The sequence below is a fragment of the Cygnus atratus genome, chromosome 1 (assembly GCF_013377495.2).
Source record: "Cygnus atratus isolate AKBS03 ecotype Queensland, Australia chromosome 1, CAtr_DNAZoo_HiC_assembly, whole genome shotgun sequence".
Classification (NCBI taxonomy): domain Eukaryota; kingdom Metazoa; phylum Chordata; class Aves; order Anseriformes; family Anatidae; genus Cygnus; species Cygnus atratus.
In genome coordinates this window covers 91233330-91477122 of record NC_066362.1, presented here as the reverse complement: position 1 = coordinate 91477122, position 243793 = coordinate 91233330, and the positions used below count along the sequence as shown (strand labels likewise).

The window sequence follows — 243793 nt, the reverse complement described above, 5'->3', positions numbered from 1 at the left end:
GAAGCTTTTGGCTGTTCTGCTAGCACCAAAAAACATTATGAGCACAGTGCTACTTCACACTTCCCTCTGCTGCTAAGACCCTGGCAACCTGTTCCGAAATAACATGAACGCAGAACATCTTGGAGAAGGACACGGTAATTGAAGACTGAAGTAATCTTCCCAAATACTTCATTTGAACTAGACACTCTGGAGATTCAAAACAGCTAAATCTTGTACTCCAAAAAGATAGAGGGACTTGGACTGTTGGAGCAGAATTATCTTCCGCGCAGTTATCTGCTCCTTCTCCATTCTGCTGGCATCCATGGCAATTACTGCAGTAAAGAAAAGCTGACTTTTTTCAAAAAAATATAGTTAGGCATACATTTTGGTATCAAAGTAACACAAAGTGTTTTAAAATCCATATTTAATCTTCCTGATGGAGACTCATTGCAACTGATAAATGGAGGAAGGTAGCTTGCGCAGAATTAGATGACTAGGTCTATCAGAAAAACTAAAAACAAACAAAAAAAAAACCTCATTGAAACATTCTTAAGGCACCCAGCTGCTAAAATGTATCTGTGACACAATGAAGTGACAGCTGACTTTCACACCAGAAGAGGAGAAATGAAAGAAATAGGCAGCTGTAGGACTAAGGATGAGTATACCAAACAGTTACCTTCTCTATTTAGTAATATGTCTATAAGCAACCAATATAATGGACAATAATTTAATATGGATGGAAGAAAGTAGCAGGAAAATCCGATCACTGATTGTCTAATCCCATCTTCAGGTAATGTGGTTGGGCTTTAAGTAGTAATAGTTCTATTTTAATTCATCATACTGACATCAGATTTTCTAAACTTTTTCAGAATGCTGGAATACAATAACAGGAAAGAAAAAAAGTGTTTTACACTCCTAAAATATTTTTAACATTAAGAATATAATGGTTGAGAATGCAAATGCACAGAATGTCAAAGCAGTATCTGTGCAAGTCTGTTGTCATTTTCATCAGCAAAAAATCCTGTAAATTAATGTACAGTTGGACTATATAGTTGTTACTTTTGATTCTAAATATTTGATGATTTTTCTGCTATACGATTAAGACATGCACATTCTGAAGTTACTGCTAATTTTCACCACTGAAATTTAGAAGTGAAGTAACGTATGGGGATGCAAAGCAAATGTCTGAATGCAATGATTAGCCTTATTTTACAGTGAGGCCTTTTTTGTGGCTTACAAACCGATGGCTTGTAAGACCTGTACCGATGGTAGTGTATGCTTCTAAAGCAGCATATGAAAAGGGTTAATATTCAACAACAGAGAGACAGAGTCTTGAAAAATCACGGAGCAACCCAACATTCTGTTAACATTAATTTTATAAAATACCTTACAAGAACAGATAAAGAACTTGAGCTTACATAATAACCAAAAAAAAAAAAAAAGTTGAATAAAATATAAATTAATTGAACACGTCACTAAGTTTGCCACATGTTAGACAAGTTTATAAAAGGCATTTCTCATATAAAATAGCTATTTGGAAGAAAATCCTTCAAAATGGAAACTAATTAAGTCTTTTTCAAGAAGTCATTCCTACACGCACTAAATTCCAGGTCAGCAGGTAGTAACTGAATCTGCTTAGAATACACCGTTCGTTCATCTGCTTCAAAATTTGTCAAGCTTTAAGACGCAAATTTAAATGCTTTTAGGTCAGAGTCATCAGTGCAAAGAAAAGCTTCAAGCTGAAAATGAAACATATAACAGAAGAAATGATCCTGGTACCAACTTCCTAAATTCACATTATGAAAAAATCTGTGCCAGATGCACTCTTCAGATATTGAACATTAAAAATTTTTAACAGTGGCCATTTTAGGGTTCCAGCCAAGCCATTAACACAGCTAATTATGTTCAATTCATTTATTTTAGCACAATTTCAAATTTTTCCTAGAGTCTTTAGAAAAGATCCATGCTACTGGTGTCCACTTACTTTGCTTAACTTCTGATTCAGCCAATTTGCTTGAAATTTAGCCAGAAGGAGATAAAGTTTACCTACAGACAACAGAATGGTAGTCTAATGCCTGCAATGACATTTAGTTGGAGGAAATATGCCTGTAGCCTTAATCACGACAGCACACATTTCTAAGTTTAACCAACTTTGTTCATTCTGTTCATTCAAGCAGTCTCACTAGTCAGTCTTGCTTAAAGTTATATACGTGCACAACACTGCCAGACTTGAACCCTTGAGTCTTTAAAAGGTTAAGATGTTTAGAGAATTAGACGGTAGCCAAATTATTTAAGCCTATTAATTCCTGCATAGTAAGCATCAACATTCTAACAAAGCAATTTTACTCTATTTGACTTTAAACTACTAACCTAAACGGGTTTGAAACAGTCTTTACGTTTGGCTATTTAGAAGTGGTAACAGCACACTCATTTAAAGATTAATGGAACTCTTTTTCAAGTCACCATTAAGAATATTGTTCATCAAGCATTTTCAACACATTCAACAAATACTTAAAAAAAAAAAGTTATTGCTGGTCACAACCAGAAAGGAGAAGGAAAAATACATTAAAACCTTAATTCATCAGGCAGCAGTTCCCACCTCTAATTAAAACAAAAGGTTGTCATTTACACTAAGATGTTGCATAAAAATGAGAAAATGAGAGGGTTCTCCATTACAATTCAGAATTCAATCTGCAGATTGTTTTCTCATCCCTGCAAAATTCTTTTCTTCACTGTCATCATTGCTATGCTGGCAGTTATGCTAGAACCACACTTAAGTAATTCCAGTAAAACTGCACTAGTTTAATTTAATTTTTTAAACGTTTAATTCAACTGCATGTGTAATCTTCCATTTATAGTTAGTGGAAATGCTAGAGTGATGCTGTAAACAAACCAAATAAATAACAGGGCTCAAGACTGCATAAAACTTTCCCCCAGAACAAGGGAGAGACTAAAAGCACAGAATATAACTTCAACCAAAACTTTTCATAAGCTGTATGCAACAAGTGAACATTTAAAGGAAGCTGTAAATGCCCTTTTGTAGAACATAAACTCAAGAATTATTTACTTAATATGGAACAGAAACACTTATCTCTTCCCTATACCCTGAATTCCTCTAATCATCTCTTATCACTGAAACAAAGCAGATTAATGATAGACATACTATGCTTTGTGATACTGTAAAATAGTTTATTTAATTAGTTTTAAGAATAAGTTATTTGATGAAATGGTGGACTTTGAGATGTCACAGCAATTTCCACTGGATATTTCCAGTTACTTTGAATCTTGCAATTCAGGCATTTGCCATATTCAAAAATTTTAAGAACAAACGCATTGGCTGCTGAGATCTGATCCTGTAAGTGGTGCAGCTTTTATCACTTGCTATGAGTGAAGGAGAAAACTGACAGCTGAAAGGGAACAATAAATATGTAACTCACACCCAGCTTAGCACAATGTGAAAATTCTCATTTACTGGTCACATCTCAAAATGTGAAAAATCTAACTACCGCATGGTTTTATCTTTTCAACAGTAACAGAAGAAAAGAAGACTTGAAGTTTCCTACAAAAACGGGGAAGCAGCAATCAAAAACTATTCTGGAAATATTTGGACTCTTAACTTTCAGTGTACTAAGAACACAACCAACTTCTCTCTGTCTTTTCTAAAGTTAGAAGGATTTTCAATTTGGCTTGCATCATTTGGGGCTTAAAAATAACATGTCAAAGTCTGTAGTATCACTAGCCATCTAAAGCAATGTATTTCCAACTAAGTAGCTGGAAAGTGAATGAATGAATTTGGATATTAAACACATACTGGAGAATAATAAAGTGTACGGAGGAGATACTAAAGAACTTTGCAAAAAAATATTGCTACAGTAGCATTAGGAATTAACAGTGCATCAAAATTTTGAAGTTTCCATGTTAATACAAACTGATCCAAGCCACAATGAACCACAGGATAATCACTCAAAAAATTAACCGCATTCTACTTTGCAGAAGCTAGAACTGGAATTTACCTGAATACCATCGATGTGATTCAAAAAGATTCCTTCTAGTCTGGCATGCCTTGGTATACATACGTCACAGAGAAGTGGTGTAATTAGTGTGTAATCAAAATGCAGTACATTATCATGTGCATTTGTTTTGTCGTTTGTTTGTTTTGAACACTTGCAATCAAATAGTCAATTATTAAAGAGCTTTTACATGTCAGAACTCAGTATCACTGCATGAAGTATTGTAATTCTTGGTTGGGATATTTTTTGCTCTTAATTGTAGAAGCTGTGTATAAAAAAACCTTGAAGATTACAGGTCATGAAATTCATGTTAAACAGAAAGCTGCCCAACATTACTGTCAAAATACCTTTAAAAAGGCAGTTCATAGACATAATAATGTATTTTACATTCAGATATTTCCTCTCTCAAAAACAAAGGAATCTCAGAAGAAAAAAATAATCAGTAGTGAAGGCCACATACTTTTGCATTTGATGAGCTGAAATGCAAAAAAACAATTAAACCATCTTGTAAGAGAAAAAAACAAAACGACAAAAACAGAATTTCTGGAAAGTGATGATTTAGTTGATGGGGTGGTCAGCATGGAAACTGTTGGGAATGCTACAGCAGAACTGACCAAAAGTACAAGGGATATGAACATAGTACAGGCATCAACTAGAAAACTGTAACTTGCCAACTTGTAAACAAGAAAAAGCATTTCACAGATTAAAAGTTCTAGGGAAGTAAACTTCTTTAAATTATTTTGTCAGTTCAACCCTGATTTAAAAAAGTATGGCTAGCAAAAATACATAAGCCTCAGCATATTTATAAGTCTTGATCAGAGCAGCCATGAGCCTTTGATAAACGGCTGGAAACAGACACCCTCCTATTAAAGATGAAAGAAAAATATTCTGTTCTCTTCTTTCTCTCATTCCCCAATCCACACATGTATATGTAGAATTCACATGCTCCAAGAAAATCTTCATGCTACTATAGATTGAGACGTGGAGAGACTGGTGGAGGAAAACAGACAAACTCTCTTAAAATACTACGGGCCACGTCAACATTATTCTGGGCAATTTCAAGTGCCCTCTTGACTTCTTCAAAGGAATAACCTTCTCCCATAAGTTTTGCAATTTTTGCATCCACATTTTCCGTGGAACTGTCAGAGCTGTATGCTTTCCTGTGGTGTATTTCTGGTGCAGTCCTCCGAGGAAGTGGTTTAGGGGGCCTGGCTGGTGCTTGTGAACCATCTGTTTCAAATAAAGCAGATAGAAATCATTACAAATTGCCTTAAAAATTGTATTATAGGTAGGTCAAGCCTCAAGTTATTTAGCCTCATGAAGCAGTTTAAAAAGGGAAATTCTGAAGAAATGGGAAGAGAGATTTTAATTCACTGATATATCTCATTTTAAAGTTTGGATAGAAGCTGGAATCTTCAAGAACATCCAAAATAGAAATAATGTAGTGAAATACCATTTTAATAATATGGTAAGAATGTGCAAGTTATGTTCTGAATTATCCAAAGCTGGAAGAAAAGTAAAGTATGACAAAACAGCAAAAATGGTGACAATAGCCGGTCACAATTTGAAAGGCTATCTACTCTCAACCTTCAGTTCTAGAACTTTTTCTTAGTCTCCTTAAGAAATTCAAAAAATGAATTATCACTATTTTATTCAGGTCAATAAGCTGTGCTGAAGAGGAATCCAGCCAAATATGTTTGAAGGAGAAAAATCCTTTGCTTATTGCTACATCTTGCAGATCCTGTTCAGTCAATTGGAGGTCATTTCATGCACAGCAGCAATGCAAAAATCAAATAACTACATTTAAAATATATATATATATATTTAGTTCAGTTAATTTCAGTGTCAAGAACAGAACACGATCCTTCCTCCTCAGTCCCTCTTTGGAAATCTCTCTCTTTTCCTTCTCTTCTATAGAAAGGTTACCTTCACAGTTAATGCTGGTGCTAAGAATCATGATGTACTGATGAAAAGAGATAATATTCAAACTTACTAATCTTCTGAGTCAAGAGTTTCATGCTCAAGTAAATTTGGCACTTTACTGAAACCTCTTTATCCTCACTGATTCCACAATAAGAAGCTTAAATACAAGTAGGCACAGCACAGAAAACACTTTCAAGAGCAAAGTATTCTAAAAAAATATTTAATCCTTCAAAAAGGGTTCTGAAAAGTTCCATCAGTGACTTTCACAGATAAATTAGAGGAATTTTTGACTGTGACACTTCCTGTTTACTTAGACTGACAGCAATGGCATTTTGCAGTGTTAAGTACTCCAGAGCTACTGTTTTTTTATTGATGAAAGAACATGGTATCTTCTAGCATTTCTGTTACAATATGGTAATTACAACACTGGATGAAGAGAACTGTAATTCAACAGGCTGCATTAAATATTTCAGATGAATAAAAATAGTTCATATTATTGCATGTCTAACCAAGGTGTATTTCTCCCTCAACTTAGTTTCCATGTATTTAGATGGAAGTGTTGCTATAAATTTAATTCAGTTTCTTAATTCAGAGAAGATAAGCAAATAGTACTTTAAGCAAAACTGTGATATTCATGTAACAAATGGATGAGAGTAGTTTGATTAAGAATTAACATTAAAGGGTCAAGGTTAATTTTGTTCCAATTGCATTGCTTATTTCCTGTGCAAATAGTTATGACAACCTGCAGATGGTAAGGACTGTTTCATAATTGTTATGAATTTTTATCTCTGAATCATCTCAGAAGATGTGAAGCATTATATAAACACTAATCATTCTACTAAACACACCTCAAGACAGATCCAAACCTGTTATGAAGATGTGGAACATCTACGAAATCCACTGAATAGAGAAATTAATTATAGCTCAGGAAATGTGGTTAATAACTAAAAACTAAACTAAATCAGAAACAAGTTCAAATTTCTCATTTCACTTATTCTAGAAAAGTCAAGACTAACAGAAGAACGTTCTTCATATTTAAAATAATGATATATCATGTTAAAAACAATCTGCTTTCTTTCACATTTTAAACCGTTTTAATATGAACATTTTGTTATGGACTTACCTAGAGAGAATGAAAAAATCACTTTGCAAACTTTATATTTTCCCTTGCTTGAAGTACAGAAGAAATTACTTATACATAGGCCAGATCCTTCTTTGTGTGTATGCACTACATGAGATATTTTTGTTCTAGTCAGTCTAACAGAGGTTTGAAACTTAAGTTATTTCTCATATGATGCCTTCGCTTTACTGAAGCTTCCTAAGAAACTTTTTTGAGCAATCACATCATTTAGAAAGGTCATTTTTAATTATGTGAGCAGATTTGCAGCATACATATTTTATTCTCACTCCAGTGACATCTCTCTATAGCACAGAGATCTTCAGCCCTCTCTGTAAGTCAATTCCCATTATTATTATTTTTTTAAGTGCTGACATCTCTTTCAGTATCTTCACATCCATATAAAATTTTAGCTGAAGGTGGGTATCACATTGGATCCTGAGCTTAGAGATACTAAGCCTAAGCTGCACGTCCATCTGGACACTGAGATAGAAGTATTTAAGCAAAACTTCCCTTCCAACCTTCCATCCTTTGATGTTTCAGCCACTGTGAATGCTTAACTAAAAATTCAAACAGATTTTCTAATTGTGTAATTCAATTAACAGTTACCACAGCAAAGAGTATCTTCTATCACCCACGTTTCTGTAATTCAGCACTACATTTAACCCTTAGGAAATTGGTAAGTATAAAGGCAAAGACAGGCTCATTTAATAAATGTTTAAAAAGTGTGGAAAAAACTGTGAGGTGTGAAAGCTCTGTGACACCATGGGAGGAGAGTATTTGTAATGATGCCAGCTGTGCTTTTCCTTTCTGCATTGAAATGACCCTTGCTGCTTCTCCAGTATGTGACACGGTCTTTCACCAACAGACCGAGAAGCACTGGGGAAAGAGGCAAAGAGAGAAGCTGAAGGGTGACGAGGGCTTGTTGTGCAAGGCCCCCTGTGGAGCAGTGGCAAGCAGCCACATGTAACTGGGGTACAGGAACAAAGCACACTGAGGGGACATCTATACTAAGGAACAGGCAGAGCAGGGAGAAAGGAGTAACTGTATCTACTGTTTCATCATGCTGCTGGGTATGATCTTCATATTTTACATTACTGAGGCAGATGATTCTCCTTAGGCTTAATGGAAATCTACCCTGAAACAGTATATGACACCACTCCATACCCTTGAACCCAAACATTCATGGTAAAGGAATTTAAATTTGCATGCAAGTGCTATAACGAGGCCAGATGAGTGAATAGGAATATACGATACTTAACTGGTCATAATGTTTTTAACTAGCCATTTGAATCAATTTCTTACAGAGTACCTAAACTCATTAAAATACATCAGACATCCATATTAGAGGCCTAATTTTCTTCTACCCTTCCCACATGTCATTGGCTGTGCTTAGGTAAAATATCAGTTGAAAAAGCAATCTCATTTGTTTTGCTTTTATGGCAGTAATTTAAAAATGATGTATTTAAGATGTTTGAAAAATTATGCCTTTGGGATAGTTAGGTGCATAGCTGAGAACCGTTTCTTGTGTTCAATACTAAATACATGGCTGAAGTAGAATGAATTTGTCATAACATATTAATAATTCGGTTAAACATCAGGACAGCAATCTTATAAACAGTCAAAATGAAGCACAGAAGTCAAAGAACTCCCAGTGCTACTCTAGGGAGCCAGTGGCAAAATTGTAATTAGATTTTAGAGCGAACTACATTTCCTTTCCAGCTAGTTCAAAGAATCACCCTACAAAAAGGCTGAAATGAAGAAAAATTTTCTAAATGAACTGATTAGTTCAGAATAAATGTAAAAACTAAAGTTTTAAGTAGAGGTACAATCTCTAGACTGTATTTTTTAAATCATAGAGTGAGGCCCATCAGTTAACCGTGAAGCTTATCAGTTCCATTCTATAGAAGTAATGCCACTGTAAAAACAACTTTCCATATAAGACTATGACGTGATCTATCACACAGCTTTCAATTAATTGAAATTGAATTGAATATCTTGCTGTATTATCATACTGATTTAGAATTATATTTATAGTAAAAGTAAACACATTTAGATGTTTCAGAAGGCAGCTGTGGGAAACATACAGATAGAATAGTATTTATTAAGTGACATCAAAAAGCTCTGAGAACTTAACCAGCAAAGAACTTGCAGTAATTTAAGACAATTTTAAAAATTGTTCTACCAAAAACCACAGGGGAAAAAACAATTTAAAAGGTAATCATAATTTATATTGCAAAAGAATTTAAAACTTCCTCAAATACATCAGGCTAACGTTGTAAGGCAAATAGACCCCTCACAGTGTCATGTATAAAACATGTATTACAAAGCCAGTTTTTTTCTAACAATGAGAAAAAATGAGCAACAGTATTATATTAATAGAGACATCCTCCCAAGAGTGCTACTATTTACCAAAGGCATCCCACTCATTCTCAGATGTGCTATTCATTGAAGATTCTATAGCATTCCTCAGGCTTACTTAATCTCTCCTGTACTTTAAGTTGGAAAAAGATATTCATTCTTTCCTACACCCAGCAGAGTAGAACTATGCATTCCTAAGGAGGAGATATATAATTACTATTAAAAACTGTAGCATTTTTCCACTTGTGATTGTTGCAATTAAACACTGATGACAATTAAAATTGAAAGACTAGATAGCAAGTCCCCTCATTTCTTTATGCATTAGAAACTACTTTTCACATACAATTCACAATATCTGGAGAATGAATAGTGTTTAATGGTTCAAATCACCACTTGTTTTTTAATTTGTGGTATCTCTCCACACAGCAAAATGCTGCAGGTGGGACAATCCTCCCCCTACTCCATATACCATGCACATCTAATGAAAAGAAAATTTGTCTACAAATTGGTGAAAATACTTTGGAATACAGGCAATACTGTTATTATTTTATTTAAATGAATTTAAATATCTCCTTTAAATAGCATTTGTGTTGTCTGAAAACAATAAGCAAAATTTCTTTGACAGAGGAATTGATTCTCGTGTACCTGTTCCACTGCAACCAGAAGACTGAATTTTAATAGTTTCTGGTTCTTGCAAGTTTTATTTAGAAGTATTTTAAAATTTTCTTAGAACCTCACACAGACATACTAGCAAAAAAAGACTGGAAATTAATAATACTGTAGACAGTGAAGCTACTTTTTTTTGAGGAGCAATAAAACATAAAGCTGGAAGTGAGAGGCATGTGATCCCTGAAGGACTTCTGATCTCCTGTGAAATTCAAAGGCAGCAGCCAACTCCCTGTTTTTCTCAAAAAATAAGGAAAACTAGAACTCACAAAAGCATTCTGCTTGTCAGCTAGTGAAATTAATGCCATAATTTCTACATAACCCCACAAAGGTAGGTAGTTTCTTCTACCTATACTGCAGAACTTTAATCTCTATCATCCTTTGAGGATTTTGTGTTTTTGTAAAGCAATATCACCACTGCCAATTGTTGCCCTGAATGACAAAAACCTCATTCAACTTTACAGATGAAAGTTACTTGCTTCGTGAAGCTGTAATTTTCTACAGAAACAGTCTTCTACCTTACCTGAAGAGGCAGGAAGTTGATCATAGTCTTGAGATGTCCTATTTGTTTTTACATTTTCTCCAGTTACTCTACGAGCAGGTGGCAAAGGAACATGACCGGTTATCGGATCAAAATGGGGATCTGCAATAATAAAGCAATAAAGTGTCTTAGAATAATTAGAATTATTATCTGGGGAAGAGGGAGGGCTGATGCACAGAATCTAGGTTTAAAGTAGCCTCCTTTCAAAAAAGCTATGAATCCAAAGAGGCATTCCCCCATAGTGTGTGCATATGCATGCATCCATCCAAGTCTTGAAGTGACCAAAACCGGAGCACAACTCAAAGGTGGTCTATCCTGCAGTGACAATGGCTACTCTGTTGACATTCATGAAGTACCTTTCAATTACTCAGGCATGACACTGCTAGGACTGTGGCTGGCAAAGCATGAAAGAGGCTGCAAGGCCCGATGCAGCAAAATTAGAAGTATCGCTGCTAGTCTGTTTGATTAGAGCTTGGTTAACGCTTCAATATTCTGCCACCAAGACTGCAGGGCAGATTTCCTGTTCGCATAGTCCCAGCTGCTGGGTGAACATTACAGGGACTGCTGAAGGCTTTTCATTTTTTTCTGCTGATTATAGGAACAGAATTTAAAAAATGAGAGAACTACACAGGCCTGGCATATTGTGGCCTCCTTTAAAGTATTTTCAGTCTACTAAAGAGGCAGCTGACCGAGGTTTTAACATCCTCCTGGACCTGACTTCTGCTCTTGACTCGAAATAGTGTTTGTATGTGTGTGCAACTTTTTATTGTTATTAATGGTGAGAATACTATTCTAATCTCACAGTCTTTAATGGATAGATAAGGTATCACCCCAAAAATTTGTATGGAAACCAATCCTCGAAACCTAATCATAAATCATTTGCAGTGGTTTCTTTGAAACAATGCGGTGTCAAATACGTCAATATGGCTTTAGAAATACCGTAAGATAAAAGAAGACCAATTCACAAAAGAATCTATGCCCAAGTAGATGTGTACACTTACAAGATCAATGAAAATTAATTGTTGTGATAAGATTGTATTCACTATGCAAACATGGAGAATAAATTGCCTTAAATACATTTCCAGATTTTTAATTCAAAGCCATATTTTTTTTTTTTAAACACTGTCATTGATTTTTTTTAGATTATTTGGAAATAACATTAGATAATTCAAAACTCTCCATATTTCTGGGAACTGCACACAGATCAACAGAGCTTGTATGCTTCTGGAGGTGGGGGCTTTCATCTTCCCCTCTCCATTCCCATTAGAACTGAATGGTGCACTTTGGGTTTCTGCCTCAGATTATACAATTGAGGCACCCATTCAGACTGGACTGCTATAGGTTACATTATTTTTATTTTGAAGCGTAGAAGATAAATTAATCCCTGGTCCTATATTTATGATCAACCTTTACATCCTGTGATGTGTTTAGTCTTTTTACCTGGATGCATGCAGAGGCTTATATGAGAAGGTAATGCACCAACCTGAGTTCTGCATTATAAACACACACAGTTTTGGTGAATTACTCGATGTTCAGGTCTTGACTGATGGTAAAATATATATATAATAAAAACATTTCAAAAAGGGTCATTCTGGTTCAACCTAAATTAGCTCACTTTCATCCCACAGCTAGTATTATTCACAAGAATCAGCCAAACACCCTACAACCAGGCAGACTATTATGCAGTTGCACATAATTGCTCATCATCTATAGTCCTGCACTCCTGTAATACTACCGCCAAAACATTTCAACTTAAGCCTCTCCATACAGCCTCTCATTAAGAACAGATAGGAAGGGGAAGACATCTAATCACACTTCAAGGTAGATAATCACTGAAAATATTCTTGGGACCCGTAAACTTAGACACCATCATTTTTTGGAAGCTTCTGCAGAGGAAAATAACGTCACTTCAAAGACATGTACTATAACCCACAAAAACCCTGTTGCAATTGTATTGTCAGCAACAAAGGTATTCAACGTAATTAACCTGACACTTGTCAACCCAAAGTTATAAATGTTGAACATAACTTTTATGCCCTTTACAAGCAAAATACTGAACAAAAAATGTGACAGCAATTTGTGGGAAAAGATAGGTGAAAATTTGACTTATTAACCACAAAGTAATGAACCACAGGGTTCTGCAGCTGTGTTCACAATTAATATAGTTTTGCCACAAAATTTCACAGCAACAATTCTAACAAAACAGGATGTTGTTTTCCTTCTTTTCTAGTTTTTCCTCAAGTACCAACTTGGAAACAAACAAAAACATGAATTACACTGAACTAGAAAAAACAATGGAGTTGACAAAAGGATACAAACTACTATCACAGATTACAACAAAAAACTTTACACTTCAGAAGTAGCAATTCTTACTAGAAAAGCACAATTTTCCAAAATGTCATGCCTGGTAAAAAATATTGACTTTATTTCATTAATTTGTGATAATGAAAAGGTGAGCCTTTTTATATTCTGACTTGTTTCATCTCCATCATTTAAAAAACACACACACACACACAAAAAAACACCAGAACTATTTCTGATATTTTCGTATATTGAGGTGTAGACAAAACAGACTTCTAAAGCCTGATGACATTATCACAGAACAGATATGCCTCTGGAGTACATAATAGTGAAATATAATATGTTTTTTCCTTTTGTATTCCTACCAGGATGAAGGAACAGTTCATGTCCTGAAGGAGGTCGGCTTCCTGAGCCAGCAGGTTTTGTGTGCTCAGTGATGCTATGCCGAGCAGGTGGTGGTGGTGGTGGTAGTGAAGGGGGTGAGCTATCAAACGTATCTTCACCTGCATTTAGGAAAAATTTATTAGATGAGCAAAACTTCATTAAGCATCATAGAATAAAGAGCGAAGTTCAAAACTGATTTTTCTCTGGCTGCTGAGGCCCTTACTCCTAGGGTTCATCTAGCAGTTCAGTGACTGTACTAATGAAATTGTAAGTCTGACTCTTTCTATGCACAATCCTCTTCTAAAACATGCTCTGAATGACCTTCGTATTGCTCAATTTCTTTTCTGGGATGGGGGGAAAAGATTTCTCTTAAGTGGATCAGTTGCAAAGAGTAATGAAAGCCTCACTAATTATCAGTGCAGAGTAACAGCTATGTTTCAGCAGCTAAGAAAATATATTTATATTCAAACACCAACGGTGATTACACCCAATCTGCTACACTTATACAATGTGTATCTTTATCTGCTATCTAAAGCTCTGACCCAAGGCGTAAACTGAATCTTCTATGCTTGGCAAAATAATTTTCCCTTACATAAAGGTAGAGCAGACAGAACCAGGGTTAACAAGAAGTACCAAGTATTTTTTTTCTGCTCTTTCACCTTCAATTCTATATATTCTTACAACTCAGAACACTTCAGAGATCAGAAAGAGAATAGTGCAGGAACATGGCAAATGTTCAAAAGGTTTTATGAACCAGAAAATTGGATGATGGCACGTATAGTACAGTCTCGCAATGATACAACTGAATTTGTCAATGATGATGTGGGTGATGGTCAAGCCCGGCCCCATTATATAGGCAGAGCGGCTTTTTTAATGCTTCTGACCTCAAAATTTTAAGCTTGTTGGTTTTTGGGTGCGAGAGCAGAAATCAGGGTTGGGAAAGATAGCTATTGGAAACTATAGGCAGCGCTGAGCTTTGAACTGCCCCTTGGCAGTAGACAAGAATCAGAAATAAATTTACTAATGTAACTCAATTTAGTTTTCTTTGATTTAAATACCAGCTCCCTGTCATTTACCTTTCTATATGATAAAAAGAATGCAATTATTAAATCTACAATTGGAAAAACCCTCCATGCTTGCATTAAATTGCAATGCTCAAACTTCACATTAAAGGACAATAATTTTTAATCTGTTTTAGGCAAAACAATTTTGCTTTTCTTTGCAGCTTGAATACAAATGTTGTTTGCCTTTTCATCTGTCTTGCATGAGGGCTTACAGACAGACGCCACACATGGATCACTGGTAAATATTGATGTACAGCTGTAATATTTAGCCCATAGCTTGTTTGGTACTCTTAGCATACTCAACATGGTTTTTTTTCAATAAACGTGGCATTTGGTTAATCTAGGCTATGTTAACCATTAAATGTAATCATCAAAAAGTCTGCAACCTAAAGGGGGCACCAGAAGATCATAATCGGAGGGTGTCCTGTTGAGCAAAGAGCTGTGTTTTGGGTTGTCTCTGGTAGGAGGTCGTGCAGGTGGCAAAGGTACCGGAACAGTAGGTGCATCATAGACATCTCCTGAATGACACAATCACAAGAAGTGAATGTTTTCTTGCTGTACCCCTAGAACAGCACAGAGCAATTTTTCTTGCTAAGGTGGGGAAATAAAAACGCACCTAACTCTGGATGTTTTGGTTTCTTCATCTCAGAAGTAGCACTGTGTGTTCCATTCGTTACTCCAGCACATTGACCATTCTCACACACCCTGGAGACAGACATCAAAAAGGAAGTAATCAACCAGTTACCCAAGTATTAATTCCCAGAATTAAATGCCTGAGCTGGCAGTCCATTATACGGAAACAAATGAAAGACGACAAGCTGCATCAATTCTAAACTTTGTGGGTTTTATATTGACAGCAGGTACTGGTTAGCTCTCAATAAACTCTGAAGAATTATACTGCTTTCTTAGTGGGATAGTGACATGATTTAAGTAACTTACTCAAGGCTGCACTACAAGACAGAGGAAGAATTAACATTAAATATAGCCCTCACTTCAGAGGTCAAGTCAATGGTTTATTCACATATTTAAGTCACAAACTCAATCCTACTTCCCCTTCCCAGCTGTTAAGGTTTCCCCAGCAGAAATATTAAGAGGGGAAATGGGAATTTTGGTAGTTATCCACATTGAAACAAGCAGAAAATAATAATAATAATAAAAAAAACACAACAGAAAAAAACAACAAGCAAACAAACAAACAAACCCAACAGAATACTACAAAACACCACTGGAAATAACAAATTTCAACTAAAATCTTAAGCCAAACATTTAAAATGAAAAAGTCAAAGCAGTTTTGCAGGCATCTGAATCTGCATAGAAAAACTAAGACTTCCTGATACCTTACTAGAATTTACTATTTTTTTTTAAATGGAAACTTATCATTCTCTTAAAATTAAATAACAGTATAAAATTCAATATGAAAATTGTTTAAACTTAGAGATTCATGAAACAAAGTACAAAGATACCTATAACCTTGTCAGAAAAATACAATATCTCTTGGAGATTATTTTTGTAAAAAGATTCTGCTCAAAGACAGGGGGGAAAATTATAGAACAAAAACCTCATAATACTAAATATTGTTTAAAAAAATTGCAAAGAACGGGAAAATTACTCCTGTCATTGGAGCTGCAGACCCTGCATGTTCAGAAAGAACCAGAGAGCTTCTCTGGAAAAAGGCCAGCATGATAAACAATTCCAGTTTAAAAATTAAAAACCACAACCGCCCACCATGCATTGTTATTATCAAACATTGGCAAATCTGCTAGAGCTATCTATATACAGCTAAAATTTCACATCTTGGGTTTTTACCAATAGAGTGAACATTAATAAACTTATCTCCTTTGGCCATATGGAAAGAAGGGATGAATAAAGGTCTGGAATCATTTAAAATATATAAACAGGAAAGAGGAAGTGAAATTGTTTCTGTGGTCCCAAGAGTTTTAACTAGGAGTAATGAAATAAATGTAAGAATAATTACAATACTTAAAACAAAAAACTAATGGTAAGAGATATTTTGTTGTGAATTAATTTCCCCAGGGAAGTGGTAGAGGAAGTGTTGCTTCTATCTTTGAAATTACATTGGTTCAATCTCTCAAATACAGTGGATGCAACACTTCCTTTGACGCCTCAGCATATATCCTAAACAACTAAGAATCTTTTCTAGTTTAATTTAAATCTACTTTGCATTTTCAATAAATTAATCAGCCCTAGGTAGTATGATAACCTAACGTGGTATGACTTTAAAAATCTTCATAATGAGTCCAGTTATCAGTTTAAAAATCTTGCAGAAATACCTGCTTATATTGACAGACAACACCAGAAAGAATAGCAGCAAATTAGTACTAACAAGCAAGTCTAGTCTTTTCCTTTCAGAAACTGCTTTATTAGGAAAAGATACTGATTGCAAAAATGTATCATTCTCCTAATAGTAGCCTAGTTAGACTAATGCTGAAATTCTTTCCCTCCATTTCTTATTGCTGAAACTTGTCTACATGAGAGATCAGCTGTAACAAACCAGACAATTAACTGATCTCCCATAATGCTGTGAATCATTTTCTGTATTTTTCTTGTACTCTTTTTAGAATTGACATATCTGCTGGCAAAAGAGCAAGAAATCTTAGAGGTGATATTTGGGGGTATAATGTGGAAGAATTACATAGTTTGTAAATTTCAAAACACCAAAAAAAATATAAATTTGTAGGCTCTTGTGTTTACCAAAATCTCTAAGTACTATCCAAGACCTGAGGAAGCAACACTAAGGAAAAAGTGGCAAAAGAGTGACCCTGGGGGACAGAACTGAAAGGTGCTAAACATTTATGAAAATTAAAATAAATAAATCACCTTTAATAGTATTGCTAGACAACACTTAAAAGTTTTTCATTGCACCCCCCATGAGTTTAAAAAGAAGTGGGGATGGGGAAGCATTTTTTTTATTAATTTTCAGTACCTAAGCATAAAGCATCAACTAGAATCAAAATTGATTTTGAAAGGTTTATCTCAGCTTTCACACCTAAACAGTAACATTAGCTAAAAGGAGACATTTTAAGTATATGGAACATCATATATAGACAAATACGGATATAGGATTCAAAAAGATTTTTCTTTTTTTTTTTTTTTTTTTTTTAATGATACTTAGAAGAGTGGCTTGGTTTTAGGTAAAAGTCTTGTGAGAGAATATAATAAGAGTTGTTTGTTTTAATCACCAGAGCAATGTGAATAGCAAACAATTATTTTGTGCAGCAAATCCTGGATTACTGCCAAAAAGCACCGTAAGTGAAAGAGCAACTAGGCTAGCTAAATAATAAACTAAAAGCTACAGAAGCTTGGAAATCAGATTTCCATGTATAGCCTCTATTAATAATTCTAATGGTCTGGTGAAATACCATCATAGCCAATTGACACCAATCAATTCTTTTTCTGCAAATGAAGGATACCAGAAAAGTTTCTAGTTTTCCAGTTGGTTATCTTCTCAAGAATCTTTCAGCTTGCATCTAGATTATCTAGATTAGGTTTTTGGTTCAGATCAGAAGTATGAATTAAAATAAATCTCCTAGTCATCCCCGCTTAGGTTTATATTTTAGAGAGGTCTCAGAGCATATAGCCTTGATTGCTTCTGGACAATGTTAACACAAAAGTTGTCCTGCAGGAGCTCATCCAATGTGCTGCAGTTACAGAAGAGTACTCCAGGCACAGGACCATGCTAGGACTAGTCTTCCCAAAACTAAAACTTCCCAAAACATACACTGTAGATGTGTGGTCCTTGGAGTTAATTGTTTCACTCTACAGACTCACTCCTATTGCAGTACAGCACTTAGTACCAGACAGTCCTTGGCAGCTGTTAAACCAAGGTTATCCGTCCACATAATGCTCTCTTCCATTGCAAATGACTGTCTAAGAAAGGTTGCATGCTGTGTAACTCTAGTCATACATGCAACTAAGCCTCTATTAGGTAACTTTGCATGGTACAGAAAGACATTCCCACAAAAAAAAACACAACACTCTCCAATAAAAAATTGTATAGGTAAGGTCAACTCAAATCTTGTTTTTTTTTTTTTCTTTGCTTGGCCAACATAAACAGTTTTATTCATCAGCTTTTTTGTTTGTTTGTTTGTTTGTTTTTCCCTTAAACAAAAAAGAACATCTGGTAGGGCAGACAGGAATTTAAGTGTTCAGTATCATAGACCTAAGACAACTGTGTAACATCCACATCTATGCAATGAAAGCTGGATCACCAGTTCTAACAGTGAGTCTGCTTCTTAGCATTTTTAACCTGCATGCAAAGAGTGATCAGACTATGAACTTTTATCCATCTGTTGGAAACGTCTGATTGAACAGGTCTAAAAAAAAAATGTATTTAGCAATTTTTGGGATAAGAGAGATTTTGAACTTTACTGATAGTGGGTTGTTGACATCATCTTATGACAGAGGGAAATAATGGCAATATATCGCTGCATTCTTCAACCGCAGAAAAGCCTGAACTTTGTAGATCAAAAATCGGTTTTAATATTATACTTTTGTCCTACAGGACCAATAGGGAATTGGCCCTTTTTTTCCCCCAGACTTATGCTCTTCACTCCTGACATTCAGATTTTCTTTATGATTCAAAGACCAAAAAGTTCACCATGAATGAGACAGCCTTTAATTGCCATGTCTCTTGGCTCCAAATTTTGCCATAATCAATTATCAATTCATAAGTGTGACAATTTGGAGATAATACTCTAGAACATGTTTAAAACAAAAGAGATTTATTCCATCCGAGTAACAAAAAGGTTCTCCTCCGAGAAGTGGTGTTCAAAGGCAAAAAATACCACACCACAAAGATATGATACAGTGAACTTCACAGGTTTATGATTGTGGTGGTGGTGGTCAAATGAAACAGAGGCATAAATAACCCAAGCTTGAAAAGATAAGACATTTTAGAAAGCAGTCAAGTTTAACCATCATTGTAAATTGTGAATCCAAATAAATTTTGGAAAAGGCAGACTTTTGTAAGTAAGTTGCCTTCAATATTACTAAATGACCTTACCGAGCAACAGGCTTTATATTATGACAATGAGGTGGTTGTGAGCTTAGTATTGCAGGATGTGAAGAAGGAACTTTGTATTCATCATCATCATCTGTGTGATCCCTTGATTTATCAGACAGAGAATTTGCTGAGGGAAGAGAGCACCTATGGAAATGAGAAAAAGATCAGTTCTGTTTTAACTGTTACATAATTGTCCTTGGTATAGTACAGAAAACACTCTTCTTTAGCCTAAACACCCTTAATAGATGCCTGCTACGTGTAGGTTAAAAAAAATGCCATGATAAACTAAAACTTACAAGGTTACTGGCTTTTTTGTCTCTGAGAATACACAGCGAATCAAGCAGCTCACCTTTTAAACATTAAACAGATACTTTAAGCAAGCATAACATAGCAGAGAATTGCAAAGAATTAGAGTCCTAAATACGCACTTACAAGGCTTAAGCTGTTTGCACTTAACAAGAGAACTAAACAGAAGTTAATTCAGGGCAAATAGTATTTATCAGGGCTCAGTAAAACAGAGAACTTTCAAACTTTCAGTCTTTTTCAAGCCATAGTATTATTGAAATCCCAGAATCTGTTTGTATTTTAAATTATTTTTACTTTAAACTGCAATTGTCCTTTTAGACATCCACTTACATTACTTCTTGAAAGCAGTGGAAGTCCAGGAAAGAGGTGGACTTTACCGTCTCCATTTATAGGTAACAAGTTTTATATGAAGAATACTGCTGGATGGGAGTTTTATTTTAGAACAAAAACTAACTCCTACCACCTGGTTCTGTGTTATATGAATGTAAACAAAACAATGGGCAAACATTTCACTTTAGTGAGCACTGGCTGGGGACAGAGATTTTGTTAGATATTAAAAAATGCAACTTATCTTTTGGCCTTCATAAGACATACCAAACTAGGCTAATTAACTAGAAATCAACATCATCATCTTTTATATATATAGCTCCTCTGCTTATAGTGAATACACTGATATACAAAATCAATAAATCAAGTCATCTGGAACACAAAACGTTACATTAAAGACTTAATTTAACTTCAGTTTGATCATACATGAAAACCATGAATATGTGTTTGATTCTTAAACTAGCTGAACACTAAGAAGTATGTAACTTCAAAAATCATCTGGATATTATGTTATGCAGTAAATAGTACCTTCATTCTTTACCACAAAAAGGGTCAACAGATGGAGGACTTCAAATAAAGATGTTTGATGCATTCATGGCCACTTTGATTTGTGGCTTGAAAGCATGGTTAATGGCTCCTGAGCTGAACTACATGCCACATTACAAGACACATCTACTTAATCATTTAGGGAAGTTCTTAAGAACCATAGGAAACATGAGAAGGAAGGGGACATAATTTCTCTTCCGATGGCTTAATTAGATTTATTTTATCATAAAGGCAAGAGATGAAACAACAGGCTAAGCTCATCTCATTTTTTTCCAACACAAGCAGCATCTGACACACACACAGCACACTTCACAAAGGAAGAATATATGCCCTGCATGATTTCTTTTAGGTGATGCCACATGACTCCACAACATCCAGGTACTCTGTGAACAAAAATGAAAAGCTAACTGTCATGACTACCAGACAGTCACTAAATAAACAAATAAGGGAGAAAGAAAAGAACAGAGAAAGACGGGGGTAGGTGTGCTGCTTTTGTTTGAATATATTCAAAGCCTACAGGTCCTGAGCTACTTCTAACCTGTCAGACACTCTTTCCTTCAGTCAGTAATACACTCTTGAATTCATAAGCAAACTCATGAAGGATGAGAACCCAACTTCTTTTGCAAATACATTCCAGCTAAAGGAATGAAAAGGTGCAGGGTGAAAGAAGGTTGATGACACTAAACTGCAAAGTCTATATTGCAGTTTTCTACCACCTTCTGTAGAGGGAGCAAAAGGTCTTTGTAAATACAACAATGCAGTGTGAAATGCTTTCTCCATTTTTGATTTCCTAGTTGAACGGTCAATTTGTGTCACTGCTGTATGGCCATTTAAAGCAAGGAGAAATGTAACAGGGCAAGGAGAATTCTGTAGTATTCTCAGGTAACAGTTCAAAGGCCAACAAAAAATAACTTCTCTCATTTCTTGGACATCATCCTTACATGGTTATCCAGAACGTTCTGCAGATGTTATACATGTAAAGTACATGTCTGTGCTTTTTGTTTGTTTGTTTGTTTTTAAATAATCACAAATTGAATTGATGGCTTCTGCAGATATCAATATTAGTATCCAGAAATATCCAACACCAACTGATATGGAAGCCAGACTGGTGGTAGTGTTTGAAGCCCACTTCAAAGGTTACAACTGGGAAACAAACAAACAAAAACCTCTCTGAAGGCTCTATATGAAATCAGTTCTAGGAGAGATTTTGATTCCTGTGAATTAATTTTTTAAGGAAATCTACAGAGAGGCTGACCATCACCTGAACTAAGTACAGTATTATAGCTGTACTTAGACAGTATAGCTAGTCTTATCAGCTTCCTTACAAAAACACTTCTTAGACGGGAAAGTGGGAAGACTCATTTACTGACAATCAGGATACCCGAGGAGTACCAAAAAAAAATTTTTTCCCCTCTTCACCTAGTTCATGCCCCTGATTTTCTTCTTGTTTATTTAGTAGACACAAGAACCTAACATATGTTTAGCAAAGCAATGCCTTTGTTCCACAGGATACTAGCATATTTATGATAAAATCAATTTCCAACATTACTGCACTGATGAGAAATCATTACTGGTTGGGAGTTGAGGGAGTTGATCATTACTGGTTGAGAGAGACACATGTTCTGCATCTCCTGCTTCTGAGTACAGTGTAGCCTTAGACAAGCCCTTCACACTAGTAAAGTCTCTCTTTTGCTGTCTTTAAAGTAAGGAAAATATTTGCTGGGTTGTATATATTATGTGTTTAATATTTGAAAGGTGCTTTTGATTTGTAAAGTAGCAAAAAGTTTAAGAGTACTAACACATAACTAATATACTCTCCACTAGAGTCCTAAAATTGTCTTATACTTGCATTGTGTTTTATGAACTTTTCACAATTCAGTTCAAAAAAAATGTATTGCTCTTCCAATTTACAATCCAGTTGTAATACTTGACTCCAAACCTCTTTGCATTGTTTTATTAGTATATCCCATTTTCTCCATCATTACTGAAATTTCTTCAAGATCAAATTGTTTTGTTAAATCTCTTTTGTTCTACTGTAAGATTACTACTCTACACAAAACCATCTAATAAGCAGGCAAATCTGTTTATGAACAGATTTCATAATCTGGTGAAGTTTTCTATAATTACACTTCAAAAAACTTTATTACTTTTATGTCTTTAGAAGGTTTGTATACCTTCACACTGACCAGCACGCTGTATTACAATATTTTCTAGTTCCCTTCCCCTACTCCTTAAGCGGAAATATTTTTAAATTGAAAGTCAGAATTGCATTCTGATAAGCAATGACTTTGTATTTTCTGGTTTGTCGAACAGAAGGCTAGATGTCAATCTCTCTTATCCTACTGAGCACCAAAGGCAAAACAGGAAAAGACATGCAAAGCCATTTTTGTCAAATCACTTCAAGTCCAGCTCAGCTGTAATCTAGCAGAGCTTCAGGGAAACCAACAACATACTCATTTAAAAATATTTCAGGGAAAGATTCCCCTTCCTTCATTTACTGGTAAACCTACTCACAGAGCTTAGACACAATGAACTTGCAGTCCCTGTATTTCAGTCTGGATCAGACTGTACTTTTGAAAGGAATCTCTTTAATCTCCCCACTCACCATACTTTGATTTGCACTGAGGAGTGCACAAATTGAACACCTTTCAAATTAAACAAAAAGACAAGACACATTCCAAGCATGCCTCTTGTATATTCTGATTGCTGAAGGCTGTTCCAATTCACAGGACAAGACTGTAGCTAGACGAACTACTGACCCATAACACGTACAGTACAGACATCAGGTCCTTGCTATCAATTCATCTTGTACAAACCCTCCCCTATACACAGTATTAGTTGCTAGTGTACACAAAAGCTTTAATTGATGGCTTCTGCAGATATCAATATTAGTAAAAATTAGTATCAAGCAAGGCCTCAAGCTAACTGTTTTTCAACAAAAGAGACGTTGAGTTATATGGATCACATGAGCAAATCAACACCACCTTCTCCACAACAACTACCCTTGTGTGTGCTTTACCCTTAAAACCAAAGTGTTTATTAAAGCAGTTTGCCCTCATTCACAGAGTACTGAATTTTGCACAGCGTGAGCCAACACACAAGGAGAATTATTTGAGAATGAACGCTGCAACCAAACTCACTGACTTATCAAGCTTAGCACACATTGTGTCCTGCAGAGCATCCTCTCTTGAGTACCTGGAACCCTTTTGTCGGCACTGCTCCTTCTACAAGCCCCTGGAGAAGCACCGCAGCAAAGACCAATTTCAAGGAAGCCACGACTGCCAACCCCACTTTCCTTAATGGAATGATGACTTCACCTTCAAAGTTTGCTAGCAAGGATAAAAGGGATAGCAGGGGGAGAAATACTTTTCTATGCACTTTTCCTCAACCAGCTCAAATGAACTAGATACTCCTAACACAAATATAGGATACAACAGGTACATGGAATTGAATGTCTCATTACATACTCAGAAATAGAGGCTCTCAGGTAAAATACCACTGCAGTATAAAGCACTTTTGAAACAAGGAGACCAATTTAAACTGATGAAGAAAAATGGGGCCTACTGGGAATAAAACAAACATTGTTTGCCTTGAAAACTTCTAAGTTTGGGGGAAGAACTGTTCTGTAACATTGATGTTGAAGTTTTACTTTTTATTTTTTGAGAATAAAACAGCAATTTGATCAAAATTGCTAAAAAACAATTTATCTGACATAATTAAAGCAATCTGATAAAAAATAACTTCACATGTAGGCACAGCAGCTGAGTGGAAAATAAAAATCAAATGCTTAGTTAACATGAGCCCAGCATTTCATTACTAATGTATAAGAAATAATAACCAATTTAGTAAAATGAAAATAAATCAGCACTGTTTCCAGAAAAAGACACTAGTGATTTTACCTTAATGTAATTTATTTTTTAAAAGTCATATTTGTAATCTCATATTTATTCAGAAAAAAATTATCAAATAAGTAAGTACGGATGTCTTAGAGCTTCAACTGAGGATCATTTTACCTCATTATTATTTACACTATGGCATTTCATACCTGCTCAATGTACCCTTTGGTTAAACCTTTGAAATTACGGACTGACTTATGAAAATAACTAGAAAAAATAGTATGCCTTTGAGCTGTATGAAACAAACTAGCTCTCAAGCCACAATTCTGCAGAGATTAGAAAGCAGGAAAAAAAATGAGAAACTTGCACCAGATTGATTGCAGTAGCACAATTATGGAAAATAAGAGTATTTCGGACCAAATACAGTTCAACATATTTATGAAGGCTTAATGCAGTCAATTTTATAGGAGGAAAAAGACTCCGTAAAAATATCCTGTCTACCATTTCACATTAAATAATGCTAAATATTACTCAGGTTGCTTTTTGAAAGCATTTTACTGTAGTTGGTGGAAATATTAAACTCATTAAATATGCTATTTTTGAAGAAAGATTGCTTTTTTATTATTTTTCTGCCAATATTTTGCTACTTATAGATTAACAGAGGTATTTTCTAGTGGTAACAAAAACTTAATTTGAAATCAATTTAGAATGGGCATATTAGTGTTTCAAGAAGCAACACACAACATTCACTTTTTTATTTTAACAGACATTAAATGTGACAGTTTAGTAGCTGTTAATTAGATATTTTGAACTTCCTACCCCTAAGATATATTTTGATACTTTTTTACATTTTAAAAATCAAAATTTGAAATGTGCCTTTTTTTTTTTTTAAAGGTACAAGTAAAAACATAAAACAGAAATGGAAGTGAATTTCTTCCTGAAAAAATGCATGAAGCTTTATTTTAGTAACTGAACATTTTCTTTCTGCTGGCATATGTCAGTTTTCTATTCAGAAGACTTCAGTTAGTGAACTTATTTCTTTTATTAAGTTAAATTTTATTTTCGGATTGGCTTGTGATGTATCACTGTTGTAATATATTGTGGAAATTCCAATGAACATTGCATGACACTGTACTTTGATTCGAGGCTACATTTGTGAAAAAATTCGCATAAAAAATGAGATTTTCATGAAACAATGTTTTCTTATTTTAACACTACAAAAATAAAAATCTTCCCCTCTTCAGAATTGAGCAATTTCCTTTGGAATATTAAAGTATGGAGAGTGTCCATCAGAGTCATTGCTTGCTTTTTCTGACCATCAGGGTATAGAACGTCCCAGGAGCTACATGTATCATGGAAGATGCAGTCAGTCCAAGGAGATTAATCTATACAGGGGATCAATTACATGAGATATCCATACTCCTGTGATACTCTACAGCAATCAGGTTACAACTCAACATTCAACTATCAAAAATATTTGGTCTAATTTGCTTCTGAATGGAAAGCAAACATGTAGAACTTCAATTCAGCAACTGTTTTCCCAAGCACATGATTCTAAATAAAAAAGCCAAAGCTTCATCTTTATTCTAAAGCTCAGGAAGAGAAAAATCAGCATATTATTGGAATGCTGAAATATATTTGTCTTTAATGCTACCTCTACCTGAGCAACAATGGAATGGGTGCTAAAGATATGGCAAAATTAAATTCCAGTGAGAAAATTCTCAGTATTAGTAGGTACTGACTGCACAGTCATTTTTACTTAGCAGCAAGCATCACATGGAGGACACTGAAAAGAAACTGTAGGATAATATCATCTGTTGTGGTTTGTATACTCTTATTTCCTTACAAAAATACAGTCAACATATGATTTTCTAGCACTCCCAAGTTTTTTTTTTCTTTTTTTTCTCAAAATTTCTGTTGAAAATGTTGTGTGATTTGGAGTCCAAAGAGAACTGCTATGCATGGCAACATCTGATAAACTGTCATATTACTGGAAGACTAAGAGTAGTCTACAACTTGAAATGACAAGACTTCCTAAACCACATTCTGGAATTCAGGCAGATAGACTCCATTTAAAATGGATATAAGGTTATTTAGTTTGTTTTTAACCACCACAAAGAAAAGATACTGGCATGAAAAAAGCCTCCATGTGTAGAAAGTCCAGAAAGCATGACTACATTAGAGATAGAATGCATACACCCACACATATGTCATGATCTTTACCCACAGCACTTTTCCTAGAATCTCTCATCTGTGATAAATAGCTCTTACCATACTTCTTCAATAGGAGTAGAAAGAAAAATGGACAGGGTCTGCTCCCACTGCCAAATTCCTATGAGAAAGATCTGGCACGAGTAATTCTTTTGACATAAAATGTCTTATGTTAAATTAACATGAAAACTGCTCCTACTTAATCAATAAAATTTACATTTCCTTTGTAAAAACACTTAAAAGTGTCATGGAAAATGTAACAACAAGTGTTCAACATTAGTTCATTTTCTTTCTTTCTTTTTTTCTGTTTTCCTTTTAGCACCAGAGAATCAGTGTTATTGTCTAACATTAATTAACATATTTCTTTTACAGATAAAGTTAACTTACTTTATACTAGGGATGGGGGAAGCAGCTGGAAGAGGAGGTGAAAGCCGTGGAGGGACATCATATTCTTCGTTTATCAGATGACCATTTGAAAATACCTAAAAATCACATAAGTGTTACAATGGGTCTTCTCCTCCCATTTATCACCACAGATGAACTAAGATATTAACAGATATAACACAGATAAACTAGATATTACAAATAGACTTTTCAAAGGCTATGCATAAAGGCTTTCCTAGAAGTTCACACAACAGAGCTGTATTCTGAAGTGACTCTTTTCATACCTGTTTCAGATCACTCTCTTTAGGAGTTGTAGAACATACTAAAGTTTTAAACTTCGCCAAAACAGGAAATTTCATGTCCCAGTTAGTAGATGGACTACTCAGTTACCATTGAATCACTTCGGGGAAAATTAAGATTTCAAGATTGCAACTTTTGAAACTTTTGGAAGTGAGAGGGATGAAGTACAGAGGGAAAACAACAGGTACAGCATGATAAGCACAGTTTTTTAAAACTCCGTAGTGCAGTACCTGTCAGAATTCACCCCGTACCTGCATGATTGTCTTCCTGATTCTTGGCTTTAACTAATAGCAAATAGCTTATATTATGATAAATGAATAAGGGATGAAAAGTCATGAAATGTTACCCTTGTGAATGTGCATACAGCCTCAAATGGTAATTCAGAGTTGTCAGTTTTTCCATGTAACCAAGTCACTTAGGCTTATTACCTGAAGACGACTTTCAAACAGCATTTGGTTAAAGAAATACCTATATAAGTTCTCAGCAGTACGATAGCACTTCCACACTTAGTGGTTATTCTGATTTGAGAAGCATTCATTCTATCACAACTCAAATGCTATACGGCTCTATTAAGGTATAAACCCAGTATCCTTTTAAAAGCAGATAAAAAAACTATAGCATTTTAAACAACAGTCTAGCTCTAAGTAAAATTTTGGTCTTTTGCCTTAATTCTGAAAAAAAGAACATTCTAATTATATATGCTACCATAAAATTCTTAAGCACCTTTCATCACATACATCAATGGCCTTTACCAATACTAACTGAATTTCAGTAGCATGCTTTCAAAATGACCACAATATCTATTTAAAAAAATGAGATAAAGTTAAATAGCTTGTGACCTTGGGAAAAAGAAGCAAACAGAGAAAAACTGATTTCTATCTGCTGTGATCAGAACTTCAAATCCAACCTACTTAGCACAACCTATATAGTCTTCAAGTAAAAAAAGAGCAGCAAAAAAATAAAGAGAGTTAATAACCTGCACTATGAATAAATTACTGAGCTGCTTTGATAAAACCGATTAGAGCAGAACCATGAATTTTTTCTTAGGCCACCACCATTTGGTTTCTTTTCAACTCCAGGCTTCTCCAACACTACAAAGTTTTGCAAGTTATCTGAAACTGACTAATACTATGACTACCCCTCCACACTCTTCTCTCCAAGATATCTTCAATCAATGAATGGAAACAATCCTCCTCATTTTGTCGTTGTTTTGTTTTTTGAAAGAATAAACACCATAGTTACAGACATACACACTATTCAGTGCAGCTAAGGACAGGCAATCATACTTCTTATGTGACAAGCAGATGCCTCCTAGCCAAACAAAGTTAGGGAATCAGTGGAAAGATTGCAAGTGACAACTCCAAACACCCTCAGCACTGAAAATGGATTATTGGACGTTGCACTGGACATTTGTCCAAGAGAAATCAAAAACTGACACAGAGAAATTACAGCAACATTCAACTCGAGCAGTTGGAGCTCTGACTTAACTCCAAAGAAAGAAGAATCCAGTTAATGATATGTGCTTTACTGTAAATAACTGAAAAATAAAAATGTAGCCACAACGCCAATTATCCTGAATAAGGTTGAAAGTACTGATGATAATACCAAATCAAACAATGCAATACGGGAGTTGTGCCACTGCACACTTTTAAGGATGCTGCCCATATTGCCAGTTGTAAAGAGAAAATAAATGGTTCTACATTTAGCTTGGCTTTGGATGTATTTGTTTCTTCTTTTTTTATGATCAAGGCAGGTTAGATCATTTCCATTACTGAACATCATCGCAAATTTAATGCTCTTTTGAAAATAATGTTTTACTGGTGAACAAGACCACCTTACCATTAACATATTAAGCTTATGTTAATGCATACAATATAGCCAACAATTTAAGTATATTTATATATATCATGTGTACATACTATATATCTTACAGATTGAAGAGGTTACCAAGTCCTTATCTCACCTATCATAGAAGTAACCAGAACATTTATTTCCCATCATCACATGTATAAATCGTTTTGGCATAAAACACTTTCAAAGTATACCTGAGATGCTGCATAACTAAAGTTAGATTATGCACCAACTGTATGAATCCTTTGCTAAAAGAATATAGCAAAACTAGAATTCTGTCTTCAAGCCATTTTTAGAATGTTCTATGTTAAAACTGAATTCTAACTTAGACCCTCGTACTGTTGCTTTGCAAATTGCATTACTTAACAAGCCATTTATTTCATACCTTGGCACCTTCCACAGGCAGCTCGTGACGTCTGTGTTTCCTCATAAATCCTGGCTCAGAAGTTACGCGGTTGTGCCTTCCATTTATGTTGGAAACTGCAGTCAGTCCTGGTTTGGGAGAAGCATCACTCCCTATTCGACATCCTACTAACTGACTTGTCCCAAACACATCTCTGGGACACCAGCCTTCAAGGGGCATTGGCTGGTCTCTGGAAGGCACGCTTTCCGGATGATGCAGGTGTCTGCTTATTCTGTTGTCTGGTGGAATTGGAGGGGGTCGTTCTGGTGGAGGTGGTGGAGGATCACGCAAGGGAGGTGGTGGTGCTGGCAAAGGTTTGTCTTGTTTCCTCACCATACAAGGAGAAGACTAAACAAAACCAGAATTAACAAAAAAAGTTACATATAGGCATTCATGTTCCTTTCATGATCAAATACAGTTTTAGCATTCCTAACTGAGATATTTTCAATGCATCAGAAGAGAACTTGCCAGTAGGTTAAATGTTAGTCTTGTCTTTTCACTATGCGGACTACCTGGTCTCTCTTCAGAAAGCATAACGCCATTTCTACTGTTGCATGACTTCCCAAGGAAGGAGCAGGAGGAGAAAAAAGACAATTGGCTGAGGTAGATTTATATGGCTGATAGCATTTTTCCAGAATCCTTTGCTCTGGTTTCCATAATGCTTCCTTTGAATCACTTTTTACGCTGCTGAAATGGATTCTAAGGAATGCTAGGAAAAACAGACCTTCTGATGCAGGAAAAAAACAAAAGGGGGGGGGGATCACATCCAAAGGCAAATGACTTAGCGACATGGAATGAGCACAAAAAAAGAAATGATCAGGACACAAGTGGAAGGAGAAAACAAATATTATGCAAAGAGACAGGTATTTCCAAAGTCAATCGAAGGAGATAAGAATCTTTAGGTGACTTAATCAATGTGGATCTAATCTAAAGCTTTTCTAAGCTATGGGGAATTAAAAGTCTATTGGACAAATTCCTGCAAAAGAATATATGCAGTAAATTTCCTAATATTTCCTAATATTCAGTATTCCAAAACAAGCAAGCTCACCTTGAAAACAATCATACAGAATTTCTCAATACTCATAAATACAGAAATAATGGTCAATAAGACTTACTTTTGGTGACCCAGTTGGGCTTGCACATGGTGACCGTGCTACTCCCTTCTGAATGAGATCCAGACGAGGAGGTACAGGTGGAAGACTAAGATGTGGGATTTGCAGGGGGTCTGGAAGTGGTTTTCTTCTTTGTGCAAGAGGGGAAGATCCCGGGGAAGTCACTGGTGAATTCTGCCTCTCATTGCACTTCCAAGACAGGAAAAAGAAAAATTAGAATTTATCTGATGATCACATGTACAACTTTCATTCCATGACTTGACATTTGATATCTGAAAAGTATTTACTAATAGTAATTTAACATAATGGACACCCTCACTACTATTAGTTAACAGCAGCATAGGCACTCAGCTCTTGATAACTGAAACAAGTCTAAAAGTCATTCTACCTCAAAACCACATTAACTTGTGATTAAAATTCCAATCATTTCCCCACAAAAAGAAACAATCACAAATATAAAGAGAGATTTTATGGCAGTACTGTTGCTCTTGATAACCTTTTCATTAATACAGAGTACTTCATTATCAAAATTCTGTGTGTGATTTTTTAAAGCTGGATGCCCATGATATTGTCTGCTAACTGCGAGGCATATTCACATTATACCTCCACAGAAAAAGGAATGCATGTTTTCTGAAAACTCAGGAAAAAAAAGCAAAATCATCAGCAAGCCAGTAGATGAAGCAGTTATTTCCTTCCTCATTTATTTGCTGACTTAGAAAAATCATTTTAGGACACTTCAGCTCACCATTTTAACAAATACTAAGCTATTGATATGCAGACTGAATATCTTCCTCAAGTGACAAATCATGATTTTTTTCTTGACTTTTTTTCAAATTCATATGCACAGTGGAAGATAAGTAGTGTTCCTTTAAGATACATTTTTTAACTATTTAAAAATAAGAAAGTATGCTGTAAAACAATGAGAACCAAAGATTTCAACCCCTCATTCTAGGCTCCACCCATTTTTGCAACCAGTTTTGTAACTGCTCATCTGGGTGAGTTCTAACACACAATTTATTTTTTTGCATAAATAAGTTAAAGGCACATCTGTGAACCCCCTTGCAATTGTATCAGTGTACTGTAAGTAAACCTGGATGTTTATGATGTTCTGCATTTTCCCTGACAGGGTAGCTGGAAGACATTCACAGCAGGCATCGGACTCCGGTCATTTGTGCACTGAGGCATCCTGGTATTATCACTACATATCTGGCTTATAGAGGCTTTAAGAAGACGTTCTTAAACAAAGCACATAAAATTGCTCACAAAAATGCACCCATCTCTAAGCTAAATCACTCTGATCAAAACTTTTCCCTTCTGATCATAAGCTTCTTATCACCAACACTGTACAACCCATACTGATGACGGGGACGGGACTAGGCAGTTCTTGAACAAGGCAAAAAAGTCATCATTATCTTTCTTTACATATACTGACTATATTAAAGAATCTGACAACTTCATAAATTCGAAAGCAGATCCAGGAAAACGATCTGGTATCCTAACTCCTTACTCAACACTCTGTGTACTACATCTTGGCGCAATATGCTATTCTAAACAAAATTGGGATTACTGACAGATTTCCATCAGAAATAGAAGCCACCATGGTATTACTGGATAACATGGTGAGAAAAAAAATGAGAGGGAGGAGTGAAGAGGCGTTGAAGAGCTAGAAGGCTGAGGTTCAATTCCATTGCTAGAATGATTTTTTGGTGACACTACAGTCTTATTATTTGGTCTAAAGGTATAAGGTCAGTGTTGCAACTAAACATTCAATTTCAAAAGACAGAGCAATTTAAAATTCATGCTCTTCATGGCTACCAGAAGCTTCCAAGCTTCTCTTCGGTGAAGAAGTAGTCACAATGTTCATATTAAACGCTTGAATACAGCATTTAATTTGTCTTTGTTTCCTTTAATTGGTGAATGTCCTTGACCTTGACTGGAAGGCCATGAGGGTAAACACATGACTGACAGAGAGGTGCTCAGCCTCACTGAACACTGTGAAAAAGGGAACTAGTTGAATAACTAAGCTAGATACATGTCTCACAAGCATGCCTGAGCAACCAGAATTATAAATTGACTATAAACTGAATGTCAATTCATTTTCCTTAACAGAAAGCATCCATCAGTTAAATAGCACAATAAACACTGCGTCGCTGAATAGCATTAGTTCTCAAAGTTCAGTTACACCTCCACCAAGCATTCCTAAAAGCCAAGAGCCATGTAATATAACATATTCAATCCTTTGGCTTCAGCATCAGACAGAACATGAATTTATTTCCCAAATCATTTGAAATAGAACCAAAAAAGCAGGTCTCACGTCTCCAAAAAAATACAATTATTTAACATAAAAGGAAGTGCTGTAGCGAGTCTCTACATTTATGGTGTTGCATAACATATTGTTCCTCAGACAGCTGGGAATTGCAGCAGAAGAACTAAAACAATCTTAAATGTAATAGGAGTTGGAAACAAAGAATAAGTAAACAGTAAATACTGAAAACAGAGCACTGGACTGGTAACATTTGTTTGGAATTTCAGGCGTTCAAATTGTTGTGTGATCACATTAACTAACTTGACTTCCAATGAGAGCAACCTAACAAAGTCTCAGCTCTCACACTAGTTACATGAACCCACAACTAAAAGAACAAAATTTTACTGAGAGCATTTTAAGAATATCCACCACTGTTTCTCTACTAAAACCTTCTCTTACACAGTTCTGCTCTAAGGAATCAACGGAGAAAATGATACACACTTCCCTCAAAGAGCCAGCCCAGCCCACCAGTCTCACGTGTTTTTGCAATAACAACAGTGCAGCTCCAGCAGGGACAGAAACACATTTAAAACCTGCTAGGGGTTGATGTTCTTCTGAGATTTATGGAAACAAGTAGCTGAATGACAGACTTAATATGTAATGGCAAATTAGAAAAACTAGAGCGATATGCAAATTCATTTAAAATTCAAAATCGTTAAAAGTTATCATGTTGTTAACTCTGTTGAAACAGGACATTCATCTATGTGATAAACTTTCTGGTCCATATTTATTTGGTATTTAGTTACTTCTACCCTCCGTATTCCACAGATGGTAAATCACAATTGCCAAAATGAAAAGGAAATTTTTCAAAGCATTAACTGTGCGAAAGGCCTTCATTTCAAGCTTACATCAATTCCTTGTTTCAGAGGAGCAAAATAATCTTTAAGTCCTATGAAATACCACTGCCTACTGATGCAAGGGAACTGATGTCGGCCAACAGGTTAATAACTTATGAGTTATGTTAAGAAAAAAGAAAGAAAACAGCTGATAAAAATAACAGCTACTCTGCCCTACAAGGAAGCTTAATCCACGTAACTGCTTGGGTGCTGAAGTATGAGAGAATGCTTTGCTGGGAGAAACTAAAAATTATGTTTCCTTGTTTAGATTTATGCTTACTAACAATAAATCAAACACATAATATCCCCCAGCAACAAACAGATCTTTGTCAGCGTTCAGCATCAGATTTCCTTCATATTCCCATTATAAAACAAAACATATTTTTATGTCCTCCACCCAACCTGCCTAGCTGCATCGTTGTTTGATGGTCATTGACAGCTTGGCCAAGACGACAGCTGCGTTTCATGTGGATGCTGGGGCATCAATAGAGGTATATAATAACTACATCTTTCAGCACAGAATACAACCTCTCCCAACAACAAAACCAAACAAAAACCACCACAACAAAAACACTCCCTAAGCAGAAAATATTTAAATTAGTCCTTGTCACCTATTGGAGATTTCTGTGCATTTTCTTTTCAGTGGAAATAAAGGAGCAATGAGAGTAACACAGTGAGAAAAAGATAAGCAAGCAATTAAGACACAAACTAATACAAATGAACTGGCAGTGACAGAAGACAGAAATTCAGCATGCAAAGGGGCTCTGCTGCAACACAGACCTGTGCAATAAAGATGTAATTAAGGAAAAGAACACAGACTCCTTTCTAAGGAGATGGATTTCATCTGGTAGGCATGACTGCTGCCAAGGGACAAGCAGCTGTGACTTACTTCACTATTGGGCTGCAGAATGGTGCACAGTTGCATCATTCAATCAGATGCATCTATTACTGGGAAATACTGGTATCAGTTTGCCCCAGTGGTTATGAATTTAAGCCTCTTCTGACATTGATTACAATTTCTAGTGAAGCTTTGTCTAATGGAATTATTAACAGTCGGGCTAATGAATCTAGAGTTTTAGTTTCAAACATCTTTCTGCCAGAGAGGCACATGCTCAAAGTACGCTCAACACAACCCCACCAACTGCCTGACTCAGGAATATTATCCTGATTGCTAGTGTGCTGCTGGAACTAACTCACTAATTTACAGATTGCATAATGAGACGTCTGAGAAGGTCCAATCAGTCGTATACCAAATATGGACTTTTCATTTTTCACATTGTCCCCTAAAGCTTCTTCATTTATACTCGGATGAGAGTAACTCACATTTCTGTTACTTCTCATTAGGACATGTTGTGACCTAGGTAGATTAGTATAATCAGGATTTGAACATTTGTACAAGGATATAAAGTTACATCACTTAGCACTGATGGCTATAAACAAGTTTTACATAGATAGGCTTGTTCCTTATTTGATCTCTCCTGTGCTGACCCAACAAAATGCATGCAAAGCAGGGAGATGGAGTTAAAGCTGTGAGAAGTCAGCACCACACTGACTGCCCAAGGGAATTGGTAAGAAATATTTTAATGAAGGGAGGCACGCTGCCCCTCAGCATTTATTCCTCTTTCAAATACTATGAAGTAAGCAGATAAGGACTATCTTGTTGTGTGGTATGAGTTCACTAAGTTCCTATAAACCATTCAGGCTGGGTGTTATGGAAAAGTTCTTCACTAAGAGGGTGGTCAGGCAGTGGGACTGGCTGCCCAGGGCAGTGGTCATGGCACCGGCTTGATGGAGTTCAAGAAGCATTTGGACAACCATCTCAGACACATGGTCTGATTTTTTGGGTGTTTTTTGGGGGGGACCCAGGAGTTGGACTCAATGATCCTTGGGGTTCCCTTCCAAGTTGGGATATTCCATGATTCTATGAATTCACATGTATGTATAGGTTAAGAGCATGCAGCTGAAGGGAAAGCCTGGATACATATTTGAAGTCTTTTTTTTTTTTTAAAAAAAAAAAGTCAAAACATTATTATTTAATACGTGCCCCTTTTTTTCCTCAGAACAATCATTACCACAGAAGTTACCTTAATAATATGGGAAATGGGTGTGTGTGTCTCAAAACAGTCTTTTCCCATATTTTGAGAGCCAAGTTCTTTTGACATGATTTAAGTCTGAACTTCTTACTCTGTAAGAAGCCTAGTAATGACAAACAGTGGTTTTCTGCTTTGACAACTTCTTATAATGTTTTTAAGTAATGGTCTGAATCAAAGTCAATTTTTGGGACACTCAGACAGCTAGGAAATTAATTTCAGGGAAGCTGTCAACTTCCCAGACAAGGTAACTTCAACTAGTTTTAGAAGAAATTGCTCTTACTGAATGTTAATTCACCTTAAGCTGTTGAAAACCTCAGTCACCTATACTGATAGGGCCTTCCTCTTTGTTTTCATGTAGTATCAATATGTTATTTGGATCAAATAATTATCACTTATAAATTCAAAATTATTATCTCTTAACAAGGACTTCTACACTATGCATTTTCCTTGTTTTCTTTCTTTCCAAAGAAGCGTATAAAGTCAGGTCTTGTACAAGGTAAAGTGACAAATAATTAATGCTTAATTTATCAGGACAATTGAATATTACAGAGTATGGAATAATAAAAATAGTCTGACATTCAAATGCCCTCTTTAAAATTAGAAACACCGTTTTTAAACATTTATCTGAACCTGTAATCTGCAGATTTTTGATGTGCGTTTCCTAACACGTGAGGCTAGCAAAGCTTTGTTAGGAAAAATGGTACAGAACTGAGAAAAAGAACACTTCAAGCAATAACTGCATTAGCTAATCTGATACCATAGTGTTGGAAATTTCTCAGTGATGAGACAATTAGCAGAGGTTTTGGCACCACTCTTTGTCTTTGTTTCATAACGAATTATCTGAAGACAATTTGGAAATTAAAAAAATAAGCTGCTTGATGAGGCAGATAAACAGACTAATTGCAGTGGATTTCCTTGAAGCCTCTGATACAGCTGATCTGCTACTGTGTACACCTAGCAAGAATGATTCATTTTTCTTAAAGTAGATACATTTACTCATTCCATTAAAGGATAGATATGTAGCTTTGTGATTATTTTTTTCCTTAAAGCAGTTTCAAGTCTGAGGTCCCCCAGGGATTTAATTCAGGCACCCCTTTTTGTTTATGAGTATGCTTCAGAGATACAGTGATAAAGTGCACAGCTGGTAGTTTTGTGATATCTGACTTAAATCCATAATTCATAGAGGTACAGCAGGTGATAAAGTTATAATCTTCTTTACACATTAATGACAATTTCAAAAAGCAGTTTTTTTTTTGTTTGTTTAACTTTTCAGTTTGTCTAAAGAGCTCACTTATAAAAATCCAGCCAGGCCCTTTAATCAGTGATGAACATGACTGTGCGTGCTTCCGAAAGGTAGGCTAAAATGAGCTTACTGCAACTACTCTTTGCATTGTGAATATATTTCTAAGTAAACGTCTCTAAGGCAGCAAAAATTAGAAGTAAAAGCTTAGAAACGTTTCAACAATGCCTCTCCTTTGAGGCTTTCAAGACAATAAGGAATGATTTGCAAATTCCTGCAATACATCTTGAAGCCCTACAGTCATTTTCAGCAGAGAGCTGGTGTCCCTGGAACTCTGCTCATCTATCAGGTTTAACATGGCAACTTGGTATTAGCCAGATACGCTGCAACAAGGTTTTCTCAGCAATACCACGTGGTCTAGAAAGGTGATTTGAGACAAAATCAGCCCATTTGATTTTCAAAGGTTAACAGTTTTATGTTGAGAAAGCATATAACAATTGTTGAATTAAAATAAGAATCGACCTATATGTTCACTAGATTACAAAGTAACAACAGTATTAAGTTGGCTACAAGAACTAAATGATTCTCTTTGTCCTCTCATCTCCATTGTTTCAACAAATCAAATGACTCTACAACACAGCCATTATGCAGTACCATGTTTATATTTACAGCATTAACAAGAAACAAGAGAAAAATTCAAAAAGGGTAAAATCCGACAAAATGTCAGAGAGGAAAAAAAGAATTTCTTCTATCAGGCTCTGAGGAAACACTATTTGACAAGAATAACAAATGATGATTAAAAGAAATAGACAAGGCATTATTTACAAAAATTGTATATAAATAATGACATTTCACATTTGGTGGTGAGGTTGAAAGCATAACTGTGCTATGGTAACAGGTTTAAGAAGACAACAGCAGCTGAAAATCACCAGATGACTTGATAATTCAGGATTTTCAAGTAAGGAGTTAAAGCTAACAGAGTGGGAAACAATGTTCCTAAACTTCAGGGATAATTATTAGGTTTCTTCCACTGAACAATGAAACTAATGACAAAAATAGCAAGAACCGAAGCAGTCAAGCAGTTGGTAGATACTGAAAACAAGACTTCTTATATTAAAGCCTACTGTTCCTTCTTTTGATAAAAGCATAATGCATTTTTGCCTTATCGTGGAAGTGATAGTGTTATAAAAGTCCATCAATTCAAGGCTATCTCATGAAGGTCTGGCTGCAGACTGCAATTTAAGTCCAGGCAGGAGGATAAACTGTTCCAAGAGTAGGCCATGTTGTACTAAATACACAACACAAGAATGATTCATATGACTTAAGAGGTTAGCAAGGATATCAGACTTATGTACATTAACTGACAGATACTCTCAGATATGAGGGCAAAACGCTTTTTTTTTTTTAATAACAAATATAATGATAAGGAAATTGAAGAGTCAGGTGTTACAGAATTAATTTCAAGTCAACTATTCAATCTAGATGACCTTAGTAAAAGGTAAAATATAGAAAATGCACTGTAAAATTCAGTGTTGCATGGCCCATGACAGTATTATTGAAACCTAAAATGTAGTGGTGAACTCTGAAAACAATCAACAAAGTACAATTTTGTTGATGAAAGTGCTTATTTATCAGTGATTAAATCTGCAACCAAATATCTAAAGATCCCGGAACAGAATATATATAGCACTTTGAGAACAAAACCATTCCAAAACACAATATTACTATGAATAATTTCAGATACATTTTTACCTCTAAAAGTACCGAATACTAAAATGGATTTTATGTTACAGAAAAAAATATAGACAAACTTACATGAGGCGTGATAAAAAGGCATTTGTGTGCAATACGATTTGGGTTCCAAGTCACCTTTACAAAGCACTAATATTTATTACCAATCAAGAAATTCATGTTTCATCCTAAAACATTTGGTGCATGTGTATACAAGTACACAAGTGCAGAAAATTGATAATAGATTTGTATACATGAAATTTTGTGTTATTTGACAGACTTGTCTATACAGCATATTTTGGTTAAGAATAATTTAGCGCAAACTCATGCTTCCATCATTATAAACAGGTAATTCTGCTCACGTCAGTTGAGAATCTGGATTTTTTTCTCTTACTCAGCATCAGTTTTCTTGTTGCAATATCAAAGCGTTTTGCTTTTTCAGCCTGAGAACTTTTCAGTGAGTTGCTGAAACCTTCAGCATGAAATGCAGCCTATCATTGTTTACAGTCATCCGCAGCTTCATTTAGAAACATATAGCTTTATCTGTTGTACAATATTTGAAATTTTACCTTTCGGACTGAAGCCAAGCGATTCATCATTAAAGACTCTTCCCTATCATCATCGTCATCCAAGTCCAGCATGGGCATACTAAAGCTATCAATAATACTGCAACACCTAGAGTTTTCATCCCTTGGATCAAAGGGATCCACAATGATTGGTTCAGTTCCTTTGATTTCACAGCGGCAGAAAGGACAGCCTTGGCCATCAGATTCCTATAGCAAGACAAAAACACAACAACATATATTATTAAAAATAAAAACAGAAGTACTTTTTAAAGTATATAAAATATAAGGTCACTATCTCTATCTTTCTATATAAAAATGCCCTTTCCAGTGTCTCTAAGAGCTTGTAAAGAAACACTGGAGTAAACAGGAAACAGTTCCATAGATATTTCACTATAGTAAATAGTAAAATGACTGTATTTTTTTAAATGTATTTTTAAAGCTGTCTGTCTTCCACATGTTAAGCTCCATTTAAAAATAACTAATCAAAAAGTAACTGCTATCTCTAAAAAGCATCAAAAATTGTAACTGTCTCAGTATTATAGATCAGGCAATACCACCTTGCCTCTTAGGATCACAATTTTCATATTTCTTCAGGGGAAAGAAGGTGAGGTGTGTAGACAAGGATAATGCATTCTATTATATATCTTCTATATTAAATATGAAATATTTGGTTTTCATTTTAAGTTAGAAAATGCAAAAGAGCTTTAGATCACGCAGTTCGTATTCTCTGGAGAAACTACATATTGTCCATCATGGCTGCAACATTTCCACCATTGGGCAATATACATTCAGAACATCTAAAGCCGAAAGCATTTTTTGACATGTGTAAGTAACAAAACAGAACTTAATTACATTTTCAATAAATTATGTGAAACAAGGAACTACATTCACATAGCATTTAAGAGAAGTCTAGACATGTCACTAAGGGACATGTTTTAGTGATTGGATATAGCAGGTCAGATTGATGGTTGGACTTGATCTTGGAGGTCTTTTCCAATGTAAATGATTCATTCTATAAGTCTACGTTATCAGAAACAAGAATTATTTAAATTTTAATTTCTAAATGGCATAATGTGTGGAATGATTTTTAAGCAGCCATGTTTCTATTCCTTTTGTTCATTTCAGGAATAATTTTGTTTTCATCAGAAGTAATCAAAAGACCTTTAAATTATATTTCAGAGCGTTAATGATTGAGACAATAAAAAAGATCATAGAGAAGTCATACAAGCACCTATAAATGTTTTTTTTCCATTTAAGGCACAATGTTGATTTGAACTATAAAACACACACACACAAAAAAAAAAAGAAACAACACATCCAAAAGGACCCTGAGGGTCTGAGAGATCAAAATAATTCAATCTGAATTCAGAAGTCATGTTGCATCATATTTGGAATCAGGTAGTCAGGTGGCTAAGAAGATACTGGGGGTGGGAACTAGATGGTCTTTAAGGTCCCTACTGAGCTAAACCATTCTACAATTCTATAATGAGCAAAAAAATTAAACTACCTACCAAATGTCTAAAGCAAATTGTCCTGAAATGTCATCAAGCAAGCATAGCTTTTTGATTTCTCAAAGGGCAGATTTTTTTCTACCATTATTTTCTTCTTGATGCTTGATAAGAACACTTGACAGCTCTTACTAAACTGACAGGTGTTTCTATAGTTTTGTGGAAGAACTGTATCCCAAGGCCAGATAAGGATGAATGATGTCTCATGACTACAATCATGTCTATTTACAGGGTTAGCACTGGATTTGTTTTGTATGTAAATATCTAAGTAATCTATTTTTAGCAGTCTTGCATCCTAATTACAAAGAGCCAGTCAATATCACTTACAATTACCTCAAAGCATGTATACAAGTTTTATGGACCTACTGAAGTAATTGCTTGCAAGTGAACGGAAGTCTTCCCTTACTCATACAAATTTTTACAGGCTCATTTTCTAAAACAGCCTTATAGATAAGGCACAGAGCTTTCCATTTGCAAGGCTGTCTTATATCTGTGTTGTCAAATAGTTCTGTACTAGCAGTTTCCCTCCTTTCTCTTCAAAAGCATCACTAAAACATACAGAATATCCAATAACAGCATCAGACTCACATTCAACAGTATGAATAGAAGCAGAAATTAAAACTGAGAGCTGAGATCTGTGTGAATACATATATCTTTGTCCATACCCCCAGAAAGATTATAAAGATTACTTAGAACACTGAGAAACTGGTTATTGTGAACATTACATTGCAGCATATATGTCCATATGTTTTTATAATCAAGTCCAAATCTGTAGTTTTTAGAGAACATATTTCTTTGCAAGAAAATGAATTTTATTCTTGTTGCATAATACAAAAGGAAGATTGTTAAACCAACTCTTATTTGAGAAACTGATCTCCATAAAGATGAACAACTGAATCATCCTTGGTATTCTATGCAGATCTGATGCTGCTTACCAATTTATTAAATAACACACTTTTTCTGCTTAGTGAAAACATCTGTATTGGACCTCTGAGGCATGTCTAATGAGTCATTATGCTGGCAATTAAACACTAGCCCAGAAGATTGCAACAGCTGACGCTGTTACAGTGCAATATGTCTTCATTGTCTCACTAAGTATATGAAAGTTAAATTTGTAATGAAATCTTAAATGTACCTGGCCAATTATAGCTGGTTGCAATGTTCTGATAAAGCTTGATGTTTTCAAAAACGTCAGTTCTCTAAGCCTAAAATGTTTTATCGTCTTCCTCCTGAATCGCTAGCCACTGGCCAAAGTACAGAGGACATTAGACTGAGTCTCCAGAATTGGAGTACATCACTGACTCAGCACTAGAACATGCTGCTACCATGATATGAGACACCCAGCAATCAAAAGTACAAGGATTTTCAATTCTTTTCTACCAAGAAGGTAAGCAAACAAGCAAACAAACAACAAAAATCAAAGAGCTACAGATCTCAGAATTCCAGATTTTTTTTTTTTTTTTTTTTAACTCAAAGATTAACATAGTCAGACCTGTAGGTTTGTCATTCAGATTGAAACTGGTAAGAACGGAAAAAAGGTACTCCTGAAGTGAGAAATATTGCTCCAAGTCGTCAGTTGCTCAGCAATGAAGCAAATATTCTTATCTAGGTATTTCTAAAACATGATTTTATCAGAATTTCTCATCTTTGGGAAATTTGAAGGGTTTGTGTTTGGAGCATCACACCTAAATTTCAGAAAGAAGAAGAAATTGGAAATTGGGAATCCTTTTCAGCCAGCTTTATTGCTGATGGAGGAAAAAAACAAAAGATACTTCTGATTCATCGTGTTGGCTTGCCAATGATAATTCCTTAATAAGGAATCTGAAAAAAAAATTAAATCTATAGTACTTGGGGCCATGTCCCAAACATGAGAATGAAAATTATTAATTGAGAGAAAATGATTTAAAACCAGGTCAAAAATGGACCAGAGCAATGGCTTTTGTTTACTTTTAGAATCACAGAATCATAAAGGTTAGAAAAGACCTCCAAGACCATCTGGTCCAATCATCCCCCTACCACCAATATCACCCACTAAACCTCGTCCAACCTTTCCTTAAACATCCCCAGGGATGGTGACTCCACCACCTCCCCGGGCAACCCATTAAACCTCTTCTCACTACACTTGTATCCAAAGAGCTGTCTAACCATGACAGAACGCTGCCTGCAAATGGGATTACACATATTTCTCCCCATGAACTGGAGATACAAAAGAAGAAGGGTGCATGGAATGGCAGTAAAGCATACTCAGTTTGAGAAGGACCTATTAGGGAAAGTCTGAAGCTACAAAGAGGAATGACCTCTGATTTTAATTTTCAAGTCAAATGTTTAACTGCACTGAACTAAAGGTACCGGTCCTCCCTTTTCTCACAGACTGGTATGTTCATGAACAAGACGGACAAAACACCACAACCTGCGTTACCAGGAAGCCTCTGCGTTTTCTGGGATATTCTGTGAATGACAGTGAGATCACAGTTTCTCTTCACTCCATCTCTTACCCCAACAACCATCTTAACCTACGTGGTTTAGCAATTTACATGTTATCAAAATGAAACATAGGAACCGCAAGCTTATTTTTCACAGGCCACTGCATGATTTGTACAACAGATTAATTCCTTCTCCCACAGAAAGCATTCTGTCTCCTTATAAAACCCTGTCTGTTCAGTTATCCATTCTCAGCTGCTACTTGTCCGCTTATTCCATTTGAACACATCTTGAAGTGATCTGTGGGGCTGAATTGGCACCAGGAGCCCAGCTTTCACTGTCTGAGTAGATACTGTGCTTTGGATATAGTTCCCAATTAGCAGAAGTCAGCAAATGGTCTTGGCAAACCTACACGTCTAGATTTTAATGACTCCTGGAACTTTGTTTTTCACAGATTTTAGTCCACAAAATTAAAAAGTGTATCATTTTAAATAGATATGCACTTGAAGCCTCTTATTGAGTACCTGGAAAGGTAAAACAGAGTACCCCCATTGCAAACAGGGATGTAACAGAGAAATCCATCCTCTTCTCTACTAACTGAGCTATGAGTGTACCTGCCATGCTGTAAGACAAGAAGTGCACATGAGGTGCCCACAAGGCTCAATCTTCACATCCTTGTCATTCTCTGCGCAGATTTTACATAGCTGAAAAGTGGAACCCATTTCACAGTACAATTCATACTGCTCCTGTAACAAAACAAAGACTAGTTATTTCTTTACTGTGATTTGTTCATAGAAAATATACTTAAACACCACAAGTAACAAAAATTTATCAGAATCCCCTGTTTTTCAATCCACTGTATTTATTAGTCAAGGAATTTATTGACATTGATCTACTTAAAAGCCACACCAAGGTTATCCCAACAGCTTACTCTTTCTCTTCTTCAAACCTACAATATGGTAATATATTAAATTATCAAATTATTAATAATGTATAATATATTATATAAATAAATATAAATTAAAATAAACATATAAATATATAAAAAATTACCATAAAAATATATGGTAAAAAAAATAAATAAATAATGAATCCGTGACTATTAGGTTTTCTACAGAGTTATCACATGTAAGTACTATATTAATGCAAGGCATACATCCTGCTTTTCCTTGGTTGCAGTAAGAGAAAGATAATGAAAACTTGGTAAGGGAGAAATTAAGTGCTGAAGGGGAACTGAATGGAGATTTCCTTTTCTAAGTATGAGTTTAGGACTAATAAAATGTACCGGATTGAGAACTGACAAATGAGGGATTTCTACCTACAGCTTGGATATAGTATGGTCCACTGAAATAAATAACCCTTGTATGAAGTACGGTATGAATATCCCCTCAAGGTGACATGGCAACTGTCATGCACAGATCATTCAGCACTTTGTATCCTTACAAGACTGACTGTAAGATACAAGAACTCCTTCAGGTGGAATAAATAGTAGATAAAACTCAAGTCTAGAACAGCTTTCTAGATTTTGGAAGTGTATTGTTGGGGAACTGGTAATCAAACACATTTCTATAAAGCTTTATTAGTCTTGGAAAAACAAATTTTGAAAGGCTGAAGTAAGAAAAATCCAGATCACTGGAAAATAAGCAGCTATTGCCCAGTGAAGGGAGTGGAGAAGAGGCTAGGCAAAAGAGAAAAGCAACACACTGTATTTGTAGCCGTAGCCGGTATGCACTAAAGATGCTTACAGCGGACCTCTTGCAAAGAATCCATCTGCAGCAATCTGGCCCTGGAGCCAGTTTTATAGTATCTTCTAATAGTTTAAGCAGCTCTTAGTGGCAGTGTTAATCTACTGCAGTTAAGATATTGTTTAAGGCAATATTCACATATTTCAGACTCTCTTGAACTACCATCTGCATTAAATAATGATTTCTTCATAACTACAAGTTCAGAATCAACTGGATTCATTTAGTGTATTCAAAATTCAAGATGACTTGCTTGGGGAGAACAGGGTTTTATCACTGAGAATGTCTAAGCTACTTTTCCTTTCTTTGAGAAAAAAAATAAGGATACAAGGCTATAAAAACCTTTTTGTGCAACACATCTGGTATCTCTGTACTACTCTTTCCTTACTATTCTGAATCTGGATAGAAAAGAGGGAAATCAGACTGGTAGACATGCTCACGTTTTCTTTCAGCAACTGTTTTAGGAATTCTCTTAATTAGGAGACATATTTTCATAATGGTACTCCTTGGAATACCATAGATGGCAACAAATACTTCTTTTCTAAAATATTTCTGGAGGTGGGGTGCACAATTACAGCAGATTCAGTAGGTCATCCACTGTGCTCTGAAGAAATGGAAGACCAGCTGAAACAGTATGGCTTTAAAGAGTTGTATCTAGTGTGATTGCTCTCCTTGAACATATCCTCAAGTCTTCTGGATGTTTTTGTCAGGAGAAATGCTCTGCACTGTATACCTACACCCACTAGTATCAGCACCATTTTTAATTAAGCCTACATCTTGTGGTAACTATTTCTTATTCTTTGAATATCAAAGATCTGCACATTACTATATTACATCATCACTTAACAAGACTACAAAAACATCTAGATATTCTAATGTCTAGAAAGTGAGTCCCTTTGGGCACTTACTTATTCCTGTTACTTTTCCCTGATCTCTCTTTTAAATTGGACAACAGACAAAGAGGAAACAAGACAGACCGTGGAACCGGTATTTTTGTGACAAATGAACGACACTTTTCCTCTGGGATCTGTCAGCATAATGTAGTATTCCTACTCAGGCTTAAAAACTATCATCTGATCTTGATTTCATTTCCATATTCTCATCTAATATTAGCAGAAAACTCTAAGCTACATAAACCTATGACATAAATAATGGAAAAAAATTAATAACTATTAATAAATTTCTCATGCAAATGAGCCTTAGAATAAGCAAAACTTTCCAGGGCATGCTGTCTGTATCACCATTAGCTCTAGAGTTTAAATGATTATTAACCTGCTCTTCATCTGAGCTCTTCTATCAACAACATATTTTCATTCTCATTTATTCACTTTCACATTTTAATAAAACTTATTATCACTACTAGTTGAGATGGTAAGAGAAGTGAAGATCACAAAGTAACTGATAAAACGTGCAATATACCTGTGTGACTTTGATGTGATCATGTGGTGTGGGTTCACATAAACCTGTCAGATCAGGATTATAACTTCGTCCATCTGGAAACAGATAGCTGCATCACAAAAATATTAGTATAAATATGCACATATATTTAGCTTTATTAGCTAAATAATACCTATGACTTTTTAAACGGACAGAATACCTATGACTTTTTAAAGGGACAGAATAAGTTACAGCAGACATTAAATAAAATCATCTTTCCTTAGCCATCTTTGCCACCTTTTGGGAGCAACTGAACTGCTACATGCCTATATTGTTACATGCTAAAGTCCATTGTAGTGGGTTTACGTGGCAAGGTTTTGGTAGCAGGGGGCCATAGGGGTGGCTTCTGTGAGAAGGATCTAGAAGCTGCCCCATGTTTGGTAAGTGTCCCACTGCTGACCAGAGCCGAGCCAATAAGTGATGCTGTTTTGCACCTCCATGAGAGCATATTTAAGACAGGGGAAAAAAAAAACACTGCACCACACAGCAGCTGGGAGAGTGAGAGGAGTGAGGAACAGCCTTGCAGGCGCCAAGGTCAGTGAAGAAGGAGGGGGAGAGGTGCTCCAGGCGCCGGAGCAGAAGTCCCATGCGGCCTGTGGTGAGGACCATGGTGAAGCAGGCTGTCCCCCTGCAGCCCATGGAGTACCACGGTGGAGCAGGGTTCCACGCTGCAGCCCGTGGAGGAGACCACGGTGGAGCGGGTGGACCTGCACCGAGGGAGGTTGCAGCCTGTGGAAGACCCCTGCCGGAGCAGATTCCGGGCCGGACCTGTAGCCCGTGGAGAGGAGCCCACGCAGGAGCAGCTGACCTGGCAGGAGCTGCTGCCCGTGGGGGACCCAGGTTGGAGCAGTTCGCTCCTGAGGGATGGACCCCGTGGTACGGAGCCATATCTGGAGCAGTTCTTGAAGAGCTGCTGCCTGTGGGCAGCCCACGCTGGATCAGTTCACCAAGGACTGCATCCCATGGGAGGGACCCCACAGCACAGTGGACGAGAGTGACCGAGAAGGAGCGGCGGCGAAGAAGCGCTATAGACTGACCATAACCCCCATTCCCCCGTTCCCCTGCACCGCTCGGGGGGAGGAGGTGGAAGAGGGTGCATGGGGAAAAAGGTGCTTTTGGTTTCTTTCCTTTGTTTCTCGCTTCTCTAGCTTGTTAGTAATAGGCAATAAATCTTACTATCTTCCTATGCTGAGTCTGTTTTGCCCGTCACGATAATTACTGCGCGATCTCCTCGTCCTTATCTCAACTCTTGAGCCCTTTTCATCTTATTTTCTCCCTGTTCCTCTTTGAAGAGGGGGAGTGAGAGAGCGGTTGTGGTGGAGCTCGGCCGCCCACCCAAGTAAAACCACCACATCCATTTATAAAAGCACTGGAAAGAAGTTGACTTCACACGTGTAACTACCAGCAGAATGCATCTGAGCTTTAGTAGATAACCTTTTTGGGTAGCTTGATAAAATACTATTTTAGATCTCCATTTTACAGTGACCTTATACTTGCATGTGTTCCTAGTGATCTCACCACCCGCAGCACAGTAGAGCTCAGTGACTCTATAGACTATTTCAACCAACAGAGCAGACTAGATGTTGTTTGTGAACATCTGTATATTACGACAAGAATCTACACTGAGAATCTGAGGTGCAGACTGGACTTTAAGCAAGAACAGTTTATTTTAATCTTGTGAGAAATTAATAATAGGTTAATGATATTTTGGAGTTGTTCTATATTGAAATTTATGTTATCTCTAACTTGGAAACAGTTTCATGAAAGTCATGTTGCAAAGTAGCACCATGAGAAAGTTACATTTAAATAGGGTACAAAAACTTCACCTAGCATTAGTATCCTTGGCTTCAGTTTTTGTTCGTCCAGTTTGGGTAAAGAAAATTGTGTAGTAGTAATGCTACCATAATAAGTGTGTGTTATTTTACAGGACAATATCTACAGCACCTTGATATCTTTCAAAATATGAACTTATACCTGAAATAAAATTATTGGACAAAGGCAGACTGAGAAAATTTGGAAGTTTGCAAAAAGAATTCTCAATTTTTTTTTGAGGACTGATTGATTTCCCTGTTTGTTTTTTCCCATTATAATCACGTGGATACATCAAAACATGTAACAGTGAAAAAAGATTCTGACACTGAATACCTTTTCTGTTACATGAGCCAACTGAGTAAAAAACGCACTTCTACCTATAAACTTAGATTCTCTTATAATTATAAATCTTATCAGTAAACTATTAAAACCTGAAAACTTGCTGGCTACATATTATATAAAAAAGCAATTACATAGCTTTTAAATCATTGTCCAGAGTTAGACACACAAGTAACTGTCAGTAGTAATTGCTCAATAAGCTTAAGTGCATTTGTGACTCTTACTGGGAAACAATCAATGTGACAGCTGCCCAATTTTATTTTCTCCTGGAATTTATCTGATATGTCTTTGGCTAACTTTGGTTAATGGAATTACCTGGAAACAAGAATAAAAAGGATGGTCCTTAATCTCCAAAGGAATGCCAAATACTATATATATATTTTTTTTCTCTTTTAAAGATCTTTAATAATTACTCATCTGAAGCATCAGAAGAACAAGGAACCATGATTTAATACCTGTGGTAACTATAAGAATTTGTACTTACAATCCTTCCCGGCTACCATCAATCAAAGCTTGAAACAGAGGCTTATTGTGAGGTATGGTCTGCAATATGTTCCCATCGCCAGTCACATATCCAATGGCCCACTGCCCCAGGCGAGTGCAACTCAGTCTGAAAATATAGCTTGATAAAAAAGGATGAATAAAAAGTCAGTTCTAATCAGTTTGGCAAAATAAGCATATAACTTTAAACAGACCAGCATCTTTTACACTGTCAGTTCCTCATAAGCAGAAATAGGCTAACAGTAGCTCCCTACACCCAACTTTTCATTTGCTTGCTTTTTAGTTCTCAAAGTGAAAGATTCACTTTCACTGTGAATAGTCCTACTACATACATTTAGGCACGCCCATAAACCTTTTCAAGGACACTGTATTACATTAACTCTCCATAGCTACAACATACACCCTTTGTGCACACAGAGGCCAATAATCTGAATGAATGGAAGGTTTGTTGAGGAACTAGAAAACACCTTTAAAAGAAACAGAAATGTGAATGAAACTGTTCTACTACCAGTGTTAATTTTGTAAGTAGCTGAGCTGGTCAACAGGATGGAAGAAATACCACTTTTACTTCAGAAAATACTAGGTAATACCAACCCAATTAGACTTACATTTAAATACTTCTGTGTTTTACAGGTGGTATCTGGAAGTATACATAATGCAGATAGAGAGCACGGTAGGAAGAAAAGGAAGATCATCAACAAGAATGTCGGATATAATTATTTCTTCTAGTAAAGTATTTCTTCCAGTAAATTATTTCTTCTAGTAAAGTATGTTCCAGTATTTCTTTAGTAAAAAAAGCCTAGTCGCTTTAGTGTCACACACCATGTCAAATGCAAAAATCTCATTCAGAAAAGCATCCCACACTGAAATGCCACAAACTGACTTTTATATTACACAGCAGTTTTCCTTAATGTCAATATTTTATTTCCTTCCAAACAATTTTAAATGAGAAATCTTAGCCTCCATGAAGTTTGGCATGGCTCTTGTAAACTTCAACAGCGACAGCATTACATTGAAGAAGTAACTAGTTTCTATTTGAACAGAATTTGTAATTTCCAGGATATTTTAGACTGATTGAAGAAGCAGTTTCAGCTAATGCCTCCGCTTTATCTCCTCTTCACTACAAATTCAGCGTTTCACCTAAGCAACTCAGAAAGTCATCTTCTGATATCTAAACAGAAATGTATCTTAAAACTAACTCTCTATTTACAAAGAACATTAAGACAACTTTCGATAATTTCTCTTTTACTTCCTTGAATAATTTCACTTTTACTTCTTTGGATAATCACAGAATCAGAATTAATACTAGAGAAAATACTAATATAGTGACCACTTGAAAAACCAACCTAGCAATCTAAATTCCATAACATCGCTTATGAGTGCCAAGCTAAAATCATTATTGGACTGGAACCAGGAGATTCTTACACACGCACTTGGAACAGATAGGTGACTTAACATACGGTTTATTTGCTAAAAAAAATAATCAGAAGAAACCAATACAGAATGTATATATAGTATATATATCTCAAGGTATTGCTACACTTCTCTAACAAGTTTCAAAGTAACAAACTCTAATTATGTATACATGTGGTCCTGAAACAAATTTAGAGACGTAGACATTAGGAAACAAAGCTTGAGAACTGAAAGGTAAACCCAGACTACAATTAATTTTGCTTTACTAGTGAGTAACAGTTGTACACATCTTGAAAAGTAAGTTATATTTTCAAACCTGATTTCCAAAAATGCATTGCTTGTCACACGTAATTCAGAAGAAGTGAAAAGCAATGAAAACTCTTTTTTTTTTCCCTGTTTTCTTGTACTTGTTTATATTTACATGTGCTAATAAATATTGCTTTACTTCGTAGAATTGTAGAGGCATTATGATGTAAAAAATACATCATGGTTACTAAACTCCCAAGTCTTAAAATCTATAAATTAACCATTTTCTGAAACTGGCCATTCTGTCCGTTAGTATTAAACTATTTAAAAAAAAAAAAAGAGAGAAGATATAAATACAATCCCAAATAAAAAAAAATGTAAGAAAACAACCTACTACTACTCTGATTCACCATCTAATCAAAAAGTTAAAAAAAGTATTCCTTCAATATCACAATGTAAGAATCACATATTATAGAAATATTGATCTAGAATAACTATGTAGCTCTAGAGACAGCAAGATTATTTGGAAAGCAGTAATCAGCCAATCCTCTCACCTCCCAGGCTTAGTGCTGTATTTCTGCAACCTTGCTTTCACTTCATCATATGTCAGGAATGCCATGTATCCAGGATGTGTCACAGCTAAGAAGTTCCAGTTCCTTAAGATTGAACCCCATGGCTAAAAAGAGAAGATAAACAATTAGATACAGCCAGTTAGCTACATATTTCTAATAAAACTCAAGCCAATTCATTAAAAAGACACAAAATGTTTTGGTTCTGCTGAAAAGTATACACTTTTGGTTAAGGTCTAATAGTACAAAAGACTGTTCTACATATTCAGCTTTGTTGCAAGGATTCCTTCAAAAAAAAAAAAATTCAAGAATCATAGAATCAGCGAGAGTGAAAAAGACCTTCAAGATCTAGTCCAACCATCAACCTGACCTACTAAGTCCCATCACTAAACCATGTCCCTTGGTGCCATGTTCCCATGACCCTTATATACTTCCAAGAATGGAGGTATGAATAATACCTCCACTACTTCCCAGGGCAGCCCATTTGAATGCTTCACCACCTTCTCCATGAAGAAATTCTTCCTGACATCCAATATAAACAACCTCTACAGCAGAACTCAAGGCCGTTTCCTCACATCCTATCACTTGTTGTCTCAGAAAAGAGACCAACACCTTCCTCACTGCAGCCTCCTTTCAGGTAACTGTAAGAGAGCGATGAGGTCTCCCCTCAGCCTCCTTTTCTCCAGACTAGACAAGTTCAGTTCCCTCAGCTTCTCCTCATTTATCTTCGTTTCTATTCCCTTCACCAGCTTCTTCACTCTTCTCTGACTGTATTCCAGCAGCTCACTATCCTTCTTGTAGTGAGGGGCCCAAAACTGAACACAGCACTCGAGGTGCAGTCTCACCAGTGCCAAGTACAGAGGGACAATCGCTTCCCTAGTCATCTGGCCACATGTTTCTGATACAGGCCAGGATGGCATTGGCTTTCTTGGCTGCCTGGGGCACACTGCCAGCTGTCAGCCAGCACCCCCAGATCCTTTACTGCCAGGCAACTTTCCAGCCACTCTTCTGTAGGCCCGTATCACTGCATGGGGTTGTTGTGACCCAACTGCAGCACCCGGCCCTTGGCCTTGTGTTGAATGTCATGGGATTGGACTTGGCCCATCAATCCAGTCTATCCCTGTACAGGGCCTTCCTACCCTCAAGCAGATCGACAACCCTGCCTAACTTGGTGTTACCGGTGACCTTATGATGGTGCACTCGCTCCCCTCATCAAGACTGTTGATAAAAATGTTAAACAAAACTGGCCCCAGTACTGAGCCCTGAGGAATGCCACTGGTGAACATCAAGGATAAATATTTGGATAAAGATCGTGAAGACCCTGAATTTACATGATCTCCTGTTTGTAGCCACATAAAATATTAAGCACAATGTTTAGTGAGAACCTGCATAGTACGGCTCTGGGGTGGTTTAATCAAAACCCAACTAAGCCTATTCTTGAGTGGTTCTGAGGCACTCTCATAGGTAATGATAAGTACCACTAAGACATGAAGCCTAATAAAAACACTTATTGGAGCTGTCATTCCTTTTCTTATTCTCTACTTATTGCTTTCTTCAGTTACCATAAAGATATTAGAGTGCAAAAACAAATAAACATCAACAGCAACTCTATTGACCTGAATAACAAATGCTTCAGAAAACTTGGTGAAACATGCCTGATATGCTATTACTTAAAAGAACATAAAATATTTTTTTACCGTAAAAGAAGAATGATTTTTAAGGAGTGGATTAATACAAACATATTAAGTGTTCATAGCCATCACTGGAAATACAAGAAACTGCCTCTCAATGGTATAGAGTATTTTTGGTTTTAATGTATTTCTCAAAATATCAGGGCAAGAGAAGGTAAGCAACAGCAGAGGAAAAACTTGTGTTCTTGTGTGCCCTGCAAATTCCTTTTAAAGGGACTTCTAAAGACTAGTAATGCAGAGATGAAATACTTTTTTACGTGATGCACTTGAGCAAAATTTTGTAACAGTAATATCATATCAAAATATCAAATAACAAAATCATATTGTAATTATGATACATTCCCTAGGCAAACCCTAACCATTATTTAAGAACATATGAAGGCTTTTATTTCAGAATGAACGCTTCTTCAAACCAGATACATGGAATGGAACAGTAAGGTTTCAGCACAAAGGCCGTAAGAAACTGCAAATATGAAAATTTGTACAAAACAAAGGAGAAAAAATTGCTTTCGTAGATGCAACACCACATCTTACCAGGCACTCTCTACATGTTCACTGAAGATGGATGTGAGGAGGCTTGATCACATGAAAAATGTTTGTTACCCTAACTAAAGAAAAAAGGGAGCTGACTCTTCCCCTTTTGCCAAACCAGCGCTGATACTTCCTCACAAAAACACAACAATCTTCCAATTTTGTGGAATTAAGTCAAAAATGATGATCAAACATTCAGTACTCTGAAGATTTTTTGGACTGTGGTAATATGTGCAATATGGTGTACACTATATGGTTCATAGTGTACGGTAACACTATTATTTCTATATAATTATTTCTGTAAAATAAACATTAAAAAAATACATGCAAATTCCTTGGTTGATTACAACCATCAAGCTTTTAAGCAGATAGTATCTTCCTCTAATGCTTGGACTTTCTACAGAGCATCCCGTTACTGCTATATGAAGATGACGTGACAGTAGGACTGAAAATCAAAGGGCAAGAACTTGAACACATTGCAAAACTGGAAATTTTAAAATGGAAAAGACTGGTACATTTGTTCTCCTAGACAAATAGTTGCATAAAAGGACAACTTCATTGAACATGTTAACAGTGATGGAATGAAATTCCTTTTCTTCAAAGCATCCACATATACTGCCATGCTAACTTATCTCTGCTCAGAGAAACAGCACTTAAGAGTTGTGCATGCATACAAGGAAGAGGCAGGGGGAGCAACTTCACTTTTACAGGATCTCCACAGAAAGTAGACTTGCTTTCTTCTGTGAATAAGCATCATTGTAAATGTAGCTTTTCTGTAACAACCCACAGTTGGCAAAACAGTATTTTGATTACTTCAACAATTGGGATTTTCTCTCTGTGGGTGTATGCACACACAGTTACGGAAGCAGTTTAAAACTCAAGAAGTAAAATGTAACCTCTGGGAGAGATTCTGAGACCAAGTTCAGTGCAAGTTCACTTGAATACTTACACAACTATTGCACAAGTTGGTAATCAGTTTGGCAAAAATTCTCTCTCTGCTTCTTTGTTAAATTTAAAGTTAATCCTAACCAGTTTTCTTTACTTACATCAGTACTGCTGATCCCCTTTTCCTAGCACCAGGCATGGTAACAAATGAAAAGAGCAATGGCCTGACAAAGAAGCTAAGCAATGCAAATTCATTGTCCTACAAATCGAAGAAAAAAAAAAATCTCATTTGAGACTTCTGTCCTGAAGTTTAATGCAGTCTACAGGACTTCACAAAGGGCCAGAAAAAAAACGTTACTTCTCAGATCACTCACTTGTTTAATCTTATGCTTGATGCAGAGATTAAAACAAAAAAAAACAACAACAAAAAAGCAAACACAACAACTTTCTTATCTGTGAGCAGAACGAGAGAGGGAATCAAATCCTATAGAAAAGAACCTTGAATAAACACATTTCATAGTAATATAATGTTGAAGCCAATAGGCCTCTGACATTTTGCAGTGAAATCTTGAGATCAAGATTTGGGCTTGACTAACCTGAAAATCAGATCAGATTGCCAAATAATGAATAAAAGCGAGAAACTTTGACAGAACAGAAATGGACCCAAGGCAGCAAAGTTCAAGCAGGAATGTTTGATCATATCTACACACAAAGAGCAAAGCTTAGGGGGATTTTGCTGAACAGCAACATCAGAGAACCTCCCAAGTTTTATTCAAAGCACTATAACCTGCGTGACTTTGTTTTTAAAAGTGACCAAAATATGTGGTTAAATTTGAGAGATTACTTACACCTTAACATTTGCAACTTTGATACAGTTCTGACTCAGAACAGAGATGAGATGATCAAAACCAAAACTCTAAACTAAAACCGTTAATCACCTTCTACCAGATCTTAATATCAACTTTGTAATAGCCCCCTTTCCCAGAAGAACAAACCCAATAAAGCTAAACAGATTATCACAGAACACCATGGAAGATGGAACAAACATATGGCCAAGGCTTTGGTGTAATATTGGTAATTTGAACATATCTCCAACAAGGTAAAGAACAATACACCAGTTTAGCATTGTAGGGGGTTAAAAAAAAAGACAAACATAAACAACCAATTAAATATTTGGACACTTCACAGATTACTATAAACAAAGTAAGAATCCAAAGTGACAAATTCAGAACCAATGCATTTCATACGGATGCAAACCAGCACAGCCTTCTACATTGATTCAAATACTCAAAGAATGTCTTCCTTAAAGTATGTTCTCTAGAAAGGGCACAAGGTTAACAGAGGCATGTAACATTTATCTGAAATAAGCTTGCATGTATGTTATCTACTGACAATAATACAATCAATGCTATTCCCACAGATAGTCCCTGATTATACATAAACAGTAGAACATTATTAATGGCAAAAATTTGTCCATCTCAAAAAGAAAAAGAATTAGGCCTACACTTCGCCAAAAAAAAAAAAGTCTTATGCAACTTTCTTGTAGAAACAATTTTGTAGAAACAAGTTTGTAGAAACAATTCATCTAAGCATATGTAGCTACAAAAGTACAAAGAAAAAAATATTTCGATAAGTACCTGAAGGTCTACATTTCTAGGAATGCATTTAAGAATAGTGCAACATATGTAAACAGCAAACACAAATATATTATGATCATATGTATGTGCAGGAATGAAGAAGGTGCTGCTGGATGTCTTTTTTCAGATGTCATTTTTTTGGACATGGATAGTGATGCCCCAAAAATCCAAATTCCTGACCCCTAGGTACTAGTGACTCAGGTCACTTAGGTTCTCGAAGTCAAACAAATATCTAAAATTTTCAAGTCTTACCTGAAATAATCTAGTGAAGATATCAAACTCAAAAATTGAAATGTAGTCATTGCAGGTCAAGTCAATAGTAGATTTAAGAGCCATTGCTTCCAAACCAGAGCTTATCTGATGAACTTCATGAAGGCACTGCCTGAACACTTTCCACGGCACTATAGTTCTGTGAGGGGAGAAGTAACAAATTTAATAAAACCCCATATTTAATATTTTATTTAGACAGCAGAGATTGACTTTTGAAGTAGTGGTGCATTCATTCGGTTTCTCAACAGACGGAGAGAATCAAGTTATCTGAAAGGAGCCTAAGGAAATGAAAGAATGGTTTATCTTCCCTTAAACACAGTAGAACAAAGTGACACTTTATTTTGCAATGATAAATATTCAAGCTTCCTTAGGACAACAATAGAAAGAACATTGTGGAAAATGAAATATTCTACCAAGCAGGTACAGCAACCAACCTTGCACCGCCTCAAAGTTAATGTAAAGGACCACCTCTGTACTTGGTAAGGAACTCCCTTCTTCACAGCCTCACTTCTCAGAATGATAAACATCAATTCAGTATCTACTGCAATAACTTAGGCTCACAAACACTGGCCAAGCAACCTTCTGATAACAACCATCCAGATACTACCACCACTAGGCCAAGGTTTGTAATAGCCCATGATAGTTACATAAATATTAGAAGACATCTTCTCAGATCTTCACCTTCACCTGCACAATGGGGAGTATATTCAGAGAGTAGAGAATGTGGGAAAGTGTGGGAAATCCGGATAGAGAGTAAAATTATCTTCCCTAATACAAAGCCACAACCTGTCAAACTCCGTTTCCATTTGCATAGATAATGCAGTTTAGTTATTTTGCCAACCAGGTACTTACATTTGGAATCTGACATGAGGCTGATCACTTGAAAGTACTCTATTTTATCACTCTCAAATCTATGAGAAACTTTTCACTAATAGCAATTCTTTTTCTCATGTCATTGGGATTAAACCCAAATTTTGGAAAAACCACAACATCTTCTCTCGTAAAGGTTCTACCTCGCACTAAGGGCAAATGATATGGTATTAAAACATATTTCAACTAACCAATATATAACCATTAATCAATATATAACTATTTTCAGGACTTAAGTTCTCACACATTGCTAGTAATATTTTTAATGACTGCTAAATGTCAAAAGACAAGAGACACAAGCCTCACATAATCATCAACATTTTCTTGCAATTTTTATTAGTTTACATTGCCTTATTTTTATATGGGTCAAAATACTTTATTGCAGATTTTCTAACTATGTCCTTGTGTGGAAATGCATATTACTGGGTACTACAATATTGTGCAGAAAAAGACCAACTGCGTTAAGTTGGTCTTGTATAATAAATATTTTGGAATTAAACTATGTTAAAACAAATAGCAGTTTGAAGTACAACACCAAAGACATGCTCCTGTATTTCTACTGCATGAAGCATTCATTATATTTGTAAGTGCAAAGAAATCTAAATGTTATTTGGAGGCTTACATTAAGAAAGTCATAAAGGATAAACTGCGAAGTTTAATAGATCTCAGCAGATACTTTCATCTGTGTACGAAAAACAGGAAACCACAAAGAGCTGAAGAGAGATACCACATCAGATGCCATTTAAGAAAGAATGCACATCAAATTTTGATTATGGTAAAGAGAATGAAATGTTGCACTAAGCTCAGAGAACAAAATTGGAAAACTTAAGTGCTTCTGTGGTGTTAAAGTTGTCTTCGTTCAAGTGCCTATTGTTTATTTAGTTCCTGTAACTGTGGCTCTGAAATATCTTCTGAATCTCTCTGTAAACCACCTGAACAGCATTAGGATCACACTGAAATGGGGTCAGAGTTAATTAACCCCCAAATAAAAAATATCCGATAATGTAACGGGAAAGACTTTAGCCATTAGAATTTAACCTTAAGAACTGCTTTTTCATGCCTCGCCTGAGACAAATTCATGAAAACATGTTAATTAGATTTGATCAATAAGAAGAATCTTTCACCATCTCTTCATTAACAACCTGTATCTTCCCCTAGACCCTACCAACACCCTACCAACAATGGAGAAAACACACAAAAGTCTTCATGAGCATATTTTTTTAGAGCTCTGCTTTGGCTAAGATAGAAAACAGATGTTGGCAATGAGTGATTAGCTAATGAAATAACATTTAAAGTTATTTTGTGGGATTTCTCTAAGAGTGTCCAGAAAATGAGGTGCCCCCTATTTAAAATTGAATACGGTCAGCCGAACTGTTTTCTGCTGAACTTTGTAGGTCTTTTATCTTCTGCTTTGTTAAATAATGGTGAGAACTAGTCAAAACACGTTAATTCCTATTTCTCAGCAGCTACTTTTATACAGCTCTCATCCCTAAATACTTTGAGAGAGCACCAGCCAGGGATCATTTCTCCCCCAGTGTCTCTTCAGTTTATATATACAAACTGCTGTGCTCTTTTCTGATCTCACAGACAGCACACGCATGCTCCTATGAGGGTGTCACTGAATCTTCACAAGGTCCAGGATTCTGCAACATCCTCTTATACCTCTGAAGAACTGAAACCAGGTGACCTTTTAGGCACACTGAAAAACACCCTCTGACAGAGAACTAGGAGAGGGTTCACTCAGAATGCTTTCCACAGTGATGAAGGAGTGAAAGAGTCTTTTGTAGATGTTGCATTTTTGTTTGAATGAACATTTCACTGCTGCTATTTTCTTGTGTTTTAGGGAATGTACAACCTTTGAAAGGCACCTTTTCATTATTTAAATCTAGAGTTATTTTAATTGTTTAGGGAGGGAGTGGAGGGTGGCAGGGGCAGCAGAAGGAAGAAAATGGGACCAATCAAATCAAAGTTTGAGATTGGAACCGTCCAAGTTAGGAGCACACTTAGAAAGCTGTTTAAATATATAGAGATTTTTTACAAAGAAAATGCCCTTACAAAAATAAAAAAACACGTGATGAGATACTGCCTGCAGCATTCAACTCCTGAATCACAGAAAGTATCTGACACAAATATTTTCAATTATTTTTGACTTTGTAATATTTTTTGTGCCATGCTGTAACAATACCCTGCACTAGAGGCTGGCAGGTATTCTGCAAAATGCCCGATGCTATTAGGCTGACCTGCGGACACTTGTCTAGGAAGAGATAAGTTAGTCAGCTCTGCTACAGCTTTTCAGAAAGATCTGATACGACAGCCCTGTAACATTAGTTCTCTATAGAATTAGGTTGAGTAAGTGCACTCAGTATTTCGTGTATTTAGTTGTAATTACATAAGCTACCACTTGCAGTAGAACGCACACGACTACAGCTGAGTGATTGCACTTGACTCAGTGTTTGATGTCTAAACTTAATGCATCAATTTAAAGAAAAAATATACAAAATAAAAGAAATGATCCTGATTTTTTTTACTGAAAAGACTTGTGCACACACCTAATCTTTCTTAAATCAACTAAGCTATCTGTATTCTGGCATTCACCTTGGGGTTGCCTTCTTATTTAAGCATCTTGTCAAAAAAAAAGAAAAAAGCTATTTCCTCTCCAAGCCTCTCAAAACACTAAAATACTAACTCTCCACATTTTTCTGCAATAGTAAAATTAGTAAACATATTTAAAGAATAACAATTAATTCACAAGTGCTCTGATCGAAGTACAAACCTTTTAAAAGTACTTTCATATAGGATGGCATCTATTTACTATTATTGACACGTCAAAGAGCAGTGTCAGTCAAAATTCTCAAAATACAGTATCTTAAGCACCAACCACACAACTTCCATATGCCTAAAGGAGAAGGAGTAGAGTCTAGCATGTAATTTTTGAGCACTAGACAGAGGAATTTAGGTCCTTCTTTCCCTCCTGTCCTGACTATGTGTAGATGGGAATTTTTTAAACTCCTTGAAAGTAATTGCATCATTAAAAAGCAAAAGACATTAAAATAAACCTGGAGAGGAAGTAAGTATTTTCTGAGAGCATTCAGAGTAAAGTTTTTCAGTAGAACTACAGAAATGCAACTATTCTGGAAAGTCAAGTGACACTGCGTCCATTTGAACTACAACAGACCACAGGTATGTCTAGGAAGGTAAACACGTACCTGTGTAACTTACAGCGAACATTTCTGTCTCCAAGAGACTGTCTCAAATGTTGCCAGAAAACATAACGTGAAAAGGGCATTACTGTATTCACAGCAAACTCAAAAATATTCAAGTAAATACTGACCCAGATAGAAACAACATTCTTAGCACATCTGCAGTGGCAATGTGGATTTTAGTTTATCATCACTGAACAGAGCATTTTCTTATGTTGCTTCAGTTTTAAGTGAGAGGCCACATATTTTCATTGCTTCTGAGCTGCAGAGCAAACAACTGACACACTTGAGAAGTTCAGTCCTAAGGGAAAAAAGGAATTCCGCCATATCATGCCAGTACATTAGTTAGATAGTGACATCACGCGGAACAAATACAGACAGTTCTAGCGTGAGAGAGGAGAAGGTAAAAGGGAGAAAATGAGCCTTAGGAAATAGGGAATATACACCGCTTAAAATATCCACTTCCAAAGCCACGTAACTGGACATTGCTTGTGAGACAGCAGGTTAGTACTTCCTTAAGGGACACAGGAAGTCTGCATTTCCTGAAGAGTCCCCTAAAGGGATGTATGTATCTATGTATTTCTAGTTCTGATCTCCAACCACAATCCAAAGCTCTTGCAAACTTATTCAGCTTTAAAATATTGCCTCTCCTGCGTATCCACCAAGAATCTGTTCTCCTGTCTCATAATCTTGTGTGTCAACTGTTAAAACTTTCATCCTCTATCCTTTGTATATGCAATTTTACCTTATTCTCAGCCATCCGGAATAGCTGTGAAAATTGCTGTCCTTTTCTGCTTAGTTAATCATATCTTGCATCTTTCCACTGACTAGCTCTTCTCTGTAATATTATCTATCTTGTTCAAACCTGCTGATATATTTGTACGAAAAAGATTTAGGGAGATTTGTGTCTCTCTAGCCCTTAGGGAATGATACCTTCTGCCTCTGGCTCAGTTTTTTAAACAAGGGTACCAACAAGCATATTTCCCATGCTGCTGATTAACCAAGGAAAGAACTGTCCTCTAAAAGCTCCATTCCCTTTTTATTTCCTTCTCTTTATAGTTTTTTCTGTTGCCAAAACACCTATCTTTTTGGTGATAAAGGCTATGGCACTCAGATCAATGTCTCTTCCTCTTTCCTTTGTCTGTATCTTTTGCTTTCTCCTTACATTTTAGCTCACACTCAGATTAGAAGCTCTCTAGGTCAAGACTACCTGCTTCAGTCCATATTTTCAGTGTTCAGGCAACTGGGTGGCTCTTGGGCACTATCAGCAGCATAAACAGGAAACCAAGTAATAAATTAAGGGGATCAACAGGGTGTTAAAACCAAGCTTATCTGAGGTCTCATTTTCTGACAGACGAATGTTTTCAAGTCTTGCATTGTGATCCACGCCTGTTTTACTGCTTCTCTGAGCCCAAGCCACAGAGGCTATGTCAGTTCTACCCTGAGCCAAACAGCACTGACCACAACAGAACCACAACCACTCAAAATTCTAGAGTATCAATCTGAAATACCCTGTTTAACTGCTACTGAGAGATCAATAGCCACATTTTCCCCTAAATTCCAATGCAAACAAAATAAATGTTTGAGGCCCAAGCTGGAAAGAAAAAAAAAAAAAGTACTGGAGCTTTAAAATATTAATGTGTTTGACCCTAGCAGTGAAACAATTTCCATTCCCTTGGAAACTAAGAGGTGGGGGGGGCATCAGTGTATCTGACAACAATAACAAATATGTTTTCAATTTTTTAAGGTTTCACAATGAAGTGTAAAACTTTAGAAGATAAAATAAGCGGTAGAATTTTGGAAAAATGAAAATCTAAGAACATTGACATTTTGATGCTGATTCATTCTGCAACATGAAGACAGCCACAAATCACAAATTTCAATAGTTACAAAGCCCTGCATGACTTCACCATAGCTTACAAAGTCAGGGGCTGGAAAGATCTGTTAGGTCATCTCACCCACTCTCCTTCTCAGTTCAGGATTGCTCCCAGTGGTATTTTGCACGTTTTTACTCAGAACAGAAAATAAGTAAAAGCTGTAAGGTGCTATTAAAATGAGTGAGGAACTGGGGAAAATTAACATCAAGCACTATACAGTGATAAAACGCAGATAATGAAGAAGCGATCGGATTATGTTTTATATGCATATTTACAACCCACTGGGGATTACTAAAATATCTGTAAACGAATGTAACTGCTGATTACATGCCTTCCAATTTCACAGTTCCATTTACCATTGCTGTTTAGCTATATATTTAACTATCGTTTGCCTCAGCACAACTATAATGGTAAACCCCAGATAGAGATTCATTCCACTAAAACCACTTGCTCCAGTAACTGCATTCCAGTAACCAGTACAAAATTAGCTCACACCTTCTCAGTCTGACCACTTTCCTGCGTTTGACACTACCAAGCCCCTTCTCGGTATGGAACTTAACCTAAGATCTTGACCTTGGCTTTGGTGTAAAATTTATCCCTGAATTCTTTTTCAGACAGTCCTTGTATTTTCTTTAAGAGCCTGTCTTCTTCCTCATAGCCAGTGAGCTACGTAGGCTCTTGGCCACTCTGGTCCTTCAGCCTTTGGAAAGTTCTTGCTCATTGCTGGCTTTTGTTTTCACAAAGCTAATCCAAAATTCTCTCAATTCCTTTGTATCCCTGACAGATTTTCTCAGTCAGCTTCCTTGACAAAATCCATACACCAGAACTCTCCTGAGCCTTCTGTTTGGAACCCGTTGATCTCACCCCCTAATTTGGATACATACTTTGCCCTTGCAGAGAAACCAATTCTTCCATTTTTTCCTTCATCATACTGCTCAAGTTCATTTTCTACCTCCATTCCACATTATCAAAATCTCATAATCTCCAATCTTGGTTTATCAGTCAGACCCCTCCCTGAAACAGCTAAAGCCCTTATTAGTGCTTTCAGACCCTTTCTAAACATCTTACCACTTCTGAGGTTTATCCTTCTCCTCTGAAGCATAGAATCATTAAGGCTGGAAAAGACCGCCAAGATCATCTGGTCCATCCATCCACCTACCACTAACGAACCACTTCCCTAAGCACCACGTCCAACCTTTCCTTAAACAACCCCAGGGACAGTGACTCCACCACTTCCCTGGACAACTCGTTCCAATGCCTGACTTCTCTTTCTGAGAAGAAATGTCTCCTCATTGCCAACCTGAACCTCCCCTGCCACAACTTGAGGCCATTCACTCTAGTCCTATCATGAATTACCTGTGAGAAGAGGCTGACGCCCAGCTCCCCACACCTTACTTTCAGGTAGCTGCAGAGAGCAATGAGGTCTCCCCTGAGCCTCCTCTTCTCCAGACTAAACAACCCCAGTTCCCTCAGCCACTCCTCACAGGACTTCTGTTCCAGGCCCTTCACCAGCTTCGTAGCCCTTCTCTGGGCACGTTCCAGGGCCTCAATGTCCTTCTTGTAGTGAGGGGCCCGAAACTGAACAGTACTTGAGGTGCAGCCTCACCAGACCTGATTACAGGGGGACGATCACCTCCCTGGTCCTGCTGGCTAGCTATGCAACACTGGAAAACCTCACCCTGACTATTTAACATTTTATTTCTTTTGCACTCTCAGCCTATGTACGGGCTGTTGATTTCCACTATCAAGTTATCTGCATCTATCTCGAGTACCATAGCATTCTCTAGCTACTGGCATCTAGAAGTTTTGTAAAACTGAATCAGAAATGCAAAAGTTGAGGAGAGATTTGAAAGCCAAGAATTTGTGAAGTCATCTCAGCATACTGTTCTGACGGAGCCATTCAATTTCTTTGCTGAGATCTACTTGTTTTTTCTACAGAAAAGTCAAAGAGCAGCTACATATGCGATCACCAGAGACTTTCAATATGCCTAGCTATTTATTCTGCTAATGAGTTCAAAGTCATGTGAACATATACCTGACTTGTTTTAAACACTAACACAATGACTGCATTCTATGATATTTATTAATAACAAGCTGAATAAACTTGAGTTACAGCAGCAAAATTTTGCAGCAAGTGTCCAGACAGACGAATGTAACGAAGCTAAAAAAACTAGAAGTTCCTCATTCATTGGGGAAGAGTGGTGAAAGAAATCAGATACAGAAAAAAAAACTCTTTAACTACAAATTGGGCTCTCCGAGACTGTATCTTTTGGATTTTATTCCTCAGCAAATTAAAACAAGTTGCTTTTTCTTTTACTACAGTTTATCCATCAGAAGCCAAGATCCGGTGAAACTTCTTATTCATGCTCTATTCTTGAGCAGAATTCCTTACTGACCTCAAAATAACGGCTGCTGTTTTGCAAACAGGTGAGAAGCCCAGGCTTGCCCTGTAAAATAGAGATGCATCCAGGGAACATGTAATAGAGTTCCTCCCAGCACGTCGGCATTTGCAGTATATAACTCACCAGACCTGGAGGTTTAACAAGACCCTAGGGGCCTACCCTTAGGTGGTCAGGTTAAAAACAGATTTTATCATTTGTTTGCAACACCCTAAATCTTGATGTAGGCTTTACTTTTAGGGAAGTGATACTAGCCTATTTGCAAACTAATTTGTCATAACAGGCCCATTGTAAAAGATGTTGCTCAAAGGCATACCTGCCATATATTTCTAAATGGATTAGAAGACAATTAATGTTTTAAAAGCTTCAGGCATTTTGTGTAATGAAGAGATTAAATCTAATGCCAGAAAAAAACTTTTCTCATCTGTTTATTTGTCATACATGCTGTTACATGCTTTACAGTTACTTAAGCACAATTAACTAACCCTGAGATAATGCCAAGGCTGCCAAGCATATATCAACTCCTCACTGCTTAGAAGACAGGTAAATAAAACAACTTCAATTTATTAGAAACCGTTGTTATTTACCTAGTCTGAAAGAGCAGCACTTGACATGGCAGAACTCGAAAAACTTCTAGGCTATACTAGATGACCAGGTTATGTATATAATTAACTGTACATCCTAAAATTGCCTTGATTCCTGGGCATTTTTGGTGCATGGATGCTTTAACACACACACAGACACACACTATAAAAGTACACACACAAAAGGTGTGGGGTAAGGGAGATGGGAACAGTAAGAGGATTAGTACTGAGAATTCACCTTTAAAGTTGCCTTTCATGAAGAAGTTTAGATAAGCAGGAAAAACTGAAGCGTAAAAATAGGCACAGCAAGAGCTCTTGGGGCCCTGAAAAGTATTAGAAAGAAACACTCCAGGAACTGAGTCAGAAAAGAAAAGAGTCAAGCGTGAACAGACAGGCAAAGGTAGAGCTCAGTTGTTAGATAGACCGACAAAGTTGTAAAATCCTTCTTACCAACCTTGTTCTGATAATTTATTTATATGTTACAGTATCCTACTGTCTGACACCTCAGGTACCTGTCTATTGTACCAGTTTCCAAAGGAAACTAGCAGGACCATAAACTTGAAGAGAAGCACTTGAATCTCACATAGAAAGTACAAGATAGCAGAGAAACACAAAGAGGAACATAACAGTGAATAGGGAAGATGATGAAGCTGGTTAAGATCAGACAACCGATAGCCAAAAAGAAACAGCAGCTTGCTGTTCAGATAAGATGTGTAAATCCACATGATAGAAATTGAACTTGTGATCAAGACAGCAGGGAAAAGTCATTCAAGGACAGAGCCCGACAGGAAAAGAGGACCATGAGGAGATGTAGATTCTGAGAGCTGCAAAGAAAAGGGAAGAAAGAGAGGAAGAGAAAACCGAGACATTGAACATACATGACCATGGTCAAATCATTTTTTGAACTACTTTTTTTCACTTACTGATAGATACTTTATTTGATCTTCTAAAGATCAAAATACATAGAAATTCTGAAGATAATCTGAAAATTGACATGGGCAAGACAAAACATGGTTGGATTCCTTCCCTTTAACAAAAATAAGATTGATATATTGACTTGATCATATTGAAATATTATCTACGTGGGCAAGAAATTTGTTAGAAAACTGAAGTTACCAGACTATGCTATTAAACCTAAAAGCTGGAAGCTAGCAGTAGGTGTGTTTAGACTAGCAAAAAAAAAAAAAAAAAAAAAAAAAAAAAAAAAAAAAAAGGAAATGAAACCGTTGTAAATTCACACTGAAACATTACTTCACAAAAGTGCCAACCTACTATGCTGGTATTCTATATAAAGAATGAAAGGCTAAATTTAAAGAGCTGCTTTTGCTCAGAAAGCATAACAGATGGTTATGGATCTGCAATTGGAGAAATTATGTGATTTGCTACGGCATACATCATGCAAAATATCAGACTTGACGACCATAGTGATGTCTCTATTATACTGTAAAATATACAAATCCCTTGCCCCTCCCCTCTTTTGTCACAGTTACACTAATAAACACTCTGTAAGAAAGTGATCAAGCTATACATCTTCTATTCACCTATACCTTAACATAAATTGTTCCCTAGAAACAAACAAAACAAGACAAACTTACAACTGTTTTATTTTATATTTTCAACATTAGATTTACTATAAGGATTTAGTCAGATATCTACAAGTCACGTTTAACATTCATTTTACGACCCATTCTTGAACACTAAGTTTCTCCAAAAACTGTTTTTGATGAAACCTTCCACCATATCTCCACTATTTTACCTCTTTCTGTAACAGAATTTGGACAGAAGAAAACATTAATCACCTGTGACTATACGTAGTAGAGATGTAGAAAGTGTTTCAATAATAACGGAGAAAAACATCATTTACTTTAGTGAATATTCTATTTAGAAAGTAAAAGATGAGATAAGGAAACATACACTGTACATGCACCCAATATCAAACTCCTAATTCGGACTTCAGATTTATCAACTGTAGCATATATATAATATGAAATAACATGATTGGCCATGTACCTCATGAAACAATGTACTTACTCTCTTCACCTTAGAATTAAACCAATAAATTTTATGCAACCTAGTCCAATTTATGATCAATAGTAAGTGCCACTGACAGAACTGCCTGTGTATTTTTAGTCATCTTTTGAGTGAATTACAGCATTGCAACAAAGTTGCTAACAACAAATTCAGCAATTTCAGGTAATTTAAAGACTTGGACAAGAAAAGACCTTTAAAAGAGGCCCACCCACATATTTAGAAACATTATTTGAATTTTTGAAAATATCATTCCTTTTAATGCTAACGACTAGAAACAATTAAAAATTTTGCAAAATGTTAGTACTTACTTGTCTCCAAAGAATTTTCTCCAGAAATCTGCAGCATCTGCTTTGGTGATACGAAAATTATCACCCTGGAATTGGCCATTTGGAAAAATAGCCTTGATTTCTGCCAGCATGTGGCTGAAGATGAGGGACAGCTTTGTTAGATTTCTCCTGTAGATATAATAGGGAAAAAAAAAAAAAGATCAAATCCTTGAACTTGAATAGGTCTTCCAGAATCTCATATATTCTGCATATTTGTGTAATAATCACTGCCTGACACAAGAAAAACATTGTACTTCCAACTGAAAAGACATCATACAAATACAAATTAGTAGTTTGAGTTTGCATGCACTTCTGAGTACATATTTATCATAGGCCTCCATGAATACAAAAAAAGAAAAAGAAAAACCCTTAAAATTTATTTTTATATGTGAGATCAAACCTATTTCAGTCCAGGTTTCTAAGCACATCAGAGGACTGGGTTTTACTCTCCTTTCCTATGGCAATTTAACTATTTTTACTCTTTCCAGCTTTTCCTTACTGGAGCCACTTCCTATTCCCCTTTTACATGCCTTTTCTTTAGTTAAAGCTTGCTTTCAATTTCCACCAGCATTAGAAACAAAATCAAACTTTTTTTTTTTTTTTTGCTATCAGTTCACTTCCATAAGCTTTTCCCACTTTATATCAGTTCATCAAAAAATATTTTTTTGCATAGAAAACCCATTTAGTATAGTAAAAAGAACATTGTATCTTTAAATGCAGATTAATCTTTTCTATGGAAAAACCTGTGGGAGATGGTGGAAAGAGGAGATGGAAGAAGGAAGGGTGAAGCAATCTTTATTAAAGTTTCCTTCTAGAGATTTCTTAGACCTTCCTGGCAGCAGCAAAGGGGCATTTTCCAACCTGATATATACAACAGACACCACCACCCAGGAGACCAGTTTCAGATTAAGAATTTGTATTCTTATGATCTCAGGTATTACTTCACAGTGCTTTAAAAGGTTTAATAGTAAAATAATGCTTATCAATCACATAATGTATAACTGCTTATATACAATATTTTAAATAAATTCAAAATTATTCATAAGTCCCCAGCCATATTAAAAGATTAAAATTCAACTGATGGATTGTTACACACACACATACCAAACATCTTCCAGAATATGTGGAACAGAGTTTTCATGCTCAAAATCATTAAAATAGTATAACAGATATCCTGGAATCTTCCTAAAAGAACTCATCTTAATACTGAAGTAGTAATTATTTCAGCTAAATTTGTGTACAACTTACAATAGAGATTCCTGTGGAAGCTGTGTTGCAAATTTTAATAGAGGTTTTGCTACTAGAAAAGCAATGATGAAAGCAGTTATTTTGAAAATATAAGCAATTAAAAAAAAAAAAGCTTGATGAATACACTCTTCCTCCTCACAAGATTCAGAATGATTGTAGGACTAATTCTTTCAGTCCTTTAATTCCTCCAGTAAAATCAGATGTCTGTAATTACGATGCCCAACTGTTCCTTATTTTCTGGATTTGTTCCTTGCTATCCCCCTTCCTGTTTCCTTTGTACTTTAATTACCCACACATGTTCCTTATTATTTTGCTCCTCAGAAGTCAAGCCTGATGCACAGAAAAAGCAACAGCTATTTTAATGTGGCTTCATCAGCCTGCCCTAGACCCAAGATCAGGCAAAACCCTTTCTGTACTCAGGACAGATGAGCACATGATTTGGCACAAGTTTTCACAGAGCTCTCCCATGGCTGGTACACAATATATATGTCTACGTTGTCTACATTTCCAGTTTACTGTGCTGCAGGGGTTCTTTCTAGGTACAAATCTGCATAGTTAGCTATTACAAAACTTGCTGGATTTGTGAGGCTTCAGCCTTTTAGCAAGCTAAAGGATGAAGTCACATACAAGTTCCACCTGGGGCACCTTCCCCACACTGCCACCAGAAGGCACTTCCTTGCCTGGAGGAGGGTGTGTGACTACTAAACATACCTGCACAGTACGTGACCAAACCAACAACTGGCAGGAACTCGCCAGCAAATGCACTGCACAGACATGCTGGGGTTGTATCTGAATAGCAAACTCTGTTTGCACAACGCCAGTCACGCAGAACATCAACAAACTTCTGTTTTGGTATTCAAGTTGGTTAAAAAAATAAATGTCAAGAGAAAATTATCTTTGGTTTGTGTTTGTATCAACAAGATAAAATGTTTTAATATCAAACTAAGATATCTTTCTTTCATCTGACTGCAAAGCTGAAACTTGACAAAAACGAGAACCTTATCTGTGCTTGGACATAGACCACAGCACGTATAAATAGCAAATTCTTGATCATTTGTATATATGGTGGCAGTTTCTTCCTTAATTTTGATTCTTGATGTACCTGACGATTATCTCATGTTCCTCTAATATCAAATAATTATAAATTGCTGCCTTAACTTTTCACTTAACTGTTTTTCTTCACAATTGTAAAGCACATGCTGCACCATTTTTGCTTATTTATGTTTACATTGCACCAGCTTTCAATAACTTACTGAGACAGGCAAAGCTCGGTGATTTTCAAAAATTATACAAGGTGCAGAGATGAGGCCATCAGGAAGGGCCACTGAGTCTCCTTACCTGTGCATTTCTCTCTTCTGACAGTGCTTATCCGTTCTGGCACAGGCACTCCTGCTGCCCTGCGGAGGGCTCTCCCAGGGCATCTCAGGAAGCACATAGACCTCTAACCACTTGCCTGCTTCTGAAGCTCCATCCTCTAAGTGACTCCTTTTTCTCTCCCCATGTAAAGACGGATCAGTATCAAAAAGTTTCCAGCTTATCTCCCATGCATAAGACAAGGTATTCAAGTTCTATGTATATGGAAAACAACAACTAAACTCATCAGTTTTGGCATCTCAGTGAGCAATCCTAACGGAAGCCAAAGAAATGGTCAATGTGAGCCACCTATTTTGGATCCCTGACACCACAAGACTAAAGAAACCAATCCTGATCAGCTCAGTTGGCATCTCTGACCCTAACACAGGATTTTCTTCTCACAGTCACAGTGTGGACTGTTGCAGTAGCAGAGGGGTGATGCGAACACAACCTCATATTGGCAGTCATGTGGCACAGAAGAGCTCTGATGGCAGATTCATGCTCTGGAGTGACCCTTTTGACTCATTAGATTCTAGCAGGGGAGAAACATCTTAAGGGATCTTATTGGAGCAACACCTTGGGAAAAAAAATATATATATATATATCCATTTTATAGAGAAACAATAGGCTTAATGCCTGAGTAGCCAGCCCTCAGGTTTGCAATTATAATATACTGGCAGGCTGGAGCAGGTTAGAGGGTGATTTCTTCCTCAGCTGTGTTGTGCCTGGTATAGAGTACAAACATCTCCTTGATTTCTGTAGAGAGAATGGATTTCATGCCGAGGAGAAAAACCTTATCTTTCAGAAATCAAAATCAAATAACACTGCCCCTTTATAGCAAATTGAACTGGGATGGTCGTTCTTCACAATATAATGGTTATTTTGGTAAGATTTAAGAATATTTTAACACTAAATAATAGTATATCAACTGAATTTTATGTAACAGATAATGTAGCTCTCTCCCATATTATCTGCAACTTTTTTAACAACCATTATTTGATGTTTTCCCTATTATTCAGGCTTAGCCTTTGCTAACTTACTTTTCCTAACTCAAGCTGATGATACAGTTCAACCCCCTGCTAGAACTTCATTTCTGAAGTACCAATTCTTCAGTCATACTCGGTTATTTGTTGCCAGACAAATGCTTGTACATCACAGAGCTACGGTAAGAACATAAGTTGCATATTTTGAACAGTCTATTTAAAGCCAGCTGAAAACTTTGAAACCACCCCAGATAAGATATAAAAACAAAAGATCAAATTTGCAGTTGGTATAGACTGGGAAAGATCTACTGACTCAGTAAAGATCTGTTGGTTAGTCAGAAGAAAGATCCATTTTCTTAATTTCATAATTACCTGCCTTTTGGAGTAATAAAACAACAGCAAGTTTTCTGAAATAGAGACAGTGAAGCCTGAAAACAAGAATCATGAGTTTGTTCACTTTCCAGTGAACTAATATCTCCTGGGGATCAATTTTCTCTTCAAGTTCAGGGAGGGAGGGCAGGCTAGAGATGGCTGCAACAATCAAGATTTCACAACTGAAGGAATTTTTCAAATACCCATAAATGCCATAAATTTGAAAATAAGACTCAATAATGGAAATATTACAGCAACCTGGCCATAACCAGAGCAGCAGCAGCAAGTAGTGGAAGGTCTAAAGCAGTCCTTACCCTCCTGATCTATAAAACAGCAAAGCGAGGCATGACTGTCATGCAGTAACACAGATAAGTTTTGGCTGTGTCAACTTTCTAACCACTGCATGAAAGCTAATTTTACTTTTGGAAGGCAATACGGTCTAGCAAACAGAACTGGATAGGGAATTAGGGAGTGTCATTTCCTTTCTGCCACTAGCCTGATTGATGAGGTGGGATGAACACCTGTGTCCTGCTTTTTACTGCCTGCATATGAGGAGGAATGGAGTAAAATACTCTGAGAGTTCCTAACTTGGAGACCTTCAAATAAATATGGTTGACAGAATCAACATATACATAAATATGCACAGAAATGCATACACCTGAGCCCTGGATCCTTCGTAGTTACTGGATTTCACAGGCTATAACCAAAACAAATTAATTCTTAGCAATCTGTACTTATATCTCACACACAAAAAATTGAAAATGCATAAATATTGTATGTTCATATCACTTTTACTTTCATGCTTATATCTTACTACCTACCATGAAAGTGATTATTTGTATTTTGCAATTATATATATTTCTAGGGGAAAAAAAAAACTGCACAAGAAAAAAGTCAGTCTGTACAACTTTGCAGTTACGTTATTCCAAAAATAAGATTACTGCTGGGTTCCCTATTTCACTGCATTTAACAACTGTTTAATCTTTCTGCTCCCACTCTTTGTTATATAATAAACAATGCAACAACTTTCCAAGTTCATAATATATCTCAATGGCTGGCACAAAAAAAAAAAAGGCACTCTTCTTTAGAACTAGGATCAGATCTGTTTGGCAGTTAAGAGTATTTTCCGGATAGATCTGACACAAAAGTAGACTCGTCTATTACTAAATAAAAGATTATTCTTCTACAATTCTTACGCAGAATACATGGACAAAGACAGCTCTGTTAGCTGGCAAAACCACAAGTTGTAATTGTTTATGAATCAAGATAAAAGGAAGTTTGAAAAGCCTTCAAAAGGTGAACTGTTGATTTTAACTTAAAAAATCCAACCCCCCCTCAAAATATTAAAGCTTCAAAATCCAAAGCATATGTACAGAGCTCATTTCACCTAATTAGTTGCATTTAAAACGGATTTCTGATCCATATGCTCAAGTTGCAGTAAAATACAGGGATCCTACAAAATACATGCTGCTAATTAGAACTAAGGGAATATAGTCCTGTGATTCAGGCACAAGAGAGGGAAGTCAAGACCAACACACCTAGCTCTTCCACTTTACTGCCTGAGAGATGAGTATTTATGTTTTGTGCTCCAGACTTCCAAAATATTTCCTACTTGTATTTTGCCACCACAAGGAAAATCATGGCTGTCCAAAACTGTTCTCGACAGATTATATTTCTGCCACTAACTAAAGACAGGCAACACAGGCAGGAATGCACTAAGTTCAGGATAAATCACCTCAAAAAAAAAAAAAGATGAAAAAACGTGAATTTCAGATCTACAAAAAGACACAGAGACATGGCTAAAAGGGATACATGCAACTAGCAGGTCAGCCTTGATAAACCAGTATAACCCATACTTATTTATCCCCCTTCCTCTCCCAGAACTTCCCCCTTCTCAGACAGTAAACACAGGAATTAAAAAACAAAAAAGCTACTGATTTAGAAAGTTACAGACATAGAACACAGTCATCTAGTCTTAACAAATGATCTCTCCTTAACACTTCAGAAGTAAAGGAAATTGAAGGTTCCTGTCAATAAGCCTGTGGAGAAAAAGCCTGTCTACCGTCATACTTGGCGATTAGTTCAACTCTGGATCTGTGCAATAATTATTTTTAAAAGCTATAAGGACAGAGTATTGTTCAGAGACCAAAGTATATGGGACTATTCTTGGGACAAAATATTCTTGGGACTAAAAATATACGTGAGCTGTATTTCCTTCTTCTGCCACTGACTCATAGAAGGAATGTAGACAAATGACTGAATTTTGCTATGATTTAGTTTCCTCACCTGCAAAGCCCAGGAAAAAGGAAAAAAAAAAAGGGAAAAAACAAACAAAAAACGCTGTCTTCAATATGGGGAGATTGAGCCAATGGTTAAATTCATCATGTACTAAACATGAAAAACAAGCATAAACTTGTAAGAAATCAGCTGTATGCAACTACTACTTAAATCCTGAAGGAGCTGAGCTTGTCATGCGTAGAAAAACATTACCCTTCCTCATGTCTTTCTCATCAGCTGTTTTCTGACATATGCCAGAGCATTGTGCAAGTCTATTGCAGCTGTGCTGTTCAGGATGTATACCAGAAGTAAAAAATGGCAAACTTTGGGTAAGATTTAGGGAAGGATGTTCCAGAAAACAAAGAAAGCTGATGATAATGTCACCTTTAACTTTCCTCCACCTTTTCATTTGCTTAAAAATCATTTCACACAAATATACCCACTTCAATCAGCATATTTGAAAGACCAGAGAAGGGTGTCAACATGAAAGATAATTCTTGAGAAATTCAATCCATCTTTCAAAACTGCTTATCAGCTTTTGTTGCTTCTGCAGTATGTATTTTCTTCCCCATTTATGCAAAAACAATGACCACAACATAATTTAGTAAAGAAAACTGAATACAAATACAAAGGAAGGAAGATGCACAATGTTTCCCCAAATCTAAGACTCTACAAGCCCACTCATTATTGTCTCTAATCTTTCATTTACGAACTACTGTGGCATTGGGCCTGCCAACATCTCTTAAGGAAAACTCTGTCCAAGGATTACATTTGGGTTTTGCTGAACAAACACTCCATACAACAGCAATCATGAATAGCTCTCCTGAGCTGGGCTTCACAGCCCACATTTAGAATATTTTGCTACTTCCAGATCTGTCCAAAGAGCTGTTATCAGGTGGACACAAATGTCTCAAGGTACTCCTAGGTCTATTTAATCTATTTTCTCACTAGTGCTCAGATATACTGGGTAACAAATATATCCAATGAAATAAGAACACAGAGTGTTAGCACAAATTAAAGTAAGAAAGAAAATGCAGTCTGCATAAAACAGAAGTTGAAAAAAAAAAAAAAGGACAAAGAGTGTGTTGCCATGCTGAAGATCTAATCATTTTCCCGTAAGTAGTTATCATCTTTAATTACTTACACAAAATGACAACAGAGGTAAAAATAAAAAAACTCTAGAGGATGCTACTCATGGAAATAAATTTGAATGAAACTGATCTGAATATTTACAAGAATATATACTTTGTCAAGTATCAATTCTATTGCATTATAGGTAATAACAGGCTCACAGCTAACAGATTTTACTATCAAAACTTTTAATTGAGCTATTATATCATCCTGACAAACTACAGGATTTAACATACCTGATCAGACATGTACAAATATAGGAAATAAAACTGGACACTGGTTGGTTTACTTTTATTTGATACTTTTATCAGCTGCTTTTACACTATTCTTTCACTCATCAATATCAACATGTGATTTAGCACTGTTCTGCTTCCTCCACCTTCCTGTAGAAGGTGTCTACCTTCTGTCCTGTCTTTGTCTACCAAGATCCAGTGTTATTAATTTCACACTGAAAGTGTGAATGCCAGAAAGTGTAATGCAGAAATCCGCATCTCTAAACAAAACTGAGGTTGTTACAGAAACCCCCAGGAACAAAGCTAAGTCCCTTTTTTGAAAAACTGAATTTTCTAACTGGACATATAAATATGAAAAAAACTTTTAAAAGAATGAATTAGTATGAAACACAGAAGTGATAAACATACCATCATCCAGAGCTTTCTTTAAGTGGAAGAAATATTCGAATATTTCAAACACTTTGCAAAACTAGACAGTCTGTTAAAGGCAGTAAACAGAACAGTAAACATTTTGAATTTCTTTGCCATGTGAGGTCACTACTATAATTCAAGTTATCAGTGTACTGGAAGTACAATCAATAGCACCTACAGGTGCTAACATGTTCCCATATAATCATTACCCTGACTATTCTTGTGAGGATTATTTGGTTTGGAGAGCACAAGCACAAATACAGGCTGGGCAGACAATGAATTGAGCCAGCAATGTGCGCTTGCAGCCCAGAAAATGAACCACATCCAGGGCTGCATCAAAAGCAGCGTTGCAAGCAGGGCAAGGGAGGTGATTGTGCCCCTCTGTTCTGCTCTCCTGAAACCCCACCTGGAGCCCTGCATTCAGCTCTGGGGCTCCAGCACAACAGGGACATGGATATATTAGAACAAGTCCAGAGGAGGCCATGAGGATGATAAAGGGGCTGGAGCTCCTCTCCTATGAAGACAGGCTGAGAGCTCCAAATGTTCAGCCTGGAGAGGAGAAGGCTCCAGGGAGACCTTATAGTGACCTTCCAGTACCTAAAGGGGGCCTACAGGAAAGCTGGGGAGGGAGTCTTTGTCAGGGGGTATAGGGATAGGACAAGGGAAAATGGTTTTAAATTTAAAAGGGTAGATCTAGATTAAATGTTAGGAGGAAATTCTTCACTCAGAGGGTGGTGAGGCACTGGCACAGGCTGCCCAGAGAAGCTGTGGATGCCCCATCCCTGGAGGTGCTCAAGGCCAGGCTGGATGGGGCTTTGGGCAGCCTGGGCTGGTGGGAGGTGTCCCTGCCCATGGCAGGGGGTTGGAACTGGGTGGGCTTTAAGGTCCCTGCCAACCCAAACCATTCTACGATTCTATGATTACCCATGCCATAGATAAAGCATTTCCACACCAGTCCAAGCAAAGCTGCATTCAAAAAGGAACACGTGTGCATGTAGAGCAACTTGTGTTATTCTGGAAGGGATACAAGGCTGAGCTTGGCACAAAACCTTATGCAGTCAACAGCAGCAGCCCAAAGGCCAGGGATGTCAAAATGAAGTACTGATAATGACTACACAGTTACCTGCTTGACAGCAATCTAGCATGAGCGAAGGAAAGAGTTTTAGTTCTGTGTTGTGCTTAATCTAGTTTACTGTCATGCAGCACCAGGATATAGCACAGGTTCTGAGGTACTAATACCAACAGAGCAGGCGTGCCCACATAGCACCCTGAATATCTTAGTACACAGGTTTTCCTGTTATCCAGACAGCACATCATTGATTATGTTTTGCTTTTTTGTCTGCAGTATGCTGTTTCCTTACACAGAAATAGTCAAGAACACGTTATATAGGCTTGTTCTTTTGGAACTTTCTATTCATACTTTATTACCTTACCTTAAAAGAATGATGATGTTGATGATGTTATGTTTTCTAAGTGAAATAAATTAAAAAGACACTTCACATAAATGAGCACCCTCAGCAATAAGCAATATGAATTACTTAATTTTACAATCAAAACCTATTCAATTCTGCACCAGTGTAGTTTCTCATGTAGTCAAATCTTTCCGCTTGTTAAGCACTCTTCTAAAACTTTTTCAGGCTTACTGAACTTACTTTTCATCACGATGAATGACTGGAGAAATACTGTTAACACAATCTAGCCATTTCTGAAAGCAAAACTGGTAATACATTTTCCTGACATTGAGAGGTTTTTGCAAACTAATATGCATATATGCATCATTCATATCTATCATTCTTAAGTACCTAAATCCAATTTTGATATTTAACAGGAAATGGTCTTTGGGTCATACATGAATCCCAGTATTCTTGTGAAGATTTACACAAATTTGGCCAAATGATGAAACTGCGGGAAATCTTATCCAGGGCAGCCCAAAACAAAATTCAAAGTTCTCAGCTCCTATGGGTGACTAAACTACATACGAAACATTTGCAGACAGTAACTGAGCATGTACTAACTTGCAGCCTGTGGATGCTTGCTAAGTGAGTATCTACCCTACCTTTAGGCCTACCCTGGCAACAGTCTCACAGAATGATAACCTCTTACACCCCATCTAGAGACTATAACAATGTACAAATACATAGGGGACCAACCATGATCACACAGATAATGTTAGTTCTGGTAATTCTTCTGAGATCCTGACTCTTGTCATTTTACTAGTGAGCTATTCTGATACAGATAAAGGATCTCAATTAAAGTTTTAAAATAACCTAGCATTCCCTTTCATACATTAGGAGTATATAGAAGTATCAAAACTGCTGCATTTGGGGAAGATTTTTTTTTTTTTAAAACAAAAGTTTTCATTACATCCTGTGCCATACATGATTCCCACCGAGTGCAAGTCAAGACCTACAACCCTCCAATTCTATTTCTATTTTTCACAGACCTTCAATAAAATATGTCAAAACAGTAATTTTTACCTTAAGCCCTGAAGTAAGATTTCCTGTAGGCAGACGCTTTCATTAAAGCATTGTAAGAACTGCCTGTTAGAAAGTAATGTGGAAGCTACAGAAATAATGTCCTCTGTTCATGATGCCACTCCTTGATTTGTACGATTTTGAATACAAGTATGCAAGAACACATACACTAATCATCTTCACCACTAATAAGAAGATTGTAGAAAAACAACAATTAACTGGCTTCCAGGAATTCAGCTAAAATTAATTTTGTTCTATTTGTACTCCTATTGCTGTTACTCTGATGGGGATGTTTTGTCATTTTGCTGCTACCTGAAACACTCTTTTAAGATACTCATGAGTTCTCTCACTTACATACAGAAAAGAAAGACAGTATATTACACGGGATGTAGTTTGTTACATGAAACAGAACTGGACGTACATGTATAATTTATGATGTGCAGACAAATGGAGATTACTTAAATCAGTATACACAGATCTTAGAGTATTAATAAATTGCTTCCAAATAATACACAAATAATACAGCTGGCGTAAGATGATCTATTAAGATGACCTATTAGTTACATACTTTCAGAAATCATGATATTAATACATCTGTATTTTAAGTTCTCTCTTTTTTTTTTTTTTTTTACTGGACAGGAAAGATTTGCCAGTAAACTACACACATAAGCTGCCGCAACAGAATGATTCATAGTGGGTTGTTTTTCACATGGTCTAAAATACATGTTATTTACCAGAATGAAAGTCCAAGCAAGAGTAAAATATTGCTAAATTACACACTGAAATATAATAATCATGCTCCAAACTACATTTCAAGTAATTCCTAGAACTAAATGTTATTGAGTTCCTATCAAAATTATAATAAAAATTCCCATTTCCTCAGATGTACTTCAATCAAATCCACTTGAAATCATTCATTGAAAAGGATTTAAACATTATTTAGTGCTGAAATGCAGCCTGTGTGCAAGTTTCAGTTAACAAAAATCTGTTGCATAGCAAAGCAGTGTGATGCTAATGCACATTGCATGGAAATGTACAAAATATGACTGCACTGAAAATACAAAAGTACTGAAACTGTCTTAGAATGGTGACTACATTTCTGCAACTGGGAGAATATAAAGAGATTTTCTCTCAAAGAAGAGTAACTTACAATCTCCGGCCAAAGCCGTAAGCAACACTTATCTGCCCTCTTCACTTTCTTATATACCCTGAACCAATCAATCCTCCTGCACATCAGAAGCATCCTTAAACCATCTAAATCCAGATACACCAGGTTATGTTAGGAGCTCTATCTGTACAGAACAGCAAGGAATGAAAAACCAATCTTGCTATCTTACTAAAACCTTACTATCTGTTTTCCCCTTTCAACCTTAATAAGCTTATTTTATATTAATGACTACGTTTCTAAACATGAGTCACTCCCCAGTGCTTTCAGACAGTGGTGGTATTTTTGTACGTGGCCACTTCAACATGGACCACAGTCAAAGGTTTTAAAGAAAACTACATAGCCATGGCCTAAGAGGGAAGGTCCTTGCATAAATAAATAATTGGGCCATAAAAACTGGAAGCACAGGATAAGCATTAAGGGTCTGTGCTTGAACTGGAGGAAAGTACCAGCAGCTATACACAGATCTGCTCTGTTCAGCACATTCATGGGAAAGCAGTGAGGTGACAAAGTTGGCTGATTACACACAGCTATTCAAAGGCTATCAGGCTGACAGCTAACTTCTAACAGCTGTGGAGTGACTGCGCAACAGTCAGAGAAAGTTGAATCCACGAGAAGGCAAAATGATGTACTGAAAAATAATCTCAACCTGGTAAAAAAAATGGCAGACTGAGCTGACCGTTACCAGTCAGAAGTAAGACTTTGGATTATGACAGGTAATTCCATGACAGTATCAATTCATTGCTTATAAACAATAAAAAAGCAAATCAAACTATCAATTATCAGAGAAGGAACAGAGAACAAAACAGAAAACATAATTATGCCACCACGTAAAATCACAGACACCTCTTATCAAAACAGATGTATTAGAGCTGGAAGAGATGCATCAATACACCACGAAGATTATCAAAGGCTTCAAATTTAGGAGGAACTCGGTGTGCTGGATCTCTTCAGCTTGGACAAGGAACCACAGAGAAAATATGGCAGAGGCCTCCAAACTGACAGTGGCATAAGGAAGATGGATAAAAGCAAGCTCAAAAAGAAACAAAACACCTTGTCCGCAGAAGTTGTTGCTTAAGGACACTGTGGAGGCAAATTTAAACAGGCTTGAGAGATGAGAAAATAACCAGGAAGAGCAGCTTCACAGCAGGTTACTAGAGTAACCAAGCATAGCTGGATCAGGAAATCCCCTGAGCTAAAAATGGCCAGACGCTAGAAGACTGCTGGGGAAACGTGTATGGTACAATGTTTGCCCCATATATTCTTCCTTAGGTGTCTGCTGATGGTCATTGTGTAAATCAAGAATGACCACACTGATTCGGATTAAGGGTCTGTCTAGTACAGTACCCTATGTTCTTAAACTCACTTACTTCACTTCTCGTACAAGGTGATTGCACAAAACTGTTATGCCTGATAATTCAGAATAATTTTGGAAGTCTCGGACAACGGAAACATCTTAAACAATCATTCTTTTACACCCCCAAAATTTACAAATTGCCTAAAACACTGACTATGTCACGAGCGTGACTGCATGCTCCACTAGGAGGGTAGCCTGGCAAGGTTCAGCATAAGGAAAGGGCTGGGAGAGGTGCAACACAGCATTAGGCAGAGATCTGGATAGGTACCAGTGTCACGCAGGAGCAGAGCACTGTGCTGTGCTTTAAAATGGCAGGTGCAACAAGAACCTAGGTGGGCACTTGCTGACACGAGGGAAGCGATTAGTGTTAAGAGAGCTGACGGCCAAGCTGAATCATAGACACCTTCGAAGATAATCAACATCAATGGTGAGAGCCAAGCAAGACAGAGTTCCAAAAACTAAATCAAGAGGCTCTGAGAGGGCACGAGTCCAGAGCGCATGAGAACAGGTTACTGTACCACAGAGTGAAAGCATCAAAACTGACCGGCAACACGAAAACCTGTAAGTGTTACCCATAGCTAAATCTCACCACATGCAAACTATTGAAGCAATACACATGAATGTGATCACAACTGGAAATAAGATAAACTCAAATTCCTTCCACTTAAAATACTTTTTAAAAGCGTGGAAGTTCGAAGAGTCACACCCGATTTTTACTCCCCTAAGACTAAAAACTTGTGCAGTTCTGCCTAGCAATGAAGTTTACTTTGCTACTTGCAAAAGTAAACACTTTCTGTGATTATGGACTCTTGGAACTATCAACCAGCCTCTCAAAACAAATTGCTTTGAAAGAGGAACATAAAACTAAGGACAATAGTATTTTTCCATCAAACACCCAAGCATTCCTGCTCTTGCTAGCAAGGCTAGTAAAAACAAAGAAAACAGCTGACAAATAATTCACATCGCAAGTTGAAATGGAAAAAAAATAATCCTCTGGATACTAAAAAATCCAGCTGTAAGTTTCTAAACAGTCATTTTTCATGAATCATCCTAAAATCACTACACTATATCATCTGACAAATTCTTTATGTCTTCTTTAGTTTGCTTTATTTTGTGGACCCAATGTTTCACTTTCTCTAGTTACTTGAATATTGTAGCTAAATTTAAAAATAATATTAATAATAATTTAAAAACAGAACAAACGAAAAAGAACACCCCCCAGAAAAACTGTCACAAAACAAGCATATATTATAAAGAACCACTGGGCTTAAAAAAAAAAAAAAAAAAAAAAAAAAACTGTCAAAAGCATATCCCCACTTCTGATCCTCAGACAGGCACCTTGGGATAGGAAAGGAACATTAATTTCCAAAGGTTTATATTATGAATAATAGGAAGAGTGTTTAAATTTGAAGTGTAGGGAAAGAGAAATCAAATATAAAAGTACATTCCTTCCATCTTTGGAAAATTCAGACCACTGGCTAGCATGGCAGATGGCCCGCTGAGGTTTGGCAAGGTTCAAAACGTCTGTGACAGAACTCTACTTGATGTGGTACGTTTGGTGTTAGAAACCACTTTCATTCATACGAGCAATTTTAGGCTATATAAGTGGTATCTGACATGAACTGGCTGACAGAAATGCTATCGCAGTTGTAAGTCATATCTGAATTATTATAACAAATACTTGTGATCAACAGCTATTGGTGATCTTGCAGTCAAAGTATAAAGTCTCTATCTGCTAAAGAGACTGAAAAAAAAATCATTAACAAAACAGGAAATATTGCAGCTGTCAGTAAATACACTAAAGAAGCTTGTGCAGTCAACTTTAATATCTCAATCCCTATCAGCAAAAAGGCAATATTCTGGAGAGAGCCCTTTGTGCTCCTCATCCCTGCACGGCCTGTCCTGTCACTGGCCAGCTTTCAAAATTAAAACTTCTTCCCAGAAAAACAGGCAGGCTCTGTACACCAGTTTCCACCAGAAGTCCCACAGTACTTCTTCACTCCTCCTATTCCCTAAAGGCTGAAAGTAAATTCTTCCTACGGCTCCCAGAGAGGAGAGAGGAAAGGTGACAGACAGACAGGAAGGGGGGAACAGAAGAGGCAAAGGCCAAATAGTTTTCCTGGGCTTTCTTGCTTCCCACCCACCAAGCCACATTCCACAGCTCCACAAGGGATAACCCCTTCTTTAGGATAGAAGATAAAATAGTATCTGACATACAGCGTTCTCTTACAAAACGCTCGTCCACGGAAAAGTCTGAAGCAAAACATGAAACATGCAGTGTGTTGCACTCGTGCTCCTTCATACCAGTCTAAATCCTACCAGATCACAGTAAACATTTGGGAAGGGAAAGAACCATACTTCATGTTAATATCCTGAACATACAAAATCCTCAAATACTTCTCTAGAGGGCCAGAGGATTAAAAGGACCGGCTGGTATGTCATAGTGACTCATTACTTAAATCCAGAATATTACAATATTAGCCAACCAGATGAAACTTTTCTTCTGCCATCAGTGATATTAGTTAAAAAGGAAAGAAAAGAGATCTAGAGAAGGTATTGTGAGAAAAACAGCGGAAGATCTAAAACAAGAAGCCATTCAGAATGACAGAAATTATCTGAAGAAGTTAAAAATATTTCTGAAAGGTAGGGAGTAAAGCATGGTGCTATAAAACCCTTTGAAAGGTATTAAAAAGAGAGAGAGAGAGAAAAAAGGATAAAAAGATAAAAATGCAAAGAGGAAAATAAATGCTTCTGATTTTTCCTTAGGAACTTTATAGGTCACATTTTCCTCTAAGTTTAGTCACCTTAATTTCACAACTGGCTCACTTTAGTTGCACAAGACACATGACTAACAAGGCAGGGTAAGTTTTGACTTCAATAGATAAGTATTCAGTCAAAACTTACAAGCATGTAAAGAACAGCTCTCAATTTGATTTTTCCACTTCTTGGTCTTTCTACAGCCGTGCTGCAAGGACTCCAGCAATACTAGCAAAAAATGCGCTGTTAACACTAAGCAGTTGATCAACAGTATCTTAAAGCAGCTGTACATAACCCTCTTGGAGAATATGAAAGTCATTTACTTCCAAAAGCAAGCCCTTAGCATATCTTAGGAACAACGTAAGTAATTTTGAACTGAGACTGTGCCAAGCAGCAGTTTCAATTTGCAGTATTTATTCAAAGAATCACAACTGTGAAAATGAGAAAGTGTTTTCCAAGTGTCTAGTTCCGAACAGTCTACTCCAGCTTTACTTACGTTTGTTTAATAAGAGGTTTAAGCAAAAGGCCACTTGAGCAACATAGCTCCTTTTGGAGTAATGCTAAATAAATCATAGCTAATCTAAACTCCCAGCTCACTTAATGAAAATTTGGAGTGCAGACAAAGTCATAGGAATGTGTTCAAGAGAGCGATTTCTTTTCTTGCAGAAGAAAGTTTAGTCCCCAACTACAAAGTTTCACCAGTCCAAGCAGAGACTATTAACAATGCAGAGGATCTCTCTGGAACAGGTGTGACCCTCTGAGCAGGTGCTGGGAGGTCACAGACATCTCGCTGCAGGCCAGAGATTTAAGTACATAATGTGAGGCTATAGCTTTCCACACTTGCACCTGTGCAAATTAAGCACAAACCAGTGTAAAGCATCACCAATTCCAACTTCGTACAGCTGCAAGCCAGTGCACAGGTGCAGCTTCCCAGTGACTCAGAGCCAACATGTTTAATGCCATGACCACATACCTTCATTTCTTCCTCATGCAGTCCACAGACAAACCTCTACAATGGGTATTTACATACTTACAATGGTTATTTTTAACATCACGGCTGAGGAGGGGGGGAGAGGGGGAGATCCCGGAAGCACTCAATAAAAACATCCCTCCCATTTGTACATGGGAAACTTAAGCCTGTTTTCAAGTTGTCCTGAAGTAATTTCACAGTCAATTCACGGAACTCAATGGATTCTGCTGTAAACAAGCCTTGGCTGAAAACAAAGTTCATCCCACTGTAAATCTGATACTATGCTCAGATGCCCTAAATTCCACCTAGCTCGCTATGTGCTTGTTTTTGAAAGTTTATAAAGCAAGGCCCGCTGAAGAACCCATGACTAACAGAAAAATAGATAAATAAATAAAACACATTTAAGACCAGCAAAGCCATACTAGATTCAAACAAAAACAGAAATCCCCTTCTCATGACTGGCTACAGCCCACAGCATCCAGCACTACCTACTGAAAGCTAGCCCCAGTGTATAAATCTTACAAAACATGGATTAAAAATAAAGGGGTAGCAAGAAGTATTACTCCAGAGTTTATTACCTGTCTTCTGACAACAAATAATAAAGCCTTATCCCAATTACTAATCCTTAAATACTGACTCTTTCAATGATTAGCTTCCGTGAAAATCAACTGATAGAACAGCAAGGTCCCTCTAAACATAGTGACAGAAAAGCCAAAAAACATGTAAGAAGATTTTGATTGTAAGTAGATGTCTCCATACAGATGGCTTGCTCTGGTGTAGTACTGGTAAATAGACAACAAAAGCCAGCAGCAAGATTCAGTGGATTCTTGCAAGGTCCTCTGAAAAGGATGGTTAGAAAATGGCCTGAAAAAATGGCCTGGGGATCAAATCAATCTCCTTGCCATTCCTTATGAACACACACACACACACAAAAAGAAAAAAGAAAAACAAGAAAAAAAAAACCCACTTCCTCAATTTAAGAAGACGTCATCCAACATTTCACTCTTCATACAGGCTTCCTAGGACTAGTTATCACCACAACCTGAAACTTTTCCAGACACGGACAGGGGAGAGGTATGGCTTTCTGAAACTCCATCAGAACTAGGGTGCACATTTGTCTGGGGGTACGCTCAGGGGCCCTTACTGCCCCTTCTGTATTGTCATTTGTCCTCTGGAGACTGCAGCATGGCAGAAAATCTGTTCAACAGAGAACAGAAGACTGCAACGTTGGATATCCTTCCTTACGCAAAGTGAGATCTTTTTATTACCAAATTCATACCAATCTATTCATGTACTAGGAATACATGCAATATATGCTGGGATTTACCTACAACCTGATGTCATAAAAACAGCATGTGCTAAACCGTGTCACATCAACACATTATTTAAAAAATATTTTTAATCATTTCTAGCTTTAGATAATCTTCTGAGCTTACTACATTCACCTTTGTATTTAAGTATTTTCTTCATTTACTTTTTTTTGCATTCATTTTAATATTTATTCACTTGGCTTGAAATATATTTTTCAGCTATAGGTAGGAAGGAGTGAGTTAAGTATCAGCTATCTAGATAACCAAGAAACCAGTTATTTTTGGTAGGCCATTTGGTATCAGAGAGTGTTGATATATATTATAAATACATATCTAATTGGCAGCTCTGCAAAGCCCATTTTCACTGAAGAAGATGATAGTAGACCACTTCCTTTCCAACACCATAAAAAAAAAAAGTGATCAGGGCATTTGTTTGTTCAGAATCAAGGGCCCAAATAGTTTCTGAGCGTTGCCCCACTCCCACACTTTCCTTTCATGTTTGCAGTTGCAATTAAAAATTCTTAGGTTTATGACTTGTTACAGACACCAGTAGCACGTTTACATACCTTGCATCAGATTACACTTTTTACCCTCTCTGGAATGAAAAGCCTTCCCTGCAGTAAAGTAAAGAAATTCTAGTGCTCTGTGCTTCCACAGTATCTCAAAGAGAAGGCAGGATCAGGCACCTGGTTCTACCACTGCCAGAGACTACTAGCAAGTGCTCCACCCACTGGGAGAACAACCAGCTCCACAGAAGCTCTAAAGTTTGCACAAAGAGCCTTTGCTCCTTTTCTTTCACGAAAGGCTATTATTATGTAAATAACCAAGGAGTTAGTGGGCCTCTGTCATACATCATGTCACACTAGGTTGAATGGATTTCGTTTAAGCAAGGTGTTAAAATGAATTGTTTGAACAGAACTTTCGCTATACCCTACAGAGTATGTATGACTAAAGTTTCATTTCTTGATCTTAGGAAAAGGGGGAAAAAGCAATAAAGACACATTTTTAACAAGTGTTCAACAGCCCTGGTCACAATGACTGTATATATTAGGCAACAGGGCCACAGCATGAGCGCCCTAACCTAGAGACCCTACAGATCACTTTCTCCCAGGTGCCTTGGCATGACTCTTGGCCAGGCCAATTAGCCTTCTGCCAAGCAATACCTAGGTGCCACACGAGTGACAGATTCTGTGAAGGACTATCCCCAGCAGGGCATATGGGCCTGACCTCCCTGTCTTGAGAGAACGACATGTTCTGCTAGATATCCGTGTTGTTTCCCCTGAAGATCACACAGTGTTGGCCTATTTTATTCACAGACACTAAAAATGGCCATGAATATAGAAATTACACCTAAGAGGAATTGGTAACAAGGGATCTAACTCAGCAAAGTGCCTAGGCGTTGAACTTAGGGGCTTCATGGATTTAAGCTTTATGGACAGCAGTGAGCCTCAGCATATGTGTATGTCCCCGATTAATTAAAAAGGAAGCCTAGAGACACCCAAGCTACAAAAAAAAAAAAAAAAAAAAAGGTTAGTGGTGATTCAACCTCAATTTCTCTAACTGTTACTGTTAAAAAAAAAAATCACTTCTGAATATCAGCAACTAAAGGCTAGAAGGACTAAGGAAAGAACAGCTCCTATTTTAAACATCACATACCTTTTCTAACAAAAACGTATCAGAAACTTTAGTGGTTAAAAAAAAAGAATATTCACTCTCAAAAGCACAAACCTATTTTAGCATCTGTTGAAAACACTGCATTATCTCAGAATGTAACTATGACACAAATATACAAAACTATAAATACAATTACATCTGTAGTTTTTATCTAATCAGATGTTATGCATGCGAATATCAAAACCAGAAGGAAAACAGCAGGTTTTGATAAAGGTTGAAACATTCTAGGATTTATAAGGCATTAAATCTTGCTCTAAATCAAGACAGTCCAGTTCCTAGCCTAAAAAGGGAGAAGTCTCAAACTTCATGAAGTTCCCTTGAATATCCAATAATCCCATTGTTTCTACAGGAAAGGTGATATATATATATATATATATATATGAATATAAAAACATCATAGATTGCAAGAAAAAAAATATCTCCTTTGCCTATACTTAAAAAGTTGTATGTATTATTTACATCTGAACCTATTATTTAAAATAAATGAACATTACCAAAATATTAATGAACAATGCCACATACTGGAAGATTACATGTAAGAGGTAAGCAACCTTACGAGGAATTGTCATTTTTTATTCTTTTGCTATCCAAAATTTGTAGAGACCACTTGGTGGAAAAAAACAGAAGATACTCCTCCTGTTTTTAGATTGTGGAATTTTTCCTTTACTTTGTTTAACTGAACTCTCTCACATCATAAAATCAGATTTTGGCCCAAATGAAACTAAAAGGGAAAATCTATCTCCTGAAAGTAACAAAAACAAATAACTTCCCAAAGTAAGAGCTGTGTTGAATTTCCTCACACACACCACTCCCTTCTTTTGGCATGTGCTGACAGTCCCCTTCTGCCAGTGCTGTCCCTCCCCGTAGCCATGCTGTCACACAGCTGGACAAGGTGATTCTGCAAAGGGGTCAAGGGAAGTATGGATTAGCTTCTCCATCCAAATCATGACTCTTCTTCTCCTTCCCTTCCTAAACTTCCACCAGCAGAATTTCAGGAGAGGCTAGAGAATGATTTAGTAACCCTACTACAGATCTTACCAGGAATAAAGGTCTGTTTGTTTGTTTGTTTTTGTTTGTTTTAGGTGGTGGTAGTGGTTTTTGTTTAGTCTGTTTTGTTTTCATGTAAGAACATCAGAACATCAGCTTAAATTTTCCCTTTTATACTTGTTTTTTTTCAGCTAAAATATGACCAATTTTTTTTTTGCCTTGCAGTATTAATACCAAGTTGCACAATCTCCCAAAACAGAGGTACCTAATGGAAAATTTTACACATGCTTAGTTAGAGCTACAGGAGTCAGTGCAGGTTTGTGCAAGTTCTCTGCATTTAAAGACATTTTTTTCATACATGAAAGACTTTTCAGTAAAATTCTATATTTGGGATATTTTTTTCCTCTCAATTTAAAGTCACTGATGTGCTCTTGCCTTACAGAACTTATTGAAATACAGATTTTTTTTTTTTCTTTTTAAGGGAAATAATTGAGTGCATTTTCTTGCAGCTAAGTCAGATGTCTGGTGCTTAATTGCTTTGTATCCAGTTCAAGTGAAACACTGCCAAATCAAAGTGGCAAATGAAAATAGCCAGCAGAAACCACTCGGATGTATGCAAACAACTACTTGAAGTAATGGAGACGAAAGGCTTGCAAATGCTAATTGGCCAGTCTAAATGATGTTATGTACTCTGTATAGGTATTTCTTGTGTGTCAAAAGCAGTATTGTGTTTTAAATGTTTTTGGAGAGCTAGAAAGTCACAGAAAGCAAATATCTATCCGCAAATCCTCTAATGAAAAAGAAGGGCATCTCTCTCACTCTTGCACTAGGTTATATAATCTTTGCCTATGATTCACTTTTATAGCTATATAGTGGTCAACTACTGTACTGTATTTTTTACTCTTTGGATTGTTAAAACTGTAGCAAAGAATACCTAGTTGTCTTTTTCTTGATTTCATAAACCAAAACTATTTCCTCTAGCATTATGTATGTATTCTTGTGCATCTGAAGGTGGGTCATTTACATACTGATTCTGGAACGAGTTAGAGCCTATCTTACATAAATAAGTTTGAACAGTTACAGAGCAAACAAAAATTCCAGAGAGTCTGCCTTCACTAAGCAGTGAGATGTTGGGAATAGTTATTGTTTTTATTTTTCATAAAGAGCAGAGAGTGGGGACAAAGTGACTAAGAACACTAATCTAACTGAAAGTATGATGGTTATGAAATTTTGGATAGGATGTAATTCTTCAACTGGAAACAAAGTTTAAAGAAAAAAAACAAACCACACAACAAATGGAAAGCTGCTTGGGGGATTTATTTCACCATTGGAACAGAGGTATTGAAAATGCAGTCCTCATTTGTATATCATTTCCTACTGTCTTCCTCTCCTGGCTGGAAACAAAACAAAAGGAGCAAAGCCAAAAGCTCACCACTCATCTCATTCCTCTTCCTTCACCTGACATGAACGAAAGTTTACAAGCCTCTCTTTCTGATTTTTTCATCCCTGAACAGGAATGAAATCATCATCAGGAACAGAATCATTTTGGAAGGTCGTAAAGGGTTATCATACACCACACAGAAGAAGCCAGTTTTATTCAATTTTACTTTAATAAGCATAATTTTCACCTCCAGAACTGATAATTAGTTAGCAAAGCATTTTGTTTGCAACAGGAGATGGAGCACTTAGAGATGCATGTTTTGTACATCCTCATTCTTGTAATATAAAAAGTAAAGTACTATTGTACATGATTTGTACAAGACGACCTTTTAAGTTCCATCCAACCCTAAAAAGATAAGTCTCGTTTAGCTGCTTTAAAAACATGTAACAATTATTTGTAAATTACAGTATTCTTAAGAAAGCAGCAAGGATGAGTGGAGGAGTGGGGGAGGAAGAGTAGAAGAGTAAAGAAAAAAAAAATCACAACCACCACCAGTGCAGACATTTTTCCACTGCAAATCAGCTTCCTGTTGACTTCTCACAGCTGACATTTTAGTTAGGAAATTCTTTACCTTACAGAAATTGCTTCACATGCTCTTTTGTTTTTTTCTTAATACGAGGTTACCACTTAAAATACTGAATCACTTCTTTTGTCATCATTCCAAGGTTAAGTTTGTTAAAACATAAAATGAAAATCTGAGCCTTAGCATCTATTTCTTACTTAGAGGGCACACAAGTATTTCTGTTAAAAGTAAACCAAGATATTGGACAACTGTACAGAAAACCAAGGAAGTAAAGGTAGGTAAACATCTCTTTTTTTCTACCTATAGACCTAAGTGTATACCACTGAACTTTGACCAACAGCATTTGCAATTTTCTAAATTATTGGCTAAAATTAAAACTTACTGAGGTTGGTCTTAAAAATGAGTGTTTGTTTTTTTAAGTGAAAAAACATTAACCTATCAATCTAATTCTGACCTGACTTTTCAAATAAAGAATCAAAAGGTTAACAGTTACTATTTTTCTACAGTCTAATTTTGCTACACTCAAGATAATTTAGGTAGTTTAACTTATTAACAAAACAGATAGTAAAAACACCTTAAAAAAGTGAAATAAGATCTGTGGATTTCAGAGCACATTTACAAGATTCAGTATATGAGGTTACCTAAAAGTCATGTAAGTTAACATCTTGGGAAAAAAAAATACCCTCAGAAACATTCATGTTCAGAGAGGCTGAAGTCTACCAGGGCTATGGTGATTTTATTCAGTGTATCAGGCAAGACACAAGGGACGTAGGCACCAAAGAACTCTACAGAGAGCCACCAAAGTAGCATCTGCTTTCCTCTTCTTCACGTCATGGCCTTTTCAAAAACCTGATGGAGTAAAGTCTACTGGTTTATCTTTCACACAAACTCTTGCTTCAACATATTTCAGGAATTGGAGGTATGACAGAACAATATGAACAATCAATAAAAAGAGACTTTGCCAAGATGAGATGCAGGAAATAATTTCCTTCCTGTGTTTTGATGAAAATCTCTCATCAGCCTTACAGACTTACAGTCCAAGGCCCTTCGTTCTTAAAATCCTGAAATGCAAAACAGCAGTTTCCCTTCTCTTTTGTAGAACAGTGAAAGGAATCTGTTAGTTCTTAATCATCCTGCAATGCAACACCTGAAAATGTCAAATCTTGAGGAGTCCGAGAAAACACTTCTGAAAGATGGGGATGACCACAGGAAAAGGAAATGCCGTTGGCTAGAGGAAAATTCTCATAGGTTTACAGATTGCCTGTATCTGTTTAAAACTCGTACTCATTATAGCCTTCATTTCAGGAGGCATAAGACAAATACATTTTCAAACAAGTAGGAAGTAACAATATTACAATACAGAACAATTACTCCCACGATAAAGGAGCTTTCAAAAAAGGAATTCAAAGGAAGGATATAGAGAGAATTGCCGTGCTGAAGATAACCACATTGATACCTGCAAAAGATGGAATTTCCCCCAAAAGCCAAGCTACCTCCAAAACAACCTGAGAAAGAAAAATATGGGGGAGTGGGGGTGAGGATCTGGAGCAGGAGCTAATGCAAATTATTGTTGTCCCGTGCACTGTTGATTTGCAAAAAACCTCTCTCTTAACAGAGCTGATCTTTCGCTCTCACATTCAAAGCATGCCTGATGCTCACAAAGACTGAGAAGGGGCCGTAGAAACCCAAATGAAGCATTTAGTTAGTAATACATGAGCTTTCTGAACTGATAAGATACTAAATGATCAAGTTCCAACACTAAAAGTATGCACACATCACTCAAGTAACCTAGATTCTTCCCCACTTACTTGCTTAAACCTCCTCAAATTCTTTAATAAGCTGAACCTGTTCTTCATAGCTTCACCTGTCAATTTAGATGAAATTTTAACTTCCGATTTCAGGTTATTTAAAACGTGTTTTCTGTATTTTCACTTGCCCATTCTACTTATGTTGTAGGCATGTATATTATAGAATGCAATCTGTTTAGCATCCACATCGTTTTCTTTAAATTTAACATTACTAAACTAAAGCCTGAAATGGGCAGACAGCCCAAGCATGGCTTTGTGGCTTGGCTTGAGTTCATATAGAAAGTAGTAAAGAAAACTAAAGACAAGAAAACCCACCTACCCAAGGACCATTACCAAAAGAAGTTTTGAAGCTTTTCTGCCCTACGCATTTACGTTCTCTACAGATGCTGAAAAAATAAGGCCAAGACCCCGTTCCCTCCTCCCCAACGTGGACTGCCATGAAATTGAGAGATGGGAATGACAGACCACAAGATACCCACGCTTTTATGTTCTGCCTTCTACTGTGGCATTAGAGAAAAATTACAAGTCTATTGTATCAGTGCACAGTCGCTCCTGAGCAAGGGAGGTACTAACTGCATTTGTCAACACACAGACGGATCATTTCTCACTCAATTTTAATTGCCGCATAACATATATAAAAAAATTAAAAAATAAAAGTTCAATCAAAATATTATAGAGCTCCCCTTCAGCAGGACAATAATCCTGCCAATTTGCTGAAGTGCAAAGTAGCAGAATCAGAGCCAGATAATTAAAATCCCCATAAGTTACATAGTGATTTTTCGCCACTCTGCTGTGAAGCTTGACAGTCACTAAGTAAGGGGAAAGAGAAAAGAAGGGAAATTATCTGTGTGACAAATTAAAGGCTGTATTTTGCAACCAAGAAGCAGATAATGATGGAATTAGTTTATAGAACCCTCACCCACCAGCACGAGTTGGGATTACACAATCTGACAGAAAGGGCTTGGCAAACAGATAAGGCACTAATATACACCAGGAAGGGCATGGGGAGAAGTTACACATAAGGTAGAACAGTTTATCAGTTTAATTAAATTGTTTTTGTTCAAACTATTTTCTAAGAAGATAATCTCCATCTCTGTGTCAATATTTTGATTTTTTTGTTTTGTGTATTTTTTATTTATTTTTTTTAACATTTTCCATTATTTTATCAGTTGCTAACAATACAGCTGTACAGTTTGGAGAGTAAAATTGCTTTAAGTCTTCCCTTTCTCTATGCGGCTCTGCTGTATTAATTGGTTATCTTTCTTAGCAGTTCAAATCCCTGCCCTAAGGTTATTTCTTCGTTCCAGTGCAGTGACCAAGAAGTCAATGACTACACCGTCACAAATGTCCACAGCTTCAGTCACATAATAACAAAACCTCTGAACACAAGAAGGAACATCCCTCAGTTTCGCTTTTAAAATACTGATTAGTTACCACTGCAAAACAGTAGACAGCACACAATCAGAAAGAGTACATTATATATCATGTAAACAAATATAAGCACATGCAAAGCATATCATTATTTATTTTAATAGCTCTTCAGAGCCCTGAGAATAACAGCTCACTTGAAAAAACATTTGGGACATTCAGCCATACCCCAAGTTTAGGGTGTCTATGAAAAGTCTTACAGCAATGAATTTGCACAGAAGTTGAATATCATTAGATAAAACTTTATATTATAATATATACTATTGACTATAACATACATTATTGATCTAGTATTGCCCACATATTATAGTAAATATAGCATCAAAAGTGACCTTGCAAAGAAGGCCACAGCTGTTTCACATCCAGATATAACAGTTCTCACACAGAACTTCTAAGCCTTATTGATTTGTGCCTAAACAATTTCCAAACATGTTTTTCCTTTTGTGTGCTATTTAAGTGCAAATACATATTTACAAATACATAATAATTTGTCCTAATGAATTTTTAGAAATATTAAGTGCATATGAAATCCTAGCAACATACCATCTCTAAAAATGCAATCCTTATTGCAAGGAAAGATTTAACGATTAAAACTACTTCAACATTTCTAGGTATTTTTCTATGCAAAAGACTCCACATTGAAGGTCTTTGCTCCCATTTTAGCCTAAATAGATGAGAAATTAAATTTGAAAGACTGTACAGAATATATTATTCCACAGTCTACATCTAATTAAATCTGTGAAATAATTAGTCCCAGTTAGGTTAATTAACTCAATTCTGTGACTCAAGTAAAGCTATCAAAGGACTGATGATGCTACTGTTTAAACAAAGACTGACACTGCCGTAGCAATACAAGCCAAATAGTAGCAACTACTGGAATGATACTCTTTTTGCAGAGATGTAACATCAGCTCCTGGCTGGTGCAAGTCTATGAACATAGTAGGAGGTCGGAGCAGCAAGTAGATGAGAGAAGAGAAACAGAGTTAACGAAGTCAGTCACAATTGAGGTAGGCTCACCATTGGAAAGGGTAACTTCTTTCTACTTTATAGCAATATTTCCTTGACATGGCTGAACTTCCTTGTCTACGTTTGTGTGTATTTTGCTGTTTTGCAAAAACAAAACTGACTCATCGATGAACCACACACAAAACATTTATACACACATTTATAAATCCTACCACAAGCGGAGTATTTATTTTCAGCTAGATCACTAAACTATTTTTATTATAATTAGAGAGCTTCCAATACGTGTAAGTGCTTATTTTGAGATTTTTCTGTTTATCCAAAATTTGACTGAAAAAAATGAATGAAGGAAGCTTATGTTAAGAAGGAAGATTTTCAGGACAAGGAGGCTTTTAAGAATACTTCATAAAGTTTGTGCTTGTTTTTTCCTTCCAAATGATATATACAAGCATGAGACTGAAGGAAGACAGATCAACTTAAAAACTGACCTTCATCTGTACAACCATGTTCATAGCTTCCTGAAGCAATGTTCTGAGTATCAGAAATTTCGCCATCCATTGTTACAGGTTTTTAAATGCTCTGCATTTGCCAGTTTTGAGGCATTAAAGATCAAGAAAAAAATTAGTCACAATACTACCATCACTCAACATTTTTTATTATGCATTAACTGTAGTTAATTGATTTAGTCTTTTCCACATCATAGTGCTGAGTCTACTCCTTTTTAAATTAAGTCAAGACAGTAAAAACTTCAGGCTAATGGTGAGAGTTAGCAATAATAATAATCTATCCATGGAAAAAAGAGGAAATCCTGTTGTCTCAATACTTAGCAAGAGATCAGTGAAAACCACCAACACTGAAAGCATAAAATAATTAGATAATTGCACTGAAAATTACTGTAGGATGGTTAAAATTTAATGAATACATAAACATTCAAGAAAAAATGACAAACACTGAAGTGATCATAAAGTATCAATTACAGCAAAACTCTTAAGCTAGTCAAACCTTTTCTGAAAGTTTCTACCAGCTATTTATTTCCTTTGCAACTGTACACCTCAAATGCAACTTACTGATCAACACTGGTTACCGTGTTCAGTTTAGCCCTAAAATGAGCAGGAATTCGACTCACCAAGGCCTTTCCTCACTATGTAGAGAACATATTACCTATTTCATACATATTTATTTCCTCAGAATGTGTAATACTTGCATGTCCCCGTATGTTCTTTGCCTTACATTAGGCACTGGAAGGAAGGACACTGTGAAGGAGGCAACTTTCTGGATCTATGACAAAACATGAGCTCTGTATGCACAGAGCACTGTTTCTGAAGATTACATCCAAAAGACATCTGTTCAGGTTTGCTTTTAAAAGGGGTTGAATTTACATATCCTGCAGGTCATCATCATGAAAACTTTCAGAAATTTCAGATGGATACTTCGGTACTACTCATATACTTTTACACTGCAAGGAGTCACCAAAAGTCTGCCATCTTTGCTGTAAAATCCTGTAAATCAGGCATTTAGCCTGGAGATAAGAGAACTTTCCATTACATGAAGCACGGTACATATCTTCATTCAATCTGAAGTGAGAATGTTATGGGGCAATCAGTACTGTGAGTTGGTCAGAGAAATGTTAAAGCAGCAACTTTTGCCATGACGTGGAAAGTCTGACAAATCCAAAACTATTTTTGTAACTGCTAGCTTATTTCACAATATGTTAAGATCATTATGACATCTCTTGGGTACTTCACACACTCTAATAGATGTCATTTTCTCTCCCACAGGTAACTTGCCTTTTTTTTCCTCCCTTTCATGATTATATAGTTTCAAAGGTCACAGTGGTAGTCAACCAGTCTCTTCCTGGGAACCCCTCAGAAATGTTACCAAATGGCGTGTTCATTCATTAGTTTACTTGCTGCATTCAAAGAAATCTCAATGCATTCAGATTACTTTATTTTCCTAAAATTATCAAATCTATTATTTATGCTAGCAGTAGAAAGCATTTTCCTCCTTGGAACAAATCCAAGATCTGTGATTTTTTTTTTCCCTACTTCTGTTGTGCTTTACATTTTCATACTTTGAGATGGAGCTTAGTTTTCACTCCAAATTATATCTTTAGACATAAAGATGTCAGCTTTGTCTCATTTTTTGCTATGATTAAATTTAAGAAATAATAAAAATATCAAAAGATACTCTTAAACTCTTGTTTAAAAAAATATATTAGTAACTCAAAACTTCAGCTTTATAATATACTAGTTAATAATTTTTTCTGCAAGTCAATGGAGAAGGCAAAGGCTATCCTAATAAACAGGGCTAATCTTTTATTGTTATCATGATTAGTGCTATGTAGCCAGTTTCAGAATTAATCTGGTAGAAGAACGAAAGGCAGGTTGTTTGTTTTTTTGTACAAGACTGTTTTTTTTTAAAGCTACTCTCCAGTTTACAGCACTTGACCAGATTAATATTTCTGCTATTCCTAATAGGAAATATTTTCTCTTTATAACTATTTTCAACTATTATTAATTTTTACTTTCTATAGAAGAATAAACTCTTTTTTTTTTTGTGGCCAGTAAGCTGATACAGAAGATTTCTTTGCCTAGCAAATTAAAAGCCAGCTCATACAAAAATAGAACCTCCTACACAAACATACTTTAAATACATTTCTTAGAAGATAGCCAGTAAGCTATTACAGAAAAGTTAAGATACATGTGAGAAGCTTCACTTCTGTGAAAGACTGAAAACATTCTCTCTGCATGTACTGCATTTGTTTGTAATATCAGAAAAAAAAGCTTTTTTCTGCTTGGCACAGCATTTTATATTAATTTCCCAGACTGATCATCCTCTTTGACTCTAAAAAGAATAGAATACTTCACGATAAAGCCCGTAACACCAATAGAAATTATCTGTAACAATTGTCCATGACCACATAAACATAGTGAACAGTATCAAACAACCATAAAAATTTAACTCTTTAGGGAGTTTAAGTAGTAGAAGTAAAATCAACATTGGAGGACAGTCAGACAGAAAATGCTGCCTGAAACTGGAGGGACATAAGGGAAGACACTCATCAGTAGTCAGCAGCACCAGCAACAGCAAGAAAGATGTCAGTGGCAAATACCGAAAACGCCATTAGCACGCAGACTTCAGGAAAAACAGTTATTATAAAATCAATATTACATCCTCCCACTGTCAACTAGTATAGGTAAAGATCCAGCCTTGTGCTCAGGCAACACAACAGCAATTGAATTTCACAAAATGTTGTACAATTCCTTATGTTTCAGATGACCGTAGTAAAGAATAGCATCTATTAGCAGCTGGAGCAACTGTTTGTCTTGTTTCTTTATCTGGTACTCCCATGGAATCTCCAGAAAGAAAGGCACTGATATTGAGGCTTTCTGCCAATTGGGAAGGCCATTCATGAGACAAAGCTATTCTGGAGACCACGTTAGAGCTCTATAACCACTTCCCCTATTTCAAATCCAAGAAGAACACTAAATATGCTCCTAAAAGCACCTGCCCAGTTCTTTTTAGAATATGACACCACACCACTTGTTAGGGACTTCGATTTTGAATAAGTTTTCATATAAATTGAGGTCTTTTTCCCATTCTAACATGCCTGAATTAGAAATGAAAAATGCACCCTATATTAAAGTGGGGCTCAAAAAAAGATACCATTTCTCAGCCACATTTAAAGTTGTTAAACTGAAACTAAGACCAACGAAGGCATAATTTCTACAAAACATGGAGGCTGTTATGAACTGTGGAGCTTTACAAGGTCTAGCATTCTTGCGAGGATTCTTGCTCACTTACGACACAAAACTGATTGCCTCTGAAAATGAAGGGGCAGTCATGATGGTGTTGGTGACTACCAAACCGCTGATGAACTGACACGGATATGGGAACCCAGACAACAAAATTAATGGCCACTTACCTTTAGTAGGGAAATGGAAAGAGTTACACTATCAGAGATCCTCAAATGAATGCTCTGAGTATAAATCTGTATTGTGAAGTGTTCAAATACTACAATGACCTGTTTTACAGATGCTATTGCAGAAATTAATAATTTAATATTCAGTAACGGATAAGGCCAACAGGTCAAAAGAGGTCTGAGGTTATCCAGTGCGTAAGAAAATAAACATACTGAGAAATTCTGAATTTATTAGGAAATATCAGGGTTATGTCAAATACTACGTAATGGTAACATAAAATGCTGAATACAATGATGGAAACGAAAACTGTATCATAATGCATATATACAAAAGAGGTCTTGAGGCATCATACCATTTGGAGTCCCAGAATAAAAATAACTGTCCCTTTTCCTGAAAAAAATGGGACATATTTACTGTCTCTTACATCAAATTAAGAAGGCCAATAAGGAAGCAATTCTTGTTTTTCCTTACTTTCAAATACTTATCTCAACTTCAATGGTTCTAAGACTTAAATTTACATTATATCAGCACAGTCTGTGACCTGAAGAGTAACAGCAGACTACAGGGTGATATATATGGAAATGAACTGAAATGAAATAGAAAAATATTTCAAGTATGTTATAGGTTAGACTGCAATCAACCAAAGATAAAATATAGCAAAAAAAAAAAAAAAAGATAAAATACACTAAATAGGTAAGAAATTAGTGCCTTCGTCTTGAATCTCAACTCAATGTTTTGAACTTAAGACTACCACTTTCCTTAAAATTGAGTCAAGAGGTTGAATAAATAATGATCTGTCTCTCCTGCAGACATACAAGCAATAACCAAGTATTACTATAATCTTAAAAAAGGCCTGACAAGCCAGTCAGAGTTCCAAATTCAAACTTCATCTCATCCATTTACTGCTTCTGTTTTGTGGGCGTTACTCATATTCCACAAATGACATACCAATTTCAGGTTATAAACAATTCTAATTTTTAATTGAATGATAATTTTCCTTGAATCAGCAAAAATAATATATTTGCAGAAACTGAAAGTAGCTATATTTCTATACTTTAACATCTTTCTCAAAAGATTTGCATTTAGACAACATTCTAGTCTACAAATCTAAATAAAAAATAAATGCTTTAAAAGATTTCACTCGCTGAAAAGAGCTCAGCAATGAACAGAGTAGCGTAGGGGTGCCCGCAAAGAATCCTAGCACACAAGAAATACTATATTTAGTAGCCAACTCCAAAGAAGAGTTTTCTTTTAGTTTCCCTGAAACTAAAAATACTTTGGGAAATATCTGAGACTACGGGACAATTGGACTAGATGGCCTTTGGAGGTCCCTTCCAATTGAACTATTCTATTCTACCTTTAAGTCTACTTCTGCTCCTACGTCACCATAGGTTTTATTTTATTAGCCTGTTTTAGTAAAAGACATTTCCTAGGTTAGCTACTTCCAGTCACTAGTACAATCATTAGCAGTAAATTTAATGGAACGTGAATGTATCTACTTATCCTTGTTTTTATTTTCTGCAGAAGCTATTATTTCTGTTAATGTAGCAAAGAGAGGCCCCAATCAAAACTGAGGCCTTTGTTTGTTAGACTCTTTACGAACTGCAACAGGAAACCCTAAAGACTTCCAACCAAGGATGAAGAACAAGTGAAAACAGAAGCAAGACACCAGACCAGTGTTGCATAGCAAGTCAGTAGACAGTTAAAGATTTCAGTCTCATTCCAGGACTGTAATTATATAGCAATGCTTCCTCCTTAGAATACAAGAAATCGTTAAAACAACTGAAGGCTATGGAAAAAAAAAAAAAAAACACGTCAGTAGAAATTATTAAACTTGTACTCTCAAATTCATAATACAGAAAAAAAATAGTAGAGGAAGACAGACTTTCAAAGGAGAGAAAAACCCTAGTCTCCTATAAAGTTTACCTTTAATACAAATGAAAACTAATGACACTTTTCATTTCAGCTGCCTTAAAGTTGAGCTTTTGAGATACTTCTCAGCCTCTACCTCCTCATCCCTATTCTACTCTTTTCCTTCTTTCTCATCCTTGCCACTGCCCTCCCAATTAAATTCCAGCAAACATTACAGCAGTAAGCTTCCACTGGTTTCTAATCACAACATTCAAAATCTAAACATCCTACCATATTTCTGTTAACTTATTGTTGCATGACTTTTATAGAGCTTATGTTATTTTTGAAACATTATTTATGCAAACATCCTTGCAATACAAAATAATTAGTTGAAAAGCTTGATTTCCTTTTGTCTGTTTCTACAGCAACAACAACTGAATGAATTAGCATTTCTTTAGAGTGGTGGCACAACATAACGATTTTGGAAAACAAACAAAGTTAGCTGAAGAACTGTTCGATTTCTGTTTACCTCCTGGTATAGTGAGGACTAGGACATAAAACTCACAAACGTGTTGTGTTTTTTTTCCACCCACCTTCGTGGCATGCATAAGCAAGTAATCGTGGAAATAATGAGACGCCCATAATTAAAGCGTTGTCATGGGCCTACAAAAACACTCTGCCACAGACTTCCTCTGTAACTGGAAGCAACTCGTCTCCTGCTACAGTTTCTCATCTATGCAGCAAAACTACTTCTTGCCTTTCCTATCTTCAAAAAGGGCAATGAAGATGACCCAGGGGAACTACAGGCCAGTCAGCTTCACCTCAATCCCTGAGAAAGGGATGGAGCAACTAATCCTGGGAGCCATTTCCCTGCAATGAAGAACAAGCAGCTCATATCAAGAGCAGTCAGCATGGATTCACTAAGGGCAAGTCATGCCTGACCAACGTGACAACCTCCTATGATGAGATGATCAGCCTAGTAGAAGAAAGGAAAGAAGCGGATGTCAGCTACCTGGACTTCAGTAAGATTTTGATACCGTCTCCCATAAGACCCTCACAGACAAGCTGTTGATGAATGGGCTGGATGAGCAGACAGTAAGGTGAATCCAAAAGTGGCTGAATAGTCAGACCCAGAGGATGGTGATCAGTGGCACGAAGGTCAGTAACTAGCAATGTACACCAGGGGTCAATACTGGTCCAGTCCTGATTATCATCATTATCCCTGCTGCAAGGCTGCTGCTGACACAAAACTGGGAGGAGTGGCTGGTATGCCAGAGAGTTGTGCTGCCAGCCACAGGGACCTCAACAGGTTGGTGGAGTGCGCTGACAGAGATCTCATGGAGTTCAACAAGGAGAAGTACACATCCTTAATTTTACAAGCAAAATAGAAGCATTCTTTCAGAGGCAACGGACTGTACTTCTAAAGGCTCACCTTTGTATTTTAACTCAAAACCCTTGCTGAATTAGGGACCTAATTTCTCTACCAACATTTCAAAGTCAGTAATTCCTTATGTGTACACTGTATTCAAGTCACAGCCTTCTCCTGGCATCAAGCTGTTAAAATGAATTCATAGCAAGAGCATGCCCACAGCCAAAATTATCTGTTAAACTACATATTTCTCCAAGAACTCAAATTTTTAACTATTTTTGAACATCAAATTGTTTCAGAATGCTAGCTACAGAAAAACTCACTTACTCAAAGAGAAACAATATGCACAAATCAAATGACAAAAGAAAAATCTATTTAGTTAGGGATGTTCTGTTGGCCTGAAAATTAAAAAGGGAAGAATTGTCCACAGAAGAAATATATGAACAAAAATTCACTCGTTTTATATTTTTCTTTTTATATGTTCTATTGCAGTTCTCTGTCCAGGGATCCTTTGCTTTGCTACAGGTGTTAAAAAAATATTTATACACTTTAATTTAGTTGGCAACTACCTGAGTGTAGGCAAAGTAGCCTCAAGAGATCTTGAAGCAATCTAGGAGATACTTCTTTTCTAATCTGAAGCCCTTCAGGGCATGTACATCTAAAGTACTAACATGTGTCAAAAGTATGGTGAACATATATACTGCCATATGTAAAGACACAAAAAAGATCCTCTGGCTTCTTTGGCTTACATATTCAAAAATACAGAAGTGCTTTTTGTATACAGTTTAGTCTTTCCTCGTTAAATTAAGTACATTATTTTTCTAGTATTTCCGTTGTTAGTAGTATGCAGCTGGTGAGAAGAACTCTGAAGGGTATAACTGAAGTGTGAAAGGCAAAAAAACTATTTAGTATAACAGAATACAACTCTTCCTAGCTTGCATGACCCTTGAAGTAATTTTTTAATTTAATGTGGATAATATGCCAAGTTATTCTTCAGACTGAATAGAACCAGATTATGTTTTGTGTAGTACTCATCATATCTCTTAACTAGCAACTCTCCTCTTCACCTCTTTCTCCAGCAAAGCTAAACTATTTTATTTGAAAGCTTCAAATAAATATCCTTATGCCAGAAAACAAATGTTACTAACTCTTTATCAGCTTTGAAAAACAAGCTGTAGCACTGATGAGGGAAAAGAACAAAGACTGGGTATTTTGTCTTTCCCATATGCAGTCAACACTACTCAAGTCAGGGTGAGGGCCGGAAGAACAGCAACACAAGTCTTCTTTCTCTACTGCTTTTGTATATAGCATATATGGTACATATAGTGTACATATATCTACATAAATGACATGTAACTCAATCAACTAGTTATTTGTATGTCTGAAGCCTAGCACAATATGCAAGTCAGGCAAGGACACGAAGATCCCAACTGGATCATGCTCAGGATATAGCCATATAGTTCCAACATTTCCTTATAGGAAAAAAAAAAAAAGTCACACAGACAGACAGCTGCTCTAAAAGTGAAAGTAGTGGAAGGTTGAACTTTCATCCCTTATAAAGATTTATAATGTAGTATGGCAGGGGAAAAAAAAATCACCTAAAAGTCTTACAGATGTCTTTTACCAACTTAAGCTTAACATCTCTTCATAAGCAGCTAGAAACCTACAAAAATCCTCAATGTGCAACACTTCTGTAATGCAACAGCACCCTGAATACCTTGCTATATACTGCAGACCATTGATTTTTGTCTTGCTGTTCTGGAAAAGGAAGTTCTAACTGTGGAAGGGCTCCTGCTTAGCACATACTCAGCAAGAGCTCAGTAAGAGGCTGTTCCTATCAAGGCAAGATTTAATCAACAGTATTTGAAATGTTCTAACTGCTGTGCTAGCAGAATTCATCCAAACATCTCACAGGGAGGAAGCAGACCATGACAAACATTTCTTTTTACTGGCACTATACATAGAGATGAACAGCTGTTAGAGGGAAGTACAAACCTGCCTACTATTTTAGGCAGAAGCAGAAGGACAGTCATTCTTTGAGCTGTTCTACCTCTCTGATGGCAGAAGTTGTTGAACTGACTTGCTCTGTGCTGATGTTTGGCATAACTTCGACGTCTACAAAGCAGACTTTCCAGTTTCATGAAAGCTGGCCTTCTCTCTAGGTTGAAGGGCAGAATTGTTATAGATTCTATAAACCTTTCATAGATGGAACATTAATGGCAAACCATTTGCTATACAAGTGTAGTAAACATTGGAAACGCAACGTATTTGAATTTAAGATAACCACATATGGAGATGATGGCGTGGAGGATGTTACAATGACAAAACACTGCTTCAAGGAGGCAGACACACAGTCCCCCTGGAGCTGTGGGAGTTGAGGTCAAACCAGCCCTTCAGTGGCAGTATTCCTGGTCCCACAGACTCTTGCTGCAGAGAAAGAGGGGACAGCACTAATGGGTAGAGATCACCCTTTGCTGTTTTAAATTACCTTGTGTTTTAATACATGGATTCCCTCGCAGCCTGCTTACAGGTCAGATCTGCTTACTAAAACCTATGCAGAAAGCCATTTTGCAGGGCTGCACTACAGGCAATTACTATTACTCATAGCTCAGACTGCAAGCAAATGCATTGAAAGAGCTACTGATTTGAAAAAACAAAGTGTTCTGGGAGGTGCAGCAACAATAAAATCCTCTGCTTACTGAACCACATGAAAATTTCAAGAAAGAGATAGCTGTATTAGGGGATACACTAAAAGTTTCAGTGTCATTCAGACATACTAATGTACTGAAATATCCACATTAAAAAAGCATGAAAACTAGAACTGCATGCTGTCACTAAAGGACTTCATCACAGGGCCTTAAGAATTACTTCACCCCACAGAACAGCTTGCTTTGAATAGCGCAGAAGTAACACAAAGTAAAATAAGGTAAATAAAAAATATACCTATAATACCATGACAAGAAGGAGCATAGGTGCCTATATTTTTAAAGATTAGAATTCAAAAATGAATTTAATAGCAGCTACAAATTGGGAGTCATGATTCAAAACTTTTATGTTATGGAAACAAAACTAAAGAAACAAAGTATTCAACTTTGAGATGTAAACTATCAATCTGCAAATGCTAATGTTTTGTGTTGTTTTTTTTTTTTTAAATAGAAAATTTAAATTAAGATACTTCATTCTTACATAGACTCAGAAAGACTTCACACATATTGACTCCAAACAACTTTTAAGGCAGTCTGGAAACACTATATTCATTTTTACAACACCCCAAAACAGGTATCTGAAGAGAAATTTGATTTGAAATTACACATTCTCCTTTGGAAAAGACTTAGTTCTCTCCACACACATGTATTTGTCTAAAGAGAAATTTCTCCATTTGCTTTAAGATTCTAAATGTGGCAAAATGAATTTGACACAGGCAACTATACATGTGTGCACACATACAGAACATTCCCCATGCACAACCCCACCACGAGCAGGCACGTAAATCAAGTGTGTGCATACAGAGACCTCTAGCTAGACACACATCTGGCCCCTGCCAATGTTGAAACAGCAGAAGTGTACACTTTTATCATTATCTGTATATGTTGGCCAGAAATCAAAAACACCTTGTAGCAAATACTAAAAGAAAGTTGTTAGAGGACTACAACCCTGAAGAGTTACAATGCTTGCAATATTAAAAAGCATCACAAAGTAAGACAAGTACTAGAAGTATCTCAGAAGTTTACATCCACATGTGCTCGCCTAAATTTAAAGCCTCTTTTTCAGTATTTTACTGACAAACTTGCACATATAAATCACATCGATGAGGCTACGTTGTCACTATTTGTAATCTAGTGGGCTGCAACTGTCTTACCTCAGCAGGCATAAAGAGTGCAGCTCAGGTAACTGCTTCTCACTTACTACCCTCCTTGCTGAAGGTTTATGTACTCCCCTTCAGAGAGTACTCTACAGAGTAGAATGGGAAAAACTAAACTTCTGGGACCAAAGATGGCAACACAGGACTGGTCAGAAAAATGAGCACCTTTTGAGTTATTTCAAGTAAGTAAAAGCACACATACACTCCAGCCTTGTTTATTAAAGGCTTTTCAAGAAAATATGCATGTCTTACATTGGAATACATCCTGGGTTTTAAAATGTCACTCTATCCCTGTATTATAGTTACAGTCTAGCAAGAGTATATATTATGATCTTCCAAGCATAACTAAATCCTACAACTTAAAAATCTGTGTGGCTGATGAGTTTTGGAGTACAGCCATACATTGGCCCATATTTATTTTCAGTGTGGGCTTCAGGACAATATTATTATAGTCAGAGCTCTATCACCTTCAGACATGCCCTTCCCTGAAATGCCATCGGATTTCTTCAAACTTTCCATAACTCTGCCTTTTCTTACATAATCCAAACTTGATTAAATGTGATTTCTTCTGAAACACATCTAGACCATGGGTTGCTTCCACGATTATTCCCTTCTGAAATTATATGTGAGAAAGCCATATATCAAAGTTCTTGTTCTGCACTGTATTTTTAAAACTACAGGCTGATTTCAGACTAAGCAAGCCCAATAGCCTGTGCCTACTGCACAACTGAAAATGAGAAAATTAAATGACTGTTTTTTAACTATTTATATCGTTTTCTGGTAAAGCACCCTACTTTGGGCTTCTACCTACAACTGTTTATTTTGCAGCTCAACTGCATACACTTCTCTATATAAAACGTATAAAAATTAAGCAGAAACATCAAGTCCCTTTGCATGATGCCAACAGCCTTCTCCGTTCCAAAATGTAATTGTTAGCTTAACAACATATACAGCTTAAAAGTCATGCTGCCTGAGCCACTTGCCCATCACCAGCGAACATTTTCTCAGCGTATGTACTCCCACACTAGTTTCCTCTCTTCCATCACCACTTATCTCTCCTAAGTCACATCACCCAAACTAAACGTTGCTGGGAGATTTTCTCTCCAGCCTTCTGAACCTGAGGCCTAAATTTCTCTGTATGGCTAGGTGAGCTTGAACCAGTCGGTGTTTTCAGAGCTACTATCACCCAGCTGGTGTCTATTAAACACATGCAGTGGGGATCATCATTAGTCAGTGAAGGCAACATCAGATCTTCTCCCACCCCCAAACTCCTCACAGGAAAAAAAAAAGATGAGGTTTGGGGGGAGGAAGGGACAGGAAATCTCTGTTATCAATAGACTACATCCTGTTAACTTCACTCACATGAGTCTAGAAGATTACATGCTCAGTAAATGTTAAACTGAAACCAGAGCCTATAAAAATCTTCTATTTGATGACCAGCTGTTGCAACATTAAAATAGATAATATTTGAGGAGAGTTATTTATACACAGCTATGACTGCTCCTCATAATCATCAAATTAAAGGTAGGAGACAGACCTTTCCTCCAAAGTCAAGAGGAAAATTATTAATTCTTATTTACGTAAGTTTTAACATTATAGCCTGTCCACTGGAAAGGCAACTCTGACATGATGCAGAATTGAAGAATTGACTCTCTAACACTAACAGCAATTACAGAAAGAGAATGTATTTTCATTTAAAAAAAAGGTAACTTAATGAATAACTACTCAAAAAGGGGTAAACACAAATGAAGATTCCCATGATATTCAATTCACAAGCTGTGAATCAGAGTTTGAAAATTCATTTTCACGTATCCCCAGTTTTGACCACAGTCCTATCTCTTCAGGAACTGCAGTACTTCTGGGGACACCTCTCCATTGAAAATGGAGATGTGAGGCACTGCAGTTCCCTATGCTCAGGCAGGCACAGCAACAAAAACTGATATAGGGAGAACCATTTCTAATCTTAGGACACGATCATTTTTGAGAACAGCACTTCCTTACTCAGTAAGGCTGAAGATAAAACTCAATGTGACTTTTGGAAATAAAAAAAATGGAGCATATAAAAAAAAGTTAAGCTTGTTAAACTTCATATTAAAGTTTACCTTCACCCTTCACAGCCATTTTAATACTTGGGTGTAAGAACAGTGGTATGAATATAGGTGTAATCATGAATGAGTCATTGCTGCCTACTGTTCAATTTGGCACTTTTTTCATATGCTGTCACAAAACATTGTTCACATGGGTATCCTACCCCTACTGTATACAATTAACAATTAACTAAATATACGATTAAGTGCTCTACTTCCAGTTTATGTAATAGACATGAAAATTATTCATGGTCTTCATCCAGTCAAAAAACAAATGATTAAGACTGATTATTAAGTCAACTTTTTCTCAGTCTGTTCAAGAAACAAAAAACTTTTTGTGGAAATTTAGCTATGTCCTACGGTTCTACTGTTATTCACTATATCCAGTATGTGTCTGCAGGATGGGCAGGCAACAGCTAAAGAGTTTTTAAGCCAGCTTGGTGACCACCCACATGAAAAAGAAACCTGTCCTAGTAACTATACATCTAATGCATCTGATGTGCTAGCTCCTCCAGGGAAGATTTAGAAAATTTGCCCTTCATCCTTTGTCTTGGTCTTACAGTAAATCCCTAGATCAGAAACAGGTTCAACAGTCATATGTTCTTAAGTATCTATCCTTTTCTAAACAAAATATGTAAGCAACAACATCTTTAGCATGATACAGTAATACATTAACTATAGCCAGAGACTGAAGATTGGAGACTGTTCCTGGTGCTGCAAGGAACTAGCTATACAATCCTAAAAAAATTACTTTCGCACCTCTTTGTATTTCAATTTCCACAATCCCTAGATGAAGAAAAAAACAAAATGTTTTTTTAAATGAAATACTATCTAAAAGCTAGGAATATGATCAAAATTCTGTTTCTATTTATTTCACACACAACACTAACAGGTGGGCACTTGTGCAATGTATATCAGCCACTGGGGGTGAGGGAGAGAGAAATGAAATGCTTCAAAATCCTTGTCTACAAGTTGACCCTACTGGATGTTCACATATATCAGCTTTCAGAAATACAATGCAACAATTATTTTAGAATACAATTTAAAAAACAAGTGTGCACGTGCATTTATCTTTCCTCAAGACAGGGACATTACAACATATAATTATATATAGAATTAGAAATATTTTATGCACATCATAAAGTCATTATTAAAATGATCATGCAAAGTTTAAACAGGTAACTTCAAAAACAGAACATCCTAGAAAAGCTTTGCCTAGTCAAATTTTTATATTTAGAACAGGTGCATTTCTAACAGTGTGGCAAGAAATATAAACCAACAACTGCAGGATGCAGGCAGAATGCAGCTCTCTGCTACAAAAATATTAGCTGGGATCATTTCCCCACAGCCTTCAATTCAAAACTGTTTAGTAGGGGAAAAAAAAAAAAAAAAAAGCTAAAGCTCAACTTCTTACATCCTCAATATGACTTCTCCGTCAATATTACAGATAGAGCAGAACATTGCTAATTCAAATACATTGGAGTAACACCACTTTTCAAAGGACAAAAAGTTTGTGCTGCCAAATTCAGAGCTATATACCCTTCAGATATGTTACTGAGGCCTCCTTTCCCTGAAAAGGAATGCATTTCATCCTGCAAACCAGAAGAGACACCGACTTCTAAAAGCATGCACTAACAACAAGCGATCTGGCAGGAATACTGGTGAGAGCGGCAGAGGCAGCAGTTTGGACTGGCAGAATCCCACTGTTCAGAAGGCTTCTGGACAAACATTGTCCAGCACTCCCCTTAAAACTTGTGGTGTGAGACAGAGGAAACAAAACCAAAGCACTTCAATTATGCCACTTCATTTAAGTTAAAAAAGAACACATGACAAAATTAGATCTTTACTGGTGGGTAAACTAGATTTGAATAGACATTCAGCTGTCTAATAAATCTTACTTAGTTATTCACTGTGAAGAACTCTCAAACCCTATAACTGGCTATGACTCGACAGTAGTGGATAAACTTAGTTCCTTCTCTGATGTACCCACAAATTCCAGATTAAATAGATACCATAAACCAAATTGAATCAAATTGAATTACACACATGATGTTGAAACACTCCTTAGAAGCAGCTATTGACTGTGGCTCTTGATTTTTCAGTAACAAAACACTGAGGTCACACACAGCAAAGGAAAATTAAGACATGCCAAGTCACACAAACCTCAATTTGTGTGTTCTCCTTGTGAATTCTGTTAATAAACACAGCAAGCTATACTAAATGACTGAGCCTCTATCCTTAAAAAATAGATTCACAGGGAAGGAAATCTTGAAAAGTTACTTTTATACAAACTAAACACATCATCAAGGGCTACTAAATGTTTTACCTTGTAACTGAAAACAGAATTATGACATTCACTTTGTTTACTGTTTTTGCCAAAACAGTCACAAGCCACAAAGTTTTCAGATGCATGTGTCCGTCAGTCAGACCTTTACATATTTTCCCCCTCCTTCACTCTACCCCTGCAAGCCTCTATGCTCTGATCCTCTCTGTCTGTAACTAACACTGCTCAAAATTGTTATTCACAAGAGTAAAATAATAACCGTAAAATAACTCTGACTGCACCAAATTCAGCCCACTTAATTAAGGAGGGATGAAGTAAACTGGTCTTTTTAAGCACTCATCTCAATAGCGTTGTTTTGTCCTGCACTTTACAAACAGAATCTCAAATACATTTGAAGCTTTAATATCTTACTAGTATTTGGTTAACATCAGAACAATAAGAAAAAGGTTTTGCTCATTAAGTTGGAAAGCACAAATTTAGGCTTCATCACATACTTATTCTCTAGTGATTCATTTGCAGATTTCTCCGAACAAATTATAGTAGACAGGGCACAAACTGAACAGAGAAGCAAAGGAAAACTCCCACAGCAATCAAGTACCTAAGTTAAAAAGCTGAAGTGTGGTTGTTTAAATTTCTTTGAACATAAAACTCTAACTGCCCTTTGTAACACCACTTTGAAGAGGTAAGATACTATTCAAAGAAAGCTGCCACTCCAATATTAATGACATCAAAAAGAATAAAATAAGCTTTCTATGAAGGTTTGGTGAACACTTGCTGGACTAGCAAAATAGAAATGTATTATAATTATTCAAAGATGAAGGAGTATATATTCAAATACATGTGCTCATATGAACAGTCTTTGACAGGGCAGCATTAGTACTACCTATTCCTCCCCGCTGTAAACTAAAGGGCACATAAAGTCTCAACTGCCAGTGTAAAACTGCTCTAATACTGCAGTCACAGAAAGGTTTTTGCTGACTATATTATATTTCCTCCCCTAGTGGCCATGCATTCACCCTAAATTCATGGGGAATCTAGCCCTGTGGAAGAAGAAACCCCGGGGACGTTTTAGCAATACTGTAGTGGGAAGCGAAGGCTAATCATGAAAAAGAGGCAGAACTCTTACAACAGAAGCTCCAAGGCATGTAGGACTTGCACAGAAATGAAAAAAGTAGTAAGTCAGATATATGTCCAATCCAAGGCTACTTGAATAACTTTTTGTTATCAGGATGGTCACGTATTCTACCATCCAGCTAGTTACACTGCAATGGAGCATGCTGTTAATAAATAATTTCTGAAATATTAAATCCAGAAAATGTATGGTCTTCATGAACAACGCCGGAATGATGCACAAAACCGGTACATTATCAAATGCAGTTTGCTGAGCAGAACCACATTATGTGAAATTTAAACATGTGTCAAGCTCTCAGAATCACTTCAAACACAGATTTTCATATGCATTCATTACTGTTCTGGTATCATTAGACAGTATTTTAAGGAATAAAGGCATAGAAGAAATTTTGATTTTGTTTGAGGTTGCTCCAAGTTGCTTCCATTATAGCTGTGGAACATTCAAAGTGCACATGTATCTATTACCAAGTGCATCAGACATAGCAATTTAGCCAGACATCAACACAGCCCTATGTTAAAAAGATAGAAGCACTTAGAGATAGGAATACAGTAAAACAGTCAAGTTTCACAGATGGAGAAAATTAGGACACAGACTACCTGAGTCTTCCAAAACTGCATGACATTTATGATTGTCATCCTGTAAAGCTATTTACTGCAGAACACACAGTATTTGCTGACCACCCATGCATATTTATTACACTCTAAATTAGAGCTTCACACAAGATTTAATGCCTTAGTGATGTGCAGACTACATTACAGCCACATCATTTGGGCTAGCTCAGGGTACAGTGCTTCATCTAATCTGAGGGGCAGTCAGATTGCGTACCCAAAACATTGAAGTGTCCTCTGCCGACTACACTGAAGTCCAGGCCATCACCTAGATCATCTCCCTGCCCCACTACACCCACCTCAACACCCTCACCTAAAAGAAAAAAAAAATGCAGCTCAAGGGATTCAACTACAATTCACTTCAGGATTTGATGTCTCCAGCTCACAAACAACGGCTGAGCTTTCGGAACATTTAGGCTCCTTGTTCTCCACAGGCAAAGTTCCAGGTTCCAGAAGGTTCTCTGAAGTCTGAGGAGATTTTTCAGTTTGGTGGTTGGTGGGAGCGTGTAAACAGGGGGGTTCTGAGCAGAATTGGGAAATTTCACCAGGCTTTGACAAATCTCATGCTGTAGCCGATTCTTTGCAATCAGTACTGATATTTATCAGTAGTCCTTAAGTGAGACACAAAAATGAAATAAAAAGTCAGCAATTTGCATATTTACTGTTATTATGCAAATCATCTGATATATTGCACATTTAGCTCCTCTCAGGAGGTTCAAGCAAGCCATGAGTAGGATTCACTTCATATAAAATAATAATTAGAAGGATAATCTACTGCTGTTGAAAACTGCGACCACCTACTGGATGTCATAACACAACCACTAGAGCCGCACAACAGACCTATTTTTACAGAAATGCCCTCTTCATGCACCTTTCATATCAGGGATGTACAGAGGAGCCATTTCCAGGGGTGTCAGTTCTGAATTCAGATTTTAAAACATGGGAGAACCTTGATTTGCTTATCTTCATCCTGCAGCCTTGTCTAGTTGGCCTGCTGCTGCTCAAACACAGACCTAGATGCAAAACCATTTGCTGTTCAGATGGAAGTTTTTAGGTGGCATTCAAGCAAAGAGGGCTGAAACCATATCTGTTTAAGAGAAAATGTCTGTTCAGCAACTATAATCACTGAAATGTAATTCCTGTACTTACAGAAAAGAATGTTTTGGTAGTAACACAGTTTTTGAAACTTCAGTAGTAAGCTACTGTTAAAGCACATAGACTATGTTAGAAGACTGGTGATTTCAAAATCCAGTCTGAACTCTGCTCCTACACAGCCACCCACGTACTACAGAATCAGCATGCCCTGCTGCACGTGTTAAAGACAACAGCTTCTGGAAAGACGGGCTACAACTTGGGGGAACACGGTTTAAAGAATACAAGGAAACCTGCCACAGATTTGCCCCGCTTTTCAGTATTAAAGATTAATTTGACATGTAATGGAGATATGATGACAAAAAGTAGCTCAATCTGCCAACAGAAAGTCAATGAAACTAGGAATTCCTTATACTGAAAAGGTAATTGTAAGAAAAACATCAGGAAACAGTCACAGTGATGAGTCAATTCCAATTACTAACATGAGCTCACCATTAACGAAGAAATATTTGCTTTTTCATTCACACGGCTTATTTCAACAACCTCAACGTGAGTAACCAACAATAATCTTTTACATTACCTTTTGTTCTTCAGTTATCTTTGCAAAATACTTGGAGAAGCGGACCACGTGTTAACAGAAATCTTTGCATAGTGACGTTGCTAAACCCAACTCAATCTATAGGGGACATTTAGAGAATTAGAATGCAGAATGAAAACAAAGCACTTTGACACTAAACATCTCCTACAACTACTCAAAATTAGGGGCATCTTCATTAGCTTCAGTTCATGATAATGCACTGATTCAGAGTGTGCACAGTAAGAGGAGTCTATCATAACACCATCCTTCTAGAGATCTTCCAACCAAGCCGTGAATAGATGAATTTAGTTCAGCTTCTGTTCACCTGACAAAAATTCACACTTGAAAACTGTGAGGGCTGAAACTGCATGTACAGTATCAACACAGAGCCAACTTTCATATGCAGGCTAAAACAAAGCTCTTAAAATAGGGAATTATTCTGGAAATGCTGACACATCTTTAACACTGTGAGTGGGCGCCAATATAATACACACATTGTGTACACATATGTTGCTGTCTTCCTGGGAAGCTTAACTGAAAGCCCACATGGTTGATGTGGGACAGCAGGAATGCCTCTTTGAAAGTACTCATCCTGCTTATTCATAGTATCTCAAATGAATCCCAAGGCATATGGTACAATTATGGCGTTTCACAACACAGTGCTTATGATGGTTAACAATCCTTTTTGAACCAAAACTACCCTTGATGCTTCAATAAAAAACACCTTGTTGACAGAACTTAGGCACAATCTTAAGCATTTAAAGAAAAACAAATCAAGTACCAGAATTTTCCAGGTCATCAACACAATTTCATAAATTGAATTGCTTTCAGTAATAAAAAAAAAAAAAAATAAAAAAGGCTTATTTTAGTTGCCCTTCCCCCCACCTCCAAAGCACACACCCACTCTATAGGGTCAAACTCCCAGAAGAATAATGAAACAATAGATGGACCATCTGCTGCTACATAAAATAAACTGACAATCCAAGAATAGAGTATAAAGGAGCTGTATTAAAGTCAGCAGTACCTTTCCATGTTCTTTCATGGAAGATTCGCACTTAGCTAAGTTTAAAAACAAAAACAAACAAAGCACCACACAGAAAGGCTGTAGGGGCTTCCAGGCAAAAATGCAAAGGTTAAAGGACAACAAAACATGTCTTTTGAGATTTTTTTTTTTAAACTATTGTCAACTCCAACCCATACAAGGTTCCAGTGATAAATATTCTCCCTCATGAATTATCATGCAAATCACTGGTGTTCCACAAGGATACAGAAGAATATTACAGGTACCTTAAATAACAACTCCACAGATATCCACAACTTGAACAGCAACTTCACAGCTGTCAGTTGATTTCCCTTTAAGACTGACTTGCCTCCACCAATTTATGCAGATCAAGTTTAAGGCAGTTCCAGCTCCCTAATAGGCTTAAAACAAGCGTGAACAAATAATTGCCTAAGGTAAAGACTGTCTTGGAAAGACTTGCTGTGGAGCAGAGGACTACCTGAAAAAGAAATGCAACTAGAGGAATAGCACATTTACACTTTTTTTTTCCTGTCAGCTATCCATAAATTCAGACTCAAACTTCTGTAACAGATAAGATTCTTCTCTTCCATTAAATTGGAATGATTTAGATGCTAGATAATTTTCACCACGTTATAACAGATGCTAGGAGGTGGGTGTTTTCCTTTTGTTGCCTTGTTTATGTTGAGTAAACATAAACAAATTTATTTGCACTGTATATTAAGCATTCACTTCTTCCCTACCTTTCCAGTAGCTGGGTGGGTTGGGCTTATAAATTTCGAGAAATTGTTGACATCACAATTCCTTTCAGTCATCTGCTCTAGTAACACAGCGCATTCCCAGAAACCAAAGATTTAATAAAAGGACTGATTTTTATAACAAATATCCATCAGTCTGACCTCTGACTACAGTCCATATAAAAAATACTTTAATACTCTAACAACCAATGTTTACATTGCCCATTACAGTTTAGCATTAGTAATGCTAAATTACCATAAACCAAACAAGAATCTGAAAAACACTTAACCCTTTCAGAATAACATTTTGTATGGATGTTTCCATCAAGCCATGGAAAAGCTCCTATTTGGTGTCCAAATGAGTCTCTTCCTGGCATCGAGCTTCACTACAGATTATTTCAAAGTGCCTGCCCAAAACTGAGATCCTCATCCTCACAGAACAGCTTGCTCCCTCTTTATTCCCCCACAAAGAAAAACTAATAATGAGACAAAACAAACTACTCATTCTCAGTGACACTTAAGATTATTTAATAAGGCAAAGTTCCTTCTAGACAATCACTACCAGCCTGTCAGACAGATATGCGTGTAGTTAAAAATGAAACCACATATGCATAGACTGGAGGACAGCTGTGTACCAACTGGGTCACCAGTGATCTATACTACTGCACACCTCCCAGATGAGCATTGTCTTTTTGCATTACTGTGCTCTGTAAGCGATTAGAGCCCCATTCCTCATAGGGCATTAATTATGGGGATTAACAGTAAAAGGAAGCACATGAACAGGATGTTTTTTTTTTTTTTGCTTTGAATCTTTGTGTATTTGCTCCAGTCATGAATTATGAAGTAAAAAGGATATGCAGAGTTCTGAACAAAAATAATGTAATTCTAGTCTTCCACTCTGTTATTCCAAACAAATTGATTTAAAAAATGAGTACAGGGGGAGAGGATTTCACCCTGCTGACATGACTTCCTCAGCTAGCCAAAACAAATGGCAATATATATGCCACATTATTTTCTGTATTTTTCCCAACTGCAGCACAGAACACGTATCATTTAGTTGTAGAAACAAAAAAGCATTGGCCACTGGGAAGGAGCTGTCAGTATGACATAGTTACAGATTAAAAATTCGCATGAAGTTAGAACAGACATGAGCCTTTATTGGCACTCCTGTCATCCACCATTATGTTGTTACTACTATAGCCAGAAGGCACAGAACCCTAAACACTACTCTTACTCTAGTAAAACCTGCAAGTGCTGCACTCTGAATTAAATGTCATAATACTAACCCGACATAAGTGACCTATGATGACCAACATAAGCAGTAAAAAAGAAATACCTAGAAAGAGAACTAGAACAGAACCCTAACTAGAAATAAAACATAGGTGTACAGAGTCTCTGTTCTAATGAAAATATCAATACAGTCTGTTAGTTATGATCCACTCCGCCATGCCATTATCAGGATGACCAACAATTTAATACACTTTTCACGTTTTAGTGTTTTATAGCTGAAAGTTAGGATGACATTTCATCACAGAAATATTAGTCTTCTCCAATACTGTAAAAACAAATACTTGACAATATAAGAAAATATTAAAAAAATAATTTACAGGCTAGAAATCTCCTTTATCACTAGTATATTAGGGGAGCAGATGTTAACAGTGATTGTCATCATTCTTTTAATAACAAACCTAACGGCTGGAACACAAACTCAAGGTTTGTGACAGTAACCTCTATTTCAGAGCTTGAACAACGGACTATATTTGAGCTACATCAAAAATATTTTCATATTATTTGTTGCTCTGTATCTTCATTAAACATGCATTTAACTCTCTATAACAATTTTCATGCAACTTACACAGCTCTACTCTGATTGCACTGATAGAAGACCTAGGTATCATATTTGCTGAACTTACAAATTTAAGTTTACAGAAATTGTTCATTTTTCTTTTGTCAATACCAAGCTTTCTCAAAAAAAAAAAACAAGGATAATGAGCACAGAGTTTGATATTAAATTCTAAATAAAGTAATTTAGTAAATATAATAATTTAATCTTAAAAAGTTACATAATGACTAGTTCTCTGTAGCCCTATAAACTATTTAAAACATTGACATGCAATGACTGCATGACTGTTTAAAAAAAATGATGTTTATGACTATGTTAATGACTGTTTAAAAAAAAAACTTTAAATATTCTTCTTACAAATGTTCCTAGGTAAGGGACATTTTATTACTGACCCTGCCTTTCATACTTCCCATGACAGCCATTCATGACTTAGAATCAACTCTGAGATGAGTTCACAGAATATTCTCTTGGCTAAGGACCATTTTCCATTGGAACAGTTTGAAAACAGATGCTAATGTTTGTTTGCCTTGCATTAATACCCTTTAGCTTATAACAACAGAGGCACATTTTTTATCATGCAGTCATTCTTAAACAATATAGTATTGCCCAAAATGTCACATGATAACTAACAAATGAAAAATAGAGGTAAGAATATTACTGATATACAGATTTAAAAAAATAACAACAACTTGATATGGACAAAAAAATAGCAAAAGCCTTTAAAGTATCACCGGGGCCTGGCGTAAACACACAAAAAAATAAATTAAGCTTATTAATACAGTTCTTGATTCTCAGCGTAGGCAAAGCTAGAATATTTATAGGCTAATCTGCTATGCAAACTAGGGAGCAATCACAGATTTTCTAGTAGGTTTCTAGTAGGCATGTAGGTTTGAGTTCTTTCAACAAGTACAAGTTAGCCAACAGATAATAGGAAAAGAGTGAACACAGGCTTTTATATTGTTTAGAAGTGTCTGATATTTAAAAAACAACACAAACATATTAATCTTACCAGTAGCACAAATGTTTTGTGCAGATGACAGCAAACCTAGTTCTTGAATTAAAAACCCTTCCAATGTCAATAAATAACATTAAAAACTCTCACTTTAGCGCATATAGTAATATTATAGAATCTTTGAAGACAAAGTTAACAAGAACATGCAGCTACTGATAAAAAAGCCCATGTACAGAAGATACTCTGAATGCTACTTACTAAACAATTACACTAACTCTTTTGTGCCATTTTTAAGATGACTGAAGTAAATTCCCTTGATTAATATTGAAGCAAAGAATAGAATAGGAAGAAGAGAAACTTATGTCAAATGATTACAAAATATTTTTAAAACATGAAGGAAATTAACAAAGTACTCTTCTCTACACTTTCTTGCATGTTACATTTTAATAAATGGAAATGGGTGTTTCCATACAACATCATCTCCATCAATAGCTCATTCTCTCCTTTGTTCTGAATTCAGTCAAACTTCACTGGTGATAACAAAACACGTAATTTCACTCCTTTTCGGATGAGGGATATTCCGTTCTCTGTACAGCTTAATGAATCTTTCTCTACTGTAGGTTTAGATGCATAGAAAGCATGTGTTCAAGCCTGACTTTTGATCAAGCATTCTTTGGATAGCAGGACTATCACTACAGCGTGTCTGTTTTTATAAACAGGCTTTCTTATATGTTCAAAGACAGCCAGCAAGTGTACCACTTGAAAAGGAAGTTGGGAATAATGGCTTTCATTTGTTTACAGAATAAAAGCAGATTTTATTCTTTCATGTTTCTAATTTTCAATGAAAAACAAGGTAAAAAGAACAAATGGTGAAAAGAAAGCATTTATTTTTGCAACCTGAAATTACAGCTAGATATGCTTACATATCTGGACACATTTAAAAAAAAAAAAAAAAAAGAAAAAATGACACTTCTAAAAGCTTTCTGTTTCTTCTTACATGATATGCCTAGCTGCCGTCATGAAGGTCAGCGTTGGAGACATTCTAAAATCAAATCACTAAATATAAAATACTTCTGATGTAGAAAAGCAAAGACCAAATCCAAAAATCAACCACACATTCAAGAGTGATCCCTTCAGGCCCGTTATGGGAGCATTCCTTTATACAAGGTAAATTCAGGAGTCAGTACTCCTGAAGATCCTCAAGTTGCTTGATAACATCAGCTTGGCTTTATCACACCTGAGAGCACAGCACCATTTATAGTTGGCAACCATGGCCTGCCTTCACAAGTACAGCTATACCATGCAGAGACCACGCAGAAAAGTTCCCTGAAGGGCTGTTACAAAGGGGGAACAGACAATAGTATCCCCACGTGCAAATCAGACTGAATATTCACAGACCTCCCTGACCAAGACTACAATATTTTCAGAAAACCACCCATTCTTCCCTGCTAATTTTCTCATCTTATATTGCCTGATAGAGCTGAAGTGTGACCATGTAGAGAACTATGTCAGCAGAGACACTGCATCAGATGTCTTGTGTAGTCCCAGCAGCAGAACTGTCATTAATTTTATCACAAAGGAAATTAATATATTAACACATGGAAAGATCTGAGGATCATTTCCCCATAAGTCTGTGCTTTTTGAAAGCTTTCACCTCTGCACAGTTGGTGTGAATGCATCTTAATTTGGCAGTATTATCTTATACATTTTTCACAAGTATAAATTATTATACAGAATAGAACGAGGAGATCAAACAGTATATATTCCCTCACAACCAGCTGAATTCTGCTCAGACACCATATTACTCATAAAAAAATGTCCAACGAGACCTTGCACTAAAATAGAAAAACCTATCTGATTTTATGAGAGAGTAACGTAAAAGAAAAGTGAAGTGCATGTATTACCCCTCTTCCACTAACTCAATATGAATCAAGGATCTAAATCAACTTTAAGAATTCAGAAACCATTATTTCCTCACATAGGATCTTCTGTGTTTTTAAAATCATTGCCTTCCTCTGGAATTTGAATAAATAGTTGCCTTTAGGTTATTTTGATACTAATACTTCTTTTGATACTAATACTTCTTTTGTTCTTATGTGGTAATACCCTCCCCCTCGAGTGGAAGAAGAAGATCAGAAACACTTACAAATTGAAATACTGCCTTACAACAACTGGACTCACCCAGCCTATTTGCTTTTATGTTGAGAACAAGCTGTCATAACACTGCCCTACCATTTGTAACCTCCCCGTGTTCTCACCTGCCCTCTGCAACAAGAGTCTCTTTGTCTGCCAGTTTGTGTAAGTCACATTCCTTGTTTAATTTAGACTAAAACCAAAAATAGCAAATGGCTTGTGCTTCACTAAATTTGCACTGAAGCTCTATTACTCATGCGGTTCGGGTATGCCAAAGGTTTTCTTAAATCTGTTTTGGTTATATCTAGTTTTACATCACAGTAGGTAGGGAGGGAAGAAGGGAAATAAAGAATTTACCATAACATAAAAGCTTTCAAAGAAAACAATCATTGCATTTCCTTGTCCCATGCAACCTAATCCAATCACTCATGCCCTCTTTTTTCTTGTCAGAAGAAGCCTCTTTATTCCAATACATTGACAGGCAAGTTCCATTGTCAACTAGCATATTATAGGTTATACACTGAACGTGTTCTCTTTTTTCAAGGGACAGCACAGGAGTTTAAGCAATGAGCCAACACTCCAGAAGGCATTTAAGGAAAGGCAAGGCTGCTTCTTTTTCTAAAAATGTAGTGATGGGACCATGTGAAAAATACAAGTACATAAATGGAACAGAATTAAGGACTCCAGCAAGAGATTCTTTTGCTTCTACTTCACCAGGATTAAAGTTATCAACATACTAGATCTCTAAAACATGTTGATACAGCTTCAGTAGAGAGGTTTACAGATCATGTTGGACAACAGACTGATGGTACTTAAAGTCAGAGCATTCACATCAGAATGCGCCAAAGATCAAAAATAAATAAAATGCACAGGAAGTGGGACAGACCAGGTGATTCTCAGGTGTTAACAGCTTTCACCACGAGACCACAACTTCAAATCCAATCCACCTTCATGATAGTTATCACGCAACAGCTACCAAGTTATCTATGTGAGGCTGACCAGTGGTCAAACCTGGCTCTTTGAAAAGAACCATTAACACTCTTCTCTGAATCTGTACTTCTATTTGTCAAATACTAAAGCCATAAGCCAGAAGAATCTTAACTTGTCCAAAAAAAGTTGTCCTGAATTAAAAACACATCCTTCCTGATCCCTTTCTGAATCAACAAAGTCTCCTCTGTCTGGAGATACAAACAAGTTATGAGGCTACCTAAGCGATGAGCTTCCTAACTTCGTATAAGTAAAACAGCAACTTTGTGGTGCAAGAGGAGGCAATTCAGAGAAGAAGGGTAAGCCACCTCTCGTTTACCATGGGACAAAAGTACATTAATGGCTGTTATCGTATTACAGCTGACACAACCGAAGGCCACGCTGATGGTTACCTTTGTAACTTGTTATCAAACCTGTACTTTCAGAATAAGGGGGAAAAAGACCAGAAGTTTCAGCAGTAGAAAGGTCTTTCCTGACAATGCTGTGTACTTTGATATGCCTGTTCAGGAAACTTGATTCAAGAACCTTAACTGATCTCAGCTGTCAATGCAGACTGAAGGAAGAGAAATGGAGTGCTTCCTAAACACGCTACTGATTCACAGCTTCACACGGCAAGGGACAACATGAACAGCAAAAAAAGGAGAATCTGATCTATTACATAAACTACAGGTATAGGACCTCCCAAGAAGACAGCAAATACAAGAACTCTGTACTACCGAAATACTTAAGCAAGACATAAAATCCTGAAGTATGCAATTTTAGTCAGGATACCAAACATCCAAATGAGCAAGGGAATTTAGACTTATACAGAAACAGGAGTGGTTTTGCAATCACCTTGAAGAACTTCCCTGAGTCTTCCCTACATGCAACTCCTCCTTCTATTTCACCCCCAAACTAACCTCAGCTCTTCTAATCTTTTCATCTTTGTCCTGCCCACAACTTGAGAAATATTCATCTTTCATATTATTGTCCTCTTCCACGTCTGCAATGCCACTTAACACCAAGTAGCCAACAAATTCTGTTTGAACCAAGCAGCATTTAATAGATTCATAAAAATCAGCACACACATTGGCTTTATACTTTTCCTCTTGTCCTCACTTAAAGAACACTTAGCAGAAGGCAGGCAACATTAAAATAGACAATGAACAAGTTCCATCTCGAGATGCATCCATACAACGACACAATTTACAGGTAGGAATAGGAAAGCTCACATTGGTCTCCCTTACTGAGAAAGGGTTTTGTTAGCTCTTAAGAGCCAAGTTTAGCAACTTGAATGAATCCAAATGTAACCTCCCCATTGCCCCTTTATTCCTCCGCTATTATTATTGTAACTAATGTACCTGATTTCAGCACCTGGCTAACATTTGCTTGAAAAAAATGCCAGCCTACAAAGTTTTTTATTTTTTCTGGATGTATAATTCTGAAATGCAGGAGACAAATGGAAGCCTGGACTTCACAGAAATAATGTCTTCCAGCCTTAGTCTGCTTCCCAATAAACAAAGGAAAAAAAAAAAAAAACACAGACCCTCAAAGAAACAGAAAAGCCTTTTAAGAAAAGTGGATGTACCTGATTCAATAATCTTAATAATTATGTGTTAATAATCTTAAGAAATAAAATCTGACAAAAATCTTTAAACTACTTCACACCTTGAAAAACTTCTATGCAGACTACATCTTGTAGTTTACACAATTTATTGAATACAATCTCTTACCTCATTAAGCAAGAGGATGTAATTTTAAATGAGACATCAAACCCAGAAGATAGATGCAATTCATATACATTTAAAAATTAAAAAAAAGTAAACCATACTATCTCTGCTTAGCAAGATTCATCCTACAGAGTACAGAAAGATAGCACCAACCACTCAAATGGCTATCATATGTATTTGACATGGAACGCAGAATAGAGAGGCAACACCTCTAATACCTCAGTGTAAGCTTTAGTTTTAGCCACTTGTATGTAAACTGGCTGCACACTACCTTTTTTTTTTTATCCACAGCACCTTTGAGAACTAAATCTCATGATAAATTTTTCACAAAAGACTAACTTCTGTCATGAGGGATAAGGCAAATAAAATAACATGTACATTGGTGCTGGTTCCTAAATGTACCATCACCACAGAAGTTAAAAAATTATTCAATAATCTTAGTAGATTAAAAGTATATCAATCAAGAATATTGAGAGAATGTTTGCAAATGCAGCCTTTTTTTTTTTTTCCCCCCTTTTTTTTTTTTCCTCCACGATGACCTTTTTATCCAGCAACCACAGAGACACTAACAGAAAACAAAACAGGAAAGTGAGACTGAAAACCACAAAAATTGGTCAGGTGTTAATTTATGAGAGGCTTTTTTTTTTTTTTTTTTAATTGACTATACTTCAATTTTAAAAACATCTTGAAAAACACTTACTTAAATGGTTACCCTTACATTTGCATTATAAAGTAAACAGATAACCAACTTAGGTTAATGAAAACATATTTCGAAGCAAAGCAGCTAAAAAAAAAAAAAAAGACAGTATCTTTTACCAACTTACAAGATTTAAAATGATCAAGTATGTCAAAGTACAGTAGAGGAAGCAGATAACCTAGTCACAAGGCTCAGCAAATGAATATACCTTGATTCAACTTAAAACTAGGACACGCGTACAGAGAAAACATCAGCAGTAGATAAGAAAGTGACACTTTTCAGATCACTGTAACTTACAAGGGCATGAGGCATGAACTGCTGGAAAAATGCTTCTGTTATTTTTTGTTTTTGTTGTTTAAACATTCCAGCCGTTGTTTCTACTGCTGTGTCAGAATCCGGCTTGTAGAGGAAGCGCATCTAACTGTTTTAGCAAGGAAGACACATTTCTATTATATTCCCTTCCTCAAGCTTCAAACTCTTATCAGTCAGACAAAATAATGTATCACTTTCTGGAATACAAATTCAAAGAGCCTGAAAGTTACTGTGAATCATTGCACTCCGTTACTATGTTTTAAAATCCCTCCTTTCCAAACACCTTACAAGAATGGACCCAATGAGTGACAGTAACTAACTGTACCACCTTCAAAAACTGTTTGCTTCACAAAAGACATCCTTAAATCACCACTGTTACCCTTATGAAGAAACTGAAGTGGGAAACTGGAAAGAAGAAAACAACTCTATCTACTAGATACAGTTACTGAGACACTGTTTTGAATGACTGTACAGTGCCTATGGCAGACCATTTTTGCAAAAGTGACACTGAAACTGGTTTTTATTTATTGCTAACTGTAAGCAAAACCACAAGTAAATCTGGGTTTCATGCACCATAGGGAAGTCAAAATAAAACCTGTTTACATAATGCAGTCATTTATGTCAAATTTCCCTCACCATAAAAAGTTCTTATTTCCTTTGAAACACAATGACTTTTGTACATACAACAAATAGGTTATTAAAGGAAGACCCCATAGGCTCAGCACTGAACAATTCTTCCAGGAGTTCTGGTAACAACACATCTACAATGAAAGCATTCTTTTTCTTGCTTATGAATTCAAACACAAAAGAACATCCATCAAGATCTATACTCATCAATCAAATAGTTCAAACTGTGCATTTTGTTCCTCTTAGGCAAATTGCTCTTTACAACTGAACAGTCTTTAAATACTTTTTAAAACAATTCCTTATATGTTAAGCAAGATTCATATAAGGAAGAATACCACAGTATACTGAATAGCTATAATCATACCTAAAGGTCTGGAAGGAACTTACGTATAAATCAAACATGACTGCAGTGACATTTACAACAATATAGACATTCCATTGCTTCTACCACCACTTTCACCAGCTATAAAACTATACTGCAACCCTGCCTGTAAGCTCAGGTGCAGAGAGATACAATTCTCCATTCCTTTCCTCTCCATTTTCCCTTCCATGACTTCCCTATCTCCTTTGAAAAGGGGAAACTGCAAACAGCGTCACGTTTTCCATTTGACTAACTGCCACACAACTGCTGTACCCCTTCCCAAAACAAAAAAGCAGATTTTGCACAAAAGTTCTTAAAATATTTTTAAAGTATTATGTAGTAATACCAAATCTTGAAAGCCTCTTTACTCACCACCAAAACAGTACACAAAGTAGACATTAATCCTGGTTATTAAAATTGAATCACTGCAAATCAGGAATCCATTAGGTTTCTGAAAAGACTTCTCAGCACCAAACTAACATTATCATCACCTCATGCTAACATCACACAATATCTCAAAAACGTGATTATCATTTTGTTCCATTTCACCACTCTGGAAAACTCTACGTCAATATCCATCATGGCTCCCACAGTTTTAACAAGTGGGCTACAGGGAGGTCAAGCTCAGACCAGATAACAGTCACTCGCTCTCTGCCAGAGGAAAAACTACGTATTGTAAGGCCCTGCAAACAAGTAATTACAATGAAATGAATGTTTTATGAAGGAAATGCTCTTGGTTTTAAAGGTCGCAAAGTGACAGATAAGAGCACACAGTGGAACAAATCCAGCAAATTACTGTTTGACCTGCAGGGTCAATAAACCCAAACAATAAATATTTCTGCTCTTTAAATAATTAAAAATGTCAAAACACAATGGCTGCAGAAGAACATTGTTAAAAATATAGACAGGCCAGACAATCTACCTTATATTTTAATAGTTCACTTACCTGTCCTGTGACTGCTCCTCGTACATTCTTTCCTTTCCTTCTTTGAAGAGTCTTATAGCCCGTTTCGATTTTTTCATGAGACTGTCAATGTAGATTTTAAAATATTCATTCTCACTGAGTTGTGCAAGTTTTTGGTTGTCATCATATTTGCTCAGTATAAGTCGCAAATGTTGATAAGTGTCTGGTAAAATGTCAAGTATGTAAGGTGGGCTGTTTTTGAGTTGAAGCTTTGGGTTTTGGCACAGTCTTACCTACAAGCAAAAACAAGTGAATTTTAAAAGACAAGAAATATGTTGGGGGAAAAAGTAATGTGACATCTTAAAATTCTGCAAGCATACTTCTCTAACCTTCAGGCACAAAGAATTAAATCCTATCTCAATTGTATTCCACAATATTCCAACATAGTCTCTAATGTCAAAGGATGTCAAATTTGACTTAATCCTGCCACATCTATAAAAAACAAACACACTTACTTATCATAGTTTGGGGGTCTCCTTTTAAAGTCAGAACATCTTTGCCTGTCCACTCTGTGCTAAGGAGAGTATTATCAAAACACAGTATGCAAGTGATGCCAAGAGCAGTAGTTCTGTACGGGTCTGTTTGCTGCAAATGAATTTCCCCATGGATTTTTGGTGTCGACTAAGAACTGACCTTAAAATTTAGATTTTCATCAAAAGATGATTCTCTCTCTTCTTTCTCCAATAACGTAACTTTTTAAAACCCATAGGAATGTAAAGTTTGACAGTGTTACACCTATGAAGAGGATCTGAATGGGGCCAGAGGTTCAAAAGCTGATCGCTAGGACAGACAGAAATTAAGCCACTCACAGATATTGTAAACTAGGAAATGAAATATTATAAACTCAATGTTTTCCACTTTATGGTTGTACTAGAAGATAACATCTTCATGAACTTGGAGTGAGCATCTTCCTAAATGGCACAAAATTCAATTGAATAATATATATTGCTTAAAAGAGTAAGCTTCAGATGAATTGAACACCTTTATTTGAAGCTAGTCTTCACTGGAAATGTTTCTGGGAGAAGAAGGTACTGTTTTTGTTTCCTGAACATAAGCATATTTAAAGTCATTATCTCCTGGCTACCTACCCTCTCTGGTAGTTTGTTTTGTAATGTTCTGTAGTAGAAAGTAAAGGAATCAAAACTAACAGATTTTGAGTGCTCAGCTAACACACTGCAGAGAAACACATTCTGCACATGTGTGTGCAGCTGTACATATGCAAACGCTTAGAAAAAATTAAGTCCATGTGGCATAAAAGTTTTATAGGTATCATTTGGGGATCGCCACAGTATATATTAGTGACTTTGACATTCTTTTGAGGTAACTAACGAGGCTATAAAAACATCTTAATACTGCCGAAAGCAGACTCCTATTTCTACTAATGTATCAACTTGAAAAAAGTGTATGGTTTTGAGCACTTCCAGGGGGGAAAAAAAAAACTTGTTTCATATAACATACATCCCTCTGTAAACTCAAAGCTATATTGCTAACCCCTCCCCCAATTTCTAGATCTACAATTAAAAAATTTACGGACTTAAGACCTTCATGCATGACAAGCAGCAAAGTAAACACAATTGTTTCTTTCTCTGAATGAAACATACACAAAACACATCATTCAAGGAAAGTTAGGGGACTGTGATCATGGTTGTGGAGATAGGAGAATGGATGAAAGTCAAGCACTAACAAGTTTAAAAAAATGTCTAGCAATTATTAGAACAGTGCAAGCTCATAAGTACTATAGAAACATTAATGCCATTCAAAGAAAGTATTTAAAACATGACTTTTGCAACAGCCCCCTTCCTTTTACTGATCCATTGTTACTTCAATAATTTATATCACTCTTTCACATACTAGATCAAGTAATGGATCAGGAACCCATTTGATGTATTGTAAAGCAGACAGTCCTTCCCACAGAGAAATTTAATCTCAGTAGGAAACAGAAAGACAGCAGATGGATACAGCCAAATATGAGGACACAAACGCAACAGTTCATGCTAAAGAGTGGCTCAGTGCGCTAGTGGGTCCTTAGTATTCCTAGATAAAACAGCAAAGAAAAGCTTCAAGGCAAACTCTAGAATAATTTAAGTGGGTCATAAAGAAATTCCTCCTAAGATGGAGAGGAAGCTGGAAGGAAATAAAAAGAAGTAAAGCATAAAGATGTTTGGTAAACTCATGAGTGGCTGATTAAGTCTGGAGCTGCAAACCACAACTGCAAGAGCAAAACAGCAAGAGACTTTGAAAATAAGTTGTTTCTATTTAATATGATAAAGAAAACGCTAGCAGAATAAAAGACAACAGAGCGCAAATTGTGAGTTAGCAGATGCCCAGAGCAGCATTCTCAACGAATATAGGTTCGATACGTATAGGTTCAGGTTTTTCTGACCTCTTTAAAGGTCAGAAAAAGAAAGCTGAATGGATGATAGTTTTGGGACAATGGATGGATAAAGAACGTTATCTTTGTCCATGAATCATATCTCAATCTGAAGGAATCAGATACAACTTTAAAAATAACAGTTCTAGTGAATGGGCTGCCTGCATGAGGGCAGGATGGTACTGTTACCCCAAAGATCACGAAATGAACTAAAAAGAGAGACTTAAAAAGGAGATTAAATACTTTTTTTTTTTTAATGCTGAAATTAAGCTGACAGACAGCTTAAGGAGATTTCAGAATCATAAGCAAAGAATTTCACCTGTGCAGACAGATCTGAAAATCATACATGCAGAGACATAAGTTTCTTTTTGTAGAAGAGTTAGAAAAGAAGAACTGGTATCCCAAAGACAGAAGTGAAAATTTTCCAGAGAAAGCTTTATGAAAATTGCACACCTTTTTCATGCGAACCTGCGTTCTCTGTGATTTAGTGAAAATACGAATCGATAAAGATTGACATTCTCCCAAAGCAAACTACAGGTGCCATCAATCAATACCCCTGATTAGGTGTTACAACTTTCTGGAGCAACAGCACAATGTAGAAAAAAGCAGCTTAAAAGAGGAAAATATTTATTCAGGAAAAAAAAGTCAGCAATGAGAACAGCCTACAAGCTGAGAAGGATGCAATCATTTTTAATTGCTTATTTATCCTCACTTTTTTTAAACCTCATGATCAAGGAATTAACTCCCTTTCTGAAGTCTTTCTTTTCAATGAGATACATTAACAAGCAGAATATGAATGGTTTTGTATACACTAGAACTACCATTAAAAATATTAAAACAGGAATAAGCAAATCGCTTATGCTGGTTGTTGCGTTTTCAACAGTCTGTCCATTCAACCATACAAAAGGACTACCCAGTTAAAATGAAGAATTAGTTTCCCTTTCAGATGTTCTAGAAAGTCTTCTTCAGTCCAGTGACATTAGTCATACACACAGCACAACAGGATCCTGTGGTCATCATGGTTTACCAGGCTTCACCTTCTGCTCAATTTACAGAGATAAATGCAGAACATTACTAGAACCCTAAACTCCCGAATAAGCCTTTAGGAAAGTTGTACAAAAATTTGACTATAAGACAACTCAATTAGTTGTATGCATTCTCAGTGGAAGGAAAAGGAAAAAAAAAAAAAAAAAGCTAATGTGTAGTTAAAGTTAGTGGTCCATTGAAGTAGCACAAGGCTTTTATAGAGCACACAAGGTTTCAGTCCAAAGGAAGTAAGTTTGTAAAGAGATGGCTGGTAAACCATATGGTTTCCAGAGTCAGGATGTCCTGACACGTACCACAGCAGTTCACAATTATAAGCAAGCAAAAAGAAATGACAACTGCTGACGCAAAAGATTTACCAATCCACCAGAAGTGGCATACATACCTTTCTTCAAAAGAAAACAGAATTCAAAACAAAGAAACAAAAATAAAAGTCCCCATACTACATTTTACAAAGCAGTCCTCGCCAACACTTCAGCAGCGGACATGAATCATATCACTGTGTGATTTGTGTATTGTTATGACTGGAAGTAAGCATGTATATATTTAGCAAGCAATCTAAAAAATGAATAGCAATCAGTAAGTTACTAAGAAATGTCTCTCATTGAGGTAAACTGAGAAAGGTTAAGCTTCTTCCACTGTCTCAGGGTAAATCCGAGTCTTACTCCAGAACCACATAAACAACAGAGTGCAATTCTGTTTATGAGTAACTAGGGGATTATCCTGACCTACCAGTAACAGACTTAGCTCAAGAACTTCCAGACAAGCTTACTCTAGTCCCTATGGGGGGAAAAAAAAAAAAAAAAAAACCCTCTCTTCCTCTCAAAAACACAAAAGAAACACCACTACTCTTAAAATTTTGAAGACATTTGACTGAAGTTATAAGGCATTGTTCCATAGCATCTTCAGGTATGAGTAATGGATAGGACTTGTATTTAGAGGATTGATTTCTTACAGAAAACTCTACCTTCTATTCACTTTTATAGCAAACAATGAAGTTGAAGGCCCTGGACTAGTTAGACAAAAGAACTTTTGTTCAAGCCCCAGCACAATCTGTTTAAACACCTAACGCAGGTCAAAGACAATACAAGGAAAGCAACACAGCTACAACAGAGCATCTAGTGAGTACAACATCCGCTAAACACTGTTTTCAGCTGCAGTGAATGGACTACAACAATCGCAGCATCAGTGCTCACAGACTTCCAAAATTATACCTTGAAAACCTCTAACTAGTATATTCTGCCATGCCATGCAGTACAAAAAAAGTCAAAGTATTAAGAACATTTTTGAAATAACACAGCATAAAAGTAGCTCTACAGTAAAACACCGTAACAATTCTCCAGAAAACCGTAACACACGATGCTACGGACAGTGAATTCCAAAAAACGTAATGAGAGAGGTGCTAATCAGGACAATGAATGAAATGTGAGCATGACGCTCCTTCACTGTATAGCCCTCTGCCAGAAATTACATTAATTGCAATGACTTTTTTTTTCTCCCCACAGAAATGTTCCTCTGAAAGAAGCCTTCTCATCAAAATATAACTAGCAGTGACCAATCACTAAACTTTTCAGCTGAGAAAACAGCAAGTGCTTGTTCAACAGCTACCACACCACAACTGCACCATATGTTTCCATACCTGAGAAATACGCAGTTACCATGCTGATGCTACATACACCCAAGGACACCTGACTTTGGAGGGTCATTTATACTTTTGTTAGGAAGTGAGAAGCTTCCATTTCTCCATTTAAATTCTTTTCCACAAACATTCTATGCAGATATAAAACTTCCTATCAACTTCAACCAGGTAATACACTGAAGAATACCATGGTTATGACCGATAATTGTCTTTCCTAGATCCTTTGTGGAACTATGACTTTTAAGCAACTTGCAAGATTGCGTATTAATGTAACAATTACATTAAGTGTTTCAAAGGATCACCCATCAGCACAGGGTTTCAAGTTGTTGAACTGTGCTCTGTATACTCATTTACGTGCTGCTGAAAACTTGCATGTTGTCAATGTAAAAGAAAACTACACTACTACTGTAACTTAGTAGTTACAGAGGCAATACATCTTTTACTCACCAAGTCAACAGGATGAGCTTTGGAGACGCACTCTAATTTGCTCTTAGAAAATTATTAAAATAGCTAATCAAACTGCCATCCCCATTTACTATGTCAAACAAAATGGTGGGCTATGATAAAGCACTCAAACAGTTTATACAACTGTTAATCTGAGTAGAAAACAATTATTTTCAGACCCAATGTGTAAGAGTATTGAAAAGTGAAAGTTACTATAATATTCTGATTTAAAACAACAACAACAAAACAACTGTTCAGAACATGTCACAATTCTACTGGCTTAAAATCTACCATAGTAAAATGTGCATAAAAGTACTGCCAAGTCTAAATAGCCAGAGCAGCAAATTAACTGAACTACACCCATGTTTATATAATAGACATTTTCTCTCAAAGTTGCTCCCAAGATAACCATCATCTTCTAGTAGTAATGCACAGCTAGCTTCTAGGTTTTAAAATCATTAGGTTTAGAATCTTAAAAAAAATGTCCCATGTAATTTATGCATAGTTTAAAGGAAGACTTAGTTATTTGTTAAGAATATTATTTACAGGATATGAACTTTCAAAAATACAGAGCATTTTTAAAAATAGTGATTGGCTTGCCAGAAGTTCAAAGATGTATGATTGACTTGCATATACAATGCTAGCACTGGAAAGCAGGGCTAGCCTTCTAAACCATAAGAGGAATATCATCCTTCGCATTGCAAAGGAATTAAACAAAGTACTTTTGGTTCTTAAGCTAAAGCTTATCCATGAGAAAAAGAACAGAGAAACTGGACATCAAATGCTAACAGTTGATGCCCCTCAGTTAGCATTGTAAACTCATTGTAAAAAGCCATACCAGTAAACCTCAAAAAGTAGAGATCCCAGTGGATTAGGAATAAAAGGAAGATGTAAGTAGAAGGTATAAAGAAGAAAAGCAAATTCACTGATTACTTACAACATGGGGATTTATTTTTTTTTTTATTCCCCACAAGTATGTTGTTCACAGAAGCCTTTACTAACAGGATACTAACCAGGAGCAGTACCTCAATATTCTGTCCTGCTAAAGAACTCCCAAAATCTACACACTTGATTTTTTTTTTTTTTTTTAAACTGGTAGCGGAAGTTAGAAGAGCCAACTTCAGTGGAACTGCAGCCTTCTGCTTGTTCTTACAGCAGAAGCATCAGCCCATGAAAAACAAACACTAACATGAAGCTTTAACAATTTCAAGGCATGACATATTACCAGTTCTGCACACACAAGTTTGTATGGTATTTAAGTAGCCAGAGCTTTTGCATACACCTTAAAACCTGTCTAGTTCTATATAGTTCTTATAAAATAGTGGTATTTGTAGCCTTGGTGTTAATCCTTTATTGTTGAAAACAAGTAATGCGTACAGGTAATATCGCCTGCCAACAGAGGAAAGAAGCACAAAGCAAGAAAGGAAAGGTACAGAAAGGTACAGGTAGGAAAGAAAGGTAAACTGGGAAAGACTGAGCTCTTTTCCCAGCTTTTAAGAACTCTCCTGTTTCACCCTTTGGTCAAAGTAATAGCTTTGCATGTTTCCATCCTCCCTTTCACTCGCATCTTTAGAAGGCAGAAAACTTTAGCTACCTAACTGCAGCAAAACAATGGTTATCACAGCTACTATTGGTAAAGAACAAACCAGAATGATGACTGTTATTACAGCTAGCAAAACAGACCTCAAAGCTACAATCCTACCTTGGGTGGCACCCCGCTGGCTTTGAGTAGCCTACCGCCTTCACCAAGTATTAATTTTATCAGTGAACCACCACAGACACCAGTCATCGGACATGGTCCAGAAATGGGATTTGAAGCAACAGTCGATCAAGCAGGTTTCTATTTCTGATTTTAATCCCTGGTTTTGATTTAGGCAAAGGATAAAATGACCTTCCTGTGTCTCCTGCCACATAAGGCTGAGACTTAAATTTGCTTGCCAACATATTCAATTTGTTCAAACATCCTTTCACTATAAGTACCAAATGCTAAAAACTCAAACAGAAAGCTATGGCATTCTCACACTATGACATCATCCTGTCTGGTATACTTTAATATAATTTGGAAATTAAATTTGATTAACTGAGAGCAGCTTAAAGAGGATACATTAAAGATCCAAATTGAGGACACTTATCCGTAAAATGAAAAAGAAAGCACAGCACAATGTCCAGCCCTTCCAGTGAATTCTACAGAACAGGCCTTACTGGCTGTTCCAATGCTCTGTCTTAATAGCAACAAATAAAGTTATCCCACAATGGATGAGTAAAAGCAATCCACAAGTCCAAGATTTGCTGGTATCTGTGGATATATAAGCGAACCAGAGGCAATCTTACCATATAGACTTGTAAATGGACTGACACAGGGCAGAAATTAAGCTGTACATTGCCCACGTGGTTTCAGCAATGACAAAACAGATTCCAGGTTTCCTGAAAACTTCCTTCTACTGAAGAACAGTGCCTGCTTCCAAGTGTTTATAATTGCACTTCTCATTACAAGATACTCACTGCTTACAGCATCCTGATCACTAATAGTGAAATGTCAACAAAGTCTCTGTGACAATAAAGTCATCTTTGTGATCAGAGAATCATTAAGGTTGGAAAAGGCCTTCAAGATCATCTGGTCCAACTGTCTCCCTACTGCTAATATCACCCGCTAGACCATGACCCTAAGTACCACATCCAACCTTTCCTTAAATACCCCCAGGGACGGCTGATTCATACAATATCATTTCTATGAAGGCTAGTTTTTAAGTTTATAATCATCCTCAGAAATTGTGGTAGAAATACAAATGCAATTCTTGGAGCATCAACAAGAAGAGCATATGAGGACTCAATCAAACACTCTGAAATTACCATTTGTCAAGGCACATTACATTAAATTAAATATCTCCAGTACGTCAGAGTAACTTCTGACAAACTTTAAGACATGTTAAACATCCACGTTGTACAAGAGCCACAGGAAAAGCAAATGGTTGCACTAATTCATGGAGAATCACTGAGTTAAGAAGTCATAACTCTTTATATACGGACCCAAGGCTAACAGGTAGCGTTCTTCACTCTCCAGCAGTTTCAAGAGGAAGCTGTCAAGTATCACTCACATGCAAAACAGAGCAACTGTGCCCCCTGAACAGTTATATTATAATCAGACTATTCCTACCCTTGGTAAGAAACTCTCCTAGCTAATCTACAGCTATCTGTCATCTTGTATAATTCTAAATAAAATTTATCAGGCTGGTCCAGAGACCTAGGAGAAGTTCTAGAAAACTATACTCCCACTTCCTGAAAAATAAGTTTCAGTACAGTATACATCTGGTTTCAAAATGAAAATTAAAAGTAGTAAAAATTCACTAAAATGCAGAACACACTTAAAAGGTAGGTGTGTGTACAAATCTGTTTACTAAACTGACAAGAGTGACATCCCCCAGTCCCCACGCACATTCCTAAAAGCACAAACGTATCTATGCTACCATCATGAGCATGTCTCACAGGACGATTAGCTTAGCTGAAGTTTCATGCTTCAGAGGTCTTGTTTGCAGACTAACAATGTGATCCAACACGAAAAACACAGTGTGTGATTACAAGACTAAGTTAAGCAGTTTTTCATTAGGACAGCTCAGCTTTTCAAGTTTGAGTCATTTTAAAGGATCTGAAAATAACAATAGCCTAAGGCAAACACACATATTTGTTTTCCTGACACAAACCAAGATTAAAAAAAAAAGAAAAAGCATAGCCGGAGGCCACAGGGAAAAAAATAAATAAAGGCAGGCAAATGGTGCTTGAATAACCTAAAACACAAGTCCCCTCGCTTCCCGATGGGCACAGCATATAGCTAGTGAAGCTGCAGGATGATGCAGTCCCCCCCAAGTGTAGCTATTTGAGCAGCCCCCCTCTTCGCTCACCACTTTGTCCATGAGCTTCCAGGTCTTCTCCACAGTCCTCCGGTCGGCGGCTGCCTGCTTGGGGGGGCCCACAGCATCCTGGATGGCGTCGATGAAGCCCAGGATCCGTCCCTTGCGCGGGTTGCGGCCGTTCTGGGAGTTGGCCATGGGGGAGCCGAGCTGGACGCGGGGACAGACAGACAGAGGCTCCCTCACGAGGTGCCCCGAAAGGAGCCACCGCCGAGGTAACGCGAGGCGAGGCAGAAGGGCAAGCCCGCGGGCACGTCCAGCACCGGGCTCAACTTTTCGCCACCCCCCTGGGCTGAGCTGAAGCCGGCAGGAGGGAGCCCGGCGCTACCTCAGCACCCAGGGGCGCTCGGGGGGAGCCCCCCTACCTCCTCCCCGGGTCCCCCCCAGGCACCTGCCCCTGGAGGAAGTCGAGCGGACGGACAGGCGGATAGGATACGTACGGAGCAACACGGCGAGGCTCCCTACAACGAGGGGGAGCCGCCGAGAAGCGGGGGGGGGTCAGCCGCTCCGCGCCCCCCGCCCTCCACCCGAGGCGTCTCGTCGGACGAGGCTGTCCTTCCTCCCTCCTCCTCCTCCTCGTCCTCCGGCGGCGGCAGCGGGCTTCACCGACCCAGGAGGCAGGCGGGGCGCATCCCGCGCCGCCCCGGCCCTTGTCGCCGATCGCCGCCGCCGCCGCCGCCACTCGCGATCGCGGCGCTGCCCCCGCGGGACTCAGACCCGCAGGGAAGCCGGGTGTGGGGCGCGAGGGGAGCCGGCGTCCTGCGGGCACATGCGGGCTCGGAGAGACAGAGGGACGCTGCGCGGCTGTGCTGCAGCGCGGCTCGCAGCCCCGGGCGGGCTGCGCTCGCCCCTCACTCCTACAAAGTGAGGCTGGCGGCCGCGGCCCCGCTCCCGCTCCCTCCCCCGCCCCGCGGCGCTCTGGCGGCCGCCCCTCCCCTCGCAACATGGCCGCCCCTCCCCTCGCAACATGGCCGCCCCTCCCCTCCCGGCACGCCCGCCGCGGACAGAGGGAGCGGGGCAGGGCCAGCGGCGGCTCCGCACCGCTCCGCCTCTGCCTGACGTGGCAGGCGGCAAATGAGCGTGAAGCCGGGCGGGAGCCGGGAGGGGTTGGGAGTGATGGGGGAGATGGCCAGTGGTCGAGGTGGAGGGAAGGGGGACGGAGTTTCCTGTCCTGCCCCTGAGGGGGCGGCTGGAGGCCGTCGGGGGGTGGGAAGGGGGTGAGGGGGGCTTGGAGGGGCATCGCACGGCCTCCCTCTCGCAGGGGTCTTTCGTGCTGCCTTTAGGGCTTCTTTCACACTGCGCCTCTTTCACGCTCCTGAGGCTTGTTTTGTTTCGGTCCTGCGGCCGAAAAGAGCAGGAACTTGTGTTCCTTTTGTACGTCTGGTTTCTCTTCCCGTCTTGTGAGAGAGCAGGAGGTCTGCTCTTCGGCCAGTGCTGACATTTCTTCTATTAAAATGGGCTAGAGAGCCGCAAAAGGCATTGGGGGCTGTAACGTTTACAGTGCAGTCCTGAGAGGCGATGAGCAGAAGTGCAAAACCTATCCCGTGTCTATTTTGATGTCTTTCTTTGGGGATATAGTAAACATAAACCCAACTGACCTAACGTTACACTTCTGTCTAGGGGCAAATTTTCCTCCAGATTCTTTATATTCCCTGTGAAAGTTGGAGAGGAAAAAGTGAAGATTAACTGCACAGGATGCGAGACAGTTGATTTCAGATCCCTTTGAAGACCTTCCAGGGCGTAATTATGCTTTGCGAGTGTTAATGTTACAATTAATTACCATACAGAGAAACTAAAATAAAGCACTTTAAAACTTCGAGGTTATTTTATGAAGACAATAATTTTAAAGAGTGCTTTTAATTTTTAGTTTTCCGAATTTCAGCAATTATGTTCTTTTTATAGTAATTTTGTAAAGACTCAAAAATAACCATTTTTCTTTTTTTCTTCCTAATCCTTGATTTATAGTAAAATAGGAGTCCAAAAAGCAATAGAAATGGTTGTAGAGTGTTTCAGTGTTCCTTTTATTTATAATGTCATTTACAGGTATTTTTGTGCTTGTACTTTTCTATTGGTTTAAAATCTGTCAAGTTGTTAATTTGGGCACACACAACAATAAAATCACATCAGTAACATCCTCAAAGGTCATTGTTCCTCTTTGGCTTTAAAATACGAATTGGCAGGTACTTGGCTTAAGTGGGTTGGAAGCTTCTCATTTCACTGGAGGCTCTGTAAATTATTCTCTTTCCTATGTTGATTTAAATGTTGGTTTAAAACTCTTCTCTGGCAGCTCTCCCTATCCTTTTTTTCGTTTGGAGCTCTGCTTGCGTAAGATGAGGTTGGTAGTGACTGCTCTTCATTTTGCTCTATCTTGGTTGTGGATAAATCAAATGATTTAACACTTTTTCTGAGCTTCTTAAATCTTTACTTCTTTTTGTTGATTGTTTTGCTTTCATTGTTTTCATGTCATTCTCTTCATATTCCATGCACTGCCAAGAGCTATGATCTGTGAGTTGGCCTTGGTAGCTGTATGGGGCTGAGTCATGTTGTCTTGCAGTTCATCTGAGTGCAGAGCCAGCAGGAATAAGCAGCTTGGTTTCCTGCATCCCTCTGTGTGTGTGTTGTATTATTAAGTGAATAGTCAGCTGTGTTATAGAAGCGAGCGGTTTTCAAATGGACTTTTTTTCAGTGTCTATGCTGCATGGTATGCACAGGTATTCTGGGAAATAGAGTCCTCAGAGGGTCACGTGAACTTATGTTGGAAGCAAGCCAGCAGGGAAAGAGGTTGAAAGAAATACCTGCAGCTTCAGCATCAAGCGTGTTAAAGATGAGCCACTTCCGTGTGCTGTACCGTGAAAGGGCTAGAAGACACAGCATTGCCTTTGTGGTTTCAAATGCGCAGAGTGAAGGGACCATTTGATAGAAGACAGCTGAGAAGAAAAGACTGGGAGAGGAGGAGCAAACAGCTGCTGTGTTTGAAGTTCAAGGGATGCGCTTGTTAGCGTTGGAGAATGCAAGGACGTGACTTGTCAGCTGGATCTGTAGGGTGCCTGAGGATAAAAGGCACTTGAAAGGGTGGTGGCTGAAGGCACTGGCCAGCTGGGTTGTTTTGATGCTGGCCAGTTGCAGTATGTTGATGTAGCTGTCCAGAAGGGCATGAGAGAGGGTAATCCCTACTGCTCAGCTTTGTGCAATTTAGTAGTTTAAATTAAGAAGCTAGTCTGCTGTGTGCAAATCCATTGAAACACCACAAAAAGACAACGAGGTGATTCAAAGCAGAAACCTAAATCAGATACTTTGAATCTTGGTGGGAAAGAGAGGTTTCTGTTCAGGCTAAATGGAAGGGGCCTAGGAAAGTTTGATAGCTAATTAAGGCTCCCAAGTTTAGTACATACATTCAAATGCCTCCATGGTTCTCTCTTAATCATGAGTGATCTGACACAATTTTTATTTTACCTGTTAATATTCTGAAGAATATAGCAGTTTAGATCTGGTGCTTGTAAGTATTTTAATCACTATATAAGAGCACTACAGAATGGAAATGAAGTAAATCAGAGGCAACAAATTCTGTAAACTTCACGTTATGCAGAACTCATTCTTCAGCCTAGTTAATTTACTAACTAGTCGTGTAATGCCTGGATGGCTGCTGTAAGGATTTGGTAAAACCCTGTAATGAAAAGGATGGAGAGAAGGTGGCTGTGACTCAGGTTATGTCAGAGAAAGAAAGACAGTGTAAGAGAAGCCTTGTGGTGTACTCTTAAATACCCCTTGTAATGTAAGGATTTCAGACCTGACAATTTTACTGAAAAGCAAATTAATACCACTTGTTGAAAAGCCAAGCTGCTTGATGGAAAGTGAGAGTAAAGTGGAAAGTACAGGAGATTAAAAGTAAATTAGGTTACATTTATCCACTGCAATTTTTACAATCAGTTAACTGCTTTTTTGTTTTTTTTGCTCTGCTGGTCACTCATTCCTCTGTAGTGGTTAGGTTGAATGAAGCATTGCTCCTCTTGAATGAAATTCGTCAAAGCCATTGAAAATAGTTGGAAGCAAGAGAGACATTTTGTTGTTTTTTGTTCACCAGACATTAAAATATTGATTTTTATCTGCAGTCGCTCAATGTATGTGGTTTGGAAGCTGTCTTCATTTGTATGTTTTCTATTGCCCCATTCAAAGTAAGTTTGCCAAAATATGCAGAAACATAAGAAAAGGAAGAGGTCGGATGTAGGTTTTATTTACAGCCACCTAAATAAGATAAAATATTGCCATCATATATGATATAATTTTAAAAGGTTAATACAGTATGCGCTATGCTAAGTGCTGTGGTAGCAATGCTTATAAAAGCTTAGGTCAGCTATTTCAAAACTTGAATGTGGATTGGCCTCTCGCTCATTGTGATACGATACCCTGGGTATCCCAGCATCCTTAAATTTTCAGTCATCACTTGGTATGTTGATTGGATGCGTACAATGTTATGAAAAGATGACTTTTTGTAGGGATGTAGCCTCTCCAGTGTACTGGCGGGTGGTCTTTTAATGGCTGGACTTGGACAGGGTGATGCTCTTTGCAGGGTGTGCGGTGCCCCAGCAGAAAACATCTGCTCTCTTTGCAGGGAAGCTGAGGCTCTAAGGGCTGCTGGAACTCGCTATTGTTTTGCTGCCTGACACCCATCTGCTCTGTATAAAAACAAAATAAACAAAATAAACAAAAAAGGTGCACACAAAGCCAGTAACAACATATACCTTTTAAGTTTCAGGGCTATTTGCATATGTACGTTTTATTTAGTGCATCCTAGAAATGTGCAAGGCCTTATATGTGACCCCTGCACTCCCTACCCCATTATCCAGTTATTACAGTAGTTACCTGCAATAACTGCTAGGAATATTAAAATGGATCAAATGGAAAATCCTTTCATGCCACTGTTTTACAATGCTCTCAAGGATGTTAGGCTCTTCAGTTATCAAATTAAGTCATTTATTTATGATTTGTAAGATTGTTAAGCTGCAAGCTACTATTTTTTGCTAATTTTTAAGCCACATTGCAACATATCTACCTGTTTCATCATAGCAATCTCAGAGATAGAAAGCAAAACAGATCAGATCACCTGTGGCACTAAGAATTCTTTCACTGATAACTCCAGTAAATATCAGATGCTATTCCTGCCTTAGTGCATGGTTACTTCGAGAAAATTGCTAATAACAATGGCAGCTTGTCATTTGATTATTATCCAATTAACTCATCTACTTCTAACAATCTCTCAATTATTTTTGCTCTGTCTACTTAGGCTCTTCATGTTCATCAAGTCCCTAAACCTGCATTTTTGGGGGGAGTTTGTTACTGGTTTCTAGAAATCCAAAAGAAGATTTTCATGCATAAAATACAAATGACCTAATACTTCAGCCCACTTTGCTGAGGAATGACTTTAAAAAAAAAAAAAAAAAAAAGACTGCTTTTTGAAGTTTCTTTGCTAGCTTGCACTGTGGAAATCAGTCTTATTCTCCAGCAGCAACATAACTGCTCATAAGGTATTGTTACTGCGCTAGTTCTCTGCTGAGGTTTTACATGTTCTTTCTGTTCTTGACTTGGGAATACAAACTGAATTTGTCTGTGGCTGTACTTGTAAGCAGAATGGGCCAGATGCTGTTCTCTGGCCCTGAAGCTAGGTGCCATGGTGCAACGTGGATGGTAGCCACAATTCTTACTAAAATCCCTACACCACCACCTCATCGACCCCTGTACCTGCATCCACGTAGCAATCCCTGACCTGTGCTAGCCCTGAACCTCCATGGGAGCTGTTTGGGAAAACACCAGCTGACGTGGGCCAGAACTAGTAGGGAGTGTCCTCGTAATTTAACATCACGGATTGCTATATGTCTGCATCATCATGACTGGTTACTGCATACAAGTATTGTGACAGTGTGTGTGCATATAAGTATGCTCACATGTGCACGTCTACTGTGATATGAGGCCTTTCATCTTTGTTAACACTGATTTGACTTCAAATACTGAAGTTTACTTTCATCTTGTTTCTTGGATGTGAGGATTGAACTACTTCAGGGGTACACTGCAAGTACACAGGCAAGAATTTTACTGACTAAAGCTTGCAGTCTTGTTTTCAAATCTTTCATTCACTCTAGGAGAAAATCAACTTAAATATGATACTGTTTCCTGTGCAAAATGTAAGAACAATTTCCTTTACAGGGAGCAATTAAAAAATACATTAGCTGTTTGCAGATTGAGTATGAAAACTAATTGTGGGGCCAGGCCTGTGTTTGTCTATACACCTTGCTAATGAGTTCATTTGCTGTAAACTAGACAGCTTACTTCAAAACACATCTCTGCCATAATATATTGTATTAAAAAAAAGTGTGTCAGCTTAATTTTAAAACAGCCTAACCCTTAGGGAGCAATTTTACATGAGCTCTTCTGTTTCTTTTCTGTTATTAATTGCATCCATCTGCCAGAGCAGGTGCAAAAGCTTTAACTAAGTTTTATCGCTTTAGCACTACCTCTTGAATTTATCCTATCTGTGCTATAGCATAAAAAAGATCAATTACAAAATCCTCTTTTTTTTTTTTTCTTTTCCCCCATCCTGTTCCTGCCCAGTGCCATGATCTTTGTTCTTCCTAATCTTGGTCTGATAAAACAATAGCTGCAATATTTAACTTGAACATCCTATTTAATATCCTGTCCAAATACAACTGGGAGTTCTTGTTTGACTTGAGAATTAGAAGCTTTCATGTGTGGGGGATTTTTTTTTCTTTTCCATTCAAATATCTCTGCTTTCACCAGAATTTCTAAGATTACCAGATTGTGGTAAGTGGTTGTAAAATACATGGCTAAGGACTTTCCATTGCCATCCTTCTCTGGAGTTGCAGTTTGAAAGGAAACAAGCACGTGTCTGTTGAACACAGTTTAGCACAGGAAAGACTTCCTCTGTGCTTCTACAAATCTAAATAAGCTCAGTTAGTGGGGATTTGGACTACGTTACTAGGAGCTTTAATTGAAATACTTGAATGAGACAGTCACTGGCATATGGTCTTCTTTGCAGCAAGCAAAACTGTTTTCAGGTTAGTAAGACTGTCTTATAGTTAAACAGGGAAATCATGCAGTGCTAGGAAATAGTAACGTAAGCATTATGGTTCATTCAATTAAATTTATTCTCCTGTACCAATCATTACTGGAGAACATTATTTCTAAGGTTCTGTCCATCTTTTGTAGGAGGAAGACAACTTTTTTTTTTTCTCTCAACTCCTTAACTATGAATTTGTGGTCTATCTCGTTTCCTGTACGCTTCGAGTTCTGCGAATGTTTTGTTTGTGAGCAAAGACAGGAACCTTTTGTCTTTGATGTAGTAAACACATTGGATTTCTTTTTTCTTGCTTAACTTCATTTAAAATAAGTTATCTTTCCCAAACTGAAAGTAGGCCATATGTTTTGTAAGGCAAGTCACAATTTTACTAGGACTGAGTGATTTTGCTTTTGCATAGGTCATTTGCAAACACAAATCGAATTCATCTGATATTTGCAATTATTTGCTGAATGCTTCAGAGCATTCAGTTATTCTCAGACTGAGTTTACAAGCTTTTTGCATCAGTTGTTCATTCTACATAACGCAATTGGTGATTGTACTTTTTCTACTTCATTACAGATTTTTTTTTTTTTTTTTAAGGAAAATCAAAAATAGTGAATCAGACTACTGGGGAGAAGAATAAGTGATTTCTGCCTTTCTGAAATGTTCGTTTTAATGCATCAAGCAGTCATATTTTGAATAGTGAATACTACATTGAAATGTGCCCTTTCATTATTCTGTTAATTCTGTTGTATGGAAGAGTGTAATGTTCATTCCCATTAAGTTTCAGATTATAAGGCATCTTGTCTCAAATGAAATATAGATGTCAAAGTAAAACTAGTAATGAATTGAAATTTAAATTAATTTTTTTTGGAGGGGGGGTGAATTTCTGTCACTTTCTGCCTAGATTTCAATGTATCCAGTCGTACATGGGTGCTCCCATTGTCTAGGCAGTCAGAAAGTGCCCACCAGAACATTGTCACTCCTGTATCAAACAGCACAAAAAGTGACTAATTACTGAAGATGTGATTTATTATTTTTCCCCACAGTTTCTTGACCTAACTATGTATCCAAGTGCTTATTTTGTTCAGTTACCAGTCACTTGCAACTAAATGCAAAACTAGCTACACTGACTTATAAACCTGTTCTCGTGCCAGTATTTTCCTCTCCCCTTTTCTGTTCTCTTTCATTATTATTTATTTATTTAGTATTTTACAACTTTAAATAGCATAACACAGCACTATAGGGCATAACCAAAAACTACTTCTGATGTAGTTCAGTTTTCAAACTCTTCCTTCAGCAGAGCTGGAAATGAGCAATGATAATTTCTCTCCCTAGCCAGCAGTCAGCCATACACTGTGACAGAATCCCTCATAAGCTTTATCCTGCTCTTGCACAAATGATCAAAACTGTGTCCCAGTGCTTGCTTTTTAGGAGTAAAGTGTTCATGGTTAAAGCCTTCTGTCTCTGAACAGCTGTATAATTTTAGCACCGGGTACCATCCATGGTTGGTCTAGTAAAGAGTCTATCACATCAAGTGAAAAGCTCTCTTCATTTTTTCCAGGTAAATATGAAAAAAGACAATCTGTGTAATGTTTGCTAGGTCATCCCTCATTTTGAAAGTTTACATATTTTTGTGCTTTCTCGGGATGGAAAATAGTCTAAATGCTAAGATTTCTGTGAGAAATATGTGTTAATATCATTGTGTGTTAGCAGCTTGGAGAGTTTGTTGTTGTGCTTAACTCAGTCCTGGTAGAAGTGAATATCAGCAACTGAGTTTTTAATGCTTGGCTTTGTTCAGCCTTACAAAGAAAGGCTAGAGGAAGCAGGAGAGTCCTATCTTTTGCAAATTGTTTTCATATATTTTTCTTTTCCGTATAGCCAATATATCCAGAATTTTTAAAAGTAAAGTGATCTGTTCAGATGTCCATTCATGAATCCTTGAAAAAGCATGCTAGTCTCTTAGAAGCAGATATTTGGTGATTTCTAAAAACCTAACGTGTGTGAAGGTTTCTGTTTTTGAAGGTGCTTGGAGGTGCACAGGGTTGCTTGCCTATTCTAATAGTCTTGGATGCTTTTGTTTGCTTGCATCTGTTTTTCTGAAATGGTTTTGGATCAAACACTGCACTTTTCTGTAGAGATCTTCAGGGTATCTATTGTCCTTGTGCAGCATACTAAGATTTTGTCAGAACGTACTCATAAGCTCCTCATTTCTTTTGCACTATATTAATTGGATTTAGATTCTGGCAATACCCTTTAGGATTATTCTTTCTAACCCATGACTATGGCTTTGATAAATGACACTGAACTGCAGTGCTGAAGCATGAGGGATAGGGATGGTAGGGATACTGGGTCAGTGTGCACAGAGGATCGGCGAGGCTCTCCCCATGCTGTTCGTGTCTACACAATGTGCTTCGCGGGCTGGCTTTGCTGTCTGATGCAGGTGAAGAGATGGTGTAGCTGTCACAGGGTAGAAGTCCATACGCTGGAAGGGTTGATTGAAGCTTGGCTCAGGAGTCAAAAAGAAAACTTTAAAAGACTTCTTCTGAAGGAGTTAATATATTCATTTTTCTATTCTAAAGAATTTTTACTTGTAGAGCTTTCCCCATTTAGTGACATACAGAAGCTAAGCATAGAAATCTCGTCCCTTTTTGTACATTTTTAACACAATTTCTAAAGATGTGTGGGAATTCCTACTATCTTCTCATAACCCTCTGATCGGTTACAGCAGTACAGTAGCAGGAGCAGTTCACTTTGTGCACCCTGAATAAATAACATGCGGCTGCTTTTAAATTCAGTCCTACCTCACTCCCAAAGCTCTTCAACCCAATTTCGTAACCTTGTACAGCCTCATGACATAATAAAGGTCCCAGAGCTATTTTGGTTTAATTCAGCTGAGTGTCTGTTTCTGTACATGCACCATACATCTTGCCTATACAGAACATCTACTTTAACCTAGTAGCACTGGGATTCTACGTTGTTGTAACTTCTATTGAAATCGAACAGAATCACACTTTTAGAAAGAAGAGCACGGTAGATAATGGGGGTGCGTGGCAGAATGCGTGCCAGTGCAAATATTTTAAAAATGTGAAACACTTTGCAAAGGGAACAAATTTACAATGTGCTTTTCTTTTTCCTATTGGCCAAAGTCGAAAATATTTTCTTCTGAACTTGCTTCCCTTGACTCATTGGCTTTCCTTCTACTTGACTAAATTATGCCAGTTGGATTTTAAATCTGTCAGGCATGATTAATGAGCAGTCAAGCCTATGAAAAGTGTAGCTGGTTGAGCCAAAAAGCTGAAATAGAGCATGTAAACTAGTCAGAAATCTCCAAACTATAAATGGGGAAAATTTGTGGAATTTATGATGGGTGAATGTTAAACAGCGAAGGTTCTGGAAGGGTACTTGGAATAAGACAATTGGCACAGTGAAGGAAACCTTTTAAAAATCTTCAAGGAATGAAGTGGTTACATAAACTTCCTCACGGAAAATGTGTTTAATTCCAGGTTCTCTTGTGCTACTGTATGGAGGCAGAACTCACAGAAGTCCTTAATATCTGTGCATGCAGTTCTACCAATGACCTCTGAAGGAGGAGGAAAGGAATCAAAGAAGAGGCAAAGGAATCAGAGAGAGGAGTCAGAGCAAAGATACTGTAAGCAGTAAGTTTAGTTTGGAATTTGTATAAAAATATAGGCTTGTGCCTCTAGTTAAATGGCTTGGTTTCACTGACTTTATAATACAAATATCACGTTTGGAATTTATTCAAACAAAATGCTTGCAGGTTTTCACTGTTTTGCATTAATTGAGGGGCCCATTCTTCAGCCAGGCTAAGTGAATAGTCTTCAAACAAATTGAGTAGTGGACCTGGGTGCAACTGAGTACCTATTCCTTATTATGGACTAGACAAACAGCTTATTAGGGCTCAACGTTGTGCTGATAACAATGATAATATGAAAACAAAATGTTAAGGAAAACTCTACACAGTTAACTCAAATGCATTTGATTACCAGGTTTTCCTGAGTTTCTGAACTCTTCCTGGTAAGTAGCGTGGCTAAGACTTTATTAACTGAGGTGATACTCTGCTAAGACATTTATTTTTCTAAGAAAGAAATGTAGCATCTTCTTCACTGTTTATGTGAATAGCACTTGGTTGTCCCCATTTACTTGCGTAGCTCATCTGTCTGTCAGGGTATAGTTCAGCTGCTTCTGCAAGATATTTTAGACTGCTATTTATTCAAGTTTTCTTTATTTTCACTTTGACCAGCTTTATCTGGTTACCTTTAGAGAAGTCCCAGTTTAGGTTGAAAGAATGCTTGTTTGCTGAAATAGTGAAACTTGACTGAATACTGGAGGCAGTTTCTTGGCAGTGAATTTTGAGCTTACAAAATTCAATATTCTGTGTGGATATTTGAATGTGACTTCTTCATCCACTGAGTGGAACAGAAAAATTGCCGTGAGACTTGCTTATTTTAATTAGGCCTGCCAGCCAGAATTTAAATATTAAAGTACTTTTTATTAAGCAGCTTATAAATAAGGCGTAGGATAAGAATTAGTCAGAACTTTGGTGATGATTTAAAGTGTAATAAATTTTCTGCAGTTGCAGCTCTTCTATGAAGTAGTGTACCCACAAGTACAGTTGTTATACGCACCCTCATTTGGATCTTTCTTGTGCAATTCTATTGTATTTTAATATAATTTTAATAAACCGTTGGAAACAATGATGTCAGATTAGCCCAAACAAACAGTAGAAAAATGCAGGATTCTTCAGTGAAATTGCTCCAGGTTCAGAGTAGTACAAGTATGATGAGGTAGATTTGATTTTCACTCAGCTGATGTTATTTTCAGAATGATGAACTTGGAGAATCAGCAGGAAAAGCATGGCACTAATTATAACTAGTTTAATTGTATTGCATGAAGCATTTAAGTACTATGTAGTCTGAGATATTCAATTTTAGATGTTCTCCAAGCTTTTTTTAAAATGGTCTTCTTACAATGTAGTGGTAGTACGGTATTTTTAAAATAGGCTGAACCTTTTTCTAAAGAGATTTACAGTTAGAGTAAATTGACATCAGTGGGACTCTGTTGGTTTAAACCAAAATGTAAAATGTGGCTCTCCAGATAGCCTTCTCAATAAAAAAAGTTTGCTTGCTTTTGTGGATCTGTCTCTTTGGTTGCACTTAATTACTTTCTCTAGTTAGTGCTGTATTAAGTTTCCCATTTTGCAAGTACTTATGTGCTCAAGATTTATCTGGGTCCAAGAGCTCTGCTGAAGTGAGACTGAATTTTCATTTAGCAGCATAAATATAAAATACATGTTTGCCAAGTGTGCAGGAATTTTACAGGAAATTCTCCATTGTTTGGGATGTTTCTGTGTGCGTATACGTACAATCTTTCACTTAAATATACATACATATATGTATATACACACATGTACATATGTATCTTGGAAGACTAAAGCTAAAAATACCATTTCCCAGCTACCTTGCTTGTGACTTCCATATTTCTTACCTGTTTTTGTTTGGTTGACCATATGTCACTTAGACACTTTCATAACTATTAAAAAAAAAAAAACAATCTTTCGTACCTTTATGAAGCATATTCTTTTCTATGCATGTACTTGAGATAGGTTTGGAAATAATTATATTTTCACTTAATTTTTGAGCAGTGTAACATTTTTATTACACACCTGAAAACATGACTAAGTGCCCATATGAAAGGTGCATTTTAAAGTGATAAAGACCTGGCTTAGTAATTATATAAGTGTTAGATACTCTTTCATGGTCAAGTAGTTGAGCAAGGATTGCAGGGCTAGGAAAACAAACTGAGGCAACTTCTAAAATCTTATTCATGCTGGCAGAACTTTATCCTAAGAAAAGTTGAGATGTTTGGTTCCAGAGTTTTTCTTAGATGTGCTTTCTTAAATGCAATTTTAGATTATGACTGCTTGGTTGTAATTGTCAAAGGACTTTCCTTTTCAAGTGGACACCAGGAGCTGCCTAAAAATAAAACTGGCTCAAATTCCTGGAGATTTTTTTTTCTCTTTTTGAGTTGCAACTTAACTATACAGCCAAATGAGTCAGTTTCATCTTCTCCATGTACAGCTGATGTGGTGGAAAGAAATGATCTTTTCAAAGAGCCATGACAGTCATCGTTATTTTGTTATTGCAAAAGGATGAATGAGGGAGGAAAATGAAAGAAATTAGGAACAAGTCTAGGCCAAAGATGACTAGAAGTGTGTTAATTTACAGTAATAAAAAAAAAAAAAAAAAAAAAAGAAGCCTTAGAGCCTTGTAACTCAACATTTTGTCCTTGCTGTACACTGTTACCGGCATGTAGATGGCTGTGAGAACCTGAGTTTGTGAATTCACTTTTAAAATAAAAAAAGAACTTCATTAGAATTAACATTAAATCATCGTAGACCTTTTGAAATGTTAAGAGATGAGTAAACCTGATTTATCAATACACAAATCATGTAGGAATGGAAACATCACTATGCAAAGTTTCAGAATTTGTTTTTTAAAATCAGGAGACATACTTGTTCAGTCAAAGTTGTGCCTAACTTTGCCATATACTTTTAACCTGCACAGGTAACTAGCACCTTGATTCTCTGCTGAATTCCCAACAGCGTTCTTGTTTTATCTTGCACATTGTTTTAGTAAAACCTGTTTTACATGGCTATCCAAGTGACAAGGGGAAAATAAAACACACATACACACAAAAAAGTGTATCTTTTAAAGGCAGTTAATAACAGATGTTCTTACTGCTTATTTTGAGTAAAAATCTGTTAGATTTACCAGTAAAGATTTAAACTATTTAGCAGAGATCGTCATTAATATTACAAATGCTTGACGAACCTGATCTCCTTCTGTGAAGCCTGACAAATCTGATCTCCTTCTATGACAAAGTGACACGCTTAGTGGATGAGGGAAAGGCTGTGGATGTGGTCTACCTTGACTTCAGTAAGGCTTTTGATACCGTTTCCCACAACATTCTCCTCAAGAAACTGGCTGCTCATGGCTTGGGCTGGCGTACGCTTCATTGGGTTAAAAACTGGCTGGATAGCCGGGCCCAAAAAGTTGTGGTGAATGGAGTCAAATCCAGTTGGAGGCCGGTCACTAGTGGAGTCCCCCAGGGCTCAGTACTGGGGCCAGTCCTTTTTAATATCTTTATCGATTATCTGGATGAGGGGATTGAGTGCACCCTCAGTAAGTTTGCAGATGACACCAAGTTAGGTACGTGTGTCGATCTGCTCGAGGGTAGGAAGGCTCTGCAGGAGGATCTGGATAGGCTGGACCGATGAGCTGAGGCCAACTGTATGAAGTTCAACAAGGCCAAGTGCCGGGTCCTGCACCTGGGGCGCAACAACCCCAAGCAGCGCTACAGGCTGGGAGAGGAGTCGTTGGAAAGCTGCCTGGCAGAGAAGGACCTGGGAGTATTGGTTGATAGTCAGCTGAATATGAGCCAGCAGTGTGCTTAGGTGGTCAAGAAGGCCAACAGCATCCTGGCTTGTATAAGAAGCAGTGTGGCCAGCAGGTCTAGGGAGGTGATTGTCCCCCTGTACTCGGCTCTGGTGAGGCCGCGTCTCAAGTACTGTGTTCAGTTTTGGGCCCCTCACTACAAGAAGGACATGGAGGTGCTCGAGAGAGTCCAGAGAAGGGCAGCGAAGCTGGTGAGGGGTCTGGAGAACAAGTCTTACGAAGAGCGGCTGAGGGAGCTGGGGTTGTTTAGCCTGGAGAAGAGGAGGCTCAGGGGAGACCTTATCGCTCTCTATAGGTACCTTAAAGGAGGCTGTAGCGAGGTGGGGGTTGGTCTATTCTCCCACATGCCTGGTGACAGGACGAGGGGAAATGGGCTAAAGTTGCGCCAGGGGAGGTTTAGGTTGGATATTAGGAAGAACTTCTTTACCGAAAGGGTTGTTAGGCATTGGAATGTGCTGTCCAGGGAAGTGGTTGAGTCACCATCCCTGGAGGTCTTTAAGAGATGTTTAGATGTTGAGCTTAGTGATATGGTTTAGTGGAGGACTTGTCAGTGTTAGGTCAGAGGTTGGACTAGGTGATCTTGGAGGTCTCTTCCAACCTAGACGATTATGTGATTCTGTGATAAATCTACTTTGAAGTGTTATTTAAATCCTAATTGAATTACCTCATATTGGAAAAGGGGTAGTAGGAAGGTCTGCCCTTTGTTTCTGTCACTGTTTATTCTTTTGCCTTCTATGCCCTTTTCTTTTCAGCTCCCCAGGGGCCTTTGCTTACAGTGCGATAGTGACATTGGGTGTATCACAAGCAAATACAGTAGTTTGGCTGTAATTTTAGCTCCTACTGCCCACACAGACTCATGAACTCTCTTCTCTTAACCTTGCATATTGGTAACTGAGAAGCTCGGAAGGACAAATGAGATAGAAAGGCAAGTTATGTACCATAATGGGCTTCTGTTTTTCCTTGCTTTTCCAAAGTGACAAAAAGAAACATCACCCCAAAGACCTAAAATGGTTGCTGCCAGTTCCTACTAATGATTCCTGGATTAATACTTTGGGTAAGATTTTACTTCTACTCTTTCTGTCTTCTGCCTAGCCTCCTAACCTCCCATGCCAGGCACAGGCAGAAGTGCTTAAGCAGCTATTCCTTTCCCTGAACTAGATTATGAAATTATACAGCTGCTGAGTAGGAGACACTGTGTTGGCATCGTTGAATGGGAAGCAAGAGTCTAGACAATAACTAATGGCATGTCTGTTGATGATAATGGCTCTGCATCTTCACTGGGCTTTGGATTCTGTAGGACTATGTCTAACAAAGTAGAATAAATGGAAGAACTGAGCTTGTTTTTCTACAGTGCGTTTGTCTGGAGCCTTTTTTGGATATAGCAGTGCTGTGGGCTTGCAGCTGCTGAAGTGAAGATGAGTAGTGAACTGATGAGCAATGGTGATCAGCCATTGTATGAGAACTTCAGGAAGTTCATGCTGTGTGAAAGCTTGCCATCTCTGATCATTTCCTATCAGCTTAGTATTGGACAACTGGCTGTTTTGGAATACCTTGGAGGAAAGTCTAATCTGCAAAAGTTGTTTACTGTAACTTTATGGGAGCCTTCTAAGAACCCAACATTTTGCTTTCTTTCTGTGCACAGTTTCCAAAATACACGGGTCTCTTAAATGGGCATGTATTTATATTCATTATTTCCTAGTGCCAATGCTAATGCTTCAACTTTAGAGGTACCGGAAGGCCTCTTTCATCTTTGTAGAAGATATTTTCATACAATAGAGTGCAGAGCTGAGGTGTTGCATCCTGCTGAAATACTTTGAACCACAGCTGTGCTGGAATGGACAATGGAGCTTGGCCACAGTGAATTGTAAGAGATGGTTCCTTGTTATTGTGTGTCTGTATGCATCATGTTCTTTCCTGAATTATGAGACTCTTTACTAGATGTTTGGGCATAGGAAAGAAATGCCATAAACAAGAAGGCAAAATGTCACAGCAAAATGTCTGTTGGAGTTCAGAAAATGAAGTCAGAAACAGATTGCCTTCATGTTGAAGGCAAGGCCTATGGAAATTAGTGTAATGCAACTATAATAATGCAATGTAACAGGAACACGTGATTATTAATAGAAATGGATAGGACACTAGTGCTGTTTCTAAACTATTTTCAAGCAGATCTGTCTCCATTTCCTGGCTGCATGACTGACAGAGCTGATGAATATGGTGCCTGAGCTAGGGTGCATGTTTTGTTTATTCTCGCTTGCTGTCACTGGACAGTTTGGTTGCAACCCTACGATCTTTTGAAAAACAGCAACAAAAAATGGCCGTCACAACTGTTTGCATCTGCATTTCGTCATTGTGTCCCTCTCCAAGACCAACAGTCTTGTCTGTTGAGAAATCCTCCAGGGAACTCTTCCTCTAAAACTCCTTGCAGTCCTCCACCAGAATGAATTTCCTGGAATAAAGCTGCTTTGCTCATTTCAAAATCCATCTGTTTATTTTATGGGTGATGGGCCTTTGAACAAACCATAGCTGATAAGGAAAGTGTGGAAAGCCTGTATACTTAACTGGGGTATAGCTTGTCTGCCACATTTCTGTTCCTACAGTTTTGAAAAACATTCCTGCCTTCTATTCCCTTAGCTGTGACAGAGCTCGCTTCCAAAAGAGACTTTTCTGCCTTCCTTCTGCACTGGAAAGATGTTTCCCAAATTACTTTCTTCAGCATTGCTAACTTGTAACAAAGGCAGGTATGTGGGTGGCTGACTTGTGTGTGGTGGGAAGCAGTAACTGAATGTGTGCTTAAGTCAGATGCCCTTGGAAGGCATTAGTGGGAAATGTTATCCCAGATGTGAGTCAGCACCAAATATAGAGTGAGTGGGAAATGAGGGAGGTGCTCCGTTTTGTTGTTTAGCAGCATTGTCTCTGGCAGCTGATGCAAGAACAGAACAGATCATGGTCATGAGTGAGCTGCTTTGTCTTGCAGTATTTATACCAAACTCAACTACTGCCTTTGCTTTAACTTTTTTTTTTAATGACACCTATAGATAAGTATAAAGTACATTGCCAAATTAGAGGAATTCTGCAGTGCTTGTTCCAGAGCTGTAAACAATGTTACATCATGAAATCACAAATACAGTAAAAGCTGAATGAAAAAATTAGCCAACATATATATTTTTTTCAGTTGTTTTTGCTCTTTTCATTTGCTGCTGCTTCAAATACTGTATATTGGATGCAGTTGATTTAACTTTTAACCTACATGGGGGTATACTAAAGTTTAAACTGCTCAACTTGCTTAACAAGAGGGCAAGAGAAGAGAGAGGAGAAAAAGTGTGAACAGCAGAGCAGGCATGAAGACAACAGAGTTGACTTCTGGAATTGCAGCTGGAATGTTGTGGAATTTGATACAGATGGAAAATTGAAGTTTAAAAGTGTAAAATTTCCAGTGTGGGTGCCATTTTGAGTAGGCTGTGTGGGTGGAGAATGGTGCTAAATGCCAAGCAGACAAGTAGAACTGAGAGTCTCTTTCCAACTAGTAACAGACAGCTAGCAATGGAAAAAAAAATAGTAGTTTAAATGTCCCAATGCAGCTGTTTTGTAATAAATCACTAATAGTTACTGGTAAAGCTCAGCTCATCAGCATTTGCTGCCTTCTTGTCCATAGTACTTTTCCACAGTAGTTGCAGTATGATTCTTATGATATTCTTATTTAATGTCTTACTCTACATGGTCAGATAGTTCGTGCCACTTTGAAGTCTTTTTTTTGGTCAGACCACATGACATGTAGCAGGTCAAAAGTGTTTTTGAATATTCTCGGTAACTATCATTCTTCAGTTTAGAAATGGCATTACTTCTAAGAATCAAGTCTCATTCCTTATAGTATGGGCACACAATAAGAGTGTTACTGGACATCTCTTCTGCTTCTTTGTTCTCAGATCCTCAGTTAAATTTCTGATGCTTTGGTTTGGCATCAGGCCGAGTTCCAGGAGTGGATCTTTGGATCTTTCCTCTTCATTTGCTCCAGATGTATTTCATGTGTATTCATGAGACAATCCTTCAGAAAAAGAATGAGCATGCAGCTCTCCAAAGAGATTGCTAAACAATTCATAATTAACAAAGAAAAAAAAAAGGGGGGGGCAGACAGACATATTTAAGACTTTGATGCCTTATTGCTTCCTTCAGATCCATTTTGCTCCGGTATCATGAGGTAGCAGTGGAGTATATTCCTTCTGGTCAAAGGAAGAATACTTCTGGAGATACTTTTTGCCTTTTCCAGCCTATCACAATGCCATGTAGCGTATTGACTGGTGAGAGGGTATTCCTGGAAATAGCATCATGGTCTAGCACCACCACGTTTTACTAATTCAGGTTATTGTGTTTTCACCTTCAGTATCCATTAACTGAAGATCTCATGAAGCTGCTGTATAGTGCCAGTTTGCCTCATCAATACTTTGTTGTTGATCATGGGATCATTCTACATTATACAACCTGGATCAGCATCAATACTGAAATGAATTTGTAACTTTTGCTATAGTTTATAATGAACATTATGTATTCTGAAATTCAGGGATTTACCTGGAATCAGATTATTCACAAATAAAATAGTACTCACTTGTTAGAGTAGTACTGTGTATCTTATGCAAATGTCAGCTAGACTTTGAGAGTAGAATTTTTATTTTTTTGGAATCTTCTATTTCTGTGTTTGTTTATTCATTCTTTTGCACTTTCTTCAGATTTTTGCTTGAAAGAGAAGCATATAGACCTGTTTTCATTTAAATTGTGAGCAGTTGAGGTTTTTCAGGGAAGGAGCAGTTACAAGCAGACTTAAAATTGGAATTCAAGTCATACCTACTCCTCTTCATTCTTTAGATGGGTTATTTACAACAGGTTGCTTTTCCTGTAGGAAGAGGCTGCAGTAACTTTGAAGAGACAGTTTCCTACCTTGTGAGTGCATGACAGTAATTAGGTTTCCTGGTACATTAGCATACGGAGGAAAAGGGGAAGGTCAAAATTGTTTTGCTTTTTAGTATGTGAGTACCGAGGGTGTACTTGGCTACTTGTTGATCAAAGGTAGGTCCCAAATGATGTGACAGCATCTAATATTCAATACAGACACATGGCCTTTTGATGGTAGAAAAGCTTTATAATGATTGGCCCAAAACTTTTGTTCCCTCACCTGAGTCTTTAGAAGAAGCTGTAAAAGCTTTTGAATATTTATACATGTAATTGTTTTTGATCCAATTTGAATGAAGTGGAGGTCGTTAGTAACAAGAAAGTGCTTCTTAATTTTTCAGAAGATTCTGACTATCAAAATGCAGAACATTTCTGTTGTAATGGGAGCAATTTGAGGGAGAGGGAGAAAGAGAGGGAGAATATAAGGGTCATAATCACTTGTTTTTTATTGTTCTGAAATGACCTTTTTGTTAGTCTTCAGCTTCTGTCAGGAAAGTTTAGTTGTAGCAATTATGTCCTCTATGAAAGACTACAAGAATTTCTCATGGCAGTATTTAAAACTCCACTGTTTTCCAAAGACAGAAAATAAGACTTTTTTTTTTTTAAGTAGTTAATACCAGAAGTGGAGATGACTCAGTTCAACAAGCTTCCCAAATTTATAGGTGGTTCCCTTCAGAGAGACCTGACACTGTAATGCACGTGCTAATTACCTCTGTGAAAGAAGCACACGTGCCCTTGTGATTAAAATCTAGAATTTAAGAACAACACTGGGAGTAAGGCAGCAATTGGGATGTCATTTGAGGTGCAAAAGCAGTGAAAGTGGGGTGGGTCTGTAAATAAACAGAAACTATAACCATGGGTTTTTGTTCATAAATAATGCCAACATCAGTTTTTTTCTTCCACTGAATCATAAATTATAACTATAATGGTTGGAGGAGGGAGGTTGGTTCTTTATCCTACACATTTGTAAAGGATTTGGAATGCAGTCCTGGTGCTTCCAAGTCCTCCTGCTGCAGCTGGAGGAGAGACGTTGTAATGCTCATGTCTGCTCACGACTGGCTGTGTTTTGAAACCATAGCCTGGGCAAAGGGAAATGCATAATTTTACCACCTCTCCCGGCTGTCGTCACAAGAAACACTGACTCAGACACACCTGCGAGTCAAAATTCTTCTCATTTCCTTCCTGCTGCCTGGTAGTAGCAATTTACCTTTTTCCCACTTCAGCCTTTGCTGCCGTTCTCAGCTTCTGCATTGTCTCACTTAATCTGAACAGGCAGAGAAAGTGAAATTAAGCTGTCTTACTGTTCTCTTCCACCCCACCTAATCTAAAGAGGGGTGGAAAAAGTACTCTTAATGTGTCCTTGAGCATAAAATTTGGATAGGGAGTAAAGAATTATAAAGGGACTTCTCTTTTTTCTCTGTACTGATAAGTAACCAAGTCATTAGGTACATCAACAGGAACTAGACTGAAGAAAATCAAAGGTCATGATGCTTCTTAAATGCAGTGGAGACTCTTACACAAGCTGCTTCTCTGAAGGATAGCCCTGTGGTTTATTTAAATTAGCTTTCTTTCCTCTTGTTTCACAGGCAGTTGTTCTGTCATCTAGTTCTGTTGTCATGTAACATTTTTACCTTCTAGAACATAATTCACTATTCATTTAAAACCTTCTTTTAGAAGTACATATTGTTTTAGGTTAATTTTTCAAACACAATCCATTAATTTTGATGGCTCACTTCTTGGTTGTCTGCCGTCATTCCTCTAAAGTGAAAGAAGTGCTGAATAACTCTTTTGCTGAGATGTTTCATGTTGGGTGTCTGAAATAAGAGATAATTTAAGAAGAAAAGCATGTCTTTCCATTGATAATGTAGTGGTAGAATACCTACTTAGACATGCAGGCAATAATCTCTAACAAGCAAAAAAAAAAATCCTACAATATATTTAGACATCAATAAGAAATGAAATGAGTTAGCAGCAGGAGAAACAAATGGTCTGTGGTTAATTCAATCACTTCCTTTGCTACAAAAAAAAAAAATAAAATCGAGTTTTAGAAGGCTTATTCAAATGTGACAGGGACAGCCCCTAAGCAACAGTAGTAGGAACATCCACTGCTAATCATTTTCTTTGCCCATTTTTATTCCAGCCTACAATTGTTCTGCTTCATAGAAAGGAAATATGACAAGCGTGGTTTTGTTTGAACAGTGACAGTTGAGCTAAACGTTCAAAAACACATCTGCTAAAAATTCTTAGTGTTTTAAATTTTCATTAAAAACCAAAATATAATAGAATTTGGCATATGTAAGACAGCTGACAAACCTGCAGAAGTTGTCGTTGCTTTGCTTTTACTTAGCACAACCTGTTTAAGCTGGGCAATAATGGAACAAGAAGGAAGGGCATTGAAATGTTACACACCTTTTGTTTTACAAAAAGAGTGGGGCAGAGTCAGAGACTCATTTACAGGTGTTTGGTTCCTTGAAATTAAGCATGGATTGAATTCTAAGCTATACATATAAATTTAATTTGAGATGAACCTGGAGCTGAAAGAGGCCTGTATTATGGACCAGATTTTGAGTCAGATTGAGAACAGAAAGCTTCAAAAAACAAATAAAATAAAAATTTACCATCTAAACCAGAATCTGGTAATGACAATCTAAGAGATTGTCCCTGGCAGATCTGAAATAACTCTGATCCTGTTTCAGTATCTGGGCTAAATTTGGCTGTTGTTCAAACTGCAGATTAAGAGAGAACATCCATGGCTGGTTTTTGTTGTTGTTGTTGTTTTGTTTTTTCATTTTAAACAGTTCGTTCATTATTTGATAATCAATCATTGTTTCTCCCCACTCCAGATCCCAGTGCTTTTGTATCATGTGGCCATTTCATTGTGCATTACCTTTTTCCAAAATTTTCCTGTTTCAAATTGTGGATTTGGTGTGTAGAGTTTCTCTTTCCCTTTGAAAGCAGTTGGAGTATCTCTCTGCAAGCATATAATAATAAGACCTGTAACCATTTTTCTTTGTAAGCACTTAACTCAGATGTTGGTTGAAAAGTTTGGCATTGCTCAGCAAACAATCCTTTGGGGTGCTCTGCTAGGCTGAGAGACTGAAATGAAGGCAGTCTGCCTGGATTTGGTATTCATTCATGTGTCTCCCCTTCAAAGGATCGTCTTCCTGAGAAGCTTTTAAATTCATTGCTTACTTGGCATCACCACCAGCACGCAAGAGATCTTGGAATAGGTGAGTGCAGCCCACTCACCCACAATCCATGCTGAAGAAGTTCAAGAGACATAGGCAGAAGCTACCAAATTTGGATGGTAAAAAGACCAAAAGAACTAGCCATTAGGATTCTTAGAGCAAAGAGAGTTTCTGCAGTGTCATGCGTCATCTTACACATGTGAGGATCTGTCAGTGGATACATGAGGACATCTGTTGAAAGCTTTGTAAGGTGAAGCTTTTTAATCTGATTACTAACAAAAGATCACTTTTGCTAATGGTAACATGCTTACAGTGTGTTATCTTTGCACTGCAGCAAGAAAAATCTGCATATGTCAGTAGTCTCTGTTACAGATATATATCTTTTGCTGTATTTACATCTTGGGACAGAATTCTGATATTTATTTCATTTAAGTTCTTTACTAGATATTTGTGCATCTTTACCTCTTTTAGGATGTGGGACCTAATTTTGTTTCTGTGTGTGATTTTTGCTTATGAATCTTTCATGAATTTGCTTCGGACAATGCTGGCTATCTTCCACCTATATTCTGTGAGGAAAGCAAACATTTGCAACTGAGAAGCTGCTTGTATTCACAGGTATTCTTTTCTGAAGCACCTCGTGCTGTGTAGTTGCAGGTGTTTGGGGTCTTTTTTTGTTTGTTTGTTTTCCAATGGCAATATTGGACAGCTGCATGTAAAGTGTGAAACAGAACTAAAGTCAAGAAGAAACAGGGTAGTCGTTACATTCTTTTTCTTTTTTTCTCGTTTTTTCCCCTTCTCATTTCCACTATGTTGCATATAATTTAAAGACTAACGTACTGAATCTCCGAGAGTAGGTGGAAATATTGAGGGCAACTGACATAAAGTTTCACTAGTAACAAGTAATTATCATCTATAAACTCTTCCAAAGAACTACTTCTGTCAGATGAGTAACCAGTTTGCGAGAAGAATTGCTGCAAGCAGCACATAAACCACGACTGTGGTACAGTTAAAAGGAGGTATGTTACATTGAAGGATACATCTTATTGGGTATTCATAAATACATTAACAGATTATATTCCTTTAGTGGGCTATTTGTAATAGTTTATTTTCTGTGCTATTGCTGTTTATATTATTAACAAGCTCTCTTTACACATGAGCTCATATCCTCAATTAGATTGGAGTCTGCATCAAGCAGCACCAGGAGAGGGATTGAGTGTCTCTCTCTCCCCCTCTTCTTGGGACATTTACCACTGTAAGTTACACTTCGGGAAGTACCTCAGATGTAAGTTTTTGAGTGCCATCTGACTAGGTGTGCTTACTTTCAGATGGGATCCAGATCCTGGGGTGCATTACATAGACCATGAACGAATGCAGACATTCTTTTGAGAAGCAGGAAATGGTAGCAGCTGAGGAGGAATGTATTCTTGTTCTACTGAGGGTTGAAAGCATATTTGCAATGCCCAAGCATGGTTTTTCTGCTTCCATTTTGATTTCTATTGTTTGTTTATATAATTTTGGAATGAGTCTGTGCATGGTTTTCTCCATGAATTCGGCCATCAAGTATTTGGGCCAAATTTATGCCTGCCAGAAAATATCTTATGGATGCATGATTTTCAAGATAGGCATGTATAGCTTAGCGGTCAAATGCTTAAAAGCTCTTAATTTCATTGCATTTGGAAATCTAAAACTTAGCGAAGGTAAATAACTTGTGATCTCAAATGACAGCGGCAATAGTAATATGCTCTGAAACTAAGTGTTGCTCATATTTTTAAATATATAATGATACGTATGTAGTACTTTTGCAGGCTTTGAAAAACTTATAAAAACAATAAAAAATTGTGTCAGCTGTTGAAATCTTATGGTTTCTTTAACCACATACATACTCATACCCTTAATAAAGAGTGTACATTCATGTTCTAAAGAATTTCCCTGGTCTCTGACAATGCGGTTTCATGAAGATCTTGACTCAGATTTTAAAAGATTCCTGTGGTTAGTTTTCAAGAGTGTCTTCAGCTTTTGGGGCCCTGAGTTCCCTTTGTAAAAAGGAGTTAGGAACCCCTATTGAGTCCTTTCTGTTAGGTTATTTATATTAAGTCATGAGTCAGTGTTACAAATTTACCTTATAAAACAATTTTTTATCATATACTTCAACTATGTGCATAAGCCTAGGCTGGGGCACTCACATGCAGGTAATTATCAATGTGTTTGACAGGATTGACATACAAAGGGAACAAGAAAATTGGGAATGTGTGGTGAACACAGTTCTAGCTCTTTGCTAGAGGAGCTCCTGTTAAAGATTTGTCCATGTGATTTGCAGTAGTGAGTGTTGCCAAACTCTTCTGGTCATCCAGTAAAGCAAAGCATGTCCATCCCTGTGTGAATGACCAAAAGGTGAGTGAAGAAACTCTTCAGCCTGTACCAACAAACCCAATCCAACGTCAACAGTCATTTCAGTTACTGAAGTCCTTGTTTCTTTCAAGGAATGCTTACTGCTCCAGTGTCACCATAAGCTTAATAAGGCCTGGAATACCTAATTGATCCTTTTTCAATAAAGCTCTCTTTGTCTCTCAGTTGGGAAAGCTGTAAGGAAGCATACTGTGTATAAAAGGACTTCCTTCCAAATTTAAGTGAGAAGAAAAATACTTGTTGATGTACAAAGATAGAATTAACTGCAAATCTTCCCCTTCTTGCCCCTCTTGTTTGTTTTAATTCCGTATCTGGCATGAAAATGACAGCAGGAGAGAACTCATGTTTCCTGTGTACTCACACGAAGGGGATGGGAACCTGTAGCATCAATGCATGCCCTTCTTAAGCTGTCAAGACAAACACCGAGGCATTTCAAGATCTGTGTTCAGTCTTTAGCACTCTTCATGAAGTTGCTAAGAAAAAGATACTTTCTGTTTTTTTGGAGCATAACTTTGTATCCTGCTGAAGACATGGATGCTGAAATTCAACTTCTGTTTGTTCACAGAGCAGTTATAACAGCTGCAGTTGCATTTTCTTGACACTGTTCCACGAGTAAGACTTCTCCCTGACCTTTGGGGACCACTTTAGGAAAGTGGAGAACTTGGTGTCAGTTTTTATTCAATCCTTGGACTCTCTTCTGAGGTTATGCAAGATGTCATGGTAACGTTGTCATAGCAACCACCACACACTTGAAACTGAATGCTGACCACCACTCTTACATACAGCAGCTTTTTCTTTCCTACTTGTATGGATTGGAGCTAGTGACCTGAGCGTAGAAGTGCTTTGTGTGCCAGTATTGACGTGCTTATCTGAAAGCTAATTTTATTATTATATAATTGGTGGTGGCAGCGTAAGGAGGTAATTTCATGCTAAATTTTGATGTGCAAGTTAGGTACCTATTTCTCTCAAGTGAAGGGGGGAATTAAGCTCATGAAATTAGATTTCTGACTTGTAAGAAAGTGTAAAGTAGCGTAATCCTTCTAAATGTGTGCACTGTAAAAGTCCCTAGTGCTTATGTGCAAAGAGAGAGCATTAAGAAGTCACTGAGTAGCTACCTATCAGCGCTTCAACTCTTTCACAATCGGGAAAGGTGCCATTGCTTTGGCTCCAAGATCTTTAGGACTGTAAAACTTCTGTATGTTTTTAAAGATAGTGGCACATTTTTAATATGCTTTAGGCTATATTATCCTTCTTGTTTTAGGTATAGGATTTTGATCAGAATCTGGTCCTGAATCAAGTGGTATATATGCTTATGATACTATGCAAACATTTCTTTTATTTAATAAAAGAATTTAATGGAACGCATCTCACAGGTATTTGTATTTTCAAGAGCTCCTGGAGAATAATGGGTGAAGTCAAGAGGAATTTTTACAGTTTTATAGCAATCCTGTTCCCTCTGGAGTCCTTTCATTATAATCTACACTAGTGTATTATAAGCATCCCCATATCCATTCCATCTCTTCATTCATTGTAATTCATTGTGAATTAATAAAATCAGTCTTCCATTTATGTAGACAACTGCATAATTTCTGAACATTTTAATGGTTTGGAATTGTCCCACAACATGGATAGTTCCTATGTAGTGCATGTTTCTACTTTTTTGTGTGTGTGTGAGAATGAGTATGTTTTGGTTCCTCCTTAACATTTACAGGAATGGGAAACAACAATGCTATTACTACTCTGGGCCTGGATTATTTTTTTTTTCTCCCAGACAGAGCTCCCAGACATGAGAGAGAGTAGTAGTCTGGTTGTCTTTCTGTTAGTAAGCAATTTGAAAAGCTATACCTTCTTGAAAGAGAAGTAACTTCCAGCACCATATAAGGACATGAGTTCTTTCTTGTTGAGCAACAAGTTTTTGCTAGTAGGGACTGTTATTTCTGTCTCCTGGAATATTCAAGTCTAACAGCTTTTTACTTTTTTTTTTCCACAGCACTTCTGTGTACAGAGAGAAGTTAGGCTGCTCCCAGTCTGAAAACTTGGAGTAAACTGAATGTGCAGCTGAATAGAAAGCAAGCCAAACTGCAGGAGTATTTTATCACCACCTTTGTAAAACAAAAAAGTCAGGCTGGAATGGAGTTCCAAAGGTTGGTTTCTAAATTGCATTAGTTTTTAATTAGTGAAAGAACCAAATGAGTTACATAGTCACTTGTTTATGAAAAGGAATATTTACTAAAACTGTGTAGATACATTTTATATTAGACTGCTACTTTGATTATAATTGTGGGTCGTTTTTCAAATTTTACTTTGTTTTAAAAATATACCTCAATAGGTGTCAAAAACAAAAATGCCTTGATAACGAAATTTTCCATCTCAGTCAACTCCATTGACATAATAAAATGAATAGATTAAAGATTTTGATTACCCAAATGCCATTTCATTTTATACTACAGCAGCTGTTTAGCCACAGCCCAGGAACAGTATTTCATTTTAGGGAGGTTCTGAAGTTATTTCATTCTCTCCCTCTGCCCTTGTAATATTTCTCTTTAGTCCTAATCTCAAAGGTAAATAATAATAATAATAATAATAATAATAATAATCCACTGATGCATTCTTTGCTGGACAGTGACCCCCTAGATCTGGTTTTCCCCATTTAAGAATCTGACTAAGGACCATATCATATTGTCCATTGCAAGGGGCAGGAATGAATTGTCAAAAAACATGGCTATTAGTTTATGTGGAAAGGGAACAGAAATAGCAACCTATGAAGTATTTCTTACCAAGTAGGAGTCTTGTTATACGACACTTTCTCAAGGGAGGGAGGTTCTGTGTGATTTTGGAAAAGGTAAATTCCTGCCTTACAAAGAACAGTATTATCATTTTAAACAATTGTATTATATGTCATACAATGCCTGATGTAGTAACTGTTCTCAAAGATCCAGCTGTGCTGAACCACATTATTACTGAATTCATTTTTAAAAGAAGTTCTTAACTGTAACAGCAGCAAAGAAACACCTTGAAAGCATGTCTCCTAAATGCCCCAACAACAGAAGTAAAATTATTCTTGCAACTAATGATTAAAAATTGCAGCCTCAGTCAACACTATGATAGTTGAGTGTTTGGGGCTGCCTACTGCTGTCTGTTTGGGAATAAAGAAATTAAACCCAACACAGAGATTGAGGTAGGAATTTATGAATTTTAAGTCAGGTGGCCACAGAATCCGTAATTCCTAAACAAAGAATCTTACGGGAGAGGAAGTTCTATGGTGCACAGAATATCCTTAAGCCACAGTTGGAATCTCAAACTGTGATCTCAGCTTGACTGGTTCGTAAAGTTGCAAGTATGCAGAAACATGTTAAACAATGCATTCCACACTTTTTAGCCCTGCGTGTCTAATCTGTGGTGGTTTGCAAAGGAGTTGCTGCACTGGCAGGAATATGTTCAAGTAGTTTTGTGGCAATGCAATGTATTTTTGGAAGTTGTCCTGTCCTTTTATATATCTGCAACCTCCTCCCTTCATTGAGAGGAGACATTATGAAGTCTGAAGTTAGAAATCTCTTATGCAGAATATGAGCCCCACAAAGTAAAGGTAGTTGTTCATCTTGGAGGGGGGGGTGGGTACATTTGAATCCAAAACTCATCTTTAGGACAGAAGCAAGACATTAAGCTCTTTATGTTAATAGGAACAAGAGTTTTTCTGCCTGGAACATGATTCAACAGAGCAGTCAACCATTTCTTTAGCTTTGAAGATGCTGAAACGGACCCTGGGTTAAAAAGAACCAGTTCCCAGCCTGTCTCTAAAAATAGTTGCTTAGGGCTAAAATCTGAGTTTCCTTTCTGTTAGCTGAAGATCCAAAGAGACTCATCCTCCCTTCTCAGTTCAGTGCTGCCTAGTCTTAAGATTTTCGGTGCAGACTCTCATATTTTGAGAGGGATTGCAATCCCCTTAAATAATATGGGAATCCCATTTTTCTTTCTCAAGGGTGAATGGGGTAAGGCACTTATAAACCATTGCAGATTGTGGTTGTTGTCAATTGTCATGTAAATTAAGGTCATGCAAGTACCTTCTACTATTTCGTCTTCCCTTTCATTTGTGGTCTGGTTACTACTAAATATTACATATTCAGTGAAATGTCCTAAAAAACATTACTTTTTAATTTTAACGTTTTTTTCCCTAAATGTGCCAGTAGCTGTTTTTATTTTGATATCCACATTGGGTCCAACAAATTGCTGATTGAAGTGGTTTTTAAAGTATCTATGATATCAGCAAAGTGTAACTTTGAAAAGTTTCTTGCATGAGTTCCAGGAGCTGTAGGGCAACTGAAGTAATAAGCAACGATGACTCATAAGGAATAAGACAAGCTGAAGTGGGAATTTACAGGAAGAGCGTAAGCTATGGCTTTGCTCCTCTGTGACTTCAGGGCTATTTTTGTTAGTGGTGAGGGAACTTTTGCATGCCTAGACAGAAGGAAAAATGACTAGGGATACAGATATTCTTAAAGAACTAGGTAGGTGCATGGACTAGAGTGTACTAACCACCCCCGTATTTTGGTGCAGGAAGAACCAGGAACTAGCCCACTTCTTTTGCTACTATAATGGAATCTGCCGGGGTTCAGGTACATCCAGGTGCATTCTCAATAGTTATAGCTGTTGCATAGTTTGCAATGGAACACTTCAAATTAGAGCTACTGAAGAAGTTACTGTCCTCAGTATGACTGGACCGTGAAAGCCCCTATCCCGATGTATATTTTACTTTAACTGGAGTAGAGGATTCAAAACACTATGACTGGTGTCTTCCCAAACCCTGTGTTACCCACAGAAAGAAGCATGTGCAGAAGGTGCCATTGAAATTAGTCTTAAAAAAAGACATTACTGCTTTCAACAAGCAACAAAAAATAACCAAGTAAAGCTAGATGTAATTTTCTCATTAATACAAAATCCCTTTTATTCCTATGTCTGTCAAGTTTTCTGAAAACTCTTTTAGAGATGGATAGAACTGATCCGTAGCTGGCTAGATTCAAGGTGGATGTTTGTTCTGTATATCTGTGAACGTCTTGCAGCCAAGAAAGATTTGATTATTTGAAAGAAAAAAAAGGAAAAGTGAATTTTAATGAACGTCATAAAAAAAACTTTCTTGCTACAACAGCTCTCTTCTGACTCACCGCTGTGAACACAGCAGGGAAACATCTACCTACAGCTGCCCTGCATATAGCTTGTGTTAGCATAACTTACCCACACCCACAAAGGCATACAAAACTATTTCCAAGGCTTTTGCCTTGTGCTGGCATTGTGCCATCCAGGAGTAACAGCCTAAAGGAAAAATTCCTTTCAGTGACATTCATTGACCTAAGCCAGAATCAAGGTAGAAAGATATGCTTTTCTCTTTCATGCTTGTGAAGGTGGAGGCAGTACCAATTTAAACTGTGACTGAGGCTCTGCAATGATGCAAGTCTATCTTGCTACTTCAAATTCAGTGATGCAACCTGAGTTTACATTAATTAACTTTCAAGGACTCAACCAATTTAAAGCTTTTGGACAATGACAATTATTTGAAAACATCCCTACAGGTTTATTTTCTTCTTTTACATTTGCTTGCTATCTCCATCTCATTCAAAGCAGACAGGACTAGTTCGCTTCTCTCTTCTCTGGAAATTTGCACTAGGAACCATTGTTAGAATCAGAATCCTGGTCTAAGAGTATGATGAAAAATGTTGCACTCCAAGTTGGACATTGGAGAGGAAAATGTTCATGTATACGTAAGAATTGTGCTTAAACAGTTGATGTTAACCTTTTAAGGGAAAACTTTAAACTTGAGAAGCAACAGGTACTTTCTAAGTTTCCCTTGGGGATAGTGTACTCTTCTGAATTTTGCTTCTATACAAACAGTTCAAAATTGTAAAGTTATTTTGTCAGTCATACAACCAAACAACCTTGCATGGTATTACATGTTCCCCCCCAGATAGATCAAGCCCTGAATGCAAAACCAGACAAGTAAATAATGTCAACATGTAAAACTAACTTGTAAATACATTACTTTTTGGCAGGTTTTTTTGGCACTTTGTGGGGCTTTACTGTACTTCAGTGAGAAGAATGTCTTCTGGTGTGAACTGAAATTATACCTCTATGCCACAATGCTTTTTTTTTTTTTTTGGGGGGGGGGCCGGGGGGTGGAGTGTCATAATTCCTTGTGGACACCTGAAGGAGTTGCAAAATAATAAAATTTAGGTGAAGGAAAAGTTCCTTCTCTTAATTTTTGTTGTTGTTGTTGTTTTCTTTTCCATACAGTCTTAAAACGAAGGTCACATTTTCTGGCCTTTGGCAGATTGTAAGCATGCTGGAACACTTCACATTACGTAGATCATATTTGTCTGAAACGATAATACCATACCTATAGTCTGCTGCAGGCTCAAAAGTAGTCTGTGTCTCAGGTACCATTTTATGTCTTTGCTTTTGTTACTACATCCTTGTAAGTGTTCAAAAGGGAAAAGAAATTATCCTATCCTGAAGAAACACCATACAGAAGAAACTTCAGTTGTTAGGGCCTGAATTCTCACTGAAACCAAAGGCACGTATCTTACTGGCTTGAAGAAGGAGGCTTTAATCTATCCTGGTTTGTTTACTATGGAAGGAGCATGAAAGAGATGCCTCGTATCTGAAGAGGAGGTGAAGGAACAGCTAGTGCAAAGAACACAAAAATCAGTTGCGCCAGACTAATATGTGGTTGTATCTGAGCTTGGAGACCACAACCATCTTCAAACTTCCAGATCTAGAGGAACACTGGCTGCAGCCTAAAAGCTGTGTGTTCATAAGCTTCCCCAAGCCAGCCAATCTTCCCGTGACCTGCCAGAAAACAGCAATGTAGGCATGTAACCAAATTAAAGCCAAACCTTTCAGCTCAGTCCTTGACCTGAGTAGTGAGTGAGGATCTGGACCCTGGCATTTATATGTGACAGTTTATATGCAGCCAAAGTAAATACTGTAGTTAGAGGTAACGGGGTTAGATTTTGAAAAGTCCTGCATAAAATGTGTCAACTGTGTTCATTCACCTAACTTCCTTGGAAATTAATGCACAAATACCATGAAGAACCTGGACAGAGGTGCTCACCTTCATCTTCAAACGCCATAAAGCTGTAAGATTTCTGAATCTGAGTTGAGGCTTATGGTAGCATGCCGCAGAGGAAGTTGGTTGGGAGTACTAATATACTGCAAACAGGTGTGGATCAGGAAAAGCAGCACCAACAGTCATTAACACAAAACAGTAACAGAGAGTTAAACAGATTTCAGAAAGGAATGAGAAAAGATTTGAATTTGTAAATTTAGAGGAAGTAGAAGAGTTCACAGTGAAAACTGCTAAGTGTACCAGAACAGTAAGTTCTCTTACTGCAGATATGGAATAAACACTGCTACATTCATTTTCTGAGGGAAGCACTAGGAGGTCAAAACTTGATATTCCTATCTATTGATCTAAATTTAGTTTTCAGAAGTCCTTGTCTCCTATACACTTCCTTCTTCATCTCCAGATTTAATTCATTTTCCTGCCAATAAAAAAAAAAAAAAATAGAAATGCTGAGACAGTTGATGGTTACAGAACATAAACTCAGAGTGTTTATGCAGCAAGGAGAGTTATCAAAGAAGAGGTATTCAGACCTCAAATTATTGAGTTCACCACACGTTTGATCAGATGCTAGATAAATATGAAACTTTGTAGAACACAGTACATTAAGAAGCAGTACAAGTCATTTTGTATTTTAATATACCAAACTTCCTCATTATTTGGCATAGGAAGCCTAACAAGATAGCAGAACATCTCTATAGAAAGATCAGCATGGCTTACAGAGAACATTTATTTTTGAATCAGTTATTAAAACTAAAAAAATTGAATATATTCTTTCCAAATACACACGAGGTAGAAAAGCTCATCAAAACCATGGAAGGATAAATTTTCTCACCTATTTAACACATTTAAACTTCAGATTACTGAAAGACATGGAGAAATGTTTCTCTGATAGGCAGGATTAATGCTAGTTTTGTCACAAACAGTAATCATTACTCAATGAAATTGTTTTACTAATGAATATATAGAAGAAACTTCGTTAAACCAGGTGTTTTGCACAATTTTAGTAAGACATCGGTGCAGTCAACATTGGCAACATGACGCCTCAAGGTTGGCTAGTCAGAAAAAAGTCAGCCGGGATGTCTGTAATTTATGGAAGACTTAAAAAAAAATAGAAAAAAAAAGGGTTCTTTTGATGAAATCAAAGCTACCTGCTTCTTCTTTGCACAGCTGTTCACTTTTTTGGCTAGCTGCATTTAAAGACAAAAGAAACTAAACTTTAAATAAGTATTTTGCTAAGTCTCCCAGTAGTCGTTATATCACTAAGGAGAATGAAACTGCAGACACCTTTGTTCAGTATTATACAAAAGCTTTACAAATTAGAATCAGCTCTAGATCCTCATGCCATCTCTAGCTTCCTTGACAATCTTCTCTGAAAAAAAATACAGAAAATTCAATTTTGTTATAATGTTTTTCTATCACAGAAGGAGCTATAATATAGACAACTAAACCACTAAAATCCCCAAAGTGTGAGGTCCAAATGTCTTCAGTAAGGAATTTTATATCCAGTTAAGAAGATTTTTTTTCTTTCAAAACAGAATGACTTACAAGTTGTAATGCTCATTTCTTTAAAAGTGAGCAATATATACTTTCATTTTAATTACTGAAGTAGCTCATGCTGCCATCTCTTATGGTTTAGTTTCTTTGATGATGTTGACGCTGCATTTTTGCAAGACCTAATTTATAAAAGCAACCAAACTTCAAAAAAGTTAATGAAGACACAATGACCAACATATTAGCTGAGGATGTGGCCTCTCTTTCTCAAAGTAGAAATAGTGACTACAGTATCACAGCACATTCCTGTATATACTCTGTCAGCCTGTTACGAGCAACGCAGCTTTCTTCTTTTAACACTAAAAGTTGCATAGAGGCCATGCAAGAACAGAAGCCACCAGAGAATATGATGCTATGGTCTGAATAATAAGTTTAGTCTGGAGCCATTGCAGAAGGCAGAGAAATGGTCGGATGCAGTCTTCTTCTCCCTTTTTTCTCTGGGTTGCTGTTCTGGAACAAAGATGCCAGACAAAGTACAAAGGAAAACCAATCACTGTGCTAATACTGTTTTAGGATCTGTTTTAGATAATATAAGAGTAACAACAAAGTTACCCTGTAGGTTCTGGCGAGAAGGGAGAGCGGAAGGGTTTTAGAGAGGACTGAACTACACCATTTCTCGAGGTCTGTCCTAGCCATGCCTTTCTGTGGTCACTTATAATTGAAATAATCCAGAAGCAGTATGAGAGATGGAAACAGACAGTGCTTGTCAAATTCACGGAAATGCTAATTACTCTCCTGTGAGGAAATTCAAGCTAAGGTTAATTGGTACAGAGCATAAAACAGAATTTTACTTTCTGGAGGTACAGATCACCCCACAGTTCCATCTCTCGTGGATGAAATTCTGGCGAGGACGTAGTCAGTCTCCGGTCTGGCTTTTCAGGTACTTCAGCAGCTAATTGGATTTTAGTGTGTTTGATGATACACTCCCCACATCAGAAGAACGGCAAAACACTTAAACAGGGTGCCAAATTGATGAGAGAGACATTATTTTCGCACAATTGGCCTAGAATGAACCATTTTTGCAGTAATTTGCCACTTCCTTCTGTTTTCCTACTTCAAGCCTCAGTTAAATCTATCCCATGATCAAGCTTAGTGATTTATATGAGTAGATTGGTATCCTGTTCCCACAGAATAGGTATCTGATCTTTCAGATTTTTTTCTCATTACAGAATTAATGAAAGTGAAATACTTTTCCTAATATTTTCATAATTGCACCTCAGTGTTTGCTTAATTTTCCTTTAAATAAAAGTCTGTAGTTCTGTAGGATATGAATGCCAAGTATATTCCAAGCCTCAAAGAAAAGCAAATTTAAGTAACATTAATGTCAAGAAGAGTAATTCTGATTGCTATATTCTTTATCTGTCATGAGTAGACAGATGAAAATCTATGATAGCAATTTTGCCTTTAAGGTCATTATATTTTATTTTTTTAACGGGCTCTGTACTAATTTTTCTCACAGAATGACTAACAGAAGTATGACTCTTGTGCACCTTTTGTAGTTAATTAATTAGGTCAACTCTAACCACTAAGCTCCTTGTCAGGTTATTTCTATTAGTCATAAGGAGCAATTGACCTTAAAACATTGAAGCCAGGTAGATGAGCCTATTCCACCAGGTCTCTTGGTTCCACCCTTGTTAAGTGAAATATACCAGGTGTGGATTATTTGACATTTGCTCTATGGGAAGCATAAGGAGTGGAGGGGGGAAATTAGCTCCCCAGGGGAGTTTGAGGCTCAGGTTATCTAAGGTGCTTTTCTATCATGGTGAAAGTAGACTCAGTGTTCCTCAGTAGGCTGCTTTGTCTTTGTATTTTCTACTATCTTTTAACATCTCTGTGAAATAGTTCTAGAGACTCAATGAGCTAGTTACATTGGTGGTGCCTTCTCAGTACAGTAAAACCCTGGTGGTACTACTTCACTGTGAAGTAGTTTGGAAGTGACTCAAGTTCAGAAGCTGGCAGGTCAGTGTTCCTGGGTTCTACAGTTGTTTAATGTTGAGGAGTTTAAGTACTTCCTTCACCTTGTCAGTTTTCAGTGAAATTACTTACATGGATTCTAAGCTCCCTTCCTAGCCCTAAAAACAACCAACCAAACAAAAAACAACCTTGGAAGCTCAAGTGCATACAGGTAAGCCTGACTTTGAAGAATGTTCTTAAATATTTGTTAAGATTGAACAATAGTCTGTATGAAAAAGGTGCCTTAACGTGAATTCAAATTTTGTTTGTGGTAAGTAAATACGGATTTGGATAGATACAGATGACATTATCGTTATTTTCACTAAGTGGAAATTGTGAGAACGTGCTGTTCATAAAAGAAATGCTGTTTTTACACTATGCAAGTCAAAAGCCTTTAAGTTACTAGAAGTTATAGTTTCAAGGAGATAACTTAAAGAAAGAAATTATTGTTGGACATCTCCCCCTGACCCCTCCATAGATTGGCTCACTGAAGAAAAAGCATGAAAGGTGTAATTGTTAATGGTTTCTGAGGTAGGGTCAGGGGAAGATGTTTTTTCCCACTTGTTCACTCTCCGTTTCCACTCCTCCAGGTGAGTTATGGTAGCTTTCCAAAACTTCAAATATCCTTGGGATGTTCAGACCAGAATATTCTTATTATCTTTCCTGAATGTCCTTCAGGTTTTGTCTAAGGTTAAACTACAGATAATGTGTTAATATCCATGTATCCAGATGAAGTCAAGTGTACATGACCCATGTGGTGGACGTTTGTACAGAGTGCACTATCATCATATGCTAGCTCATTGGCAGTAATGACCTGGAAAGACCATAAGGAACCCACAGTGGATGAATTGGCTAAACAACTCTGGCAGCATGAAGAAAGTCTCTCCACTTTGCTACAGGCCTCGTCTTAGTTGTGGAGAAACTTTCTGAAGAGGTCCACCAACTGAAAGAGAACTTATTTTCATCCCCACCTGTACAAACCAGTGTCTAAGGTATCGGGGTAAGCATCCTTCTCTGCAAGGAAGACGATAGAGTGGGTACGCACCCTGTGCCCCCCTGTGGTTTTACCTACGTGACCATGGAGAGGACATGAGAAAATGGGATGGAAAATCTACCTCGATGGTAGAGGAACGGGTATGTGAGCTGCAAGGAAAAACAATCGGGGGGGGGGGGGGGGAAGGAAGGAGTTCCCTGAGAAACTTGCTGCTCCAACTTCGAGTGGGCAGTCCCCAGATCTGTGCTTTTGACTATTGGGATCTCAAGCTGTGTTCTCAGCTTGACTGGCTCATAAAGTTGGAATTATGCAGGAACATGTTAAACAATGCGTTCCACATCTTTTAGCCCTAATGGTCTAATCTGTGGTGGTTTGCAAAGGAGTTACTACAAGTTACTAACTTGTAAATACATTACTTTTTGGCAGTTTTTTTTTGGCACTTTGTGGGGCTTTACTGTACTTCAGTGAGAAGAATGTCTTCTGGTGTGAACTGAAATTATACCTCTATGCCACAATGCTTTTTTTTTTTTTTTTGGGGGGGGGGGGGGGGCGGGGGGTGGAGTGTCATAATTCCTTGTGGACACCTGAAGGAGTTGCAAAATAATAAAATTTAGGTGAAGGAAAAGTTCCTTCTCTTAATTTTTGTTGTTGTTGTTTTTTTCTCTTCCATACAGTCTTAAAACAAAGGTCACATTTTCTGGCCTTTGGCAGATTGTAAGCATGCTGGAACACTTCACATTACGTAGATCATATTTGTCTGAAACGATAATACCATACCTATAGTCTGCTGCAGGCTCAAAAGTAGTCTGTGTCTCAGGTACCATTTTATGTCTTTGCTTTTGTTACTACATCCTTGTAAGTGTTCAAAAGGGAAAAGAAATTATCCTATCCTGAAGAAACACCATACAGAAGAAACTTCAGTTGTTAGGGCCTGAATTCTCACTGAAACCTAAGGCAGAAATCATTTTCGTTTGAATGAATGCATATGTGGCTTTCAGGTATTTATTCATCTCTAACTCTCAACAGCCCTTTCCTGCTTCTCCTCTTTTGGACTGTCTTGGGAAAACCAAGAAAAAAGCTAGAAGATCTGATCTCAATGTCTCTGAGTTTTTACACAACAGATAAGGATTGAAGCTCAGCATTATCCAGCTATTAATACTTGGAAGCGTTGGCTCTGGGTTCTGTTTTCTTTCCTCCTATCTGCCTCTCACCTTTACAAAGGTCAAGGGATCAAAACAGATTGTGCTCCTTTGGGAAGTTATATGGAAGTTATATCACTGAGATAATGACAACAATGCTATCTTCCATCCCTCTTCTCCTGACCTGAAGTGAAAATTTAAGAAGTGGCCATGGGCTTCCATTACCTATAGTAAATCTTTTGGATCAGTAGGGATCTGTTCTGCTTTTGTGAGCACATGTGCTATCACAAATGATAAACAACTATAATTAGTTAGTAACTCTCTGCTGTGCAAAAGCCTTTGGCCTTGGTCATTTTCAAAGCACTGGGCAGGCATTATGTGTAGTTACAGTGATCAGTGGTAAATTTACTAGTCCATCTTTTTATTTGACTATTCATTTATCTATTTTATTGCTCAGTAAAGTGAGGCCAGAAGAGGAAACAAAGTCAAGCCATCTCTGCTGAAGCCAGGGGGGAAGGTCTGTATTGCTTTTAGACCAAATTGGATCAGATTATGAGCACTTTGCTTGAGGCCATTTAAAAAACAGTTTATACAGGTAGTAGTGGAACAAAGACACCATGCATTCTATAATAGTATTCTAACTGCTCAAATACTAAAGCATAACATTAAATACATCTTTAGTCCTTTTTACCAGGTGCACTACAAACTCTAACTACTAATTTTTTTGTGTGTGAAGCAAAATAGTTCGTTTTTTATTCTTTTGGCTCTACAACTGGAGAGGTTCGTAAAGATCAAATTCCATCCTTAGGTACAGGTGGAAATTAGTATGCCCTTTCAAGATGGGGTAATTTTTGTCACTGATGTATTAGAGAGCCAAGTTTGGCCCTTTTTAATGTCAAATAAGAAATAAGTGCTCTCAAGTGAGTAAAATCTAATGGCCATCTGTTTATTAGTCATCTTAATGCTGTGATGTAGGTAGGTTTGGAATAAAGAATAAATTATTTGTCATTTCCACATGGACACAAAGCAAACAGTTGAGCAAAAAAAAGTTTGTGCCTTTTTTGTCTGCCTGTAGCCTGTACTTTCTTTAAAAAGGGCAGAACTTTGTGATAGGGATGATGTTGTGTTTGCTTTTGACAGTCAAAGTGGGTTGAGCTTTTGATTTCATCTTTAGACTCCAGTGAGGTGCCTAAGGCAGCATGAGTAGAAAATGGAAAAAGAATCTCTTCAAAAAGATTCAGAAATCATTTTGATATGTCTGTATTTCCTTGCTTGACTTGACAGGTTAATTTCTTTATAGTGCCACTGGCTATTGCTGTTTTTGGTTCTCCTAACTCAACAGACAGCAGTGAAGCACTTAATACCTTACAGAATCTGAAATTGTTTTTACTAAGGCAAAATCGGGGGTAGGGGAAGGGGGAGGAGAAACACCAAAGATGGTGGATTTAGTAACAGCTGCAACTAGCTCATTAAAGGGCTTGGAGTTTTGGTTCCTGTAGATCCCTGTAGTAATTCTGCTTTAAGCAACAGAAGGCTTGAGAGATGGTGATATGAAAGCCTGAAGGAAGAGCAGTGAAACAAGCTGAAGCAAGTTAGGCAGTGAGAATATATATGTATATGTAGCAGAAAGGGGGGGCAAAAAGTGTGATAATCCTTGACTATATGCATCTATTATATACACTTGAGTGTTTTTTTTCCTCCTCTCTCCCAAAGCCACATACAATTCTTTCAGAGTTGCTATGTGGCTTTTGATGACAAGTCCTTCTCTTTTTAAAGCAGTCAGGAAGTATGTGTAATGTCCTGGGACATGCAGAGGAGACAGAATTAAAAACATTTTCATCATTAGCTTCAAGATCTGTACATTTTGAATTGCTTCTTGTACCTGAATTCAAAAACAAACAGAAACACTTGAAAATCTTGGTCCAGAAAAAGATTGATAGCTATGAAGCTGGTAATGAAAAAAATAGTGATGGTTCTTTGTCACATAATGACTGATTCTCTGCTCTTTGTATTAACAGAGAGGTGCTCACCTGAGTGGAGATAAGAGTAATTTTTTGTTGTTTTCTGAACTTACCGATTGGAGTTTGTGTATAGGAAATAGGATAGAAGGGAAATGTACCCGCTAGGTTTGGGAATGTTATTAAAGCTTGTTTTAATTGTACTGAAGCAATTAAAAGTGAAATTGTTTTGTTCTTCCTTCAGCCCTGTATTCAAGAAATGAGGAGGAAGGGGAAGGCACCAAGATGGCTCTGCAGAACAGTGGCAGTACTGTCTCTATGGCTATCACCTCTGTGTTGTGTGAACTGGGCCATCAGCTGTTTGGACAACAGTAACTGGAATGGAAAAGGTATTGGGAGGTGGGGAGTGCTGTCATTCCACTCGTGCAGTGCTAAGGTGGTGGGATGGTATCATGGACAGAACTGATAAGAATTACAGTACCAGACTGTTACAGTAGTCTCACTCTATGTTGAGGAGAGAAATACTGGGGATGTCCAAAGCTTTATGAGGAGCTACTACTGTTTCTGACCCTGCTGTCTCATTTGCATATTGTTTAAAGAGCTCTGGCAGAGCTGTTAACAAGGCTTTTGACAGGGTGAGGGAGGAAAGAAAGTTAAATTCATGCAACAGCAGAGAGAACCTGAGGCGGAGAGGAAAGACGCATATGCCGTATGGGGATTTTTGAGACACATTGCCCTGTGAGTGAGCCCAGGTGTCACGCTCAGCACATGTTTTGCTCAGTTACTCAGAACTGAGAGCTATTTTGAAACTACAAGCCTATGTCTTATGATTGAGCATATAACACGTCTGTGGTACCGCGCTTGTAACTCCTTCAAGTCTCTACTGCTTTGATCTCCTAACTAAGCAGAGCACATAAGCAACTGAGCTCTAAGCACAGCATCATGCAACTAGTTACCGCTACCACATAACTGTAGGTTTTGAAACTGGCTTATCAGTAAGTCCTTATGTTTGAATTTAGTTGTCATGCACCTCACTGAAAATACAACACTTCTCTTAGCTTGAAAGAAGCAGTCCATTAACTAGACCTGTGTATGGGTCTATATCCAAATACACAGTCCAGTGGCTGGAAACAGCTCTGGATTTGTCTACAACTTGCTAAAGCTTTAGTATTTTGTCTCTTCCATGGAGGACTGTGGGACTTGTATAATCTTGATTTCTGGTATAATTACAAACTTGCAGCTGATACCTGTTGTATGGCCTCTGGCCAATTCTCTTGGTCCATTGATTGTTCTGCCAAAATCCTGACTATTACAAGCTGGGATTTTTAAAAACAGAATTCCTGTAATTAGTCCCCATGTCACTAAGTTAAATGCATGCAATTGCCGAACTTTAGGCATCAGGGCATTAACATTCATGCTGTCGTTTGTTGTCAGTGTGTACATAAGCAACACAGGATACAACTGAATAGCTAGCACAAGGTAACCAATTCTGAAAAGTTCTATCATAAAAATATGGGTGCTTGTGTAGTATCTTATGAGCAATTGCAACTTTTGCCAAGAAAGCAGACCTTTTCCTTAAATTCTCTCCTTGCTCTCAGCAGTAAGAACAGAATATATAAACTATATAACAGCCAAGGGGCTTAATATTCGGTTTTGCTACAACAGATCTGTAAGGGGGGGGGGGGGGGAGGGGACACAAAAAAAAGGTGCTGGTGGGGGGAACATTCTGCTCACTTTGCTCTTTCAGAGTTATTACTTTAGAAAATGAAAAACTCTTCTCTTTTGCTTTAACACTTTTCATGCGATAACTGGCACTGCTAGCAAAGTGTAGGCTTGACTGATCTGTTTCATGCACCAGTAAGATTTTTCATGGCAGTGGCTGGTGCAATTAGTTAATACTTGTGGAAAATTTTACTCTGTTCGGTGTTGGAACATAGGTGAGAACTTGTGAGATTAGTAAGTGTGAGGAAGGGTAGAATTCCACTAGATGAAGCATGAATTAGAAAACTAGTTTCACTCGTATCCATCTAGAAGAAAAGCAGGTAGCAGAATTGTGAAAAGCTTCTTTCCTCTTAGATGCAAATGAATGAGACCTAATTTGCCCAACTTGCTTTGCACATGAAATACAACTAAAGCCTGGGGAAGAAATTATGACAGTGACACACTCCTACTATTCATCTAGTCATCTGGCAGAAGACAACCACCAATCTATCAGCCACTCCAAAGCAGCAGGTGTTTTGGGGTGCTCATAAAGCCTGACAACTTCAGATTTTCCAAAATCTATGAATAAGTCTGTACCCATAACATAAGCTAAAGATTCGTTCTGAGAAACATGATATTCTTTATTCAGTTATTTTCCCCACCCACAGTGGGACAGCTTCTGCTGCTTAAAAATGAAAGTGAGAATGGCAGGTGAAATAGAAAAAACATTTTACATACCTGACACCTAGTTAGTTTTTCACATGTGAAAGTCATGTATGTGTTCTGAGTGTTGTATTTATTGAAAGGTGATTCATCAGCTAGGTTTGCTTAGTAGCTGCTTCCCAATACATATCCCCAGGAAAAGTTCATACCCAGTGTACTTGGAAGTAACAAGTTTCTCTGTGCTATACCTAAAATGTGAATAGTAATATTTAGAAATGTCTGTTTTATGTAAGGCATTGAGACTGTTCTGTGAACCATAGAAAAAAAGTGTTAAAAGAACCAAGCCATTTTAATCCTTTCAATAGTGAATACAATGTTTGCATGAAGGAAAAAAATCATCTTTAGCACCTTAATGGAAAATAAGTAGCAAATGGGAAGCAAGTCATTGCCCTGTTTGCCTGACAATGTAAAATGCTTACAATTTGGAGAACCAATCAGGAAGTTTGTAGTAATGGATATGGCTTTCTCTTGGACAACTGAAACAAGCCACGTGATTTCAGGCTATAGTCTTCATAAGGAATTTTAACATGGCTATATGGAGAAATGGGCAGAGAAGAACCTTGTCAAGTTCAACAAAGGGATGTGAAAAGCCCTGCGCTTTGAGAGGAATTACCCCATGCACTAGTACACGCTGGGAGCCAGCCTGCTGGAGAGTAGCTTTGCAGGAAAGGACCTGGGGGTGCAATGTGCCCTTGTGGCAAAGAATGTCCACAGCATTGAGGCTTGCATAGGAAGAGCATCACCAGCAGGTTGAGGAAGGTGGTCCTTTCCCTCTCTCCAGCTCTGGTGAGACCACATCTGGAGTGGCGTGTCTAGTTCTGGGCTCCCCAGTACAAGAGAAAGGGACACACTGGAGTGAGTCTTGTGAAGGTCTGCTATGGTGATAAAGGGACTGGAGCATCTCTCATGTGAGGAGAAGCTGGCCTTACTTAACCTTAAGGAGATCATATCAGTGAGTATAAATGCTTCTTGGGAGGGTGTAAAGAAGATCTCAGTGGTATCCTATGAAAGGACAAGAAGCAATTGGCCTGAGGTGAAACGCAGGAAATTCCACTGAAACAACAACAACAAAAATTCTGTGAGGGTATTTGTCCAGAGATGTTGTGGAGTCTTTATCCTTGGAGATATTCTATACCAGTCAGATTTTCCTGAGCAACTTTTCTGTAGTTTACCATCTTGGCCAAGGGGGTTGGACTAGAAAATCTTCCAAGTTCCTTTCCAATTTCAGTGATTCTTTAGGCAGGTCTATAAAAACTGAAATATGATCACCATAGGAACCAGAACCCCACTGAATTATTATGAGAATGATACTAAATTATAGGATTTGCACATAAAATCAGGAATACAAGTGATGGGTTTTCCATATTTCTAAGAACTTATAAGAGTCCTCATAATTTTGTGAATAGTGGAGTCCCAATGTCTGCCTGTGGATGGACTGTGAATAGAGTTTGCAGAGTTGGCAGTGCTTGAACTGCTTTGAAGAAAAGGGATAAAAATCTCCACCACATCAGAGACTATCGTATTTCTCATCTAGCTGGTAGCTATGGGATAGAACTTCTCACATACACTCTTTGAAGTAATAAAAGTTGAAAAAGACTCAGAACTGAATGTGTAGTATAGAGGGCAATAGTCTCTCTTAAAAATGTTAAGCACTTCATCAGATTTTAAATGGAGGTATCTTATGTTCATGTCATGGACAGTTCTTAGCTAACACTTCCATGACAAATGTAAGTCTGCATGGTTCAACTGGCAGTACCTGCAATGGGTCTAGTCCCTGGGACTCTTTCTGGTGCATATAGTTTTCCTTACAGGAGGTAGGAAATGGTTACTTGGGCAGTTATCCCATACTGTGGGGTTTTAAGTGCTTGGCCATATGTATACAGAGACATTTCAGCGTGTATGGGGTGGGGAGGAAAGGAAGTGGTATTGGAGCCAAATGTCTTCTGTATGTGTCCATGAAAACACAGTCTGCAAAGAGAAGTATCAAGATGTGACTGTCCTTTGTTCTGTTACCCAGATCCCCTTTAGCTGCAGGACTTTCCAGTGTTTGAGCGGGGTTTTTCTTTTTTAAACACATCTGGAAATAGTAATAATATCCATACTTTAAAATAGATTTTAGATAAGTGAGTATGCACTAATAAATGTAGGAGACTCATATTTGGTTCCCTCTTCTGCTGCAGAATTTCAGCTTCACATCTACCTCTTACAAACATCATCTCTTTTTACATTCCCTTCCTGTATATTCTCCTTGTTTGAAGCACCCTGTAGGTCCAAGGCTATAAAAGCAAACTGAACAGTAAGCCTTGTGTAATGGGAAAAATTCTACACTTTGTGCCCTTAATGCCATCACCAGTATTTTTGCTCTGGACAACTTCATTCTCAACAGCAAATTAGTGTTGATACAAACTTGTTTTTCCTTGTTCATGGGTATTTACTAGCTCATCTGGCTATTGATTTGGTTGATTCATTGTTTGGGCAAATTTGTTTGGCTGGAAGGGCAAGATGCATCTGCAAGTGCAAGAGGCATACTTGTGTTATGCAGCTACCATCTCTACATCTGGTTCTGCAGAACTGCTATGTAATAGACAGAACTTGTATATTTAGTAACATTTACTGTATGTAACCATATATTTGCCATACATAAACAGTTCCCAGTTATCCAAACCACCATTTATAGACAGTCTCTGTAATTCCCTCTTCTCTTGACTGCTGATCATTTGAACTCAACATTATCCAAATACACTGGATAAACCAAATGTGGTTTGGCAACTAGGCTTCTATTATATTTAAGCTTGATTCATAATGTGGCAATAGTCTGGTAATGATACATATCCACTTTTCCATAACGTACTCAAAAACCTGTGGATAAAATGGCTGCATAAATGCTAGGACTGTATTACTTCAAATTACAGTGGTGGAAGATGAGGATGTATTTTTAAGAGCATACAAAATGTTTCCTGCTTACTCTGTTACAATGGATTTTAAGGAACAGTGCAAATGCCTCTGTTTTGTTTTCCATAATGCTTTCCCTGGCTTTCCTGCAAATAGTGTTTCATATCCAGCACACTTAGGTTCCAGTGGCCTTATTCACACTGACTTTTTTTGTATGTTGCTACAAGCTAATTCTTCAAGAAGTTTGTAGCATGCTGCTCAGTTCCCACCCTCTGTCCACTACCTATGCTCAGGAACAGTGAGTCCACCTGCACTTTGCTTCCACTGCAGAATCTGTTCCTCCCCAGCTGGTAGCCTAAAAGTGACTCCAGTCACTGTCCCACTTGTATCTCCTGCATTAAAACACCAATGAATTTCGTGAGACTTGTGTCATACCTGAGCTTATGTGATTCCTTACTTTACAGGCTTAGGTTCCCTCTTCTGAGAGGGGTATGACAACTTGTTTCTAATTGACTAATCCATACAAAGCTGAGAGAGTTCACTTTTTGTAGCTTCTCTTTTTGCCAGCTCACTGCCCTCCTGTGCAGTCTTATTACAGCTTCAGCTCTCTGATACATCCTTGGGTGCCTGTTGCTGGAGGAATTCCTCTGTATTTCTCTGTCAGGCAAAAAAAGTTCTTGAGCTTGATGGTCAGAAGTATTTCAGTAGAAACTGTAAACAGAACTATGTTAAAGTTATGCTTTATGGTTAACTGTCTTATACTAATTTCACTGTGCAACTTATATACGCTGTGTACTGCTATGTACAGCCTGACCAAATTCTGTGGTAAATAAAGATATGCCCAGGAGAAACATTTTATGGAATTGAAGCCATTTTTTCTCATTGTGGCAGATGGCATGTGTTTTGTTTACCAGGTGCTGTATGTTACTAATACTGTTTAATGGGGGGAAAAATATCTCTGGGCATTGCAATAAGGAGGTTATATGTGAGGCCCCTTGTTTGTTTTACTGTAACTACTCCTCTGCACTCAGGTGGGATATCCTGTAAGGAGGGGAGATGCCTTCTTCCTTAGGGTCCAGCAAGCCTTTTAGGGAAAGAAAGGCACTTTAGGGTATGAGAGGGGGAAACTACAGAGATTGAAAAGCTGTGCCTGTCTCACACGCATGTATGTACCCAGCTCTAAGTCTGCTTCTGGAACAAAAACACAGAGACTGGAGGAACAAAGGGAGTAAAAAACCTTCTTCAGAGGTGAAGAAGATTTTTCTTGCAGTACCCAAGGGAACTCTGCAGAGTTTGTGGCACAGAAAGCCAATGAACCAGCTGCTGGAAAGGGAGCACACCTGAAAAAACTTTCCTACCAGCAGGCAAGCATATTTGGTTACAATATATCTGTATTTTGATTTCTATAAAATTGTCTGTATTTTAAAAGAACTTGTTTTCAAACTGCCATTCTTTTAAAATCTAGTCCCCGCTGTATTTTGAGGGGTTCAGCTTGTGAGAGACGTCCAGGAAGGTTTGCTTGAGAGTTCTTGCTGACTTTACTCATTTTTAATTTGAATAGATTTACAAAATTTTCTTTTTTTAAGGGCATTAAAACCTCAAAAGTTTGTGGGGGGTATTTTGTTTTAGAATAAATTTTTCTCTAAAGAGATATGAAGTTACATGAGCATTGACACTTGAATACTTTCAACAAAACAATAACTGGAACTTCATCTGCAGCCTAGATTAAATTTCCATAAACATTTAAAATAAATGATTGTGAACACACCAGAAGTACCATTTTTGATGGAATGTCACCATTGTCTTACTTAATGAGAAGATCCTGCCTTTCTAAAAAGATCCATCAGCTCACTGGAATTTTTTTTCTGACTGTTGAAGAAATTTATGTTGATTACAAATTGTCTCAGTGGTCTCAGTCCTGGTGGAACCAGAATTCTTCTGGCCTGTTGTGCTTATTAAAGTTCCCAAACTATTTTTTGCAAAAACAGCAGCAGCATGTTTGTTCACCAGGTAATTCAGTTCCAAATTGTATTAACACTAATAATCTTTGCCTAAAGAGCCTACTCTCCTGTTTCCCATGTGTTCCAATGCATTTTTAATGGAATCTAATATTGATCCTCTTGTGTTTTCTAAAGCCTTAAGATTTTCTTATTTTATTTTGTCTTTAAGTAAAACACACATACATGGATTCAGAAAGCTGTGACCCAAGCTTGCAGCTTCAACACAAGTCTGTGTAGCTGTGACAGTTTACGCCTGTTGATGCAATGGAGCCTTGAGTATTTCATGACTGAGTAATTGGAATAGAGGGACCAGAGTCTCTTACTGGACTTGTGTTTGAGAATAAACATGCTGGTTGGGATTTTGCATCCAAATGCCTGCTGAATTTGAGAGAGAATTGTTTGGTGCCTGGAAATGGCTGTTTTATCCTTGGTCCATCCAAGATGTGGTTAGAGAAATCTCTTTCTCTTGCTGAGTTAGCGTGACCTTCAAGAAGTTCTTCCTCTTCTATGTTCTTCATTTCAGTAGGTGAAAGATGATAATGGTTACCAGATCTCGTAAGTTTATTGTGAGAATTAATTGACTAATAATTTTAAGGCCCTCCAGCCCATCAGTGCAGGGCATTATTTATTTCTCTTATTAATGACCTAGGAATGGTTTGAACTAGTGAATAAGAGGTGAAAATGTATATATCCCATTATGGGTTCCAAGAGACACCCACCACTTCTAAATCATAAAAAGGAAGCACAAATTGTTTGGCAGGGTTTCCACTACTGGCCACGAATGTTTCTTACTGAAACTGCTGAATCATTCTGCACAATGTTTTATGTTCTTTAAAAACCCGCATGTTCGGTAAATCATCCTGCAACTCCAATGCTGCTTAAATTAACAAATGACTTTTATCAGGCCATTAATTCAGGCTTTTAAAAAATTTATACGGCTCCTTTAGATTGGTGTAAAGCATTCAATATGCTCGATCATTCTGCATTGATTTTAAAATTCAGAAGCATTGGCCTGAGTTTAACAGCACCTTGTTGGTTTAAAGCTCCTTCAGTTTAATGGTCTTAATTTGCTCTAACCCGTACACCTTCAATGTAAGGACCAAAGTAAAAATGGTGAAAGGCAACAGAACTATAACACAGCTTTAGGACACGAAGAATGAGGGGTAAAGGAAGATGAAGAGGATTTGGGCATAGTCCAGTTGGAGGAGAAGATTAAAGGAAGCATATATGCTGTTCCCAAAGGCCACAGTTGGCATGGATGTCTTTCTGCCATTTGTGCCTTTGGAAATTTCCGAAGCCTTGATTCTGCTTCTCTTTAATTCAATAGCAAATCTCCTGCTGCCTCGGTTGAAGCAAAATCAAGCTTTAACTGTGTGAGATATCCCACAAAGAGGTGAAGGAGCAGTTGTTTCAAAGGCCAGTGGAACAATTACTGGCTGTAGGCTGCATTCTAAGCACAGGTGGGATAATTGGCCTGTTTACAGCACTGACGGAGAAAGCTGATGGTGGTCACTGACATGGGCATTTGGAATAGATGTGCTAGTTGCTTCTGGGATGTGCAGTGGTGAAATCAGTTCTCTTAGGGGAAGTGCAGCTTTCTGCTACTGCTTTTTTCTGCCTGCTTTCATCTTTCCAGTGGGAGTCCCAAATGACCGCTTCCGTGTACGTGATTTTCCTGTTACAAACTGAATTCTTGTCTGCACACAAATCTTCCTGTAGTGTTGTTGCTTGCTAATTTAGTAAAAGCTTTTCATTATGCTCTTAGTTTGCTTTAGCTGAAAAGCATACTATTTCTAGGGATGAATGAACAGTCACAAAATGGTTTAATAGCAGAAGAGCTATGCAATTTGAATGGTAATCAAGACAGCTCTTCCAAGTTGGCATCTCTTTCCTCTTCATCCATGGGCAGGACTACATTTGAAATAGTATAATCTTTTTTAGATTGTACTTCATATTGTTGCTGAAGCTCTAGGATATCTTCCTCCAAGGAACAGGTGGCATAATAGTAGTAAAAATCCAGCCAGTACATTTGTATGACCCAATTGCTTTTGACTGCATCTGTTACAATCTAGCTGGTTAAAGAGTTTGTGATCAGCAGCCATGAGGATCCTATTGCTTGGTCCTTTAATCTTCTAAGCCAGCGATGTTGCTCGTTCTAGCAGCAGTTCTGCATAGTTCAGCATCTGATACAGATTTCTGACCTGATACCCTGTTTGGGAGTAATGATGCTACTGCTCAGCTATCTCTAAGTCCCATTCACCATTGCCTGAGTTCCCCAGTCACTGCTGTATCTTCCAGCTTACAGAGCTTCTAAGTTAAAGATATGAAGGTGAATTTGTTATCTAGATGTTCTACTCTGAAGGCATCAGAGAGTGATTAGAAAGTAATTGCTTTGGAATAATAGAAGACTTACGAGAAACATGTAGCATAAGGACACCGCTTCTGGGACTGCAGGATATAGAAATGCTTCTGCCTGGTCAGAGGCTGGGTGATGGACATTTGCTCATCTCAACAGCTGTACAGAGCTTGCTTCTTCCAGGTGAATACTGCATTGCCCTCAGATTGTTCACCCAATACCACGGTCTTCTGTTCAGAAAGTCCATCTTTCCTTGGTGATGGACCAATGCTAAAGAGGCTCGTGTTAGTGTTCCTAGAGTGATTGATATTATTATCCAGTGGTAGATATTTCAGTTGCATTTTGGTAGAATGCTGCTGGCAGCAGAGAACAGTCTTATCTGGCACAAAACACAAGAAGGAAGACCAATTCGTAGTTTTTTTTGTCTGTTTCTTAAAATATCTCTGCTCAGCAAACTTACGTCACCTGCTCTTTGAATTCCTCTGGATTTCACGTTTCAGAACTAACCTGCTCTAGCAATTACCTATCCACTTTTAAGAAAGAAGTAGTAATATATTGGTAGTAGCCTGTTTTCTCACTGCGTTGAGAGAATGCATCATGGCCACAGAAATGGTGCATAATGGCTGGATCCTGGGACAAAGTCTCTCATTAAACCTTGTCCCCATTAATCACTTTTATCTTTTGATGGTTGAAACTAGAATGTTATCTTCATAGCTGCAAACTGCTACAAATGATGAAATGCTGCGCTAGTTTCTCTGGAAGAATTAACTTTCAAACTGATGCCCCCTTTTCTGTGTTGGAGAGAATACAATGCTGAATTTCTGCACAAATATTTGGATAGAACCTGTTTCTTATTCTGCTAGCATCCTGTTCTAAGGGAATTAAATACTTGTGAAACTAGGAGGTGTTTTTCAATACTGAGTAAGATCAGAATCTGGTCCTAAGGCATCATAGATATGATGGTGGGTCTTTAGATGTGGCCTTCTTTCCTGTGTAAGGAAAGTTCTGAACATGCTGATATGCTACTATCTCACCTTTGTCTGGGAATTCAGATGCAGTTTCTAATTTTCCTTTGTTTTGTTTTGTAGCATCACTGTAGCAAACAGCTTGATAGCTGCACTCAGTTATTTTTTTATACAAAACCTTTTCCTGAAGAAGGACCAGAATAGAAACCCAGGGCTCGAACAACCTGAAATGCACTTCTGTCTTCCTCTGAAGCTGGAGGCACAGTTTGACATTCTATTCCTCATAATGGGCCACATTAAAACGCCTCCTTATTTTGGTGGAGAATTCAGCTTAAAACCCCAATTCAAACTTTCACATATTGTATTCTCATTCTTCTAGTTACTTCCAATAGTTTCCCCTGGGAAATTTCCAAGGTCTCAAAACATTCACATTTTTAATGTTTTTTTCCTCATTTTGACAGATGTTCTTTTAGGGTGGTTCTTGCAACAATTTCTAGTGTGTATAATCAAATTTAAAACTAACAATGGTAAAATCACTTCTTTCAATACTTTTCCTCTGGCAATATCTGTGGACTTTTCATTTGCCACTAATGTAAAGGTGAAAATCAGATCTGTGCAGACAAACCATTCAGTGTTCTGATGAACCATTAAGCTTCATTAGCTCTCTGGGGGAGGAAAAAGAAAGTTGAAGAAATGCATTAGCTGTGTGCTGGCTCCTAGGGGAAAAGAAGAATTTCCTTTTAAGTGAATGTACCTCTTGAGCTTTCAATACTTACAGCTCTAAATAAGACTATAGTTTATGCTAGGGGCTGAGACTCTGCGTGGCAGGGTAAAGTTTGCACTGCAGACTTGCCATGGACCTGTTCTGAACAGCACTTGGAAGAAATGCCATGCCAATTGACTGTTTTTCACAGCTGAGGTCTTTTGGGCTATGGTCTTTAGGTCAAGGTCTCTTTCTGCTGGGCTGAATTGTTGAATTTGTGAGCAGTGTAACAGGTGACCTGGTTTAGGATGTTGTTCCTTGCATGTTGAGGAGTACCAGTGGGAGCTGCTTTGTGTTTAGATCTGTATGCTGATAGATGCTGCAAGTCTGACCTGCTGCACAAGGGAAAGTTGGGAGGGTCACAGACTGTATCCAATACTTTAGTATTATGTATCTTATGAGCACATTACAAACGAAACCTTCAAAGGGTTGAAAAAGAAGTGATAGAACTGGACTGGCTTAGAAAAGGTGATGGAAATGTACCTGTCAGGGTGGTGGTGGTGGGGAAGGTCAGTTTCACAGAGGTAATATTTCTGTGAGATATTTAGCTAGGAGAGAATACTTTCCTGTATGATGCCTTTTGTACTCAAGGTACTGCAAAATACTTTGCAATAATGAAGTAGAACTGCAGCTCCTATGTAGGCACATGTAGCTGCAGTTATGCATTTGGCAAGAGCTCACGTCCTGTCTTAAAACAATTTGAAGAAATTATAAAACACGTATTTGGTTCAGGCCCAAGACTATTGTCTTTCAAAATCATCATATAGTTTTAAACATCTGTCTAGAGAGCCAGTGGTAAGCATAAGGCTTAGAACATCTTTCCCAAGGATATGCCTATGACAAAAGTTTTTGTACAATGCTGAGTTCATAGTACGCAATTGTTCAACCTGAATCCACAGAAGCCTGTGATTGAGTGACTCATATTCTTCCAAAAACTCTTCATCGCTAAACTCTTTATCATTTAATGTGTTCTTTAATGTGTTAATAAGTACATATGGATGAACTTATGCAAAATTCCGACTCTTACTGTTGTCGGAATATGAGTAATCAGCTAATAGGTGAGATTTACTCAAAATGTTGAGTCAGCCTCAAAATCACTCATGTGCTAATGAAGGATTTCCCTCAAATTGTCAGTGGTGGGTTTTTCAAGTCCTCCAGCTGCCTGCCTAAGCATGGTCAGCCAGACCGGATTACCTAGGACTTTGTCCAGTTGGATTTTGAGTATCTGCACAGATGGAGACTGCAGCCACTCTGGGCTGTTTGATCACCTTCAGAGATGAACAGAAGCAAACAAACAAAAAACCCTTATGTTCATGCAGAATTTTTTGTATTTTGGCTTCTGTGAGTTGCTTGTTGCACTGGCATGTTTTAATTCTGCTGTACTTTCTGCAAGCTATTATTTTCTCATTGCAGCAAAATTTTTCAGGGCAGGCACCCTTCTCCTGCATGGCTAAATGACAGAGTGCTCAAGCAAACTCGCCCCTTTAGAGGTGCAGGGCAGCAGATGAAAACTGCAGTTTTTCTACCAGCATAGGTAGACAGCTCTGTTCTGGTTGTGCTCTGCTTCATGACCCTGCTGAAACCATCCAGGGCTGTTGGTCTGGAAAGAAATCGGGGGAGGAAAGTGGGACCAGTTTCTATCTGCCTCAGTCCCCAGGGGGCTGGCTGTTGTTCCCTCATGTCTCCTTCCTGGCTGCCAGAGCCACAGGCACAGTGCGGCTGTGGCTCATCTTATCTTCGAGCAGTAAAAAATGAGCATGTCTACCATGTGGACAAGAGCTTGCGCTAGCCCTAAGCCTGGTTGTTAGCATGGAAAATACTTCTCAGGCCATTATAACAACTAAAACTCTACACACAACCTCAGCTGTTACTCTTGAGCACTTCAGAGAAATGCATTGGTTAATCGCTAACCATTGTTACTGCCAGCTGGTACCTGGTTAAGTCTGCTGTTTATTTTACTGCAGCCTGCTGTGAAATAGCTCTTCTGTTTCAAGGTATGCACGTTTTCCGGAAACTGTAGAGGTAAACACCCTGGTTGTTCTTAATGACTAGCTCTTCTGTGAACTCTTATTTCCCAGATATCCGCTTCCTATCTGTTCTTTCATTACCTATCTGTTCTCCCACCATCTATGAATTTAGCACTAGCTTCTGTGCCTGGATTCTGCTGCCTACAGCTGGCATAACACAGGCAGCAGAAGTTGGTTCATGTTTTTATTACAGATGACACCTGTAGGAGTAACTCTGTCTACTCCTCTCCAACACATCCATTCATTCTTGCAGTAGTAAATGCTAAAGTTGCAAAACCTGAGCTCTATCATGCAGTAGCTCCAGTCAGTAACTAGAAAAAACTATAACAACCTTTGTGCCTTTCTCCTTTAGGGTATTAGTACAATAATAAGCCTTTGAGTTATCCATTTTAGTGGCCAAATTAGGTGGGAAGAACACAATTTCAAGTCAGTCAAAGCATACAATTTACCTCAAACTAAGATGTTTCTTTCCTGAATTAGGTAATGTCTACTTCTCCTTGTTTCTTTTTTATTAGAAATTTTATTTCTCTTTTGAGAACATAACTTCTGGAGAATGTAACTTTTAGATTTCTAGAAATCTGTTGAAAGAAATTCTCTTCTGCATTGTGCAGATTGTTTTGGTAATCTCAAAACTTTGATAAATTTCAGTGAAGACGCTTTCACTCATTTCTGTAGCATACCAAATATAGTTTACTTGGGTTTACTATTGTCTTGTTGCAAGTGTTTACACCCTCCACCACAACCATATTTGTTTTTATATTTATTAGAAATTACTTGAATCTAACAGAGGGTGTATTCTGCTAAGTGGCTGCAGTGTAACAGGAACAGCTGTCAATTTAAGAAATGCTTCTCACCTTTCTGCTGGGGGAACCTCATGTAAGTAGAGTTAGTTGATCATACCACATCCTCCCCTCACCTTAGAGAAACTGAATCCCTTTGTTTTTAACTATTACTGAAATGAATGTGTATCATAATACAGTAGTCCCCGAATGACTTCTGGAGGTATAACAGGTTCATAAAGGCAATTAAAAGTATCATGAATGTATTTAATACAACGGTTCAGATAAGGGGAATAAGTAAAATTCCCTGAAGGTGTTGGAATGTGATAGCAAAGATTTCTGCATTCTTTGACTTTTAATGTGTGTGAAGTATAGGGGATTAGGGGATTCTGTGTTGGTATTGGTTTGCTAAATTGTTCATAACTAAGCATTTAAGAACACTTACATTGAGTTTGATTTATGAAATGTGCCTGGTGGTCAAAAGATTTAAGATACGTATCAGTAATTTATGTATCTTGTGGCACCTGATTTATTAATCAAGAAAATCATTTCCCAGTCAGGCAACTGCTTTGTGAGTATGGCTGATTTATAAGTGTAGGAAATAATGGATAGTTCATGTACCTGATTTATAAGTAGCATTGCTGTCATACAGATGGTTAGAAACTCAGTACTTTACACTTTGGATGTAAATATCTATTTTATTAATAAAAATGGACTGATTTATGAGACTGATTTGTAAATCTTGACTCTGGATTTTAGCAGAAGTCATGCTCTGATGTACTTTATTTCTCAAACAGGTTATTTTCCAAGGTCCAGATCTTGTCATCATGGCTTAGTTTATGGATATTTACTTTACATTCTTCTTCCTTCATGTTTTTACCAAGACAAATTCCTTTCTTCACCCTGTTTAAGGTACTGTCTTGATGAATGTTGTATATGGGTGTTTTTCTGTCACTCCACACCTCCCATAGTGATGCTTTCTGTACTGCTTTCATATTTACAAATAGTTTCTGACCTCTGCTTTTGTCTGGATGCCACTTCAAGAGCACTGTGTGTTTTTTTTCCTGGTAGGTGCAAACTAATGGATGAACAGAAACTGTAGCCAAGGTTGACAATACTTCATAAATCTGTTAGAGGATTGGGAATTTGGGCTATAAACCAAATACTTCGAGACAGTAAGCTTTCAATTGCAGTGAAATCAAATGGATTTGCTCCATCTGAGATCAAAAGGAGGTGTACATAGGGTGGGTCATTCTGCTGTTTCCTATCAGCATTGGATCATATCTAGTACTTATATTGAGTTTTTTTTCTCTCTATAGTATTTCCCTGTTGAAGATCTGTTCTTAATTTGTACTGAAATCTGTGCCCACAAACAAGCTCTTTTCCAAAGTGGTACTCTTGAATAAAGAGCAAGAATCCTGATTTTTTTTTTTTATTTTAAAATAAAATAAAGCTTTTAACTGCAAATAATACAGTAGATTGACTCCATTTTTGATATAACTTCAGAAATATATTAGCAATTTGGAAGTGTTCAACCACTACTTTACAGAAACAAATCTTTCTGATTGAGCTATTCATAGTGGAGATTCAGATCATTATTGAAATGCTCGCTATTGGTCATCTGTTTTGTTCTGATTAATGGTTTAATCTTTATAGTCTCAGCAAATTGCTAATACATGAGTTGTGATTACAGTCACTACAAACGTGCAAGAACAGTAAATCGAACTTATTAACTTATGGAGGAATACTGTGGGTGTGTCAGGAGGATGGGGGGTGAGCGAGAATTTGCAGCACTATGTATTCTTCAGATTACTGCAGTATTTTGAGGCCCTAATTTAATCTTGGTGTCTCGTTTGCAAGACAACTCTCAAGGGGAGGAAAGAATAGTTCATGGATATGAATAACCCATGTCACTTTAACGTTTAAATTAGGGATGGTTCCCTATATCCTGTAAATGGTATGTGGGGAGTTGCAACATGCCACAAGAGAGAAAGTGGGAACTACAGCTCCATTAGTAAACAAATAAATTCTTGACAGATTCAGCAGACATCCCAGTTAGTGTACAAGCTTCTGAAGAATTATGTCATAGTGCAACTGAGATATGATCAAGCAAGGTTACTCTAGAGGAAAGCCGAAGGGAAAGGTGCAGGAGCTGCTGAATGTCATACAGCCATGTGCCAGCTACTGATGGTGTCCCCGATCTGTAGAGCTTAAGGTGGAGGAGATGCTCAGACAGGGATGGAGAGGAGCTGTGGAAGTCTGAAGCAAAGCGGTGATTAGCTTGGGGCCAGATTCAGTGAGAATGAAACCGAAATAGACCAGTCCTGTGATGTCCATGTTTTTATAAAAAACCTTTGTTTGTGTTCTCCCTTTACTGGTATTCAGTCACTACATCTAAAACATGAACCGCAGTAAAATGCTAAGGGTTTTGCATGGCAAAAACCTCAGCCAGGTCTTACGTTAATTTGAGTAAGCTTGAGTAGTTTTCGATCTCGTGAAGAGCATCACTTCTTTGATAAAATTCATGCTGAAGAGATTTGTAAACACCCCATTAAGTCACTGTAAAAGATGCAGTAGGATTTAGAAGGGGTACAAAATTGACAATCTGTACTTTTTGGAACATTAATTACAATTAAATCTTTACCACTACTGCTGCTTTAAGAATAAAATAATTCAAGATGTTAGGTTTTTATGGAATCTGCTTTGTTTACCTACCATATTTTAAAATTATCGTGGGAGTAAATATAACTTAAATTTATAGCTGGCAGGGAGATTTCTGACAGTTTTTGCATAATGAAAGTTTGCAGTGGGAGAAAATACTTAGCAATCATTTTATCTAATTTTGTGATATGAAAACTGGAAAGAAATACTTTGGTCTGACTGACTGGAGTCTGAATACTTGGCTTCGCAAATCAGACAAGCGGAGTTTGGTACCAAACTGGTCTCCAAATTAAGAGGGTATTAGAGCACCACATGGAAAGAGTTTGGTTATCTTGAAAGTCCTGCTAGCTTTTGAGGGTTGGGTTCTCTCTCTAAACAACAATATCCATTATGCATTGTGTCTTAGCTTTGGCTTGGTGCAATCTGTCATATTACAAATACGGCAAAGCCATATATAGTCCTGTCTAGTGACCCTGAGTCAGGCAGAAGGAATGGACAAATAGCATCAAACTAAGATTCCAAGATCTAATGCAGTAGAGAGAATTTCTCATTAAGTTAGCAAAGTTAAAATCTTTCCTTCTTGACAAACACAATTTATTCCATTCTGAAATGTTAGAATAATTTTATTTATGTCCCGCAGCATTCTGGACACACACACCTTTTTAGGTGTTGCAGGTTTACTTCCCAAGTCATGAAAACTCATAGGACAAAAATAATGATTTCCAATAAGTTTCACCTCTGGCTTTCTCACTAGAGTTAGAGTAGGCATAAGGCTTTGGATTCATTCACTCAGTTACTTATGTGGTACATCTTGAGGCTCTTAATCAGTACCCATAATAGGTTTTTTTGATCCCAGAACTTCAAGTACAACAGATCAGGTTCTCAGCTTGTGTAAAATACTGCTGACTGGAGTCTCTCACCATTTAGGCTGATTTTCTATGATATTTTCAGAGTTTTGTTGACTTCTCATTCATGTTTTATGTTACACCATTTTAATGGTCTTATGCAATTGCCTACACATTTTTGTTCATTTTTCATTTTAAAACATTTCCAGAAATATATACATGCTATGCCTGTGAGTGTCTTGTCTTCTCTCCCTCTCCTTGAAAGAAAAAGGTTAGTTTATTTCACATCACTAGGTTATGAATATAGGCTATGAATTTATCATGAGTATCAGGATGTTCCTCACAGCTGTAGCCCTCACATTCCACTCCAGTGTTTTCTCATGAGCCAGTTTTAGGATGAAATTAATGAGAAACATCACTGGATGAATTGCTCAATTCTGAGTGTGCGTGTCTGTATGCATCTAAGACTCAGGAGGAGAGACCTTTAGGAAATATCCATTGTTGGCAGCCTTGAACTCTCCTACTAACACGAGGAATCTTACAAATGTGACTAGTGCGTGAGTGTAACGTTGTTTGTGTAGTGCGTCATCAAGAGATAGACTCTCATTTTCTGTGAATGTGCTTCCTCTGTTACAGGAACGTAGTGACTGCATTATTAACTCTTTGGATGGCTACATTTTTGTGCAGCTAGGCTCCTGCATTTAGGCTGTTCTTAATTTAAAGTACTGCAGTGAATGTTTTAGTCATGCTCTCTTGAAATATTAAGGTAGATCCTGCAGCTTCTGTAATAATAAACACACTAGATTGGGTAAGGAGTGCAAAACCACAGGGATGAAACAAAGGCAGAGTGGCAACCAGGACGTAATCCTGTATGCATAGACTCTCATTCAAAGCTTTCATTTTCCTTAACCACTTGAAGCAGCAGGTGTAGACATGCACAGAAGTGAGCTATGAATGCTGGGACAGAAATGATAAACAAAATGTAGTTGAACCTCAAAGGTTCGGTTGCTATCTAAGGCCAAACACCAAAACCAGAGTTATTTGTGTTTTAATCTGTGCCTATTTCACCTCTGCACAGTTGCTCATATTTGAGCATCACGCTGAGTGCATAAGCAGCAGGACACGGTGCATTATTAAACTGTGTCGCAGTAACTTGGATCCAAGTGCTGAGCTCTGCAGTAGCCACCTAGGAAGTGCATGTTGCTGAGCGAGCATAATGACCGATGGAGTTAAAATGACATGGTTACTGGAGTACAGTGTTACTAACTGCTGTATATGATTCCAAACAGGTTGCCAACAAAGCTGAGTCCTAAACAGTGTTGAAAGTGAATTCCTAGAGCCCACCATGTGTTGAGTTGCAAGGGAAAGCATGTGTTTAAATATTCAGAAAAGCATTAGCTTTAAGAGCCTTCTTGGGAAATCCAGTAACTGTAGCTGTTAAATTGCTGTTTTTAGCTGTGAAGAATAAAATCTTAAAGGAATACTTACTGTTTGAAGGCATTTCATGTGCAACAATGATGCTAATTTGTTATTCTCTGATCAATAATATCCAATTATTTCTACTGGAGAACATAGTAATTACTGAGACAGCTGAAGTTTGGGATGACAAGTCTCTTACTCCATTAGTAAAGTTTGTGTGGAAGCTGCTTATAATGACTTTACTCTTGCTAAGCATGCAGGGTGGCAGCCGTGCAAATGAGGAGAGAATAAATCAGCAGTGCAGCAAAATTGTCCTTTCTCTCTGCAGCTGTGGACAACTCCTGTGATGATAACATCAGAAGTTTGTGCCCTGTTCCTGTCTCACTTGAAGCCAGTGAGTTCCTATATAGATTTCAGGACAAACTGCGGTGGGCCACTGAGCAGACTTCAAAATTGTGAACCAAAGACATCAAAACATGTAATGAAACTATTGAGATGCATGGATGCATTCCTTCCTGTTGACTGTCTAAAGATGGGTGGACAGCTGGGTGAATTAAGGTTAAAAACTGTGACAGCATGATTTGCTAGAGCTTGTCTGTCAAATCCCTCTGTAGTTTCATTTTAGTTAGCAGCCCCCTGGCTGTCTTCAGAACAGTCTGGTCTTAATTATTGACAACAGGTTGGATGCAAAGTCTGTGAGCTGACAAACTGTGGGGGTGAGTTCAGAAACAACAGTTTATTTTCTTTAAGCGTTCTTATTTATATTTGTAGCTGCACTTTTGTTTTTACAAAGCTGCATCTCTTTGTTATAAAATGTTATGAAGAGGACTATAGACCTGTTAACATTACATCTAAAAAGCATGTAGGCCACTAATAGTGACCTTACTCAGTCCCACATTTGGGTGACTGTTTCATTGCTATGAATTAATCTAGATGCCAGTTTCTTGGATAGTGTAGGCTACCAAAACTTATCTGGTTAGAGGTAAATTTTATCAGTTTGAGAGCTAAAGGTCCAGTTGGTGATAGCGTTTCTTTGCATGTGCCAGTCATTTCATAGAATCAGCTAGACTGGAAAAGACCTTCAAAATCAAGTCCAGCCATCAACCTGACCTACCAAGTCCCATCACTAAACCATGTCCCTTAGTGTCAAGTCCACGTTTCTCTTAAATACCTCCAGGGGTTGTGACTCCATCACTTTGCAGGGCAACCTGTTCCAGTGCTTGACCATCTGTGAAGAAATTCCTCCTAATGTCCGATCTAAACCTCCCCTGGTGCAGCTTGAGGTCATTGTTATGATGACATTGATAAGAGAAGGAGGTTGCTTCACAGCTCTGTCTGGGGGCGTGCAAATGTGTTCTTTTCATCTGCCCCCTAATGTCTATTTTCCAATAGATCTTTTTCATTGGGTTTCTTTTGATATCTCTGACATTTTAGAGGCTCTTATGAGTCCAAATGCTGTATGTGATATTTGCTCTGTTAAAATTGTTCTAAGGATTTGAAAGGGGGGAAGGGCTGGGACCTTTCCATAGAGAACTGCTAGCTATGCCCATGATGTCATTAAACACCAGTGTTTCAGGGAAATCAGCTTCCCCGCACTGTATGTTGTGATATTAAAATCAGTAAAAGTCAAACAGCTGTCTTGCATTGTACCTTTTACTATTTGACCAGACTAATGTCTGTAATAAATTTCAGCTTAAAGCATGAGTCATAGTTTGAAGAACGATGAACTTTAGTAACCACTGTAATAAGCCTCACGTTTTTTTCCCCCCACAAGTGTACATGTATAGGTTATACTTCTTTTCCCTAGGTAGCCAGGAGTATGAGCCTGGGTGAGCACGTGTAGCTGCTTCAGTCCTGAAAAGACTTAAGCAAGTATTCATTTTTTAATTATGAGCTTGCTGATCTTTTTTTTTTTTTTTTTTTTTTTTTTTAGAGATAGGAATGCTCTTCACTCAAGAAAATGCAATAGCTGCTATTGCAGGGAATCAAGATCTTGCTGAGCTGGTGCAAGTCCAGAGCAACCTCCCAGAATGGTGGAATTCCTTCAACAGCTAGTAAAGCAGATTATATTTGATTGCTCTATCTAACCTTTCAAAGCTGGTAACACAGTTTTGTGATTCCCAGTGAATTTACAATATTATACATGTGTCTGTGTCAAATAACTGAAAGCAGATACTCTGGATCACCACTGCGGCCAGAAAATGAGGAGTGGGTTGACCAGTGCCAAGACAAACATCTGTAGGACAAAAACACACAACAACGATCAAGCAACAACAACAACAAAACACTGAAATCTGTGCTTTTGGGGAGTAATTTGCTTAAACAGGTCATGTTTATCTCAGCAAAACCCTCAAGAATGCTCATCATTAATTGCAATAACATAAACGTTAATAATCAAGGACTTCAGGAAACATTTACAGAGATGACAGTGTTCTCTAACTAAATTATTAAACATTGCATTCACATATGAATCCCAATGAGCCTCTGTACTAATGTTCCTAGGAATTACTTGGCACCGATTACAGGAAAAATAATTCTTTGTGAGGAGGTGATGAGTATGATTTTGAAATCCAGACTTCTGACAAATTAGTGACTTTATTTCCTGGCATTTACTTAGGGGGAAAATTAAGCAAAGATACAGCGTCACTGAAGCTGTTTCAAGCTAGCGTAAATTGAAAATAAGGACGGCAGGATACCACTATGATAAGTGAGGAGGATGGGCCTGAACTTAGAATGGGTGTGATGGGGGGCATCCTACCCATTCTTCTTTATATGAGCCAGGTTATGCATTGTGCAAGCGTGGTGCAAGTCTTGTAAATCCATGGAAGCTGTGAACAAGAGAAAAGAAATAATGTAAATGTCTACTAATTAATGCTTAATAATTTACCTGCTTATCTTTCAAAGAACAAGATTTCGTACATGCTTATAGTATGAGCTGCTCTTCTGGGGGCAAACAAGGGGAAAAGGAGTGCTTATGTGGTGCTGAGCTATGGGAGCAGTGAAGAGAGATGACATCTTGTGCTGATCTCAAACACCCACACAATGGGATGAATAGATCATTGCTCCATCCTTAATTCCTGTTTACTAGGAATCCCACTTCTTTACTGGAATTGTCACCACACAAAAAATCATTATGCAAGTCAGGTTGTTTTTCTTATGGTACGTTTCTTCACAGAAAGTGAAGAAGCAAAAAAATGCTAGTATACTTAAATTTTTTAAATGCAGTTGGAAGAAAAAAACATGATAGACCCTTGTCCTTAAGTAGCACTTCATGTCTCTTATCGCATGCCTCACCATTGTAGTAGGATCAGACCCAGACTAAAGATTCACTTACGAGTTTGTTTATGCCAGCTTTATTTCCTTACTGCTGCTATATGGCTTACAATTTTCTCATATTGCGTATCTGTGGGGATTAAAGACGAATTGCCCTTTGAAGCCTTGATCGCTAGGAGGAGGTTTTTGAAAGAGGCAGGCTGTGCACTGTATTCCTGAAGAAGCCAAGTACAACCATTTTTAAATCTCCAAATGTTTCACAACTGAAGTCTGTGACTTAAGGGATTTTCATGCTTGATCATGTTGACAACCTAATGCTTTAAAGTGTCATTGGGCAGGTGGGGATGGCTACTGATCTACTCTGCATGGCTTGCTTTGAGGTTTAGCTTGTTTGTCAGTTTTAGGCATTATGGCAGGGGGTGTTACGAGTTCAGAGGTATCTGGAGCTTGAGATCCTTTTACTCAAACTTAATCTGTGGCCTTTTTACACATTTATTCCCGCTTTGTGCTTTTCTAGCTGACATTCTTTGCCTCAGTGCACTAACCTGCTCTTTCCCAGTTGAATTGCATCCTTCTTTTTCAGACCTATCTTTCACTTCAAGATAATTTTGAATTCTATTTCTATCCTCCAGCATATTGGCAATCGCTCCCAGTTTGATGTACCTACACAATTAATAATCTTACTTTTTCATCAGCTGGGTTCTTAAAGAAAACATCAGATTGTCCTGTTCTTAGGATAGACTGCTGTGGAACCTTGTGATGTGTATTCCAAAGATGGATTCAAAATCAGTTCCCATAACAAAGTATACATCCTGGCTAAAAAATTTTTTGAAATTATTTTTATAATGATTTGGGGAACCTAATGTGAAGTTTCTTCGTAAATTTTGTAGCATAATGTACTACCTTAAAAATTAGTTCTTATGCTTGCATGAGTGGAAACAGTTTAGTTTGGCTTGTTTCTTCTAAGAATGTAAACAGCTGTAAGATTGTTAGCAAGGCCACTTTGGCTGGTAGAGCACTGTAAGTGAAGGGAACGCTTGGGGAAGTGTGCTGCTGTAGAAAATCCCCTAATATCTGCAAGTATACATGCTGCATCCCAGATGGAAAGAAAACTAGGCTGATTTATGCTCATCTGGTCCTATAGGCAGCTTGAGATAAAAATGTTCATGGCCCTGATTCTGTGGCATAGACCTGCCCTGAATTTGGAGTAGCTATTTTACAGAGGGATCTGTTATCTTAGCTGGGGACCCTTATGCTAATAGCTGTTCTTTACTAAGTTATAGTCATTATTGATATGAATAGATGAGTTTTCTCCATTTTCTTCCTGTTATGATAGGAGAACTTTTGGGATTTAATATCAGGGGCCTCATAGAGAAGCAGATGTGGAAATAATCCCCTAGCAGAACTCATTCAAGGGGCCAAGAGATGCTTTAAGGATCTGCCAGAAGTCAGGCAAATGCTGCAAAAGGAGGCAGACTAGTTGTGTCCAACATGGCTGGATGTATGCGTTGTGCTTTATTCACAAGCTTTCTATTTCTTGCTGCTGCTATTTCACTTTTTAATTAAAAGATGTGATTTTGGTACAATCGGAAGTACAGTAACCTAGATGTTGGTCTGTATTGCTTAAATAAAACTTTGTGAAGAGATGCTGGTGAAACAGACATTCTTTATTATCTTCTACATATTTCTGAACACAGTGTCAGGGTACGGAACAAACTCTGTGGATTCACCATGGACAGCTTTCAGCCTGGAAACATACAGGTTAAAAGGGGGCTACTCTGTATTTTGTTAAATGCCCTGAAACCCCTGTTAATGAAAACTGGTATCTGCAGTGTATCTACAGGTGGTGGCCTCATGAAGAAGTGAGGTTTCATTAATCTCACCCAAGCTGGTGGGTCTTTGCAAGGAGACTTGCATAGATTGAGAGGAAGAAGTGCTGTGTGCTTTAAACAAATAAGGAATCTTCTGGGCATGAGAAGTACCTACCTCAGCTCACAACCCTGTGTTGTACTCACAGGCTGAAACATTTTGCACTTCATGGATCACTGTCCTTAATGGGCCCAGTCCTGCTGAGCAGGCATCAGTTGACTTTGTAGGTCCTCCCTCTGTGGTAAAATCGCCTGCTGTCACTAGAATCAAAAAAGAAGTTAGCTGCCAAATTCATTATGGGATAGCAAACAAGGAACAGCCTCTTAGGACTGAATGAATGAATGTCCTTTGTGGTACACCTGTGTCTCTAACCATGTTTGTGATTAAGTGCTCTAACAGGTACGTATTTGACAGCAAGATCTTTCTAACACCTCTGGCACCAACTATGGTGAAAAAACACCTCTACAGGCCTGTTGGCACCTTCCTGCATTTGAAAAATATACTCCTCTGTGCAGTTTAATCCTGATACTTAGTGAAGACAGTTTTCGTAGCTGTAGACCATCATGGCTATAAGGGAAGTTTAGTACTTCTAATTAAACAAAATATTGCCTTTCTCTGCAAACTTCTCTTTAGTAATGAATGAATAATGTGTTAAACCATTATAATCATTAAATATGTGGAGAATAGGGTACACTTATTTCAGTTTGCTTTTTAAAAAATGGCTCATTAATAATTTAAAACTCTTTGCTTCAGGGTTTTTTAAATACCTAACTAAAAATTAGACTCCTAATTACATGTTAATAGTACAATCTGGCAAAGTGAGAGGGAAGAAAAGAATTGTAATCACTTACACTCCCTGGTCTTATTTCAGCAAGTTATTTGAACACATGGTTTAAAACCTTCACCAGTCAGAGAAGAAAAGGGCTACAGGCACTAATCAGCATAAAGATGGCAGCAATAGGAAAAAATGATGTGGAAGTGTTGTCCTGTAGGGCTCACTATTAGAAATGTGTGAAGGGTGGAGGTTCCCTTTCTTGAAAGGCTTTGAATTTAGAACGAAACCAGAATTGCAGTGAAGTATCTTTAGCAAAGCAAAATTAAAGACAAAAACAAACAAAACCCACCAGAAATCATACTACTCTATGTGAATACAGAAATTTCATTTCAGCAGAGTGACAATAGTTCATTTTGGAAGGTAGCAGGAGGTTCTTTGGTGCACTGGCTTATTTCCGTCAGATATCCATCACGTGAGCTTTTTGGGAAAAAGGATGTCTTGTGTTCATGAGACTTCATACGTTCATGAGTCCTAAATAATTGTGTGTAGTGAACTGCTTAATATGCAATGGTTGGCAGATACTAGTGGAATGAATTCTTGCTCTTTAAGAAAACTTTTTGAATGCACTGTTTTTTTCTGTGAAAGTGGCAGATTTTGCTGCTACCTTTCTAATGAGTGCTGTATGCAGTAAGTATTGATGAAGCAGTTTACTGCTTTGACTCACTCCTGGTGACAAAATATCGTATTTTTGTGCATTTCAAAACGTTTCTGTTGCTCTTTACTTGACTTAGACGAATCTGCTAATTTTTGTCCTGTATCAGCAACTTTCCTTCTGTCATTAAAGCTCAAATTTCTGCTCAGTTTTCTTCCTTACTTCCAGATGGTCAGAAGAAAGAGAAAACATGAGATCAAAGGGAGAATGTTTTAGTGGTCAGAGGTGCCTGCAGCCTATTCCACCAATTCTAGGGCCAATCTTGCTTGCAAATTAAATGAACACCTTTATCAGTAGGAAAGTTAGGACTAGCACAATAACAAGAAGTGAGATCCTTTTTCTTTGTCTATGTGTGCTCTGTGTGTGTTGGTGGTCTTTTTTTTTTTTTTTTTTTTTGGTAGTCTTCCAAAAGATACTGCCAGCTTCTAGGCCTAATGCAACTTTGTGGACAGTGATACAACCTCACTAACTTGACTTTCACGATTTTAGACCCCCATCACTTGTGATGTATTTCTAAGTGGGACCATAGACATGTATCAGACCTGTCAGTAACACACAGAAGTCTTGTATGCCAGCTGCTCCCTGTGCTACAGGTGTGAACGAGCATGTCTGCGTAATGTCTCGTGCTCCTCTCAAGCAGAAAGTGTGCTGATGCTGCAGAGTGCCCTCCCCACTCTCCTGATATTCTCCGTGTTGTATCAGTACAGCAGCAACTGAGAAGCAATTGTTAAGTAATTCATAGAGCTGCAAAATAACTGAACTGGATGCCAAGACTTAGTGAATACACAGCTCAGAGAATTTGTAAACAATCTAAGTGATTAATCTTGATGTCCTCTTTTAAGGTTTTTCCTGTTTAAAGTAAATAAAATGAAGAAAAAAAAAAAGATCTCGAGGAAACAGACTTCTTATATCTACATTGAATTCAGCCAAGTAATTGCAGATCCTGCACTTCAAATATCTTGACTGAAGCAGAAAGTTTATTTCTACCTCCCTCCTAGGGAGAGGACCAATGGGGAGAGTTAATGATTACCGGAAAGCAAGTTATTGCTTTCTTTCAGCTTTCTTCCCTTCCTATTGCAGTTGCTCAGACTGTGAACTGAGACTTTCTTACATGCTTTCATAACAAACAAGAAGTTGAGCAGAAAGAAGTATGCTATGCTTTAATTTGATTGGGGAAATAACTGTAATCACAGTTTAGGGGGAAAAACAAACAAAACCTTCTCCAGGTCAAGATAGCCTTCTGGCACAGAAAAGCAGTGGCCTAATTAGATATATCTAACTGTACTTTTATACTGGCCAGTGCTTATAAACAATGGCCTATGTCTAACAAAAAGTTGAGGCACACACTAAAAATTTGGCTGTATTTTTGTGATGACTGCAGAAGTAAACTGAAGTTGGAGGGATACGATCTTTTTTCTTGGGATTCAGAGGAGCTGGGCCTTTGGTTTTCACTCAAATGTTGAAGGGGTATGATTTTTTTTTCCTATGATTTCCAGAATATTAGTATTTTGTTCTTCTGCAGCTCTGAAAGTACTGTATAAAAGTACTGTATAAAAGTAAATAAGAATAAATAGAGAAGTCTTAGAGATGGGGGTGGGTGGTGGGAAATCAGGAGCATATAGATAAGGAATCACTTGCCCCAGGATCTTACCAAATCGGTAGCAAAGCTGAGAACTAAGCCCAGACATCCTGGTTTTCCATCTGGTTCTTGATTTATATTGTACCATGCTGTTTTTGGTAAAACTATTTAACTGGTCTCTGGTTTTCCCAACAGAATACATAGCTGCTTCCCGAGTGGTTGCACTCCTATAAACAACCCAGGTGAGAGGGAAGTCTTGCCATGAAGAAATTTAAAAATGGACAAAAGCATAGGAAGAGAGCTAAGGAATGAATATAGCTTGTGTTTTAGGATTTGGAAATGTTGAGAGTTTTTATAGGATTTGGGACCGCAATACACTTCTATTTGCAGCTGGAATTATGGGCTCCATAGAAGTGATATGGGGAACTGTGAGTTGAAACTGAGAACAAAGAACAGCTATAAATAGTCTGTAGACTTTCTTCAAGGTGAACAGGATTTCCTCTTTTTCATTTGCCTGCATTGGTATTGGAATTAGAGATCGTGACAAGTTATCCAGGCCTATTTTTATACAGTTCCAATTATTTAAATATCTCTGATCACCCTTTATTTTAAGAAGTATGCATGTATTTAGAATTTTATGATCCTGCCAAAAAAGTTAATTGCTTAACAGCAAGTTTTGTTGCTGGTCCTATAGATTACACAATCAAACCCAAATTCATCGCTTTGTGCTGTCTGCTTCATCCTACATCAGTTGTGCAAAGTGGTCTTGAGCCTAGTAAATCTCTGAAGAGATTGCTCTTGAAAAGAGAGGGTCCCCAGTGTCATACACCAGACTCTACGCAAATCACGGCTGAAGAAATAGGTTGTCATCATGGCAGCATGTAAGTAAGCAAGGTGTGTGCACCAGAACAGCCAGCTGGCTGCTCTTGGAGAAACCAGGCTGTAATGGGAGCCCTCCCAGTCGTGTGAAAGTATGCAGTGACAAGCTCCACGAGCCCAGCTGAGACTAACATACATATCATTGACATACTGAGTGGATAGATGTGGAAAAAAACAGAAACTTAATGAAAAATCAGATGAAAAAGCAGAAAAACTGACCTGTTGATAACTTAGATAAAATCTTTCTCTGTGTTTCATTCACAGAAGTTGTTAGAAAGGGGGGAGGAAGGGAATGAATTTTGAGAAATATCAAGCTCTGCTCTCTTCTCAACCAGAGGGTGAAATTAGGCCAATTAAATATCCCACAACTTTTCTTTAAACTTAAGCTGTTACTCCAAAGTACTCTGGACTGTTTAGAATTTCAGAAAAGAAGTAGGATCAGGTGAGTGTGCCACAAAGCGCAGCCTCCTCAGAGACTTGTCTTCATCTGGGGATTTCTTGGGGCACTGCTTTCTGGAGCTGTTTCATGGAGTCATTACTGCACAATGTTTTATTACCACATACCACATGCATCAGTGGAATGTCACACACGTGCTACATCAAGGCTAACAGAAACAGACCTTTACTCTTTCCTTTTATCTGCCATCTGAGGCTCCAGAAGAGCTGCTCAGTAGGCATTACTTTATTTTGCAGATAAGGATGTGATCAGTACCATAGAGTTTGATATCTAACAACAGTCAAGTTACTCTATGGAATTCCTCTTTCTTCAGGAGCTGTTTTTTCTTCAACACATTAGTGATGGGCCCTAAATAACATTAAAAATAGCTATGTCCCATTGCTGCTTCCCAGACCAAGTGTTCCCATGTGCTAGTGGTTTGTCTTTGCTTTCTGTTTGTCCCCACAGGATCTCAATGTACAACCCTCAACAGTTTTTAGGTGTAAGCAACTCTAATGTTTACTTGACTTCCCAAGTTGTTGTGGCGATAGTACAGAAAAAGAGGAACAGTATTTTAACCGTGGTCAAGGGTCTTTCTAGTGCCTCTTGCTTCTCTGTCTTTATTTTGGGGACTGTTCTCCCCATCCTTTTGATCATATGAAAGGCTCTGTGTCCCTGCTTTTGCCACAGCATGGTTCCCTGGAATTCGTCTATTCCAGTGGATCTGAAGCTCACAAGCCACATTCTGTGTTTTCTCTTCCCCATTCTGACAAAGGCTCTTTAAATATCTTCACACATCCATGTTGTGGTGCCCATTTCCTTTTTCCTTATGTAAAGAAACTGGTATGTACTCTCCCCTCCCTTCTTGCCTATATTTAATTTCCTGTCTATGTTTATTTCCTCTCTGGGTTATGTCGCTGAGATGAGAACGGTCCAGACTACAGAGACATCAAACATGATTTTTGGTGAAATTATACAAATCACTAAATGCGCAGTTTATATACTACCACGTGAAGCATAGAAAACCAAGTTCAATGTTCAATCTTACTTTGCCTTGCCAGCAGAACAGACACAATCCATCTCTGTGGTGGAATGGAAGACACCAAAAACTTCTGCTTGCATCATGGTGGTGGTTACAGCCTCATTTTCAGCAGGTTCGAGTGGGGTTTTCTTTTTTTCTTCTCCCCTGAGCAAATAAATAAGGTGCTTGGAGTTTTATGAACTGAGACATCTTAGTATGCTTGGTGTAATAGAGGAGAAAATACCAAAAAAGGATGCACTGACCTCAGTTCTTACAGCAGCAAAATTTGACATCTACCATTTTCCATTTATTTCTCTCTCCTGTTTCTGAAACACAGGCTTATTTAAAAAATGAACAGAAACGCAGTCTCCCTTGGAGACACCAGTGCCTTTGCTGAGGGCTAGCATAGCTTTGCTAAGAATCAGTAAACCATGTGAAGCACCAATGCTGTCAGGTGTTAAGTATTTTATGGTGGTTTGCATACAGCATCAGGTCTCCAAGCTGCTGTCATAACGTGGGAATCTTTCATCCTCTTTTAGAAACTGATATTCCAGCCCACAAGGGAACAGAGACAAAGGTTTCCCCCGTTCCCCAGCTTTCAAAAGCTGAGAGGAAAATAAGAGCACCAGAGTCGTGACTTAAAACTCCTGCAGTTGAGTGTCTGGGGTCTGGCAATCCTGAAATAGCTTTACAGCAACAGGACCGAAGTAGACTGCATCTGAGTACAAGGATTTCCCCCTCCTGCTTTCTGTAAGAGAACTTCTTGTTGAGGGTTGTGTTAAAGAACACCTGTACACTCTGTGCTTACAAGGATGGGCTCTACCCTGTCTGAAAGGGTCTGGTGAAATGAACAGTGGACTTGCAGGCAGCTGGACAGCTGGGTGGTGTGTCCTGTTTGACTTCTTGTATTACGAACAAGTCGATTTTAATCTCTACTGACTGGAGGATTCTTGAGAGAGGTCTCAGGAAATGGAAAGAACTGTCAGCCTATTGCAGTTTGCGTAGAAAAGCTGCTGCCATTTATTGTTCTTTTTCCCAGAGAAAACATCTGCTTTCAGAACAGTCCAGGACTACTAGAAAATAAGCCACTTCCAGAGCCTGGCTGCTCTGAGAACAGGCAGCAGTTTGAGGGGAAAAGAGTTTACCTGCTGCCTCCTTAATACCATGCTGTCCAACTGACCGAGTCCTCTCTGTCCTTCGAATGGGATGACAGACATCTGAAAGTCCTCCCTGAGCTCAGCACGATCAAGGTTGCCTGCAAGGGCTTACTTTGGATTGCAGGCTGTTAAACTGAAAATTACTGAGGTCTTCTCTCGTGGCTGAGCACGGAGACCGGCCTCTATTTTGCCCCAGGCAAAAGATATTAAGTCTGTGTGGAAAAGCAAGTATAATCTGCTTTTCTGATATTTAGTGGTGATAATGGGCAGGGATAAGGGCTGCACTGTGCTAGACACTGTTAAATTAATCTCTGCCCTGCAGAGCCCCCATTTCGAAAGACAGCAAGACCCCAACAGGTGTTAGGATGGAGCTATAAGTACAGGAAAGATGGCATAAATTTTGCATAAATTAATATCACAGTGATCTTAATTGGCATGGGAAGCACAGGTTAGAGCAGTGCCAGCAGGCAGCAGTCTGTCGGCATCAAAGCAGCTGTAGGCATCGTTCTGGTTCAGCTGTGGTAGGGTGCAGACATGTCAGCTGCTTTGGCAGCGCATAACCCCAGGAAGGAGAACAGAGGCTGCTGCTGCCCGGACTCCCTTTTCTCCTCCCTTCCTCCCTGGCTTCCTTCTCTTTCTCTCTTCCTCCTTTTGCAGATGCCATGCGCTGACACTTTTGCCCACTCGGGCAGAAAGGCTTGGGGCACTGAGTCGGTCCTCTTACAGATGGAAAATTCCTGTTGGTGTGCAGCTGAGGGCGGTGACGGGGCCAGCTGCTCCATCAGGCAAGAGATTTTGAGGCCACTTCAAGCCTTTTCTACCTGCCTGTTGCACAAGGGCAGCACTCCACAGAGGCATTTTCCCAGTGGTGTCAGACCCTATAGGGATTCATGCTTTAATGAGCTAAATTATCCCTGCCCTTTAAGTTCACCAAATTGCTGGAAGTACAGGCAGACTAACTGAGTCTTCTCCACATGCCTGGATTTCAGAGGGACTTTGGTGTGGCTGAGAATTTTCCACTTCTCCAGACATTTCACTCTTCCATTGCTCTTCTACACTTTATTCTGCTTGACTGCAGTCCATGTTTTCCAGGTGTTTGGTGGAGAGGATTTCAAACGGGACATTTAAATCCTTTCTGCTTAGTTTGAGAGGGGCCTGACAAAGCAATGGGTCAGGTGTGGTTGCAACCTGAAGTCCAGAGGCTGGCATAATTTTCTGGCTATACCAAATTATTTTTGTGGACTGGCTTTCCTGAGGGACTCTAAGGAAATATTTGTTTGCATAGCACTTGAAGCAAGGGATTCTAATTCTGGTACCAAGGCTTTGTGGTAGTTAGAGGGAGGAAAAATTTCCTTCTTATGGCTAAGTGCAGGGGCTGATGTGAGGCAGGTGGATGCTGAGCCATGTAGCCAGACAGAAAAAGAAACTGAGAAAGTGTTATGGCTTGAGTAAGGGATTAAAATCAATAAATAAATTAGATTCCCTAGAAAATGTTCACTAAAGGACCGTCTTCTGCTAAAATCTAGTGTTGGGCAGGATTGTGTTTAGGAAAAAGCTGAGGTCACTGAGATGTTGGTGCTTCTCTAGCCTGTTCACTAGAGACAGACCAGGGCTGGGTACCGTTCTGATGGGTTTGATGCCTCCTTGTTCCAATGTGCTTTCAAAGAGCTAACACAACAAAAATCCACCTCTCTTTTCTTCAGCAAGGGAGACTTTTTTTTTTTTTTAATAAAAAAGAAATTAATTAACTAGAAGCTAAATTTATCAACCTGAAATTAATCTACTCAGAAAGTTCTTAGCCTGCAAGTTTTAGTAACCATTTTCTCCCTCTTCTGGCTTCATGGCCTGCATTCCTTTGCTTCTTTCAAACACTTATAAAAAGCTGTTGATGAAGGAAGTGAGAATTGGTTTGAGCCCACTGGTGCAGAAAGTAAAATTTATCCTTTTCGATTTTTCTCCTGCATTGGACAAATGGTGGAAAATTGCTTTTTGCTCATAGCAAAGACACAGAACAACACCGGTTTTAAAAAAATATCAAAAAAGAAAGTTGTAGGAGTGTGTGCTTGTTGGAGGGTTTGCAAAGCTGATGGCGATTTTGCTGCTGTAATGTTTTTCCTGATTTTATTTCAAAGCTTTATACTTTTGGACTTGAAGAATACCCTTGCTCAGAAGCAGTTGAACTGAATTGACTTAGATTTGATTAATAATGTAAATGCTGTATGCGTATCCTATCGATTGGGAATTTTTGTGTCGTCTGATCGTCTGTCCTGTGACCATTTTTTGTGGTCTTCCTGCGCATGGTTTGTGTAAGACCTATTTATAGGTAGTCCTCCTTCCATTGCACTTGAAACAGTAGGGAGAAGCAAGAGAGTTGAAACAATCTGAGTGGAAACATCTCACCAATTTTCTCAGTTGTTTTCAGGGGAAATTTAAATTCCTGGTTCTTATTCAACTGCAACAGCTTTTACAAAATAAATCATCAGATCCTCGTCAAACCCAATGATTTACCTAGTCTGGGCATACACCTGGATGATTATAAACTTATGCCATCTTATTTCAAGGTAGTAGTTCCCTTAATTTCCTCTTTTGCATTTTGGTGTTTCTTTGAGTCATTAGATATCTACTGCCTACCAGAAGGGGCTGAATCTGCTTGGTGCGTTGAACACAAACACAAGTCAGAGAGAACACTCGCAGTGTTTGATACGGTTGGTCCAGCGGGTTTAGTGGAAGATATGTGCCTGCGTAGAGAGTCCTGTGAAACCACCAGAGAGGCTTGAGTAGCAGGTGTATAGAGGACAAAGAGCAGAGTTAAATCAGATGCTGTGTGGAAGGGTACAAATATAAAAGGCAAGCAGATCAGAGGTTTCTCTGGGGAATAGCCCTGAAGAAAAAGGGGCGCCTCCTGTTTAAACTCAGTGAATTCTCGGTTCAATGATATTGTGAAAGGTGGCTGATTGCATTATAGGGTATAGATACAAAGCAATTTCTTCCAGGGCAAAGAGGTTATTTTTGCCACTTTTCAATGTATTGACGAGACTGGATAAAACTTGATGCAAGTACTTTTGGTCTCCATTTTCCGAAAAGAAATGCCAGCTGACATGGAGCTCAGACTAAAAGGAGGTCAGCTAAAAGGATAAGCTTCAAGAATATGACCCATGGAGGACTTAGTCCTCACAGTTCTGTAGGCTTTCATGAGTAAAAAAAGAAAAGATTGACATCAATAAGAGATGAAGAAAGAGGAAAACCATGTATGTTACTAATTGGCATGTAGGTTGTCAGCTTCAATATAGAAACAATAGGAAGAATTGGTGGAGTCCTTTCAGGGTAGAGGTGAGTTATGCTTTTAGGGGAAAAGTGTTTGTTTTGCCATATGTATGAAGATATAAAACACCTAGCCTGGATATAATGAAAACACCATTTCTTAGGTGCATCATTTAGATGTGTTTGGAAAATGAAGCATGCACTTTCAGTTTGATCCCTTTAAACTTAAATAATGCTATAAAAGCTTAGTAGTGGAGACAAGAGGTACATTGGAAAAGGTGAGTCATCCATAATAATTTTAAAAGAATTCTAAGAAATAAACAAGAACTGAGTCTAACATATTTCTTTGTTCTGAGGAAAAATAAACTTATTTAGTTTTCACTACCATTTTCACCTTTGCATGAACTATTACACCACCCAAAATTCATTAGAAGCTACAGTAGCATTCTCTTGGGGCTCTGACAGCTGTCTTAGGAAAAAAAAGGATGTAACCATATTACTTTATGACCCCCTCTTGTGTGACCCCCCTCTGTGAAATCAAAGTAAAGCTGTATGTTTATATGTGCATACTAAATATGAGTAGGTGTCTGATGCAGACTTGTGGATCTTTTTCTGCCCAGCTGTGAGCATGAGAAGAGGAACAGTGCTATGGGCAGACTTTACATGCAAATCTCAGTTCCACAATTCAGTCCATGTCTGTTACAGCTGACCTCTACTTTTTAGGAAGCTCTGGACTGAAACCAGAGATGGAAATGAACTGAACACTCACATTTGAAAACTCAAAGGTCTGCACTTTGCCCTGCATTTTACTCCATGAATTTTGTGGTCTTGAAGGGTTGTTGGATATGTATTTATAAAAGGCAGAACTTTTTTGGGGAATGTTCAGGATCAAAACTATTCTCCTGACCAAAATTAGCTGAAGTTATCAGTGTTTGATTTTCTTTCATGGAAAGAGAGACTGGCTATGCATTTAAAACTTCTGTCCATATTCATCATCTCTATTCTAATGGGGTAATTGAGTAGCAGGCTTATTGGAAGCTGGTCTTTAATGACCAGTTGATAAAGTTCACCACCCATCTCTACAGTATAAGGATGCAAAACCCCTGCACATTGCCTTGGAAGGCAGGAGCTCAGTCTGGTGGAGCACAGAGCCTTGGAAAGTTATACTGCACTGTTCTGAATGAAGGCAAATGGAGTGTATGTGGTCTGTGAGTGTAATTGGGAGTGTTTGAGTATCATTATTTGTAAGATCTCACCTAGGTAATATGTCCATCCCCAAACTCCTGAGAGATTTTACGGTACCATCCTTTGTATCTCCTTGTGGCTGCTGTAAGCAGCATTGTCACCTAGAGTTACTTAGTGTAAGAGGCATCTAGAGATGAATTTTTTAAGCCTGTTTTAATGTTAGTTTTCAAATCAGCTGGTCTTGTTTCATGTTTTCAAAACACTCAGTATCTGTAGATAATTAACTCACTGTAAAAAGACAGTTGTTATGGAACAGCTGCAAGGCACGTTCCTCCCTCAGGCTAGGTCTTACACGGGGTCTGACAAAGTCACATCAGGCTATCATATAATTTTTTTTTAATGTACTGAATATGTTGCCTCAGGGTCACGTTATTGGTAGGAAGTCTGAGGTGATTTATGTCATGCCTGCACATCTTCCACCCACAGAGGTGCTGTGGACACACTGAGATGCTATGATCAATGATAAGGAGGAGGCAGTCCTCTCATAAGGCAGCGTGTCGCTCAGGCTTCCTGCTTTGAGTGATGAATTACAGGGACACAGAAGAACAGAGGCTTCTCTGCACAAAGTTTGTGGAGGTTTTCCCTTCAAAGCCATCTCCTGAAATGTCAGACACTAAAACTTGCCTTAATGACAGGAGCGCTGGCAATTCTCCAGAAGCCTAGAGGTCTCAGCCAGTAGGCACAGGTGTTATCTTTGAACGGGAGGTACAAAGAACAAAAACCAAGTGGAATGGAGCACAGCCTGAAGGAGCTTTGAGAGCATCACTGTCAAGAACAAGACTCTAGGCCCAGTGACTCAGTCCAATGACTTGTGTCTCGCTTATGGGATACATTGTGATCCCAGGGCACTAAGTGTTGCTGACAGGTACTGCCCTGGAGAGCCCTTTCCTTGCGTATTTCAGTTTTAAGATCTGACAACCGCCTGGTTGTCCTGACAAAAACCGTGCTGAATCAGGAAAGCCTTACTGGCCACATAATAAGACTGTTAGTCAAGGACAGGACTGCAGAGAGAAGGGTTTGGATGACTTGGGAGCAACGGAGAACTTTTATCTAAGCTTGTATTGGAACTCAGTTTGCATGAAGTAATGAGGATGGATGTGAAGCTGAGCTGTCCTGAGTTCATGTCCAATCATTAAATTTATCAGAAGCATTATTTCCCTTCCTTATTTTTTAGTTCATCTTTTACTGAAAGTTTTGTTTCCCCTGTACCCCCACTCCCACTCCCCCAGTAAAATAATAATAATAAAAAAGTCCTCAGAGATGGCAGAAGACTAGCTTACTCATTCTCATTTTTCAGTCTTTGGATGGATTGTGAAAGAACAAAACCAGACAATTAGATATTGATAGTATCTTCCTGGAACATCCCGAGGGGTTAACTGCTGTGGTCTGATCGGAGATTCCTAATAAATGCAAGGACTTCCTGATAGCTTTCCTTGGAAGGGAGAACATGGGGAGGAAGTGGCTTGTGAATATCTCGAATCACATTACAGGCCATTAGAAAATATCCTGAAGTAGCCTCTCCTGATTGGTATTTTAAGGGTTTTGTCTCCCTTGACTGTAGCAGAACTCATTCAGTTGGCCAGTTACGACAGGAAGGATATATAGCAGACTTTGGGTAATAAGTGTTTAATGTTAGCATCTGCATTTTCTCAGCATCACTCAGACACTAGATCTGTAAAAGAGATACCAACTCTACAGGGATCTAGAGCCATAATGCCCCAAGAAATTTGTTTGTTTGTTTGTGTTGTGGCTTTTGTTTGTTTTTTAGTTTTGACAAGCACACACACAACACTCAAAACCCAGAACATTTTTATTTCAAAGTTTTTGCAAGTAAAGAGGGGAAGGAAAATAGCCAGAAAATAATTTTAGCATTGGCAAAAGCCAGCAGATAGGTACGTTATTCCTATTATGTTCTTCTGGCAGACTTTCATGATAATCATTCTCAGTGTACAGACGATAGCAGGGTCACCGTGTGGCCGTGTTTCTGTGGAGTAATGGTGCGAGTGATGTATTGGCTTCAAACCCCCTTTATTAAATTTCTTCTCCTGAGTCAGATCCTCAGATGGTGAAAATAATTGCATCCTTGGCAGAACATCTGCCCCTTGTTATAATTTTAAAGTTAGAAAATCAAAACTAGTTGGATGCAGCTATGTGTATTCCTTCATATAAATAACCGAGTTGTATTCCCTTCTATTTCCACATCACTCCTTCAGCCAACTGATATGTTGCTTGACAATTTCCAGTCACGCATCCGATGCATGGATCTGGCAGATGAAGGGCAGAGCTGAAGATAACGGCAGGTTTCTCATGTACACTGGTGGCACAGGATGTTGAGTGAGTGAGCAATGGGGCAAGAAGTCAGGCCCAGAGCCCAAGTTACCTCGTCCTTCCTCCCTGCTGCTCCCCTCAGAAGACTGCTTGTTACCAAGGGCCCAGATCCCAGATGGAAACATGTATTGTAGTAGAATCAAACCTTGCAGACAGATTTTCAAATAGGCCAGGGCCCATGACCCAGGCTGTTGTTTAGCTGTGCCTCAGCATGATCAAAAAGATGAGTGGGAGGGGATGCAGCTAATGTGCTGGGTGACCTTCACTGAGTGACTTTATGTCTTTGCGTCTCTATTTCCAGTAACATGAAATGAAGGTTACTACACGCATCTCTAAAACTGCTGCTTGAGTTTCTGGATGTGATCCATTACTTAAATGTAGGTAACTCTGAATGTTGCTGACTTTCTGAGATGGTCTGTCAGGTTTACGTCATGATTCTAGTCGAAGGAAAAGGAGTTTACCCTGTTCTGATGGAAAGTAAGAAACTCCATTCAAGATTGATAGAATATTTAAATCCTTTACTTTTAGATCTGATTGAACATTTATTTTTAAAGGAGCACTTTAAACAAATTGTCTTTTGCAGTTTTGTGTATAATGAAATACAATGCGTTTATTCGTACCACTGAGAGTGGAAAATAAGTGTAAGATGCATCTCAGCTTTTTCAGTGTAACGTGAGACTCAAAATGACTGGACCAAGGATGATTAAGTCTTTCTTGCCTCTCACCCACTGCCCCCAAATATGTTTTGGTTAAACTGACAGAGTTGTTCTTATGCTTTTAGTCATGTGAAGCATGTCACAAGTGTGGATAGCCCTGTAGGAAGGGCAAAAAACCTGGTCAGTGATACAGTACAAGTACAGCTTCCAAACTCAAGCATCCCACGGTTTATTTCACTTTTCAAGTTCTGTTCACCATTTTGAAAGCAGATAGAAGATTCTGGAAGCCAGCAGAAAAATGGACAGGGCCATGGAGAAGGACTGTAAAAAATGAAGCTCAAGACTGTGAAAGCCCAGATGTCTTGAATAGTTTGATGACTTTGAAAATCATTGGAAATCTGTACCTTTTTAGGTGTCTGGCTTAGTGGAGCAGGATATATTCAATAACTCTGTGGCACTTCTAGGGTATGGCCTGTGGTACATTTTGAAGATGAAATACTGCCTGCAGTTCCTCCCGTCTTTAAGCTTTTGTTTAATTCTGCAAGAAGTATACACTTGCAGGAACCCTGCTTCTGAGTCTGAACCCTGTTGTACTTTGTGCTGCAGTTTTCAGAAAAACTGTGCTGTCTGTCTAAAAATGCTTGTAATCTAAATAACTATGCTAGGAGGATTTTCATTTTCTGTAATAGTTGACATTTGCACAGAGAAGATACAAAATGATACTAGACTACAAGTAGTTAGCAAATTCCAATCATTTTTCAGCGAGAGTTTTCCCCTGCTTCATGTAGATAATAAGGGAACATGTGGGGTAGTGAAGGAGCAATGTTTCAAGTTTGTAATGTAGGGTGAGATTTCAGATTTGCAGCATGCTTACAGCACAAGAAATGAGAAATCGAGGATATGATCGGACCGTGTTATTCTGTTATTTGCTTACTTAGTGCCATCACAGCTTAACTGCTACGGGCTGTGATTTTTGTCAGCTGTTAGACTGAATTTAACTTCATCTGTTTTGGATGAGAGGTCACCCTGGGAAACTTAGAGCAAAGACAGTGATGAGCCCCTCAGCAGGGAATGTTCTCCTCTTCCAGGACTTACCCGGCTCGGTGACACTAGTGGCAAAAATGCTGTTTGACACAAGTCACTGGATCCAGCTTGGCCAATGAGCTGTGTGTGACCTGCAGAGCTCTGACTGCTCAGGCTCAGGAGGGCATCAGGGCTTCTTGCAGCTGTGCCACTGCTATTCCCAAAGGCCTTCAGGCTAGCGGAGAGACAGCACGGGGCAGCCAAATCCCATTTCCCAAAGGACTGTTATTGTAGAGATGGGACAACCTGTTTGAGGGGCAGCTTTCACCCCACTTCAGCCTAATAAGGATGTCCATCCATCTACTTGCTTCCCACCTGCTTGTGTAGGAATTCTGCACCTGCTGCTTACAGCCAGAATCCAGACACTTCCCAATTAAACCTTCCCCTGAAGCAGAACCAGAAGGTTATAAAAGGACTTTTACACATGGGATTTCCCAGTAGGCAAACCTCCCTTAACACTGGCTAGAAGTTCCACCCTAAAACAGTGGCGCTGAATCGTTGAGAAAACACTCTGCCTTTGGAAGCTTTGAGGCCTGAGGCTCCAGTGGAAATGGAGGGGAGGCAAAGCAGCACAGACAGAAGCAGGGTGTCCTGTTTTTCAGATAACTAGGGTAGACAAGAAAGCTCTTTGCTAAGTGTGTACTATTGAAATACGTTGAGTGCAGCTGTGTGCTACTCTGATTTTCAGGGTAAATATCAATCCAAAAACACTGTTTGGGGAGCTGACCTTGTGCATATGATGAAATGCTGTAGGTAGCAGTAGTTTGTATTTTCCTGCTCTTCCAATATGTCCTCAGACTTTTGTCAGGGTAAAGCTATTGCTGGCACTTGTTACCAGGTGTGCTATTTTTCTTAACATGCTTTGTTCCAGGTCCTTTTTTCAGAGCATGCAGTACAGTTGTCAGGGTTTGTTTTCATCAGGGTTAGATTCACTTGTGTGAAAAAATAGTCTGTGGGGCACTTGTACAAATTTCTCATACTTTTCTAGTGAATATGGCCTGAACATAGTGTGCATAGTTGAAAAGGATCTGAACATAAGCTGAAAAAACAAACAAACAAAAACTTTAGCTATTCCTTCCTACTGTACTGTGGGCATATTCACTATTGCTACAAACTGATTTCGACTCCTGTTCTGGTAAAAGACTCCATTAAGTGCAAGACCTGCACATTCATTTTTTAAAAGAATTAATATTAAACCTTGTCCTGTGCAGTCTGTAGGAGCACTTTTACTTAACAGTGGGTGTTTCCTTGGGCTGTATGGGACTCTTCCAGCCTCTGCGTTTTTACCCTCTTCATAACCTTATGCAGAGTCCTGACAGAAATGGATGTCTGAAGCAACAGAAGTGAAACAGCCAGGTGATGAAAATAACATACATTGCAGACATGCACTTACCTGTGCACACACTTTCATAAAATATATTTGAGAGGAACAAAATATGTTTGAGAGGGTGAAAAACAAAGCCCTGTTTATTGTCCGTCCATATTCTGTATGAACACACACTAAATCAGAACAACAAAACTATGGACCCAATTTCAAATGTGGCCTCAAAGTTTGACTGTTGGCTGGAGGTCAGCTGCTGGGTTATAAGGTTGCTCAGCTTAGATGATGGATAAAATCCATATACCTACCAACGAAGGCTGGAAGAAGTTGGAAAAAGGAGAGCTATTTAACTTCCTAAGCAATGAGGACCCAGAAATTTCATTTCCAGCTCTGTCACTGACTCAGCATACATTCTTACTGGAGTCATAAGGTTAATACTGCAGTGAGCGTCAATTCATTTTGAAGGTTTCAACATCTGAAAAATCTTGGTCTTTTTCTTAGAAGAGCTATAAAATTTTAAAATCTGCTGTTGGAGCAAAGGTACCAAAGCACCTGGTGGCTCACTTTTGGAGAGGCCTGCAGTTACAATACCCCTCATTGCCAAGGTTTCCTGGTTTTGAGAATGATGCCTTTGTCTTCTCTGGGTCTGGCTTTCTTCCTGTACAATGCATATATTAATGTCTTACAGTTTACACAGGCACTGTAAGGTGTAATTAGTATATAGGAATGCTTTGTTATCCTTGAATGATGGATTTTTCTAGATAAAATTCAAGGTGTTGTTTACACTGTCAAAAGCTTTGATGAATTAGTGCCTCAGAGAGTGCCCTATTCTACATTCCCAAAAAGAATCATGTGACTGCTTTTTTCAAGGTAGGTGCATAAGTTATAACTATGCTTAGACCAGGAAAATACCACTGGCCTATCCTCATCATGAAGCAGAAATGCACTGGAAGTTGGGCATTTAGAGAGCTGCAGAGTGAACAGTATTTCTTTGCTTTGCCCCGACACTGAGTGTAGCTTCAAGTCCCTCTGACACTGGGCCAGTGCCCTGGGCTTCTGTACCCTGCATGCTTTATGGAAGCTAAGCGCTGTTGGTGGGTCATAATCTGTTCTGATTGCCATTTCACAGGGGTTGGTGTCCCAGCTCCAGAGCTGGGGATGAGGAAAGTAATTATCTTACCATTGTTTTTCAACTGGGTTCGATGGAATTTCTCCAAGTTGCAGTATCAGCAGTGAATGTATTATATAGAAATGTACCGCTAATAAAAACATGATACACCTGTTTAGATTATTATAAAATTAAGGAAAAATAAATCCTGTTCATTTATTTGTAATTTTAAGCATGGTCGTAAGTACCCAGCTGCCTGGCAGTTTGTCACATCAATGGCATAAGCCAGAGGACACGAGCAAAGAGAAAGATGACCAGTCAGACTCTGCCTTAGCGATGCAGCAATGTCACAGGGTTTGACTACTCTCTTACTTTATACCAGCATTTGTAACATCAAAATCAACCTTTCCCTTACAATCTGAACTTTATTTTCCGTGTGATAGCTCCTGTGACTGGAATCTGACTTGTACAAAAGTAGGGTGTTTGTATGAATGTAAACGCAAATACAACCGTGGAAACGGAAGGGACAGAAAGACCAGTGTTATATTTAGCAAATGTTTGTGTCTGTTAAGGTGTTAGTATTCATACGCTATTTTGTTTTATTTTATTGAAGCTGTAGTGGAAAAAGTGGTGTCTTGAGTCATTCTACTGTTTATCGCCGCATCAGATCAAAGGGCACAGAATTAGGTTTGTGTTTTCAAAGAGGAGATTGATGCTGACACACAGCTGTCCCTTCCTTCTCCCGAACACATCGAGACTGCATGTTTTGCAGATTGCTCGCTTGGCCCTGATTAGGATTCTGAAATAAAACTTCTATTGTCTCAAGTGTTTTGGTGTTTGCTCAAAAGAAATCATCGACCTTGCCTGGTTGTTTATTTTTTCTTCTGCAGGAAAGGAGGGGGGCAGGGTACCCATCCATACATCTGTTTGCAATTGTAGCTTTAAAATTCTAAAAATAAACAAGCTCCACCCAAAAACCATGTTTGCTGGCCCCCTTGAACAAGGGGTAGCTATGTACAATGCTTCAGTATCAGTTTAACTTACTTAAGTAAATTGTATAGACGGGGAAAAAATGGAGTGGTGTGGTTTACTACTTTAAAATAAACATTAAGAAAATAAAACTTAGTATTTTTAGACATCTGCACAAACACAAATACTTATTTCTAACAAGGCCAGAACATTACTATTTAATTTTTTTCTTCGTAATCTACATTTTCTTTTGTCTCTTGCTCTGGTCCTTCAGATGACTGAGGTGGATGTGAGAAACTGCTGAACTACTTGTGTGCTGATATGAGAGGTTAAAGAAGGTTATCTCAGAGACAAGGTGTGTGCTCAGGTTTTCTTTTTTCTTTGCACCCAATGCCAAATTAGCTTAGAGCATGACAAAATGGCTGTGGAACAACCTAGTGAGCTCTAGTCTGTGTTTTGCATCAATTCAGGTTTCTACCATGGTGTGTGTGTGGAAATACTGATAGCTAAGGGGGAACATTAGTGCTGTCTTCAGGGCGGACTAGATGTTATGCTATCTGTAGCCTTAAAACTGATGTAGGGTCAACATACACCAAGCGTAGGGAGGCAATATTGCCATTCTGACTTATGGGATGATGGAGCAACTGCAGGGACCTGTAATCGAGGCTGGGGTAGGGTATGTGTCTGTGTCCTTTGAATTTCCTGGAATTTAATTCTCTTTCCTCTGGTGTGTTGAGCTATTTGCACAATATAGAAGTCAATATGAAGAGTCGAGGAGGCAGCCGTAACATATGAATAAACACTAGTGTGTGTGTATATTTATAAGCAAGCTTGTGCATAGAATAAATGCAGAAGTACACATCATACTGGTAATTACATTAGAGAAATATTTGGTGTTAAGATTCCCACAGTATCCATTCCTAGGCATAAAAAAGCTCATTTTCTCTTTTTCTCTGGATATCCTCCTTTCTTTGTCTTTTTTTTTTCTGCTTTCCCATCATCTCTTCAGTCCCTTTATAGCCTCCTAGTGTAGGAGAATTCAAGACATGAAAAGCAGGGTTGCCCGAGTGGAAATTTTATAGCATTGTTATCTCTATCTAATTTGGTTTGGGTAGAAAAACTGCTCACAGGGTAGTTCTGCTATCGGGAGTTGATTTGATGTCTGTGGGTGGGGATGTGGTCTCTGTTCAAGTCATGTAGGTTGGGGGTCTCAATTCCTCTGTGTCACGATGATGTTATCATTTGTGGTCTCTTGTCAGGAGCAGAGATACCCCTATCATCTCCAAAGACACAAGCTCATTTGGTTCAAGAAAGCGTTAAGAGGCCCACACAAAGACACGGAGAACTTTAAAGGCTGGATGGGAGGGAAAGCCCATTTGGTGTTACGCACCAAAGGAAATTCTCCGTGGGGAGTCGGTAGGCTGCCTTTACTAACTCCTGAATTTCATTCGTTTCTTTGGAGCTCTCTTATGAGTCTCCCTAGATTAGTTACTCTTTACTGAAATTCCTGGGGATGTTTCAGTCTGTTCTTTCTTAATTTCCTCAAGTAGGCTGGTGGGGTTTCTTGTTTATTTAAATCTTTGTCTCTCCATCCCAGGATGGTTTCTTCCCTCTGTAGCTGCTCAGCTACACATAAGGACGAATGATTACTCAGAACTTCCTGGAAAGCCTCTTTTGTTTATTTTAGACAAAAATATTCAGGAAGTTCCTCAGCTATTCCAGCACAGCTATACTGGCATCGGCCTTTGGATCCTCCAGTTGCATTCACTAATTTTTGGGAGACCAGATAAAATCATTTTTATCTCAGTACTAAACCCAGGGCATGTCAATGTTGTTCCACATGTTTCAAACACTGAGAAATGAGCTCCCACACCTCAGTTAATAGAAAAAATATCTCCTCGTTCATTGAGATGGCAAGGTGACAGTCAGGTTTTTCAACCTTCCCCGCTGAGCTTGCCATCTTCAGACTAACATGTTCCAGCTCCAGGCCCAAATTTTACACCTTTGCAGCTCAACTCCTGTTTCCATACACATTCTCTCATTCAGCTGGTGAGGCTGCACCCTGCTTCAGCTACTTTCTACAAGGCCACATGCTCAAGCAGCTAAGTATATTAAAGGAGACAAAGGGGGAAGGAAGGGGAGGATACTAGAAAGGGCTGGCATGTGGATTCTTTTTAGTCTCATAACCTATGTTGGTTCATTTCAAAGCACTTGAATCTATGCAATTAGACTGAACATTTCCTGTGGCATTGGGTGCTGCAGCAACCAACTTAACTTCTTTATTTCTTGGTGCTCTATATTGCACTCACAGCCATCTATGGGCAGCAGGGTGCTGGCAGAGTAAGGGAGCAGCGAGAGACCGTCATGTGTAATCTGTGTGTAATGTTTTAATTCTCCAGGAGCCGTCACTTACTGGTATCAGCAATTCCTTCCTGCTGCTACACCTCTGAGTCCTAGGTGGTGAGACAGCCGTGGGTGGAGGGAGGCCTACAAACCCAGGAGTTCAGCTGTTACCTTAAAAGTGATAACTCTCGATAAACAAGGCCAGCCATTGCAACATGAAAGTGCCACTGACATAGCTGAGGTAGTTTAGAAACTACTAGTACATGAGAGAACGTGTAAGACTTTCTTTAATTAATATAAGTTCTGTTGGCATGTTAGCTTCAGCCACCATCAGTCACATGACACTTTAAAAATTGATTACAAGGACTCTACAGAAGGGTCTGTACTGGCTTGGGTTCCATGAGCTGGTCAAATATTGCTGTTGTAGACTACATCTCTTCACAATCAGCTCTTTAGTTCGCAGCCTGTGTCTGAGTTCCCTCTCCAGAAGAAATAAAAGAAAAAAAGTCAGATGGGGTGGGAGCTAGATGGTGATGCGGCCTGCACCTGATGGGCAGCTCTGAGCCTCACTTGGCTCATGCATCTGAAGGAGCAGGGTAAACCTCAAAATGGACTCTAATGATTTCCCTGAAAAACAAACATACAAACAAACCGTGAACCAACTCTGAACTACTTGTGCTATAGGAGACATGTATTTTAAGCCAGGTGATTCTCATTATCAAGCGCCATTTGGTGGGGCCTAATCCACCTGTTTCAGGGCTGAATTGATTTCCAAATTAGTAGGACATTTTATGGCTGCTCGTTTGCAATTTCTCACCCTTTCTTTCGGTAGACCATTGATTTGTTTGATTTTTATTCCTCCACAGAAACAAGAATGCTGACAGAAGATGAGGCAAGGAACAATAGCTTTGTGTTCGGTTCAGGAAGATTGAGAGTTTTTTTTCTGTTTATCCTCCTGGCATGTCAAGGCCTGCATTGCAAATGGATGGGACTAGACAGAGGGTAAGTGCAATTTATTATTCCCGTTGTTCTGTTTTATCAGAAAACTGGGAAACTTGGTTTTGAGAGTGGTTGTTGCAAATTCTAGCTACGTTTTTTCCTTTTGAAAGCAGATCTTGGAAACATGTTCCGAAGTGTCGCAAAATACTGAGTTGTATTGAAACAGCAGTTTACTGCCTCTGACAAAGTATTAGTCAAGGATGAAATGACAAGAGCTTATAGCACTAAGTGTGCCCTGCTTTTTAGCGCTTGAAGGTCATTGAAACTGGGTCATAACTGGAGTTCCCGTCGAGCTTTTCTGGCTCACAGTGAGTGAAAGCAAATTCAAGCTCTACCTGGCAGGCGTGCTTAACATCAAACCTGTAGGTTTTAGATTATAGGTGCCATTTCAATAAAATAATCCTGAATGATTATTGCAGCCGATAAGCTAAGTTTTGTACATCTCCTCTGTCTTTACAAAACATTGCCAAATTACAGTAATTTGTAGCTATTTCAAAACTGGCACCAAGCCCCACAAATATGTTCTCAAAAACTTATGAAAACTGAAGCCAGTTTACACCTTGTTTGCTTGAGGGGGAAAAAAACGCTCATTTCAACTTTTTACTGAAAAATTTATAACATTCTTTTTGTTGGGCAAGTTATAAATCTCTCCAGTATAAAATGTTACAACTTTTTTTCACTTTTATATGTTGGAGAGTGTGACATCCCTTTATAGTTCAGTTTTTTAGCCATGAGGCTTCTGAAATCGAGAGATTATTAATTTGGATTCTTAATCAGAAACTGGGCAGACATTAGTGTTCGAAGAATGACAGTAATTATGTAGCAACAGGAAAATGACCAGGAAGGGAAATTCTGTAGTAATAAACATCGCATCCTTGAAGAAAACGCATAATGATTGTGGATGCTTATATTTTACTGTGCTTCTTCTATTTCCTGCAGTCACAATAACTAACAGCTCAGGAGCTGGTTGTGTACAGGCACTCAGAAGCTTTGGTCTGTCTTTGCTATGTGTTCTAATACAATCTCAATTTCTGAAAATGGTGTGTGCACATGTGAAAAAGAAGAGGAAGAGGTTGCTGAGTCTCCTGTTCAGTAAGGCAGAACAAAGTCTGCCAGCTCATTTCACATGTGCCACTTTACAGTCAGACATTGGAGGGTAACAACTTCATGTCTACTCATATGGATTGGATTCAAACCAGCAGACCAGAGATAAAGTAGTTTGTTTTCCTTTACCAGTTCTTTTAATCCTTTCAGCTAACCCATGCTCTGTTTCCTGGACTTGATTAGGTTTGTCATGCAGCGTGTCTGTGGCTAAATGAATATGTATGAAGTGTGCACCATTTGTTTTAGCAACTGAACAACTGGTTATGAAAATTTCCCGCTGGAAACATTTTCCACCTAGGCAGCTCTGTTTATGCTGTCTTCCCGCCCCGCCCCCCCCCCCTTAATTCTCATTAAGTGATCCTGCTAATAGGTATCCACTTGACTTGTAAGAAGCAATTTATTTATTGTACTTCTGAATTGATAAGGATGGTTTGTTAGTTCAATAAGTCTTGTGGTTATTCACTCTGTAATTTAGTCACCTAGCAAACACTAGGGTAAGCGTCCTCCTTACCTAGATGTACATTTAGTATTTTTTGAAATGATTAGCATATTCACTTCCCTAGGCACAACTTCTTTCCAGACTCACACAGTCTGTGAGTATTTCTGCAAATAACAGAAGCTCAGTGTTTCCATGAGTAGTAACCACTCATCTTCATGTTCCTGGAAAAATAGCCAGAGGGGAATAAAGGAGGCCAGAACAAATTACAAGTGGGAACGGATGAGTATATCTGTGGATATTATTTTCCTGTTGTTCTGCTATTCTTAGAATTTCACAGTTGTATGCTGTGTATGTGTATACAGACAGAGCAAACTTTATGAGACAGAAGGACAATGGTAAATACCTAACAGCTTTGGTGATAGAAACAAGATTTTCTTTAGTTCAGATTTCATAAGTGATTTAATGGGCTAATGTTTGAACTACCATTTAATTTCTTTCTTTAGAAGGCTAAGGTTATGAAAGAGAAATTGCTGAATGCTTTACTTGTGATGGATAGGCTACAGCTCCCCAGAAAGTCTTGGTAATCCAGCTGTTCAGTACTAATAGTGACAGCCACAAGTTTTATAATCTTTCCTAGGCGGTACTTCAATCTAGGGTGAAAATAACTTACTACAATGTGTCTCAAGAAATGGAATCTAAGTCTTGCTTCTCCAGCAGAGACTCTGTAGTATTTCGTTAATAGCAATTCACCTCAGGAGACTCCATTTTGTAGATGTGAACTTAGAGGTCAAGAAACTTGCTTTATTGATAACCTTCTAAGTACAAAATAACATTTTCCCTCTGCTCCTCTCTTTCTGGTGGGAGAGCTCTGCCAGTAATGCAAAAGGGTGGTTAAGACCCCACGCTTCAGATGGCTCAGCTAACAAGTACCACTGGTGAAGTCTGTGGCATTTCTCTGAGTATTAGAATGAATTGTTTCACACGCGCTGTGAAAACCCTCTAGTGAAAAAGATTATTTTGAATAATCTTTTATAATAATCACTAATCAGGGCTGATCTATTGATGAAAGAAAGTAAGATTTTGTATGCCATGATCTTAATTTTGAATTTAAAAAGGTGGTACTTCTAAGCAGGGGGAGTGCTAGACTTGCTCCAGATATGCATGCAAAAGTTGCAAAGTATGCTCAATACTGAACATTGGGCAGGGATGTGAGAGGGATATGTGCCTAATTCTGACATTTAAACTCACTTCCCTTTCAGTTTTGCATTCTTTGTGCTCTGTACTGTCAGGTAAGGCACAAGGACTAGATTTTTTTATAACCAGTTGTGAACTACAAGGGAAAGACTTTGCAGACTTTTTTTGTGTGAAGCAGGGATTTGGATAGCTGGTAGTTGCTTAATAATGCCTAAAATAATGATCTACTTCTTTGGTTCTTCAGATTTGTCTTCATTTTTGTCCTGTAAATCTCCATATCTCATAGAAATATATCTAAGGGCAATTCTTTCTCCTTGGGCTACTCTGGCACAGACATTTGGCTGTCAAACAGCTGATTTGATTTGTAGGGGAAAAGAGCAGCTTTAAATTCACTGTGTGGGCTTTTTTAAGGGGGACTTTGCCAGCCTACTCTTGTGTAACTAAGGCGTTTGATTCATTCTGCCGCTCAGTGGAACTGCCTCATCGTTACCAGTGTTTGACATTTAACAGTTCAGATGAATTTGACCAAAAGAGGGGAAAAAAAGGGCAATTAAAATGGATTTCCCTGCTAAATTCAAGCCCTGCTTTAGCTGGAAAAAGCCATTGCCAAGATCCAGCAGCCACTACTACTTGCACCGCTAAGGAGAGCAAGCAGCGGAGACCATGGATATCATTCAGGTGAAGAAAGAGATGGGTGTAGTCACCCATTGCCCTTGCTGGATTCCAGTCAAATCTAGAGTGGGCATGAAATGACATTCGTTTCAGTGCTGCTGTGTTGGAGACGCATCAGGCATGACAAGAGCAGCCGGCAGCACCATGCCAGTCTGAGTTCAGATCGACGCAGTGAAGCTGCCTCTCGGCTAGACGTGCTGGTGCGTGCTTTCCTATAGCTGAGTCCTTTCCAAATGCCTCCCCAGGCTTGTTTTCATTTCTTCACGCCACAAGTGCCTCTAATCAAGGCACTCTGACCAACCCTGCTACAGAGCAGGTACCTTCTTTGCCACAGGCCCAAAACGGGGGGGGGGGAAGCCCTTACCTCTAAGCATTATCCTGTTCAATTATTTTCTCCTTTTTAAAACTGGCTTTCTTATCCATTACACAAAACCTTCCCTCATGGCGCTGTATCTGGCTTTCCATCTTTAATACTTCCTAAATGCAACAGTAACTGAGGGGTGCATATGTTATAGCGTCCCTGCAGTACAGCCAAATGGCACAGTACTCTTTTGTAGTTAAAATAAGTGCTGGTGAACTGCAGCACTTATTCACAGCAGCTTCGCATGATTTGAACACGTTTTCCATCATGTTATGTTTGTTGTTTTTTCAGTCTTTTATTGTCCACATAAAAACAGGGTGAATGGGTTGCATTGTGACTGTCGAAATTTCGTGAGGGCTTTTGAAAATTGCTTTATTATCAGAAAGGTTTTCTTGTTGCAGCTCCATATGTAAGGAGATAAGGAATCCTTAAAGCCCTTCTCCATCTGCACTGCAACCATTTACATCACCAGTAGTTGCCTGCTGTCTGGAAGAACTTTTCTTATTTGTTTCATGACCCAGACTTGGAGCTTTGTTATATTTGCCATATTTGCAATTATTTCTAAGCACTTTTATGGTGTGTTTAAGTAGATATGGAGATTTTGTATTTCTGCAGAAAGGCATTTTCTGTGTGTTTGATTCTGCATCTAGTAATTGGAGTTACTTGAGCAAAGAACAGAACTGTTGGCTTGACAATTATCTTTTCCATCAAAAACAATTGTTTGCTTTTGTTTAAAACCTTAATTTTTTCTGCTTATCCACCACAAAACAAAAGCAGACACACACACACATTTTTCTTAAATGTTTCTCTTTTTTTTTTTTTATTTTTGGTAGGAAGCTATAGCAATTCTAGATGACACTGTTTTTTGTGGATTTTTTTATTATTATTACTAAAAGGTAGAGGACATAGGCAATAAAAGAAGCAACATTATTTGTTAACCTTGTTTAGCAAATAAAAAGGGCTAAAATTCAAGAATAACAGGATCAATAAGGGCTGTATTGGTTATAGGGTCTGCTTGTATTCCCTTACTCACGTGTTCTGACACCACAGGTGTTACTGTTTCTTGAATAAACATGGGTGTTAATTTAATGATTTGTTTATGGATCCTAAGAATAAGGAGTACCATCCTTGTAGGAAGTGTAACCTGGCAGTAAGCCAGCATGTCTTAAAGAACGAAGTCTTCTGGAGGGATGGGCAGTGTCCCAAGAGGCTGCCTTAATTACTTGTAACGTGTTATACCAACACTACCACCTACAGGAGTTCAGCAAAAGGGAAGCAGCACTTTGCAAAATGCAAAATTAAACAGATATCAAGGCTTTTTCAGAGAGTGATCTCACCTTTCTAAATATCCAGGATTTTTTGTTTACCTGATGCCTTTTGTTTTGTTTTGTTTTTTTCCTCTCTTGAGTAAACTGTGTTTTGGGGTAAGTCCTTAGCTATATCAAGACGCTGTCAAGGCAGTTCTTGCCTCATGAATCCAAACATTGCTGTTGCTGTGGGGAACCACGTTGTGAGAAGGGTATTTGTTGTTGCTTTGTAACCCACCATGCTAGAAATTTCACTCTTGTTCTTCAGGTTTCGAGTATGAGCTTGTGTGATTTAAATTAAAACCTCACAAATGTCCGTAGTTCAGAGGTGCATCTGCATAAAAACTTGTCTTAGGGAAATGTGCAAATTGCTGGGTTTGGTTTATGTATAGGCATGTGATAGCACGATTATTTTAGCTAGTGCAGTCATTGTATTACTTACACAGATGTTGTATACATCTCATTGCTTTTTAGTAAGCCAGCACAAACAAATATCTGAATATATATCAAGGGGATTTTTAAAATATACATCATTACTTGTGGTATCCGTCATTGGTCCTGGACTTTGAGGGATTCTGTTTCCAGTCACCTACTGTTTTTGCTTACACTATTTCAAATGATCTGTGCAATTATGAAGCTGTAGTTTTGCAAAGTATTTACATTAAGTTAATGGCATGTTACGTTTTCTCTCCTTATTGCTTGTTGGTCATTGCCAAGCTGGGACAGATGAGCCATAAATAGCAGACAAGAACAAATCTGTATCTTTAAAATAAAGGATAATGTAAAAGTGTTAAGCATTTTTTGTCCTGCACTTAATTATGTGCTCAAGCCCAGTTGATTTCAGTGAAGCTTAGCTAGAATGAAGTGTTAGGCATATGTAAAAGGCAAGGTTGCTTAGCATCCTGTGGAATCTGGCCTTCAAAAAAATGCAGCAAAACGGCAATTAGATCATCCCCATCATGATAATCAGTGAGAAATAAATGTATTGAGAGTTGCTTTGGTGGCTTTTATTCTGAGTGGTCTCATATCCTCTTTGGCATTTTAATTTCCTCTGTGGGCTTGCAAAAGCCCAAGTTTCTGAGATGATACCTGTGAGATTAGCTTCAAATGCTCTGGTTTTGTGTGTATCTATACCGCCAAACTGGCTGAGAGCTTCATTCTTGTTTTTACAGGAAAATTTCATGCTTAGTGCATTGGTGATGTGATCTCTGGAGATATACTGGCCATCTCTACAAACCTGACTTCAAGCATTTGGCCTAAATAAGAGAATATCTAGACGGAGTTCTTGGTTAGCGGAGGGCTACCTGAGGAGTTTTACTTACTCGGTGCCTGCTGTAGTTGGCTGCACTTCCCAGGTGGCTGGGACATTTTCAGTCAAGGCACTGCTCAGAAAGAACATTCTTGGTTTAGTTTAAAAAAAATATATATATAATAAAGGAAGTTAAAGAGATAAAGGCACCCAGGGAGAAATGATGCAAGAAAACTTATTTGACTATTTAATCTACAACTTCACTGCTTCATTTTCTTTAGCTCTTCTAACTGTACTGTTTTCAGGTGTATTTTCTAGTTGTGGAGGTAAAATTGTGTGAACTTTTTAACCTTTTAACATCAAGTGAACTGTGGAAGGAGTCAGTAAAAATCTGCTCATGGAGCAGGTGGATGGCAAGACTCAGAGGCTGAGCTAAGACAGATAGTTGAAGCATATAATAATAAAACATTAAAATGGAGAAGTAAAACTTACCCACAATTGTTCAGCAATACTTCCTGTCAGCACTGAGAAGAGCATTGGTAACAAGCAATAGAATATAAAGTTACTGTTTGCCGTTGTGTCTACGAGGTGCCTTGAGTAGCTGCATTTAGCTGCAGAATGTTGTATAAGCCTGCTTTCACACTAATCATAAAGCTATTGCTGTGAAGTAGCACTCAGGAGGCTATCCTGTGAACTCCAAGCAGTAGCATTTGGGAAGCTTGTCTTAATTAGAATTTCAGACAAAAGCAGACAAAAAAAAAAAAAAGAAAACCACCGAAACAATTGTCTGAGAAGCCAGACATCCAAAAGGTCACGCAGTTCTTAGTTCTTCCCCAGTGTCCTTTGGGTATTTGGCCCTAGTGTTTTTGTTATCTTCTCTGTATCAAATCTTGTAAAACACTTATGACACTGAAACTAAGCAGTGTCAGTACCAATTTATCTCCATTGGGGTTGGACGCTAAGCTTCAGGTTGACACAGTCCATAACATGACATGGATTAAAAAGTTCCATTCTGATATGAAGATTAAAAATCAATCTGTTTACTCAGAATAATTAAAAGTGAGCAGTAGAATAATGATGATGGTAATTACAACCTTGGAAAGTCATCACAGAAGCTTGCCGTTTTCTGAAAATAACTTCCCTCTTTGCATTTTCTCTGATATAGGAAGTATGGCTTTTTATAGTCATGGGGTTATGTAACTCATCCTTTTCGGCCTTTGAATGAATATAAACTGGTGCCAGTCTGAAATACCCACATTACCTGTGGACATCACACCCAGCATGTTCCTATTGAAATATTTTCTATACCACACTCTTGAAAGTAGTTGACTTAAACAGTTCTTTCTGTTGGTATTCTACAAGTTGCAGAGCACATAAGGATCCTTGCATTTGTGTCAGTACTTAAACAATTATTTTGTTTTGCTTAGTGGAAGGCAGCTGACGCATCCTGCTTCTGGTCAGATATTTGCAGAATCTGTGATTCTGTAATGTAGGTGAAGAGCGAGCCATCAGCTTTCCCTAGCTTTTCCCAATAGCACTGCAGCAGGAACACCTGTTGTACTAGCAGTTGGCATTGGCTGTAGCTAAGTGATGTGAGACACAACCTGGTAAGCACAGGGTAAGCCCCTGTTGTGCATCATCTGCTCCACAGAAACCATCTGTGTCCACACCCCGGTTCTCTACAACCATCAGTAAGGGAAAGGCAACTGGGGAAGTCTCACCCTTCCTGGGCAGGAGCCAAGCGACCCTTGGCTTGCTGCAGTTGAAAGCCTCCACGCGGTCATCTACTGACCAACCTCATGCACATGGCAGAGGTCCGATGTATCTGCAGCCTGGGTGTTTGGGTGTGGCTAGGCACAAGGCTCAGATGCTTGATGAAACACTTCGAGGATGGCTCCTGAGCACTTTGTTTCTTACCAAGTTACTGTGTTTCACTTCATTTGTGTGAACGGTATTTACACGTAACGTGGGCTCGGTGAGGATGTAATTTCCACCACCTTTACACCACATTGAGGCCGCTTATGTCTGCACAGTTCGATTAATTCCTAATTTGCATAAGAGCGAGATTAGAACTGGGTAGCCTCTGTGAGGTTAAATGGTGTATGTAGCAACTTCATGCTGTTTTTATATAATGCATGCATATCAGCTGAGGCGTTGTATGTGGTGGTTGGTGAGATCTTTAGCCCTGTTTCCTCTTCATCGTAAGGGGATGCGGACAAAACTAAAAGTTAATTTGGAATGGTTGTGACTTGCCTGTTCCTCATCATTGCAGCTCATAAAGATGTTGATTTACATATTGGATGTACTCCTGATTTGTATTTTAAGGTTATTTTATTTCCAGTTATGGTCATAATACAAACCAACTTTTATAAGTTGAGGAACACACTGGCCTCTGAAGAAAGGGCTGGAAAGCAGTCTTGGAAAGGTAGGGTGCAGATAACACCTTGTGATTGCTATGTTTCACCTGTTCTCATTTTTTCTTAATATCAATGAAAGTGAAAGCTCTTCTTAAATGTACTGCTCCCTGCTGGAACAAACTCCGCCTAACAGCAGCCAAATTCTTCTAATGGAGTCTTCTAGAAGACTAGCTCCAGGCAGGCAGTGAGGGAGATAGTCCTCACATTGCATCAGTGGTCTCACTGCGGCTGACTTTGGGCAAAGAGACTAGGATTGGACTAGTAAGTAAAGGTATGAGTGTCTGGGAAAAAAACAATCCCCTGGACTTAGGAAGTAAAGCGTGCAGGCAATCTTAGCTGTAATTATTACCCTGTTCTTAGCTATAATGATGTTGGGATTTATGTAACACTTTTCATATGTGAATTGCTCATCAGATTGCTAATTATCTCATAACATAGTTTCTTGCCTGAATGTGGCTGCAAAAGCGTGCGAGGATCTTTCCAACAAATACAGGCAGCTATTGTAATTTTCTTTTTATCCTATGCTCTTAGGAGATGATGCTTATGTGACCACACTGTGGGTGTCTGCATGCCTGCCTAATAATGTCAGAGCAATTTCAGCCAGCTGTGACAGAGTGCTAGGGGTACTGAAGATTCAAATTTCCTAAACATCCTAGGGAAATAGAAGACTAAATACAGGAAAGAGCCTCGATTACTGTTTCTAATGATAGAAAGGCTGCAAGGTTTCCCATTTTCTATAGGACGCCAGCTCTATCCAGAAGCATGTCTGATTCCTTCTAAATAATTTATATGTTAATTAATGAATTTTAATGATTGAGGTCTAGCAAACTTTCTAGACTAAATAATTTTAACTTATTTTTTATCTCTGTGTATCTGTGTGTTTTCTTCCACTGCTTTACATGGGTTGAAAAGGCTGTTTTCATATTTTAAAAGTATATGGCAAGGAAAAAAAATACAGTATATTGGGGTGTTATTGCTAGATTCTGAGAATACAGCCATAGACCCAAATATTGTAAGGTTGCTCAAATATTTTTTCCTTCTGATTGAAAACTAGGATTTATTTTTGTTTATATATATATATATATATACACACACACATCAATCGTCATCATGATTTTGTTCCTCAATAAGATTCAGCGAGTGTTTCTTTAAAAATTCTGGTTTTCTTCCTTTAGATTTTCTTATCAGGGTTATAATAGTGAGGAACTCTCATATATAGTGTAAGAGAGCAAAAATATTGACATGGCTTTTTTTTTTTTTCCATTTTTCAAAAAGTCCCAAACATCTGGTGCCTTTTGAAAATGTTCATGGCAGAAACAACAGTTGCTAAATCCATGCAACCAGAAAGTGGTGATGGTAGCACTGTGAGCTGATGGGGAAAATGGTAATCTTATAAAAAGTCAATCACTTTCAAATACAGCAATTTTTCTGTCTTGCAGCTTCGAAAGCAGGTGAAATGATACAGATTTGCTTGATTTCTGTAGTGTCTTTTGGAGACTGAAATAACTGAGGTATTCTGGACTTGTTCCCTAGAAAAGGGAGGTACTTTTTCAGAGGAGAATATATTTATTATTGGAGGAAAAAATGTGGTAAGGGGAAAGTAGTCTTAATTTTGACTGAAGTTAGTATGAGTTAGTATGAAGTTAGTATGAGCTTTAATTATTAAAGCTTTATTTATTAATTATAATGCAGTTTATAAAAACTAAGTGGAAACTTATTATGTGTTGAGCTTATGGCTGAGGATTTTCTGCATCTGGGAGACTGCATGAGGAAGGCAAAAGAAAAGTAATAACCCGTAGAGCTGCAAAGTTTCCTTGGAGTTTTCTTCTCCAAGATACCCAACCCACTGGTGCCAGAGGCTCCAGTTTTCTCCTCTCAGTTTCACATTCTTCAGTGTCTCTGGGTTACCCAGTTTTGGGGGGCTAGAAAGCAAGCTAAAATGAAGCAAGCGGATGCTGAGCCGTGGTTATTTATGAATCACTGTGCAGTCAGCTGTACCAGAAGCAGTCCCAGTTTGCTGGGCTGCTGGCAGCACAGGCAAGAACAGCACCGCTGTCCTGGCCCAAGAGGGATGGCTGGTGGCACGGCTATGAGGGATGCTGCTTCACTTTTTCCACTTGTAACCCGTGGAGTGCTGCGTGGGACACCGTGGGGCTGGCCTCATCTGAGTAACGATAACAGGAAGCTGTGTGATCTGATTTGATACAAAAACTGTGCTCGTCCTCGCTGCCGGCTCATTGCTGTATTAGTCACCGGGGGCTGGATGGCTCTCAAGAGCTGGGTCTGGTTGTAAAGTGGTGGTGCTTGTGCAGGATGCAGAACTTCACTGGCTGCACCTGTAAATGCAGAGGCAAAGTGGATTTTTGTTCCCTGTGGAGTCTGAGAGGAGCTGGACTTCTAGGTGTGTTTCTGAACCAGAAGTTGAGATTAATAAAAATGTATCACATCTGCATGTTTCAGTCGTTACCTTTGCTGCTGCCATCTAGCTTTTCTCCCCCCTCTCACTTTTCTTCAAAGAAATATCATTCTGTGTTGCAACTTCCTACCCAAAAGTGTGGAATAAGCTGGAGTTTTACATGTGAAGACACATCGCACCCTTAAAAGGACAAGTGTGAGAGCTGGTGGCAGTGCCTGAGCTAGAAGAGGTGAAGTGGCTGGCTGAAAAGCTGCAGAGGTGGGCAGCTTGTGAACTGTTAGGGCAAGGTTCATCACCTGACCCCCAGCATTAGACAGGCATGCTCTGTGCAGATAGCTGGCTATAAATAATTATTAATTGTAATCCACCGTAGCTACTGAGTTCAGACTTCAATATTAATGAAGTGAAACTAGCAGCAGCTTTCTGTGTGAATTAAGTGTTGACCATGGCAGTTGATGTTAATCGTTTGTGAATGCCAGTGAGGTCAGGTGCATGCAAATGAATGAGATCTTTCTCAAACTCTTGCTTTTGGTCTTGCCAGCTATCTTGTATCTCTCCAGCACTTACCTTTTTCTCCCATTCAGCTGGCAGGTAGAGTGGTACAGGTCAGTCTGCAGAAGAGTTCACATGCCATGCAAGGCTGCCTCTGCTTTTGGAAAATGATCAGTATCGTCAAGACTGTGCTGTGGAGCAAGGCAAGAGTGCAGGATGGCATATCAGTGTGGCAGAAATTGTGTGCAAATTAAGTGAATCGGGTTATTTTCTGGGAAGTTTGAATTTGTGAAAAGGTAGATCTCGGGGGACATACAGCTCAAGAAGCTAACAGAGTTCTTGCAATAAAAGGAGAAATGATCTAACCCATTTTGAGCTAGGCAGTTAGTCAAAGTCCATGGTAATCCGGGGTAGGGAGAAAAATTTATGTTAGAAGTCAGGCATTTCCTCGCAAGTAATCCTGGTTACTTACAAAGAATACTTGTGGTGGCTTTGTTGGTAAGTCAGTCTCTTTTCTAGCCAGCCCTTATCAGGAGTGCTGCTTTTTCTCCCCATAGGGTTTTCTCAGGGCCACATTTCCTGGGGTTATGCTGGCTGTCTTCCTGAGGAGCATGGCTCGGATTGGGCTACGCTGCTGCTGCAGGCACCCTGCGCTACAGCTGATGGTGGGGGTGAGAAATGGGGGCAGGAGCTGAATCTTTCTTGCTTCCTCATGTAAATCATGTAATGCTCTACGGATTTCTGTTGCTTTGTTCTCTGCTTCTTTGGTCTTTCACTGTTTCACTTTCTGCCCTCTTGCGTGACACGTATACAGCTCTGTCTCGGGCAGAGGCGGGCAGTGTACTTTGTGCATTGGCTGCATGAGCACACTGAGAGGAATCTCAAATGAGAAGTGAGGCTCTTGGGGAGCTTTATGACAACCCTTCAACACAAGGTACTTGGTTCCTCGGACAGCAGCCCCAACAAGATCAGTTCCTCCCCAGAGAAAGTAGGTGCAGCAGAAGAAAGGAAAAAAAGGACATCGAGAACCTGACAGATGGTCTTTTAAAATCAAATGTGTGGGTGATTTTCACAGGTTAACTGTGTATTTGTCTGTGTCTCTACAGAGAGCCTGATTTTGAGAGAGCTACTGGTGTCCCTGTGCTGATAGAATAGAGGCAGACAGGTTTTAGGGGTCTGGGAAGTTGTATTTTGCTGTCCTTTCCCTGTGCTCAGCTTTGCAAAGGCAAAGTGGAGCTACCAAACCTGTCATTATTGCACACAGATGCTTTTGTTTCAAAGACATCCATTTGCATCATCAGATGTCGGTGCTACTCCCCTTTTCTGATTGCAGGTGAGCTCAGCTGACACAAAATTCTGCCCTTCCAGAAGTGTCACACCGTGCAGCAACATACCAGTGTGTTAATGTTTTGCTCCACAGTTTCTATTCAGGCTTTTCCCCCACAGCAAAATTATAGAAGCAAATGGTGAGTAAACAGTTTCAGTGTACCACTACCTACCCCAAGTTTTTTTTACTGAAATTTGGGTAAAATCCTCTTCCTGAACAATTCTGTTTAGTAGGACTACTTCTGTTCTCTCTATGGAGAGACTAACAAACAATTAGGCAGACTTACTGGCCTTCCTCCCTTTGGGCAAGTGGTTTCTGCAGTAGAGTTTGCCTTTCTTCCCAAGGGCGTTGTGTCTGTATGTCTTGCACGTGTTTGGACAGAAGAAAAGGTTGCAATTTTGTGGTTGCCCCTGTACTTGAAAACACCACTGCTACACCCTGGGCAATAGCCTCGGGTGAGGCTAAACCTGGAAACAAAGCAATATCTGTGCTGCCTTAAAGCTCAGTTTTAAAAAACTTGGAACACCACTCTCTGATGGCACTGGGAGGAGAAGAACCCGGGGGTGCATAATGTTTATGGAGTCATCACTTCTGAAGGATGGTGTTCAATCCTCAGCCTTAAGGTAAGATTGCCATCTGTGCTTGGGGTACACAGAAGGCAACACTGGCAAGGTTATTTTGTTAAACCGTGGCAGAAATACCCATTCAAGAACATTTCACTTTCTACAAGAAAAAAAAAATTCAGACTATGAATTCCTTAATGATCCTTGCTATTGGTCTTTAGAACATGGCTTTGAATGCCACCATCAAAGGCATCACAGACAAAAGCACAAGTCTCCTTTACTTTATTCATGTAGAAGAGATATTTTAGGCTGTGATGATATTAAAAAAAAAAATGTTAAAAGTATAGAAACATTTTAAGATGCTGTCATTTGATTTGAGTTGGCTAAGTTATGGTAAAAGGCTCTTCACTTTATGAGAGTAATTCTGTTTTATATTTTAAGGATCAATTTAGCTTTAGAGACTTTGGCCTCTACTGAGGAAAGCAGCAGGACAGCATCACCACAAGATGCATCATTTGAGGATATGTACATTGCAAAAGCTCTGGGGTTCCTGTAGCTGCAAATCACCTGTCTACCTTACATGACACTACCTGTTACCTGGATAGTTTCCCAGTTTTAGCAGAGTCAGATACAGGGGAACACTCCTGCATTTCTGGAATTTTCCATGGGGACTTGAAGCCAAATCACAGGGCTTATGTAGGAGCCTTAGTGGTAGAGAGAGGGGGTATCTTTCTATTCTTCTTTTCCTGGGACACCATGAAGATTGCATCACTGCTTGGTGTACTTTAGGGCATCCCAAAGGTGAATTATATCTTTCATGGACTGGAATGCTGCACTATGCTGTACTCTGGAATATTTCATGCTCTGATTATTCTGACTGTTTTACACGGCCAGACAATGACGGGATGAGGAGGAATGGTTTTAAACTAAAAGAGGGGACATTTAGATTAGGTGTTAGGAGGAAATTCTTCACTCAGAGGGTGGTGAGGCACTGGCACAGGCTGCCCAGAGAAGCCGTGGATGCCCCATCCCTGGAGGTGTTCAAGGCCAAGCTGGATGGGGCTTTTGGCAATCTCGTCTAGTGGGAGGTGTCCCTGCCCATGGCACAGAGTTGAAATTAGATGGTCTTAAAGTCTCTTCCAACTCTTCTCATCCCTTTGTGGCAGGTAAACTCTTGTCTTCATGCAAGGATGCAGAAATAGCACGGAGAAGAAAGGGTCTGGGGTTAGGGTCTTTCTCTTCAGATACAGTTATAAGTTACTTCTCTGAGTAGGTGGCTCAACCTTTATGCTGCAGTCCACTGAAATCAATCAGTTTCATATAAATGAAATTGTCTACCCCTATCCCTGTTCCTAAAATTTAGGATGTTCTTCATCTGATCGTTTTAACATTATACATTTGTTTGTTTTTCAATAAAAGGAATGGTGATCTAACCAAATAATGGTTGTGTTGAAGCCTGCTTGATGGCTGGCATTGTCCTTTGGCTCTGTTTAAAGCATCTATTTCCAAGGTCTTTTGAATTGGACTATTTACTACTGGCTGCAAGAACTCAGGATTCAGCCAATTGGTTCCCCTTGCCATGATCTTGTTTGGGAACGTTTCAATTAACGTTTGTCTGAGCTGTTTTTTGTTGGTGGTGGCTTGCGTTTTTTTTTTTTTTTTTTAATTCTGATTTCTTTCAAAAGAGTCTGCTGAGTCCTGCAGCCTTTTGAATTGCTTCCATTTAAAACCCATGATTTTGTAAGAGCTTTCCCGGGGAGCACAAGAGCAAGTGAGTGGGAGACCCTTTCCTTCTGGGCTTTCCCTGGTTGAGTTGGGTGTTAGATGCTAAAGCATGTCATTTTAAGGATCTACAGAAACAATCAAAGTGTAGCTTAACTCTCCAGTTTGATCTCAGCCTTTCTAACAGCAGACTCAGGCATGCATGCCACATGTTGTTATGCTATAAAGGTTTTGCTCAAGAGCTGCAGTTTCCATGCAGTGACCCCTAAAATACTCACTGGAGCTCCCATCTGCTTCCTGCTGTGACAGCATAACGTTGTCTGAGGGAGTGGGGAGAAGAGCTTATATCTACTTGCCAGCACTTGAAAACTGTTAAAGGAGACGTGGGGAGATAAACAGCTCACATCTTGTAGTTCCACTCTCATACTTCGGATCAAGAAAGGTCTTTTTTTTCCTCAGGCTTTTTCACACAAAATTAACAACTGAAATTTCCCATTTCCCTTTTGCAACTGTGTAAAATGGGTGCCAGGGTTCTGCATGACCTTCCTGTACATGTAATTAAGTTATGGATTGAATGCTCTCTGGCCTTTTGTAAGGACCATGTGCTCCTGAACTCTTAAGTCTAGTCCAGGATATGCCTAAGCTATACTAGTAAACCTGGAGGTTGTATGGATATACTCAAAGAAGCTTTCTGTTACCTTGCTATGTGTTTGATGCAACAGTGTGGAACACTGCATAGGCTAATTGGACTTGGATTTTAGGCCCGTGGTTTACGCTACCACAGCTTCAGTGTTAAGGTCCTGAGCTAATTACTGTAAAGTTAGCAACCTCGTGTTACTGCAGTCACTGAAGTGCAGACTTACCTTGAGAGGAGCTTGACCAGAGGACAAGTAATAAGGTAATTATCAAACAAGCTTTCATCCATCGGATTGCAAAATCTAACAGCTGTGATGTGGAAAAAGAAGGTTCATTGCAAACTGATTCATTTAGGATACAAGAAAGTGGAAGATCTGAGGTCTTATATTTCCAAGACACGTTTTGCTGTGAAGGCAGGAACATAATCATCTGTTGTGCCCTCTTTTGCTCCATACTAATCTCAAGATCATAAAGGAAAAAGGACATTTTTAATCATACAGAGTGTAATTTATAAGCATTTCACCAAACCTTATTATTAGAAGAAATGCTTTAATAAAATATATCATTAAAAATGTTATGCAGTAGATGTTTACATGTGTTAATCTTGGCTCTGCAATTATGTTTTTCCATGCCTATAGGCATGCTGGTTGTCCTAGGGACAGGAGTCTTGTCTGTCACGAACTGCTTTGCGTGCTGATGGACAGTAATAATTGATTGCCATCCACGAACTTTATTTCTCTCGATGAAAAAGACAAGCTGAAAAAGCAACTTTTTATTAAATAAACACCTTTTTTTTTTTTTCCTCCTGTAACCTCCTCTAACAGAACATTGTAAGCTTCTTTCTACATTGGCCTCTACAGAGAACACAGAGCTGGAGACTAGTTGACTTTGCATTGGAGTAAGGAACCCAAGGGGTGAAAATGTGATGTTGCTTTATCAAACTTTCATAGAATCTTAAAACCATAGAATAATTTGGGTTGGAAGGGACCGAAGACCACCCAGTTCCACCCCCTGCCATGGGCAGGGACACCTCCCACCAGACCAGGTTACCTAAAGCCCCATCCAGCCTGGCCTTGACCACTTCCGGGGATGGGGCATCCACGGCTTCTCCAGGCAGCCTGTGCCAGGGCCTCACTGCCCTCAAAGTAAAGAATTTTTTATTTATATCTAATCTAAATCTTCCCTCTTTCAGTTTAAAGCCATTCCTCCTCATCCTATCACCACACTCCCTGACAAAGAGTTCCTCCCCAGCTTTCCTGTAGGCACTGGAAGGCCACTGTAAGATCTCCCCAGAGCCTTCTCTTCTCCAGGCTGAACAACCCCAGCTCCCTCAGCCTGTCTTTGTATGAGAGGTGCTCCAGCCTCTTGATTATCTTTGTGCCCCTTCTCTGGACTCATTCTAATACTTCAGTGTCCTTCTTGTGCTGGGTGCCCCAGAGCTTAACACAGCACTCAGGAGAGCAGAGCAGAGGGGGAGAATCAGCTCCCTCCACCTGCTTTCCCCACTTCTTTTGATGCAGCCCAGGATACAGTTGGCTTTCTGGGCAGCAAGCACACAGTGCAGGCTCATGTTGAGCTTCTTGTCAACCCCCAGGTGTTGCTCGTGGCACTGTGAGCCAGACTTGCCAGGGAAGAGGAAGTCTGAGGACCATTTCCCTTCCTGTTCCCAATGGACCTATAGCAGATGTGATGTTGGGTGTAATAGCTGTTCCTTTCTGCTGTGCTTTTGTTTGTCAAGCAAATGCTGCTGTCCACAAGTTCCATGTGGTGCCTGGGAAGCATGATGCTTATAGCAGGCTGAAAATCACTTTATGGGCCCTGAACATCTTCCACTTTTGTTTCTTGATGACTGTTAGAGACCAAGCTGTGTTTTTAAGTGCAACTACCAACTGTAGGGATGATAGCTTTGTCATAATCACTGTAACTTCAGGTAGTGTTTAAGCCACAGTATGGTTTCATTCAAGGAAAATATTGGGATTTTTTTGTGGCAAAGAAGAAAAGAAAAGAAATCTAAGAAAAAAAATAGAGCTTTGTTCTAAACCAGAATCCTTTCTGGGAGTCATTGCAGTCTCTTAAGGCATGCCCAAGCCTAGCAGAACCCTTGGGAGTGTGATTCTTATTCACACTCTTATTGGAGCCTTTGTCAAAAAAAATTAGATAACCCAGAAATATTTGTTCCTTTAGTTACCAGTATTCTTCACCCAAGTCACCTCACTAGGAAGGCTGTTTTCTCAAAAGCACTTGTTCCTGGAGGATTCCACCAGCAATGTGGGAGCTTCCCGTGGGAAGAAAATAGATGTTCTCTCTTAGTTTGCCCATCTTTGTTCTGTGACAGAGGGAGCAATTCGTAAGTCCAAGTTTAAGATGTCACTTAAAAGGTAAATTACTAGTGATTGCTCCTTCTTAAATGGCATACTACTTTAAAACTTTACAGTTAGGCATTCATATAGTTTGGACAGCAGAATATTATGGCACATTAATTTCTTAAGAGAAAGCAGGCAGTAGCCACCCAATATGCTTAAAACAGAGAGGAGTGAAATTGCCACGTGAAGGTGAGAGTGCACCATTACCATCACTGCTATTCTAATGGATGGAGACTGCAAGGCAACAAACTGGAGCAGGGAAATTAGAAATATGTTTGTTAGGAGGCCAATGGAAACATTTACAAAGGAAGTGATTATCTCCAAAAGTCACTGACTTACCTAACGGAGGAAGAGTACAAATCTGTTTTAGTTAGCTGAAGAGCTGCTGGTAGGACAACCAGTGTACTTGTGTTGTTGTTCTCCAGTCAATAAAGTGCAGGACATACCGCAGAAGAACAAGATGCTACTCTGACATAAGCCAGGAAAATCACTACGGTCAGGAAATAAATGAGATAGGTGAAGTGGCTCCAGGGAAGTCAGTGGTAGAAGTTTCCTGGGAGAAGAATTTCACTTTGTGTGCTCTCCGCTATCTGCAACAGAGCTACCCCAGTGTTTATCAGCTAATTCAGGTTAACATGATTTAAAGCCAAAGGTAAATATTTTTATGTGGTTTATTTAATGTTGCTGTACCATATTATCTAAATATTTTCAGATACTATTTGTCCTGAAATAGTTTATTTTAAGCCTTATGGGAACTCTTCAGAAGAAACCTTCCTTTTATTTCAGTCTCAAAAAATGTGACTTTGATATATCAGGACAAAGAGATTTTTTGCTGTCCTGCCTTCAGATAAAATGAAAATCAAGGGGCTTAAGGTGATATGTGTAGATAGAAAATTGTGATTCCTTTGCTTTTAATTTTTTAAACATTCCCTGCACAGAAAGGGAGAGGTTTGTCAGCTGAGTCACTGCAGCCTGTTGAAGGCACAATGCGCATATATGTACTAATGCACAGACATGCCCAGTTATCCTGCTTCTTCTTGGCGAGGTACACTTTGCTTTCTCTATCTTTCACCCGAAAATGCCATGCATACAGTCTGTGCTGCGAACCACTTTGAAGATACTGATGGAAACTTTGAACGTGGCTCAGCTCCCCTGGGCAGAGCGTTGGAGGTTTGATGCACGCCTGGCAGCCTGCGTCGCTGGAGAGGCATGGGGCGTTCTCTTCTTGTTGGAGTACCTCAAGGGCTGTGGCTCCGTGCCAGATCACTGTGCTGAAAGACAGCTTAAACAAGAAAAGACAAAGCCAGGTCAGTGTATTCCAGGATGGGATGTGTCTCTAGCCAACTAGAGATTGCAGAAAACATTATTCGTTGTTGCTGCCAAGACAGAAATTACCATTTTCTGAAGAATACAGGATGACTTCTAAGCTGGAGATTGATCTAATATTGGTGTGTTCACCCTGCGGAGCTCTAAAAACTTGCATTTTTCATATTATAGAGTTACTGCTATCTAATATGTAATCAAATTGAAGCAGTGACATAGCTATGTTTAGTCACTGAGATATAAAGATGCCAAATCTAACAGACTGAGCTGGTCTAACAACTGTCTTTGTTTTACTTTAATTTTGGAAAATGAAATCCTGATGAACACAAGAAATTTGTGGATGAGTGCATTCTGAATCTGTCTTTATGGACAAAAGAGTAACTAATTCAACCACGTCATTGCCAATATAAACTTTATATTCCCAACTAAAAGAAAGAGACTTGCTGATAGTTCCAGTCATTGGCTAATTTTATTGAAAACAATTATGCTTGTTATCTAGACAGGTGTTTAGATAGATTATTTCCCAACTGTCAGGTGTCCAACAACAGATACTTTCCAACATCTTTTCCTCTTGGGGAAATGAGCTATGTGAAGAGTTTGAAAAAAATGGAGTAACTTAGTCTAGAGGGAAAAGTGCTGTCAAAAGAGAAAAGAGGACAAAATAACTTCTTATGTGGTGTTGCTGTAAAATAAAAAGGAGTATTTTTCACATGTAGTCCACTTCAGGTAGAGCAGAAAACTGTAGGCTTCAACTGTAGTATGAGAAATGAAGGATAGATGTTGAGGAAAAACTTCTAACAGCTGGTAAATAACCAGAATAGGTTGTATGCAAAGGTTATGTAGTCCCTATCATTGTGAAAATTGAATTTAAGCTGTACTTTGGGGCTGACAGTTTTCCTAAAGTTCACTTTCAGTACTTTTTCTCTGATTCTTGTAAATGACTGTGGCAATGGCATGTTGTTTGTCATGGCAACAATAGGAAAAAAAATGAATTTTTATTCTACCAAAGGGCCATAATAATTTTTCAATATAAAGTCACTGTAAGAGATATTATCTTAACCTAATTAATAATATTTAATAAATGGTTAAATCAGGCACAACTATGCTGGTGGGAATGGGAAGAGAGAGGACTAGAGAGGCATTCAGGAGAGGGAGAGAATGGAGCCTGTAATGTGCTTAGTCCATGTTTCCAATTTAGAGGAAAGCTGCATCTTGTCTGGCTTTCCCCTTAAGTTATAGGCAAAAAAGAAAAAAAAAAAAAAAAAAAAAAAAAAGGCCACCAAAGCAACAAACAAAAACCCCACAAAAAAATCTACCAAGCTGCTCTATAGTAAAATCAGATAAGAAGTGAATTTACCCTGTAGCAAACTGGCTAGAGGGAAACAGATCTGCTGGGTCAACATGAGATGCCACGTGCTGAGAGAGGTTTAGGTGGAGCCCTTCGGACCCCCTCTGTTCTGGCAGCTGAGCAGACCCACAGACAGGCCTGGGGGGCAAAATTATCATAGCATCTACAGTTTATAGAATGGGCTCCAGGGCTTTTATGTAGCCGTAATTTCTATATTGCTGCTCCAGTGATGTCCGTGCAGCATACTAGGGAGTGTTCTGAAGGAAACCATTTATCCACGATCCACATTACTGGTATGAGAGTCCGTTTTCTGCAACAGGGATGAGGGCTCTTTAGGCCCTGTGGCATTGAAGTAGACAGAGTGGGGTCTCCCCCCTCTGAAAAGTTCCCATTGCTATTTTTTGTCATACCCTTTCCTGAAAAAAACCCTCACTTTTAAATGTAGAACCTTAGCAGCGACATTATGTTCATGTGCCTTTAAAATATTCTCTGCAAGTGTCCTCTGGCATTTACCCCCAAAAGACGTTAAAACTGTATCATTGAGGAAGCCATATAGCTAGAGAAAACCAGCACAGAGTTTACTGGAAATGAGTTTTACAATTCTGCTCACCTCTTTCGTTTAATTTTGGTGTATGCCTCAGTGAGCATAATCTGTTGCACTTTGGTTGCAAGACTACAATATATCCCTAGAAAACTATCTTCGCCAAAATACATAGAAGTCATCACGACCAACCCATTGCCATACCCAATATCTGACTTCCAATTTTCCTCTGGATATTGGGGAAACCCTACTGGGAAAATAAGAAGGAAAAATCTGTTCTAGTATTTCTGGTGGCAAAATATACGATTGCATTTTTTTTCAGTTGGATTTTCTCCTAGGAGCAACGGCATCTTGTAACCTCTTCAGTAAGGGCAACAAGCTGTAAATGATCCTGACAGTAAACAGCCAGAGTGATCTTATCACACATTTTTATGCAACAAAAAGACAATACCTCCCTTGATATTCATACTGATATTCTCGCTAACTTCTATTGCCTCTGAAGGACAACTCCTGCAGCCGTGATATGCCCTGAACCTAGAGCAATGCGCAGTGGAGTGAAACAAACTTGCTCTCCGGATTAACTATAGTTCACATTCACCTCCAAGAAAAGATCTGCATGGCCAGAAATATTGGACCATGGTGTCTTCAGATCAGGAGGATGAAACATGACCTTTTTTTGCACCCAGGGGTTTTGGGACAGTGTCTGCTAAGGGAGGTCTGGCATCTGGATGCACTATTGTTTCCACTCCCTGAGAGCTTTCCTCTTATAGACTATGTAACCCCAGTCTTGAACTTTGTTTATACCACAGGAGTCATGTTCTCTATGACTCACAGAGCCTTCGGCAAACAAAAATATTTAGCCTTTTCTGAAGAGTAAGGAGGCTTCAGAGCAATGCTAAATTGAGAAGCTTCGGGAGAAAGCTGCTCACATAGACCTCTAGTTAAAGACAGAGGATCTTAGAAATTATTCAGCAGCAGTGTGAAGGGAAATAGAGGGAAAGTGTTGGTGTATGTAGGTATGTGAAATCTTGTAAATGAAAATCTGCGGCTGGCACAGTGCTAAAGAAAGGACTCAGATGCCCAATCCCTACACACTGAGCGTTTGCATCAGGCATCAGACCTCTGGGCCTGGGCTGCCCTCAGAGGCCATGATAGTATGCTGAAGTGTCTCAGCCTGTCTGCCTGGTTCTCTGAGCCTTCTCCTCATCAGAAGTCAACCAGACACCACTGTATGATATATGGCAGAATTTAAGTGTAAGAGGCCCTACTAATCAAAAATTGCTTG

At 38.1% G+C, this 243793-nt stretch overlaps 1 protein-coding gene across 2 annotated transcripts; it reads right to left on the bottom strand.

The window, feature by feature from the left end:
• Nucleotides 1–3147: 3147 nt before the first annotated feature.
• Nucleotides 3148–136018, bottom strand: CBLB (Cbl proto-oncogene B). 2 transcript variants are annotated; one of them, XM_035540494.2, is made up of 19 exons: nt 135539–136018; nt 135090–135248; nt 125678–125928; nt 67688–67834; nt 56401–56557; nt 51390–51511; nt 49160–49297; nt 46507–46594; nt 43960–44091; nt 39420–39623; nt 30649–30834; nt 29516–29881; nt 26983–27077; nt 19370–19513; nt 14963–15051; nt 14733–14864; nt 13264–13401; nt 10580–10699; nt 3148–5219 (listed from the first exon to the last, which is right to left on the bottom strand). In XM_035540494.2, exons 2-19 carry the CDS (start codon nt 135234–135236, stop codon nt 4957–4959), a joined length of 2919 nt encoding a protein of 972 aa, XP_035396387.1. In that variant the 5' UTR covers nt 135237–135248; nt 135539–136018; the 3' UTR covers nt 3148–4956. The 2 variants fall into 2 exon arrangements, with proteins under 2 accessions (XP_035396387.1, XP_035396388.1); XM_035540495.2 differs by lacking the exon at nt 14733–14864 and having other exon boundaries at nt 135539–136012.
• Between the last annotated feature and the right edge of the window lie 107775 nt (nt 136019–243793).

Bases quoted from the DNA above. Each gene is read 5' to 3' on its own strand.
- CBLB (XM_035540494.2), bottom strand. From the start codon at position 135,236: ATGGCCAACTCCCAGAACGGCCGCAACCCGCGCAAGGGACGGATCCTG. The intron at 51,512-56,400 runs GTAAGACTTGAA...TTCTCTTTTTAG, and splicing joins TCTTCACTAGATTATTTCAG to CCATGGGGTTCAATCTTAAG. The intron at 10,700-13,263 runs GTAGGAATACAA...TTATTATTGCAG, and splicing joins TGAACTGTTCCTTCATCCTG to ATCCCCATTTTGATCCGATA.